A 228,443-nucleotide genomic window follows, 5' to 3' on the forward strand; every position below is an offset into this window, starting at 1 on the left:
TTATGAAGGCATAAATAGATAGGATGAATTAGTTCTAATTTGGATGACGTCCAATATGTGAAGTTCTGTTCTGTCTTGTAAAAGGAGGACTGCGGTAAATGGTAAGTAGGGCTGGGTTTAAAAAAACGTTTTTTCCGATTCAGATTGATTCTCATTTGAATGACCCAATATTGATCCCGAGATCGATCTTTAAAAATATGTGTAAAAACGTGTCTGATCGCTCACGTTTCTGAGCGCCCCTGAACACAGCACGACTCAGAACATCCCCCTGAAACACGGCAGTGAGGGAGACATGCCCGGACTTGCCCCTACGACTGAGACATCAGTGATGGCTGATGGACTCTGTTTATCGTGTGTGCGTCCATGAATATGTAAGTTAGTTTTGCACTGATGTTTATGTTACTCTCTGTTAGCGTCGGCTTTGGCCCTGAGTGTATTTTCGGCGTGTTGTTACACAGTATGCCTTTCCTTGTAACTCTTAATCTCGTGTGGTTTTGTTCTTCCCGCTATGAGATCTCGTTGCCAAATCTCGCTCAGGTTGATGCTTGGTTCATTTTAAAATCAAAACTCTGAGCCAGATGTACAGACTACAAATCTGAAACTGGACCAAAAGTTCATAAGCTGTCTAATTCATAATATTGTTAATATTGTGTTGACTGCTGTGTGTTTGTCATGTTAAATAAAAAGTACATGATGTTACTTCTTTGTGGTCTGACCACGGTGAATCGGAATCAAATCGAGAAATCCTTATTGATACCCAGGCGCAGTAATAAGGCTGCAAGAAAACATCGATACACTTAAGCCTCCTGATATAATGTACTTTTTATACATGCAATGGTGTTATTTTCATTAAACAATAAAAGTTTCCCTAAAATTGGATTCTGTAAACGCTTACAGAATCGTAATATTTTGGATGTGTTGAACTCTAACCCTGTATCAAAAGATTCTTGCCAATGCACAACCCTAATGGACAACAATTACCCACCATGACTGTTGGCATGAGACAGGGGTCGTGGCCTTCAGTGTCCGAGGTGAACCCCATCCCTAAACTCAGTTTTTAATGTGAAATAAAGAGGCCAAATGACTTTCTTTTTGGCACTGCGTGCACACAGTGGTTGTTTTAAGCCGTTTGAATAAACAACAACGCCTTTTTTCCGTGGAGGACAGCCTCAATATTAAATGTGATTTAATTCCCATAAAACATCAGGCAGAGACAAAGTGTTTTTTAAATTCAGCTGGCAAGATAGAGAAACAATGGAGTCGGCTCAGTAATAAGCTCTGAAAGTGGTATCCACTGTTCTCTTTCAATAAAAATGCCTCTTGGAAAAATTAAAGCCTGGCACGTGTGAAAGGGAATTTGTTTTAATCCATATCCTTTAAAATCTACAATGCAGGGGATTAAAAAGTGGATGTAATTCTTCAGCAGTTCCATAAAAACAGTCTGATCAGTCCTTGACTTCTTTTTAGTTACATTTTTATAGCATTAATTTTTAATTCACTCACTCTGGAGATAATAAATTCCCCTCTCAATAACATGACATATGTCAAAAACACAGTAGATTCTTTCTGTGTACACGTTTCATACTTGTTGGCCCTGAACAATATGATTTGAAGTTGCACCTGCAAAAGAAGTGGCCTCTAACTAAAAGCATGAAAAGAACACTACTGACTTTCTTGCCTGCGAGGCAATAACACGTATGTATGAGGGAAGTTGAGAGACGAGAAATACAAAGCACTGCACCACCAGTAGTTTTTAGTTAAAAAACAGCCTTCAACATATCATCCAATTTGAGTCCCAGTTCCATCAAAACATGTCATGGTCCTGAGGGCAACAAAGTAATGAAAAAATCTCACTAGAGGATTAAAAAAGAACGAATAAGAGAATACTCGGGGGGGTACCTGAAGATGAAAATTTGAAAGCCAAGATCTTGGTGTTTGTCAGGAAAATAATCACCACACTCTGGATGAAAGAACTCTCACCAAACTTCTCAAAGGCTGAAACAAGTCCAACCAACGAAACTTCTGAAAGCACCTGCAACTGAAGAAAGACAGGAAGCTGCCAGTTTTAGTGCACTTGATGTGATGAATGCCTGAAATGAATGGCATGAACTACTTGCTAGCTGTGTGTGTGTAATGCCCGGAACCTTTTAGTTGCATCGTAAACCTGCATTGATGATGATGTTTCGGCCACTTAAAGGCAGCGGAAACAAGTGACTTTAGGGAACGAAGCTGATAGAAGTGGTGACAGTCAACCAAAAGTTCTCAGTTCCGTCCTATTAAGCGTCTCCTCTGGTCCCACAGACGGCGCGAGCCCTCGCCCACAGGAAGCGTGTCTGATCCGCAGTGCAGCGGAGCGCTGGCCCAAGCAGCAGCTGGATTCGCAAGATTACAAGATTACGGGAGAACAACATTATCACGCGAGAATTGCGACATCATGCGATAACATCAATGTTAAACAGAGCAACACACAAACAACAGTTCAGTTTGCACCTCGGAAGTTGATTATCTGCTCATTTGGAGATCATACCGGGACTTTTGTGCTTCTACCATGGATGAGTACACTACTTAATTACAAGTGTTCTTTTTTTCAAGATTTCAGTGTGTTGTTGTTGTTATAAAAACAGAAAAAACAGGAGTCTGTACCGGTTTGTACATGGTCTTTTATTTTGAAATGACTGGATGCTCTATGCTGTTTTCGTGTCTGACTTCCTGTTTGGAATGATCTGCTCTGTTCAGCTTGACGCGTGCTTGAAGCGGCCTCCGTCAAAAAACACCGTCGGCACGTAACTTTAGCAGAGCAAAGCGTAGAGACGCAGATTACTGTTTACTTGCAACACTTGCAGGGACCGGAAAAGCAGCCGCTTAGCTCTGCCTACCCTCTCTGGCAGACCAACCACTGCTGGGTGATGGAAAACGCGTCGCTAACTGGGTGCCACTTGTGATTTTTTCCGCGAATGTCACCACCTGTCGCTTTCATCAGTGGGCCTATATCTCAGATTATATCATTAAAGCTCCTGTGAGGAACTTTCAGTTTGTGTTGATTTTGGCGCCCCCTGTGGGAAAAGCCGTACCTCTTATCTCTTTGCTGATTTTGTCCTGTACATGCTTGAATTATGTTTTTAAACCAAAAATCTCATCCTGCTTTCTTTAACAATCATGTGTATCAGTCACTTTAGGTCTTTGCCCTGGAAAATGTAAACAAAGGCAGCGTGCACTTACTCGCTTCGTCTGACACCTACCCCACCCCCCGCCAGCAGTTTCAGACATTAAAAATAACTATATAGAAATAACCAATCTTGTCACTGATGGTCTGGTTTGCTTTTTCAGGTCATATAGAGTAATCAGAATTACACGAGCTTTAAGTTGATGTGAAACTAATAAGTACCATTTTCAAATTTTGACCACAAGAGGCGCTGTAGAGCAATGCTATAATAACCAAGTCTCCATTATTGTCTTCGCGACATTACATGTAATATCATACCATTTACTGAGATGTATTTATTGAGAGAGCTAAATACTGCAGTGTACCTTCTGCTCCAGCCAAAGTCCATTGTTACTGCTGTCTGTAATTTAAAGTCCATGAGGTTATTTTAAAAAGTTCAGTACCTCCATTTACAACACACATTCTTGCTGAAATGCTTACAGAATGCCAGTGGCAGTAATTCCCCTGTAATAGCATTTTGCTCTTTACAGAAGAAAAGAAGAAGACCTTAAGCCTATGTAAACAAGGTGAGTTATAAAGCATTAAAAAAACACAGCAAAGGTTTTATGAGTTGGAAAATACAATCAATACCGCATTTATTGAGCTTTAAGGATAAACAGAAGACATTTTGGTGAAAATTGAATGTAAATAAAAGTGTGTTTGTTTACAATGGGAAGTCCACAGGGTGCCTTTAAAAAAATAAACCTTGAGATCCCTTTAAAGAATGTGACACAGGGGCACTATGATTAAAAACAAATCCATACTGTGTTGTTCGGATCCTCAGTGCGGGATACAGACATCATGTGTTTTCTCATTTGGAAAACTATAAAAAAGACAGACTTGGCTGTTGTGTATTTTGAGGTTTTATTTACTGAAGTTATTAACTATCCTGAGGTTAAAAAAAGAAGATATCTTCTTTTATGAAACACTCAATCAGGATATATCTTCCCTCCAGAATCCAGCACACACACACACACAGCAGGGTTTTGGGATGAAAACCTTTAATTACACCCTTTCAAATTATATTTTGCAACCAATTAGGCACACCTACTACTCTTGAATGCAAATTTAAAACAACTTCTCATTAACTGGTTTAATGATAATTTCTAGGGGGTCATGAGGCCATCCCTCCCGTTCTTACAGTGAATATAAATACCAGTGAGGGGGCTAATCAATGATAAATTAATGCATAAATGACTTGATTGCTCATTTCCAGTCTGCAGGCTGCATTTCATCCCGGCGTACTGAATGTGTGAGACGAAAAAAAAAGCAATCTGTTATGCATGCACATTCTCCAACCCTTACCACACACACGCGCACGCACACACGCACACACGCACACCGCTGCTGTTTCATCTGGGGATGTTTCTTTGCTGATAGACCAAATAAGTTGCGTTCTATTGTATGATGCACTATCCCAGAGGCTGCTAGTCAAGGTTATTGATCAACACTCACCTCCATAATTGCATTGCCGTCTATTTAATTTGCTGTTAAGCTTCTCATTAATTACCCGGTTTTCCATCTGGGCATAGCTATTAATCTCTTAGTCTTTGATCTGTTTAATATGCCTTGTGGACTTGTCTTGACATCTACAGTTGTCTGAACACATCCGGAAGTCCACCGACTTGCTTTGGGAAATGTTGAAGGACTTAGAGGAAGAGAAGCGCACACGAGGAGAAAGCAAAAGAAAAGTGTATAGTTGGAGGAAAAAAAGAAGAGAATACTTCTGATTGAGAGATCTTTGAACTCTGACTGCAGAAAAATGCCTCCATTTTTTGTGAACTAAACAAAACCACAGCAGCGTGGAATTCATCTAAAACTGAGATCTTCTCTGAGATGTTTCACACATGAGGGAAGAGGGGAAAGTACAGAAATTAGTTTGGTCCCCGTCCAACCTTTCTTTGCCAAATCCAAAAAGCATCTACACATCATTTTAAAAACTAATCTTGAGTGCCTTATCCACGCTGAAAACTGACTTTCAAACTCAATCTCCCCTGCAATCAATCTTCCCCTGGCAGGGTAAGTCTGTTGAAGCTGGGAGCCGTGGATATGAAGAAAGTTACATTTCAATTTCTCTCTTCAACTCTTAGTGGCACCCAGCATATGTTAGTCTTGGCACTGCATGGAACCATTATGAATGGGCGACAGGGGTGTTCCTGTAGAAGGAAATGGAGGAGTGAAATAATTCGTCTCAAACAGGTAGATAAGAAAAGGAGATCTGTGGAGGTTGCAGCGGCCGTGAGGTTACAAAAGAAGTTTGTGATTGCACCTGCTGCTTTATGTCCACTGGAACTACTCAGGAAAGCATGCGGAAAGTTCCTGGTTTAATGAATGGCTGCAGATATATTATGCATGTGGGTCTTATTGCATTTCTGCCTTTATAATAGATTAATACCTCACAATATTCAGCATCTCTCAACTCAGATTCATGATGCTTCAGGCCACCGGAAAATCCAAGAAAATCTACAGATTTGATGAAAATGTCAGGCTAACCTGCCAGCAGCTCCTGTGATAACTTACTCAGCTATGCTGTAATGGAAAGGAGGGGAGGCTTTCATCAGAGGCAGCCCTGGAATACTTTACAGAGATATCTCTAAGACCAACTTTCATACCATGTTCCTGTGCTTTTTCCTTACTTTCATTGCCAAGTCCTTAATGGCCTGCTCAGATAGAGAGATATGTGAATCTTTGTAGGTATGTCAGTAATAGCAGAATGCTCCGGATAAAGAACGGGGATTTTCAGACAACCAGGTCATGGTTAAAAAAAAAGTGACAAATTTGAAGTATAAGCTTTTTGCCTTGTATTTACAGTATTTACATTAGTCAATAACACTTTCTCTTTGCATTTAAGCATACACTTTATTTCACTTACATATGAGTTGCTTTTTTAGACGCAATCTGGCACCAGTGTTGGGGGTAGCATGGGGTCACCTTAGGGGGGCGCCAAAGATCACTGGGGGTGCGCGAGGCTTTGTCTGCCCTGAGATTGTCAAGATTACATTTGCACATGTTAAATAAAATCATTTAAAAAAGCACTTACTTGATAATCAAAAGTTCAACTATTAAAAAAAAATATATTTTTTGGTCAAATATAGTAGCTACTTTGTAGGCCACACCTCTGCAAACTACAGGCTGATTGGTGTTCATTTTTGCCAATAAAGATTTGGAATCCCTTTATTGTTTTGGTGTACGTGTGTGCGGGCTAGGAGGGCTCAGCCTTTCTTAGATGCAAGCAGGGGGGCTCCAAGGAAAAAAGATTGGGAACCACTGAGTTAGAGTACTCGGATTACTTTTTACACGTTAGTGCGGCAATTCAAGTAAGCTATTATTTAGTTACCCTTTTCCTTCTGTTGCCACAAAAAAAGAAAATCCCTGAAGCACTATCTCTGTTTCTCTCCTGCTTCTTATCAGGTAGCTGCATACCAGCAGAAGGTAAACCTACAGTTGTGTCAGTAAGCATGCATAGCTAGCTAATTCAACTAGCGAGATGACAGAGAGGACGGCACTTACTTTGTGGAAATACTCCCATTATTTTGGGCGAAAGGGACAAGAACAACATCACGGTGAAATGAAAGTTGTGTATCTGGTGGATAAGTGCTCGTCAGCTGTAAAGAGCTTCAAATGTGAAGAAGCATCTGCAGCTAAACACAGCTTCGCAACACTGGTGGGACTAAGGGCCTGTGTTGTATTGTTTTCATTGAAACAGCTGTGCCTAATACTGTACACCTCTGCCCAGTTCACTGTCGCATTGTTAGCATCATGAGATGTGACGGTTATATTGAGTCTGTTATTCCTGTTATTAGGCTGCAGAGTTTACAGGGCTGTAAACGAGGCAATGACGGTAGAGTCTATACATTCAAACGTAGACATACAGTAGGCTATACACCGTCCTGACAATATAACCGACATGCATAACGAGTAGCAATTTTCGTTACTAGAATCTTATCTTAATGGCCAATTACTAATTCAGTGACAAGTGTGTGTGGACAGGGACAGATCACATATGCTGTTGATAAGATAAGATAATCCTTTATTGATTCCAAGGGGGGAAATTCGGGAGCATTGTATGATGATGTTATTTGTCCTGAACCTCTAAAAATGACAAAATCAATTAATTTATCAGGTAACTTGTTAAGAAATAAAAAGCCAAAACATTTCTGTGGATGGTATTTTTAGGTTTACTGTTTTATATTGTTGCAACCCAAATATCTATTTAATTGCATCCTCAACGGTGTCCTCAATACAAACAACACAACATATTGCAAAACTACAAACAGCTAAATCCAACAACAATGGTTTGAACAATTCTGATAGCTTTGTGAAAGGGTTGCTGTTTAAGTCTGAATTGTCAGCTCTGGTTGGCTACCCATGGTGACTGGCCAAATGTCAAGAGCGAGAACGAGAGAAAACCCTTTCCAGTATATCCATCTCAAATGAGTGACAAAAATCAATGGGTTAGATGCTTATCAGGAGCATGTAAATAATTTATTGCCAGCTCATGGCAGGTGGATAATTGATCAGGGGGCGATAAGTTGTGGTGATAAATATTTCAAAGGTGGCTGAGAGAGAAAGTAGGAGCCCTCGCTTGTCAACAGATCCCACAGCAGAGTGTTCTCAACAGGAGACTGGTCTTATTGAGTCTCCAGTTGTGCAGTCATTTTCTCTGAATGCCTGTGTGTGGTGCTGATAGCTCTACCTGAGATGATGAAGACAGCTCCCATGGTGAAGATCAAAGTGCTGGATCATGCGCAGGCTAGCTAACGGTGTATTTTTTAGGTCTACGGATCAACTCTGACATCCCAAGGGCCACAGCCTTGGAATTGCTTTGGCCATAGGGGGGTTTCGCTTCAAGTGGACACACTAGTAAGAGATCTACAGTAGCAGTCACTATTAAGGGGTGGATTGTGGCTCTACTAGTCACTGAATGTATTGACAGCTCTGTGTAGGGAATTCCAGACCTGGTTACTGATAGATATACAGCCTCAGTGATCCAACAAGGCCATACCGAGAAATAAGCTGCATTATGGGATGTTGGACCAAGACTAGGTGGTTGAAACACTCAAAAGCCCTTTGCCTATTTTAAGTGATCATGCCTAGTGTACCTGCCTTAAATTGTGTAAGGGGTATTGGCGAGTAAATGCACCAATCTGATACCATTACCAATTAGATCCCCAAAAATATCAACTAGTTTCAGGAAATTTGTGTGACAGTAACTACAGCGGGATGCTAGCAGAGAGTATGACATTAGTCAAAGCTAATCAAGTATTGGAGGGGTATTGACCATGACGAGGTATCGGTATTGGAAAGGAATAAAATGGAATTGAAACATCTACGAACATGCCTTCTGTTTCATACGGTGCTATGTTGTCGAGACTATCAGAGGTCCAGTTTACTCTGCATGGGCATTGTCAAGCTAGCTAGAATTAGCGTTAGCCCTGATTTCAATAAAGATAATTCTACCCTCCGATATAGAGATTAAAACAGTAGTTTGCCAAAATTTCAATTTGTTGACACAGCATGTCTGCCACTACCGAGTAACATCTGGTACCAGTGCTCTCACTGAACACCAGGCTGATAAGCAGTGTGTTGCTGCCCTCTCTGGTTGACCGCTTTAAGCTTGTATCACCCATGAAACCCAATAGCACAATGTCAGCGAGTCCTGAAGTCCACCTGTTCATCACTGTAGCAAGATGGGATGGTTACCCACAGATGCCCAGCAACCACATGATTTCATCATTCTCATTCTTTCATTCGTATAAATTTGGAACAGAATCAGGCCCAGGCTTTTTTTGTTGCAGAGAATGTAGCTGATAGCAAATGTGGCAGATGCATGATCCATGTAATCAGGTGCAACAATATAAATCTGGTTGATCAGATCAGTGCTTCCATGCAAAAAATAAACCTGGCTTTAAACAGAAAAATGGGGAAACCTACACAAACCCAACATGTATAAATAGGTTTTCAAAATAAGAGATCCAATCCAAAAAAAAAAAGCCCCAAGGACACTCAGACATGGAGGATAATTAGATATGAACAAAATTGGAATCCCAACTCAGGTCCCAGGTGGGGTTTTGAATTAAATAAGACGACCAAATTAGATGTTTTATATCCAAGTAAAATACATGTTTGAACCGCAAGAAGCCCATTTATTGCAGCGTGGCAGGATTACAATAATTCTGCAGCATCTGGAGGCAGAATCAAATAGTGCACAATTGTAAATGTGTTACACAGTAAAAACATGAATGTTGCTTTCAGCACAGAACTTGCATGATGTCCCTCTTTTGTTTGTTTACACTGCCCACAATTATAGCCAGCAAGATACATGACACCTCTAATAATAGTTGATTAATTGCCTTCAGACAGTGAACTGTGCTGCTAATGCGAGAGACAAATAAAACACGGAAGAATAATCTTGGTGCACCTGTGAAAGCCTGCGTTTTATGTGGGAGTGCATAAATATTTATTCTATTGAATCAAATTTAACAGCTTAATCCATCGCCTGTACTCATCAACTGAGAAAACTATGAATATTCATGGTGAGTGAACAGGATTTAATTCATTAAGTTGTTTTTGAAATTTCCATCTTGATTAGTTCAGACTGAGCTACACAGGGAAAACAGCAACAAGGTAATTCGTTTACATGGAGATGAAATTAAATGAATATCATATCGAGGCATCACATGGATCTAATTTTACATAAAGTGTTACAGACTGTGTCAAAAGATGAGAGGAATCCCGAAGTTGAAAGTTTATCACAAAAATACTTTCTAATCATTTTAAGGGAGGAAACGAGCTTCAAAAAGAAAAAATTAATTATGTATAATGGGATTATATAACCATCCAGGTTAAAGTCCTTGTAAGTAATCATTTTGTAACAGAAGATGTACTTTTCTTGTTCTCAAAATAGTGCATAATTTAGCTAAAATCTTCATCTTTTCCGTGATGAGAGACGTAATATCCCTCATGACCTCTGATGGAGCGAACTCATCCCTCATTGCAACTTCATTTACAAAGACAGCGCTCTCCCCTTCAACTTGAGCATTCATCGAATGAATCATCCTTCATAAATTAAACTAATATAAAACCAACACTTATAATTAGGCGCCTGAATAACCACAGATTGAACCTGAACGTCTACTTATGTTTGTTTTTTAATTAGAATACATTACCGATGTTCGGCTTTCTTTAGCATGGATTCTCTGTGTGGGAGAGGATCGTCAAAATAAAATACCCCGGGGACTTTGTTTCACTGGAGATGAAGAGAAAGAGAAAAATCTGATGTTACACAAGCTGAGTTGTCTTATTTAGTTCATGTGCTCTAAAAAAGGCTATTTTGCCGGTAATTAAGCACAGCGGGGTTTTTTTTCAAAATAAAATGCATCTCCTTGGCACAGGCTTTGTTAATGGATGCTGTGACTCTTGCATAGTCTTTTTAAGTGCAGAAGAATCAAGGTCACCTGCATATAAAAAACACAACACTGCTTTGAAATGGCAGATAAAAGTGTTTATCTTTAACTGACGTGTATATTATATTTATTATAACTTGTGATGTCTGCTTTATCTGCTGTAGTCACACCACCACCTCCCCATCAGCACCATCCTGGTCAAGTTAGAGTGATAATCTCGAAGATTTTCATTTAAATAAATGTCTGTTGAGTCACTATCTATCGCTGAATGAGGTAACACAATGGTGATTGAGCCTATCGCCCACTGATGAAAGCTTTTGCAGTATTACAGACTGGGTGTCTGTGGCGACTTTCCCAGAAGTGGCGCCCAGTTAGGGAGTCGTTTTCCATCAGCCAGCAGTGGTTGGTCTGCCAGAGAGGGTAGGCGGAGCTAAGCGGCTGCTTTTCCGGTCTCTGTAAGCGTTGCCAGTAAACAGTAATCTACTATGGCTGAAGAAACAAAGAAAAGATCGATGACTACAGATACAACTTCAACAATAAGTGAAAATCCAAAGAAAAAGAAACAGATTCGACGCTCAGATGAAGGCAAACGACCTAAAAAGGAAAGCGACCGTCAGCGAGGAAAATCAAGAGTTACAGCCGGAGCCAACCATGGACGTCACACATGCAGCACTGTCTGGATATCTGGGAAGTGTGCTCCCGCAATTACCGTTTATCGCAATAGGTGCTGCCAAAGAGAACGAGATCTTCGAGATTACAACTTTAAATAAAGTATGTTGTATTTATTGCACATTAATGGTGTAAAATGCTTCAGAAAAGCACAGAAAAGACTGCTGACAGGAGGTGATTTACTGACTTATATAATTTCTTTTTGGAAAATAACCTTTATGAAACATTGCTTCAAATTAAACATAATGGCAAACTATTAGAATTAAGATGAAATTCTGCCCACATTCACCTGCTCTGATTAATCACTTCCATATTTTCAAAGCTTTCAAAGCATAAAAATCTTTGAGATATATATGAGCGGGCACTGCTTTCAGATAGCACTGGATTAATTTCATATTCTAATCTGCAGAGTGGAGCATCAAGGCTAAGAATCTTTAGCTGTCTGCGGCTCTCTGCCCACATTTCAATGACCCCCCGCTGTGTGAGAGGGGATTAAACTGTAATGTGAATCCTTTAGTCTCCCTTTAGTCAATTCAACTCAATTATACACACAACCTGGGCAAAATTTTTTATGTTGTAATATAATTGAGCGATCATAACTCAGCTGGAAGACGCAGATGGAGATTATGGAGTACCTGACCTTACCTGATGCCTATTGACAGAGCTCCCTTTTTAGGATTGAATTATAGCTTTGCCATTTGTGCCTAGGATTTCATTTTCTAGAGCCATGGGCCATATGTTAATGGATGCTTTTAATTAAATATTTCCAAGTTTTAACTTTTTAAAAGACTTTAAATGACTTCAGCTCCGCAGCTGTGGGCAGAGTAATATTTTTTACCGCTCTTGGTGGGATATCTGAACCACTGGTTTCCTTCTGGGCAGGAGAATCAATATGTATCTAATGAGGGCACGTAATATGATAATATTGGGCAATTATCAGTGCAGTGGTGGGATTAGTATCATCATTGTTAACCTCCCAGCTTTCAGCAAGAAAAAAAATGGGCATCTCATTGAATATTTCAAGAGTCAGTCACATGAATAAAACCATCTGACTCATCTCAAAAGGACCACATCTCACTTTTTTTGCCTGACACTGTAATTACAATTTGAGAGTGCAGCACATTATGCAGCTCATATATAAGTGGAACACATGACTGTCATACTGGTTAAAAGCACGTTGGCATGAGCTCAACAGATGCAGGAATTCTTGAATGACAGATGGAATATTTGGAATTCAAATCTGAGACATAAAATGGCCCGTATATGTTCTTTAAATACAGAGGATAAACAAACGTTTTATAGCAGTTGAAAGTAACAATAACAAAAAAAAAAAAAATCACTTTTCTAAATAGAAACACTAAATTGCATTGTTATTCAATTATTTTCATTATCCTTATGAATAAAAAAAACACGTTAAAGGCACAGTATGTAATTTCTGCCACCAGGGGTCTTTCAATCAAAACAATAACGAAAGACGTAGTTCGATGATGTCATGAATTGGCGTAGGATCATGGGAGTTGTTGTATTCCTATTTAAAGAACCACTACTGGCAATGAAAATTTGACGGTTCTAATTCACAGATGAGGTCATCTGTATGTTCAAGTTTCATTTAATCACTTTTATTCATTTAATATCATTAAATATAGCCACAAATGGTTAGCTAACATTAACCGTTAGCCACTTCTTTGCTCACTCTCCCTTTTCATGTGTTTCCCCAGAGTACAGGCAATGCAAACACACGCTATCTTTTAAAAAATTATACATTTTTGGGTATTTTAATATTGTTTAAAAGATATGAAATATTGAAAGTGCAAAAAAAATGTATTACAGGTTTAGTTAAGGTCTGTTTTTAGACAATTTAATGGAGAAAAGGTACATAATATGAGTTCAATGAAATTGTTCAGTTCTCAACTTGGCATATATATATATATATATATATATATATATAGTACTCCAAGAGGTTAACATACAAGCTTGTTCCAGAACTTTAAACTCCATAACCTGATATTCATCAGCAAATGAGGTTTGCTCAGCTCTCCTGGAGATAGATTGGTAGAAAAGCAAGCTGGTATCTGTTTTCATTTCACTCATTTAGGACATCTTGTCTAGGGATGGGTATCGTAATTTTTTAAGAAAATTAAGATTTCTTTATTTTCTGAAATGTAAAATAAACAATTATTCACAGCAAAAGGAACAGCAATGTTTAGAACAGATCACTATTAAACTCCAATGTTATGATGATGGGAATATAAAAACAATTTGTCTGGCAGCGGACGGGGCTTATCAATTAAGCCGGTTAATTAAGTTTGCTGGGTAACAGCGTCCAGTGAGAAGTTTGACACATGTCTGTATATGATGCACTTCAGACAGCTGTTTGGACAGATTGCTCATGTCTCCGCCCCTTACAAGCAAAAGTGTTGTTGTGGCAACGAGCATCGTCGGCATCGACTCTGGCGAAGTGTAACCCCACTCTTGAACGTTTAGTTCTCTCCGCCATCGTCAGCGGGCTCTTCTGTGCGCGCAAGCGTGTGTATGGGGAGGCCGTGGCTCAGTGTTAGAGGTTCGATCCCCAGCTCCCTTGGGCAAGACACTGAACCCCAAATTGCTCCCGGTGGCATAGCCAACGGGTATGAATGTGATATCTGATTGACAGTTGGGCACTTTACTTAGCAGCCTCTGCCATCATTGTGTGAATGGGTGAATGTGACATGGAGTGTAAAAGCAGCTTTGAGTGGTCGCAAAGACTAGAAAAGCGCTATACGAGTACAGTCCATTTACCATTTACCATATGTGTGTGCGCTGTAGCGTGTGTGAGAGAGAGATGCACCCGCCCCTCTGGATTGGGAATATGCATCACAGACAAATGTCTTAATCTTATTGCAAATTAGAAATTAGGTTGCTGAGATTAAATGTGCAAGATCACGTTTTTGTAGCATGAATAAACAGGAAATGCATTGTCTTTATTTCGCCAGTACCGAAAGCAGCACCGATAACGTCAGAAGTTTATCAATACTGCGGTATTTAATCATGCAACAACCAGGGCTCGTTTAATACCGAGTTTCGTTACCCAGCCCTTTTCTTGTCCATGTTAGAAATCAGCATTCAAGTAAATTCTTGATGCTTAAAATATCAATTTGACAAAAGATATCTAACTGGTTAACTGATAGTACAGGAAAGGCTAGTCAAAAGAACATTAGTTGCTAAAGGTAGTAAACATTTCCTAATTTCTTCATCTGCTGTTGCTGGTACATCTACAATAACCCAACATTACCTGATACTATCTGTTCATTGATGTATCAGCCAGGCTCTAAAATTGGCTTGGGGAGCTTCTGAAAGCAATCCATGTCAAAAGCAACATGACCTTGTGGATGAGCAGCTCTATAGCACACTGATAAAATAAATGCTTTCCAAGTGAACTGAAAAAGGCGCAGGGGTATCCATAAACCTTGCACTCACCCTCACGCCGTAGATGGCCACCTAAATACATAAATGGCCGCCTATTTTGTGTGCTCTCATAAACCTCTCCCTGACATCCCCCTCGTGGGTGACATCCAAGCAGACAATATCGCTCAGAGCCTCTGTATCCTGTTGGGCTGAGATGACTGATAACTATCTCCAATTTCCACAGGGCTTCTCAGATCTTCTTCCTGGATTGGCCATGATTGGATAAGTGGTGGAGAATATGATCAACAGTCTCTCTTTACCAATAATGTCTCGCAGTGAAATAAAAGAATTGCAGGTAGGACCTCTCCCCTGTGATAAACCTCGGCCATAAAAGGCTCTCTCATCGGGTAATTAATCTTGCAGGGGGTGGTTAAATTTCATGCTAGCGCTTAAGTTCAAAAGGAAGAATCCACTGAGATTACTGACCTCAGCAGATTTTGCACAACAGTGGCTCTTTTGCTGCCTTTTTTTCCAAATACGGTTGCTGAGTCTGGTGCTATAAAAAAAGGAAACCGACAATATTCAGCGAGAAATAGTGAATAAGTTGTTTTGCTGACCCAAAGGCTTCCACTGTCTTTAACAGATGGAGGAAAAAGTTTTCCTCTTATCGACAGTCATTGAACATCATGCTGGGAATGAAGCTGTGCTGTGTTCCAGACATTTTTGCAGTTGCCTTTCATTCATTATTCACTGCGGTTATAAAAGTGTAAAATGACTGCTGCTTGCCAATAACAATCTCTTCAGCATTTTCACACAGCGGCACTTATTCTTTCACCTCTCTCTGACCGGGGTTCAACTGTCTTCTCTGAAATAGCTGCAGCATCACGCTGTGCTCCAAGTGCAAAATCTTCTACGTGGAGGTGTCTGGTGCCACTTAAACGTTCACACCCTCGCTCAATGTCATGGTACGCTTCATCCAGCTCCCAGCGATGGGACGAGCCAACAGGTCACAGCCACACGTCCTTCTGTTTGTCCAGGCATTGTGCGACCACTGTGCAGACTTGAACCATGGGCGTGCTGTTGAGCTGCAGAGCAGAGCAAAGTCACTCATGTGCAGGGTTATTATTGTGTCAACTTTGCTGAAGGCCAGCCAGCGTACTATATAATACAAAAGTTTGCTGTTTGAGGAAAAAAATAGTCTCTACTTTATCTATATGTTTAGATGCGCGGCCGGATTTGAGTACAGGAAGTGTTCTGGTTTCCATCTGTAGTACGTTTGTAGTCCGAGCAGTACTTCAGCAGACAGAAAAAATCATCGTGGGCCATCCTGCCCTCCATCCAGTACCGGTCCGGGGTCAGGGCGGGGGTATACGTAACATCACTGCAGACCCATCACACCCCGGACACAAACTGTAGCACTGCACGCCAAAACAACCAGACACAAAAACAGCTTCTTCCCACAGGCTGTCACTCTGATCAACGCTTAACATTCACAGAGCGTCAGAACAACCAGTGTGGAAAAAACCATGTCACCTGTAAAAAGACATCATAACATCCGTCATCTGACACGAATATCTATGCACACTGGTGTTTTTTTTTTCACTGTAAATACTGGAAACTATCTACCTCATGTAAATTAACCCATCTGTTACATCATTTTTTTTAAATTATATATATTTCAGCATTTTTGCACTCCTCAAATTTGGCCTCAATGCCATCCCGACTTCTATTGGTTTCTTTGTTTTATCTCTATAAACAGACATCTGCATGCAAGTTCAGCTAACAATCTATTCTAGATAATGAAGTTTTAAATTGAGCGACAAATTCTCTCGATGCTGTGTCACAAAAGCCAATCAGCGTTTAGTTTTCCCCACCTTCCTTGAATGCATCAGAAATTATCAATCCGACCTCACTTCAACAAAGCATTTCAAAAGTAGTTTTCTTCTCCTCCTGAGGACAGACCTGATGAAGCTTGCATATATACTTTTTACAAATCTGCATCATGATTAGGCACGATATTTGAAAAAGACATGGACTGACATATCATTTTGGTGTGCGATATTTATTGTGATATTATTAAATACAGGAAACCATACCAGATGAATGCAGTGTGTTTGTTTACATATGATTAACAATCATACTTTTGATTATTTGGGACTTTTACCTTAAAAAATCCTCCCAAGGCATCTCCTCCTCTTCCTCATTAAAAATTCCCAAATCTGCATAGTCCCCGCCCACTATGCACATTTCCAACCGCCCCCTCTGTCGCGAAAACAAAACATGTTTCTGCCATCGTTTAGTGTCAACTTGAAGCTAGCTAGCTTGAAATGTAGTGATTAGTAGTAGTAACGTTAACGTTAACGTTTTCATAGTTTTTTGCTGTTTTAAATGTCTTTAACTCTTCAATGTTTGCACATTAATACTACGACTACTACTACTTAATTTGACTGTGAAAGCTGAAGACGATAAGATAAGATAACACTTTATTGATCGCCAGGGGGGACATTCGGGATAGATAGGAAAAGGCGAGGGGGGATGACATGAAGCAAATTGTAAAAATACGAAAATTAAACCAAGGAGTTCCACAATGTGAGGTTTATACATTTTCAATATGATAAAAAGTCAAACCTGGTGTACCTGAGTTTATGTATTGCTATCCACATCCAGGGACAAAAAGTGTAATTGTAGAAATCTATAAAGATCAATCTCTAGCATCCAGCAAGAGTTGGGCTGCTTCACAGTTTTGAAAGATATTTGTAGGTCTGATTACACAACTGAACAGCCGTCAAGATAATCTTACAAAACTTAATGAACTGTATGGTTTTTCAAAAGAGCAGTTGTGGTCTTTAAAGGGTTACTGTAAAGTTAGAACAAGTGAAAGAGAACAAACAAAAGAGGAAAACAGTCGAAGACGTGGAGCTAAACGTTGCAAAAAGCTTATGGAGGGGTTGCAGATAATGCGCAGCCGACCCCTCATTCCAGGTAATACAAGACACAATTGGACCGGCTTTCCACAGAGGGGAATCCATCCATCTCGCAGCATCAATTATTCATTCCGCTCGCTCTCTCCTCAGCACGGTGACAAGACAAAAGCTTTTTGTTGGAATTGCGGCTGAAATGGGAGAAAAGCTCTTCACCTCAGTCCGACAGCCTCAAACAAAACATGTGTAGAGGTGACTTCGTAACAGACTCAATATAGTGGGGACATGATTGGCTGAGATTTTACCACAACTGTAAATAAAAAAAAAAAGGCAAATACAAGTTTACAAAGGTCAATAAAAAGGTCCATATTCAGTCTGTCTTTACATCAGCCAGAGAAAGCAGAGAGCTTAAAATGTTAAGCCAATGCAAATCTCTCCTAACAGATCAGAAGGTTCAGTGGGCGGGATATAAGGCGGATATTATTCAGGAGTGATAGTAACTGCTCATAGTAATCATGGGAGGTCTGAGAAGTACGGATTTATATTGCTGCATGACATCAATCAACCATTAATAATCCTGCAGTACATGTATAAGCACTGGATGTTTGTTTCTTAACAAATTGTAGAGTTAAACTGGTGTTTGATGTTGGTAAGGTATGACATGGTTATAATCAACGGGTATATTCACTTGTGTTCAAAATGGATCTTAAATTAAAAGAATAAAATTCAAAATCTGAAAACTTTATAAGAGAACAACTGTCACATGTGCATGACACACAAACTCCACCAATATCAATGATCTAATAAAATTGAGGCGAGTATAACACGTGGGATCTCGCTGGTAACGGTATATATGCGCTGATGTCGTCTGAGCATAAGAAAATAGCGGCCACCCTTGGAAAGTGTTGCTTTCACAACCACCAGAGTATGTTGTGTTTATTTTACTACAGCACGTCCCCTCGATGGTAAAACATCATGACTAAGTCTGAATCCTTAAATGTTGAAATGAAATCTGTGGTGACGAGGGTTGTTGTAGTTGAATCAGCGTTGAGGCGGAATTTGTTTACAATATCCTTCTGTATGGGAAAGATGAGGTGCGTCCCTGGTAGGGATGGGACAAAATATCAATATAGAATATATCTCGTCCCGACTGGTGTGGTACAATTATTCGCTGGCGCCAAATATCATCATTATTCTTATTATTTTTTGCCTTTATTTGATAGGTCAGCTGAAGAGAAACAGGAAACTGGGGAGGAGAGAGAGGGGGATGACGGGCACCAAATGATCGGCAGACCGGGAGTCAAACCTGCGATCAGTGTGTCGAGGACTGTAGCCTCTGCACATCCGCCAACTGAGCTAAACCAGCTCCCCAAATATAGTTATTTTAATTTTAAAAAATCATCACTCTAAAGATATGTCCCTGCCAATTTGAGTCACCACGTCATGGTTTATCTCCATTTGTGTCAAAATCTGTGAAACTGACACTCAATTACAGAAAATAATACATTAATTCTGTGCTTCACCTTTTTAGGGGCATTTTGTATTCTTCAGTTAATCAGATATCGTGATGAATTATTATATATCTGTCTTGCAATATATCAATTATCGTAGAATCGTTGTATCGTGATATTATCTTTATAGTGGGCCACGTATCGCATCGTTAGCTACCCTGCGATTCCCACCCCTAGTCCCTGGGACGCATGGATAGTGAGTGCGTCCTTTCATATTTTTTTGTGCCAGAGATGCAGGACGCATACCTAGCAACTTCACTGCAATATGCAATATCTGATATAATTGTCTTCTGAAAGCTGCTGGTCATTATGGAGACACGACTGAACCCCTCATCAGGCTCATCCTGCTGTCGCTGCACACATAATTACCACAGTCTTGCTGGATAATCCTTAATTATTTGCCAGTGAACTAGATGATACTCATTTTTTGTTGTTATGGGAGAGATGTAGAGACCAATCACAGGACGAAGAAATCGCTGATAATCAGTCAAGGCAAGAAATAAAGTTAATTCCTAATTTAATTGGCATTTCAGAAAAGGAATTAATCCATATTAGCTTATTTCTTACTGGGGAACTTTGTGAAGGTTATTGAAGGGCACTTTCTTCCAGGGATGCGTCATGCCTCCGACTGCTTTCATGGGCTTAACTGCCCTTTCAATTAAAATCCCCTCATTAAAGCTGATGAAAGATATTTGACTGGACTGTTCATACTGTATGGGGGAGAGCAGGCATAATGACTTCTGCTTACAGGACAATAAGGGGAAAGGGCAGAGGTTGGAAAACAAAACAATAACAGATGTACCAGCTAAATAACTACTTTATATCTGATATCCAATATTAATTAGTTGCTGTATTATAATGGGGCTGTCCTCCACGTTTCCAATAACACAACCTTATCACTGTAGAAGAGCATCAATACTGGAGATTTGTGCATTTCTGATTATTTTCATTATCTGCAAGTCTGCCAACTACTTTCTTATTAAATTGATTACGTTTTTCGTTGATAAGCTTTTAAAATAATCAGCTAAAGGTGACGTCTTCGAGTATCCAATATTTGTCTGGCCTAAAACATCCAGAGTATTTTAAGTTTACTTTCAGTTCATTTCTAAATAACCATATGTCTTTTTGCATTTCTGCAAAAGGACATATGGTTATTTGATGGGGAATATAGTTGCAGATTTATCATCTGATTACTGATCAGACTTTATTGGTACAGCTTTAGTTTAGTTACAAAGATTTTTGGTAAAACACCAACAATTTTAGAAACTCTCATTTTCGACACCATCTGCAAAAGGCAACTAGAGTATGGTTGTGGATGGGAAAACATTGTGGTGATGCCTGTTGTTTTGTCCAATTGATCGGTTGCCAAATGTCAGGAAGGCAGGAGTCTGTAAGGAAGTAGAAGACAGAAAAAGAAAGAAATATTAACAGGAGATGCTAATACTAGAAAGGAGATACCAAGGCCAGAAAGTCCAGACATCTTCTGCAGGCATAGCTAGGAACTCTTCTGTTGAGACAGTGATGGGCAATATCTCAATATTTTGTTTAGCTTCTAACTGAACTAAAACCAACGCCGAGCTGGTACCCGTCAGTGCATGGTTTGGTGGTACCAGGTCAGGCTCCCATCACACAGCTGGAGTGAGTCGACACTTCAGGAGACAAGCGAAGACGTGTCGATAACACCAGGGTTCAGACAGGCCCGCATTCTTCCTCTGAGATCACCAACCGATGCCACTCAGTATATGTTGTGGCCTGTTAGGAGCTGCGAAGCTAAGCGTTGACTGATTCCCTTTGGAGGCAATGACAAATATTTTGTGCAGTCCTTCCTGTGCCTCAGATTACAAAAGTGCGTTTGAAATGGTGTTGCGCTACAAGACCCTTACCCCAGTCTTTTGCAATAAACTCAGACTTGCTACTGTACATTCTCTTCCTCAACCCTGACCTCCACAAGCTCAGCTTTACAAAAGTATTTCTACTTGACTTCAAAAGTAGTACTTTTTTCTTTACTACATTCATTTAACAGCATCAGGCACTAGTTTCTGTACAGATTAGTTTGAAGACACTAAACATATTGGGTTAAACAAAACACTCCACTGTTAAATTAATTCCCTTATATTATGTCCGTCTCATCATGTTTTTATGAAGCAGTTTTGAACTGTTTTCTTGCTAAAGTAACCTGCATTCTATGCCTCGGTAGCTTTATCTAGGCCCTTCTGGCCTGTGGGAATCAGCGGGCTACAACTTCTCTTGGGTTATGATTGTACTGTATTGTTAGTAATGACATTAAACATAAAATAGTGAGACTTAATGATGGTTACACTTGAGAGTCTAGAGTACCCCTGTGTATTAGCCCTTGAAAACCTCCGCCAGACTACGTAAAATGCGTCACCTGGCGGAGGCCAGGGAGCTTGCTAAACTACACTTCCTCAATCTAGGACGCCCGCCTCGGATGTCATGTCTCGTTCAAAATCATCAGGTTTGAAATGTAGACTGCAGACCTGAAGATTTTTTAGACGTTCCACGGGTATATTCTTGTCGTTTTTCGGATTCTGTAGCGCTCTGAGCCATCGCCTGCAGCAAAACAGTAGTATTTCACTCTCACTGGGCTGTTCCTTTCAGAGTGAGGGGCACAATGCATGCTGGGTGTTGTAGGAATGTAGAATGGGCGAAACCACGAGCTGTTTGTACGACTTTCTCCACAGCTGTGGCGCCAATTTCAAATATTATTGCTTCTATGGATAACAGAGAACACCAGCTTTGACTGACAGTGGCTTTTTCCAGGAGCGAACTGCTCCTTTAATTTGCCAAATGAGCGCTGATATTAGCTGTGACCTACTAGTTAGGTATGAAGAAAATTGCCCTGCCCATCTGCATTATACACGACATACCGTCATATACGCACCACTACACCTGTGGGGCGCTATATTCTACATTAGCACTGAATGTTGCCATTTGATATTAAAAGGGGAGGTATGGTATCTAAACATACTGTACATGGTCTGGATAGCATATTAATATTACTAATGTTCCCTAAAGCCTCTTTTCCCCTCACTCTCACCACTTTCTCTTTCCACTCTCCAGGCAGGCTTACAAAGCCAAGGCTAGAATGAAAGCGGAGACAGGTCAAAATGCTTTTCTGTCTAAATGTTAGAATCCTAGCAACAAGGAGGTTGGCACTGCAGCCATCTTATGCTCCAGAGTCTCTCTGAAGACGGCAGGCTGTTAATTCTGCACTTACATTAGTTGAGGAACATTAATCCCGATGGATTTACATGCACTAGCCATCATGAGTGGTTTATCCTTTATGTGACAATAAATCTACCCACCCTACATATTGCTTATTGCCCTCGATTGGGAAATTAAAGAAAACCTGAGAGATTCTCGTGCTGAATGTTTTAATCAGCTCCGGATTGACAACTTAACTCTCTGCTGCATGAGCTGCTGAATCTAAAGCTTCTACCTGTACTTGCGATATATGATAGAAAAGTATATTCCAGGACTCATCAACACATCTCCTGGTTCACACTTTGCGTCGACCCCCCAACCACTTCAATTAGTGACCTCCGCAGGCTTCTCCGTGCAGAGTGCTGAGACTTTCTTCAAATCCACACGATCAAAACGTATGATTAATGCATGCTGTCCATCTCAGCTAGGGCTAATCATCCAAAGATTCACAAAGCCATTAATACCTCTCCAAATACAGGATTGGCAAAGCTGCTTTAAGGAGCGTTTTAAGATACCTGCTAGAGCCATCTTTGCATTCGACATTAGCATGGAGAGGATGCTATGAAGCGAAATGAATCATTAAGAACACGGCCTGCTACATCTAAGGTAATGGGCCCTAAATCTTTAAGACACTTTTACTGCATCTTTCATGCTATATGAATATATTAAAAGGCAACAAATAACTACAGAAATGAAGTCAGTAAAGCACTGATATATGTAAATCTGATGTTTTAGATGCATCGTTTTCTGAAAGTGGGCCACATTTGCCACAGAAAATTAAGAAGTACAAAGATGCCGTTTGGTAAGTGATGAGTTACAGTTCTGAAGGATCTGTGATTACAGTCCTCATTTTACACCGGGGGCCTCAAGCTCCATTTCAATTGGTGAAGGAACAGCATGGCCTTCAGAACACTTCAACTAATCACCCATCTGTGGCTATTGTCTACCAGAACCATATGTGACTGTGATGTCTGTTTATTATAATGAGGATGAAGATAAGTAGCATTTGATTACTTCCTCACAAACCGCGCAGTGTGAAGTACGGTATGTGCTCGGGCACTTGCAGATCTTTCTTGCGCGCAGATACAGAAATTACAGCCTCTCTTCGCCGACAACATTCAGAAACTGAAATTATAAATTTTGAATGCCAGGAATTCATTATTGCTATCTTTGTTCCTATCGTGTATCCAGCGTACTGACACAGAAAGTACAAGAAATCACTTTCCACTATCTGGTGCGGCTCCAGAAGTGATTAGATCACTTGATACCGTCATTGCGCTGCTTCTATTTTCTCCACCATAGGACCTTCCCCAGGGGAATACACAACCATAATGGTTTTCGAGAAATATTATCGACCTGTCCTGATGCTGAAGGGGGCTACTACTATAATGATGCCCTTGCTTTGTGTGTAGATGAGAGACAATTTCAGAAACTGAAAGAACTGCATTTGAAAGTATTTATAGAGATTTCAGACATGTCTGATTCACAACTAAGCACAAAGAAACACCATTTTCCAAGAAGTTAGAGACACATTCTGAGTCTTATGTGGCTCTCTGATGATGCTTAACACATTTAATGAGACCAATTTTGTGTGCTCCCCTATTGTAGATTGAGGGCATGTTTAGAATTCATACATAGAAAACGGCATTTGAAGCTAAAACTCGGATGAAAAAGAGGTTGCATATTTAACATAATCAAATGAAATACAGAGTTAAAAGGAGGCTTTACTGAAAAGGATTTCTGCAACCCGTTGGTTTGACTGAGTTGGTCGTTCTCAGAAGAGTAGTTTGACATTTTGTTGGAGTACGCTTTGGAGTTTGGGGGCTCAGGGGCTGTAAGAAGTTCCTTTTTGTGCTCCACTACCGTTTATCCCAAGCCTTTTACATTCTCATTCACTGTACCAATGCAAGGTGCTCTGCAGTCACAATAGCATGTGGTAAATTAAGAGTAACGTGTTTAAGAGTCAGGGTCATTTACACTCAATGTATTATACAAGCAATTAATCAAATGACGATATGTAATGTTAAAAGTGTCTATTGCAGTGACTTGTTAACAGAGAATTATCAACCAACCCTGCAGCTCAACACAGCCTGCTGCTGGGATCTTTGAGCTCATAGTTTTACTCTGGAAATCCATGTTTAAGCAATGACTGTATATGGATGGACAACGCGTCTCCATCTGCTCTCATTGTACGAAATTGATGCCAAAATAGCCCCCATGACAGGCGCTGCCATATTGCAATGGTGATGTCATTTGGAGCCAGAGCTGCACAGTAGAGATCGGCGGCTCCATCGCCGTAGCCACTTCCACACGGAAACACACACTTAACCTACCGATAAAAACAGCAAAGATCCTGCACATCGGTGTATTTAACAGCTTCTTGTGTTGGTCTGAAGCAGATGTTCACAGATATGTAAACTTCACTGACTGTAGTGATTGTTTTAGTTACGTCTCCTCTCGCCGTTCCTCCTCCACTCTGCTAATCCAGAACAGATCGGCTGCAGGAGCCGTATTTGTCAACAGAGCTGTCAATCATCCTTTTTACAGCATCTAATAACTAATTAAAAATAAACTTGTCTGAAAAATGAACACTTGGACATAAATCAACATGATAATAATTAACTGTAATGACAGAAACCATGTTTGAGAAACATTTATTTGACTTGTATTTAGTTTTTATAGTTTGACTCATGTCCCATCTGTTAACATGGAGGAGGTGGGCTTTATGAGCTATACTGCAGCCAGGCAGCAGGGGGCGCTCAACATGTTTCGGCTTCACTTTTAGGGGGCTGTCATGTCATCCATCTTTTTATACAGTCTATGGTTTCAAGCAGTGAAACCAAATAGCAGAAGGGACTTTCACAGAAAAAAAACACAAGCGGCGCCCAGTTAGTGATGCGTTTTCCATCACCCAGCAGTGGTTGGTCTGCCAGAGAGGGTAGGCGGAGCTAAGCAGCTGCTTTTCCGGTCTCTGCAGGTGTTGCGAGTAAACAGTAATCTACTATGGCTGAACAAACAAAGAAAAGATGGATGACTACAGATACAACTTCAAAAATAAGTGAAAATCCAAAGAAAAAGAAACAAACTCGACGCTCAGATGAAGGCAAACAGTCTAAAAAGGAAAGCGAACGTCAGCGAGGAAAATCAAGAGTTACAACCGGAGCCAACCGTGGACGTCTCACATGCGACACTGTCTGGATATCTGGGAAGTGTGCTCCCGCAATTACCATTTATCACCATAGGTGCCGCCAAAGAGAACAAAACTGAGATCTTTGAGATTATAACTTTAAGCCTTAATAATATGATACAATGTCAGGATTTGTGTCAGTTGTGTCAAATGTGTTATCGGTAACACTTCATGGAGCTCTTTATCAGATATGTGGCTTAAGTGTCAGTGGTTACTGAATATTAGGGCGCTTGAAGAAATGACTCTCTGATTTGTACTCCACTTGGTGCCCTGTTATGTAAAGAGGTGCATACACTGTAATAGGCTAGGAAGCCAATTACATACAACTGAACCACTAAGGCACCGTACGTACTAGATCTCTCCCGCAATTACGATTCCCATTCATATCCTTAAATGATGTCCAAGTTAATGTAATTTACTTGGCATTTTCTGAAACATGACGTAAATTGGGAGCATTATAAGACGAGCCTGCTACCCACGATTAATGCTAAAAGACTTCCCTTCAACACAGGAAACCCAACTGATGACAGATCTCTGCAGAGACAAACCTCCACTTTCTTCTCCATCTGATTAAAACAGAATGCTGCCATTGTCACTGTCAAGCTTAGCGGATATCTATTGAGGAGATCCATTAAGGCTTGCTTTCTTTGATTTAGAAGATGCTTTTATATCAGGAGACACTCAGCAGTTAGGGCACAAAGAGAAGTCTTATATGTCAGAAATGTTAAGGCACAAGACGCTCCGTGTCAGAGAGACAAGGGGACAAATCATATTTATCCAATTTTTTCAAGATGCTTTACTTATCTCGAATCAGTTTGCGCGCACACCTCCCTGAATACCTATTGTTCTTCATCAGCACAAACGGCCATTGACTTGTTTTTCCAGGAATAATAAAATGCGGGTCTATTCAGCAGCCACAAAGGTGGAATGATGGCAGATCAGTCTTTGTTAAGGACCAGCACAGTGTGAAATTAAGTGTTGTTGTTGTATGCAACAGCATCTATTAGTGTTTATGCCTGCTAACCTCGCTTAGCTTATCAGGGCATCATAAAAGATCTCATTTCCAACAGATGTTTTAATAATATAGCAGCATGAATATTCAAGAATTGGAATTACACACTGCATTTGCTTAGTGTTACAAAATACAATCGAGCACTGGCCAGATTATTCGTTACATTACACAACACAGACTGTCAGCTCGGATATAAGACTGCCTCTCGAAGGAAAAGCAAGTAAACATAACAGTAAAGGGTTCTTTAACTTAAAGGGGAGCCTTTAATGGCTCTTGATTATTACTACTTTAACGTAAGGCTGCTTCTTGTCATATAAGGATTCATCAGGCGTTCACAAACTGCACTAAATGGTGCTAATTAAAACTCAGAGGAGATTATATAAAGAGGCATTTAAAAAAAGGACACTCATACAAACAGTAGTTTAAATGCACTGAAGGAATCTCCCGGGAGTCAGGACAAGCTGCGTCTCCTATCTCGTGGTTGTGATGTATGCAGCAGTAAACAAAAAAGCAACAAGAAAGTGGGTTTCTCACTCTGATTCGCAGACGGTGAACTGTGATCAATGACGAGAAAGACTTAAAGACGCTTTTAAGTTGAGCCAACTGGATCAGAGTGGCTCTGCAAATCATTGGGAAACTTGAGGCTCTCCCTCGTTATGTTGTAAATAATCACAGCGGCAGCTACAGCAGCCGTCTGCGTCCACGCAGGCACGGCACATCGCTTCCTTTTCATCTGGGGACTTCATATGGTCCCCTGCAATGATAAAGAGGGATGAAAAGATGGCATATTGAGGTCTCTTTAGCTCAGCTGGTGATGCTGTCTTCGCTCCCGCCATAAAAATTACACCCGAATAGAGAAGGCTTAACGGGAGTGGGAAATAGAAGGTGCACAGTTTAGTGAATCATTACGGAGGAAGAAAGCTAAAAATCCTGCCCTCTTATTATTGCCACTGTCACATTTTGAAGCATATAAAAGGTAGAAGGTTTTAATTTGATACATTAACTCATCATTACAGAAGGCACCATGGAAATGGTTAAAGTCCAAAGCACATCAAAGTCAAAGTGGTGTCTTGCATCTCTATAGAAAATGTAACAAGCATCTAATTGAATCAATAAATGTCTCTCCTTTAATGACTCGAGCTAGTGTCGGGTTAGAGCTCACCTGGTCTGGATTTTGTTGTTTCAGAGGTGTTGTTTCTCGCTTTAGTGGTCCTTAAATGTAAGTGTGATCAGACTTTCCTCTCACATCCTTAACACTGCACTACTGTCTCATTGTCTCGCTGTCTGGAGTGTTATTTTCTGTTCCAGCTGTTGCAGCTATTTGCACATTTAAGAGAAGCTAAGCATCATGGCAATCCCATTGACGTGCACTTCCTTGCCAGCTGTCCAAACTTAGTCTGATGTTTTTAAGGCCCTGAAAATCTATTTTCTTAATCAGCTTCTGATAGCGAGAGATACATTTCATAACTCTCTTTTCTTGACGGTGCTCTTCTCACGGGTTTAAGCAGTACACAGTTTAAAAAAAGTGACGCACTTCCATGCACCAATCAGGATTTAGCAGGTTGTTCGGACACTGTAAATAAAACGTAATGAAGCCACAACAACACAATGATGAAGCAGGCAGCCTGCGATTTTGAACAGTTGATCATACATTTTACTAGATCCAATATTGTCGGAAAAAATATTGTATTTGAAGCAAAGTCGTCAGAGTTTTTAAGCCTTGGTTTAGTTCACACTCACACATAACCAGCAGTTTTCGAAAACACACAAGGTCTTTAAACAACACATACTTGGCTGAAGGTTTTGCCACTCTCTCTCGTACGATCTGGTTTTCTTTATATACAAAATAAAAAAGGTTTTTTTAAGCAACTATATTTCCTACACATGGAAATAAAATCATTGTTTTTGGTGGTGTTTTTTTCAAAAATGTAAAAACAAATGATATTGTCTGTAAAAAAACAATGTGAAAACACACTTAGTCTGTGAGCAATCTCAGATCCCATTGGCTATAGTCTGATGATGATACAGCCTCTGGGGACAAGCGGTGAACATGCCGGGCGTGTAGCCAGCAGTTGGCATTAACGACTTCCAGTCAAGACTTCCTTTTCCATGTGCTGCATTGTTTATAGACAGAGAACCGATATCCCGATTGACTTTAATTAACGGGTCTTACCTTTGCAGAAGTTTCAACATCATGATGCAGATTAGTAAAAAGTCAAAATGAAGCTTTGTCAGGTCTGTCCTCAAGAGGAGAAGAAAACTACTTTCAAAATGCTCGTTTGTTGAATGGAGGTCGGATTGATCATTTCTGATGCATTCGAGGAAGTCTGGAAATCTGAACGCTGAGCGGCTTTCGTGACACAGGGTCAAGTGAATTAATCGGATTCGGATCGGATTGTTAGCTGTTTATAGAGATTAATAAGAAGCTAAATCATCGTCAGATGACGCTGATGGGAGCCGGGATGTCGTTACGGCGCATTACGTTCGCCTGCTTTTGCTCTACACACCAACTGTTTTTCCTGCATATGCCGCAGCCTGCTGATACGTGATTGGTCAATATTACTTGGACTTCGAGCGTACTACAAACGGAAACCAGAACACTTTATTTCTATGTAGAATTGGTAAATAGAGTCTGTGAGGATTCCCGGTTTTTAAAATAAACATCTTTGATGAAGTAATGTCTTTGACCAAAATTGCAAGGTAAGCTTGGGAGTTGGGACCGGCTCTCCTGAACCTCTCATGCTTTGGTTTTGCTGGTCTATTTGCATACAGCTGCAGAAACCGGAGTCATTTGATTTCCTGTAATATAGAAAACATTTTTCAATTCAGCTCTAAGACGCATGAACGTGAACTGGAGCACTTTAAATGCTCAGTAGGTTACCTCCTGTTGCATAAAAGGAGATTAAATGTTTCATTGAGAGAATCATGAAAATATTGGAAGTGTGCTTCAGTCATTGCATTCCGAAAGCTCATATCTCAGAGGTCACAACAGCACTGAATACACATTAGAATCTGTGCTTTTTCAGTACTCAACAGTGAGATTAGAGAAACATACGGTTTTATATCTTTGTGTGTACGAAGAAAGCATAGGAGGAAGACAAAGAGCTGAGCCGGCTCATTTGGTTAATGAATTTTAACAAACAATGGCAGCTGCAGAAGAGATGGAGGCTGCATTACAGACACGTAAATAACATATTAACATCTGTTATATGTAAATATTGTGTATGTATTTAGTCAAAAAACAACAGGAAGAATCCATCTGTCACACACATGTTTCATATCTAACATGACAACAGCACATGAATACCATAGATGATGGTTTTCCTGAGATGTATAAGCTGTGACATGCTCTGTAATGAGACCATCTTTCACAGGAAGCCCTCCTTAAAAGCAATTTCAACAGTTCGAGGGTCTTACAACGGAAAAAAATTACGAAGGAAACCCTTGAGGAAGCCTTCCTTTTATAATTCCTGAGGGTCAGTGTCCACTGTAAACAATTCCTGCTGGAGTTTAAGATTTGGACACATCTGCAGTGAACCAGGTGCAGGTTTGTTTTCCAATCCTATCATAAAAAGTACGGCCGCATTTGTATTTGATAACACCTTGTACCACTGCAGCTTGACAAGGGCCACAGTCACCTCCCCTCCCTCAGAGGTAAGTGCGACTACAGCAACACACGGGTGACAACAGCAACAGTCAGAAAAGGTACTAGAAAATGAAATGTAACACATTCACGTAGCAGGTAAAAGGAGAAATTGCCGCACAGTGGAACAAGTGAGGGATCAGAGTCGTGGTGAACCGCAGAGATCCCTCATGTACGGAAAGAAAGGAAGATACTGAAATAGAAGCAAATACAGAAACATGTAGCAGAAACTGTGGCGGCCCCATGAGGGCTTGGAGTGCTGAAATCCAGAGAGGAATAAAACACTAAGATGAGAATACTATGTGTACACAGCCAACATCTAGACACACGTACAAATATATACAGGGCAGCTGGAAGGCTGTTAGTTCTACTGATATGGATGTTATATCAGTAGGCAGCTCGGATTATGTTGAGTGTAAGACTTTCTGTGGGACTCTAAATGTTGTGTTTTAAATATCTGGAAGTGCTAGTTTTACATCCATATATCCAGTATGGCAATCAGTGTTGGATTATACTCCACTTGATTGATTAAATACAAAATGAAAAATAAGATTGTGTTAAATATCCACAGTCCAAATGAATTAATCAGTTGTCTCTACCAGTTAGTACCTGATCTTTTATGCTGACTACAGAGAAGTAAAAACAAGTGGATGCATCCAATATGACGTCCCACCCACTGGTTTAAAGTCGAGGTGAAATGAAAAATGTCATTTTAATCCTTTTAGATCACATCCCCGGTAATATTGTGCATCTATTTGACAATATAGGCCAAAAAAAATACAGAAAATCAGTTTCTTCGTATTCTTATATTAAAATATTTTCTTCCGGTAAAACTAAATTTCACGCTTGCTTACGTAAGTTAGCACCAAACAATTTCAACCAATCAATCTGCAAGATTTAGCCGCAGAGCACCAAGAACGCTCGGTCAGTTAGCTAGCTACTGCGCTGTGGAGAACGTCTGTCTACGCCCACTTCTCAGCGATCAAATCCCTCTAATGATATGTCCCACCTGCATGTCCTGTTTCACTCGGAAATACGTCACGATACGGAAGCTAGATACTCTCGAAATGCCGTTTCAGCTCGACTTTAAAGATGTCATTTGGAAGCCCTAAATCAGTATTCAATTCGGCTTTGTCATCCTGGTCTTTTGAGGCAGTAGTGTGACCATATTTGGACAAGAGATTGGAGCTATAGAGGACAAGGAGTTAGCAAACGCAAAGTTATCACAGCTATAAAATTATATAATCTTTTCAAATGGCTAATCATTATAATTAGTTTGTTAACCACACTGTAAAACCTAGTCTATCTTAATAACAGAAGTAAGTTAACTTAACTCAATCCTCGTAAGGATTTGACCTAACTCATCCCAATGAATGGATGAGTAAAATGGGCCTAATTAGCTTCATTCAAGCTAATACTTAGCATAGTTCAGCTGGACTACACTTTGCTTTCAGTCATGTCCCCCACCATCTTTGATTGTCAAGGAGATTATCAAGAAATGAATCTAGTTAGGTTGATGTAAACATGGCCCACAGATACAAACATGTATCAAGCATTACAGACATTAGCAGCATGTGACATGATGGTTTAACTGCTTCATATAAGAAGCTTCACATTGTCTAGTCATGATAAAAACTCTTTTCTACCAGTGTGGTAGCTAGCACCTGGTAGCCTACGTTAAAGTTGATTGTTATAAAGGTGGTGGCTGCAATGGCGATCATGACGGTGCATGTCCGTTGAAAAAAACTTTAAATCCCATAAAATTTTACATACAAATATTAATATAAAATATTAGCAGCAATTAGCTAATATCCAATGTAATGAGGTGTCTTAGTTCTCCAATGTTACAATTTCATTTAGCAGATGTTATTGTCCAAAGCGACGTACATCTGAGAGTTAATACAACACAAGCAACGGTCAAGACAGGAGGGAACAGAGTCAGTGCCAACAAACAGCTTCAAGTGCGACCGGACACTGGTGTCAACAGACAGTGTATAGGGCGTGTTTTTGTTTGTTTTAATAATAATAATCATCATCAGCAACATCAACAAGATCAGTATAGTCACCATCATCATGAAAATCCTAGTCAGCATAAATTACATCCTCGATGTCATCATCATCAATAGCATCAATATCATTAAGGTCAGAGGTGTTCATAAAGAGATGGGTCTTTAGCTTCTTCTTAAAGGTGAAAGGGACTCAGCGACCGAATGGAGTTTGGTAGCTCGTTCCACCACCGGGGGACTACTGAGGAGAAGAGTCTACTAAGAGACTTAGGGCCCTGTTGTGATGGGAGTACCAGGTGCCTTTCATTGGCGGAGTGTAGTGGGCGGGAGGGAGTGTAGACCTGGATGAGGGCGTTCAGGTAGGCAGGAGCCGTTTCTGTTGCTGTTTTGTAAGCGAGAGACGGGGTTTTGGTCCAAGTGAGTATTAACATCTGGCATTGATTTGATTACACTGTAATCCATGTCATGTGTCATGTGACCCACATGATATGGAAGCTATTTATAAAAAAAAAAGAACAAATTTATATCTACAAATATTAATAGAAAATAGAAAAGGCAATATAATCCAATGTAATGAGGTGTGTCTTATACTACTTAATTTATTAAAGTTACCTCAAACATAAATAAAGAGTTTGGGTTCCTCAAATGGTTTGAGTTGAACTAACTGATCTGGTTTTACAGTGTACTTGGACACATTAAGTGCTCATATCTAAAAGTACAGCTTACTCAAATAACACATGTTCATTCTAAACACATCATCATTTCACATGACTTGACACAGTTAAGCTCTGTTACTTTTCCCAAGGTAATCAATTTCCTTTTTCTTTTTTTTTAAGTAAACTTGTTAGCATACACAACCATAACTGCTAATGAATGCTAACATAGGAAAGATAACAGGCTACTACAAGTTTACTAAATGATAAAAATGAAGAACTGACTTCTTGGTCATGACCTCCTGTGGTGGGGGGTGGGTTGGGGGCTCTGCTGCTAATTATCCAGTTTCAGATAATGCTCAACTTAAACACTCTCCAAAGAGGAACACAGTACATGCTTCTCCTCACATTTTTTACCCCTCCAGTGAGGGCCAGATTCTGCTAATTGAAAATGTAGATAAGCTCACTCATATCAAACTGATAATGGCATGAATCTTGTAAATATATCTGTTTTTTGACAGAAGAAAATTAAAAGTAAAGCGGAGGGCCGGCTGAGAAAAGAAGTGTGATGGTAAGTATATGAGGCTACGATTGGCTTGAAGAAAACATGAAAGGAAGGAAGCATTGAAAATATCTGCAAACCAACAACCCTTAGTTGTCTTGTATTGTTTTATTATGACAAATAGATTGTGCCTAGGATGAAGTTGAAAACATCCCAATGGAACTGGCGTCGTAAATGGATCCTCTGTCTTCGCAATTGATCGCGTTCCAACAAAATGGAAAAAAGATTTTGGCTCATTTTTTTCTGTAAGCAGCTGCCCAGCTGACTGGATTGTTTTCTTGCAAGGACAGTTGATCATTAAAATATGATAGAGTCCAAACGGCAGGATTCAAATTCTTCCATCAGTACCTAAAGGCTAGAATCAACCGAAGGAAGGTTAAAAGGGCAACGTGGCCAATTAACTATTAAAAGCACCCTGTTTATTTTCAGTCATATTTTTTTAAATAGCTTTGAGTACAGCTGGGTTTCCTCTGTTTAGCATAAATCAATAATAAAACTACCCCTAAGTCCCAATTTAAGAGTTGCTCTGAAATATATCGGCAAAATTCTTCTCTGTTTGAATTTTTAAACATGATTCTAGGATCCTTAATGAGCGATGATCTTGTCACTCGGGAACATTTGGTCTGTCGGTAGAAAAATAAAATGGATGCAGAAGAAAAGAGCTCAATGTCCACATGTATTCTCCATCTACTATAGTTCTATGCTCTATAAAGCTTTAATACTACCTTACAAAACCAGAGTTGCATGTGTGCATGTCAATGACAATAGAACAGGTTAGTTTCCAACCAAATTTGGTATAAAACGGGGATGTGCTCGCTCCCATGCTGTTTGCCATCTACATAAACAACCTGGTACTAGGAATTAAGCAAGCAGCTATTGGCGCCAGGTTCGGTGACTTTACGGTTGGCAGTCTTCTACACACAGATGATATAGTCCTCCCTACAGAGACGGAAAATGATCAGTGTTTACTGTAATTATCGTAAGTGGAGACTGAAAACAAACACAAAAATCTCGGAGCTTCACAGGAACAAAGAGAAAACTCAGAAAGTAGTGAGAGTTTCAAAGAGTTTAAATTCCATTTATGCTTAACACTTCTGTCATATGGCATTAAACATACTTATGACTACCTCGAGATGAACATCTTAGCTTTAAAGAAGGATGAAAGTCTTATCAGGCTCTGCAGGTAGAGCATTAGGAGCTGTCCTTAAAAAAGTTTGAGCCACGTCGGGATGTTGGTTATTAATCCTTCGCACTGTAAATCTTTTGTCTATTCTCTTTTAGCTTCGAGGTCTTTGAGTTATTGTGTGTTTTCTGGGTGTGCATATTAGGGCCCCAAAACCTCGCAGACTGCGGTGACACGGGACGGGAGCCACGTGAAGCGTGGCATAAGGGTGACTTACTGTGGGATAGATTCATCAGCATGCCTGAAACAAACCTGCCAAACAATCTTCTGGGATTTTTGAGCTAATTATAATTGGGTTATGGAGCTTAAAAAATATAAGGCACAAGCAGGTCTCAAAAATATATATGTTAATAAATAATCACGCAGAGTTTAAACAATACTATTTGGAAATTCTCAGCAGAAACGGTCAGAAAAACTTTTGTGTACTCCAAAGTTGAGTGTGATTAAGTTTATTAACAATCCAGAACATTCTCTCACCCCTGACCTGACCCGAGTTCAGAGGGCTGTGTGTGCCCAGTTCAGATGTGCTATCTCGCCTCTGGCGCTGGAAACCGACGCTTTCGCTCAATCGCAGAGGAGAATAAAAAGTGTGGCCTGCGTGATCTGGCAAGAGGTCGAATAAGAAATGCACTTTTTGTTCTCTTGTCCATTATCTATCATTTTTGGTAAAATATCTGCAGAATGTCCTGATGTGTTTTTTTGTGTGCGATGAATGCAGACTTCAGTACCTGCGTGCAGCTCTGTTTGTGTTAAATATCTACCTGCAGCGTAGGAGGGCGCTCCATGTTTGAAGTGTTAAAAGCACAGAGTGAGCCTCAGATGTGCCTAAGTTATGTTTTATAGCCGTAATGTTCAAGGTGAAGGATTCATATTTGGTTTGACATTGTTTGACATGCAAGGAGGTGTATCATGTTTGTTCTTTGCGCTCTTTATGTTATTGCTCCATTTGTTTTGTTTGTTTTACGGTTGTTGCAAGGCGGTGCGAGCTAGGCGCCTTTTGGTGTAGGCACTTTGAAATATAAATGACTGACTTGCTAGACTTCTTCACATAAAACTTGAAACGTGTGCGAGGTGAATATCATACATACAAACACGCTCAGTCTGCAGTCATGGCAAGTGCCAGTCCCTATAAATCATACATACAACAAACATCAGTGCTTATGTGTAATGTTAGTAGCTGCTATTCCCTATTTGTGATGCAGCCGCATGAAGCAACCTGGTCTGGTCAGAATATATGTGACAGTCTGCTATAACCACATCTCTCAGAGTCACAAAAACAGACATGCAGGCCTCTCCAAATAGATAGAAATACCGGCTGGGCGTGGTTACATCAGACAGTAAAAGTACTATTCATTTTTCCAAGAGTCGCTCGTATACGAACGGCCATTCAAGCATTCATAACATTTTAATGGACTCTCTCACTTGAAGCAGAAGTGCAAAACTTCTGCAGCTGAGCTGAACATCAGAGAACATCCGTCTAAAAGGTAACTTCAGGAGAGAGAAGTCAACTGAGGCTTGCAAGAACCATTGAAGTAAAAGGGAAACATCCAATCACAGAGCTTTAAATTGTGTTTACCCAGCATGGTGGGTTAAACCTGGATATTGGCCTTGTATAATATGTTGGATAAATGTAACCATTTGAATCCATTTACTGTCAGATTTTGATTTGGTTTTTAGGTTTGCATGGGGTGTTTTCTTTAGCTGATTGCAAAGCACTGTAGCATTTATTGCCATTCAGTACAATCAACAAACCGAGGTCATGCCTGGTTGAACAAAGGGATTAAAATCTGGAGGCAGACAGCTTAGCAGTTCACAGCTGAAGACAATAAAGGTGTAGGCTCACTCAGTCCAACAGCAGTTGAGCGTGGATACACCGTGAGCTCTTAATGAACCCAAACTGTGAGTTTAATGTTAAAACCCGCCCACTACCAACCAGCCTAAAAGATGAAGGAAACCAGTGTGAGCCCTGTAATAAAAAAAGTGAGTCCGATACTCAACCTAAGAGCTTTTTTCCATAGAGCTATTTCTTCTGAGTGACAGCGTGTTTTATCAGTGGCTTCTGCTGAGGACACAGCGTATGAGGAAGCATTAATACACAATGTTTTTCCATTTTGTTCCAACTTCTTCTGTTCCCAATTGAAAATCTTGAAACTTTCAGTAAAGCGCTGATGTCATCATTGGCGCCCCTTTTTAACCAATCCGTATTAGATGGGGTGGGAGTTCATTTCACCTTAAAGCCTGGATTCCACAGGATCTGCGATAACTACATTACCGCGCGGGAATTGCGGAATCACGCGATAACATCAATGTTAAAACAACACACGGATGCTCTATGCTGTTTTCGTGTCTGACTTCCTGTTTGGAACGATCAGCTCTCTTAAGCTTGATGCGTGCTTGAAGCGGCCTGAGTCAAAAATAGACTCGGTGCATATTTTTAGCGGAGCAGAGCGGAGAGACGCTTCTGGGACACGTCGGAGACGGACCACGGCGCATGCTATGGAAACACAAGCATTGACTACAGTGGGCGCGATCAACTCCGGAGGCCGCGGTGGACACGGATCCTGTGGAATCCAGGCTTAATGATAATAACATGGAGATTATAGAAATAAAAGAATAGATTTGATTGACAACACAGTAGTGGGGTGGTTAGCACTGTCACCTCAAGCCAAAAAAGTTCCTGGTTGGAAGCCTGGTTCGGCCAGCGGGGGCTTTTCTGTGTGGAGTTTGCATCTTCCCCCCTTGTGTGCGTGGGTTCTCGCCGGGTACTTTGGCTTCCTTCAGCAGTCCAAAGACATGCTCATTGAGTTAATTGATGTCTCTATGCGTCAGCCCTGTGATTGACTGGTGACCTTTCCTGGGTGTACCCCGCCTCTCGCCCAACGACGGCTGGTATCAGCTTCAGTGACCCTTAACAGGATGAGCGGTATAGATAATGACTGGATGGAACCATATAGCAACCACTTAGAAAAAAACAAAGGAAAGCTTGCAAATTCACCCTTCACATCTCTGCCATGTTGGCTCTTAAGTACCTTAAAGTCAATCAAATATAAAGTTTTAGGATTCTGTAGAAGGTCCAGGGAAAAGTACAGGCAGTTTAATCTGTTAATGTAACTCTGTCAAACTGTTAACTTTTCCTTCGTGAATTAATTTACACCCACACCACAACTCTCTTTTTTTTGGATACTCATCTATTTTTTCTCTCAAACTTGTCAACTTTATTCCTACACAGCTGACACTTCAGTGGGCGTTCACATCGGCACCAGCTGTTGCTGGAAGATTAACTTCAAAAGGTTCTATACATCTTTAAAGGATCCCTTTTGTTTGCGAGCAGAAAACGAAAAACAAACTGCTTTATCCCACTGTGTTAGCAGCAAGCGTCCGACCACAGCATGCAACGAATTCTTATCGGTGGCGGTGCAGTCTGGTCTCTACGCAGCTCCGACACTGTGTCTAGATGAAAGATGTGTTTTGATGAGGGCTGTAAGAGAATTTAATGAAGCGAGTGAGCCTGAAGCTATGGGCGCCTGTCGATGTGAGAGGTTTTAAGGGGATTCCTCCTGCTTTGCCTTTATGAGTTGGACACCTTTTAATGGGATTCTGCAGCAATGTATTGAAAATGCTACTTTAAGTTTTCCAAAGAAGTCAAGGAGAGGCCTGTGACCCTGGCTTGAACTGCTTCGTAGCCATAGTTTGACCTAAACGACCACGCCATAGATGACAATAATCTAAAAATACCTTTGTCAGATAACACCACCGCACCTTAGTGAAATCCCCTGATTCATCTTTAGTTGAAAAGCGAGCCGGATTCAAAGGCATGCCTCGGGCATCACACATCTGAAGTAAAGAAAAATTAGCTTCTCCTCTTCCCACCCTTTGATATCAGGACACCCTATTGTAAGTCTCGGCTTCTTACCGTATTTATTAGTTGCTTTATCACTTCCTTGATGGCCTCCTCGGTTCAAAATGGAAAGAGCGAGAATCCTCCTCGGGGTTGGAAATGTGTGTTGAATGAAGTAATGTCTTTCTAATGTGCTTTCCATTTACTTCCTCGCAGTCTTCTCAACATAACCTCTTAATGTTTCTGTCTGTATACAGGCATCCTCTCCAGTGTTCCAGTAACAGGTCTCCAAGAGGTCAATTAACTGTAATGAGGCAATAATGTGGTTTACTCCAAACCTAATTAGATTTCTTTTTAGCCAATGGGCTCTCAGATGTCCCATGTAAGAGGCTAAACTATGCATATCATTTACTGTGTGTTTCGTTTCATTTCACTCCGCTCGGACTAAAAGTGGTTCTCGCGGATGTAACAGTAACACCCCGCCATCAAAGATAGAACTGTTTGCTTTTAAAGGCTCCATCATCTTATTCCTTTCACAAATCCTTTTAGTCGATGCTCTCTTGTGCATCTAACACGCGATTACATGCCTCCTCCTGATTTCGCCTTTGCAAATCAGACATTAACAGTCGGATCTGAAAGAAACGTAAACGAAGAACGCAGAAAGATTTTGACAGCTTTCATAGAAATGCGTGTTAATGCGGTGTTTTTTAAACAAGTCGGGAGCTTGTTTTAGCAGCAGCACGGACCCAAACTGTGTGGGAGGAGGAAGCACAGATATAACAAGAATTAAGACAAAAAGGTGTAAATCAGTGTAATTACTCAAGATTTGGTCCAGCCGGGGCGAGAGAGAGAGAGAGTCCCCGTTCTGGTGGCTTGATTCAAATAAATGAAGAGGTGGGCAGAAACGCGGTGCTTTAATGCAAATCCGATCACATGAAATATTACACACTCAAATCTTAAGTGGCCTTTGAGGTCAATTGACTGGCTGCTGAGTCGAAACGTGGCGATTGTGGTGTCCATATTTCACACGCCATTCCACCGCGCCGAGCTTATAAGTTATCACACGTGGGGAGAATAGTTTAGCGGCGACCCCGTGGACCTCAGCGCCGGCGTAGCACAGGCCGCATCCGTCACATAGCGCCGAGCGGGAATGGGGTCTTAGCGGGCAATTTGTACCACAAAGACTTCTTTTTTTTCGAGTTAGAGGGAATTACAGGGGACTAGCAGTTTCACAGTGAACCTAAATAATGAAAAAGGTGACGAATAAAGATGTTCAATTGGAGCTTATAATCTCACTTAGAGCTAATATCACATGTAGGAAATGTCATGGTAGGCGCAGAATGAAAATGTAGCCCCATAGTCGACGCTGCGGCTGAACCATCTCCTTTATTGTTGATTAGTTGCCTCTTAACTTCCTCGGAGTGATTTCCTCCTAAAAGATGAAAGGACAATTTCCATGTTAAGCAGATTGCTTCCCTCAATTGTGTCTGTGGAAGCAGAATATCTATATGTGCACACGTGTGAGCGAGGAGCTTTTCAACAACTCCAGATTTGATAAGGCTTTTTTCGACGCCTTCCATCTATTGGATTCCTCCCTGCTCTTTATGCGATTCTTCCAATTGTGCTCTTTTTAACACAAGGCCAACAATTACATTATTATACTGCATTAGCAGATAAAAATAGAATGCGGTAATCCATGTGCATTGTTTATTCAAATATGTGTGTTTTAGTTTGCTCAGAATATCCTTGGAAAGCAAACAGATTGCTTGGCGCATCTGTGCATAATTTGATTCTTGTCATAGCAAAACTTTTCAGACGAATGCTGCATCCTCTCAGTGCTTTTCGTGGCAACAGAAAAATGAATTCATTTCACTTTCTTTCCTATTAAGGTTTTTCCATCTGCTCCTGCAAAGTCATAAAAGTATTAACATGCCTGGATGTGACAAGTAAAAAATGGTTTGGTTTTGGCAGATGTACAAAGCAGAGGAGGGGAGAGGGACTTAAAAATGAGACGTCTGTAGCATTAAAAAGATTCACTGTGAAATGCATGATCCATGTTTTGCCTTCTATTGTACCCAAGCAGCAATACTGTTGAGAAGCAGAGAGCTATTCTCTCTCACTTATTACAGAAACATTGCTACAGCAGCCCAGAAGTGGACTGTGAAGAACATGTGAGGCCTTAATTTTTAACTTGGACTTGACGCCGTTTCATCAGGTTACACTGATGCAAGTTAGAATCCCCCTCTCCTCAAGCGCCTCCTAAGGGACCCTGTGCTTTCTTTATCTCCCACTTTCGATCTGGCGAGTATAGCTGTAATCCCAACTGTGTCCCCAATTGTCTATATAACTATTCCCGGGGCTATAACGAACTGTACCAGCCTCCCAAATCCCATAACAGATGTCAGGGGAGACAAATTATTCACTCACACTGACAGGTTTATCTTTCTCCATTGCAGCTTGTCAAAAAAAGCCAATACTTCAGCGTTCCAGCATGACTTGTTGTCTTACTTTTCTCTGTAAGTTGGATTGGTAACGATAATGAATGGACTACAGCTAGATGCAGGAGAAAGTTGAGAAACAATTGAATGAGGAAATGAGTCAGCGTCCCAAATGGAAAGGCTATGTATAGATACCCTGAATCAATTTGGTGTTTAGGCATGGCGAGCCAGGGCGGCGTTATTTATAGAGCCCAGTGCATTACAGATAAACTCAGTGTGCTTTACTTTATTCAAGAGACATGGCATCCAGCAAAATGAAACGCAGTGGTATAGCAATAAAAATATGTGGAAAAAACAACATATTTATGCAAACAGTCATACTTGAAACACTGTTCAGAGGTTGTAATGCCGGTGGTTTTGGCAAGTCCTACAACACCCAGCATGCATTGCGGCCCTCCCTCTGAAAGGAACGGCCCAGCGAGAGACACTGGAGTGAAATACTACGGTTTTCCAGTCAAGGACATTGATCGTTGCAGTCATCGGCTCAGAGCGGTACGGCTTCCGAAATACGACGAGAATATACCGCTGGATCGTCTAAGAAACCTTCAGTCTACATTTCAAACGATTTTTAACGAGACATGACATCGGAGGTGTAGTTTAGCGAGCTCCCTGGCCTCCGCCAGATGACGCGTTTTATACAGTCTGGCGGAGGTTTTCCAGGGCCCATTGGAGAAGTGGATAGCGTCCTACCATAATGGCATTAGCTCCCCATAATAGCATGATCTGACTGAGGTTGAAAATCGGCGAACTGGCCCTTTAAGGTAAATTCTCTGTTAAATGGGAAGTCAATGAAGTGATAAAGTACAGTAGTAATCCTTTGAACTCTTTAAATGGTTCATTCTCCAGCTTTATATTTCTGTATAACATCTGTATTCTTACTACGATATCTTTTGGAACGTGGAGTTATCTTCCAAGTTTGTACAAATAAGTCTGCATCCAAGTATGGGAAGCTTCTAAGCAAACAAAGTCTCACTTTTGACCTTTGACCTTTGGCCCTAGCACGCCCTCGCTGACAGAGCCATTACTCTCCAGGAAGCTACCGACACAAAGAGCATAATTCATACAGCGTGAGCCTGGAGCTAACTAATCAGTGTTCAGAGCGGGTCTAACTCTGCCTCATACACATCAGGCGTTTGCCAGAGGAACATTTCCCAGAGGAGAACGGCAGCACTCCGACTGTCAGTCACCGCCTTGCTGTACTATAACAGGAACATAGTAATGTAGCAGAAAGGGATAAATCTGAGAGGCTGATGTTTCCCGTTCATTTGTTTATCAGTGTAAAAAAATCACCATTGGGAAAACATTAGTAACAACAACATAAACATGTCTGCATACAACTTAAGATTTCTTCTACGTGGATACCACAAACTTGGTAATGTATTCCATAGCTTTCCTGGTGCTCCCGATTTGCATTTTGCATCTAATTAGAAAGGAGTCATCACTCAATAAAGGCCGCTCTACTGATCCAGAATCATAACAAGCAACGTGTTGAGCATAAAACACGATTATTGTAGCTCGTCATGAATGTGCTACTCCAGTTTATTCTATGCACCCAATTAACTTCAGCACTTCAGGCATGAACATTCTGCAAATAGCTCGTTTTTTTTATTGAAGTACTGACACGAACGTTCGGGAGACTGACAGAAGGAGAGGCTCCTTCTTGTTTTGAAGAGGGTGAAATTAAAGCAAACATTGTATAATCATATTGGATGTAGTAAATATGGACATGCAGCCGCATTAGCATGCGTCATCGGTTATGTAGCTGTGATGTAAAGTCGATAACTTGCTGGTTGTTAAGATCAAAGTTTAAGCAGAACGTACAAATCCACGGGTGAATTTCTGATCGCTGCTTATTCAAAGGAGCGTGGAAAACATCAAGTAGTTTTCCCTACTCTGAGACTCTGCCTATCATTAATGTAATTATAAGAAGAACTTCTATTCCTAATTTGACACGACCAAATTCCTCAGAATACTGCAGATAATGTAGATCAGACAAGTTGTAAGAATGTGTTGATCTAGCAACGAAGGCAAAGGACGTAAAAATAGTTCAAAGTCATAATCCAAACATTTAATTCCTTTAAAGCCCTGCGTGTTTATAAAACACTGCCTCTCTGTTGTGGGGTATTTTCTTCTTCTGTGACAAAGAAAGACAGTTTGTTTGCGACAGGCTTGAATAAGAAAATATCCCATTTAACTCTTAATCATTTTTGTCACACGTAACACCTGCTAATTATCTCTGAAGTGTCAGTTTGAAAAACTCAAAGGCACGTCTTTTGTTTGGATATTTCACAGAAATCAGAGGAAAACCACACAGCAGGGTAAATTAGGTTTGATTTTTTTCTAAATTTGGCTTATTTTGTTGTGAATTTTATTATAATTTCCCCCCTAATTACAAAAGAGACGAGTGTCAGTGTTGTAAAAGCACGGGGACAAGTTGTTTTTTTGCTTTGTGCAATAAAAAAAACACGACAGCATTGTTCTGTTTCACATCAGAAATAAACAAACTCAAGTGCAGCAGTCTTGTTTGGAGACGTTCTAAGAAAATAATATGATTGCATTGTGCGCTACAATCATAACTGGGACCGAAACCAGGACAGATATGGAACTGTAACAAACAAAGCAAATGTACCCCAGAGCTCAATAAAACTGGAGGAAAAACTTGCTAACTGTGTTTAGATTTATCAGATAACCATTACGGAGGCAGAGGAGCCTCAATAAACGGATAGCTGCACTGAGTTTTCCCATCATCCTATAAGCAGAGGTACAAAGACATATCCTGCTTAAGAGGAATTACTGATACTGTGCTGGTGGTTTTTCCTCTGCAGTGTAATAAAGGAAGTCATTGCATTCCTCCTAATTCCTTACCTCCGTCGCTCTGCAAAGCTTCTGTGCAGCATCACTGTAACTGCAGGAGTCTGGCAGAACATAATGGAGCCTGAGTGCAGAAAAACAAAGATAAAGTGGCCATCAGAAAATATGGCATGTAACTGGCAGGTTATGTACTGCGCTCTGGAGACTGCATTCACATGAACCATGAATCTTTTCCCTTAAATAACCTGTCAACAACTTCCCTACCTTAATAGTTATTTAGTATAATGCAATGTTGACACATGAACACATGTTTTTATGGACTCTGTTAGGCTTTGCGAAGAGAATATGTGGAAATTTATGTCAGTATTCACTCTATAATTTAGCAATGTTTATCTTCATTATTTGGTAATGCACTTATGCTGCATTTATAAGTCTGTCTGAGTAGCTTGACGACAACTTGAAGATGCTTTTAGGTTAGTCTTATGTATCTGCGGCAGATAAATTGGAGCATTTAATGGTGCGGTTGCTCCACAAGCTTGCACAAGTTTGACACATGCAATTTATTTATGCAAATGGTGAGAAAAAGCTATTGTTTGTAGCCTATAAAACAAAAACTGATATACACAATTTAAACTATGATTAATCACTTCAATATAGGTCCAACACTTCAGTCAGAATAACTTTAAGTGGGAAACACAGTTGTTGCCACATATGCCACAGTTCAAGGGCTTCTACTTTGAGAGATGTTAGTTACAGCTTGTGACAGTCATATCCAATTATCCAAGCGGCCAAAAAAAACACACAAAAAAAACAACCCGGTCTCCTGTCAGCTCTGCTTTTGCTTTATATTTCTTGGGCGGAAACATGTTTGTTGTGTAGATTATGTTTCTGGCAATATTTTTTTTTCTAGTTAAAGTATTGATGCACTTTGAGAAAGTGTTGTAAAAACTCTGTGGATGTTACTTTCTTATCGCTGTTGCTGTCTCTTCGCTCACATACAGGAGCCGTATCTAAAATCTGTTCTCTGGAGGAGGGGGGCATTCTGGGAAATGTAGGGACTCACAAACCTGCACACATACACTGAGGGAATTAGAAGGGAAAGCTAACTTAGATATCTTAATACAGCTAAAATACTTTAATGTCAAAGTTTATTTAGATATATGTACTACTTGTGCATCCAAGGATGAGGTATTTTTCCATTAAGGGCGCATTTGCATGTTAAACTAACCTGTTTGCTGCAGGCGCAGAGGACACTCAAAATTACTTCTGTGGGAAGCAGCAGTGAAAATTGCATTCCCAGCGCCACATAAATCAGATCTTATTTAGCAGTAATTTAGTCATAGTGCACTTCTTATTTACTGTATATATTTGTTAAGAATTGTTCAGCCTCTCACTTGGAGGAAGGAGCCCTTTCACAATAACGCTGCATCGAACCCTTTCTGGGCTTTTCCTCATTACTTCCAATTATGTTAGCTCATACATCGCTGAATTCGTCGCGCCCTTATGCATCCCCATAGGAGTGTGTTAAATCAGACAATCTGCTTGGTTATTCATTTTCATACAAATGACCTCCCTTTCCGTGAAGAGTCTAAATTGGAAAGCGCCTCATTTCGGCTTCAAACTTGCATTCAGCGGAAAAGGAAAAGAGACGGGGAATTAATTTGCAGTGAGTGAATGGGGTTTGACAGGGGGCTATTTCACCAGTCAGTGTCAGTGTTATCCTGCCTGCAATGTAACGCAATAAGGAAAACAATCAAACAGCGAGCCGAAAAACATCTGACCTCCGATTCTGTTTTGATACCGAGTATAATTGCAGCGCACAGAAGACTTACGCCGGCCTCTGTGTTCTGCTGATTTCTTAAAATAAGTTAGAGAGGAGCATGACGCCAGAAGCGCGGTTATTTTCATACCGCCTTTGTTCTGCGAGATCAGTCAGGATGTCTGCAACATGGAGAGCTCGTCGCTTTGAAACGCAACGGATAAACCTTCATCTTCCGATTGTTTGGAGCTCCCGCTTGCGCGGTAACCCAAGAATCCCATAAAAGCTGAGGAAAAGAGTGCATGTCATCTCGTTTCTGCAGTTTTATGTTGTTTTTGCTCTTTTCAGGAACAATTGTTATTCTGCGTGTTGGAGGGGGGGGGAAGAACTGCTAATTGCTGTAATGACGCTGCCTCAGCACATCTTTAGATGCATTGATCACATAAACTGAAACACAGAATCATCCGCAGCATGGTTTGGCTTTTTAAAGTACTTCATTTTGCATCTATTAAATCTCAGATAAAGGATTCAGGTTAGATCTGTGATGTTTGGCAGGAAGCCAGAAATACTTAAGTTTTAAGTGGTGGCTACAAACTTAATCAGCATTACCGTTATGAAGGCCTGTGTGTTTAGTTTTCACAACCTGTGACTACTTCAAGATACCAGGCGCTGACTGCTGATGGATATTGATTGCTCTTACGCACAAATAACAGCTCTAACAAATTACTATAACATCAAATTTTTCACAAACTACTTCAGTGAAATAATTGAGGTCCTGATTCAGATCGACGAGGTTAATGAGCTCAAACTGGGACTTTCCTGTGTTTAACAAGCAACAATCAGCTACAGCATTTTACGAGACAAGAGAGTACAAGACATAGCTCACTACCTGGGCCTAATCTGCACTATGTTTACCACTTAATTAAGCTAACAGGCGGCAATTAACATGAACTAATACATTACGGACGGCCGACACTATTCGACTATTTTACTGTGAGTTAAGATTAAACTGACACCCTTCGTGTCATAGAGGAAAAGAGTTTATTTCTCACTGTCGTGATGCCATAAGACAGGCACTTTTAATGCTAAATACATTTCAGAGAAAAGGATCAGAGACACAGCAGAAACAGTGAGTCTAAAAGTGGATTATATTCAGTATAGAGCAACAGCCTCTCTCTCAGTCCCAAGCATTTCCTCCCTTAATCCAATCATGCCCCAATTACAAAAAGCCAAGATGAAGTCAGAGAGAGAGACAGAAGAAAACACTCTGGATGTAAACTTAGCTTTCTGGCGCTATTTTTGATTAATGAGCTTATGACCTTTATTTTTGTGTGTTTTAAAAGAAGGCAAAAAAAAAGGCAGACAAGGCAAAGCAAAGAGAGGAAAATCCATCAGGGCTGAGTGAAGTTCATGGTTAATAACACATAATTGGGTAGCTCAGTCTGTAGGGACTTGGCTTAGGAACCAGAGGGTGGCTGGTTCGAGTCCCAGGGCGGACCAAGATTGGACTTTGGTAGCTGGAGAGGTGCAAGTTCCTTTCCTGGGCACTGTAGAGGTGCCCGGGATAGGCGCCGCCATCTTGTGATGGTGACGTCATATGGAGCCAGAGCTGCGCAGTAGAGATCGCCGCCATAGCCACTTACGCTAACCAAAACACACACTTAACTTACCCAAAAGTTGTATTTAACAGCTTCTTGTGTTGGTCTGAGGTTAACGTGCACAGATATGGAAACTTCACTGACTGTAGTGATTGTTTTAGTTACGTCTCCTCTCGCTGTTCCTCCTCTACTCTGCTAATCAGGAACAGATCGAATGCAGGAGCCTGATTTGTTAATGGAGCTGTCAATCATCCTTTTCACAGCATCAGATAACTAATTAAAAATAAACTTGTCAGAAAAATTAACACTTGGACGTAAATCAGCATGATAAGAACTAACTACAATGACAGAAATCATGTTTGAGAAACATTTATTTGGCGTGTATTTAGATTTTATAGTTTGACTCTTGTCCCATCTGTTAACATGGAGGAGGCGGGCTTTATGACCTATACTGCAGCCAGTCAGCAGGGGGCGCTCCGAATGGTTTGCCTTCACTTTTAGGGATCTGTCATGTCGTCCATCTTTTCATACAGTCTATGATTTCCCTTCGGAAATTCTTCTAAATGTCGCTCTCGACTAAATGTTTCGGAAAAGGACCACAAGCTGATCGTATAAGTGCAAAATAAACTGAACCCAGTCCAGGAACAACGTTTGAATCGCCACGTGGCTTCGAACTATAAAAGGCTTTTTCATCTGGGATGTACAGATGGCTCATTTACATTAGTGTTGTTTTAAATGAAGCTCTTAACTTTTTTAACTTCATTTTTTAAAGAAGTGCTTTTCAGCAGAAAACAGGTAGATTGAAAGTAGTTTTATTAATGGGACCTGATTTGCACCGTTTGATGTGTTCTTTAGGCCTTGCTCACAGGAAGAGAATTGCTGCTTGACATAATAACAGAGTTGATTTAGATGCGATTTTTAGAGGCTATTTCTGCTCAAGCCTCAATGATTTCCCAATGTAGGTGTTTATTTTTGTACATATTGCACTACTGACGATCAAATAACTGTGTGAGATTGCCTCATGTACCGTCTCACTAATAGTAGTTATACTGGACGTGACAGACGTGTAAATCAGCCCAGTTTACTGAAAGGCCTCTATTTTACTCAGAGTTTATCACACAGAATAAAAACACTTTGAAGTTGCGAGTGAGCTTAACCAGAACCTTTGAGATTTAACTCAAGACAAATGTATCATTTATTACATCAATTTAGAGTGAATGCACACTAATTTCACAATACAGAACGAAAGGTATACACAGATGTATTTGTAAAGCTTTGTTTCATTAAATTATTTATTCCATATACAATACATGTATTGACTGCTGCATGTTAGAGGGTGTTTGTTATGGATGAGGAAGATTTCTGATGGGTTATATTCTGTGGCATACTTTTTTTCCCAGTCAGGAAAATGTGACTTATGCAAGAGTTGCATTAAAGTGGCAAGGGTGGGGGTTGAGAGTTTGACACCTGAGCTCAGGTCCTCTGTCTGGAGCGTGGCTAGTTTTTTGCCACTGAAAGAAATTGTTAAGGATGGCGAAGTTGGGAAAACAAAACTTTCAGTCCCTTTTAATATAAACCGAACTTGTTGCCTACGAGAGGACTTGAAATATTCAACCAAAGTTGTGTAAGTGCGACTATAAAGAAATATTGTCGGTAACATGGTAAATGGACTGCACTTTCACACACACATGCTCACACGCTGATTGCAAAGGGAGACTGATGGACTCCACCGCTGAGCCACAGCCGCCACACAGAATGCCACATGCTATGTGGGATGATTATGTTTGTGTTTGATTGATATGACAGTTACCATACAGGTCTGGTCTTTTTATAGAGCAGCCTTTAAACAGCTGGATGACAGATCTGATAACAGGCATACCTTCGTTCCCACTAACGTACTCACCCACTCTCCTCTTGGAAGCGGCTGCTTTGAGGACCACAGTACGATTTTCTCTGTTACCATCTTTTTGGTAAGACCGCGAGTATTTGTAAGACATGGCGGCCCGGAGCACAGGAGGACGGGGCACGAAGCTCCGTGGCGCTACGGTGGCCTGTGATCTTTTTGGGCTCACCATTTTCGGACATTACACTCTGTGACAACAATAATCCTAAAATTAGCATCGTTACTCCGCCTCAGTTGTTGGTTAAAGTTATAATCTCAAAGATTTTCATTTAAATAAATGTCTGTTAAGTCACTATCTATCGCTGAATGAGGTAACACAATGGTGATTGAGCCTATGGCCCACTCATGAAAGCCTTTGCATTTACAGTATTACAGACTGGGTGTCTGGTGCGACTTTCATGGAATAAACCACAAGCGGCGCCCAGTTAGTGACGCGTTTTCCATCACCCAGCAGTGGTTGGTCTGCCAGAGAGGGTAGGCGGAGCTAAGCGGCTGCTTCTCCGGTCTCTGCAAGTGTTGCGAGTAAACAGTAATCTACTATGGCTGAACAAATAAAGAAAAGATCGATGACTACAGATACAACTTCAAAAATAAGTGAAAATCCAAAGAAAAAGAAACAAATTCGACGCTCAGATGAAGGCAAACAGTCTGAAAAGGAAAGCGACCGTCAGGGAGGAAAATCAAGAGTTACAACCGGAGCCAACCGTGGACGTCACACGTAACACTGTCTGGATATCTGGGAAGTGTGCTCCCGCTATTACCGTTTATCACCATAGGTGCCGCCAAAGAAAACAGAACTGAAATCTCTGAGATTACAATTTTAACTTCACCTACCTTTAAGTCATTTGGACCGTGTCTCTCCATCTTTCATCCCCCTGGCGCTGTAGTTGTGAGTGACGGCTGGCCTCAGTCATGAGGAGTACACTCGCTTTACAGATAAGTTACGCTGTTGGGAACAGATATTCGCCTTTAAAAGTCTAGACCCCGTATATGATTATCCCACTTGATCAGATGTATTTCAAGGGGGGAAAGGAACTCTTATATTCGCACCAATACAGTATTTTCTTTTTCATTTAGTCTATATAAAGTTTTAAAATGAAAAAAATGTCTGTAATGATTTTTCAGAGCCAGGATTATGTCTTTAAACTGCTTGCTTTGTCAGGGCAACAGTCAAACATTGGGAGGCTAACAATGTTCACTGAATTACGTAAAACAGAGGAAAAGCAAATTGTCAAACATTAAATGCTTCATCCTCTTTATTTTGGGAGGTTTTGCATGTAAAATATTACAATTATCTCCTGCCAACCGACCAATCAGCTCGTGACTGACAACTATGATATGAACTGAATATCTGGAATACTATTTAAAGTCTGTGCTATGCTAGGTAAAATATATCTCGCACCTTCTAAATTACAGCTGCTCTGTAAGTAAGCTTCTAGTGTACCTGAATAAAACTTGGCTCCGTGTATTGTTCGACTGCTTAAGCAGTCCATTTATCTGCAGAACAATGCCACCAAGGCAAATTCACATGCAGTTTGTTATACCTGACAAGCAGAGCTGCACTGACGCTAATTATTTAGTGTGGGAGCCCAGTTCTTGTGGTTAATATATTTTACACAAACTTGTGACGCACGATGGCCTCGTTGCACGTCTGAGCCATTATTCCTCACAAATTAAGTTGTGAAAGACGGGGAGACTTTGGTTTATGTGCCCGAGGCCTCTTGTTGACCTGAATCATGAAATTGTTCTGCTGCAGCAACAATAGTGCAGCGTGTGTGCGTGCGTGCGTGATGCATGTGTGTGAGATGCTTAAAAAAGGAGCCTTAGGTTGCACAGAATGCAGGTCAGTAATTATGGTTTTCTCACTTGAGCAACACTGTTAATCTGTATGTCACTGTTAATCTGCTGCTGTCTATATATGGATGTTGCCTCATCGCACCTGAAGGCACAACAATTACTCTTTTCCTTTACCTTTAAACTGGGTCATTAAGCACAACAGAGGAGTGTGAAATATTTCTACATCTTTAGCCTCAAACGACTTTCAATAAATGAGATAAATCCTCGCCTAAATGTCACATCCTGTCGTCATTAATGTTAAAAAACAGGCGCTGTTGGAGATGAATCTCTGCGGCCGGTTATGACATCAGCATCACTAATTAGACTAACTATGACTTCATTAGGGTGTGAGACTGGTAATCAGATTTAGAGCACACATCTCTGACAGTTCACCGTTCACTCACCTGCCCTCATCCCTCCCCCTTTTGTCTTTGACATCACCTCTTTAAAGATTCATAAGCCAGGGCAATTTACATAAAAGTTAAAGCGTCTGATTAGTCGTATTACAACCCACTCTGACCGGCATGGAGCCCTGCAGGGACTGGAGGATCGGCCAAGGTTACAGCGGAAGGCATGTGCTCAACAGCACGCGATGGGATCCTCCATGACGACAGGCAGAGTGGAGATTGTACATTTTTACCTTCACGCTTCCCCTAATCACGACGGCTGTGTGGGGGACCATTTCATAATCACACTTATTATTACACAGAAGCGATTCTATAAATCGATTCACAAAGGGAGTGTTTGTATTTATGACGCTCGGCTATTTTGCATCAATAATAACAGACTGTGCTTCTCTGTAATAACACAATTTTGTTTGTGTGCGCGCTGAAACGAGTGACCATGATGCAACGCTGGAACACTTCCAATGTTTTCATGCACATCAAAAGGCATAAAAACATTGAAATTGAAACTATTCATTGCAATTCAATCGGGGTCATTAAGTCAAAATTTGCATTTAAATAGCAACATTAAAACGTTACATACTATTGCTGAATAATGCGCTCATTCATACCAGCGCGTCCTAATTAATTGGCGTTTCCAAGGGAACCTTGGAAACATAATTGCTCGCAGGGTGGTCTCACTCTATAAGCAACATGGCACTTTGACCAGAGCGCTGAGACTTGAAGCTATTTATTCAAGATGTTGGTTGGGAATGTAATCAAGATCAAAAGTCACATATTCTACGAGTTATCTGAAATTCTTTACATCCCCTTCATGTTTTACGGTATTTCTCCATTCCCTGTGAATGTCTTGTCAAAGCTTCTCACCGTGCAGCCTCATCTATCATTTTAGAATAATTCTGTCTGTACTTTAAACGTGAGGTGAGTGCTGATGAATTTTGCACAGGACCCTCGAGCTGACTGCTGCCCAGGCAACATCCCCACGGCTGGGCAGAAATACATCAGGACTTATAATAACTGCCTCGGCTTGTTTCCCCAGACAGGCCGGCAGCGATCCGCACCACGTTCTACAGGTTTTAAGAGGAAGCCTCTGCAGGCCAATTCACACCTCTTTTATAAAAGACAAAGAAATATTGCCCTCTTTCACAGGTAAGGGCCTGAGGCGTTCTCGCATTCATGCCTTGATAAGGAAAAACAGCCATGTAGGTATCGGGTTTGAGAGGTTTATCAGGGCAACGCAAGGTCTCTTTTCTGTGCGTGATGATATAAAACTCGTACATAAAAAAAATACTAGAGACAGCTCGATAAAACTTTTATTTCTAAAACCTGCTTTAAAAAACAGAAGATAAAATATACAACTGATAATGCATTTTCAAGCCAACGCACTCTAGCAAGGGCAGCAGAGCACCAATTTGTCCGTCATCTCCTCCATTAGCTGCTGGGATGCAGGCTATTATGATCGAGGGGGGCAAATTGGAAGGATATGGTGCCTATAGGAGGGCTAGGTGCAGCAGTGGTGACATTTTGTTGTTTGTTTTGCAGGATGGAGCAAGAGGTGAGGAAGGTAGCCATATGGTGGGTATTTATCAGCCGATGGCTGGCAGAGTGATTGAATGTGAGCTGAAGGTGAAGCTGCAGACAGCTGAGAGGGAGAGCAGGGCCTGAGGCCCGGGGTCTGGTACCAGGCTGTTCATCATCTCCCTTAAAGGAAGGTCAACAGTCCAATGAATCACACTCACCACCAAACTTACAGCTTGTTCTCTGTCAGCTTTACTGCATTTCCCCGCAGCTCTCGGTGTTCAGCTGGAACCTAATCCACTCACCCTGTCCCTTCATCTGATTCTTTACAGGAGAGAGGAAGAAACCGGGATGCCAACGTCTCAAAATTCTTATGATTCAATATTCTTAGACGTCATCGGAAACGGGTGCTGACGTCAGTGAAGCCAGCAACAGGATTGATGTTGTTACAGACGCATAACGGGGAGGGCGATAACCAGGATCGTATCAGATCAGAAGCATCAAATCACGTCCAGGATTTGCCCACATGTCACTTTAAACAAAGAGGATACAGAGCACGTGTGTCATAAAGATAATGGAGGAGTTCAATTAGCACATTAGCATGGTCTGAGGCCTACTTCCTATTCAGCTCCAGAAGGGAACCTGCAAATCCAAAGAGGCATAAACCAATCATTTAAACCAATCACAAAACACATGGGGGGAATTTACACGAGAGGCAGGGAGGGCAGGGATTAGGCCCCGAATACTGTGCACTATGCAAAACATGATCATGGCACTCATGTTGGAAGAAAACTAATCCTCCTCCATGTGAAATCAGAGGATAAGCAGGGAGTAAAACATGTTGGGCACATTTTCTCTCTCCAGGAGATGCTAGTTGTACAACTTGGTTAAAATTATGCAAAATACAGAAGTTAAATCCCGTTTTGACTGACTCATCTCATTGTGGAGAGCACCCTGGGCAGATCTGTGTATCCCAGGGGGTCAGCGCACGAGGTGCATGAAGTTATTTCTGCAGAGCAAGCGCTTCCAGAGCAACAAAAGGTTCGGATATAGACGGCGCAAGAGTGACAGGTTGAATAAATAAAACGGAGCATGTGCAACAATGTCAAAGGCAAACTGAGCTACTCCGCTTTGAAATAATTTAGTTTTTCTAAGATGAATCCACACAATAGTCTACCCCAGCTGGTGCGGGTAATGCACCGGGCTGGTTTGTCACACAGACGCCAATAAACAAAAGGAGACGACTGAGAATTGGAATAAAAAACACACTCACAAAAGCTAATCCGAGCAGACAACTCATTTCCAACCTGGTTTGGTGTCTGATCACATTAGATTTCGACATATACGAAGAGACAAAATATCGGCGAGAAATAGTTCAGATTTTGTTGACACAAAGTGATATTGAAACATGGACATTAGCGGAGTTCCTTGTCCTGCTGGGGGAAACATCCAGGGAGCCAAAAGCTTGTCAAACAGAAATAAACATGACAATTGTCGCCTGTCATCCTCGCTCCGTCTCCTCTCTTTGCTTCCACACTCAACGCTTGTACACAATCTAATAAAGTAGGAATGTCGTGAAAATATTATTCTAAAACAGGCCGCGCCGATATGGAGAAGCATCACTCTCATTTCACTTGGTCTGACACTATCACAGCTGCACAGAAGGCTTGTTTCATAGCAGGTGGTAAATACTGCAGCTCCCCCTCCCAAGCAGCTCAGCCATCAACCCCTGAGGGTGCAACAAGAAGACTCACACTTTATAAGTATACACACGCACACACACACGCCACTTTATCTGGCACACCTTGCTGTTTGCTCCTCCAGATTCCTGTGTGACTAAAGCCTAAGTACAAATAATGCAGAGATAAAAATGTGCGGTTACTGTTCAAATAAACGCTAGAAGTGGCAAGACGTGCGGTTCATGTGACCTTGAGTGTGTTCTAAGTGCCATTCCCAACAATTCAGAAACAACCGAAAAGATGGACAGAGATGGCTGCCCTCTGGACACGCGGTAAAAGCTTTACCAGAATTCCAGTCAGCGCTGCGGGCTAAAGTGCCTCGCTGATTAGAGACGAGGGGCGGAAAGCAAGACTCCCGGCAGGTTGCGTGCACGTAGGGGGGGGACCAGGTATATGTAAATTCCTGCTCTGTATGTGCACAGGAGCAACTCCAAACAAACAAGTCATCACAGCTCCGAGTGGATCAACAAACCGCAGGAGATCAATGTTGGCCCCCTGCTGAGAATTTTAGGAGGTGGTACCGTGGGCACAGGAGCATCCAAATGAAGAGCATTAAAAGGCCGACTGGTCCAAAGATCACATTAAATGCTGTGATACAAATAGAAAGGTCAGTAATGTACAGCTAGTGGGTCATTAAAGCAGAAATAACCCCCGAAAGGGTGATGATGGACCCTGACGCCAAGTGCAGGGGTCTTGTCTTACTTTAAGTGTATAATGACCCCCTTGCCGTACATTATCCTGCATATTACACAGCTACTTACTAAGGAAACCAATTATTTTACTCAATATAACGGTTTGGAATTATTCTATAGATTAAAAATTTATTTTATTCTTCTGATAAAAAGTAGTCTATGGTTGCGAATGCGTCCATAGCAAGGATAAACTCAGTAGCCTTCTTTAAATTAGCCTAATTAGCAGTTAGTTAGCTTTTAATAGACATAACACTGAACGCTTTATTGATGGTGAAGTGAGACAATGTGAACGCAACCACCCGAATCACTGTGGTACCTGAGGTTTTCTGCACTGTAATGGTCAAACCGTTTTTTAAAAGTCCCGTACAATGCCACAATCAGTTCAAATGTCTTCTCTAATTTTATCAATTTCTCTGTTGTTTTTGCGCCTTTTCTGGGCTTGTTTTTCTTCGATTTCTTTTCTATACAGTATCAATGAGATATCAGGGTTAGGGTTAGAGTATCAATAGACATATTTCTATGAACAGTCTGATGTTAATTTTACAGGAAACCTTTCTGCGGATCAATATGATTGGACCTGGTCTTAAGATCAGGTTACCAGAACTGTTTCTGTTGCAAGGGTCTGTTATTCATAGCGGCAGTCTGCTATACAAAAATAACAGACCCTTGAATGCAATAATTCACCAATCAAACATTGAGACGTAGAGAATTGCTAATTGAGAGAATTGAGGTGTAACAAGTTCATAACATAAAATCATATATCCACAAGGTGTAGCCTAAGCTAAGCAAGAGTAACAGAATCTTGAAGTTAAAAAGCCTTTTTAAAGCCCCCCTCCAGTGAACATGAAGTGTTTAACCTTGTAAACATCTCCATGTACGAGCTGTAACCGTCATCGTAGTCGTCATCGACTACTAACATTAACGTTACTACTACTGATTACTACAATTCAAGCTAGCTAAGTTTCAACAAGTTGTCGCTAAACGATGGCAGAGACTTGTTTTGTTTTCGTGACAGAGGGGACAGTTGGAAATGTGCATAGTGGGCGGGGCCTATGCAGATTGGGGAATTTTTAATGAGGGAGAAGGAGGAGATGCCTTGGGAGGATATTTACAAGGTAATTAAACGTATTTTGCAGAAAAAACATATCAGACACAATTCATTATTTCAAGCAGAGCATTTTTTATGTCTTAACAAGACTGGAGCGGGTCTTTAAGGCTTTTAGTGAAAGGAAAAGACAATCATCATTCTGCTCTGTGTCTCCAGAGCTGTGAATTCTTGCGCTGGTGAGAAGTTTTGGACGTCCAAAACTTCAGTGTCAGCATCCTTGCTTCTTTGTCAGAAAATCTGACTCAGAACACAGGCACAAAGTAAACATGACTGCTATCAAAAAGACTAAAATTGCTGGCTTTTCACACTTTAAAAAAAGCTCCTCTTCCCACATCTGGCTGTCAACTTTTTTTTTTTGTCTTTGTTTTAAAGTTAGAGGTCCCCACAGCACACAAACGCAAGGATGTCAGCGACGCACACGCAGAGCAGCCTGCAGCCAACTTTCTCAACCAAATCTGAGAAGGCATGCAAAAACACAGGTACTGCAGAGTGCTGGAACATCATTATAAAAGATGCAAGAGTGAGGGAGGGAGAGGAAGGCAGTGAATTCATCTTTCTGCAACAAAGAGCTTAGCAGCAGCAGGAGGCGGGAGTAGAAAGAAGTGAAAGGAGCAAAGAAAGCTAAGTGCTAAATATGTGGAGTAAGTGCCATTTGCAGCTTTGCTCATACAGTAGGGAAAGACGTGTTGTGTTTCTCTGGAATTGTGTCCCTTTGTATTTGAACAGTAGTTGTTATTAGGAGAAATGTGATGTCCATAGTGAATGCAATTATTCCATGTTGCTGCAATAACACAAGAAGAGAAATAATCCAAAGGAAAAAGAACAAACAGATATCAACAACAACTTTGACAACTGGTTAATCGAGTCCTTTATGAAGAAAGGATCACATTTAAAACAATATATATTAATAATTGATTGACACAAAATATCAGTAGATTTACCAATAATTAGAGACACATTAGTTGCAGCACCACAAGTACCAGAGCAAAATATTATAGGCGACTGTGGACACCTTTTTACACACAACACTGACTTTGGATGGGTCACCATATCTCACCCCCAAAGTGTACCTTTGGGATAACGCAAAATTGGATGTCGACACCAAAAAGCACGGGTCAGAGATGAGGTCAGGATCCCTGTGCAGTATTTTCAGCACTTTGCAGAGTCAATGACTTGTAGAATTCAAACTGTTTTGGTGGTAAAACGATCCCATTTGGTGCTGATAAGGAGTCCTCAATAAAGACGCTATGGAGTGTAAAATGTTTTGTACTTTCTGCCTAAACTCTGAGCTATATTCTAGGGATCAGTGCTTTGTTCCAGAGAAAGGAAATTACTCTCCCCACTCTGTTGGATATATGCAAAGTCCCTGTCTCTCTTTCTCTAGCAACACATCCACTGGCAGGTTATTGATTCCCCACCTCCCATTGTGTTACACAGTGAAACTGACACCTAACTCACAGCACAGATTATGCAGAAGTCGCTGCAAATGGTGGAGGAAAGTGAGGGATAACAGGAAGAGACAACAGCAAGCTCCTCGTCCCTGTGCAGGCCCTCCCTCGCATTAACCACAGTAAATGATTTTAAAGATTCTTTTATTTGGCTCTAAAAGCACGGCACGGACCGGCAGTCAGCCTCCAGAAACCTCGCATCTATTCTCATCGCTCGACTCTTAATTACCTGCAGGTAGAATCCAGGTCTCGCTGAGCATTTTCCACTGCTGAGTCGTCCGCTAAATCATCCTTATCCCCCATATTCCGTGTCAGTTTCTTGCTATATTATGACATTGGCAGCGCTGATATCGGGGCTGATATTAGCCACCGTAACCAGTATGTCAGGGGATAATTGACAAGAAATGTCAGAAGAGAAATGCCAAATCATTGTTTGAGGAAGTGGAAATAGTGTCAGAGTTAGGTAATTTGTTCACCAGAGAACCAGAGCCAGAAAGTTTATTTTTAATTTGCAAAAAATCTTTGTCAGTTCACATCTAGGTCAGAATAACTTTTAAACAAATTTATAGGATCCTTGTTAGTAAAATAACTTTATGTTATGCGGTTATGTAAAGATACACAGATACTGTATTCATCCTTGGGGGGGAATATCACCCCGACAAAAAGGATATTTGTTCTTTCGTTCATTATATAACTCACAGAACTGGATGGGCTATAATGTCATGCAGCGGCAGTTTCAAGTGGAAGAGTAAACAACAGAGACTGGTGTTTCGGTTCAACAATGACCATGTTAACCGGTGACTTTCAGCCGAATGAGTCTGTGGTTGCCGTAGTTACAGCAGCTGTTGACAATGGGAAGAGAATATGTAGCTGTCCACTTAAATGCCTATTTGTTGTTTTTAATTACGATCCGAAAATATACTTGTCTGTTACGTCTTTAAAGATATAATCTTAGATTTTCATGTAAATAAATGTCTGTTAAGTCACTATCTATCGCCGAATTAGGTAACACAATGGTGATTGAGCCTATGGCCCACTGATGAAAGCCTTTGCATTTGCAGCATATAGTATTATTATGGACCGGGTGTCTGTGGCAACATTCGTGGAAAAAATCACAAGTGACGCGTTTTCCATCAGCCAGCAGTGGTTGGTCTGCCAGAGAGGGTAGGCGGAGCTAAGTGGCTGCTTTACCGGTCTGTACGTATAAGTGTTGCGAGTAAACAGTAATCTACTATGGCCGAACAAACGAAGAAAAGATCGATGACTACAGATACAACTTCAAAAATAAGTGAAAATCCAAAGAAAAAGAAACAAATTGAACGCTCAGATGAAGCAAACAGTCTGAAAAGGAAAGCGACCGTCCGCGAGGAAAATCAAGAGTTACAACCGTAACCGGGAGCAACCGTAGACGTCTGTTTATCTGGGACGCATGCCCCCGCAATTGGCTTTTATCGCCATAAGATGCCGAATAGAATAGAACCAAATTGAGAACTTCCGAGATTATCAGTTTAAGCAAGAAAAACGAATGTGCAAAGTCTGCATGAAACCTGTCTGCGCCGCAAAGCAACACAGCTAACTTGTTTAACCACCTGAAAAATCACCACAAAGTGCTGACAATTTGTACATGAGCAGGAATTTAGCACTCCTCATTGTATTCTTCTTTCTTCCATAACTTCTCTGTCAAGGTGCTTTGGTCAACAGAGACAATCCTCAAAGTTTACTGAGCAGCTTATTATGATATCCAACTGCTGCTTTAAGCGGCTGTGCAACCACAAACAGAGCTAGCAATGACTTTAAAGCGGGAGGTATAGGTGCTCTCTGTCTGGTCCTTGTGGGCACTCGAGCTGCAGCATTCTGAACGAGTCGTAGGCGGCCAACAGCATTTTTAGGTCGACCAAACAAGAGAGCACTGCGATAGTCAAGCCTAGAGGTTATAAAAGCATGCATTAGTTTTTCAGTGGCAGAGAGTGAGAGAGAAATGCTCTGACCTCAGCAAAGTTTCTAAGATGATAAAATGACACTGAAATGTATAATGTGGGCTTCACCCTGAGGTTACAATCCAAGGTTTCTGACCTGGTCCTTGGTATGAAGGACTCGTATCTGAAGCAGGAGCGACAGTTGCTTTCTCTGGACTGTAGCCCCAAATGTTATTATGTCTGTCCTGTCTCGATTCAGCTGAAGGAAGCCGTGTGCCACCCATACATATTTGTCAATTTATATAGCACTACAGCTGAGTTATATTTCATATCAAAGTAAAAATAGCAGAATATTCTAACTCTGGGTTCTTGTGCCCGTAAAGTGTCAGGTACAGAGTAGAAGCCTTACCATGCCATACATTCTTTCACTCAGTTGAATAAGCACAGAGACGCTTTAGGGTGACAGCATGCATAGTTAAGTTGCAGTCAAAACGACACGCTTGACAGCACGTATTGTATTTTTGCACAGGGCAAGCGCGCTTCCACACGTCTGTCTGTTTTTTTTATTATGCATGGATCAGCCTGGACTAGCACAGTGATGAGCGTTAGAAGGCATTGCATAGTAGCTCCTACATGTAAGCGCACCATTGTTTGCTAGAATAGCACTCTTGCTTGAATGCATCTAAATAGCTATGCCGTTATGGATAAAAAGGGAAGGGTATATAGATGCCTGGCTGAAAAAAAGGCAGCACAGAAGTAATTCAGCGATTACGTCAGAGTGCTTTCAGAAGCAGAGCCTTTAAATAAGCAAAGCGCCTCTTTGTTCAAGGGCAGGGCAGACGTACAGGGAGCATTGAAGAGCTTTAAAATGTAAAAATATATGTTATAAGTTACTAATAAAGCTGAGTCCTACTAAGGTTATATATCTGATAGAACCATTGGGTTTATATCACAACATCCTTTTCAGATTTGTTGGAGTTTTTAAGTGACAACATTGCATTTCCCTCTGCAGTCAGGCTGTTCCAGGCCTGAAGAAGGACAGCAAGTGCCCAAAAAAATATCATCTCCCTAATTTAATCCTACATGTGTGGGTGGATCTGGTGATTCTCAGTCCAAGCGTTCAAATTCCTTCCTGTCTGAAATGTAGCCTGGCCTCAGGGTGTATGCCTACGATTCTGCAACACACACACACAGGGAGGCTGTGGGAACACTGGACACAAGAGCACAGTGACAGTCAAAAAGAACTGGAGCCCAGCACTGCAACCACTCCACAAATGGATAGGGACTGCAGGTGAGACATTGCCCCCTAGTGGTTTGTGTGGTAAAAACAGGGACTCTTTAAGAGAGCTTGTGCAGAGTGGCAGTGAGGATGAAAAGCAGAGTCATTGGACAGCCTCGGTAATTAAAGCGGTGAACTGTAGGTCTTCGGCATTTGAGGGAATTACTGTATCAATGCAAGCTCAACACACAAGGCAAACAAAACACCTTATTGTGGTATTAGATATCAGATTGTTCCAGCTTTGTAGCTGTATATCGTTTTCTTTCTTCCTATAAATGTTTATTTAAACTGTGTTAAAGAAGTTCCTTCTTAATGTACACATACGTACCACTAAAGCTCATTTATATTCATGATTCCGCCGTTAAATCCTTCAGATCCAGATCTTGATTCCCTCCAGTGAATACAGGAGAGCAGGGCGACACAAGGCAAAAATGGTGGCAACGTGAAACATGCTTGTTCATTGAAAAAGACAATAATTAAATATATAATACGGTAAGTTGGAGGAGGTTGAGGATTCTCTCCTCCTGTGCCTTTGGTGCAGAATGTGCAGCTGTTCAGGTGCGGTGCCAACAACACGGCAGAGTTGACTCACTTCCAGAAGCTTGCTGTGCAGGATCATTCAGAGATGGGGGGGGAGTCACCGGTGCCCGGGCTGAATGACGCACGGTGATGTTTTCTTTATGAAACCCTAATAACGCTTTATAGATGGGAGGGTGAATCTTATCCCTCACTCTAGTCCTGTGAGATTAAAGACAAGGCAGCATTATGAGGGTATGCTTTTCATGTATGAGTATCATCTATCCTTGATTTCATGATTGGATTTTTAAGATTTTTGGTCACTTTCAGTGGAATCAGCTGCGTTTTTTTTGTTATCTAAACAATAACGGAGCTCAATGATATGTGCACATATGTGATATGTGGTGGAATGAAGTCACTGGAGCAAAACAATTCAATCAACTGTAATTATAAAAATCAGACAATCAATAATAACAAGAGTTCATACAAAATAGGGAGAAATTACAATCAAAAACTTAAGAAAATTGAACAATTAGTATCATGAAGACGAACCCCTATAACAATGAATGCAACATGAGGACCTTAAAGCAGCTGTGAACTTTGGTTTTGTGTTGAATTTGTGTGAGTGTGTGTGTGTGTGTGTGTGTGTGCGCGTGTGTGCGCGTGTGTGTGTGTAGTATTCTCTAAATAAAATCTCCTCCTGCTTTCTTTGACTTGGCTAATGTTCTGCCACGCTGCAACTTCCAGTGTTGAAAAGTGAGGCCAATGTGGAAGTGCAAAAAAACTGCAGTTCCTCGAGTGGCCACTTGAGGCTGGCTCCAGAAAACAAAAAATAATATTACGGCAGATGGGAATTGCCTGTTTTTACAGCAGAAATAAACATGTTTACAGCCTGGTACAAACAACAGTTTTGTTATAAATTTTAATTTTATTGTTCAAGATAACTGTACGGGGGGTGAATTTTTTTATAACACACACGTTTTAATTATATTAAGCCGGTGAGTTAAATGCGAGTATTATTGTATTGATATATTTTTAACACTAAGTAGCTGGTATTCTGTGCTCGCTTTAGCTGCTTGTTAGCCTGTTCAGTGTTTATCAAACATTTATTTAATCGTCGGCCATTAAATAGGAGACAGGAGTTGTTGGCTTTTCCCCGACGAGATTACAGCGGACCGCAGTGATGAGAAGACCAGTTATTTAAAGTTTCCCGTTACTTGTAGCTCTCCCGGGCGAGCGAGCGGCAAGTCCGCTACTTGTTTAGTCTGAAAAATAAACACTTGCAGTCAGTCACCGTCACAAACAGAATATCCTCCTGTGAAAGTCGACAACAAGGCATTGCGATTCTCTCCGCACACGCTCTCATGGACTCATCCTGCACCTTAAGAGTGGCAGGGCCCATTCATGTGTTTAGGGAGTGGCTTTGACTTTTCTGCGATTGGATACTTTTAAAATGCTGCTTACATTTTCCGTTAAAACCTGAAATCTGTCAAGTTGTATAATTAAGGTAATAATATCATACTTTGTGCAAGATTTTTCAGAACTATAAAGCAGCACACTACAAGATAATCGGGCCGATTTTGGGCGTAAGCAAAGTCACGAGTTTTTTTGATGGTTCGAAAGATTATCTTGCCAGATGTTCTTGTGGTGTGAGGGGTGTTAAGAGTGATTTTACTTCCCCCGATCTGCTCGGAAGGCCGTCATGGCCACACCGATTTCAAATGATATTAAACATGTTCAATATTTACGATCCGTTATCCTGTTGTGTGGGGGGAGCGCCGATGACAGCCAAGCACGCAGTCTGTGGATTGTCACGTGGAACAAAACGAGAGCCAATGGGGAAGCAAGCTGACTGAAGAAGGAAGCACAACAACCACAGCCATGGCCACAGAAGCAAACAGGGAGCATGTACAGCCCATGTTCACGCCGTCTCCACCACATCATCCGCAGTTTATTTTTTCTTCCTGAATTTTCAGTAAGAATTCAGTAAGCCAATTCTTCTTGCTCGCCGTCCACCATGTTTGTTTACTCTAAAGTCTCTAAAGGCGTGCGATGTGCTGTTTTGGCATAATCATTGCTCTAGGAGTAAAATTATTATATCGTCATGTGTGGGGTCTCTCACATTTTCAACATCTGTTAAGATTTGAAAAATCTTATAGGGTGGGGCAGGCATGAGGAAACTGAGACCTTTTCTGTGATTAGTTTTTGTTTGTTAAGGGACTAAAAGCAGCATCTGTATATTTGTCACTTTTGGTTTCTAATAAAGCAACAGGAGAAAAAAATGCAAACGCTAAACGCTGACATGCTTGTCAGATCTAATTAGTGAGCGACAGCAAAACGGCCCAGTGTCGCACAGTCCTGTAAGGCCGTCCATTTTGTTGCTAAGTTACACTTCTCATCATTTGAGCGACGACAAAATTACAAGTGACAATTGTCGTGATCCCCTGGAAACTCTCAGATCAGCTGATAATTGGATGGTTCTCCACAAGCAAAGAACAAACGCCATAGTAACATCTCACATAATTGCTCTGTGCCTCACGTTGAGGATTCATTAATGCCGGCTGGCTCTGCCGCCACTGTGTTGATGGGTTCACTCTGTCATCACAAGACATTTCCCTTTCTAGACTGAGAGCAGCCACACAGACAGTAATTGGAAACACAAGGCTCTCGCAGCACTCTTTGACGTTTCATTGACAAACACAAAAAGTCGCTCCGAAGACATGAGCAACACTGCGCCGCTTTAATTCCACCACAGCCTCCTCTCCATACGAAAGCATCTAATCTTAAAATGAAAATAGTTCACATAAACCTTTGATGGCAGAATTTTTGAGCCTTCTTCACTAAAGCGGGCACAATTGAATAAAAATGGGTTCTTCAGAGTGCTTTGGCTCAACGGCTGTTTGTGTAATGTAGCATGAATAGTACAAATTGCTACAGAGGCCTGTCTCTTATCCTCTCTATATTCGGCTGGTGCTCTGCTGAGCAGTCAAGGTCCTTTTAACGCATATTCTCTTTGTACATTCTCATAGACGATGAACAACCTCGCTCACATGTCCCCTATTCATTCTCCCGACAATCCCCCCTCGCATTTGTCTTCAAAACGGCTGTTTTTTGTCAAACATCAGCCACGGCAGAGCCAATTAACCTCTTTTTGTGCTCCAAACCATGTAGGCTCAGGACAGGGAAGACACATTTTGAATGATACAAGAAGCACAGATCACAGTTTTTTGAACAACAAGGGTGAGTAATGCGTGAAAAATGTTGATCCGACAGAAGTTCACACAGCACATAGAGAGACAAGATCAAGAGATTGAGTGGGGGCAAAGAATGTAATTTGGCCCTGATGTAGCTGCCAGGTGAGTGGTCACACTGTCATGGCCGTCATGCTGCAACAAGTATAGATAGTGAGAGATGGCGTAAATGCCCGGTTGTTCGCTAAGTGGCTTCTGCACGTTCAGTTCCTACACAAAAAGATAAAAGCAACACTTCAAATCTTCTTTTCTTAGAGGAGCGGGAATGGATTCCTTTAAAGATAAAGGTTGGTTATTTTTCACATTTTCTTTTCTAATTTTTTACAGCTGAAACATGAGAATTACTTTCTAGCAAAGACCAACAATGCTGTCGAAAAAGACGACAGGTATAGCTGGTATAGTGTTTACAATGTTAAGCAGGTTAGTGAGTAAGCATGCTAACATTTGCTACCCAGCACTAAATACCAATACAGCTGGGGCTGATGGGGATGTCATTAGTTTTTTAGTTATTCTAAAAGAAAAACAGAATTGATCAAACAAAAAGGTTTGGACTGATGAAGACACCAGATCATAAGTAAGCAGATCAACATGTTACTACAATTTACAATGTCCTTGTGGACTAAGCGTGTTTATCGATTGACCAATGTACTTTAATAATTACATCACTTAAGCCACATATTTTATAATAAAGCGTATCATTGTAGTTTATTTTGAGAAAATCTTACATATATGACACCGTCCTCCCATGTCACTGTAGTTAAGCTTGCCACAATTCACTGTGTGCTTAAAAGGGCCGTATCTTTTGAATGGATATGCTCATATTTTGCATGGGTTTCACGTTTTTGGGTGTTTATTGTTGAAAAAAAATTGAGTGAAAACCAGAACTACATGTTTAAAAAGGTCGCCTCTGAAATGGGCCGTTCAGAACAGCTGCAGGTTTCTACGTAGAACCTTGCTTTCGCTGAAATCGACCAATCGCCATTCACCGTCATTCACCTCAGGCTGCCCTCTTGCTCTAGCTTGTAGTCAAGTCGTCGTCAAGATTTCAACTTCCTGTTCCGATACCGCCTGGCGATTCTGGCTCGTACATATAAGGCCGAATAACCGATCCTAGAGCAGCCATGTTTTCTACAACTTTGGAGTGACAGCGCAGTGTGGCCCCTCCCCCACGGGTGTGGCTGCTCCACCATTCCATTGGCTGACAGTATTTGCCATGACTGATGGCACAAAGGCTTGTTGGTTTCAGGAGGAAGGAGAGGCTGCGAAAGATTATTGAATTAAAATATGTATACAATTTTTAAAACGAAACAAACTTTACCAACGTGATTCAAAAACACACACAAATTGATTGCATATCTAATATACACTCACCAACCACTTCATTAGGTACACCTGTACAATCTAATGCAGTTGTTGAGAGTCTGAAGTGTGTAAATCCAATGATGTTTATTACTGAGGCCGTAGTTAAAGGTGGTGTTCTACTGAACTCAATTATATTGAGATGTGTCTCTAATTTTTTGTCCTCCATATTAACATACATGAGGGGGCCAGAGTATTCGAAACACCTCTGGATATAATGCAGCTCAGTACAGCCACCACCACCACTTATGACCTTGATGTTGAAATATAATTGAATTAACACCTCTGTGACCGCTTAGAAAGAAGCCTGTACATTACAGGCAACATAGAAGCAAACCTTATGGCTGAGCTGGTGTGTTGGATTACATCAGATTTTTCAGGTGTACCTAATGAAGTGGCCGGTGAGTGTATGTCCCCTTTAAAAGTACCTGATAGCTGAGCTAACTACACAAGTAGTTTGCCCAACACTGGGTAAATATTCACCATGCATATAAATCCACAGCTGAAGATAGTCAACAGCTGAATCTCCAGTGAACTCTGAAAAGCACTGCAGCCTTACAAAAACACATAAATAGATTTGTAACCCAACATTAAAGACGTACGACTTGGCTCCGACAGGAACAGACAGGATGGGCATGTTAGTAAGCACTGATGATGACTAACACGTCGCTGGTTCTGGTGTTTTCATAGGATATGTTGATGTCAGGAGTACAAATAGAATACCAGCAGCCTTATCACTTAATTTATGCAACGTAAAAATGTTATCTATGACAATCTGCTGCTGCTCGGTAAGAATTTAATCACAGATAAAGACACATTTCGAATTCCTCCAGGAAAGATGCTGAAGTTGCCGCTCTCTTTCAGCTATACCTTGAATTACACCCATACAGACACTTTGATAACACGTTTCTCTATCTGCCGGAGCACCCGAGAGTCTGCTTTGAGTGTTGCTCTCTACAGAACAAGCATCAACAGTGATCTAACAGTGCTGCTGCGCATCTGAGAAAAACACAGAGCGTGAACAACATAACAGCCGTCCTATAGGATCAAATGGAATTACAATATGTGCTCACCACTGAGTAAAACAGCATTCATCTACAGTGGATACAAATCTGCTGCTGTGAAAATATGCAGGGAGGAAAAAAACCCAATCCAATATGTGGGGGCTTTTAAGGATAACCTCTAATTCAGAGTTTCTTTCAATAACCAGGATGCAAAATGCGAATGAATAAAGAGGGAATAATAAACGGAGCGATAAGCACGGGAAATTGCTGATAAAGAGAAGTTTGTTACCGAGACTAATGTGCTCGGAAGCTGGCCAGTTATTTGATACGTCGCCATCTCATCTCTTTTGATGACCATTTGCTGTTTTGATTGATGTATGAGAGCATTGGCAGCCGGAGCTCACAATGAATGTCGAAGGAAAAGGGAATGGGATTGGAGAAAACATGGCAGCAGCTGGACAAAAGTATAATTCACAATGCCCAGCTCTTCCTGGAAACCCTGGCCTGATGGACTGCTGATGAGCGCTGGATGTTGTGGCGGATGAGTGGAGGACAGAGAGAACCCGCTGAGAGGTCAATAGTTCTGCGCTGACCTGTGAAGAACTCCATTATACCTCGATCACATCTCTGACTCGCTCCCTTTTTTCCCCGACCGGTGCAGCCAGCCAATACAGAGCAGCAACAATATCATTGTAGCAAACTGCACTAGAGGCCTGATTCAATCACAACACTGTACAGAAATATATCACACAGTCGTCTCTGGCTCTCAGCAAAAGTTTTCAAGCACTTTGGCAGAAATATAGGTTGCAATTTGATGGCATTTCAGTCAATACTTCGCCCTTCTGTTTGAACCCAAAACCTGCCATCACTTCAAAAACACAATGCTTCAAAGAGTGGGAGATCTTTTGAAAACACTTCAGCACTATTGTGAAGCTGATTTATATGATCTGTTACAAACAAGCAAATGGCCGCCCCCTCATTTCAATGGAACAAAAACGAGCGAACACAGCGGATTGAATTCCTTTACATAACACCTTTGTCTGCTGTTGAGAGGAGCAATCTGTTACTGCTGAAGCTATGCTTTGTCACTGCCATTACGGCCAAACAATTACATGACTGATTGTATTCACTTTGCCCTCACACACACCCACTGCTATTCTTTAAGCTCAACTGACTGAAATGCTTTGCATATGATACAGCTGCTAAGTTCAATTATTCCGAATAAGAGCAGGAAGACTAGAAATACTACAGAAAATACATGATGAAAAGTAGCGTTGATTTGCTCTGGGGTTCAGTATTTAGGTCATTAAGAGGAAATAACACAATGTAAAAATACACTATTACAAAGTAAGATCCTGAACTAAATATTTTATTAAGCTGAAAGCAACATTTAAAATAACTGTAATGTGGATCTACTACCAATGCTATATAATGGGCTTAATTATTGATTATCAGTGAATTTGAAACACTTTAGATGTATACTGGTTATTTTATTTTACAGCAGCGACTGATGGTCATATGTTTAATAAAGAAAGTAATGTAACTAGTACATATACAGCTGCAGAACACATGGGGGAAAGACATTCAAGTATTTGTCAAGTAAGCTGTGCTTTGGTACAGTACTGAAGTAGCTCTACATATAGCACCAAGACTCACTTAAATTCCCCCTTCAATGAAAATCAAGTGTTAAACCTTGTAAACATCTCCATGTGGTGTTCTTCATGTGCTACAAGACATATCATGGACAACATAAGCAGTCATCTCCATGGCTGGGCCTGTCTGCTTTTAAACTGCAGTGTACCAAGGACAGGCTGAACAACACGTTTTCAGATTGGCAGGTTTGAGACGTCACAAAACAGAGGAGCCAATCCCGTTAATGGATGGGGTGACGCTATGCGTATTATTATGTGTAACCTATGGCAACCACTTCAGCGATGCGTGAGCCAGCTGTAACCGTCATTGGGATTTTTGCAAACTCACTGCTGACTACTAATGTTAACGTTACTACTTCTAATTACTACATTTCAAGCTAGCTAAGTTTCAACTATTTGCCGCTAAACGACGGCAGAGACGTGTTTTGTTTTCGGCTGTAATTTTTCCAAAGGAGAAACGTAGCACATACTGGGCGAGGACTATGCGGATTCGGGAATGTTTAATGAGGGAGAAGGAGGAGATACCTTGGGACGATTTTTAACAAGGTAATTACGTATTTTGCAGAAAAAAAACATATCAGACACAATTTATTATTTCAAGCAGATCCTTTTATATGTCTTAAAACAAATGTCACCATATTAGGAATATTCTTTCTATAGTGAAACATATGGTATATCATGATATAACAAAAGTATTCCATTAACAAATTTGGTTATGTGCTACTTCTGACAGACCTGATAACAAGATGAGACACAAAATGATACAATTTTCTTGTAATCATTTATTTAGGTACTAGAACCTCTTTAAACTATAAAGTGATATGTTTTTATCTTCAACATCTTCATGAAATTATATTAAAATTAATATCACAAGTGACAATTTTTTTTAATCATTATTTGACGATTGGGAAATATGTTTTTATATTTAATGCGTCAATAAAAGTCTATACATTTTTTGTCAAACTGTCACAATCTTCTTGGAATCATTCATTTGGACACCAGAAATTAATAATTTAATTCTGTGACGTCATAATCCCATTCACTAGAGTGACACATAAGTCCCTGCATCATTATGACTAATGTTGAATTTATTTTAAGGTCATGAGCTATACAACAACAGTCTGTCCTGTGACAGGTCTTGTTTATTTGGCGCTGTAATAACAGAGACTCCTCTTTTGAATAGAGCCACATAAAACACACACATTTTTTAATATCCCACCAGCACACACAAATCACCTGTCACCACAATTATCTCTATGTTAACCTTTATGAATAGGAAATTACAAGCGGTAAACTGATCCAGAGATGTCTGTACGGCTACATTGAATGAAGGAAAAGTGATTCATGGTGTTGTATCTGGTTGTAGGGAGATGAGCCCATGGTAATGAATGCGCCTTAAGGAGGGCTTGGCCACTATCATTAATCTTATAAAAGTGGGCTTCAGAAAAACGCAGAGTCACTCTATTAACAGAGAAGAAGACATCCTTTCTGTAACGCTTTGTTGGGCTCACCTAAGGAATACGCAGATTGCTTCAAAGCAATTATACGATTCCAGTAAGCCATTATACGGTCCTCGAGGAACAAATGAGAAAGCAAAACTTCACTTAAAAAAAAACACGACAGATGGCTAACAGTCGGAGGACGAATCTGATTCAATTAGGATTCAGAGAAGTTTATCTTGTACCAGAAGACTGAAGGGAAAAGTAATGAAACTCTGGACTAGAGTAAATGGTGCCGCTACTGCAAACGTTTGAGTCGGCACTGAGCCGTTACAGCTGCCAAAGTAATGGTGGTTATGGTTTCTGTCACGAGGCGATTGATACCACCACCATTACACACCTAAGCTTCTTTTGATGAAACAGCTATCTTGGAAAATGTGTCTTCTTGCTGACACCCTGTGCTGGCTTTTTTAAGTCTCCCCACACTGAGGATGATGAGAAAACACAGACAAGACTATGGCAGCTCTCTGTGAGTCAGGAGCATCAGTCGGATTTTTCCCCTCATTCGTTTTCATTGAGCGATGCTCGAAAACTTTGAAGACCTTCTGAGGGATTCGCGGCAGAGGAGGTTTCACTTTCCACTAAAGTCTGAATGTTATGAGTAAAACCCAATCCACTCAGCCAGCTGTTATCAGTTTATCAGTTCATTCATTTCAATTTCTTCATCTAGGATGCCGTGCCGTGACAAGTCTTTGTTCTGTACAAGCCTTTTTTTTTTACTCATTTAGTTTTGATTTGACGAAATCAAAGTGTGAGGTGTTACTTTTCAATTGTAAAGTAGGATATCTGAGGCGTCCTAGTGGCAATCACGAGCCTAATACAGTGCTTGCTTTCTTCAGCAGCAGCTCCTATGAAATATGCCTGAAAGTAACTGTGAGAAAAGCCATTATTTGTGCTTTAGTGATAAGTCCTTTGATGGCTGCTAAGTTCCATTCACGATATGCATAGTGCACCATTTGCCAAAGGAACTATTGCACTGAAGCTTTTATTGTCGCCCACAGCGCACACAGTTCATGGTTCAAAAAAATGGCACATTCTACCACTTCTCCATAGCTCATACAGCATATTTAGACCATCACTTTTCTTAGTGCTTTGTGTTTTCTTCTCCAATATCAATTTGTAATTGCCAGTCTTTAGGGGCAGTTTTCACTGTAACAGAGCATGAGGGATTTACAGAATGCATGTGTATACTCAGGTGATTTCGGCAAAAGCCAGCTAGAACACATACACAACACATTATGTTGTTTTCTTAATTAAATCAGTATGACTCCTCCAAGCCCTTCATTTTTTGGCTGCATTGAATGTGGGATGAGTACAATAAACTCATCTGCCTTGAATAACAGGAGCCACAGGTGTCATAATGAAAATCAGGGCTGAAATCACTACAGGCATTATTTTTACTGTCCTCACCAATGACTGTATATGTAGATGGACGACGCGTCTCCATCTGCTCCCATTGTACGAAAGTGATGCCATAATAGCCCCCGTGATAGGCGGTGCCATCTTGCGATGGTGACGTCATTTGGAGCCAGAGCTGCGTAGTAGAGATCGGCAGGGGGTGCTGCCGTAGCCCCTTTCGCTAACCCAAACACACACTTAACTTACCAGAAAAACCCGCTAGCCGGCGTGTTTAACAGCAGAACAGCTTCTTGTGTTGCTCTGAGGTTAACGTTCACAGATATAGAAACTCCAATGACTGTAGTGATTGTTTAAGTTACGTCTCCTCTCACCGTTCCTCCTCTACTCTGCTAATCCAGAACAGATCGGGTGCAGGAGCCTTATTTGTCAACAGAGTTGTCAATCATCCTTTTGACAGCATCAAATAAGTAATTAAAACTAAACTTGTCAGAAAAATGAACACTTGGACATAAATCAGCATGATAAGAACTAACTATAATGACAGAAACCATGTTTGAGAAACATTTATTTGGCGTGTATTTTGATTTTATAGTTTGACTCATGTCCCATCTGTTAACATGGAGGAGGCGGGCTTTATGACCTATACTGCAGCCAAGGGGGCGCTTGAAATGTTTTGGCTTCACTTTGAGGGAGCTGTCATGTCGTCCATCTTATTTTACAGTCTATGGTCCTCACTTCATTTGAGTGCTTGGATCTGAGTGTAAACAGAGAAGTGTACTACTTCATGTCAACATTCACAATACATTTATCAGTGACGGTGCAAAATGATCATTCAAAAGTGTCTCAATTCAGGCTCCGACTTACTTCCTCACTAGAGTAGATGACTGAGTTTCTATAAGGGACAGCTTTTGAATGCAGCCTAACTTTTCCTCCTCTGGCATGTGTGCTACAAAGTTCAGTAACTCAATGGGAAACTCTACAGAGGATTTCTCTCATGTCTGTGAAAAGTTGAAACATGTTTTGGGGGTTTTATGTCCATATTTTGAAATAGATAGGATGGACCTATAATTGAGCTGTCATGTCGTCCATCTATTTATACTGTCTATGATTGTTACCGAATAAAATGTTATGTCTTTAAATAGTCATATTTAATAAATATAGAATCAATTTGTATCTGTACTTATTTTATTTATAGGCAATAGAGCTGTTGAAAATAAGGATTCCACTGGGCTCAGGCCAACATGTCTGACTGACCAAACTAATTTAAGAAGTCAGTGCTGGTGTGAAGGATACTGCAAGGCCTGAGTCTCTAACACATCAGTTGATATTCTGTCAGGCGCCCATTAATGCTAGTAAGCCCAGTGTGTCTGATGCACTAAGACATCAACAACATCAACATTTTGTTTTCTTCCATAAATCCCCTGATCATTTTTCTGTAATTACCGTTTCAGCACGCCGGATAATTGCTCGCCTTTAATTCATTTCTAAACATTCCAGCTTCGGTGCCTTCGCTTTTCATTTATCCTCTCATCAGAGCTACAGTGCATCTGTCACTAGTTTAGTTTTAGTCCACTTGGTGGGCACCGGGGACTGACAGTGAATTAGTGTAGAGAGAGAGAGAGACGAGCTCCGGGTGGAAATTGGTACAATTACGTTCATCTTTTTGGAGGATGCCTCAGTGAAAAGGTGCCCCCTGGGGAATTAATCACCCCAGTGTTTGAGCATCTTACCTGTTTAATAACCACTTTAATCACTTCCTCCCAAGGTTCAACACTCCTAAAAAGATACAAGCGGTTGATTTTTATTAACACACTGTGCTTCCATTAAAGGCCAATTAGGAGCCGTGAATCAGCTGCATGCGTGTGTGCGTGTGTGCGCTGTAATTCATCTGTTGTAAACAAAATGAAATAGGGCTATTGAGAGTAACCCAACATAGCTTTACTCGGATTAGCAGAATTATTTATTGGTACAACTGACACCTAGGAATAACAAGCTGCTGCTCAACTTTCATATCGTCTACATCACTAATATCAATTGAATCTTTCGTCTTGCGTTTCTTTTTGTCTCCAGTTGCTTTATGTGCCTCAAACTATTTATCCCCAAGTGACTTGAGAGGCTTAACATTCAAACCAGGAAGCGTAATTCAAAAAAAGCCCTTCTCAAGGTCAGTGGCACACTTACAACAAGCCTAATTGAGAATTTGATCTAGTCGCTCCAGGGGGTGGACAGCGTGCCGCCGTGAATGTTAAAGAGGAGCTATCTGGATCTGATCAGGAGTAATCAAAATGCTGGCCTATTTTTAAGTCGCTTCCTTCTTTACCATCAATCTGTGCATCGGGCCTGTTTTTGCAGTGCATTTGTATTCCACACAACTGCCAGACTTACTTAAGCACAACAAACACATTGACAGTTGCTGGTGTATCTGCAGAGGCAGATATAAATCACTAAATACATTTTCAGAGATCTGGACAGCAGAGCAAAAGTACAGCAACTACTGTCTGATGAAAACTGGCTGCTATCCTCATCAGAGCCTGGTAGGAATACTAACGACGTGCTATGATCTATACATTTGCAATCTGCAGTTTAAAGTGAGACTCTGAATGCTAATGTCAGAATGCTAACATGCTCAATATGACGATGCGAACATGCCGATGTTAAAGGGGCCATATCTTTAAAATGGATATTCTCATATTTTCATGGGATTCACAGTTTTAGGTGTTTATTGTTCACAGTGAAAAAGTAAAAACTGCATCATTCCGTGTTTTTCCAGAATGACGTTTTTAAAAAGGTCGCCTCTGAAATGGGCCGTTCAGAACAGCTGCAGGTTTCTACGTAGAACCTTGCTTTCGCTGAAATCAACCAATCTTCATTCAACGTCATTCACCTCAGGCTGCCTTCTTGCACAAGCTCGTAGTCAAGTCGTTTTCAAGACACCGATCCGATACCTCCTGGCGATTCTGGCTCGTACATATAAGGCCGAATAACCGATCCGAGAGCAGCCATGTTTTCTACAACTTTGGAGTGACAGTGCGGCCGCTCCCCCACTTGGGATCGCACACATGGGGGAGGGGCTATGCAGTCCCTCCAAATGCTGTAAGCCAATCGTGGCTAAGGTCTGACCTTTGAATGCTAAAACACAGAGGCTCTGAAAAATAATTAAATGAAAATATGTATACAATGTTTAACACGAAACAAACTTTACCGACATGATTAAAAAATACATAGCTAAAATATGTCCCCTTAATGTTTGTCTTTGTTCCTTGTGCCCGGAGTTAAAACGTCTCCAGCTGTTTAATCTTTTTTGGACCTTTGTTTTTATTTTCTCTTTTTCTACTTTACGTAGATGTTCTGCTTGCACCGTGGATTTGTTTGTTTGAATTGGACTGTTTCCATTGTTTCTACCCTTCCCTTTATTATTGGACTGTACTGCATTTTTTATATAATAAAAACATTGAATTACACCGTCGCAGTCTTCTTTTGGGACCTCTCACGTGCAGTACTGTTTCTGCATTTGCTCCGTAGTTGCGAGAGATATTTCAGTCTGAATAAACGTGGCGGACATAAACCAATTTGTGGACCAACAAACTCTGCCATCCCTTGAGCTATGTTGCTAGCAAGGCTTGAATTATGCAGTCCTAAATAATCACCATTCATAAACAGGCATTTATTACTTAATACCTCAAGAGAATTACAAAACAAGCAATCAGTGACTTTTAACAGCTTTCATATTAAGTTTATGATGAAAAGTAAACTAAATACTGTAATTTGTTCTTCATGATGCTTTGTTGCAGCCATGCACAGCAAGATTCCAGTTACAGAAGTGTACTTGAACTATAAGAGCAACGGCAAAGCAATGACAGTGCGGCGTAAAGCTCTGGGTGAAAGGCAGCTTGTTTTCAGGGAAACAAACTTTTTGCAGACAATAATGCTGCTCTGCTCTGATTAAAAGGCACAACCCATTGAATATTTCATCGCGGCTTCAAAATGAACTTGTTGTCGCGAGTGGCTTTGATGTAAACTTGCCGTTTCAGCCCGTGATGGCTTGTTTGACAGGCAGCAGTCACGCAGAGATGGAAAAAACAGCCTAAAGTTGAGGAGGAGAAATGTGCCCCCCATCCGCCCCCCCTCCCCTACAAGCTGCCAGGGTGGTAATGATTAGCTCTCAAGCAGGATTCTCCCAAGGCAAGTGATTACGACACGCTCTGCAAACTATGACACCTCTTACCTGGAGCCCAAACAAAGACAGCATCCTAAAATATTTCTGCAAAGAGGGGTTTGAGCTGAGATGTTGTTTTTGCCGTCTCCCTGTAAGACTTTGTGTTTATTATTCAGGTTGAAGACTTCGGGGGAAATTGGTTTTGCTAATGAAAATTACTTCCTACGAAAACAAATGAACTGTAAATGCCAGTTGCATACCTGTTTTTTTTTTCCTGCTGGGTGCTTGAGTCCGATGAGAGCTGTTGAGTATGAATCATTTTCCTCGGTGTTTCGCTCTGTTTTGCCCCTTACTCGGGGTGTGAGCAGCGGTAAGCCTCCCTGAGAGGAATAACCTGAAATGGAGGAACACTTCAATGTCGCCCTTCTCTCCCCCCCCCCCCTCCTCCACGAGTGATTATACAATTGATTTTTTTTCCACCACTGGTTCCTCCTATAGGAGCAGTAATAACAATTTATCTTGGCTCCTTGTTCCATTACAGAAGGGCTGCAGCAAAACCAGAAGAAAAGTGCTGTGTTTTATGATTTATGGAGGCTATTTGACCTGTGCTTATTAGAAGGATCTACCGAATGTGATGCAGACTTCGGAAATAGACTATGAGCTTTGCTCTGTGATGGGAGCGTGAACGTGGCTTTTACAGAAGATGGAATGGGTGTCCCAGCTGATTGAAAAACAAATATGACCCAGTCTGAGCGGTAATGTTTAAACATACATAAGCTCTGCCACAGTATTTCAACACTTTTTACCACTTTATTTCCATATAATTTAAAGGTTAAAATAAGGAAAATATCAATCTTAATCCCTCCGCCTGTCATTTCAGAAGTGCTTAAGTCACCATTGAATCACATACAGCCACTTCTCTGGTATCATTTAGCATGGCTGAAATAAGTAAGGGTCCGTGTGTCCTTACCTTGGCCCTGGTTTTGTAGAGTAATGCCTGAAGGAAACTACGGTGGCCTTTAAGGGGCCTCCCTGTTTGTTCCTCATTGGCAGGCGTTTATGGAGCCGTTTAAGCATGGCAGCTACCTCCCTGCCTCCCTCCACCAAATCCAGGTCTCTCTCCTGTGGCTAGTGATAATATTTAACAGCCGACCTTATCTCCTCTCCCCCCGCATCTCTTCTCCACCAGCGAGCGGAGAGCATGTTAATGTCTGACACAGCTCTACATGTAGCATGCTAATCCATCTGTGGCCTGGCTGATTAAAGATGAATATCGGTGGGATGGTAAACACAGGCATGGCCCCAGGCAGCTTCACCGATGACTACATCTGCACAGGACCATGTAAACGGTTACACTGCAGCCAGCATATAATATTACAGATCCTGGCACTAGATGAATATATCAAGGGGTTCCCACTTAATATCAAGCAAAAAAGGAAAGCTTTATTTCTACAAATGTAGACCACAGAACTCTTGTTTCTCTATAAATAAGTTGTACAACAAACTTGCTTTTACATTTCAAATGCAACCTAATTATAGATTTAAAATAGATTAATAAAGGGGATCAAAAAAAGTCAGATGAAAAACAAATGTTAGAGCTGCTTATGTTTGATGAACAAGATGTTAAAGTAAAAATCTCGAAGATTTTCATTTAAATAAATGTCTGTTAAGTCACTATCTATCTATCTATCGCTGAATGAGGTAAAACAATGGTGAGTGAGCCTATGGCCCACTCATGAAAGCCTTTGCATTTGCAGTATATAGTTTTATTACAGACTGGGTGTCTGTGGCGACTTCCACGGAAAAAAAAGTGGCGCCCAGTTAGTAACGCGTTTTCCATCACCCAGCAGTGGTTGGTCTGCCAGAGAGGGTGGGCGGAGCTAAGCGGCTGCGTTTCCGGTCTCTGCAAGTGTTACGAGTAAACAGTAATCTACTATGGCTGAACAAACAAAGAAAAGATCGATGACTACAGATACAACTTCAAAAATAAGTGAAAATCCAAAGAAAAAGAAACAAATTCGACGCTCAGATGAAGGCAAACAGTCTAAAAAGGAAAGCGACCGTCAGCGAGGAAAATCAAGAGTTACAACCGTAGATATCTGGTTAAATTGGGACGGGTCCTCCCACAATTTCCGTTTATCGCCATTAGAGGCGCTAAAGAGAACTAACTGAAATCTTTGAGATTGAGTCTTTTAATTCGACGGCACAAAAAAAGAGGCCAGTGCAAAGTTTTTGTTAAATAATACAGTTAGTTCTGACCAAGTATTCTGACTGGACAAGAGGCATTCCATGAGTGCTGATATAGAAATCAGTGGGATTTTTCACTCTGTGTATCACTCCACCTCAGCCAAGTGTTCTTAATACTGTTAATTAACATTACATCAGACTGTGTATGTCTCCATTAATCAAGCTGGTACCTCTGAATCACTCAGCAGACTCTTATTTCACTGGTCGATGATAAATTAAAACAAACAGATTAATGTGCATGATAAAAAAAACAGCTGATCAGTGGTAACCTGTAGACACAGAGTGCAGGAGAATGTTTGGGTTGCTTGGCAACAAAAGTCCAGAAACTAGTTGGGCAAAAAGTAATCTGTGGTTGATTGTTACTTGCTTGTATAACTGCTGTATAAAAGCAATATCACACTCGAGGTCGTGATGCTGTACTGAATAACATCACGGCTGTGATTCAGTCGTAGGCACAAGGCCGCAGGCAGATATTGCTTAATAGATAAACGCTAAAATATATACTGGATATATCTATAAAACAAGCCTTTATAATATTCACTTTAATCCCATAGGGAAATGTAATTTGAATACATCACTTAAATAAGCTAGTAAATACAATGCAGCCCATAACCTTAAACATAAATATTATTTGTAGGTTATATGTAAATAATGTTTTATGAATGATTTGTTAAACATAATTGCGACAGAAGGTTACCGGGACCCAATTAACAGTGTAAAGATTTTTATTACAGTAACAGCAGCCCAAGGCAGAATTAATGTGCTTTTACTACATTACATTATTATTTAATGTTGCCTTGGACTCAAATCTCCTTGTCTCAAGACTCAAATATGCACCTGCACATTCTGCAGAGTGGGCTGCACTGAAAGATGCGTTTTCTTGTTTTGTGGATAAACATGATTTATTGCATATGCCCGGTGATATTAAAGTACCCCTTTTTATGGTAGCTTAAAACAAATCCGATGCAGCATTCACACCACAAAGAGATAAATGTTTATGAGTGTATATAGATGGAAACAAATTAAACTACAATAAGCCTTTCTTTTATGATAATTGGGTGTTATTTGTAAAGCCAGAAATGCTAGTAAAACACTGTTTCTACAGCAGTCTTACGAATGCCTTCTTCAGCAGAGACAGACAGAATATGTGCCGCCTTTAGCTGATCGATAGACGACCACCTGAGAGTTGTGCCCTTTCTCTGAAGGCACAGTTGTCACCATTAGCTGGACAAACACAAAGTTGGGGAAAAAAATAATAATAATGTTGTTTTTGAAGCACAAAAAAACAGCAGAAGAGGGTCGAAACTGTGAACAATTCTGCGATAGAGATGCTTTACTTTATAAATATCTTTAGAAGCAATCATTATCTGTGTAGAGCCAGCAGGGAGAGCTCAGAGCTCTGCCAGCGTCATATCAGGTGTTTTCTCTCCTCCGACAAGCCGTGGGGTGGCTAGACAGGAGAACCACAGTCTTACTCAGCCAGAATGCTAATGAGTCTGGGGAGTTGTTTTCCATCGCCCATATGACTAGTTTTGGCTCATCATCTTCCCAAACCAAACAAAACACTTGGTATCACAGAAATGAATACACTGTACCTCCCAGAGGAGGCACAATGGTCAGTGACTAAACTATTCGAATCATCTTGTTAATAAGTTAAGTACTATACAGGATAGCTTAACTTCTGCATAATACTGGTATGACAATGTTTATGTGTTGTTTAGGCCTACAAGACGCACCATGGGCTAGATTCAGGCTGAATTACCTGCTTAAAGGAGCAGTTCGCCCCCGGACAAAGCCACCGTCAGTCAAAGCTGGTGTTCTCTGTACTCGATAGAAGCAATAATATTTGAAATTGGCGCCATAGCTGTGGAGAAAGTTCTACAAACACATTGTGGTTTCACCCATTCTACATTCCTACAACACCCAGCGTGCATTGCGCCCCTCCCTCTGAAAGGAACGGCCCAGCGAGAGACGCTGGAGTGAAATATGAGCTTTTTCCCTGCAGGCAATGGCTCAGAGCGGTATGGAATCCGAAATACAACGAGAATATACCGGTGGATCGTCTAAAAAATCGTCAGGTCTGGAGTCTACATTTCAAACCAGACGATTCTGAACGACGTGACATCAGAGGCGGGCGTCCTGGATTGAGGAAGTGTAGTTTAGCGAGCTCCCTGGCCTCCGCTAGATGGCGCGTTTTACGCAGTCTGGCGGAGGTTTCCCAGGGCCCATTGGAGAAGCAGATAGCGTCCTCCAAAGGCACAGAGTGAAATTGCATTTTTTTTCTCAACCAAAATGGCATTAGCTCCCTGTAATATCATGATAGGACTGAGGTTGAAAATCAGCGAACTGGCCCTTAAAGAGAGCTAACGGTAAGACCCACAAAATGATCCTTGTGATCAAAGCTCTGCTCCTTAATATATATTTTTTTATTTTCAGACTTTATTTTATTGAAATGAAAGTGCTGTCTGTGTTGTGTTGTTTTGAATATAACAATGTGTGAAAATCCTGTCGTTCAACCTTTTTAAAGCCAATAGAAAATCACATTTCTGAACCTTTGCTTATCACAATAAAACAGCAGCAGGAAACACGATAATGTTGGGTTTGTGGAGATATGAATCCACTTTCAAAGACAGTTCTATCTGAATATTATCCAATGATTATTGGTATAAAAAATTACAACGATTTTTATTATATTTCATCACTGCTCCTTTATTTTTATTGAAATTATGTGAAATGTCAAATGTTGTGGCTTTAACCCTCCATTTGTTCACCAAAGGGTTAGAGTTAGGAGGAGCTAATTTGGGCTCCCATTGCATTTGTTACCCCCAACGACAGGCCAGTGTGAATGAGAACTTCAAGGTAGAAGTTCTCAAGGTAGAACTACAACACTGTAAAGTACATCTATTCCTCATCAAGCACTGCAATGTGTGCCATCAACAGCAGGTGGAAGTTAAAACTAACACTGTCGAGAAGACTGAAAACAAAATCTGCAGCTTAAACCAACTCACTTCAAAACACCTGATGAAACACTGGACCCTCCCCCAACTCTATTAGTGCCCAACATCTATCAAGAACCGAGTAAAGCTGCTCCATTAATCAAGTTGTTAACTTTACATTTTAAGACAAAAGAGGGTTATTTTTCATTTCTATTGATAGGCATGCTTCATGGAGGTGAGAGGTAGAGATGCACTGTATTTCATCTTGGTTATGTGTCATGGACGCTAAACATTAATCAACACTGGATTGTAAATGTGTCAGAGTTATCTAATATTAATTTATTTTCAAGGCCGTATCTTTACAGAATGTTAAAGAGGCCCTACCTCAAAAGAATCAGAGTCTTACATATTAAATACAATAATTCCAACGGAGAGGCATGCAGTTTTTTACTCAAAGGCAATCTAGCAACAGGAGGAAGCTTAACATCATAATTAAACTGATAGTTTAACTTACTACCAACTTGATTGGTAGAGTATCTGTTTGGGCAGGAACTCTTAATATCACCACACAGACATCTGACAGGAGCATGGAGGCTAGACCCCTGCTTGTTGTGTAGGTAAATGGACTGCACTTAGAGTATATAGGGCTTGTCTTGCAACCACTCAAAGCTGCTTTTACACTACATGTCACATTCAGCCATTCACACAGTGATGGCAGAGGCTGCTACGTAAAGGGCCCAACTGTCAATCAGTCTTCACATTCACACACCGATGGCTATGCCACCGGGAGCAATATAGGGTTCAGTGTCTTCCCCAAGGACACTTCCACGTGTGAACTGAAGGAGCTAGGGATCGAACCTCCGACCTTCCGATTGACGACCAACTCTACCACTGAGCCACAACCGCCAGATTTTGAGTGGTTTGGCTGCCTGATCATTTGCCATCAATACCGCTGGACCCACGAAGAAGAGCAACTTGACACCCCTCTCTTTGTACGTGCAACAAACACAGTAAAGTCAGCAAGCTAACAGTGTAGCTCACTGGCTTCCATTTTCAAAGTAAGATAGATATAGATAGATAGATGCACTTTATTGATCCCATACTGTGACATTGTGAAGAATGAATACTTGAAAACATATGAATGAAAATCAAAGTGACAAAAAATTTGACAAGCAACACAGAGCGGGAGTTGCTGCAACACAGAGCGGGAGTTGCTGCAACACAGAGCGGGAGTTGCTGCAACAGGCGTGTTTTTCAGACCCAGGAAGACCCGCTAAATGCTGATTGTCTCCTTTCCCATTGCCAGGGGAGTATACTCCTTTCGGTCTCTTTCCAGCTGCATCACCGTCTGATGCCACAAATGCTCTGGAAACAGGGTTCGTAAACAATAGTCGCCCTGTCGCCTTATTTCGTCTTCCCTTCGGGTCAGAAGTAAGCTCTCTCCCCTCACCATCTTGCCAGTGTTGCTGCATCTTGCATGAAACATAGAACAAATTTGCCGTTGTATGTCGTTCTTCTGTATTTATGCGACAGCCGTCGGAACTTCAATAAGTGTCATGGCATCGCTCCGGAAAGGGGGGCGGAGATTAGCGTGTCGACCCGGGTTTTGTGTTGCCATCATTGACGATCGGAGACGAGGCGATAATTACCCGGCTCTACTGCAGAGTTACTTGACCTGGGTCTGAACGCTGATTGTAGCCTTTCCCACTAAGCAAACGAGCTGGGCGTTAGCGGGTTATTTGACCAGTGGGAAAGCGGCTTAACGTGGCGCCATCTTGAAAGATAATGAAAGATAAAATACTAACTTACAGCATGCTGGGTCCTACCTGATGCTGAGTGTTATGAATGTAATGACAGATGAAAAGGGTGGGGACTTACGACTTACTCTGTCTTGTCAGTAGCACCCCACATGTATTCATCAGTCTCCTAGAAACGCTTGTTCCAAGATGTCAGTCAGATGTTGCTATGGGGGAAACTGAATAGGCGGCAAGCTTGGCCGCCATTTCCACAAATAAGCCCAAAAAGTTTAATCCTCTATTGAAGAAATAAAGCGCAGTCTCACAGAGCTCTTAAAGAGCTGAGATTTCAGTCAAACTACAAAATGAATTATCTATTCAGAAAAATCAAGATGTTTCTTGAAGCAGAATGCTTTGTAGCCGCAATAACTGTGAGCCCCTTAAACTCCACTTTTAGCTTCCCCTCTACTATGTGCTCCACATTAATCTAAAAGCAGCAACCCTCCAGATAGCAGCTGGCATCTGGAACATGCCCTTCTGTTGGTGTTGGCAACGAAAGCAGCAGGCTTTTGCTGTTAATTAGCCTCTCTACCACTAGGCCAATGAGCAGCATCCATGGCACAGCATTTATGCACTCAGAGCAACAGATCACACTGGTCCTTTTTCATTTCATATTTCAGACCTTCACTTGCCCCCCTACCCGCACACAAACACACGCACGCACCCATCAGAACTACTAGATGCCAATATCTTTCGCCTCAGTTTGGGGGAAGAGGAAGGGGAGTCGCACATTAGCATAAATCGGGATTATTATGCATGACTGTCACTTCAAAGATAATCAAACAAATTAGAAAATTCTTCAAGTGTTCACGAATGCTGGAATGAGTCACAGATAATCCACTTTGTTTTTATTTATTTATATATTTGTTGTTTTTAAGCGAGTCAAGAGCATTTCACATGCTTATGTAACTTGGAGCTGGGTGCTGCAACAGGGCAGCAGCTGCAAGATGCACAAGGACAGGAAAAATATAATGAAGAGGGAGTGGCAGGGGACGGAGGGAGAAGGCAAACATCGACGAAAGTCTAGACTACGTAATGGATATGGTCCAAAGTCAATAATCAATACGCTCCCACTGCCAAGTGATCATTATAAGCACCTCCAGATGGAGCTCAGGCGCAGAGATGGTTCCCTCAGACAGGCTTAGGATGAAGAAAGGGGCAGACATGTTGCCCTTAATAAGTTTGCTACTTGATACGTGGGCAGAACTTGTCAAATTAAAGTTCAATTTTATGCTGCAACACAACTTTCCTAATGTTAACAGCACCTATTTCTGAAGTCGTGGCTTCTGCATTACATGAAAATGGAAATGCCAAATGTTTATCGTTAACCCCTCTCAATGTGTGAATGTGGTTCATTTCTTTGTTTTGTATTATTGCAAATTAAAGGGATAGTTCGGATTTTTGGACACCAAGTTTACCTTTTACAACGGATCCAACAGGACATCTGTGTGAACCTAAATATACTGATGCTGCAGGAGATGGGCCCACAGCTGCTGGAAGGAGAGATAAACTTCACAAGACCTGGTGGTGCACTTGTGGGAAGTGCCAGCCAATGCCCACAGAGTTGGAGAGCTACCTGCTGTCGGGAATGGGAGCTGGTCTGGGTTCTGAGCTGAGCTGGTTCTTTAAAGGCACGATCCGTGTCAGGAAAACTATGCAGCGGAATATTTCAGGAAAATCACATCACATACTCGCACCATTTTGATGTATTTTCCTCTGTGACAACAAACGTTGTCTCCCAAGTTACCAATTCCAGCGTGTTCTCTTAGAAACAGCTGATGGATCACGTCACCTGAGAGACTGGCGTGCTGCAGGCGTAGTGAGACTGGATCAGGGCTGAACAATTATTCTAAATCTTCAAATCGCAGGAGGCACAATATTTGTCAAAGGAGAAATGTGTATCAAAATACCATTTTAATTTAAATATTGTGCTGCAGAGGTGTTCTGGCTTACACATCATACGCAGACGTAAGTATCAAATATCTTTGTTTGGTACAGATCCCTGCAGAAAACATACCATAATTATTTGAATATGTTTTTCAATGAAAATGAGAAAAATTACTGTTTAAGAGATAGCGCTCCAAAAAAGGCACAGTATATGAAATCGTAGGATGATGACGATGACGATGACGATGATGAGCAAAGCTCTGGAGCGACCTGCCCGTGGAGGTCAGGTCAGCCAAATCAGTGATCTCTTGAAGTCCCTTCTTAAGACATACTTTTATCGACGAGCCTTTCCGGATTTTACTTGAATTTTGTTTGTTTTACTTCTTTAGAATTAATTTAAAATAATTTTATGTCGTTAGAGTTCTTTTAAATTAATTTAATATATTAGTTAAATGAATCGTTATTTTAATATCTGCCTTTGATTTTATGACCTGTTTGTTTTGCTTTGCTGCCTTTGGAAAGCACTTTGTAACTTCGATTTTGAAAAGTGTTTTATAAATAAAGGTTATTATTATTATATTGGAAATGCCTGCGTGTTGTTTTGTCAGATGAAACTTTTTGGTTTCATGACACTGGCATCTCGCCGGAACTACTTATTCTACGTCCGGAACCCGCCAGAACTCCGACCAGGGGACTCAGTGACTCAGACACACTTGGTGTCCAAAAATCCGAACTATCCTTTTAAATAATTGAGGTTTTCAGGCTGTTTCAGACAAAATCAGAAAGGAAAGACCGACTCTCTTGCCAATGTTGTAATGGGCTTTTTTCCTGACGTTTTATCAACCACACAATGAACCAGTGAATCAGAAAAATGATCAATTATGAAAGAAATCATTAGTTGAACCAAACAGAACTAATCCTTTACAGACAGTGTGAGCCTGAGGACCAGAAAGGTTTGGAGAGGTGAGTTTCTTTGAACATTTCTAGCCAGGAGTGACTGGGCAGGTTATTGCTCATCCCATAATCAATACAGTTAAGTGTTTGCCCTACTGCCCCAATAAAGCTGCTCTCTCTACTGTAAAACAAAGAACTGCTGGGATCTTTGTTGGCGGCTAAACCTTCTCCAACAATTTCTCCCACGCTATAACTGTAGTCCACGTGCACTGTTCAATGTTTACTGCATATGACAATGAAGACTTCCATCCCCCAACGCTGTAAACTGATGACATCATATCTACGAGCCGTGGGCCTCATCAAGCAGCCATAAAGTTTAATAAAGCACAATGAAATGTGATTTTCACATGGTGCCATTCATTTCCATAAGCCCTGCCTTCACTAGCCTCCCGTGTCGCCTCGGTGTCTCAGTGGGGTTGTAGGAAGTGGGGCTCGTGCAGGAGCGGAACACTTTCACAGCTCCATTTTCATTTAGTATCATTAGAAATTCAATTCCCAGCAAATGAGTTTTTAGAATTTCACAGCAGTCCCTTAAGATGTTCTTGCATGACCCACTTTTTTGTCTCGAGCAGCACGGGCTTGGTGTTACAGCAGTCGCCACAGTTCACAGCGTGCATGCATGTTCCTAAACCGCTGCGTCTAGAGTCCCAGCGTTCTTGTTTAAGCGTGTTTTTCAGGTCGCTTGCTGAGACTGCCAGGGTCACTGCAGGGGGAACTGGTCATTCGCTTTTAAAACTCCCACGGTGATTCAGCACCGTCATAGCAGCCGGCTATTTTCAGCTTATACATAATGACGTCTGCAACCTGTGTGTCTAACAGACAGGAAATATTAACAATGACACTGCTACCCTGGGAAACAGAACATTTCTACCCTGGAGGCGAGGTTATACCTGTTCCTCTGTGTTCTGATAAAGCCTTAATCCTGCTTAATATGAGGGTGAGTTTTTTTTTAACCTTTGTGTCAACATGAAGTCCTGTCTGCTTCGACTGATTGTTGACTTGAGGTACAAACATATCTCACATCAACAGCTAAGCATGCTGGGATTATGCTCTGTGATTATCCCCATCTGTTAAAAGGCCGATGACAAAAATAGTGTATCTCTCTCGGCTCCCGAGTTAAGTAGGAAGTGAGCGCAGCTGACACTTGTAACTTTAAGCGTGAAATGAACACGCTCACTTTTCTGTCTGTGCAAACAAGGCTTAATAAAGGTGATGGGCTATAAATCTGCTGCTCAACCTTTTTCAATTTCCTGCTTCACTGAGCATCTTATGGAAGCAGGGGACCACCTATCCCCAGGAAATACCCCCACATAGTGACATCACGCGTGTTGTTATGCCGCACATATAAAATATGGAAAGAAATAGTGATTTGGCACTTGGGGATTTGCGACAGTGACCGAAAGCAAATCAAATCACCTCAAAAGAAGCGGACATGGGCCATCAGCTCGAAAGAAAGTTGACTAGTCGTACCCCGGAGGATAGCTCGGACTCCGGGACATTAAGTGAATGATGATTCCCGCAGAAATCGCTCTATTCAGGTCAATGCCACTGTTACCCTTTCAAAGCCCAGGCTTAATGGAGCTAATGAATGCTCCACCATTGAGTTTATGAAGCGTACATCCTTGAAGTAAAGTCCACTGCCCCCAAGTTGATCTTAAACATCATCAGTTGTGAGGCCTGCTGACTCTGACAGGTGGTCCTGCGCTGAGGAGCAGGTGGCCCCTCCCTCTCTTCCCCTCAATGTTGTCAGTCACAGCGACAAAGGTGACATTAGGAGCAGATCCTGCCATGATGGAAAGGGCATCTGCACAGCATGTACTTCTTTTAATAGCCTCTACCCAGATCCGACAGGCAGATAGAGACACGCAAATTTACCCACTTTGGAGTGAGTACACACACGGTCAGATACAGGGTGCCTCTCTGCTCTGCAAACACACTACACACACACACACACACACACACACACACACACCAGTAATTTATGAGTACAAGGTGCCCTCCTGAGAAAAGAGGACAAACAGTTTGTACCTGATGAGAAGCAGTGATAAAAAGTACCACAGGTGGCACACTGCAATTTCCCGTGCCTTAAGAAATTATTCTAGTTGATTACAACTTGGACCATATTTTTTTGTAGTTTTGGTTTTTATTTTCTTGCTGTAATATAAACATTATACTCAAAGGTAATTGCTAAAGCTAAATGAATTGCTAATCTCGGGACACTGCAGAACTACTTCGGCTACTATAAAGATTTGTTTTCAGGTAATCTGTCAATTATTTCTAAATAAAATGTTGAGTTTTATGAGTTATCTAAATTTTCCTAATAAAATAGTGAAAGATGTTCACTATGAACATCAGGCTCAATCTCGGATCCCATCGGCTATAGTCTGACGACGATACAGCCTCTGGGTTCGACGGTGAACATGCCGGGCGTGTAGCCAGCAGTAAGCATAAACAGCTTCCGTTCAAGGTTTCCGTTTCCGCGTGCTGCATTGTTTACAGAAAAAGAAAACATTTTTCTTGTGATTGACTTTAAATAACGGGTCTTAACTTTGCTGAAATTTCAACATCATGATGCAGATTAGTAAAAAGTCAAAATGAAGCTTGGTCAGGTCTGTCCTCAAGAGGAGAAGAAAACTACTTTTAAAGTGCTTGTTTGTTGAACGGAGGTCGGATCGATCTGATGCATTCGAGGAAGTCGGGAAATCTGAATGCTGAACAGCGTCAAGGGAATTCATCTAAAGTTGAATTTTAGACCTAGAACGGATTGTGAGCTGAACTTGCTGCAGATGTCTGTTTATAGAGATTAATAAGAAGCTAAATCATCACCAGATGATGCTGATGGCCTGCTTCTGCTCTCCACTTTTGTCTTGTTTTTCCGCAGCCTGCTGATAGGTCAATATTACTCAGACTACAAGCCTATTACAAAGGGAAACCAGAACACTTCCCATCCCTAAAATCCACGTCCCTGCCTACAGAGTCTACATTTCTATGTAGAATCTGTGAATAGAGATAACCAAGTGCTTGATTCAATGTCTTTTACGTCTTACAGCCTGTTTATTGCCTTGTCAGACTTCTTTTAAGCTTGTGACCTTGTACTCAAGATCTTAAAGACTACTACAAGACAATATGTGGACAATAATAAAAATAACACCCAACATGCACCTCTCAAATATTAGGAATTTCATCCATTTTTTCGGCTGCTACTTGGACATCTTTTAGTGTGACGTGTCCACAGAAAGACGGAACGGTGGACGTGCCGAATCCTTCACCTCCTCGCTGTGAAAATAACAGCGTGCTTTGAGGAAATGTGAAATGGCTGATGTGCTGGAAAGCTCAAGAAGAGAAACTGTGCGAGCCTGCACCGCAGAACAAAATGGTCTCCCCAGAGTAACACTACAGACACCAGCAATCACTTCCTCCTCTTGTTCTTCCTGTCGTCATACTTCAGACGTGCCGCTGTTGAAAACATGCTGTGGGCTGTTATGGATGTCTTTTCATCCTCCTTTCTGTGCTAATTGAGACGGAATCTGTGGGTAAATAGGTTCATTTGGTCGGGCTAGGCTTTTAACTCCGGTTAATGCACAGAGCTTTTTGTCTGAAACGTAATAGGGGAAAAATAGTCAGCGACTCGAGGGAGAAGTGACAAAACTCCTGTCATGGAAAGTCAAGACTTCCTTGAAAACAATTGCTTCACTTTTCTTTGCTTTGCTGAATTTGTCACATTTGTACCTCCAACACAGCCAGAGGTGATAAAAACCCAGAACATCTAACGCTGGGAATGACTGCTTTTTGAGTAGTTTAACCCTGAAACAACAAACATTTTCTGAGTCAAGTTAATTATGAAATTTGTATCAAACATAATTCATTTAGTATGGTGATTAATACCGCCAGACCTATTCCAGCAGCTCATATTAATGAAATGTGATAATAATGAGCACCGAGTTGAGCCCTAGAGAGCCTTTTTTTTTTCCTATCGCGTAGAAAAACACCACAATTAATAAATAATGGATGGTGTCATGTATAAGTGATTATTTGTGCATTATTCAAGACTAATAATAGTTCATTCCAGAGGTGTGATGTTTGTTGAGGGCAAATAACAAATTCAGCTGCTAAATTTCTATGAATATTTGATAGGAGCTGAGCGGTGTCAATTATTCATGTTTACTGTATGACATCTTGACATGAAAGCCCGGACAGAGCGAGCAGTGTTCCTCCGTACTGCACCAAGTTAAACCAAAGACTTAGAAAATATGTTTTAGTAACAACTAAATTAACATTAATAGATCTGTCATATCTACAAAGAGGAAGCAGAATATTTGAAAGAACAACCTTGAGGACTATTTTTAAGATTTATTTCAGGATAAGACTGATGATATTTTAAAAATATTTCTTATGAAGAAATTTCCTGAAAAGAGCAAAGAAACAATCAGTTTCCTATAGGCCAAAATCCTATATCACGATATAGGATTTTTCATATCTCAATAATGATATATATCACCATATATCATGTTTTCTGGTAATTTAACAATTACTTAGTCCATATGAAATAACCACATGTTAAAGCCCATTTTTGGAGAATCCTGAGTGAATTAAAGACTAAATTAAAAAGTACTGAGTTTGTGAGTCCTTTTCGGTCCACGTTACAGCGTCTCCCTCTTTGGTTCACGCCAGGTTCACTCCCACATGCAAAGATTAGAATGTAAAGCGTTGTCTAAATTGCGTAAAAATAGCCGCAAAGCAGTTCAGCCACTGGTTTTGTGACATCACGATAGAGCCTGCTTTTAAACTGCAGTGTACCAAGGACAGGCTGAACAACACGTTTTCAGATTGGCAGGTTTGAGACGTCACAAACCTAAGGAGCCAATCCCGTTAATGGACGGGGTGACGCTATGCATATCATTATGTGTAACCTATGGCAACCACTTCAGCGATGTGCGAGCCAGCTGAAACCGTCATCGTAATTTTGGCAAACTCACTGCTGACTACTAACGTTAACGTTACTACTACTGATTACAACATATCAAGCTGGCTAAGTTTCAACAGGTTGCCACTAAACGATGGCAGATATGTGTTTTGCTTACATGACAGAGGGGGCGGTTGAAAATTCCATCGTGGGCGGGGACTATGCAGATTCAGGAATTTTAATGAGGGAGAAGGAGGAGATGCCTTGGGATTTTTTTTAAAAAAGTAATTAAACTTATTTTGCAGAGAAAACATATCAGACACAATTTATTATTTCAAGCAGAACATTTTATATGTCTGAAAACATGACTGGAGCTGGTCTTTAAAAGCAAAACATTGAGGACTTGAGGAAGATTTATTTAAGAATAAGACTCTTGATCTCAAGAACTCAAGACTTTTAGGACCTCTGAAGTGAAAAAAATCAGACCTGTAACTGATAAGATTTTGTCCCAGGTTGCTCTATTATTAAGGATTTTTCTTGAAGCTGTTTTATTACAGAAATTAAATAAAACCTTTGACTAAATCAGTCAAATATTCTGTCATTGTCTTATCCATTTTTTGTGAAAATAATTTGCATGAGACCCCCTGAAAGATCCCAAAGCGCCCCCGCTTCAAGAGCTACAAGTTTATTGATAGAACGTATTCCTCTGTGCCATACACCTCCATTGTTACTATCAAACTACTAAAGCTCCTACACACCGTGCTCCACCTAAAGGAGCGTTAAGCTGTCTCATTAGACCTTTCCCCAAGAAGTCAGGGGTGTGCAGAAAGTTTGATTGACATCTCTCTAACTCCCCAATTACTTTTGGGTTTAGAAAAAAATGCTCATGTCGGCGTTTGAGTGGCATTATCTGGAATTTATGACAGGATCTCAACTTGGTGAAAGGAACTCAGTGTCAAAACCATCAATACAGCTGCAAAGCCTCCTCTGCTCATACTTACATGCTGTTTCTATGCATTTGTACGGATTCAACAAAGTGTTCTGAAGACACAACAGCAAAAGCTGCAAATGTAGGCTTTTGGAATCAGATGGTAGAAAGGCTCGTATTTGTGTTACCGTCTTACCAGCATTACTACAACCAACTTCTACCTGAATACAGGTCTTATCAGCCAAAATCAAGGACACCAGTGTGGGTGTGTAGCTATGAGGAATGATTCCCTTTTTTTATTATGAATACTGTTGTTCTGTTAATGTGAATTCAACATACACTGTCCTTGTTAGTGTTAGGTAAAAACTACAGTACCCAGTGGTTTAAAGTAAATACTGAGCCTCTCTTTTCATTTGTGACCTGTGAACTAACCATCACTAGCAACTGTCACCATCAAGTTCAAATGAATTCAACGTGATACGGTATTTGTTCGAATTATATCTAACACTAACCTCCCAGAGCGAGTGTGTGCGTGCACGTGCAGTGTGTATCCGGTTCCGGAGCAGCATGGGAGCAGAGAGTTTAGTTACAGTTTAGGCTGTTTGTGCATACGACTCCTCAAGACTAAAGTTGGCTCCTGTGTCTTGCTTGCTGCATGCTGCTGGAGTATTAAAGTGACGGGAGTTAGCCCCGAAGCTAGCTACAGCTTCAGCCCTGGAGCAGAACAACAATAATACCCCTTTCCCACCTAAATTTAGCGTGTTGACGCAGGTTCTTTAGACCCGGGAAGACACGCTAATAAATGCAGAATGTCTCCCTTTTCCCATTGCCAGCAAAGTATACTCCTTTCTGTCTCTTTTCTGCTTTCTAAACAGTGATGATGTTACGGTGGTTAGGTCTTTATTGTATCTATTACTCATTCAGTCTGTGTATAAAACTTGCCGCAGACAAATTTAGAACGATGTTCAAGCGCTGTTCGGACGGAGACGGGTAGAATTTGTAGCTGAGATGACGAGGAGTCGCAGAAGTTACCGACGGAGCATAGCATCGCGTTGAGAGGGGTAGGAGATGAATGCAGATTGTAACCTTTCCCATTAAGCAGAAACGCCGGGTGTTAGTGAGTGTTTTGACCAGGGGTAAATCAGCTTAAGTTTCCCCTGTGCGTTCTAACTACAGTCGGGACACTGAAGCAGGAAAGGTTAACATTGGCTTGGCTCGTTTGTTTCCTCCATTTGCGTATTATCGCCATCTGTTGGAATACAAGGCACACTACTTTAAACTTTCTTTTAAAGAGCCTTCTGGGTCTCTGGAAAGCAGATCACCAGAACACCATTTTGTTTTCGATTGTGACAGCCCCACTAGCAACTAATGAGCTCCGAGCAAGGTACCACGGATAGCACAGGTAAGTCAGAAAATACTGGGATAGAAACTAAAGCATTGTTGGTTTTGGTATTTCACTGGATTTGTTAACAAATCCCGGATGAGCAGAACATCAGACTCTGGGAATTTGTGGAAATCATAAAGTAAAAACGCAGATGCAGTTGATAAAAAAAGGGTCTGTACAAAAATGACCATCATATTTTCACACTTTAGTCCCAATACACGTAGTCTGGTCCAATTCCTCCCTGTGTTACAAAGCACAATTTAGCCCCCAAAGGACCAGCTGAGAAAACACCAGCAAACCAAGGACATCCGCACACGCCGGCCTATTGGGAGGTTGATGAAATGGTTATACTATAGATTGAAACATCATCCACACATGAGCTAAAACACATTTCCATATTCCATTCCTGGAGAGAGAGAGAAAAAAAACCCCACATTTGAATGAGGCAGGAATACGTGGCGCACAAGAGGAATGGAATAATCTAAGCTCAGTGACCATACAACCTTTGGAAAATAATAAGGTGAGTGGAGCTGTAGGTAGGCAGGGAGGGAGATTTGTAAGATTTTATCACATGATGGCAAAGACATATTAATCATAGTCCGGGAACACATGAGCACAGCGGTAAGGAAAGAACTCGGGAAAGGTTAATATGTGGAAACGGGTGTAATAATGTTCGGCGTTGGAATACTAAAATGGTGCGTTCAATGTGCAGCAAAGCAATCACTGCACTTTGCCACATGTCATTGTACATAAGGCACTGCTATGCAGATACTACAGACAAAGAAATATGATTTAAAAAAAAGAACATAGTCTGCCAAACAGCATGAGTTTAACAATAAAAACAGGATTGTTTGTGTGTGGGAAGCTGAGCCGGTTAAAGCTGTCAGTTTGAATCTGACTCAGCCTCTCTGCGTGTCATACCCTTTGTCCGATATATTTCCTGTGTTCCTGTATAGAGAAATAAACTCAAAAATGTTCTTAATCATCACCAACATCCCACACTTAAGGCTAATAATCCCCTGCAAAACCTCTTTAGACACAGAGGGAAGACAAAGTGTTAACTATTTTCAGCTCCATTTATGACTCATTTTTTCTGACCTTGATAATGACAATAAAGAGCCACTGTGGAAGGAACAAAAGCAAAGCTGGCGCTAAATAAAACCAAACTTGAGTGATTCAGCTCAGCGTCTTTTTGACAGTCCGGCGGGCTACAAGCTTCACATCTCTGTTTCAAATGCAAAATCAAAGAAACTGTGTACTCATCAGCAGGCTACAGAGCCGGCTATCTCCCTCATTGTCTCGCGGCGTGGATGTCTTGGCAGCTGGCCCTGGTACTCATGGTGCCATTGCTCCCCGCTAATGAATGCAGACACAAATTCAAAGGTCATATTGGAAAGTAGCGACATAACTCAAGCGCTCACTTCTGAAGATGCGCAATATTGCTGACAAAGACAGAAAGGAGGCGCTGAGGAGAGCAAGGAGAGAGATCACATGGAAGAAGTATGTTTTCATCAGGGGAACTATATCAGCGCTTGATCTTATAAACTCGCCAATTTTATGCATTTCTCCGCCTTTCATTTGAACAGAGGAGACTGTGGTATCTTTATATGATCAAGGATGTTTAACACAGATGTCTAAAATTTCATTCCGTTTGATCGGTGGGCTTTTCAACTCCGCTGTTTTCATTTCACTGGAAAATAAAAAAAAAGGGAAAATTCATCCACTTTCATGTTGTTTCAAGTGGAATCATAAGAGGACCGGACCTTCACCGTCTCGGCTCGCACAGCGGCAGCTTAAATTCCTTCCAATCATGCAGGTTTGCAGCATTTCGACCGACACACCGGCTCAAATGTAACCACTTAGCAGCTCTGAATCATCTGAATCGGCGGGGGGGGGGGGGGCTTGTACAGTCTGTCAGTCAGGATCCAGAACCGTTCCGCGTGAAGGAACTTATTCTTCAAATTCATTCATGTAACACCCTATTATCTAAACGGCCCTGTTTTCTTAAACATTATTCTTACCTCCGAGCTTCGTATATTTGCAAACAAATTCCTGAAAAGTAATAGTTTTAGACATCTGCTGAGCTCACCATCAATGCAAATCTCAGCCTCACAGCATCGGCATAGCAATTTCCCCCTCTTTTTTTTTCTGCGGTGAAAAGGTGTTGTAATAAGCATGTCGCTGGTTCAGAATAACAATCCTAGCCTTCCAACACGGTATTGTGCAACATCAATCAGGACTGTGGGTACTAATGGAGCTTCAGTGGCCATCAGAGGAGGGCAGCCCACTGATAGATGAGGGAACACGGCACAAACAACCCCGTGCATACACAGAAAAACACAAACACACTCCCATCAGTCTGCACGCAAGTAATGATAATGTCTTATGAGAGGCATAGACGATCCACCCACAACACCGAGATTCAAAGATATGGACAACACAGGAGTAATAAAATGTGAGACAGAATAAACAAATATCTTCCTACTGTTTTATTACACTGAAACATTACTGGCAGCCTTAGGAAGGGAGACTATTTAATTAGAGCCCTATTAATCACAGTAATTGGTCATTCTGCATCCCAGGAGTCCAACTGGCCAATAGCTGTTAACCTTCTGTCTCCATCCCGGCTGTTGTCCCCCTAACTATTAATATACTGGTGGGCATCATTTCCGAATGACTCCTGGGAAGAAATTTCATTGGTTCTCAATGAGGGGTTGATTATCTCCAACTGTTTATTCATGCGAGGTGGATTACTCCTCAAGAGTCTTTTGAATTGGTATCTCGTACAAACACACACGCTTTGTTTAGCCGAGAACGCGAGCATCGCTTGGATTACACCTACAACAAAGCCGCATCTAACATTGAAGAGAGAAATGTCACGGAATAATTAGGTCGCCGTGTGTTTATACCACCTTGTTTTGTTAGATTACTGCAACATTATGTAAACTGTTGGGTTGGAACAACACCGGCGTGGCCTTTATCAAGTACTAGACCTAGTGAAATGGGTTTTCATATTGTAGAGCAAGAGTTCACATTATTCGGGACTTAATATGGTGTGACTGTTGACTGGGTGTTCTGCATGTTGCCAAAGCTGTACATACAGCTGGTGCCCCCTGCAGACCAGGAAATAACTGGTAAACCAGGCCATCTGTCAGGAAGAGAGCAGCAAACTCAGACCAGAAGAGCCACCAAGGCCAAAAGGGTCAGCAGCAGGGAGGAGAACTCGGGCCAGAGACGGGTCCTGATGGCATTCACAGGAACACAGCACTAGGAATGCCCTCTAGCAGTAACCATTCGAAATCACAAGTTGGCAAGACCCTGAGTTTATCTTTCCTTCTTTAGCTGCTTCGTTGTACACAGAGCGACGCAGGAGCAACATCATGACCGGCTTTTCAAATGGATTCTCAAAATCCCACTTCAATATTCATTGACAAGGTTTTTACCGTGAGCCAATTAAGGAGGTCTCCTCTTCTCAAACACTAACAGACCCAGTTATTAAAACTGGCAGTTCAATGCTAAAAATGAGTTTCTCCCACTCTTTGGGGGCGTTGGGGAGCTGTGAGATGAGCTTCCGTAAATGTTAGCTCAGTTTATTTTCCTGATAACTGAAGATCTAGATGTACAATTCTTTAAATCCGTAATCTGGTTACATGATATCAGTAAAAACCAATTTGGAAAAACGAATAAAAGTTAAAATGTCAGCCATCCAGCCGACAGCCGGCACTTTATACAGGTAATTGGGACCAATATGTTTTTGTGCTTTTATTTATAGCTCCAATGAGGCAACAGTCGGATCATTTCTGTTGACATGGCTATGAGGAATTACATTTTAAAGCTGAAGTCACCGGTTCTTCGTAGGCTGTATTGTACCGGCTAACTCGGAAGGCATTTAGTACATATTTTTAAGCAGGGCGCACCTTGATTGATAATGCATTTAGTGCATTAAATTACACATTTAAAGTGATAATCCCGAAGATTTTCATTTTAATAAATGTTCAGTCACTATCTATCGCTGAATGAGGTAACACAATGGTGATTGAGCCTATAGCCCACTGATGAAAGCCTTTTTGCAGTATTACAGCCTGGGTGTCTGTGGTGACTTTCGCGAAACAAAATCACAAGTGGCGCCCAGTTTGTGACACGTTTTCCATCAGCCAGCAGTGGTTGGTCTGCCAGAGAGGGTAGGCGGAGCTAAGCGGCTGCTTTTCCGGTCTCTGCAAGTGTTGCGAGTAAACAGTAATCTACTATGGCTGAACAAACAAAGAAAAGATCGATGACTACAGATACAACTTCAACAAAAAGTGAAAATCCAAAGAAAAAGAAACAAATTGGACGCTCAGATGAAGGCAAACAGTCTTAAAGGAAAAGCGACCGTCAGCGAGGAAAATCAAGAGTGACAACTGGAGCCAACCGTGGACGTCACACATGCAACACTGTCTGGATATCTGGGAAGTGTGCTCCCGCAATTACTGTTTATCGCCATCGGTGCTGCCAAAGAGAACGAAACAGATCTTTAAGATTACTACTTTAAATTAATACATTTTTAAAAAATCTACAACTCCTCAAAATTAAAGAACAAAATGTTGTTTTCTAAAAACCCTCCAGAACAAAAAATATATAATGAACAAAAATATAAAAAACACTTTTGTTTTTTGCTCCTATTAAGTTGACCAATTTATCTTTCAACAGGAAACAACAACAGACAGCAATGTTTTGCTGATAATTACAACCACTCCAATCGTCGCCGTCTGCAGATTTTGCGGCTCCATAATAACGCTACAAAGTTTCCCCTTTTTGTCCCGACAGTCAGACTTCATATGGCTGCGGCGGCTCTTGTGCATAAACATAAGCTGTTTTTGAGCGTTTGCTGACACGACCGATGCTGCGACAGCCTAAATATGTTAAACTGAAAGATTACAAGGCTTGCACTTCAGAAGATTGAATAGAAAAATGCAACTCAAGTGACATAATAATTCTGCCATTTTTCAAGTCACTGCCCTCGTATTAGTCATCCAGCAGTTGAGCTGTTTGTGTCACTGATTCCTGTCCCCGTCCACTTCATCATTCCATTCTTTTAATTACTTGTGTGAATATTCATGCAAGATCATAACAAGAGCAATCTTCTGATATAGCTGATGCATTATGAGTCAGATGTTTAGAACCCAATGAGTAAAGGGTACTAAAACAGCTTAATCAAGTGCTCTTGCTAAGGGCCATAATTGTACTCTGTTTATTTGCCACGGCGCTCTCCTCCTCTCTCCCCCCCCCTCCTTTGAGTTCCTGTTATCTCAAGTATTTACACTGCAGCATTGCTGTGCAAGCGATTAATTAAAATGCTGTCGCTTTTAGTCCAAAACAACACAGCCATCAAGACGGCTCGGTTGGAATTGATTTATAGAGCTCTGCTTCTGGTGCTTTAGTTTTGAGTTTTAGCTATGAGAAGCTGTGTGTATGATTATTACTGTATAGAAACACGTCACTTCTCACTGATGAAAGTACATCTTACACAGTCCCTTTCAAAATTATTTGCACGATAAGCAAAGCTGAACTAGAAAGAATTGATGTAAACAAACAGAATCAGGAAATACTAGAAACTTGTCGAGTGTCTGTGTCTTAAAAAGCGTATCAATTAATCAGGGCAGGAATATTCCCATTGAGCTACAAAATCTCATCTACAAGAGAGTCTTGGCCAAGACAGCAGCATAAAAAAGTTTTTGTTTACAACTGAAAGATAGTAGGGATAGACCGATTATCGGCCGGGCCGATATTCGGCATTTTGACGCATATCGGCATCGGCCTATATATCTAACTTTTTTTTTTTTTATCCGATGGCCAATAAGAGTGCAGAGTGCTGGAGAGGAGAAAAAGTTCATTTCTTTGCAAATTGTATTTAACTTTGTTTTATTTACTTAATAAAACTTCAGGAAGTTATTTCTTTCTTTCTTTGAATTTTCAGTTAACTTCATAAGAGATGCTGCTGACCCCGGGAACTCCCTGCGCTTTTTGTTTGTTTGTTTAATAAACATATGCTTAAAGGCATTTAAAAAAAGTTAAGTGTTGGAGTTTGTATTATTCAAAATTTTGACGCCAATATTTTCACTTTTTGCAAATGAATATCGGCTTCAAATATCGGTTATCGGCCTCCTTGACTACTTATAATCGGTATCAGTATCGGCCCTGAAAAAAACCTATCGGTCTATCTCTAAAAGATAGTATTTTGATAGATTTCAGGCAGCATGGTTGCAGAGCTAGACCTTTCACTCCTCACAAGCATACATGACGCGGAGATGAGGAAGTGACGATAACATACTTCTCTACCATAACATTAATTACATACTGAGCCCACAGCCAGCTTGTACAAATAATGTGTGTGGATCGCATACAGCTATTGCTTTTAGTTTAATTGCACTCCATAGCTGACTCAATAAAAAGCTTGAGGAGAAAATGTTCCTGACTGCCTTTGTTTGACAAAAGCCGTGTTGAGCTTAAAGCCAATATACAATTTAACTCTACTAGAGACCCGGTTTGAAGTGAGCACAAAGGAAACAAGCCAAAAGAATGGCAGCAACCTTTCTAAACCCATCAATCCATCTCACATGCAGCAGCAGGCTGCAGAGTTAGCACTGTGAGGGAAAAAAACACAGCCCTATTATTTATTTCAATGACAGCACAGTTTTCAGTCCGAGCGCCTGACAGCCATCAGCTCTGCGGCAGAACTTTTAACCTGAGCGTATTAAAAATCCCACAAACTCACAATCGTCTTTGAAAGGTTGTGTGGCGTTCAAAAGCAGCATGACCATCAGTACATGCAGTTAATGGGTGGAGTTGAATGAAGTACAAACATAAAGCAAAGGCCGGGAGCACAGCAGTCTACATGCAAGGCAACAATCATGTCCACATCCCTACAGCAACACAATGTTAGCCTCTATTAGAGGCTGTTCAGACCTGGTATCAACATGTGGTTTTCGTGATCCGATCACAAGTGGACAACCCCGAGCCTGCAGTTCACATCTGGCTTTAACAAGCCCCTCGTATGCGTCTTCAGTGACCACTTGTGATCGGATCTCACTTTCCCGCTCTGTATGCAAATAAACACGAAGGCTCAGTCTCCGTCATTAGACTTCTCATATGATAATATAAAACATCATATGAAAGAAAGTGTGACGCAGACTCGCAGCACACAGAGGGGGAGAGCTGCCGCGCACGAGCACAGAGGGAGGGAGCAGGTGGACTAGAGTGACGACGTGATATAAAACTTAGTTTGATCATAAAGCCTGATGCTCCTCCTCAGCTCTGTGTTCATCAAATATATGATACACAGCAGACTGGAGTGTCTGTTAACAGTGACAGACAAACAGACAGAACACACAGATCCACATTATGAAGCATCGGTCTCCTCCTCGCACTGCATTATTAAAAACTTTGATGATCTGCACGCGGGTTATAGCTCCTGCTCGTGTCATTCACGGCATGTGATGTGAAGGTGTAGTTTATAGTTTATGCTAACTGTGCGCGAAAATTCGGGACAGATCGAGACTGCTACTAAGCCAGGAGCAGAGCATGAAACACAAATCTGTCTCCTCTTCACCACGCTGCATGATTAAAAACTCTGATTAACTTCATGTGGATCACTTGATTTTTAAACTGTGATAAACTGCTCCTGGATTAAATCTCCAACCCGCGCCGTCTCTCTCCCTCTTAAGTCCGGGATCGTCCTGTATTAAAAAATTAAATTCTCTCTCTCAATGAATAAATACAGACACAATCTGTCAGTATTTCCGTGCACACTCCGCTCTCATTCATAAACTATGTTTACACAGCTGGAGTGACATGAGAAAAAAATTTTAAAACGATTTTTAAGAGACACAGCGGAGAAATGTTAAATCAGACAGGAATAAAAGGAGAGGTCTCCCCGTCGGATCTGAATTAGGATTACAATGAGGTTACAGGAAACCTCAACAAAAGATGACGACAACTTGTAATACCCCATGCAAGTTATTCCTCACATCCATACACAACAGCATAAAATCTCTTGATACACATGGCAAATAAACACACAAAAAAGGCAGAAATATCCTCAGGCACTAGAAGAAAGTACTTTTCATCATTTCACATTGATAGCAGTTACATAGACTTTGCAGAAAGTCTATGTGCAGTGATAGGCCACTGCAAACAAGCAGATAAGTGGGATGCCAAAAAAAAACAGCTACTGAACAGAGACAAGACTTGGGGACAAAATGTATTAGCTCAGCCTTCAAGCACTTACCTTAGCCTGGCATTTGTTTGGGAAGAGTCAACCACGGAGTCCCATAGCGTCTGAGACAGTTGAAACATCCAGTTGTTTCTTGAAAAAGCTGCCCTGAAGAGATATTAGTCGACAGTTATCAAATTTACTTTCTTATTAATTAGAGATTATTACATGACAAGCAGATTTAGCTAATTTAACAGACGAAAATTGAGCAAACTAGGGAAGCAGGAAGTGTTTTGACAGCACTTAACCTGCTGTTTATTCATGTAGGTTATTTGTTAATTTACTTTAGCCACTTGAACACATATCACAAGCTTTAAAGGTGATGTGACAAACGTATTATGTTGCTTAATGAACTTACACATCCAGCAGGTAGTATAGCATTTCATATGAGCAATGCCCCTGCCTTCCTGGCAAGTCAACTTACCTTTTAGCTCTGTTTTTAGCCTCTATCAACTCTTTGGGACATGTCTGCCTTTTTAGCTGCTAAATGCTCCAATGTGTTCACCAGTTGCTTTCTGCAGTTTAGTGCTGAGCAGCTAGCATCACGTTGTGTTTTAGAGTTTTGTCTGACAGCAGCTGTCTGCTTCCGCCGAAAATTGCGCCACGAGAGTGGTGGGAATTGACAACACAGTTATTTTAGGGACTTGTCAGTTAAACTATGAGCTGAAACTTGCTGTATAACTCCGTGACAGCGAGTGATAGGGGGCGTTTCAGCCGCGTTTTCCAGTTGTCCATCTCACGCGTTCCTGGCGGAGGGATACACTCATTTGTCTCACTGACTGAACTCGCTGCAGCCTCCTTTTATGTTAAATTCTGTTGGCCTACTTTGTATGGAGCCCCAAAAGTGACAAAGAAGTTGGAAAACAGAATGAGCAATTTGAAGTTAGCCTAGATAGAGCAAAAACAAAGAAATAAATGAAATTATTAAATTAAATTAAATTAAATTAGTCAGGGCTGCTGGCTGACAAGTCTTATACTTAAAATCCTTCAGGCTATATTTGTGTTTTCTCTTTTAATACCACCTTTCAAGACTTCGAAATGACCTTTAAATTGTGCCAGTATGTTTTACAATAAATATTAGGCTATTTCTGCCTGGATTATTTAAACACAGGGCTTAGGTCGGCCTATTGCATGGAAGTTGTATAGTAGGTAACAAAAGCACTTTTGTTAAAATTAGGTAAATATTATGCTTGGGGTTTTTTGTGTAAGGAAATACTTAAATTGCTATTGTATCATATGAGTGGATATTGGCAAGGAAATAAATTACATAAAATCTACATAAGATGTCCTACAGTGCAGCTTTTTGTATTGTGTGTGAAAGAATAATTCAAATCTTTTAAAGTGTTTTTTTTTTCTCAAATTTGTTGCAGTTGTAATTATTTTAATTCAAATTCCCAAACACTTACCTTTGAGGGAATTTATCCTCACTGACCACTTTCTCTTACATACAGTATGTTTCATAAGATAGATAACTGTGCAAAGTTTTTGAAGGAAAAAGTTCTAATTAAAAAAGCTAAATCTCATGTAAGCATCCGAGCACTGACTTTACAGTGTCTCATTACTTGAATTTTATATTATGTCTACTGTCATTTCCTGTAGGCTAAAGCTTTGAGTTCATTTTCACCGTATATGGAATTGGATTTGGAAAAAAAACAAAAAAACAGACAGGACCATAACAGATGCCTTCTCATCTAATGTTGCAGAACAACGGTAGGTGTAGCAGTACTCCAGGGAATTCAGTTCTTTTTCATTTCTGTTCCTTAACTCGAATAACAGATTTTATTGCCCTCATAACTACAGAAGGAGACTTAGCTCATTATGGTCCATAATCCAATCTGTGAGCTCCCTGAATCGACAGTGCAATGACATATCAATATTGTCCTTGGAAGAGAGACAAGGAGGAAATGCAGCATTATGGTGCAGAGAAAATGTTAACAAAACCACTGTGAGAGGGAAAATAACAACATTAGTGGCTGTAAGTGAGCACCAGCTGGGAATACTAGGTACAAGGTTGTTGCAATGTTTCCTCTGTACTCAGTAAGTTGGACTGGTCCGCTCCTGCATAAACATTTCCAGAACTGTTATGTAAGTATGATTAATGTTAAACACTCTGAATGTCATTAAGTAAAAAGCTCTGTTGTTAGATAAAGCTTTTAGTACAAAATGTACTTTAAAGAGCTGAAACAGGAGGCAAAAATCCAACCAGCTGCAAAGGAAAAAGTACAAATGAAAGACTGTGTTGTCGTGTACATCCAATCAACATACAGCATAAGTTTATTCGGGGTTATCCTGAGGCTCTGTCTGCAAAAATACACAATGCATTCAAAATATTAAAAGACAAATCATGCTGACCAAGACACCGTACACTCTGGATAAACTCAGAAATATATGGAGATGTTCTGCCAAGCTGCAGGCACTGTCGGAAGCATTAACTTTTTATTGTCCTGTGACATATATGCTTATATATTCATCTCACTGTCAGGGGCTTTAGAGAACATTCATCAGAGTGAGCAGTTACCAACAGCCCCGGTACACCCGTAGCAGAATCTAACATAATCTGTCTTGATGTGGAGAAAGATGTTTTGTAAGCAGATTGCGTTTTTATTAAAAAATTTCAACACTCACATCCTGCCTTCTTGCTTTTTTGGATCAAATGATGCCAGATGCTTTAGCTGTCAAGTGCCCCATCCCACAGCAACATAAACACATTGAGACATTTATAGTCACTCCTCTCACCTGCCAACTGGCTAAATCCCACCAGCTTTTAATTCATGGTGTCGATTATGGGTTTTTTAATACTGCTGAATGGAATTAATTGTAATGAACACCCATTTGATGTTTTTTTGCACGACAGTCATTCAATTAAGCCCCAAGAGCTGGGTCAAAAGCCTGCTATTTGCTTAACTGAAGTTACCCTTTATTTTGAAGGAATTTTCCAATAGTTTCTTTGTTTGTTTTCTGAGTATTTACTTGCTAATAGTTGATTTAATTGCTCCAAACAAACGATAGCTTTCTGAAACACATTTCAGCACTGCCCAGTACCCACATCCTTGAACAATGACAAGCTTTCAGAGAGGACAGAATTAAAATTCAAAGGCAAGGCGGTTCATTTTAGTTCCAGGAACCGCTGTGTGAAAAACACTTGACTGATTTTAATCACATTCTTATTTATTTCAGCTTAGAGCTCGGCTTGACTTTTTAAAAGCCAGTGATTTTCACTGGGTTCTCATAGTGCAACAGCACCATCTAGCAGGTCTCTCTAGGTACTAGCTTTGCTCACTGAACCCATTAGATATTCCCTCTAAAAGCCCTGCCTTAACAGCAGCGATGGAATAGCAAGCATCTGTTTGCAGAAAAGGTTTTTAGTAAGAGTACTTTATCTCCCTGTCTGCTATACACTCCATTGAGTCAGGATTATGGTTGTCTGTATGTGTCTGCACTGTTCAGTAATAAAAGTGGAAAAGCAGGAGGAGTGAGTCATGGCATATGATTGACATTTGGTAAATACAACAAAATCTCTGTCTTGGAGTTATTTCAGGATTCTGCTCAGGAACAGAAACAAGAGCGTAAACAACATTTGCATTAAAGTGGCATGTATCCATGAGAGTGATGACCTCGCATAGGAGTCATGATGCACATATTTCAACTGTGTTCAGTATGTTTGTAATAAAAACATTTGAAATTGAAATACAGAACACATTACAAACACAGTACAAACATCGAACAGAGCAGAGATGGTCTCAAATAGCAGAGTTACCAAGCATAAGCATATTTACTCTAGAACATGATACATTTGTAGAAGAGTACTAATGCACATTTCTGACCATGACCATCAATGACCATTTTTGCTGAACTCCATAAGCTAATTAAATAAAGTGCAACATTTAGACAGACAGTGTACAGCATTACAATTCTATTGTTTTGACCCTTTGATCCGGGGTGTGAACTATATTGATTACAGAAACAGCTGAGTCAGGAACCGTTCTGCTCACCATTACCTTCATTTTTCATATTCAAGTCCATTAGAGTGAAATGTTGGAGTTATGTTGATACTTTTACTTAAAGCAACAACGGTAGATACGTGGTTTGGGAGTTAGAACAGAAGATAATCTGCCCATTGAATATAAAGACAGAAGGCGATTAGCTTGCTTAGTTAGCATTGGAAGTGGAAACAGCTAGCTTAGCTATTAATTGGTCTGAAACAGTGACCTCAAAACAAGATGGTAGATTGATATTACAGCAATGTATCTATCTCATGACTATTAGCTTAAACACACAACATTTGATGTGTTCATTGGTGAGATTTATACCTTTGGACAGAGCTAGGCTAGCTGTTTGACTGTTCCGGTTTCCAGTCTTTTAGCTAGGCTACACTAAGCTAATGTGCCCTAGCTGTAGTTTTAACAGACAGATATGAGAGTGGTATTGATATTTTCATCTGTCTTTCACCAAGAAAGTGAATTAGCATGTGTTCCAAAATGTTAAACTACAACTTAAAGGATAAATTACATGTAGCCTACATTTGACAACTTTCTAGCATATTTCCAACCTTTAGAAATATCTCACAATTTACAGATGATGATGGATGGATGAATGGCTGATATTTTTCTGTCAATCTAGCTACTATGTCCAAGCTCAAGAATGAAGGTTTATACACAATAACTTATGTAGGCTACTTCAAAGATTGTCGTAAAACAGCTATTATAATAGCAACATAGCATTTGATGCTCCATCAAATAAAACGGTGCGTTTCTTCACTAGTTTCCAATCAAAGTTAAGATTGCCTTTGTGTTGTGCTTAACCTGTTTTACACAAAAAGCAAAGTCCACACAGTGCCCCTAACTCCAACATATCAATAGTTCCAGGCTTTTCTCTCCCTCTGTTCGCTGTAATGAAGCCATTTATATTGCTGACAAATGTGATCATCCTTTCTTTCTCCCTGTCTCTTTTATCAGCTCCACTCACAGCTGCTGCTCAGTGTGTGTCTCTTTGACCATCATTAAAAATGTATAGCATCTCTCCAAACAGTGTCCTGACAAGCCACCCATGCTCATTGGATATCCGTCATTAAAATTTAGCGATGGGGGCAGAGCGTGGCCCGGGAAGGTATCAGGTTCCTCATTCAGGCTGTGAATGAATTTTTCAAAGTCCTATTACCGCTACAGGCACCGCTGCTGATGTCTCAAGGCTGTGACACAGCCGTTGTCTGCCTCTGCTGCTATTGTAGCTGAGGTGTGACAAAAGCTGAATCAACAATAACAACATGAGTCTCTGGGCGGCTTTACTGATTCATTTACTACTGCTTGTTGACAAGGCTGATTCTAAAAAAGGTGAGTCGCTATTTGTTATTCTGATGCAGCTAAGCTTAAATTTGATGGAGGTACTTTATCTTGAAGGTACTGTATATACAGAGAGAGCTGGATTTCAATTGCTCAATGTCAGCTGTTAATAGACTTTCAGGTTGCTGGAAAATAAATAAGTAAGTAAGGAAGGGCCATAGCTTTTTCTTTGTATCGTTTTCCTTGGAGCTTAAATGAACTATTTTCTTGCAATTACAAGGTGTCAAATGTGGAGGGATCCTCTCTGCTCCCTCTGGCAATATCTCCAGTCCAAACTTCCCAGGCCTGTATCCCTACAACATTGACTGCTCCTGGCTAATAGTGGTAGCAGAGGGTTCCTCCGTCCTCCTTACCTTTCACCATTTTGAACTGGAGTACCATGCCAACTGTGCGTACGACTACATCAAGATCTACAACGGCGTATCTGAGGATGAGGGCAACCTCCTTGGGATATTTTGTGGCGACATCTCCCCGCCACAGTTCACCTCTTCTTGGAATGTCATGTCGATCATCTTCCACTCAGACCGCCATGTGGCCCACAGGGGATTCAGTGTTGGCTATAGAAAAGGTAACTCATTAGATATGATGCAATGTGACAGGGATATGTTGGCTAACTGCCCAAAACTTGAGTTGATGTTTTCTGGCAATATTGTAACTCATGGCCTTCAGCAAACATTTCTTGATCTTAATCTCACCAGAGAACTCACCAAAACAATATAAACAAGACTGAAACTTGCTGCAGCCATGCTACTGGCTCCTTGTGACTGTTCTTAGGCACAGCAGCGCTTTGAGCTAAATACTCGCAAAATCTTTCTATTATGTTAACATGATCATTATCTGAGTTTCTGACCTAGCTGACCTGATGACGGCGCTAGATCAGAGGGATGGTTCACTGGATTTAAGAAGTTGAAGTTCATCCTCAGGGGAACAAAAAGTGTGTAACAAACTTCACAGCAATACATCCAGTTGTTTTAAAGTAATAATCTCTTAATGTCTGTTAAGTCACTATCTATTGTCGAATGAGGTAACACAATGGTGATTGAGCCTACGGCCCACTGATGAAAGCTTTCGCATCTGCAGTATTATGGACTGGGCGTCTGGTGCGACTTTCACCGAAAAAATCAGAAGCGGCGCCCAGTTAGTGACGTCATCCAGCAGTGGTTGGTCTGCCAGAGAGGGTAGGCGGAGCTAAGCAGCTGCTTTTCCGGTCTCTGCAAGTGTTTCAAGTAAACAGTAATCTACTATGGCTGAACAAACAAAGAAAAGGTTGATGAGTACTGAAACAACTTCAAAAATTAGTGAAAATCCAAAGAAAAAGAAACAAATTCGACGCTCAGATGAAGGTAAACAGTCTGAAAAGGAAAGCGACCGTCAGCGAGGAAAATCAAGAGTTACAACAGGAGCCAACCGTGGACGTCACACATGCGACACTGTCTGGATATCTGGGAAGTGTGCTCCCGCAATTACAATTAATCGCCATAGGTGCCACCAAATAGAACATAACTGAGATCTTTGAGATTACAACTTGAATATTTCTGTAAGTGTCAGTCTCCATGTGGTAGTAGAGAAAGTAACAGGATCACCAAAATAATAAGGATTCATCCTCTTGGGACCTTGAATACCTGTACCAAATTTCATAGCACTCTATTATTCTATGAATAAATCACTGAGTCAGGGAATCACCAAAGTCATTATCCTCTGAGGACCATGAATGTGTTTACCAAACTTCACAGTAATCCATCCAATACTTGTTCGGATATTGATGTAAACAACAAATATGTTAATCTCATGGTGGTCCAAGAGGGAGTAAGGGAACATCAAAATAATAAGGGGTCATCCTCTAGGGACCTTGAATGTAAGGATTCTTCCTTGGTGGGCCATAAATGCTTGTACAAAATGGCAATCCATCAATAGCATTATAAGGCGCATCTAAATAAGCTTTCTATCCTCCCTAGATATGTGTGGTGGAGTGCTGACTGGTCTATCAGGTGTCATCTCCAGTCCAGGCTACCCTCAGGAGTACAGCAACAATGCAGACTGCTCCTGGGCCATCCACGTGTCCAACACCAGTGTGGTCACCTTGGTCTTCTTGGACTTCCAGCTGGAGAACAATGAGGGATGTAATTTTGACTTTGTCGCCCTGTTTGATGGCCCGACAGTCACCCACCGCCACCTGGGCAAATACTGCGGGGCAGATGAACCCCCAAACATAGTCACGACCTCCAACCAGCTTCTGGTAGTCTTCAAGTCTGACTTCAACATCGGCGGACGTGGGTTCAAGGCCTACTATTACTCAGGTAGGTTTGGTGTGATAAGATGCCAATGCAATTTAAAGTCCTCCAAGTGGTTGTCTCCCTTGACATGTTTAGGCGTTACAGCAGGAAATGAAAACAAAAAATGACGATCAATAATGTCACATACAATGACGCTGTCAGGAATTACATAAATCATCCTTTATTTGGAAGAAATCCTATTCATCTGCCCATTCACAACAGAAAATCTACCATGAAATCTGTAGGACACTCTTGAGCTATACATTTGCTGACGGCTATAAATGTGTTTTAAAAAACTGAGTTGGACAAAGTCGGACAGGGGGAAACAATGGGATCAATGATTCGGCTGATGTATGTGGTGAAAAGAAAAAGAAGAGATTATCTAACACTGAAAGTTTGAAACGAGGCACATGAAAGATCTAGAACATGACACAAAAGGTGCTGTCATCTGATGAAATGAAAATTGAACACTTCTCACGGATCACTATCTCTGAGCAGAACAGGGCTCTATTCTTGTCTGACACCTTCCCTACCACATACAAGAGGAAAAAAAGGCCTAAAAGAAAAAGTCCTTGACTGGTCTAGCCGGAGCATGGACTTGAATTCAATTGCAGAATAGCTTTGAGACAGCTGAGCAAAGACTGTCCTCATTAGACCTTGTTCAGCATAAACCAAGAGGATTCAGATCTACTTTATATCCATTTCTAATTCAATTGGCCACATCACAAAGATTGTAAGAATGATAATCAGTAAAATCTGATGCTTTGAAAGAAATGGTTTTTGCTTTTTTCTTTGCATAGAGTTAGATAAAAAAAAAAGATTGCTACGACTAACAGCTAGCTAGCTAAGCATTAAGACTGGAAACATGGGTAAAGAGCTAGCACAGCTCTGTCCGAAGTTGATCAGATCTTCATAAAGCAGCCTAACTACCACATTTTATCTTGTTAAAGTGTTTCAAAAAAGAGACTATTTGCCATGTCATTGACCTGGTGCAGTAACCAGGCTAGCACTTTCCCTCCATTTGCAGTTCCTATGCTAGGCTAAGCTAACCAACTGCTGACTTTACAGCACAAATGAGAGTGGTATCAACCTTCTCATCCAACTTTACTGCAGTAACCTAATATTGTACATAAAGTAGACTACAGTAACTTATCTGAATTGCATTTAAACAGGAGAATGCCAGCAGGTCCTGTCAGCTGTAAGTGGCAACTTTAGCAGCCCCCATTTCCCAAACATCTACCCAAACAACATCAACTGCCACTGGAGCATCACTCTTGCAGCTGGATACCGCATCAAACTCTTCTTCCCCGTCATGGACCTGGAGGACCGCAACAGTCTGTCAGACGAGTGCGACTACGACTCTGTTGCAGTGTATGACGGTGACAGTCAGACAGACACCATGCTGGGGCGCTGGTGTGGCAGAGAAAAACCTCCCTTTCTAGTCTCGAAGGGCAACAAGTTGCTGGTGGTACTCAGCACGGACAGAAATGAAGCTCATAGAGGGTTCACTGCTTCTTATCTTGGAGGTAAATGCTTAAGTAGGCAACATATGGAAGCCCTTTTACACCAGTTAAAGAACAAAATATATGAAAACTTAGCAATAAATTGGTTGGTATTAATTCTAAAATAAAATGTCATTATTATGAGACAAAAGTCATAATCTCATAATAAGTTGGCCTTATGAGAAAAGAGAAAGGAAATAAAATGTCTCATATTTTGATTTTTCATCTCATAAACTTAACTTTTGTCATAATTTTGACTTGATATTTTTTTATCTCATATTTTCAACCTTTAATCTCATAATTAACTTTTTTTTTGCCATGACATCAACTTTTTAGCTTGTAATTAGCGACGCGTTTTACATCACCCAGCAGTGGTTGGTCTGCCAGAGAGGGTAGGCGGAGCTAAGCGGCTGCTTTTTCATTCTCTGCAAGTGTTGCGAGTAAACAGTAATCTACTATGGCTGAGCAAACGAAGAAAAGATCAATGATGACAGATACAACTTCAACAATAAGTGAAAATCCAAAGAAAAAGAAACAAATTCGACGCTCAGATGAAGGCAAACAGTCTCCTGCAATTAATGTTTTTCGCCACAGGTGCCGCCAAAGACAACAATCAAGTCTTGCTCAGCTTCAACCAAATATCATAAATATGACTTTTTATCTCCTAATTTCAAGTGTTTATCTTATAATTATAACTTTGGATCACAGAATTGTGACGATGCTTCTGTTTATTTTGACATTCTATCTCATAACTGACTTTGTATCTTATAGTTTAAACTTTTTATCTCACGGTTACGACTTAACATGAGGCTACTTCAATAATTCAAGCAAACTTTTCATTTTATTTTTATTCCTTTAGTGGTCTAAATGGGCTTCCATAGAATCTCATTTATTTTTAGAATAAAATAAATTGTAATTTTAATTGCACGTCATTTTAATCTATGCTGCTCTTTAAAAAAATTTAAACTGTGCCTTTTTCCATCCCAATCCAAGTGGTGCCTGTGAACGTAAGCTGCACAAGATCCGAATTCACCATATTGATACCGCTGCAGTCATTGCCTCAGCTGGACCGTGAGAGAATCTATCTGGGAAACCCGACATGTGCAGCGCAGTTAACGGCAACCTCTTACAAAATACTCGCTCAGTTTGTCAACTGCGGTACAGCCAGCCAGGTGACGTCACACAGCCTCATATTACTTACTGGTACACCATAATAAGCAATGATTTACTATAATTTAGCTGTTAAAGACATTGATTTGTTACTTACAGCTATTGTTCCCTTACAGAAACATCGGAACATCACCATGCTGGTAAACAAACTCTACATTGATTTCTCTGATGGGAAGCAGCTCAATGTGCAGGAATATAAGGTGCAGTGTGATGCCCTGCGGAAGATAGCATCAGTGTCCATCATTTCAGCTGAGGAGCGTCGTCTGGAGGAGCAGGCCCAGCAAACTGACAACATCAGTAATGGCGATACAGGTGGCCCGGAAGCAGAGCCGCACGACCTGAGCGATATCGTCTTCATCAGCATCTGTGTTCTGGCTGTTATTCTCATGGTGATAGCTATTGTTTGGCTGGTGCTGCTTTAGAATAACATTGATATATGGTGTTATATAATGAAAAAATAACTCCAACACTGAAGTTTTCTTATTTTTCATCATGTTTTGTATCAAAATGTTCACAGAAGGTATAAAATTCATGATTCAAGTATGAAGGAATGGCATTATCATCACCACCAACAATAAATCACGTTATTGACTATGATTTACATGCATGTATAAAAACAGTGTAAGGCTGCGGTTGTGCCACAAAGCGTAAAAGTATTTTATATCTCATTTACAGAAAATAAAAAAAATAATAAAAAAGTTTTACAGAAAAAAGTGTACGCATTAAAAACCCTGACAAATTTCAAGTACAAAAACCCTAACTCTTCATGCAGTCGGAGGCTCAGCTTGTTTCGTTACCAGTTATTTCTTGTATTTGGACACCAGCTGGTTGACTGACATTGTGCTGTCCTTCACCTGAGTTCTGATCTCAGGGTTGTGTTTGAAGGCAAACACCAGCGCTCTAACAGTCCGTCTGTACGAGCTGCTGACTAACCGGGAGCTCTGATGGAAAACTTCCCTCTCGATGTTGTCTATGAGACCAGAATCCTCCTGTAGGGTAGATAAAGAAGTAAAGGAAAAAGGCACATGTAAGCAAATAGGTATAAAAGAAGATGCTCATTTATTTGCAGACAACATACAGCTTTTTAATGATGTAACATGGTGGGTCAGTTTCAGTTACGGGTATATGAAATTAATTAAACATTAAAAAGGGCTGTGTGCTGCGTGGATAATGTATGCTGAATTTTAAGCAGGCATTATTGATTTGTTAAAGGTCTTAAAACATATACAAGATGCAGCATGTTTTCTGATAAGGGAGGAAACATTACACAGCAAGAAGTTACAAGAAGAAGTTACACCTGGTTTGTATTCTACGCATTGCTTTTTATATTTTTATTCTTATTGCCTATTTTTATCTTATTTTATTTCTTATTTATATTCTTGTTCTGTGTTAATTGTCCTGCACCAAAATCACCTAAACAAATTCCTTGTATGTGTAAACCTACTTGACAATAAACCCAGATTCTGATTCTGAATTAATGTGAGTACGATGTAAATGTATCTCTAATGCCATATAATAAAAACATGACTCTATGCATTCATACAAGTGACCAGACAACCGAAGCTTCAACATCAATTTATATTCTGAAAACATCACACCCAGTGTGAAGTAAATGTAAAGTGAGATGTAAATAAGAGCTGGAATAAACAGCAGCAGAAAACAAAGACTTTTGCTTTTGCCTTGGACTTCACTGAGGCGCTCTTTCTCACCTTGACCTCCAGGGCCTCAGACATTAGTCTTCTAGCGTTGCTCCGGAGTCCTTCAGATTGTTTGTCGGAGCGCACTTCAATAGACGGCTTATTGGAATTCTCCTCGATGAATGTCCTCCACTCTGTGTAAACTTTTGCTGCCATTGAACTCACCTCAGGGTCCAGATGCTTTCGCATTTTGTTGACTGTGTGACCTTAGAGGAGAGAGGTTTTCATCATGTGTTGAACTAATTAATACAATGTGAAAAAGGGTCCATCACACAGGTATGAAGTAAATACAAATGTGATAGCTGCTCTTTTTGGTTATGAAGCTGCTGTAACAACACAGTCACAATAAATTATAATATCGATTCTTTGGATTCTTAGGATTTGATGCAATCCAGGGGCCTGTGATCAATATAGGACAATATCCTAGGCCCATTTGAACAATGAAAACAACTTAAATAGGATGTGACAAATTATTATTATTACTGAACTATTCCACACATTTAAATTAAAAATATTTTTTAATACAAAGACAAATACACATTAGGTTATCTTTCAGCTAAAATATAATTTAGTTTATCTTATAGATTACAATATGAATAATTTTGTATAAATATAATATCAATGATATTGATTGATTCATCATTGAGACGATACATTTATGAACACTGATGTATTGTTTCACTCCTAGTTCCAACACAATGAAAGTAAACAAAGTACTTCTAACCTATGAACAATTCATTTTACTGTTTAAAGCTCCTGTGAGGAGTTTTTTGCAAGCCATGAAACAGAATCAAATTAATTCAGAATACTCTATACGACCTACAAAAGCAAACCAGATCATCAGCGCCATGATTGATTATGTCTATATACTTAATGCCTGAAACCGCTGGCGGGGGGTATGTGTCAGACTAAGCGGTTAACTGCATGCTGCCTTTGTTTACATTTTCCAGGACAAAAATGTAAAGTGAGTGATACATATGATTGTTAAAGAAAGCAGGATGAGATTAAAAAAAACACCACTTAAGCATGTACAGGACAAACCCAGCAAAGAGATAATAATAGCTTTGTCCACAGGGGCCGCCAAAATCAACACAAACAGAAAGTTCCTCACAGGAGCTTTAAATAGACTTAGGTGTTCTAGAGTCTGTGCCATCATCTAAATGAAAACATAGTAGTACATGTTTTTGCTTTCCACATCAGGAGTGTATTGGGTCAGTAGTGTACTTTTCCTCAATTTACCTATTTTGGTGGACTTGAGCACCTCTCTGGATGGGATCTTCTTGCTCAGCTCTGTCAGGGCAGTCACCAGGTTGTCTTTACTTTGCTCTGGCAGCTCTAAAATGGACTTGTAGCGCATTATATCCTCAATCACAACCACCCTCTGTAATAAACACAAAGACAGTGAGTAAAATAAATGTGTCGCAGAGCAAAGTTGGCTTTCCCAGATCATGCAGATTTAACGTTAGGACTGATGGCTTACCCGTAGAGATTCAATCGTAGTTTGTTTGTAGACTTTTTCATTGCTTTTTGATTTTTTAGGTGATTGCCCCTTTGGAAGCCGAACTACAAACTTGTCCATCTTTAAACAGCAAGTAGCAAGCTAACTGTTATTAGCCGCCTGCCACCTCGTTAACGTTGCCTTTTTAGCTCTAATCTTCCTTTGAAATTTAAGAGCCTACATTAAAAGCATTTGTGGCTTGGCCCATGACATTTGTCTATTGACACTTTATACAACAGTTGCCTTCATAGCCGCAACAGCGATAAACCTGTTAGGTAATGCTAGCTACAACTGGCTGGGGCTATGGTAAATAATGGTAGCCACTGCTGTTGCCTTTAGGTGCTGTCAGAAATAACAGCGTCCACAACCAACAAGGTGGTGATTGGGGAAAATGTTGCAATAGAAGCACGTTACAGAATTAAATAATAAAACAATCATATAAGTAGATACAACAAAACAAATAATTGATGAATAAAAAAAATACTAAGCAATCCTTTATTGTGATGACATTTTATTGTTCTTCTCACAGTGCAATTTATCATTTTTTAAAGTTTAAAGTTCTAAAGTAATAAAGTAATATTTCATTATTTCAAATTGCAACTGTAATGAGTAACACTATTTCTTAGTCATTTTTTCATTGTCAATAATTCAGAATCAGCATTTATCTGCAAAACACTTGCTTTAGCTTGTTTACAGGCTGAAAATCTGATTTTGAATAACTTTTGAGTTTACTTGCCTAATTATACACAAAACTATCTTCAACGGAATAAACTCTAAATACCATTTGACAAAGAACATGGTATGCATAACATTAAAGTGTGGCACATGATACTTACAACATAATATATTTTCAAAGGGGCCCAGCCCAATGATTACAAGAAGCTTAGTTAAGCTGTAACAATAAGAATTAAGCATTTCCTCTTTAAGTTTTTGTTAGATTTTCTGAAGAATTTGATACAGTCTATGATAATTTTACCTGTCAGAAAAATATTGAGTTTTACGAGGAGACATTAAACATAGCAAAGCATTAGTCTCGCGTGAGGCCCCAGTTCCCGCGAGAATCGCTGACCGATTAAGTAGGAGGAAGAGGAGCGTGTTGTTGTTTGTATAGATTTTCACAGGCAAAATGGGGACTGTTTCCTGCTTTGTCTCTATTTTAGGACTGTTTGTCCTGATGTCGTGCACATCAGCATCTTCAGATGTGTTTGATAGCGTTCTGGGAAACACAGCATCCTGTCACAAGTCGTGTGAAATGACATACAGTTTGCACACGTATCCACGGGTGAGTGCTTATCTCTATGAGGAAAGTAATGACTGCTAGCGTTAGCTAACGTTTACATAGTCAGCGTAGCAAAGTGGGCCTGTCTGCTTAAAAAGTCATCTGTTTCTTAAATGTTGGTTACAAATTAGAGCGTCTGACTTGTAAAGTTGAATGTGCGTCATTTCTACGGGTGCAGTTGTTTTTCGAGACATTCAACTGGTCCTCTGGTTTGTTTGGCAGGAGGAGGAACTCTACGCCTGTCAGAGAGGCTGCCGTCTGTTCTCCATTTGTCAATTTGTTCGTGACAGCGAAGATCTGAATCAGACCAAATCTGAGTGTGAATCAAGTAAGTTTAGTTCAAATCATAATTCACCTCTGCAACGTGTCCTGGCCACTTTTTTTATATCCGTTTAGTCAATTACCGTAAAGCTGTAAAAAGTAAAAAGTGTTCATGCATATAATCAGCCCTATGTTTACACACCCAAATCCACAATAGGTAGGGCTTGCCATAACAACTTTTTGTCCTTTGCCTGTCATCCTGTCTTACTATCTTTTAAACATCTGCAGCCTGTCACGAGGCCTACTCCCAGACTGATGAGCAGTATGCATGCAACCTGGGCTGCCAGAATCAGCTTCCATTTGCTGAGAAACGAAATGAGCAGGTACAAGTATGGAACAATCTCTCAGTTGTCTAAATGTATTGCTAATATTGACGAATAGCTTACTCAGTGTTGCTTGCTTTTTTTCAGTTGGAGGCCATGATGCCGAGGATTCACATGCTGTACCCCCTGACTCTGGTCAGAGGCCTTTGGGGGGATATAATGAGTCAGGCCCACAGCTTCATCACTTCCACGTGGACATTCTACCTCCAAGCTGATGATGGCAAAGTTGTAATTTTCCAGGTGATGTTACTGAGAGGAAAACAAAGAGCCTGATAATTACGTTTGACATTCTGTATGCAAACAACTCTGTATAGTTACAATGAGGAACATTGTTAACAACCCTGTTCTGTCTTCTCTTTTACAGTCTGAACCACAAATCAAGTTTTTCTCCTTGTTTGACGTGGAAAAAGACGATAAAGAGGAGCAACAGAAGAGCTGTAAGTCAAACACTTAATTCCTTAAAACCCACTTAAGCTATAAAGTTCGGTGATTTTCTCTATTTCCCCAATTTCAAGACACCTCACGAAAAATCAGTACCCACATCCTTGCTATTGCCTGTATATACATATCCCATTTAGCGTAGTCTTCTGTGTCATAGACCTCTATAGTTTTAAAAAAAACAAAACATAAATGAGTCACAGAGTTGCACTCAGTGACGTGTCCCTATGCCATGATAAATATAGATATTAAAGTAAGTCCTGCAGATGCCATGGTGCTGCCATCAATACTGTCTAGCACATCAAACGTGTTTTAACCCACAGCTGAAAATAGTCTCCAACAAATGCCCTTTTTCTCCTGTGTGAGTAAGTTAAGCTACAGTGCCTATTGATTTCTGCAGCTTACTGAGCCCTTTAAAATTGAAAGTATTTATATTTGTGACCAAATTTACGAGATTACATCTTTAAAGGAGCACATGGCCCTGGGCACCATGGGCCGTGTTTAACTAGAGAAGAAGTGTTTAATCTGAAGTTTGATGTGTTTATAGTTGTTAGGAAGGAGAAGTGAAGTCAGCCCTCCTAGAGAAAGGGGATTCAATAGCCCCTTTTACACTGCCAGTTCAAGGCAGGATCTTCTATGTAAAATGAACGGAGGCGTAATGGTAGGGTGAAGTTGTTCCGCCTCTGAGCCGGCATCAGAGGTATTAATGGAGGCGAAGCGGCGTCACTGTAAACAGCGGCGCCAGCAGGGTGGAACAGCACCGTGTGTGTGTGTGTGTGTGTGTAGGTGAAGCACACACTGTTTGCGCACGTTTTGCCAGAATGCTACGTAAAAACACACGCTGGGGTTGCTTCACATCGGCGTTGCTTTGTCCAGTGTACAATGGCAAAGACGGCTTAACGGTGGAGCTTCGTTATGGCGCTGTGGTGGAACCTCTGTGTTAAAAAGGGCCAATGTTGTTCAAATATGGGAATAACGCTGAATTAATCCTGAATTTCTCTTGGGATCAATTAAGTATCCATCCATTTATCTATAATAGCGTACATGTTCAGTCAAGCTCTCCTGGAAGACATTCATAGTGTTGTTCGTGGTTGTTTACTGGAAAAGAGACTGATTGAAAAAGCTTGAGAGAGAAGTTCAAACCCAGACTCCTTTCACACTTACACATGGCTGATCACACTGGGAGTGGCTGTAAATGTCAGAGCTTAGATTACAGAATGTTATGGCTTTTTGACCATCTGACAAGACGTTCTGACTGAGTACACTGGTCCCACAGACAGGGTAGTGCAATGGAAAGTACTAAGAGACAAACAAGCACATTGTTGGTTTTGGTCTTCTTGAGGACTTTGTGGAAATCAGGAAAAAAATGTTTATCCTTATCCTTCAAAATCAGCATTTTTAAAAAGGCATATATGAAAATAAGATGTGTTCATGTGGAGTAACTTGCACTTCTTGTTTTCAAGTCCCCGGGTTTGGCAGCCCAGTGTACAAAGATTACTCCCGCACTTTCATCCAGGAGAGGGACAGAGATCTGACCGGGGCCCGCAGCTACGATGATGACTACAACCTGTTCAGCTGTCTTTCGAGGTTAGCAAACATTTCACTGCATTATCAATTAAATTAAATTGTTAAACTTGCTTAGGAAAGCACGACATTAACAGCAGCAAGGATCTGATCCCACTGGAGCCACCCAAGGTTAATATTTATGCTGCTCTCTTCAGGAACCCTTGGCTACCGGGGTGGATCCTAACCACAACTCTGATCCTGTCTGTGCTGGTCCTGATCTGGATCTGCTGTGCAACCGTCGCGACTGCTGTAGACCAGTATGTACCTGCTGAGGTATGATCATTGCTCCCCTTTTTCTAAAGACATTCCAGACACCTTGGATAATGAACAAGCTCAATGTAGGCATTTAAATGTTAATTGGGTGCAATCACAGGGTGCTGTAGTTTGGTTTTTGTACTCATCAGTTGAGTTGCTTTTATGGGTAGGTCTATTTAATTACAATGTCTGTGACCTGAACAAGTTATAAGAACTGTTCCATATTTGGGAAATATGTAATTGGTTAGCTAAGCTTAGCATAAACACTGGAAAAAATAGCATAAAGTTAGCATTGTTCTCTCCAAAGGTTACTAAAAATCCACCTACCAACACATCTTAAATTCACCCATAAACACATTAATTTTATTGGATACCTAGAGCTAGGCTAGCTGTTTCCTGCCTTTGTGCTAACCTAGCTTCCTTCTGGATGTAGCCTCATATTTACTGTACACATGTGAAAGTAGTGCTGATCCTCTAATCGAACTCTTATACCCCTTTCCCACCAAAATGACCGCGTTGACACAGGTTTTTCAGCCCCGGGAAGACACGCTAATAAATGCAGATTGTCTCTTTTCCCATTGTCAGTGGAGTATACTCCTGTCGGTCTGTTTTCCGCTGCGTCACCGCCTGAGATCACAAACACACCAGAAACAGGGTTAGGAAACAGTGAAGATGCTACGGTGGTTAGGTCTTTATTGAATCTATTTTTCATTCAGTCTATTTATCAAACTTGGCGCCGATGGATTTGGAACGAGTGCAGCTTGGACGGAGACGGGTGGAATTGGTAGCTGAGATGATGAGGAGTCGCAGCAGGTACCGACGGATAATAGCATCGCGCTGGAAAGGGGGCGGAGATTAGCGTCCCGACACAGGTTTTGTGTCAATGCCAATTGGAGCCGAGGCGATAATTACCCGGCTCTACTGTGGAGAGTCGTTTGACCCGGGTCTGAACGCTGATTGTGACCTTTCCCATTAAGCAATAAAGCCGGGTATTAGCGGGGTTTTTGACCAGTGAGAAAGCGGCTTCGGCAAGAAAGTACAATGCTTATAGTACAGTAAGCATTTGCTACTGTTCAGTATTCGAGCAACTGACAGTAGCTAAACACTAACTGTTAAAACCGACTGTTGTAAATGCAAAATATACTGTTTTTCATAAAACGTGCAATAAGCAAAACGATACTTCATAAGTTTCCTCCTTTCTTACAGAAATTAAGCATCTATGGTGACAAGGAGTGCGTGAAGGAACAGAAGCTGATCCCATACCCAGCATCCTCCCTGCTGGTCATCACCTCCAAAGGGCCGGAGGAAGAGGCCGGGCCACTCCCCCCCAAGGTGAACCTGGGGCAGTCCGACATCTAGAAGCCAAAGCTGCAGAAAAAAAGGGATTTTTTTTTTGGTCTCCTTTATGAATAGTCTTGAGATGATTTTTTTTTCCCCCTCTGGCACACGACCTGTGCTTCTCGTGGTCTAAACAGGAGTAACTACTTGCAGAACATTTTGTATCATTGATCTGATGTCTCGTCTCCTTTTTTGAAGCTTTTAAATTTGGAGTTTGGTTTATTTTTTTCTGTATATTGGTATGATTTTTGCATTAAAGGGATGGCAGTGTATAGGATATGGGGCTTCCTAATTTTAATGTGTGCATTAGATGTCTGGTGGTGTGCTTATTTTATTAAATAATGTTTAAACGACCTATTTGTGAATTTGAAGTGATGCAGGTTTCCTCAACTTTTGGTAAATATTGCAGATTCTCCCTGTATGTTCTTACATTTCTACTGCAGTGATTTCCAGGTGATAATGAATTTTACAATAAAATTCTATGCTCTTAATCTTAATAAATAGTGACGGTACATGCAGTAGGTCTTTCTGCTTCACTGATGTCTGTTTGCCTAATGATGGATCAGAATAAATACAATGAAGTAAACTTATTGTTGGGTTGTGAATTTACTTTTTTTCATCATTATATGCTCTAATAAACTTGGGGCTAACACTAGAATATAGCAGTAGAAAACTACTGTTAACTGTTTCACTGCTGTGAAGGTCTTAGCTTCATCTCATTCTGCTGCAGTGTGTAGAGTGCTTCCTTTCACCGGACGTGTAAAGCTCTGAACGTTTCCGGCTGAAAGGATTTGAACGTGGTCATTTTGTGTTATTCTTTTTCTCCACTCAGCTGTCGTTTGTTTATACAAGACTGCAGAAAATAGCACTGGTTTCCTGTGTGAGGACAGAATGACTGTTATAATCATCTAATGGGGTAGTGAGCTGCCTGAGCGCCTGCAAATGCCATAATGCACCATCACAAAACGTGTTTACCACTAGAATTGGCACTGAAGGGTCTAATCTTACATCTTAAAGTCCACAACTACCTTAGAGTGTGTTATTTTAGCATAATGTGTTCCTTTTTCCACTTTCAGGCCGGCCTTCAAGGCCCCATTTCCTTGTTTTGGGTTGTTTTGGTGTAAATATCCTCAGAACTGGTTCTTTGTCGGTAAAATATGTGATCATTAGAATGACTGTGTGACAGACCAGAGAAGCAGCGCTTACAAAGCAAGGGCAAAAATGAGCTTTTAGGCCCCCCGTTCTCTTTATGTACATTTTTCTGTGTTCGAAAATACCTAGCCTCAAGGTTGGCTGTGTGGTGATTTGATTTTAAGGGGAACTGCTTGGATTTTACACATCAATGTCTATTTACAGGTCGCGGAGAGTGCAATTGTATAATATGCAAAAAGCGATTTATAAAGCCTGCTGTGGCTTTAGAAGGATCCGTGCAAAGCCTGTTATTTGGCAGGTGATGTCAGTTGCATGATTTTGGGCTAAAGACCATAACTTTGAAAATGAAAAAAAATGTGGAAGAGTGCTGTCAGAAAGAGAGAAGAGAGCTTACCAGACCTCTGCAGCCCACTCCTGGAATCTGCTTGAGGCTGATGGGCTGAAGCTACAAAAGCTACTAAAACCATAACACATCCAAATCCAAAGATTTTATCCTGCATTCATGCACTGACGAAATACTTGGAAAACTGAGTTTCAGACTGAGAAAACTCATGTGAACACCTTCTCCAGTCTGAACTACAACTCGTAAAGTCTGAGAACACTTTGGTAAAGCTTATGAACACATTAGAGTTAGAAGGACTTCTCAAATCAGGAATAGGGACCATCTTAAAGTAATAATCTGGAAGATTTTCATGTAAATAAATGTCTGTTAAGTCACCATCTATCGCCGAATGAGGTAACACAATGGTGATCGAGTCTGCGGCCCACTGATGAAAGCCTTTGCAGAATTACGACTGTCTGGTGCCATGGAAACAGTCACAAGTGGTGCCCAGTTAGTGACGAGTTTTCCATCACCCAGCAGTGGTTGGTCTACCAGAGAGGGTAGGCGGAGCTAAGCGGCTGCTTTTCCGGTCTCTGCAAGCATTGCGAGTAAACAGTAATCTACTGTGGCTGAACAAACAAAGAAAAGATGGATGACTACAGATACAACTTCAACAATAAGTGAAAATCCAAAGAAAAAGAAAGAAATTCGACGCTCAGATGAAGGCAAACAGTCTAAAAAGGAAAGCGACCGTCAGCGAGGAAAAAAGTTACAACCGGAGCCAACCGTGGACGTCACACATGCAACACTGTCTGGATATCTGGGAAGTGTGCTCCCACAATTTCTGTTTTTTTGCCATAGGTGTGAATCTGAAATCTTTGAGATTAGCACTTCATGAAAATGTAAGGTTAATTTAGGTGGTCAAACTGCATTGTGGGTAATGTGGGTGGCAAAAGACTGTTTTGAACAAAACGGAAGTTATCTGTTTCTCCTGCATTAGTTTTGATTCCTCTTTTAAATGTCAGCTGTGTGCAAAAATGTTACAGAAGTGCAATGACTGACTAAAAAGTAAGAAATTAAAAGAGAAATGAAAAGGAGGAACATGGACACTCATAAATATTCCACTTTATTTATAAAAAAATATATAAACAACACCTGTATCAAAGAAAAAAGTCTTTATATTTCACCAGTGTCAGCTGTCTTCTCCATTTGAGCCTTAAAGTTACCTGATAGCTGACACACTCTTTGTGGAATGCTACAAGGAAGGCAACCTCAATAGCTGTTCAACAAGTCGATGTCCTCTGCAGTGAGAGCTGAAGAGGACAAACGTTTTGTTGGAGGGCTTTGAGGTGAACTGTCACACCTTTCTGACTGACGCTGCCTTTTTTTGATATTGTGCCAGGAAGGCTTCGCTTGAGGATTTGCTGAGGAAGGAGTCAGTTTCTCTGGTATGTGACTGTTTGCTGCAGGTTTGTAGAAATGCAGCCTGTCACTTTTGGCATCTTCCTTGCTCTCACATACCACGGGTGCTGCATTCAGTACCTCCCTGACAAACTTCTGCCTGCCAACTAGAGAAGAAAAACAGGTTTAAGACTATCACAGATAATGTGCTATTAAATTAAACCTGGCTGTAATTAGCCTGTTACAGCGTGATGTAAATTTAACTTACAGAAGCGAAGTGCTGATGATCTGGATTCGTCAATTTTCTTTTGTTTTGGCATGTGTGAGCTATTTGTTTCCCACTGGTTTACAACCTGGAAATGAGATGCCAAACATCACTACATCTGCAACATGTAGCCTATAATTAAAGAACAGTGCTTATGTGATGGAAAGTTATGTTTACTTTCATCCTCATCTGAAAAATGTTACCTGCTCTGCCCAACCTTCTGTTTTACATCGTGAATGACCGAAGGTGTCCAGTGGTTTCTCGGAATAAATGAGCCCCAGCAGGTCCCATATGGTGGTCTTCAATCTTGTGCAAAGCTGCAGATACGGACTACATTTAGTTGTGAGGATCACAGAAAAATACAGCCAAGTGTTAAACAAGGACACAATTATAGTTTACCTTCAAACTGGTCCCTGATAGATCAAGTTTTTCCAGTTTGGGGAGGCATGCCAGGTATCTGAAAGATCTCTCTGAGATGGGATTATCTGTATGAGAAACAACATACTTCATCAAGTATCAATATTTATGAAAAGGCTGGATGTCAACTTCTACATCCTTTAAAATTGGATGTGGTGGTATTTGGGCTTTAACTACAAAATAAAAGCACATATAATTTTGGTTACTTACAGGAAAGATCAAGGCACTGAAGACAGTCCAGTCCCCTTTTCATCATCCGCATAGGTGCTGTCAATCTTTGTAGGCCGGCATCTGATAGACTGTTTCCACCGATGAAAAGTTGAATCAGGCTGCTGTAGAGGAAAGTAAATGTAAGTAACAGCTTTTTCTTAAATTCTCAACATCATGTCTTTGGGGCTCAGAAATCAGCTATTACCTGGCCAAAGAGCTAGATGTAAGGTGCAGGAATATCTCATGGTCATCACCCAGTCTGCAGCCAAACAGATCCAGAGACTTCAAACTGTGAAATGTTTTTATTTCATTCATTCTCTCATGCAAAAGTGGAAATCTGCAGAAATTAGAGGGTCAGAAGGAGACAGGTTACAGTCTTGAGCAGTGTAAACTTGAAGGCTGAAGATATGTTGGCACTAATACTTACCTATTTCTCAAACAGAGGGATCCAAGCACCATATCCCCATATGCATCACTGAATAGCTGCAGTGCTTTTGTAGAAACGTCTGCGTTTAAAAACACACGATTCTCCTCAGCGGCTGCAAACAGTCTGTCTCCTATTTGCTCAGGAAAGCCCACCAGAGAGTCCACATGGTGAATGTTATCAGCAACGAATAACAGAGTGATGTCAAAGAGAGATTTGGTGGTGTATCGAAGGCTTCCCTCTGCATTGTAGGTGAAAATGAATTGCTCTTTTCTCAGCACAAATGGATTTGTCCTTCTGCATGATGACACTGGCTTTGGCTGTGCCAGGACTATGTCACTGACACGACGAAGGCTGCCTCTTTCTCGAACATAAATGGTACTATTGTCCATACTAAGGCCACACTTTTCACGAAGCTGTGAGGACACAACTCTCAACTCCTGCACGTTTAGTGAGCTAGCCGGCTAAACACCTGATGCATTATAAAAACTCAAGATAGCGTGCTAGTTAGCCAATCTATGATCCCAAAATGAGATTAAAAACAGGACCAACATTTCATTAACGTCTTACGGACACTTATTTTATCTGTTTATACTCTTATTTAACACTATCGCGTAAGTATTTACCTTGCTGAAGATTACAGTGCTAGTTATCATAGCTGAGGTATTTAGCTTGCTTCTTTCAGAATAAAAGTCAAAGATGAGTTAAAAGTAATTTTAAGATACAAAAAAACAAAATGAGTAGCAAAAATGTTGCTTAAATTTACTGTATAAAACATGATGTATGATCCACCATGACACACTCAATTAGTTATTGAACTGAAAAAAGATTCCTACTCTTACTTTGAAAATGTATAGTAACAGGAAGAAGTCTTGTTTATATGGCCAGTATGTCCTGTTCCACGCATCACAACGCTAACCTAGCTCAGAAAAGTGAAATGATTTTATAAGTTTAAGAAGACATTTGGTAAGCCTTAATTGTTTATAGGAAAGTATCGGCTTGACGTTTTAATAAAACTAAGGCTCAAATCTTGATGTTACGTTAGGCATTAAATGTAGTAACTTGTTTATGAACTGTAAAGGCAGAACTTGATAAGATAGCTAACTTAAGCTAACTTTAACTGGTTTCTTATTCTGTGTTGCTTCGAGTTAACAACGTTTTAAACTAAATTGGAGAATACATAGTTTAGGTTTGAAGCTAAAAATGCTTCGCTTCATTTCTTAACAGCTTTTTAGGAGACGTCGTTGCCTTAGTGCAACATTAACTTGGAGATAACTACAATTCCTGAGAGAAAAACCTGAGTGAATTCGTGTAAATGGCGTCTACAAACGATCCGTTTCAATTTCAAGGTAAGTGTTCTCCACAATTACTTGTAATTAGTAAACTCAGTGACTTAAATGAGGCAACAATTTGCTTATAAGTATTTCGGTCTCTATGGCACCTGTTAACACAGTCTATAAACGAATGTCTCTTTGCACACTTTAATGCGTTGGTATCAACAAACAGTTCATTGAACAACCTGTCAACCCTATATTTTCCATTTATCCATGTCATGAAATTAGAATTTGAAGAGGCTGGCAATTTGTTGGAAGCCAACAGAGATGCAATCACCATAAGCATTGAAGATGAAGATGTCAAACCCGATAAGCAGCAGAAAAGAGCTGCAGGATTCTCTCCTGGTGGTAATGACGAGGACCCACTTGCAAGTGATGACAAGTCAGAGGTCTGGACAACACTGACACACACATTTTTTCACTGAATGTTAAATGAAATCTTTGTTTAATCAATTACGTGTTTCTCAATTTTTTCCTTCCTTTCTATTGAAGCTTCTCTCTGGGCAAAAGAAAAGTGTCCCTTTCTGGACGTTTGAGTACTACCAACAATTTTTTGACATCGAGACCCATCATGTAATATGTTTACAGCCTATTCATTCAACATTTAATCCATGTGGCAAGTTGTCATGTTATATGAAGTGCTCAGAACAAATACTGTTTTATTACCTTAAATATTTATTGTTTTTTAACATTTCTTTCAGGTAAAGGAAAGAATCATTGGATCAGTGCGGCCATGGCCTGGAAAGAACTTTATTCATGTCTACCTTCGTAGGAACCCTGATCTTTATGGTGAGCACTTAAAGGAGAAGTCCGGGATTTTTATTTTTACAAATTTGGGAGTCGAAATGACTCTTAGGAACAAAAACCTTTTAGAATCGGTCTAGTAGATAGCCTCCGCCGTAGCCGCAATACGGCTTCAATGGCTGCAACATAATCCCCTGGAGCAATTGCGCCCTATCAAAGTACGTCCAACATCCACCATCCTCCTTGAGTAAGACTTCTGTTTCTTGTTACACAAAAAGAATCTTACTCTTTAAAAAAAGGACGATCTTTGTGGGGATCATTTCCGTAACGTTGTCGGACACCTGGAGTAACAATCTGAGCCTGCCAGTGGCAAAAACAAGCACTTTTAGTGGATGTACATTGCGGCCGTATTGCGGCTGACGGGGGAGGCCATCTGCTGGACCGATTCCAAAACTTTTTGTTCCAGGAGTCATTTTGAGTTCTTTTTGAGTTTGGGAAATAGGAGAACAGTTTGTTCCTGTTGTGTGCTATGGCCTAAATTTTGTAGTATTTGTAGGGAATGCTGTTTAAATAAATCAAACTGAAGTCAACACAAAGTGAAGTGTTTGATATTTGTGCTCTCAGGACCATTCTGGATTTGTACCACTCTTGTGTTTGCCATTGCCATCAGTGGAAACATATCCAAATTTCTGGTGAACTTAGGCAAACCAAACTTCAGGTATACCCCGGAGTTTCGACATGGTAAGTGCTGTTATTTTTTGGTATTCATGGCTCACTCAACAAAAAAAGTTTTTATTTATTTATTATTATTTGTTGTTCTTTTCAGTGACCATTGCAGCAACAGCCATCTTCTGCTACGCATGGTTGGTGCCTCTAACCCTTTGGGGTTTCCTGCTTTGGAGAAGCAATAAGACCTTGAACTTGGTGTCATATTCCTTTATGGAGATCGTCTGTGTGTACGGATATTCTCTCGCGATTTACATTCCAGCAGTGGTAAGACCTGAAATACTTACTTAGTATGTGTAACAGTTTATAACACTGAAACTTCTTTTAACACAGCTTGTAGAGAATTTTCAATATACGATTCAAATATATTTCATATACTTATTTCCCCCTGTGTTATGAATACATTCAGAGCATTGCATCATCATTATAATGCACTATTGTTTCCTATGCAAGGTTCTGTGGATTATCCCATATGAATGGCTGCGGTGGTGCTCCATCCTGGTCGCTCTCTGCCTCTCCGGCTCCGTCCTGGTGCTGACTTTCTGGCCTGCAGTCAGAGATGACCATCCAAAAATTATCATAACGATCCTGTCAGCCATCGTTCTGCTCAATGTCCTGTTTGCAGTTGGTTGCAAGGTATGCATAGCTATGATGTTGCTTTTACATAACTTACCGGTTAGGATTAATTACAAACTGGAGAGAAATGGAAAATAAGTCAGTTTGAGGAAATAGGATAGCCTACTTCATTCTTTGTCTTGCTTTGGCAAACTACATCTTCACTAATCTAGTTGATTCAAGCTGCCTGTCCGACTCAGTGTAGATAACAACAATGATTGACTCCCTCCAATTTGTTCGCAATGATCTCAGTAGCATGGCCGAGCACTGACCCACCTTGTCCATGTCAGTCACAGACTCTACACCACTGGGACAATTTTGCGTGTCTCTTTCTGTGTGTTTCTGGGACCTGATAGTGTCAAGTTCAGTCCCCTCTAGGGAGTCTCTCTCTTTACTGGAAACTTTGACCGCATTTGCTAACTGGTGTGGGAACGTGCACTTCTTAATGTGAGCACAGTGAGGTCTACAGAGGTGTCGTATGTCTGGTCACATTCAGGTAATTAGTCTACAGTGTAAGCCCGCGTCTGAAGGGAGACTAAGATGAATGGATGGCAGGAATGCTCTATTCTCTGATGTTACACCGAACATTTGCTGCACACTTACTCTCAGACACACCGGCCTTAGTTCTTGATTGATGAGTAGTTTCTCTTGATGCTGTAACTTCTTTTATGCCATGTTGTTTTTCACTTTTTTTTTGCGTCATTTGTTTGTTTTTTTCAGGTCCGTTTCTTTCACAAACCGAACCCAGCACTAATGGTCGGCAATTCTGCAACATCTCCGCCATGAAAGCCTTTCATTGTTTGAAGGTAAGCAATAGTGACACAGAAGCTTTTTAAGCCACTGTGCAAATACACTTATAACCTTATACATGTAAGGCATATTCCTCCACCTTCTACTTTCTCATGCCTGCTTTTATTTACTTTCAGTCCTATAATATCACTACGTTGACCTTTGCTTCAGTAGCTCTGCAAAGTTGGCCTATTTAAGTGGCTTTGACTTGAGTGTGGGTTTTTTTTTTTTGACCTGCTAGAGAACAACATCTGACACCGGACTTCCTCTACATGATTTCTCCTTCCCAAAGCATGTGTTATTCTATTTAAAATTGCAGGCTCTCCTGTTGCCTTATTAGAGAGAATCGGGTTGCTGCGGTCATGAAGTCATGGGTCGTCTGGATTTCACCTGCACTTGGACGTTCTGGCTTCAGACCTTAGTGTGAATGCTTGGCTCCACTGTGTGACCTCTGAAAATGAACACTGGTACCAAGTATGTTATTTCTAATGGGATGGCTTCTAAACTTCCTTAAAGATAAATGGGGTATGCTGTTACACAGCACACAAGGTTTCTTTTAGTATGTTAGTTTTCTGCAGTTGTTTTGTTGAAGTAATCAGATAACAAGTATGTACATACATTTTTATACTGTGGTAATGGGAACTGGCTAGTTTACTTTGTGTAAATAATTGTCTATCTGAACAGCAATTTTAGGAGTTGGCTTCATATTAAGGGTGGGGCCTGTTATGTACAAATATAATTTTTGTATTTTTCTCTGGCTGATAAAACTCTAAGTGCCCTCAACTAATGCCAAAGACCTGGTGGAACAATTTTTAAAAAATTAGTTTGTTCTTCTTGTGAAAAACTGTTTTTGTGATATGTGGAATTTGATATGTCCTTTCTTTATAAGTGGTAAATTGTAAAGAAATCAAAGCCTTGATATTTTGGACCCACCGCTATTAATAAAGTCATCTGTGTGACAATAATACATTTACAGTCATTCTGTAGCATGAAGCACAAATAAAACCCTATAAACAGATGATTTGTATACTGTCTTACTGCATATTACCCACATTTAGAGGAAGTTAGACATTGGCTTGATGCCATGAGTTATATCACAAGACGAGTAACACACCACAGTGGCGTGCTCAGGCTGTTTGAGGGGGCAGGGCCAATGAAATTGCAAGGGCTCCAGCTGTGTGCCATGGGGCACCAGGGTGCAGAAAGTCGTGATGTGAAACAGTGCATGGTGAAACCAAACCCTGGTTTAGATTATAATGTTTTATTATGTGAGTATATCGACTGCACCTCTGTAATAAAACACGCGTCAATTCTCGTGTGAACAGGAGCCTGCCCTGTTCATACCTAAAGCACATTTCTCCATACTGGCCAACAAGCAAATCTGCTCCTCAGCTCTTCTCTAACTATAGAGGCATCTCATGAGGGCATGTTGTCTTAAGGCCAGTTCAGATCAGTGATTCGCAACGAGACTGGATGCAACTGCCAAAAGAATCCCCTGACATCTGATCGTAAACGTTCTAAAACTGCAACGCAACGTGCACAGACGCAGCTGACCGTCTCTATAGCAACGACGCACTGACATACCCCACTACTTCTGCATTAATACTATAACGGTAGTATTAGGCCTAGGTTACATGAATCAACTAGCTGGATTTCTGTTATCGTTATAAAAAGAAATGGATGACAGTGACATGCTCGCAACGTTAGCTGCTGTTAATTAACATTGATTAATTAGCGATGAAGACGGAGAGTTAGGAAAGAGAGGATCTGGAGCCGTCTTTGGCTACTGCAGCGCTAAAGACGGGGTGCTTACGCCAATTTCTGCTGTTTCCTGACAACGATCTCTTTAGTATAAATATGAAACAACAACCAGCTCGTTAGCCTAGCTTTAGCCGCTAGCGTGACTCTGTTTAAAAGGTTATAAATTCCACCTCCTTTTAAAGCTCATTAAATAACACCTAAACCTAAAAACATGTAAGACCTTAACTAATAATTAGATTTTTAGGTAAAACTAAACATTTGCAACCTTAATCTAATGACTTTATTTTTTTGTTCTTTTAATATTATAAGGCATCTGGATTCACTGCTTGTCATCTGTAAAAACAATGTGTAAATCCTTGTAAAATGACTGGATAGTTGCTTCATTTAAATGCTTAGATGTCAGATGTGTTTTTGCGCTTTTTAATTTCAGTAAACTGTAAGTTATTAGATAAGACAACATTGAATCACCCCCACACGTGTAGGACAACGTGACTCTTCTTCCTGCTCCTGACAGTATTAATGGCTGCCAGAACATTTCAACAGTTGGACATTTTAAATATTTAAGGGAGAGATCGTAACTAATAGGTATAACTTTAACATTTCAAAGAGAGCATCTAACTTTTAAAGTGGACATTTGGCCACTGCTACTCTTTTTCCAACTCATCCATCTAAACTGTCGTGTGGTCCAGCAAACTGATAGAATCTACTGTGTCACTGTTTGGATGCACAGATCACCTGCAGTGGAAAATGTTACTTATGTATGTAAAGCCTGGTTCTACAGGTATCAAGCTTGTGGTCAGCACCTTACACGCATAAGCCCTCTGGTAACGCTGTGTTTAATATTTCCGTTGATGGAGAGGGGAAAAGTTTTTAGATTAATTAACAAAATAGAGGGAAAAAAATTGTGTCACTTGAAACGGTGTCAAAGGGTTGGTGGCGCCCTAATTAATGGTCATTCTAGCCCCAGCTTTAAATTACACAGGAGCTGCCTGTCAAACAGATAACCCTGTTAGAGAGATGTCACCTGCCTCAGTCTCGGGCATTCAGGTGGCCGCTCGTGCTTGTGAAGAGGATTTACCAACACAATGCTCAAGGATTATTTGAACACCTTGTGTGTAACAGCATTTTAAAGAAGAAAATGCCCTTTTAATACTACTTTTTTATACACTACCATACGATGGCCAGCTCAAGTGGGAAAGTTGAAAAGGTATCCAAATTTGAGACATTGAAACTTTTGGAGAAGTGCAGAAAGGAAAGAGATGATGCCATGCACAGAGAAAGTGTTCTCAGAGAGAAACTCCGGCAGTATGAGTCGAGGATGCGTTCAACTGAGGCTCTTAAACAAAAACTGAAGACTTTAACTATGGACAACAAGGAGCTGAGGAAACAAGTGAAGGCTCTTCGAACTGAGATTGGACTCGAGTGCAGCCCTAAGTTCAATGGAAAGACCACAAAGGACATAATCAGTGACTTGCATGAAAAGGACCGTGAGTGTGGCTTGCTGGTGGAGAAGGCTGGGAAACTGAGTCTGACTGTTGATGATTTGACATCAGAGTTGGCAAATACAGTCACCTCTAAAACACTATTAGAGGATCAAGTGCAGTCACTGCAGCAAAATCTCAAGGATATGACGAATAATCAACGCCGTCTGCTGAAGTTGTGGGAAGACAAGAAGGTCCAGAGGGAGCAGCTTGCCCTCCCCGCAATTAACCAGAAACCCGGACAGAAGCCATTCGTCCATAAAGCAGTTCAAACTGAGATGTCCATCGGTTCATCACAGAAGCTCCCGGTCAATGCATTTGAGACCAAGTCTTTTGCTCGGGACAATGATAGAAAGACTGTTTTGGAGAAACACAGTTTTCCAGCTTATGGAAATGGCTATCATCATGACAAGAAAGCTTTCATACATGATGAAACTAAAGGAATTCAGAATTGACTTGACAGCTGATTATACTCTTAATTAGGAAAGTAAAGCACAGATATGGTGTATGAATTATTATAGGATTTACATTTAATATGACTGTAAATGACAAAGAAATTAGTAATTAGTATATTTATATTTATATTTAGTATATTTATATTTAAATCATTAAAGCAGATTTGTGGCTTCCTTGTGTAATTTAATTTTGTGACAATGTATTTTTTTATTACTTTTTGTATCATTCAACTACAAGCTTACTTTATAGTTCTGTTTAAATCAATATTTATCTGAATGAACTTTAAAAAGCTATTGTGTCATGTTATTCTGTTCAACTCAACGTTTCAATTATATACATAAGCTAGTGAGAACAATAAAGTTAATGCGTGGGGCTTGGATATTGGCAACAGGCAGTTATACGGACACCTTTAATCGGTCCTTCAGAGGTCCTTTGAATGCATGTGGCGCGATATGGGAAACTGAGTGGAAAATAGTTTGACAGCAGGAGAGCTGATGAGATTATTTTCGCCGTGTGTCTCTCCATCTTTCCAAACGACATGTTTTCGACACAGCAAAGTTGTTGGTTTGTCCGCAAGGTGAGTCTTAAAACTTAATTCTTCATTCAAGAAAGAGAAAAAATACCGCGCTTGCTAACGTGCTAACATGTAGCCCGTGTGATTATGCTAGCTTATTTGAAAATAGTGTACATTAGTTTCAGCGTTTATTTGGCGGCACAAGAATACAATTAGCTACAGTTAACAGAGCAAGAAATAAGAATATAATTTGGGCAAAGAAACTTATAAACATATATTATACAGAAAAAAAAACAAGTCAGAAATTAGTAGCCTTATCAAGCAAAATGGCTATGTTTGAAAAATACAATATACAAAAGACAATAAAAATATATAGCTCAATGTCAGGCTATAGTTTTCCTTTTACTCTGATAGAAATGTAAGTCTTGTTTTGAAAGAAATATCTTAAGTAAACCAGAAATTGATTGACGGGACGTCTGTGAGTCATCTTACATATGTAAACAACTTACCCAGCATAATGTTCCAATTAAGGATATAAACCAGCTAAAAGAACATATGTTCTATTGTTTGTGCTGCAAAACATATCTTCTTATGACAAATTGACAGCATAGGAGAATTCTGAGTCAATTTTAAAATATTCAAATATTGACAGCAACTGCTCTGCTCTTTGTTATGTATATGGTAGTGATTGGCTTCTCTGTTCAGGTGATTTGTTGGAGAGCTGCGGCCAGTATTGCTTGGGCTGTCCTGTTGTTGCCACCCACCACTGCAGTTTTTGTTATCCTGAGTCGCTTCAGTCTCCTCCACCCCATCCAAACAACATCAGGTCAGTCACAAATTTCTTGTGAGATTGGTCTTACAGCTATCTGAAGAAAGTTGTGTGAAGCTAACTGTAGACTACTTTATACATGCAGAATGCCTCTCTCTCTTAACGAGTGCAAGTGCCATCTTCTCGTTGATCCTGCTGTTTGGAGTGATCCTCATGGTGGGATTCCTGAACCTGGAGTATTATTCAGGTGAGTGGCGGGATGCTGCAAAAAGTAGATTGAATATTTCGGTGTGGTTGCCGTTGTTTACTCAGATATAATCTAGCAGAACAAAGCTGCAATGCGTCAACTAATCAGTTCAGGGTTTATGCAAACAAATCAAATGAATCTTGCACATTACAGGTGCATTATCTAGAAGCCACACGATGCACCACAATATTGTTGTATGTTGAAAATGTTCAAACATTTATTTTGGAAGTAGTTATTTCTAAATACCCCTCTAAGTCCATCCAACAATTAAAGTAGAGTCCTACCTGCTAATGTACCTGCACATTCAGTGTGGGAATAGTATCTAGTTAGCACATGTTGGTCTCATATGACGGTCCAAACACTGTTGTTTTTTCTCTTTCTCCTCAGTCATCCCAACTATTGCATGCTCGAAGATTGCCCTGCTGGGCCAGCTGCTCCACCCTCGCCAGTTTTTAAGCTCCCTGGCACACTGCATTATGGGAATAATCGTGGGCTGGTGTTGTGCCATCACCATCGGGGGCAGATATGAGGCACTTGGCTACACTTGCACACAGAGTGATGGGTAAGCAGCTACCAAAATACAGCTATCATGTTGAGCTTCGCACTCTTCCTCCACAGACTAATTGCCTTAATGTGTTTTTAACTCTGACAGTTCCACTCAGATGTGTCTTAATGAGTATCAAGTCATCCTCCTGCTGGCTGGAGCCTTTGTTGGGTTCTCTCACAGTCTACTGGGTGTGATCCACAACATGAACTATGTCTCATTTCACACCGTTCAGGTATGTGATGTGAGTTTGCTCATTTGCCTGACTGATGAGAATGCAAAGATTGGGTTTTCAAAATCTATTTTTGCCTGAATGGCTTTGTCTGAAATGATACAACGGATCCTTTTGTAGGAACATTATCTTTAATGTTTAAATCTGTTTTAAACCTCTGCCATCAGGTTTCTGAAACCTTCTCCAACAACTCAGGCCAAAACCTTAGAAAACAAAATATCTGACACTGTCCTTTTACGTGACACTCAGTATAGCTAGTGTTGATTTTAACCACTTGTTATTGTTCTCCAGCAATACAAATACCTTCGCTTTAAGGGATCCCTACCTTTGGTGGTGAAGTACAGCGCCACTCAAGCACTTTACTCAGTCAGGAACTACATTGTCGTGTACTTCTTTTTGGGTAAGTGATCTCTGTGTACAAATCATAGACTGTATAAAAAGATGGATGACATGACAGCTCCCTAAAAGTGAAGCCAAACCCTCTCTATCTCCCCCTGCTGACAGGCTGCAGTATAGCTCATAAAGCCCGCCTCCTCCATGTTAACCAATGGGACATGAGTCAAACTATAAAATCCAAATACACGTCAAGTACATGTTTCTAAAACATGGCTTCTGTCATTATAGTTAGTTCTTATCATGCTGACTTATGTCCATGTGTTCAATTTTAATTAGTTATTTGATGCTGTAAAAAAGATGATTGACAGCTCTGTTGACAAATCTGGCTCCAGCAGCCGATCTGTTCTGGATTAGCAGAGTAGAGGAGGAACGGCGAGAGGAAACGTAACTAAAACAATCACTACAGTCATTGAAGTTTCCATTTCTGTGAACGTCTGCTTCAGACCAACACAAGACGCTGTTAAATACACCAGCGAGTGAGATCCTTGCTGGTCTTTTTTTGGTAAGTTAAGTGTGTGTTTTGGTTAGCGGAATTGGCTACAGCGGCTATACCTGCTGATCTTTACTGCGCAGTCTCTTGCTCCAAATGACGTCACCATCGCAAGATGGCAGAGCCCATCAAGGGGGCTATTTTGTCATAAATTTCGTACAATGAGAGCAGGTGGAGACGCGTCATCCATCTTTATGTACAGTCATTGGTACTAATGAATACCTTAAAGTGACATTGCTGAAGGAGTGCACTTCTCCCAAATAGCAACCTGTCAATCAATTCTTTATAGACATACTTTTATTTATCGATACAGCTATTGTACCCGAGCTCTGTTTTAGTTTTAGTTTTGCCCTTTTCTGCACAAAATTCTGAGATGTGATGTTCAAAACATTTGAACCTTATATTAACAGGATACATTCCAAGAGCCTGGATGTGTAAAACACTGAATCTTCAGTTGGACAGGTCAGTATGAACTCTGTGCTTAATATGATGGGGGAAAAAAACATAATGGTCTTGTTTTGTTGCCCTCTGCTGCTTGCAGGACTGATAGAAAGCAATGCATCTGTCTTAATGTGTCTGCCTACAGCTCTGTCCACCCGCTTGACAGCATAGCGAGTCTACTGGACCCCTTCCTGCTGTACCACTTGTGGATCAGTGCCACCTTCCTTCTCTTCACATGGCACATCACACTGCTTCTCTTTAGGATCTTTGTCACTGAGGTATGTGTATCAGTTAAAATGTATACAATCTATAATATTGTTAAAGTCTGTGCTACAGACTTAATATAACTACACTTAGGGCCGGTTTCACAGACAAGGCTTTAATTAAGCCAGGAGTAGGCCTTAATGTGTACTAGTTAAACCAGGAAATTTAAGTGGCTTTCATGGACGTGGCCTAAGTTTAGCTTAGTTAGTCGGTGACTATGGAGTCCTGGAGTAAGCTAAGTAAGCCTAAAAGAGAACACCAGGGTTAAGCCTCATTAGGCTAAGTATGAGCACATGCTGTTGGTCTAATGGTGCTCATAAAAACCCGGAATGGAATTGAAAAACACAGTGACTGGTGTGAACCTGGAGATAAAACAACGGCAGAGGCAAAGATAATTTGTTCAAAATACTTTAGTGAGTCTGAAAAAAGTCTGAAAAAACTAAAACAAAAGTGTGTCAAACAATCCAGTAACTGAAAGTAAAAGCCAGACTGCTTTCACTGAGCAAGAGAAGAAGAGTGGTTGGGCTGTATTTGCAGTAAATTCAACACAAATTAAAATATAACAAGAAAAGTTTAACTTCTTGTGAGATATCTTTATTGTTTTCAGTGTTTTACTTTTCTCATATTTCTATTTTTGTGACATACACTTTAGAATGATATCTGCCTTTATAGACTCTGTGGAAGAACCTTAAACTGGTGTAAACAAATAGAGAATGCAGAGATTGGAAGAGAGCGAATTAATACTGGTGAATTGTACACCACATGATGACCGAAAGTAAATTGGTCCGTGTTTTTGGTGAATATATTCCACTGTCTGCGTCAATCTTTATTCTTCTTTCATACTAAGGACCAAATGAGTTTATTGCTTCTAATGGAGTATTTTAATCACCGCAAACAATATCTTAAGACGGCTTCGATTTTCTCATTTAATTTTCCATGCACACTATTTAAATAAAAAAGTAAAATAAAAAAGCCATAATAAATACACTACATATTTAAATGCGTCTCATCTGGTTGTGCTTCAATGTAAAAGCATCTCTGTATGCAAGTCCTTGTTTGTCATTTCTGGCCTGAGCCATGGGCACAACTGCTTGATCCTGATTTTCCATTGGAGGATCAGGACAGCAGCACTGCTTCAGGTAGTTGTGCAGCACTCCGATTACACTCATCCACAAGTACTCGTCTGGCTGGCCTCTGTAGTGCATGTTGGTCTTCATTTAGATGTTCCAAATAGTCCATTCTTCTTCACAAACAGGACTAAGCAGAAGTTAAACCTGCCTCTTTGAAGGATTAATTTAAGCTTCAATTTAGGCCTAGAGTAGCTCTAACCTTCCCTCTTGCAATCAGCTTAGTTTAATCCAGAACAGGCTAAGTCTATGACTATTTTAAAATAGGTCTGTGCAAGTCGCTTTTAGTTAAGACAGCTCAAACAGGCATTTTAGTCTGGGACTAGGCTTAAGCCTTGTCTGTGAAACCGGCCCTTAGGTTTTTTTTTTTCTCAAGTGCCTCCAACATCTTTTTTTTCTCTAATCACTTGTCTGGTAATACAGTCTAATTTTCCTCCTCATGAACCCTGACTTGAGCACATCTAAATGCTGATCCAAAGAGTACCGGCTGAAGACCATAAAACTGCATGGACTCTGCCCTGTTCTGATAATATAAAGTGATCGCCAATTTGTAGCTAAAGAGTAGACAGCGTTGGGTTGCAAAGTGAGCTTCTATTTGCTTTTTAATAATTTAGAGACACTATGGAGCAATGCTGTCATTGCTTTAAATGTTCAAGTAAACGAAGAGCACCAGACTTCTTAACTCCATTGTAATGGTGAAAATCCCAGAAATAATCTAAAATGATGAATAAAAATAATGTGTGAGGAGCTTGATTTTAAGTTTCTGTGTTATCTAATGCGTTTCCTGTCATCTGCAGGTGTTCAGTTTTCCTGTACAGTCGTCTTTCACTGAGGATTCCCACCAGTGCCTTCCTAAAGTTCTTACTGACAAGCAGCCAATGATAGTGAAGGTAGATAAAACATTTGACATTATTTAAAGTTTCCCCTTTTTTTCTGCCCTTAAAATGTCATTATTGTAATTTTTCTTTCCCCAAATTGTAGTTTTTAGCTCTGCAGGACTTGGCTCTGCTGTCTCAACACTCCCCATCACGACGCTGTGAGGTCTTCAGTCTGAGTCAGCCAGGTAAGTTATATAAATCTTCGTTATATAAATGTAGACACACTTGAAATATTCACATTGTATTAATAAGTAGCTTAGAAAAGGAATCAAAATGTTTATCTTTTGTTTCTCAGGTGGCCATCCTCATAACTGGAACGCCATCAGTAAGGAGTGTCTGTCTTTGCTGGCTGACCTGACCCAGAGACTCATAGCCTATCACGACACCGTGGCAACCAACGGCAGGGCCAAATCCCTGTCTACTGGCAGTGAAAGGAAGACTTCATCTGAGACATCAAGTATGTTCCTATAAAACATAAGTAAACTGAATTTACTTTGATCATTCCTCTCTCATTCCCCATGTTTTATTCCTCAAAAGTGATCTCGGCTCCAGAAGACCTGATGAGTCCGAGGCCCACTTTACTGATGAAAACTCCAGTTTCGGTCTTTGCTCGCTCCGTCGTCGGCAACCAACAGAGCCCTCTGACAGCACCTTTTACTCCAGACCTGGACAGCCCTTTTGCTTCTCCCACCCTGCGACGCCTTACTGCTCCTGTAGAACAATGCTCACCGTGGTTCGGCACAGTGCAAAGTCCACACATCATGAGGAGAGGTCCAAAACTCTGGTCTACCTCCACAGGTGAGAGGAGGCTCATGGACTCATATCATACAGACGCTTTAAGCTTTAATATGGTTGATGATAACAACCCCTATTAGTACAGTAAGGATACAAGGGCTGTGTATCCTCAAGAATCAGGCAATATGATTCATATTATGTTGCTATTTTGGAATCAAATTACTTAAGTTAGATTACAACACTGCCATCTAGTGGCAGGGGGTTTAAACACCATAAAATGTAACCACTGCCATGAATCTCAGCATGTAAAGTAATTTAAAAGTGGTTTTGAGAACTGAGAGTATCACAAAATACAATATTATAGAAGCTTCACATCCCCTTTAGATAATCGCAAGGGGTTTTATTGGCAGACATTTAAACATTTCACCCATTTGGAACTCCTATTTATAGCTCTGAAACTAGTGTTGAATACTTTTCCTTATTTAGAGCTGTAATTTACAGAAGCCCTAAGCGGACATTTATTTTATTTACCCCATGATAACAAGTTATTTCCTGTTGTTTTCTCAAGATCTCAACTTATTTATCACATTATTACGAGATAACGACGCGGCACCACAATAACGTCAGATGATCTTAAGTCGTAAGTTGTAAAAACACCAAACAAACATAGAAACAGGATTAACTTTACTTCCCTCATTAGTGTGGGCAATGGCAACATGACATGTCCTGGTCTGTCACTGTAACAGTGACCAGCCTGTTGTTTTTTATTTAAGATCGGCGGAAAATTATCCCGTTACCACGAGAAAATAAGCTTTGTTATCTCGAGATAATGGGCCAAATTAATCTGTTGTAATTGGTAAAACCAGCTTTGTTTCTGAGATCTCGAGAAAGAAATAACTTGTGATCACAGGAAAACAGGGCAAATAAAATGTATGGATGCATGTCTGCTAAGGGCTTCAGTAGTAATTTGTACCTTCTTTATTAATAACATTTGTTGGAAGAAGTTTAATGACTGGACCAATCGGCTAATTTCACTGTTTTGTTTTTTTTAAACTTCAGGCTTGTCTTTCAGTTGTCATGTCAGTTGGTCAGGGTCTCATTACATGAGTTTAGTAGATTGAAGGATTGATCTCGGCAAATGCAGCTTTCTTGCTGGTTCCTATGTGTGATTGTGCATGTATCCTCATGCAGACTCGCAGGTCAAAGGAAGTCCCCTGCCATCCCCGGCCTCATTAACTAGCCCCAAGAAGGAGCAGTCCAAACCAAGTCTCCTGGCTCAGTTTCTCCAGAACAGAAAAGAACAGGTACTTCAGTCGCATTATTTCAATACAGAATCACAATATATCTGTTTATTTTAATACTGTATTGACAAACAGCTTTCATACTTAACCTTTATTAACCTTGGGCTAACAATAGTAGTCATACAGAGGGGTCGCCTCTGCTTGGTCAGAAGGTGAGCAGATATGAAAAAGGGCAGAAGTCCGTTCGCTCCCTGGATTATTTTCTCCACTTTCTTCATTTGCAGCTCAATCTAACCAATTACTTCTGTGCTGGCACCAGAGATGTGTGCTGCAGAGATAAGACAGTGAGAGTGCCAATGAAATTGGGTTGGAAAATTGAGTCTTATCTAAAACCTAGTTACTGATCTCATTTACTTGTGTAATAAAGGTCACATCATCCAGCGTTATATTAAAGGAGTGTACGTCCATTCTAAAAGATGTGATATCCCTGCTTTAAAGCTGTTGTTGCTATCTTAGCCTGGGGTTAAATGTGTTTCACTTTTTGATGTATTTTTTGAAAACGAAACAACTTTAAACTCAATTGTCCCATTCAGGTTAAAAATTTCTTGGCAAAGCGGGTGCTGATAATGTATTTGTTCAACAAGGTAAGGATGTGTAGCATGTGCATGCTGTCGTCTTTAGTCTCCCGAACACTGTGAGGGGCTCCCCGCATGCTGACACAGTAGACTATCATTTTCGTTAACCCAATCTAACATCCCAACCCTGCAGACGTCTCCTTTTTAACTCCTGGTTTCGGGCTTAACTTTGCAGACATTACTAATGCAGCTCCTTTCTCTTAGCCATCTATCTGTTACAGTGAGCCTTACTAATTAATGACTTTGGGGCTTGAATTAACACGTTGTGTAACACGTGTTTTGCTGGTTATAGAAGCATCATCTGTACGAATCAATGTTGAGAAATTGTGTGCTTGCACTTAAACTGAAGTTTTTCCACAATCAATATCATACTTATGTTGCACTTCCTGATTGTAGAATGTAGTTTGGTTAGTCTGCTTTGCTTTCTTAGGTGTATGTATCTTCCACTTATCACGTACGCATGTTGTAGTGTAGTCTCTCTAAACGTCTCCACCTAATTCAACCCTCCATCATAAATAAACATCTGTCTGTTCAGTAAAATGCTCCTACTAATTAACATTGTCTCTTAAAGCTCCCAGAAGCCTCCAGTCAGGCTCTGTTCGCAGACAGCCAGGCTCACATCTGGGCTCTTGAAGGTAGGAAAAGATGAGGACCTCATATTCGTTTGATATCGATGCAGCCTGTTACTGCAACATCTACATTATCATCTAATATCCTCCTCCAGGGCTGTCTTACCTGGTTCAAGCCTCCTTCTCGGAAGACCAGTTTGGGGTGGTACAGACTACATTACCCAGCATTCTCAGTTGCATGCTGGTCTTACAAGAGGTAAGCTGTCATGGTTTATTGCGGCTACACTGAGGGCACAAATTGGCAGAGCAACTGTGGTTAACTGCTTTGTGCTTCCTAAGACTTGGGATAGTTAAAGGGCCAGTTCATCTAATAATCCATCCATTATCTATACTGCTTATCCTGTTCAGAGTCGCAGGGGGGCTGGAGCCTATCCCAGCTGTCATTGGGTGGGAGGCGGGGTTAAATGGTAAATGGACTGTGCTTATATAGTGCTTTTCTAGTCTTCCGACCACTCAAAGCTGCTTTTACACATTCACCCTTTCACACACACATTCACACACTGATGGTAAAAGCCTAAGTGCCAATCTCCAATAAGATCTATGCCCGATGTCTAACCCGATGGTTATGCCACTGGGAGCAATTTGGGGTTCAGTGTCTTGCCCAAGGACACTTCGACATGTGAGTCGGGGATTGAACTGCCAACCTTGTGATGACCGATTCTACCACAGCCACCCCACCAGGTTACACCTGGACTGATCACTTGTCAATCACAGGGCTGACGCATAGAGACAGAAAACCTTTCACGCTCACACCCACACCTACCAGCAATTTAGAGTCACCAGTTAACCTAACGAGCTGTCTTTGGACTGTGGGAGGAAGAGTACCTGCATGCACGGGGAGAACATGCAAACTCCACACAGAATGACCCACTTCATCTGAACCGGGGTTCGAGCTAGGAACCTTCAAGCTGTGAGGCAACAGCGCTAACCACTGCACCACCGTGTAGCCTCATCTAATAATAAAAAGAAAGGGAGTCGTCCATTGTGGTACAAAAATTAAATTCCAGTTTTTGCCAAGAAATGTATTTGAAAACAAAAGTTTCTTTATCTGTGAAGCAGTTAGTCATTATTGAAATGTAACTTTAAGACTGTAGACTTTAAGGACAGATGCAAGTAAGCAAGTAGAATTGTTTTTGCACTAGGACAACTGTTTGCATTTACCAAGAAGCAGAAACATTAGCGAACCAGATAAAATTGTGCAGATATTGTACAGACTGACAACCACAACATGCACACACTACCAGGGAATCATGGTTTGTGCACCTACTGACAGCAGTCATATTCTGTCCTTCTTTTGCACAGGCGGTAGATCGACACTTCAAGCTGCCTCATGCGTCCAGTAAGCCCGTCAGGTCCTCAAGCAGCATGGGAGACTCCACTTACAAAACCCTGCGCTTTGCTCTCAGGGCCACTCTCAAGACCGCCATCTACAGGATAACGACCACTTTTGGATCACACTTAAAGTAAGGCCTGTCGTTAGAGTTGACTTTCTAGAAATGATACAAAAAGAGTACACAAATGATTGACATGTATTTCTTTAAATCCTCAGTGCTGTTCTGATGTCTGCAGAGCACCGGAAAAGATTGCAGCAGTTTCTGGAATATAAGGAATAACAAACCTGACACCACGCATTCTTATCAGTGTGATTTTTGTGTGTGCATCAGTGAGGCAACAAGTTAAAGCCCATGATAGTGCCTCTTTTAATATTTATGTCTGCACCGTGTCATGGCAGATTGTATTTGACAGGCTAGATGACATCTCCCACACGCACGAGGCGGGGCAGGAAGCCCAAGAGAGACTGAGACAGGTCGGAAGACTGTTGCCTCCTGCTTTTGGGTGATTCAGACTAGCTTACTGTAAAGATAAACGGCTCATTCCAATAGATGTGTTCTTCATTTCTATTCCGAGGAAAATCATAAAGGTTGTTTGCTTATTGGGATGAGCTGTTAAAGGGCTATTTGTGCTGCAGTTGTACTAAAAGCTGTTTTCATATTTAATCTGTCTCCTTGAATTACATCCTTATGATTTCAGACCGTTTGGTGTGCTGAATGAGTGAGAGAGAGCGAGAGCACGGTTTGCCAGAGTGGTGAGCAAGAAGCTGTTTTTTGTTTATTTTGAGATTGCCTCAGTTTCACAGGTGTTGAGAGAGAGAGAGAGCGAGAGAGAGTGTTCTGATATGTATTATCATAGATCTGGTTTTGTTCTAGACACCAGCCTGGAGAACTAGCTTACAGCTGTGGTCAGCAAAGGTTCTCCTACTATAAAATACATCTCATCAGATTTACAGACACCTCTGTTTGTACATGTTTATTGTTGACGTCTGTCAGATAAAGGATGGATATGTGGTGTGACTGGCTACCTGTGTGAGTAAATATATTATGTCACTCCCAACATGTGTTGAGTTTAAATCCCCACTCAAAGACCTGTTGATGAATAAAAACATTGTGTAGAACATTTGTCAGGTTATTGTGGTTTCAGCTTGACAGTTTCCTTCAACATAAACTAACTGCTCTCATAAAAATCCACTCTGTATATGTATAATGTTTTATTACACTTAAAGGAGCCATATCTTTTAATGGATATTCTCATATTGTGCATGGGTTTCACATTTTTGGTCGCCTCTGAAATGGGCTGTTCAGAACAGCTACAGGTTTCTTCGTAGAACCTTGCTTTCGCTGAAATCGACCAATCGTCATTCACCTCAGGCTGCCTTCTTGAACTAGCTTGTAGTCAAGTCGTTGATTCAAGATTTCAGCTTACCATTCTGATGCCTCCTGGCGATTCTGGCTCGTACATATAAGGCCGAATAACCGATCCGAGAGCAGCCATGTTTTCTACAACTTTGGAGCGACTGTGCAGTGTGGCCGCTCCCCCACATGGGATTGCACACGTGGGTAGGGGCTACACAGTCACTCCAAGTACCGTCAGCCAATCGTGGCTAAGGTCTGACCTTTGAATGGCAAAACGGCTTGTGCGTTTCAGGTGGAAGGAGAGGCTCCGGAAAATCATTATATTATAATATGTATACGATTTTTTAAATGAAACAAAAATGATTCAAAAACACAGAATAATAGAAAATTGATTGCATAGCTAAAATCTGTCACCTTTGAAGTTTTGTATAAAATGGAAAAATGCAAAAGTCACAGGGAAGACTAATCTTTATTTGATTAAAAGGCTGGCTTAAACTGGAAGAGTGAATAGTTAAATTACATGACAACATATTAATGCAGGGACGCTCTCATGAAAGACTATTGAGTTGCATTATGGGAAATGTTGGCTCACATTTTTTATCTATTTTTACGGTTATGTGTTTCTGACAGAAAAGTGAGGACAAAATCTGAAGTTGCCACACACAAAGAACAGGCCCCCTTATGGCCACTTGTGTTGATGAATGATTATTAGAGTGTGTTACAGCACTACAACAAAGAACGAGACCATAATCAAGTACACTGTCTTTTTTGTTTATTGCACGAATTGTACATATTTCCAACTGAACTGGTATAACGCAATATTAGGCAGTGGTGGAAAAAAACCTGTTCATCAAAAGCCTTATTATGTATACAAGATGCCAAAAATAGCCAGTGGGAAAATCTGGATACAACTGTCTCAAATGACGGATTTCGATCTAGAAAGGAAATACTGTTTTTTTTTTTTGTCTTGAACAAGAAACAGAATCAAAACGTTAACACTTGAAATGACAGCAGGTCTGTTCCTAACAGAGGGATGTCATTCAGAGAAGGAGAAACTGAACAAAAACGGTGCCTCGAGTCGACTTTTTTTTATCTCTGGATTTTAAAAGTACTTTGTCCTCATATCGAATATAAACCTCTGCATCAATACCAATCAAATGTTTTGACATCTTTTTTTTTTTCTTTTTTTTTTGGAAGTCAAACAGCATTTGCTAAAGTTGTTTTTTGTTTTTTTTTACAGTTTTAATATATATTTATATATGTACATATAAATTCAACTAACTAGAGTTCTCATAGAAAATGAGAAAAGCTGGACTTTATCGCTCTCACACAACAAATGACTGGCAAGCATATTGACCCTGCAGCCCCCTCTGTCCTCCTCTTTGAGCCAATGTTAATACAGCACAGACAGAATTTCCTCACAAGTGTAGCGCCGAGTGCGAACACGCGACCTATTTCAAATGTTCATTTAAAAACTGATTTGAGCCCGTTAGCATCACCGAAAGATTCTCAGGAACCTCGTGAACAAGTGTAGTTCATTATTAATCCGTTCTCTATCGGCACATAGGCAAGTCTTTCAATTGTGATTTAATCCAGGTCGGTTCTGGCTCTTTAAAATTACACAATTCCCCGTTACCTGTCCTTACATCCTATGCACATGCTGAACAACAACTACATCTGTATTTTTAAGTTCACTCAACTGAAGGTTTCCTGTAAAAGGCGGGTGTCAGGATGAAGAGTGAGGGAGGAAGAAGAGGAACGAGAAGGGCTGGTGGAAGCAAAAGAAACCTTCTCTTCCCTTGTCAAAAAAACACATAAGTGCAAATTATGCCCCCACTCAAAAAGTAAATTAAACTTAAATGTGACATTTCCGATGCAAGATACAAGACAATACCTCTTACCCCCAAAAATCACACACTCCGTGCACGTTTTGTCTGTGTCTCAAACTAAAGCATCCCTGATTCAAAGTGCACTAAGAAGTGAGAAAGGGGGGTGCTGGGGAGAGGAGGGAGGGGGCAGCATGTAAGGTGATGCAGCATGTAGGGATTAAGTAGTCTTCAGAGAGAAAACGTGTGAGGAAATACAATTAGCTGCACAAGCGGAGGGCCAGATATCAGTATGAGATGGGGGTTGGGGCGATGCATTCAGGGGCACTGTTTCACAGTTTCCCCCTCTACAATTTCAAATCTTGAAAAGAAGTCACATTTAGGGGATGGCTCCAGAGTACCAATCTACGCCCTTCCTTCCAGAAAGAAGAAGGGTGTTACTAAGAAAGGGGGGATTGTGTGCTGGTGATGTATAGCTTCCTACAGGGTGCCTGAAAAAGGAGGTGCTTGTTGCCATAAACGCACAGTACATCGTTCTGGGGTGACGCAGAGCTTCTAGATTATGTATGGACAAGCAGGGGGCCTCAAAGTGGTTTGTAGGGATGAACTCACTCACTAAACCTCTTTGTACAATTCTCAAAAATCAGGATTTTGGATGTGTGTATGCACTCTGTAGTCGCCATACGCACACACAGAACTGCTGGGAAACCAAGCATTAAGCTTATCTGTCCCTCTCCTTCAAGAGTATGTTTAAGAAAATGTGTGTGTGTGTGTGTCTGTTTGAGTTTGTATGTGTGTAAAAGGAAAAAGAAAAATCCAAGTCTGTGGCTCGTCAGTGTTTGAGTGTGCCAGTGTGTCAATAGTGCTTGCCTATGTTCAAGGGCAATAAAGTGTGTATATATGTATGTTTGTGTATGTATGTGTGTGTATGTTTGTGTGTGGCTCAGGAGGACATGCACTGGACGTGGTCTGGACCTCCGTCCTCTTCATCAGAGGATTCTGGAGAGCTCCAAGAATCGTCTGTGTCAGCTTCGGCACCCTCGCGGCGGGCCTGCGTCGAGACAGAGAAGAGAGACAGAGAAAAGTAAGACAGAGACTTTTTTGGGCTAAAATAGTTTGCAAACATCTTGCCAGCCTGTAATAAATCTACAACAAAATTATTTTTTGTTACACTTACTATACACCAGAATGCAAGTTTATGTCTAGTAGATTAAAATTGAATGGGACTCCAGCAATTCAATATCTGTCTTCCACAAAATAAAAACAAAGAACCATTTGGAAGAAATCAAAGTCCCTAGTATACGTCATGCTCGAAACACAATAAGTCCTACATTTCCCATAACACACACTTTTTTAGGCCCTGCCTGCCTGCTAAATGTCCGTGTCTTTTCAACTACACGCCCAAAAACAGAGAGCTCACCCTAGGGGGCCGTCTGTTTCTCATGTGTCTCATCAGGAACCACAGCAGCTGGGTGTCGTACTGGTCACCGTGGCGCACGCTGTCTTCATCGCGCTCCCGCTTGTTTTTCTTCATGACCTTGAGGAACACAACAAAGATGTAAAACAGGTGTGAATGTGCAGAATAGCATGCAAACACTGTTTTGTTTTTTACTAGACACTAAAGTTAAATGTGAATATTAAAATGGCCCAAAACAGCCATTGCAAAACAGACAGTTCAGACACATTCACCTTCAGTTTTTCATTTTAAATTATGTTGTTTAGACACAATAGTTCAAATAGGTTTGTTAAATTTCTGTCAACCGACGTGGTATCTCACAGAATGTATTGTAAAGCACTATTTAGTGGTGTCCCTGCATCATTTCTTCTAAGTGGGTTAAACACAACTGATGAACATGAACTGTAAAGAATGGTTTACCTCTTTCAGACCCTTGAGTCCTGTGGGGCTTTCAGCTGTGGGGGCCCACAGTTTGACGTCGTGGTCCAGCCCACTGGTGGCCATACCTGGCAGGTGGGGATGTGGCTCCAAACAGTTCACCTGTAGTTATCAAGGGTAGACAAAAAGATTACAGAAGAAACACTGCAAACCGACTGTACAGCCTTTCCAAAGTCATCTTCTTATCCGATAAATATTCTTTCCATTCTGCCTCCGTTTGACTCACCACTCCTCCTCTGTCTCCTTCCATAAACTGCACGATGCGAGCAGAGTACTTGTCCCACAGGTAGATGTGTCCGCAGTCGCTGCCACTGACCACAAACTCACTGCACGGCCCGTAGAAGTTCACCCCCTTCACTGTGAGAAAGAGGGGAGGATGACAGAAGATGATACTCTTCCGTCTGTGTGCTAACCACAAACTCCTGACAGTCCTGACAGTACGCCTCCAGGAACAATTGGCCCATGAAAACACAAAAGCTTTCTTCTCTACTTCGCTGTTATTAGAGACTGAATGTAACACCTGTAGCATTATTGCGGTGTCCCTTGTATCTCCTGCGATAGTCTGCCCCATCGCTGTGGTTGGAGTCGAACAGGTAGATGTCTTCATCATTGTAACTGGCCAGGAGCTCTGCACAGATAAATAGGGTCATTTGTTTTATATCATTGCATGCCATAAAATCAGACAATGATCTACGGATTATTTATCAAACAGAGAAGATTCAGAGAAAAAATTTATATTAATTGGATTAAAGTTAAATTTCTGTAACTAGCGCTAAATCCGACCTTAGTGGTGTTCTGCAAAGATAAGGGCAAACTAATGATGGTTATTCAGCGAGACGAGCCTAATTCTGTTTCAGTGTCACTGATGTTGCATTGTGGTTGCATCAGGAAAAGTAAGAAAAGCAGAAGTGTTTGCATTTTAAGACCACGAATAAAGCAAGGATCAAGTGTAGGGCTCATTATTTTCAATATTTCTAAAATGTGTTCATAACAGAATAAGGAATGATGTAAGGGTAATCACATTAAAACCAATAAATTGAAAGTGAGTTAAATCAGGCCGTAAGGAATATTGATAATAAAATAAATCCACAAATGCTGCGTGCGAGCTCTTACACGTCTTTTGCTTTGCTTATGATGGCAAATTTAAGATAAATTGTTTAAGAGCTTTAAAAGCAAAATTATTATTCTTTTTCATAACGCATGTTTTTACCTGTGCCATCGTGACTGTACACAAGACAGGTTATGTTGGTTTTGGATTCACTGGATACCAGATGTGAAGGACAAAACTTTTTCAGCACCCCATTGTTATCATTCTCATTGATCTTCCTCTGGTCATAGATCCTACACAGAGTGAGGAGAACAGTAAGTGAGACAAGAAGTAAGATCAAATATAATCATACTATTTCTACCGCCTCCAATTTTAATTATGAGTGACCCTTATACCTTATATACTGATCTCTTCCGCCCACAGCAAAGTGGTGTGTCTTCGCTGGGTTGACGAAGATGGTGTACAGCCCTACTTTTTTATCCCCCTCCTTCACAACTACCAGTTTGCTGCCAGACAAATGTAAAGGGAGAAAAGGGGATTAGCTTTAGCAAGTGGAAAGTGGAAATCATGATGACATTTGGCAAACAGGCAAAGAGTTTAAAAGTGGATGTTCCCCAACACTGACTAAAAAAGGATATTTATTTTACGGTCCTACAAACCATGCAGTGCCTTAAAAGGACATATTTTTATCACTACCACTGGATGTATGAACACTAATCAAACAAGTGTATTGTGTTGTCATTTGTTTATATTATATCTTTCCTAAGTATGGCACGAGCACTTTAGACATAAAAAAAAAAAAACAATTCCTGAGGTGATAAAATGTAATAATGGAAGCACTCACTTGGCGGGGCGGTCTAGACGCAGGTCAATACCAAACACCACAGCATCCTCTCCAGCGGACAGAAAGTAGCAAGGGGAATCTGGCTCAAGAGCCAGCTGAACCCAAAAACAAGTGAAAAGAAACACAGATCAGTGACTACTTAATCATCTCCTAACTTTATTTATCCTAGCTGCAGTTTAGAGCAAAAACACTTAAACGCCTAGGCCAGGCTCTGACTATACAACTTTGAAATCCTAACAGACACAGGAGGTTAATGATTGGCTCTCTAACCCCATGACATTACAAAAATCATTACAACAATTTAACTGACCGAGGTCCCAGAGCAGACTTCTTTTGATTTTTTTGGAGGGGTGAATTTGGTATTTAAATATGCTCAAACTCCTGCAGGCTGAGCCCAACCTTATGTTCACATATACACAGCACACACACTCACCTTGTGTGCTGCCCCTTTATGCTGTGCTACCCGCTTGGTGTTCTTGCAGCGCTGTGTGGCAGAGAGCTCAGCCACTCTGATTTGACCGTCTCGAGCACACATGGCCAAGGTGGAGTCTCCACTGTGAGGCAGGAACTTTGCCTACAAACATTAAGAAAGGACTCATCTTAAGTTTCCAACCACGATTAGTTCCTCATTCATTCATTTAAATCTGTGTTTACTCTCATGTCAGGTAAAGTTTTTAGTTTTCCCTTACCTGAAAGACATTGCTCTTGTGGCCGCTGTCAAACTCGAGCTCGGCACGGCGGATAGCCCAGTCCCAGATCACCACTCGCAGGTCATCGCTGCCTGAAGCCAGGCGTGTGCCCGAGGGGTTGAAGTGCAATGTGTTGACGCAGCCCGTGTGCTTCTCAAGTCGGCCCTGCAGCTCCAGCCTCTGCACGAGACCACGGGCTCCACACACGCGCCTCACAAACTGGTGCGACTCCCTGCCGATCTCCCTGGAGCACAGTGAGGGGACTGCCCGCCATATAGGGCCACGTAGATCTTGGAGCTCCGCTCCCAACCACGCCTCCATAGCCTCATCATCGTCTTCATCATCTTTCGGATCTTCCTCTTCATCATCATCCTCATCCTCATCTGAGCTTGTGGAGTGATTGGTGCCGCCGCCAGGTCTATTCCTCTTTCTAGCTGCCCTTTTCCCGCCATCTTTGTCCTTTGCCCTCTCCCTTCTGCCTCCCTCACTCTCTCTCTCACCATCCTCAGTCAGGGAGAAAAGGCCACTGCCATCCATGCTGTCTGTGTCTTCCTCCTCATCTCCCTCTCTGTTTTCCCCTGTCTCACCTTCCACATCTGGCATAGGCTTGTCTCCAGACGCCTCTTCTGTTTCTTTGGGAGCTACAGAAATAGGGAAAGCCAAACCCATGAAGGCGAGGTTAAGATATAAATGTCTCATTACGAGATTCATCAAAAGGAGAACTACATCTGCTCACTATTAAGTTAAAAAGATTAAACTACAATAATGTTAGGAACAAAAGAGTATCCTAATAATGCCGAATAAATCTGGATGTAATTAAAAAATATATTTAAGCAAAGACTCAAGCATTATGAGCGGTTTACAAAAAATGTGGTTACCATCTTGAGAAGAAGACTGTGTTTCTCCCTCTTTGCTTCCAGAGGCATCTCCCTCATTGTGTTGATCTTCTCCGGGTTCTTTCTCTTCAGAGCCACCTAGTAAAACCAAACATGTCTTCTGATTAACTGTCAGCACTAAGGATCACGACAGCTCGCACATTTATGGACAGTTATTTTCTAGCACTGATCCTTTACCGTTAAGCACAGTGGATTTGCCGTCAGCCTCAGCCATGTCTGTCTCCTTTTTCCTGCGTCGACCCGAGGGAGAACCTTTAAGTGTCACAGACAAAAAAACACCATTTAGGTTGTTGATGAACCAAATTGACAGGGTCATACATTAAGAGCAGACACCTTGCATCGTGCACAAGAAAGCAGACATCAAAGCTTGCACTTGCTTAACTGTTGACAACCACCGAGTGCCATGGGACACAAGTTACCTGTTAGCTTCTTAGCTTGCAAACTAACAACCAGGCTAATTTTAACACACATTAACTTCTGCCTGCAATGACATAAACAAACTTTCTGGCTCAAAGGCCTAACTAATGCCCGATTTTACTCTATTTTAATAGTGTATTGTCCTCTGCAGTGCTCCGACTACCTAACATTGTTATTGACGTGAGCTAATGCTAACTAGTCTGAGAGACGCTAACGAATATCGAAACTACAACTACTGACAGTCATGCTCAACAACCGAACAGCTGGTTGTCAAAAAAAAAGAAGCGAGCAAGCAGCTAGCATTGCTTGTAGTAGCTAACGAGCAAAGCTAGCGGTACCTCTACTCGAAGGCCCGACGAGGCGTACTTCTTAGTTTAGTCCTAATCTTTATTGCAGATTTATGTTCTCCACTCCACTTCTTAGCAACTGAGCTAAGTGCCTCGACTGGGAATTCTCTGACGGTTAACACACGACATTAGGAATGCGTGCATAAGCTTTCTGTAAAAGACAGACTTAAAGCAAGCTAGCTGCGTTCACACAAGGTTGACTGCTCTGTTTATGTTTTGACGGTTCAGCTTCTTTTTTTTGTGAGTCCATTTCCGGTGTCGTGCTCGCTCGTTTTTTTTTTTCACCGGAAGTTTACAAAGGGTAGACGCGGGGCCAAAAAATAAAACTAACAGTTGTGTATCTTTAATAGTGTATCATAATAAATATGAATTAAATAAAATAATTATATTTCTTTTGTAATTTATCACTTATCTGTAAAAAGTATTATTTAGATATTTTAGAAGCTTGACTTAATTTAAATAACATCTAATATTTAAAATAAGAATCTTTCATTGCCAGTTTAAATACGAATCTTGTAAGCCATTTTTATTGATTAATTTATTTTCGCTATGGCTAGGCAGCCCCTGGGGTAAAAAATAGCTGCTGGGTTAAAATAAGACACACTGGATTTTTATATTGTCTGGACACTGCACTATTTTTTAATTTGATACTGTAAGCTTTTTGTACTCACCAATATCCTGCACACCTGTACAGTTTTTAATCACACCTGTTGTACATATTTTGTATTATACGTATTGTTTTTTATTCTTATTGCCTATTTTGTATCTTGTTTGTCTTTTACTTATATTATTCTAGTTCTATTATAATTGTTCTGCATCAAAACACCAAAACAAATTCCTTGTATGTGTAAACCTACTCTGCAATTAACCCCAATTCTAATTCTGATTCTCCTCTAAATCTCTGAACAGAATCGTTACTATAAAATATAAATTATATATTTATATAATTCAGTATACTTCTAATTTCAGCAAATACTAAGTTGCAAATAAGTCTGGGTGTTTTGTATTATTATGGTGTCCGAACAGGAAGTCCTGTTTTATCCCTATAAGACTCACTTATTGTGAACATGGGTTGTAATTACTTTCAATTTCCTGGAACTGATCTGATACTTTAGAAAGTTTGAGATATGTTTAATGAGTGGGTATTAAAGTGATTTTTTGGTATTGATGTAAACAAAAGAGCAAGTTTTCCCGCTTAATGCAGTTTCTCTTCTATAAACTGAAAGTTATGAGCTCATAATATAAGGAAACATCTGGCTCCCTCACCCAGGGTGAAACAAGATGGGATCCCTCTGCTTCCTTCCTGTGTTTATGTCATGGGTTTAATGACAGAGATGTACAGTACATCCCATGGCAGGAGGAGGATGTCTCTGCTCTCTGCCTCTGGTAGAAACCTGCAGAGATCACAGCTTCCCAGCATATACACCAGGCAGAACTGAGATTAAAGTCACCTGTCAGCTTAATCCACATGGAATGTCAGCTGAGAGAGGGAGACTGTGAGGGACAAGGATTACACTCCAGCACATAGATTTCCACAAGTTAAATGTTAAAGATGTAATAACTGCAGAAATGACAAATACATAATGAATTGGCTAAATGTAGCCATCAAAATGTCTTATATTTGCTGGTTGCAGAGTCCCAAATGTGTGGATCTTTTTTAGATTGTCATGTTGTTTTTATGGATTGTTTGTCTAACAATTTTCTTTTTTCTTTTGTTTAAAATTAGTTGAAATTATTATCTAAAGATCATCTAATAATGCAAATAATACTTTCTTCCTGATACATATCCAGCCATAGCCTTATCTTCAAAGTTTAAAATCTATGCAAAAACACTCGCCAGTTAAACATTAAGCTGCACATAAATGGTGACAAAATTGAGAAACCCAAGTTACCTCAAACGCACCAGCATTGATTCGACACCGTTGAGGTTGTGGAGAATTTGCAGGAGTTAGTCGATTCTGCAGTGGAAACTAATTTCAGAAGTAAGGGGAAATATTAAGATGCAAAGAAAACGATTTCATGAGAGTAACGACCACCTCTGTGGAAATATGACAGAGAAAGGAAGGGGAAGTTCGCACATGCAGAGGGGGTTTCAGACAGCCTGCCCCAGCTGTGCAGCTCAGTCATAACCTGCAGCAGCCCTGTGTGTCCTCCAGAGGCGATGCTGGAGTTTAGAGAGGCGAGAAGTCCGCGCTGAGTGCAGCTGCCATGCCGTGCACAAGGTTAAAATAGGCTACAAGTTCTTATCATTTGGAAGTACTTTCCTTTTCGCATCGCTGTCTGACAACATGGAGTACTGGAGGCAGTGTGCGATGTGGCTGATCAGCTGCAACGTGCTGCCCGCCAACCACCGGGTGACTGCGGACACGGCGCAGGTGTTCGACCTGGCGCAAACCCTGCGGGACGGGGTGCTGCTGTGTCAGCTGCTCAACAACCTGAGACCTCGGACCATCAACCTGAAGGAGATCAACCTCCGACCACAGATGTCACAGGTAACTTTCTTAGCTACTTGTGGCTGTAACATGTGCAGAGGAAGTGCTGAACTGCTGCTAAAGAGTTCAGAGGCTCTTCAAAATCATTGTAGTAGATATGGTTATGACAGAAAAGCATGACATTAAAACCTTGTTGGATTTCCATAACAGGAAAGGCCAGTCAGTGTTAGTTACTTAACTTAATAATCAGGAGCTGCAGAGTCTAAGTAGCTATGTTCATGGAATGAGCCAATTCATAGTCACTTATGCTTCTCAAAACACTGACTATAAGTTTTGTGTTATGCCTGAGGTGGGTAGACTTAAAGACTAGGCAGCACCTTTTATCTGTCACGCACAATATTATATTCAAGTCCAGAATTTTGGAACGCAGAGCCTTCCTGTCTCCTCCCTTTTATCACTTTCCTGTGACAAAGCGTCACTGTAGACATTTTAGGAAGTAAGGCCACAAAGTGACCCCTGACAGACTCAATTCGGGATTATCATCGTATGTTGGCCCGTCTTCTTCTAAATATCAAAATTAACCCAAAGGGATCTTTTATATATCTGTCCATATGTCTGCATTTTTAAGAAAAATCTCTGTAAGCACTTCTTGCGATTAGCAGAGTGTGTGCTAAATGTCCCTCTGCCTGTGAAACCCAAAGGAATGGTCCAGAGCTTGACCTCTCCTTACCCATAATTCTTCCCGCTGCCACTGGAGAGGCCTGATAAAAATCCTGTCTTTGATCCACCCATTAGTCAGAGAACTTTTATTACGTGTGCAGACGCTTGTTGAAACTGAGTATGAAGCCTTATGTAGCCTGCATAGATAGCCGTTTAGAAAATTTGTCATTCTGATACAGATTTAGTAAAATCTTAAAGCTATGCATTAAAGAAAGAAAAGCTACTTCCTGCCAGGACGTTCCTGAAGATGACATCCTCATTAAATGTTATATCTTCATATGTTAACCAGCATATTTCACTTGATCAAACTGAGATTTACTTTCAATGAATCATTGGTGCAACATTGCCATTGCCATTGACAACAACACTTCCTGTGCACCGACTTCATTTAGGCAACGTCTGATCCTAATCGGGCCTTCTATAAAGTATGATGCGTATGATAAATGATCTAGTCACACTGTGCATTTGATTCCAAGTAATTGCCTGCCTGCCTTTTGGTATTTGAAGCTATAAATGTCAAAGGAACCATTATTATAAAAGAGCTAAATACCAAGCATGCATGCTAAAACTTTTTTTTAACATAAATGGATGTTATAAACTGTCAATGGACTCTACATAGTTTGTGAGATTATAGATCAAGTGTTTTTAAGTTATAAGTGTGCACTTGAAATGCCCGACATCACAGACTCCCAAAGAAACATTTAACGATCCACAAACTGCTGTAAATAAATGGAAACATCTTGTCAAAAGGATCAGTTTGGCCTTCAAAAATCTCTCCCTCCATATTAAATAAAAACCCAGCCGTGCATCTGTTTTACAAACAGCAGCATCCCGCATGTTCTCCGTCAGTGCACATCCACTCGTCTTTATGTTCTTGATAGACAGTGAAAGCAAACCGAGGGCACGGTGTGCCGAACAATGGATTGCACTAGCCCGCAGCTGTAGGCCATCAGAGTATGGTGGAGAAAGGCATGTGTGTCAGTGGGCTCCAGATTTTAAATGGACCTTTCATTGTGCCCTGCTGACCCACGATCTGTGGAAAGGGAGGCAAGTGCATGAAGGTAATGGACTGGAGGATAAGAGTGCCATGTACTGTGAGGAAAATTCGCCCAGAAGTACCGTTTTTTAAGGCCTTGGTGCGGATTCAACACAAGGAGTCTGTGAGGAAAATTCTTGTAAGGATCATGAATAAATAGGAACTCAATTTCATCTCTTTACACATATTTTTTTGCAGAGAAAGTGAGAGAATATTAAAAGAAAATATTTCAAGAGAAACTTCAACATCGGTCAAATCAGTGCTGCAAAAAAATCTATATTTTTTGAGCACATATAAAGTCTAAAGTTACAAAATAAAAGCTCAATATTTAGTCCAATATCAAACCAACAGGAGCAGATCACGATTAAACACGGTGCGCAACTCCATATGTCAATTACCCTTAAGAATAATTTCAAACACACAGTAAAAAGAGAGAGTTAAACTTTAACTCTACAGTTTTTCATCTGTGAATTCAAAGACGCATTGTTTTATTCTGAAAGCATGTGTGAAAAAAGTAAATGTGCGCCAGGGCTGTGAATGTAGTCAGGAGTAGGAGGCTGGTGGGGGTGTTCAGCCATCATGTTCATGCACTTCCTCCACAGACAAACAGGGCCCCAGGGGGCGGTGGAGTGATTACAGGCGTCTCCACGATGAGCTGACGTGATAAAAAGGAGCCTATCTGTTCTCAAGAATCTCTCCACAGCTCTGTTTTTTCTGCAAATGGTCACACTTGCAGTACGTAGTTGAGTCATCACGTACACTGGTGTGTCTCTGTTAGAATGCTCAGGGTATATTTATACAGTGCAAATTGTGTAGATGGATTTTTAGAATGAGTGGCCCAAGCTTGACTCAGACCCTAACTGCATTACCATTAGGACTTGTCTGTATAAAAGTTGGTTGACTGAAGTTTAACCACCGAGATAAACATCCCAATAGGTGACACCAAAGAGCAAATGAAATTTTCAGTTTTCATTTTCAGTTTGCTGCATTGCGTGGTTCACCTTCACTTTTCAAAGCAAACTTCAAGTCCAGTGACACAAAACAAAAAACACACTCATGGTGTCCTCCTGCATGCAGATGGTTTTGCAGCAGCAGACATTGCAGATAGATGCAAAGAACTCTGTAGTTACAGAAACAATAGCTGTTACTCTTTATAATCTGCAGCCCCACACAGTTCTGCACATCATCAGGACTATTACTTTTGACTTCCAACAGAGCTAACCACTGCACCACCATGCAGCCCTCAAATTCTGTCAGTATTAGGAAATCTGGGACCGACATGTCAAAGCCTAGGTTGCTGTTATTTGGGTGAACTGGCCCTTTAATTTTGCATCTGGTCATTGATAACAAACTAATTTTAAGTAATTTGGCACAATGTACATACAATATAAACATGCAACATTTCCTCCTAAATAAGATACTCAAAAATATAATGCTTAAAATGTTCTTTAAGGAATACAGAATTGACGAGCATCTTTTCTTTTTGGCCCTTTGCAGTTCCTGTGCTTGAAGAACATCCGCACATTCCTGATGTCTTGCTGTGACGTGTTTGGGATGAAGAAAAGTGACTTATTTGAATCCTTTGATCTCTTCGATGTCCGAGACTTTGGAAAGGTAAAACCCACATCCTTCATTTTGTTTTCCTTTCACAATACGATGCAACAATCCTGTGTTTTCAAGTATGTGATATTTTCCAAGGATGGTCAAATTTACTCTGTTTTCTGTTATCCTTACTTCTTTTAGCTGCCTTCTTCTATAGCTCCAATGATCTAATTTTTTTTAATTTGGCACCTTCTCAGTTTGCAAAACAGCATATGCTTTATCAAACATTAAAGAGGGGGTATTATGCTGTTTCACATTTTAAGACATATAATGTCACAATGTCGGATGTTCACACTAAACGTGGATAAAGTTTCAAATCTGTCGGTAAAAGTATGTTGGAGTAATCTTCAGGCTTCATAGCACAGCCTGCAGGCTGCTGGGAATGCCAGGTTTCACAGAGTTTTTTTCGACGTGCTGCACTTTGTGACATCATGGAGAGCTGGCCAATCAGAAGAAAGTGGGCTTGTAGGGGCGAGGTTTCTTAAAGGGACAGAGCTGACTGAGTGGTTTTTTAACTTTAGATTATTCTAAGCTACTCCACAGGTATCACAGAGTGAAATAGGAAGCTTGAAATTAGCATAACACCCCCTTTAATAAAAATAACTCAACATTAACACATACACAAAATCCTTGGTTGTGAAGCTACAAATATTCAGAGGTGATAAAAACAATGAATAGAATAGAAAGTATTGTGTGAAGTCTGCATTTACATTGCAAAATATTCTTTCTACTCTCTGTACAATGTAAAAATGTAGGGTATACAGTATATTGACATTCTTGCATCACTTAACATAGTAGAAAAACAATTTTTCATCCAACTGCATTAGATCTACACATCGACACCCTCAGATTACTATTTAGAATGCCTGCATTGTAACACAATAAGACATGAGTTGTAGAGCCAGTCACAGTTGCACAGTTTTTCCCTCTCATGGAGGCACAGCCTGTGTGTGTGTGCGTGTGTATGCTAGTTTAAAAGTATTCAGTATTTGTCCACCCATTGCCTGTCCGTGCATTTTTCTGCAGCACTTGTGCAGGGATTGGTCGTTTTCTTTTTATTGCTGTGTTATTGTGGGAGCTGGTTTAGCGTGTGTACATAGTGTTACCAGGTCAGTGGGTTTGTAGTGCGCTCCAACAAAACAACACTGTTATTCACTCGCGTTGGAGGAGCCTGATTTAACTCTGCTGAAAAAAGCTCACTCACTCAGACCGTCCTTACTCCCTTATTTCTTCCTTCAGTTCATTCGGTGCATAACTTTGCATCAGAGCAGGTATAAGTTGTCTGATCTACGGAGAATTGCATTATTATGTATTTCTAAACTATTTTAGTATTGCAGTGTATTTTCTTTGTATTAATCTGTACTAAATGTATTTAATTTGCTATTAAGTACATCTAAAATACAGAAGATTAAGCCTTTAAAAGTTTCCATTTGGGTGCAATATTGTCCAGTATAAATTAAGTTATTTTTCAAAGCAGATATTTGATCTATTTTTGCATATATTTTGAGAAGTGCAGATGAAAAGAGAGTTCATTAAAATAAATGTTCTTCAGGAAAAAAGTATCAAAAGTCTTTTAAGCATGCAAATCAGAAGTCCTTTAACCGGGCAAATAATCCATAATGAAATAAATAAATGACTTCCCTGCAGAGACAGGGCTCATTGGTTCCCTCTTAATGTGAGTGCACATCGAGCTTTGCGTGCAGTTCCCCACAAGGGCTCTCTTTTCTTTCACTTCACCGTGTTGTGTTCTAAAGAAGCTTCCAGTTAATCTGGCTGCTGATAATCCCATAGGGGAGGTGCTGCCTGCAAATATGTACACTACATCCAAGCTGGGCTGCGTAATCTCAGTCGTGTTCAAGGGTTGTCCATCAAACAAACAAGCTTCCGGAGGAGGGGGGGGGGGAGATTGCGCTGCATCTGTAGTGAAAAAAAAAAAAAAAGGGTGTCTGCAGGTTCAGATTGGATTGGCTCCATGTCGGGTCAGAAAGTTGAACAAGAAATACTCAATCTCTTCCTTATTTTCCAGAAAACATCCAAAAGAGAACATCTCACATCTTAGCCAGTCTAATCCATTTGGGTTCACTTGTGCCAACTCTGCCCGTAGACTGAGTATTAGTCCGCTGAATATCTAATGAGAGCTCTCTAACCTACATTCCTCTGCTGAGTTACTACAGGCTTCACTCCGGGCAGCCGCGCTGCATGTATGAAACAGCCTGCAGGCCGGAGAGATGAAGGGAGGCGGCAACAGATGCGTATATATTACCTTAAATTCAAGTTCACAGAGAAGGGCATGTTATGTTAAAGGAATGGCTACTTTTTTCTTTTTAAAGAAATTGTTCCTTTTGCAAATAAATACTAATTTGCGCCAGTGAAACAAGCATATTGCGTCCATCACTCCCACCCACGTTAACTTTGGTCCAATAGAAACTGATATGATTGTGACACATCATGTCAATCTGTCATGAATCACTCAGCTCACTCAGGTCACAGCGGACCGTTCCTGCAGCTGCCTTGCTCCTGTAAATTTTCTGAAATCTTTTAAGATCAATTACTTGAAAGTATAAATGCTGTCAAGTTGAGTCCACAAGCAATTTTAAAAAATGACCCACTGATTTAAAGTACATAAGTTGTATTAACATGATTCAAATTGACATGCTGTTTATCACTATGAAACAGGTCTGAAGTATTAGGTTGATACGTTTTACAATACAGATTTTCCAAAGGCATGTAAGAGTGCAAGTAGTAGTAAGCATATGCTTAATTGGTGTTATGATTATGAGGGGGTCCCTGGCCCCAAAACGTTTGAGAGCCCCTGCTGTAGGGTAAATATGAAGCTGCAGCTAGAGGGCAACTAGCTTAGCCTAGCATAAAGCTGTTTAGCTAGCAAATTAGAAGTGTTATATTTCATTTGTTTGACCTCCTGTTTCTGCTTGTTGCCTGCTGGGAAATAACGGAGAAACAGCCAAACCACTTATTGTTTATTTTATTTTTTCAACCTTTATTTAACCAGGAAGTCCCTTGAGATAAAATCTCTTTTCCGAGGGAGACCTGGCCAGGACAGCATAGCAGTTACAGTTCCAATAAAGACAAAACAATAACAATAACAGACAAGAAGTACAATCATTAAATACACAAGGAAAGGACTAAGACCAGCACAACATTTTTTTAAACCGAAAACATGCCGTTTCCTAGAAATGAGGAGGTATGGGATTTAACCTTTGTTCATATAGTTTGTTAACATGTGTAGACACTGTATAGCTGCCTAACTAAGGAGAATCAGACATGCACATCTGATCTACAACACTATGTTACAACTTTCCTTCTGTTTGCCATCTTTGTATGTTGCTCTGGGGATTTTTGGAGAAAGGCCACACTCACCACAGTTGACTTCAGCTCAGCTTGTGGCTTTGCTTCTCAAGTTGGATGTGGCTGAAACTAGGTGTCAGATCTACAGACAAGTCAGGTGTGAGAAAAACATGAACTTAAAACAGCCAGTGAGATTTTTAATTCATTACACAAAGTTAAAAAATGTTTCATTTTCCAGCATTTTTACAGTTTTTCCATCTTTCCTCTTTCTTTTGAAGTTGGTCTTCCACCGTTGCACTACATGTCTTCTGCACATCTGCTATGACTGGTGTTTAATCAGTTGCTTCATGGGTGTGATATGTGCGTCAGAATGTTTTGTAAAAATGCCACAGAAATCAAATCATTTATGTAATTTCAAAAAACATAATCTTTCCAAAGCAAAAAAGAGTTAAAGCTGATCAATTCTCAAGCTTTCAGTTTCTTATATCAACTAACCTAAAGGACCACAGTGTTTTTCTGTTTTCTTGTATTGCAATATTAGGGCTGCAATTACACAACCCGACTTTTAATTAGATTAAATCATCTCACTCGACAACATGTCGGTTTTGTCAGAGGAAAGACATAAGTATTACTGCTGTAAATAGCTTCTTAAGATGAAAGGGCCTTTTGCATTTCTAAAGCTGATCGCTCACACTAAAAATACAACTCTTTCAAGTCACATGAACACCTGGGTTCATCAGCCGAAGCCACAGCACTCACTCACACAGGAAGAGGAGATGCACTGAAGATACACAGGCTTTTCTTTATCTACCATCGAATAACTTTTTAAACCATTCTTGCAAACACAAATCATGATAACAGAATAACGTGTGGTATTACTAGAAGCTTTTTCAGACCCACGAGAGAAAGTTTATAAGATGAGAACTATGAGTGCTGTTCGTACCAAAACCAGCCTGCACAAGTTGATAAAAAACATCCCTTGGTTCATCTGTCTGGGCAGTAATGAGGTTGTATCAGACTGGATAAAATTGATGTCCAGTTTAAGGATTACTTTAGCACAGTTTCCCGTTGCTGGAATTTAAATCAGTTCAGCTCTTCAGTGCCATTCGTGGCTGCAGATACATAAATGCGCCACTAATGTAGGATTATCGCACACATGGGGGAAATCCATGCTTTAATCTAATGGTAAACATCTACACATATGCTTAAAGTAGTGCATTTTTAACATCAGAATTATAATGTATATTTACATTATTGCAGAATTTGATGATATTCTATAAGCCGCAGATTCATTGCAAAGCAGATGTGCTCATCAGACACTTTCCATTTCTCTTTCTCTATATGTCACGCAAACATCTCCACCACACACACACGCAAAGAGTGTGATGCAAAGGTGTGAGAGTCTGAGGCAACCTGACCATTTCCTGTGACCCATGCATCTCTGTCTCTGTCACTCTCTAAGTGTGTCTGCATTCTGTTTGTCTGCATCTTGCTGTCAGTTTGAGTTGTATTCATTTTAAGGACCAAAATTAATTAAAGTTTTCCGAAACAGATTGCACAACATTTACAATTTAAATATAATCATCTGGGATGGGAGAAAACATGGCTTGCAAATTACACCCATCCACACACAACATCGCAATGGAACAAAGAAGAGTCACATTTTAAAGGAGCTCAGTCAAGTCTGAAGTGTTTTTCTGCTGGTTACACGCTAATGTTTTCTTTAACATTTAATCATACACTTAATGATATTGATGCCATTGACATTGAGGATGTTGTTTATGTTGTTTAGGATATTCATGATGATGATGATGATGACTAAATTGACCTTGTTGATGTTGCTGATGATGATTGATGATGAAAAAAACGCGCTGTGCTCAGCCTCTCTGCATCGGTGTCCGGTCACACTTGAAGCTGTTTGTTGGCACTAACTGACTTCGTTCCCTTCTGTCTTGATCGTTGCTTGTGTTGTATTAACTCTCAGATGTACGTCGCTTTGGACAAAAGCGTCTGCTAAATGAAATTGTAACATTTGTTGCTTACAATACAGTATTTATTTATGGCCTAAAAGTTTGTCAAATTCTTTGTACCTGAGTCTGTAAAGGAAGCTTTTGTTGTAGCTAGCTTGTTGCGTAAGCGTTAGCTACCACCACACTTACAGCCTCTTACACTTCTTTATTTCTGGACATTTTTAGCTGTTAAATGAGAGGGAAAGGGAAGAAGGAAATTCAGCAAAGGTTCAGGGTCGGCTATCTTAATTCCTAAGCCACAGTAGCATCCCAAATTTGTAATTTCATAGTGTTAGCTAATGTATTGCTACCTGTTGAGACAGCATGTATTGAAAAGAACCAAGAATCAGGTGGATGCTAAATAGTTGCTAATGTGTTACAAATATTTTTCCTATGTAGTTGCAAGGTTGTTGCTATGTCATTGCTAGTGTGATGTTAGTGATTACAAGAGCCTCAAATGGTGGTAGCTAAATAAAAGTTAAGTTGTCGACCTATGGCGATAAACGGTAATAGTGGGAGCACTCATCCCAGATATCCAGACAGTGTTGCATGTGTGACGTCCGCGGTTGGCTCCGGTTGTAACTCTTGATTTTCCTCGCTGACGGTCGCTTTCCTTTTGGACTGTTTGTCTCCATCTGAGCGTTGAATTTGTTTCTTTTTCTTTGGATTTTCACTTATTTTTAAAGTTGTATCTGTAGTCATCGATCTTTTCTCTGTTTGTTCAGCCATAGTAGATTACTGTTTACTTGCGACACTTGCAGAGACCGGAAAAGCAGCCGCTTAGCTCCGCCTACCCTCTCTGGGAGACCAACCACTGCTAGGTGATGGAAAACGCGTCACTAACTGGGCGCTGCTTGTGATTTTTTCCGCACCAGACACCCAGTCTCTGATACTGCAAATGCAAAGGCTTTCATCAGAGGGCCATAGGCTCGATCACCATTGTGTTACCTCATTGAGCGATAGATAGTGACTTAACAGACATTTATCTAAAGTAAAATCTTCGAGATTATTACTTTAATGTATAGGATGATTGCAGCTGTTGCTTACAATGTGCCAATTTTCACTTCACCAAACAACATGATTAAATACACTGTGCATTGAATATATAACACTTCATATGACGCTGTCTGTGTCTCAATTGAAAAACATGAATACTACTCTTTTTTTAACAGGTTATGGACACCCTATCCAAACTCTCGTACACATTGATTGCACAGCAAGGAGGATTCAAGTAAGTCACCCAATATTTAAAACAAAAAAAACACAGACGTGGATGTTAGAAGGCATCTCATGAAGTTGCTTTCCTTTTTTAAACAACGCTTACATATTTTAGTAAATGTGCCCTCCAGTTCCTGCAACTCCTACTTGCACTCCCACTTCACCTCCACCTCCTCAACTGCTTACTGACAATGCAGCAACACTTAACCACATCTCACTCACTTACTGATTCACAGTTTTACTAGGTGTTTTATCTTATTACCAGAAAAAAGAGCCACAAAGCAAAACCACAAACAACGGCAAAATATCAAATAGGTCATGACCAAAATATTTAACATTATTTTACAATATATAAACACATTATGGGAAAAAAGAGTTAGAGGGAACACACACTAAGAGATAAATAAGAATGTTGTTCATCATCTTTTATTAGGGTTAAACTATTACATGTGTGCATCATATGTAATTTTCTTTAGATGTGTTGCTTATTTCTTTTTCATGTTTGATAGTTTTTTTGCATCCTCTATTTTGATCAATTTGTGTCCTTTCAATTAGGCTATGCTGGATATTTGATTATATTCTATTACATCAAAAGTTGCTTCCTTGCCCTAAGTCATTCATTAATAGTAGTTAATTCATGGTGTTTTCTCTCTTCAACACTGAACCTCACGCTGCTTCTCTGTCATTTCCAGGCCCTTCCCAACTGAGGAAAGCCTCAAAGACGAGGACATTTACAATAATCTGGAAGACTTGATTGAGTATGTATGAGGCTCCTCTCCGCGGGCCCATTACTGGTGTTGATAGAACATGATTATTTCTGTTCATCATCCATGCTCTCCAGGGGTCTGACACCCACATGTTTTGGTAAAAGGCTTGGCTCCGTTTCTCTGTTACTGTCAGAGTAAACGAATGAGTAATTCAGCATGTTTTCGCTGAGCGCCTGCATCCCACCCACATCAAGAATCTGGAGGGGTTGACAGTTTGATTGGTAGATAAAATGAAATGAGGGTAATCCAATATGTATAGATCAGATGGAATATTTGCATTATTTTCATGTCATATTACAGTTTCAGAGCATGTTATTTTTTAGGGTGCATTATGCCTTTTGAAAGTATTTCATGTTCCAACACATGCAGGGATTAAAAATTAATGATATGTTAATGAATAGGAGAAAACAAGCAACCCAAGCCCTGATTCTTCATGTATTATGCATCACTGTATTATTTTTATAATGATGGAAGATAATTATGTGTAAAAGAAAAGGTGTTTCCATTTGTATATATTTCTTACCATTTAAAACATTTTTCACAATCTGTTGCCCCACAATGCAAGAAGTAACTAATCAACACATTTTAAAGATATAAATGTGTGCGCTCATGTGCGTGTGTGTGTGTATGACAGTGAGAATGCCCTGGAGGACGAGGACGACTTATATGCAGCAGTTTACGGGCTGGAGGAAGACTACGCAGGTGGAGAGATCTATGAAGACCTCATGAGGACGGAGCAGCATCCCCCATTGGTACAGAATTGAGTAACATAGACACACACGTACACATACATACCCTCACTGTTGGACAGAATACTTGGTAAAAAAAAAAAGTTAGCTATACTTCACGTATTTTGATTTTAAATCTCAAAATCCTGATTGCTTAAATTACAAACTTCAACAACAAGTGTATGAATTCCTCCTCTGTAATTAAACATCTGGATGTCTTTGATTTTTTTGGACTCTAATTAAAACGTAACAATACAGGACCAAGATAAGGTTCTATGTTACTTTCAATGCTGATATGCACTGGGAGTACCACAGGGATCTATTTTGGGCCCATTGTCATTAAATATTTTGCCCTTGCTGTTACCTGTGTGTAAGTATATGCAGATGATGCAGTCATATAAGTAAGAAAAATGTACAAATAACCCTATTTTTTTATTGTAAGCACCAGTCTTTAGGGCTGTGGATCCTCTGGGCTTGTATTATTCTTGATCAATAGAGAAACAAAGTAAAGTAATTGGATGCTTATAATTAATATATTACAGTAAATCACCTGTTTGTATTTTTGCCCAATAATTAAAAGTAATAGACTGGACAACTATGACAGACAAAGTCATTTAAAATCTAACTTTGTTTCACAATGATGTTATTATTATTATTATCATTATTATTTTTATATTATGGTATACTATGATTAATTATGCCAATATCAGATACACAAACAATTATTCAGCCAATTCACTTCTACACCTACTAGTGTTTACACAAATAAGCAACTATATGTTTTTTTTACACTAAAACTATGCAAACTACAAGTAAAATTAAAATCACATTTTCTCCATATCAATGCAACATTTTCTAAGTTGTGTGTCTTTCTAGAAGCAGGCAGAAGTGGATGTCCGCAGCTGCTGCCTTACAGAGATCAAGCAGACGGAGGAGAAATACACAGAGACCCTGGAGTCCATAGAGAAGGTAATGGACCTCCTTTAACAGTCCCCTCTGCACTGAGATCATAAATTGTTACATGACAAAATATAAATGATTGATTTCTTTGTGAAAAGACTAAATTGACCGAAATAGGTGATTCACACTGAGCCCAACATTGATGCCTGTTATTGATGTTAGATCACTAGCAAGAGTGACATATTTATTTTTTAAAGAACCTTTATCAAACTTAAAAAAAAAAAGAATATTACCCTAAAGAGAAATGTGATTCACATGACACAATTTTAGGTGAAATTTAGGGAAATTCCCAGTGATCAAATCCAAATGTGTGGTTAGGCCATTATCCTCTAATCCTCCACCTCCTCCTCCTCTAATGTCTGTTATTAGTTTAGGTATAAGTGCGACCTAGCTGTTGTTGGTTGTAATCACCATTAAGATTGTAAGAGAAAATCTGGTAACAAGAGCTGTTTTTCACTTCTTCATTTCTTCCTCCAGTATTTCCTGAATCCTCTCAAGAAATTTTTCTCTGCCGCTGAAATCGACAAAGTTTTTGTCAACATCACGGTACGTCTAACACCCTTCTACTATGCACATGCACAAACATAAAATGTTTACGTCCGGATACTGATGTCTTCTTTCTTACGCAGGACCTGGTTAAAGTTCATAAGAGCCTGATGGTCGAAGTGCAGGACTCCATCTTAAACAAAAATGCCTTAAATCTCTACCAAATTTTCATCGGTTACAAAGACAGGTATTCATCGACATCATTCATTTACATGTATTATTTTAGGTTGCAAGGAAAGCACAAGTACTTATTGATGTTGTTTCCTTTCATGTGCTCTTGTGTGAGTTTAATAGGGGTTTTTTTATAATTTAAAGACATTAGCTTTATTTAATATTAAAACATGTACTTCCCTTTTGAGTCTCATTAAACAGCTTAATATGTAGAGAAAGTTTCATATTAGATTCACTCAGCTAGTGTACTTTCCATAGCAGTTTCAGTTACTTGCATAGGCAGAAACACATTGTCTTGTTATAATTAGGTAGACATGTATGTATATATATATGTTCAATTTATGAGCTGTGGAACTTTTCTACACACATGCTGTTTGCCATTTCCATCCACATGTTACTTTATATGTGTTAAAAAGGTTCAGACTTTATGCAGCTTGATCTATTTAAGTTCTTTAGAACTTTGAGGGTCAAACCGAAAGTATTGGTATGTAAAGTGTAAAGAGAAAGTATTTTCTCGTCAGTCACATATGATGTAGTGTAGACAACGTTAATGCAACAGATTATGTGTCAAGATAATCATTTGACACAATCTTTAACATGAGCCACATGATTACAACTTATGAGTAACACTATGATACTTTTCTGTCAGCACTGTATCACCATCTGGCCCTCTACACACACACACACACACGCACACACACACACACACACACACACACACACACACGCACACTGCTCTTCTCTACAAACTGACTTTCCTCTGAATTGCAGACTGCTCATTTATGGGATATACTGCAGCCGGGTGGAGATCGCCATCGCTGTTTTAGACCTCATTTGCAAACAGAAAGAGGATGTTCGTCTCAAGCTGGAGGTGAGACACCTGAAGAAGAGATCAATTTATAGCAGCCTCTAGTGTTTATTTTGTGCATTACACATGCATGATAACGTCTACTGTATGTGTCTTGTTCTTTCCAACTTTAACAAGTTAAAAACGAAATAAAAAAACTATATTACACCTGCACAAATGTATTAAATATCAGATTTAAATGAACACATTTTACATAAAAGTTGATGTAAGATAATAAATGATATAGGTTTAAAATTAATGCTGTATATAATCTCTATGGGGCTGTGGGATAACTGCATATTTGACAAGAGGTTTTGGTCCTCGACAGTCCTGCGCTCTTAAACTTACAGAAACAAACACATACACATGTGTAATGATGCCATGCAGGACATGTAGTTATAAATACATGTATTGCTTTTGTTCCAGGAGTGCTCAAAGAGAGCCAACAATGGGAAGTTTACACTGAGAGACCTGCTGGTTGTCCCGATGCAGAGAGTCCTGAAGTACCATCTTCTTCTTCAGGTAGGCAAGGTTTGACGCCACTTAATGTGAAGGAAATGTATCAAACTGAGAGTCTGCTTGGTATTTTGAAAAGCTTATGTCAGAGATCAGGCAGCAAGGTGGAGTGGCAGTTAGCACTGTCGCGTCACAGCTAGAAGGTTACTAGTTCTAACCCCGGTTTAGACGTAGGGGGCCTTTCTGTGTGGAGTTTGCACGTTCTCTCCGTGCATGCGTGCCCTCCGGGTACTCCGGCTTCCCTCCACAGTCCAAAGAAAAGCTTGTTAGGTCCATTGGTGACTCTAAATTGCCCGTACTCAGCCCTGTGATTGATTGGCGATCAGTCCAGGGTGTACCCCGCCTCTCGCCCAATGACAGCAGGGATAGGCTCCAGCCCCCCCACGACCCTGAACAGGATAAGCGGTATAGATAATGGATTGATGGATGTCAGAGATTAATCCCCATGACTACATAAAGGTGTGTTAATACACTGAAAACACCTGACTCTTGGACTTGACACTTGATTTGACTGATTTGATTTATTTTCATTTTTGAATGGGTTTGTTGAATCTGAGAGCCTGTTTTAAGCAATCCATCTATTTAACTTTGTTACTACTTTATACATTTAAGGGTGAAATAAGCAACTCAGCTTAAAGCTTAAACATTTGGGGTCATAATACAGGACTACTGAAAGATTTGCTACAAAATTGCCCAGATATTTTATTTTTATCATTTTATTTTTATTATTTTATTATTTTTTCTATTTAAAAGAGAACGTACAGCTATTTAGAGATATTTAATCAACTGTATTAGTGTATTGAACTTGTATAATGCTTTTCTGTCAGAGTAGAAGTGGCCACTTGAGGGCGACAGTCTCCACATTTTAGCTTTGTGCATGCCTCCCATCAGGTGTCACAACCAATTCGCACTGTAGAAAAAACATCTATTTCAACAAGTCATTTAGGTCTCACATTTAGTCATCATGTCTCTCATCCCCCAACGGAAATACACTGAACAAATGAAGTCACATAATTTCAATCCATCTGATGATATTTCACCTCACAGAATTTCAAGATTTTTTCTCAAACAGAGTAAGGGAAAGATATTTTACTCCTGCATTGTCTGTCACCTGATTTTCAAGTTCTCATTACTCACTGACTTTGCAATGATGTAGAAATGTCTTGCAGTGTTGTTGCACTCTTGCCAGACATGCAGCCTATCACAATGATCCCAGTGTCACTGGGCACTGTAAGCTGTGTGACACCTTCTCCCTCGGTTCGTATGAATGAGAGGTCAGACTATAGCTGGCAGGCCAGGCGAGCGCAATGACGAGACAGCTGTTTTCAATTGCCGTGGAGGGTAAAGGCCTCCGCGGTAAGTGGTGGTGATCCCGGGTGTTCCCATCCTCCCCAGAGGAGACACTTTGGGACTGGGTTAAAAAGAGAAGAAAGGCGAAGAGAGGGTGATGAAACAGATGAAGTGAGAGGGGATACAGGTAAATAGCTACTCTTACTTGTGTAACTGTATTGGAGAGGTAATGAAGGGTTAACTTTATTCTACCTACATTCACACAGGATTAATTTTCATAATTTTGTTTGATGATGTAATTTTCTACTACGCACATCTGCAGCATGTCGTTATCAAGCAGCGTCTGGCTAGAATCAAGGAACAATCTAATATGACCAAGATAAAGATAAGCATGACGCGGGTGTACACTAACCTGATAAAACAGCTAAAGTGTTGCCATACTTAGGAAAAAGAAGTATCTATTAACTGCCGCGGAATAATATTATTACATGTAATTATATTTGCTGTGGAAGTGACTCAGTCTGGGCGAGTGTAAGGTTATTTGTCTCACATAGTCCTTGATGTTTAGCTGGTCTTCCGACATAAATGAATTAAGTCTTCCAGGTGAGTGAACAGGTGTCATGGGGCCTTGATTTTAGTTGTCAGCAGCAAAAATTAAAATGACAGTATTTGTATATAAAGAGAGAGAAATCCCATTTTCTGTCTTTTTAACTTTAAGTTTCCTGATTCCTTAAACTAATGAAGCAAATGTGCCATGGTTTTTTCCAAAGGCCATTTTCTGCCCTTCGAATGATTAATTAATGGGCTGCCGTCTGATTATTGGAGTATAAAAATGATAAAAACTACATGGAGGCACTCCATGGTGGTGGCAGAAGTACATTCAGATCCCTTACCTAAATTTTAAAGTGGCAATACCACACTGTGAAAAACATCACATACATAAATTACAGTTATTAAACATGAATTAAGTTTAAGTTTGTTAGCTTAATGTACTTTAATAAGTTGTTATAATTTAGGAAAAAGTATTTCATATATCATAGGTTTTCCAGGCACGTCCAACTGGGAGGAGACCCAGGGGTAGACCCAGAGCTCGCTGGAGGGATTATACTGATATCCCACCTGGCCTGGGAACGCCTCCGGATCCCCCAGGAGGAGCTGGAAAATGTTGCTAGGGAATGGGATGTCTTGGCTAACTTGTTTAGCCTGCTGCCACCGAGACCTAATGCTGGATAAGCGGAAGAATATGGATGGATGGATTATCAATCAAATTCAATCAAATTTTATTTGTATAGCACCAAATCATAACCAAAGTTATCTCGAGGCACTTTACAATAAGAGCAGGTCTAGACCGACTCTTTGTGATGTTATTTAAGGAGAGGCCCAACATGAATCACCATGAGTAGCACTTAGTAATATTCGGCACACTGGCAGAAAAACTTCCTTTTAACAGGCAGAAACCTCGAGCAGAACCAGACTCAAGTTGAACAGCCATCTGCCTCGACTGGACGGGCCGAAAAATGGATTGAAGCAGATGGATTACTGAAATTTTATCCTGCATAGTAACTAGATTAGTACAGCGAGGTAAGGTAAAAAGTACATGGCTTTCCTTCCTTCCAGCTTCCCACGTTGTGGAGAAAGGAGCATAGATTTGAATCACTCAAGCAAAGTACAATTACTTTAAATTTGTGCTCAAGAACAGTACATAAATAAATGAGCTTCATTACAGGCAATCATAGAAAGGTGTTTGATCCATCCATCCATTATCTAAACCGCTTATTCTGTTCAGGGCTGCGGGGGGCTAGGGCCTATCCCTGCTGTCATTGGGCGAGAGGCAGTGTACACCCTGGACAGCCAATCAGTCAAACAGTCAATCACAGTCATGTCATAGAGACAGAGAACCTGCAAAGTCCACACAGAAAGGCCCACTTCGTCCGAGCCCGGACTCTAACTAGGAACCTGCTAGCTGTGATTCGAGTGCAGCCCATTCACAAAATATTTCACCCAAAGAAGTACATATGTCAACCTCATGGTTGCACTAGAAGCACTAAAATAAATGTCACAGTCTTCGCCTCAAAACCCTCACGATGGCACTAAATAAGTAACCCTCATGCTAAATGTGTTTGCCTGACAAAGTGCATCGTTCCTTTTCTGTCATCCTCTAACAGGAGCTGGTCAAACACACTCACGATGCTGCAGAAAAGACCAACTTGAAGATTGCTCTTGATGCCATGAAGGTAAGTGCAGTGCTTACGGTAAACGGTCTATAATCATTGTGATTTTAGCTTGTTGCCGATTGCTAGCGGAATTAGCGGATGTTCCAAACAGTCTCTTCCTCTCAACTATCAACATGTGCGATTTTTAGGAAAGAGGTCATAAATCATTCATGTTTTTTCTCTATGAATGGATGCAATGGATAAAATTTCACATTACTGAGTGCCGTGTTCACTTCTGAAGGAAGCCCAGCAGGTCGTTTGAGGACTTAGCAACAGAAATGCAGGAAGTGCACGATGTCAGACAACTTGAAAGCGTGACTCATACTTCTAATATTCCTGCCAAGACTGACATGAATACTTATGGTAACTATGAGGCGACAGCCAGTGGCCTGTTAGCTTAGCTTAGCACAATGACTGTAAAAGGGGGAAACAGCTAGGACACAAAATACCCCCTTTCAGCACCTCTGAGGTTCTTTATTTTTTAACACCATGTTAAACCACAACATGGCTAGCTGTTTCACTCTATTCCCAGTCTTTATGCTAAGCTAATGTAGCCTAACCACATCTGGCCGCAGCTTCATATCAAGATCATGAGTGGTATCGATCCTGTTATTGAACTCTTTGCAAGTATGCAAATCAGTTCTCAAATCTTCCTGAGTCCTGAATTTTCTGACTGATTTTTTTTTACCTCTAGACTGAACCAACCCAACAAAATATGTGTGTGTATTTGTGTGTCTGTGTGTGTCTGTGTGCTACCCAGGACCTGGCTCAGTACGTCAACGAGGTGAAGAGAGATAATGAGACTCTGAGGGAGATCGACCAGTACCAGAGGTCTATTGAAAACCTGGTAAACCAAAGATCTTTCTCTCAAGCTGTCAGCGGGGCTCAGTATAAACTTTATAAGAGTGGAAAATATCAGGACAACATGTAGTTTCCTTTTTGTAAGCTGTCAGATTTGCAATTTAAGTGTCATGCAACGAGGTCAGTCTTCCTCCAGCTTTGGCACAGTCTGAGGGAATCAGCCTGTAACACAGGATACAATGTTAAAGAGGGAGTATTATGCTGTTTCAAATTTTAAGACATATATAATGTTACAATACTGGATGTCCAGACTAAACGTGGGTGAAGTTTCAAATCTGTAGGTAAAAGTATGTTGGAGTAATCCCCAGGCTTCTCAGCTCAGTCTGCAGGTTTCACATTGACTTCTGCAGATGCTTCACTTTGTCATGTCACAAAGTGGAGGAACTCTATATTTGGGCATCTGCTCAAGACACAGCTGAACTTCCTGCCCCTGGCACAGTTCCTGACACGCCCACCCAGCAGCTCAATCTGAAATTGTTTTCACTCCATCTCTCTGCTCTGCTCAACGGCTCTGCTCAAGTTGGTTAAGAACGTATTGGAGTGTAAAGACATCAGTGTTTACTTTTTCAGAGCTCCCCTCGGCAAGCTTTGGAGAGTTGGCCAATCAGAAGAAAGTGGGCTTGTAGGGACAGAGCTGACTGAGTCGTTTCAGGCAGACGCTGTATGAGGGCCAGCACAGAGAATCAGTGTGAGAAAAATCAGGAGTTTTTATAATTGTAAATTATGCTAAGCTACTCCTCAGGTATCACAGAGTGAAATATGAAGCTTGAAATTAGCATCATACGCTATGTTGTGAATGTCTGGTCCCCATACACTTAGGACATTTTCTATAATTTTACAGATGTATATTTTCACTTGATTAATTTCCTTTTCCAGAATTTTCATTTAAGGCATTATGAAGATACTATTTAATTAAAAAGATAATTAGAATATCCAATTTAATAGCTTTTATACTCTGTTAAATAAACTGTAAAGATGTTACATGAAATACACCTCTGTAAAACCTGGATCAGAAGAATGTAGTGAACATTATAAACACGTCCTATGTAAGGTGTACATAGTATAAATAGTGTATACATAGTGTAAATATATGGAACACACCTCATGCATAAGGCAAAGGCACCACCAGATAAGGTGGAGAGGGGAGAAATAAATCAACAGAACCAGGAGCAGGTTGTGTAAAAAGTGAAACCAGCAGCAGAGACACTATGAGTGAGAGAGCTTGTCAGGTTATGAAGACCTTGTTGTCTTGATTGGACGAGATTGGTGACTTAAGTGAACGTCATTGTTGAAAACAGCACTCAGCTGATACTGTTCAAAATAAGACAGATGGTTAATGCTGGGAATGTGTCCCCAATAATACCTTTGAGCACCTTTATAGAAAGAAACAGATTCATACTAGAATGGGTTACCCTTTGATACATGTACCTCATATATTTCCTACATAATGTATCCATACAGCTCAGGTAAAACATAAGAGACAACTGCAAAAATATGTCTTTCTCTGGCTCTACTAGTTTACGTCTTTTATTTGCATAAAATAACAACTGGTTAAGATAACCCAAAGATGTAAAGAAAGATGTTTTTCAGACCTCGAATAATGCAAAGAAAAGAAGTTCATGTTGATGTTTAAACAACAGAATACTAAAGTTTTAACTCAGGAAGAGTTCAGAGACCTGGTTTTTAATTACAGCGTTCATGCATCTTGGCTGCTCTCCACCAGTGTTTCACACTGCTGTTGGGTGACGTTAGGCCACTCTTTGTTCGATGGCTTGTTACTATCTATCCTTCTCTTGATCACATTCAGGAGGTTTTCAATGGAGTTCAGATCTGGATTGGGCTGGCCATGACATGTAGAGAGAGAAGCTGATTCAACGAAAACTTGGAGTAGTCTCTTATGTTTTTCCCAGAGCTGTATGTAATATTCATTTTAACTATCTTTTATGTTACTTTCAGAATCAGCCTCTAATCACCTTTGGTCGACCAAAAGGAGATGGAGAAGTGCGCATGGTCTCCAGCGTTGACAAGAGGAAACAAGACAGGTTGTTCTTTTCAACTTTAATGTATGTAAGCGAGGGCAGTGGTTAGCGCTGTTGCCTCACAGCTAGAAGGTCACTGGTTCAAAACCCCGGTTTGGGCAAGGTGGGCCTTTCTGTGCGGAGTTTGCATGTTCTCCTCGTGCATGCGTGGGTTCCCTCCGGGGTCTCCGGCTTCCTCCCACAGTCCAAAGACATGCGTGTAAGGCTAATTGGTGACTCTAAATTGCCCACATCGGTATCCAAAAACCTCAGGCAAAAGGCAAGGTCAAAAACACAGAAAGGTCAGGCCGGTAGGCTTTCTATACAGGAGGGCTGGAAAGCTGAAACGTAGTCACAAAGGAACAAGACGAACTGGCACAGGAGGGGAACACAGAGGCTAAATACTCTGGGCGAGAGGAGACAATTATGCTGTGTTTGGAGTCTGATACTGCATACTGCGTTCGGCGGTAGTATGTAGTACGGAGCTGTTCAAATTTATTTTGCAGTATGCAATGCCTGGCGTCAGTTTCCAGTTTTGGAAAGCAGAAATAAACAACAGCCTGCCAATAGCAAAAAGCTGCTTCTTCAGCTATAGCGCCCCCTTCTGCTCTTCTGCTGCTGTCCGCCATTTCAACTGCCGTTGTGACGTTCCAGCGCTTTGCATTGTGGGATACAGTAGGCAAGACAGACTAGTCTGATGCACACTGGAATTTTTTTTCGAATCAGTACGACATCCGGGTATTTTTGGCGTTCTATAAATTTTGCTTTTGTTTGCATACTACATTTTGGCCAAATCAGTACGTACTGCTAGTATAGTATGGCATTTTGAACACAGCCTTAGGTGAAACACATTGGGAAGGGGCAGGCAATCACACAGGCGGGAGAAACAGGAGGGCAGGAAGTGGAGGATCTGAAACGAGACACAATGTTAGTGTCAAAATTAAACAGTAAACACAAAACATGAAACATAAGGGTAACAAAAGGGAACTTAACTATCCAAAAGACGTGACGAAACATACCAACATTACTTGAAAAAACTCAACAACCTCACCTTCAATATAATAATATTGTAATATAACATTCTGCCTTCTTATAGACACATCTTTTTATTTGACCTGGCCGTCATTGTTTGCAAGAGGAGAGGAGACAACTATGAGATGAAGGACATACTCGACCTCAACTACTTCAAGGTGACAAACAACCCCACCTCAGACAGAGAGGCCAAAAAGGTCAGTTTCCTGAATATACTTCTGTTCACTTCTTTATTAGTATTTGTGCACTTTGCATTGCAGGAAATATTGCCTCTGTAATCTGTATCTTCCTCACATTGTGATTAGTTTTTTTGATATTTACGGCTCACACCAATAAACCACACAATTGTATATTGCAATTCAACATCTGTTTGGCTGCAGTTTTATTGCTTAGATAAATGTCAGCTGCCGAGTAAGAGTCATTCTCTCTTTCTCATGTAGGCTCAGTGGTGATTTCTCCTATCTGAAGGATCCTTATATAGAATCGTGCAAGGCTTCCCCTTCTTGTCACCCCAGCACAGTTTATACATGTTATTTTTCGCCTTGTGGGAACGTTCGCAGGCTGTACTGTAGTGGAGGGGACTTGTTGATGTCTTGTTGATGTATGCCCACAGCTGGTGTCTTCTCACTCCGGTGCTGATTGCTAATGTAAAACTGACAGCTTGCCAGGATGGAAGATTTTTTTTTCATCAAAGGGACTCCATTATAAACTCATTTACTCTTTTGTGCGATCATGATCTGTGCGTGTATGATTGGTATTGATGCAGGTTCTAGATGTGTATTTTGGGATCATATATGTGTGTGTATTCTAACGTTACTTCTGAGTTAACATTGGATTTGTAGCTCGACTTGCACGCACAAACAGAAAATATTCACAGAAACACACTTACTGTTTACCTACCACACAAACGCACACATGCGGTCGGAGAGAGATGCTAATATCAGGTGATGAATGTGTTCAGTTCTCCAAGGCTGCTTATGGCCATATATCATTTTCTGCTAAATGAAACTTCAGAGTGTGAATGTGGTGCCACCGTGCACCCACACAGGCATCAATGATTTAACACTCAGCAGAGCTCTAAAACACTCAGGACTCCGCCGGGCCGGCCAATCACTGACGGGTAAACCCTACTAGTTTCTCTGTTATTACATGTGACACAACAAGCTGGGACAGATTAGGGTGGCAAAAGAAGAGAGGTTTGGGAATTGATTGAACTGGTTCCAAAATGTGCACATGGGTGAGGTGTTTAACCTGTAAGGGCTGCAGTGTTAGGCAGTGAAATTGTAAAACAAGCCTGCAAAAGTTAAAATTATAGTTGAGGTTTTTCACATCTGTGGCTGAGATGTTTTAATTGTGTTTGTAAATTAAGGATAATTTTGGAAAGGAAAGATTGAACACTGTCTTCGGTTCCTCTGAGGCAGATTAGCAGACTCTTCCTCACTGTCATCATTCAGTCCTCCTTGGGCAGAACTCCGGTTAAACTCCCACTGCTTCTGCTCTCTTTGGGTAGAAAACAAAATTCAGAATTACTCAGCATTTAGTTTTTCTTTTTTCAATCTTTTTTTTACGCGCCGGGTTAGCTCGGTGGTTAAATTGGCGGTCCATGTACGGAGGCTATAGTCCTCGATGCGGTGACCCACCCTTGGCCCTTTACCCGTGTCATCCTCCATTCTCTCTTCTCCTGTTTACAACACTATCCACTGTCCTCTCTATAAATAAAGGCATAAAAGGCCCAAAATATAATCTTAAAAAAACATTTTTATTCTCTGGACCTATTCTTTTTTTTGACCGATTAAAGGTTTAGTTGAAATGTTTGACACAGGTCAATTTAATTTTTGGACAACAACATTTCTACAATATAGTTATTATGTGCTGTGATAATTAGCTAGCTAGCTAAGGTGCTAACATCTGTACCTGGAAAGGAATAGTTTGTAATATTCCGGAAATACTCTTTCTTGCTTTCAAGCTGAGAGTTAGATGGTAAAACTGATACCGCTGTCTTGTCTAGAGTGAATATATAAAGCTAACGTTAGCTTAGTACAGAGACTGGAAACAGCAAGCTCTGCTTTGTTCTTAGCAAATAAAAATTGCCTTTCAGCACTGCTAAATCTCTCTAATTAAGTTCTATCTTTAAGATTATTATTTTTGCCTTTTATGCCTTTATTTAGAGAGAGAGGACAGTGGATGGGGATAACAATGGGGGGAAATGCGGCAGGCAGCTTGGGAGTCGAACCAGGGGCTGCCGCATCGAGGACTATGGCCTCTGTACATGGGCTGCCGATTTAACCGCTGAGCCAAACCGGTGCCCAACAAGTATCTTTGTCTGTTTAATCCATACAAAGTGTTTAAAAACACTTTGGCCAGGTCGTAGGCGCGGCCTGAGTCTCGTTGTGGTTGTCAGGAAACTAAAAGCAGAAGAAAAATGCTAGTCTTCATGCTAGGCTATGCTCCTGTCTGCAGCTTCATATTTAGTGTACAAATATCAGACCTGTATCCATCTTTTTTTCTTTTTATTATTGATTTTTATTGATAGAGAGAGGACAGTGTCAGTAACAGGGGAAAGAAGAGTTGGAATGACAAGCAGCGTTGAGCATTGAGGGTGGGAGTCGAACCCGGGGGCCGCCACATCGAGGACTGCAGCCCCTTTATGTGGGACACACGATTTAACCGCTGAGCTAAACCTGCACCCCTAGTATCCATGTTTTCATGTAACTATTGGCATGAATGTGACTAAGATGTTGAACTCTTCCTCTAACATTGGGTAAAATACATTCTGGGAACAAAACACCATTTTCCATCAGACAAATTCAACCTTGTAAGGGTCCAAATGTCTTCTCTCCAAAGCTGTAATTACTGACTTACTGCACATTTCAAGTATAAAACTGGAAAATTACCATTATAATGACTTAATAGTAATATTAATATACGTATATTTTCTCTTCAGTTTTTCCATATGAAGCCATTCCATATTTGTTCCTCCTTTGTTCATGTAACCTTGAATAGTATATTGCATAAATACTGCTAACCCTGATACACTGTGGCATCTACCTTCCGCTACACAATGTACACTTGTGTGAAATAATCTATACATTTTGCCATGGTACATATTCATTCATGGTCAAATGCATTCAGTCTAATTGCCTCTCCCTCTTGACCTCCACAGTGGTGCTACGGGTTCTACGTGACTCACCAGCAGGGGCACACGGGCTTTGAGCTGTTTTTTAAGACCAGGGAGCTGAAGAAGAAGTGGCTGGATCAGTTTGAAATGGCCATGTAAGTACACAGACACACGAGCACCACAGTCTTGATAATCAATGCAGAGGACCAGTGTGTGTATCATTGAAAAAACTGTGTACTTGTGTGTGTCTGTGTGCGGTGTTTATTTGTCTTTGTTTGCATGCATGTTATTCCAAGGCCGAGAGAGGTGTTGACTCTTTCATGTGCACTGTTTGATCAGGCCTTTGCTGTAATCAAGCACATGCTGCTGACAACAGTACGATAACACACACACACACACACACACGCGCACAGATACACACCCACACAAACATAAACTGTGCCAAAGAGCTGCAGAACTACAAAGAAGCCTCTCTGCCTCGGTGTTTCTTCAAATCAGTGCTTTATGGAGGTATATCTTTTGTATTATTTTGTAACAGTGGGAGGTTTTTCTCAGGAAGATATCCCGTCTGCATCCTTTGTTATGCTGATTTGGGGGAATAGAGTGTTGTTTTGACATTACACTCTGATTGAGTGAGCAAATGCTTTTTTGTTTTTGTTCAGGTGGATATGTTTGAAACATCCCTGATATGCATGCTGACTACCTGATATGTCCTTTCTGAATACATCTTCTCCTCTCATACTGGGCTGGGTTATACTATAGTGAAACAATGCTCTGTCTTGACATGCATTGTAAACAATTTCCTATTTAAGTGCTTCTCTTTCTCTAACTTGAACCAAACATATGAGTCAATAAACAGTTATGACAGCCGGGCCCCTGACACCAGCTCCAGACCTCACATGTAATTTCCCAAATTTAAAGGAGAAATAGCCGTTTTTCACACCCTTCCCGAAAGTGTTTCTTTCACAGGTAAAAGGTTTGTGTCTGAAAACAGCAATGTGTGCCTCTGTGCATTGGGTAATGACACCAGAAGGGGCCTATTCAGAAAGTGAAAATTGTACCTGTAAAGAGGATGTGGGCTCCTGATGAAGGACTCACTTATGGGAGCACTCAGTTTAAGTGGCTCCTGGATGGTGTGTTCAATACAAAAAAAGATGTTTTGGTGTCAGACTTTGTTTGTTCACGTTCCAGAAAAGCCTCTTCATTTACATGCACACATGCACCGGGGGGAAAAAAAGCTTTTATTTCAGGCAGTTTAACAAATGAATTGCAGTTTGTTTTTTGTCACAACAAAGTTGTTTTCTTCTTTTGATAAAGGAATTATTAAAAAAGACTTTGTATGGTGACTAAATTTAAATAAACTGTTCCCACTGCTGAGACACACACACACTCAATACTTCTACTGAATTATCTCGACAAATATTAGATATGTTGCCGTGAAATTGTGTTCAGACATTCATTGTTTTAAGAGGATGAATCTTAATGACTATGGCGACTTCCTGAATTTTAATGTAGCGCCACCAGCAGGCCAAAAGTGTCTCTTATTCTCTGATATCTAAAAATCTACATAATGGACCAGCACAAAATTTTGCAGAGACATTCATAGATGTCATCAGATGATGAATTCTACTAACCTTGATAATCACCTGACATTTTTCAAGTGCCACAGTGAGGTGGACACATGTAGTTTGGGATGAAATATCTGAAGACTTTTCAAAAGATTGCGATAAAAAATGTGTACACACCTTCAGGTCCCCCCTCAGGATCAACTCTTCTAAATTTGGTGAAACTGTGACTTTTTTCAAGCCTTTATTTAAACGTCAAAAATCATTGCGTTTTTTCTTATTTGCAATTATGTTGTGATACAAAAAAATGCAGCTGAGGTTAGGTTGTTTCAGATCATCTAGCAGCAATATCAGTTGTGTTTAGAGCTAAATAGCCTTATTAAACATGCAACATCCATCTATTTTCTGTGTCACTTATCCTGTTCAAGATCACTGTGGGCTGGAGCCTATCCCAGCTGTCATTGAGGTGGGGTTACACCTGGACTGATCGCCAGTCAATCACAGGGTTGACACATAAGCCCCTTTTACACTGTGGTTCAGTGCCGTAACGAAGCTCCGTCCTCATGCCACCTTTGTCATTTTACATAGGTCAAAGCAATGCGGGCGTAAAGCCGTCCCAGTGTGTGTTTTTAAATAGCCTTCTGCGGAAGCAAAAAGTGCGTGAGGTTTAAACATGCGTGCTTCAATTACACACACACGGCGCTGTTCCGCCCTGCTGGCAGCAACATTTACACAGACGCCGTTTCGCCTCTGTTGCTACCTCTGATGTCGGCTCAGAACTACTTCGCCCCATCATTCTGCATCCATCCGTTCTATACAGAAGACAGACCGTAACAGAGGCGCAATAATCCCGCCTTGAACTGGCAGTGTAAAAAGGGCTATAGAGACAGACAACCTTTCACGCTCACACCCACACCTACAGGCAATTTAGATTCCCCAATGAACCTAACGAGCATGTCTTTGGACTGTGGGAGGAAGCTAGAGTACCCGCTTACGTCCTACGCGCTAACCACTGCCAACATACTAACATGCTACACCGAATGTGACATACTAAATATGCTTTTTTCAGGTCAAATATCCGACCAGAGAAAGCCAACCACAACTCCCACCAGTTCAAGATGCACACCTTTGAGAGGATCACTTCCTGTAATTTCTGTCACCTCTTACTCAGGTAATATGCAGACAGTAATGAACACACTCTGTCATTTTGGATAATTACGTAGAGCTAATAAAGGCCCAGTGGAGTAAAAATGTCTCTACGCGGTACTCCTTCTCTCTCCTGAGACAGGGTGAACATGAACTGTAACTACACACATTGTTCTTGGAGGGAAAGTCATGATGTGTTAATGAACTGGTTGGGTTCCTCTGTTCTTATTAACTTCCAAATCTTTTCAACGAATGAAAGGACACCATGACATTTTAACATTTTACAGAACAGTTTTAGTCTATTTTTCTTAGACACAGAAGTATGCTTTTTGATTCAAGTGTAAATGTCTTATTAGCAATGTGTCTTATTGAAATGCCTCATTTTTCAGCAGCATTATTTATATGCTTTTGAAAAACTGAAGGACATGTCATTTTTCTTATCTTGAGACAACGACAGACGCCTGCACATTTCAAAATGTCATGGTGTCTCTCTTAAGAAGGCTGTTATACATAGATGCTGTGGTTTATTGTGTCCAGGGGCATCTTTAACCAGGGTTATCTCTGTCCAAAATGCGGGCTGGGGGCTCATAAGGAGTGTCTGGGCCGACTGGGACTCTGTGGGAGAACAGGTGAGAAGGAGGCTTTTTTTTATCCTGCACTGTAACAAGTTATCTCAAGAATGTAAGGCGACATTTCCGTGATATTTGCAGTGTATATGTACGCCCCTCGGAGAATATATCCAAATCTTTTGCTGACCTTTCCTGCAGCGCCACCGTCAGGGCACAATTACACATAAAATATCAAAATCTAAAAGGCAGATTGCCGTGAAATTTACTGAGCACATTCATTGCTCCCGAGAGGAGGACCTCTACATTTTGAGCACTTGAAGGGCTATATTTCTAGCTGCACATATTCTTGCTGGATTTCAAACTGTGTACACAAGATATTTAACAGCTACTATACCAGAAATGTGTTGTAAATATTTATGGTCTCTGAAGAATTAAACTCTCTGGATGTTGCGACCCTCGACCCACCCTCGAGCTAAAATTCTCACTTGTACGTTACAGTGTTATTCACTTAAAGAAGACTTAATTTTTGCTTTCAAAAAACAGAAAAATGTGACATTTTAGACTATATCATATTCAGCAGCTGTTGCGTCTTATTCCATGTCCAGCTTTCGCTCTTTGTCACCAGTGTGGAGCTGCAGTTCGGGTACATTACCCCCCCTGAATACACAGGCAGCTCAGGACTTTGACAAGCCTTCTTAGCAGACGCGCGGCGGTCTTTATGCATTCTGAGGCGTGATGAGGGCCAGCAGAGGTTGACAGTTGAGGTTGTATGTCAGGAAGCCACCACACACTCATATTGTATTCCTCTCACCGTGTCTGTCTCTCACCTGACTGCAGATCCTGCCAAGCCCAAGCCCAAGGTAAGACCTCAACTGTTGCTTTTTCTTTGACTCAAAAGCTCACACAGCACCCTACACCTCTATATTTAAGTATACGTAGATAGAAGGATCTTGTCATCAACAATTAGGCAAACAATCGGTTATGTGGAAGGAGCTGCTACTTTTATTTTTAACACAGTATATTCATGTTTTAAGATTTCTTTTTATCAATTTTCCTCATCGACACAGCGCTCATCTGGACAATGTCCACTGTTTTACCTCCAACTCCCACGTGTGCCATCATAAAATAACAGACTGTGTAATTATAATCAATTGTTATGTATCTATTGGAAATTGATTAATAACTATTGGATTTAAATTATACCTTTAAAATTTAAGTCGGTTTAGCTCAGTCAGTAGAGCAAGCGCCACATGTTGCATCCGTCGTGGGTTCGACTCCGACTCGCGGCCCTTCGGTGCATGTCTGTCCCTACTCTCTCTTCCTCATGTTTCCTGTTCGTCTTCAGCTACCCTATCAATAAAAGCAAAAAGGACAAAAAATAATCTTCTAAAATAAATTAAAAGTTTTATTTGGAATATGCTAAAAGGGTCGAGGTAAGGTGGGATGAGAGGGGGTCGAGTCAGCTGGAGCCGTCAGGAACCCGGGGGTCGGGACTCAGAGTAGGGGCATGTCTTAATTAAGAAACAAATACATGGTAATCAAAACAAGACCACGCCATTGTTACGGTATAAAAGTTGTTTATTTGGAAAATGCTAAAGAGTCAAGCTTGAGGGGAATGAGAGGGGTCGCAGTAAGGTGGTATTAAAGGGGGATGAGGTAAGGTGGGATGAGAGGGGGTTGAAGTAGTGCATGATGAAAAACGGGTCGTATGGGGTCGAGTCAGCTGGAGCCGTCGGGAACCCCGGGGGTCGAGACTCAGGCTGAGGGCATGTATCGACGTGCTTTCTGATTCAGCATCCCCCGGTGGTTCCTGTGTTGAGGTAGGAGAGAGGGGAGGAATGGGGTTTGAGGGGAGGTGTTTGGGAACTGAGACAAACAGGAGAGACGGGGTTAGGCTGGCTTATATGTGTACACACAGGTAATCGCATTAGGGAGGCACGAGTGATGGAGTTAGTGAGGGAGGCGTAAATACTTAATTTAATTTGTCCCCTGCTGAAATATTTACACTTTACATTTTGTGATTGCGTTAATACGAAGAAACCCTTTCTTATATTTAAAGGTCTGTAAGGTGTGTCCAGCAGGAGGAGCTCTGATTGGTCAGATTCCTATTGACACTTAATAGGCCAATCAGAACTCCTGCTCCTGCTCTGAGGGCTGGATATTGTTTTATTTTGTGGTGGCACACTGCCTACTTTTCTTTTAGATTAATTAATAACTAAAAATATGAACTGTGATTATACACTATATCTATATTGTGCTTTCCCTGGTGCACTTAAGGCTCCATATAAGTCACCTTTCACATGTGCAGAGAGTTACAAGTGGTTATACCTGCATTAAAAAGTCCTTTCTCATTGCAACGATTGCAAGAAATGTAACATTTGATACCCAGGTGGGTTGTGGACAAATTTGATATAAAAAGGATCTTACTTTTCAGAAAGCGGCTCATGAACAAGACTCCAAGTTTTCCTCTTGTTCACTTTTAAACAGGTTGGACAACAAATCTAAAGAGAGTAAAGCTCACAGATAACTGAATTAAGAGTATGACTCATTCATAAGGTCAGGCTGAGCCTGCGCAGGAGAAAGAACGATAGCCTATAATTCTTTCCTCCTTACTTGTTTCCTTTCTTCTTCTGTGTCTAACTTATTTTCTCTCTCCCTCCATAGGAAAGCACAACACCACCAGACCCAGGTCAGTATAGCTTGACCACTTGGCCACTTCTCTGAACCTGCTAAGGGCTTTACGTGGTCCCTCTTAAGCTGCTTTCATCTTAGTTCTGTAACAAAACAGAAACACAGACAGGATGAAAAGGAGACTGTTAGTCAGAGGCCAGAGTGAACCTGCAGGAGATAGATGCTGGTTTAAAGCAAACCTTCAGATGTTATCGTACCCGCCTCACATTTTTTTCATCAAATATTACTCAGCTCTGTCTTTTTTTTCTCTTTAAATACCCTGAAGATATTTTCTTAGAAATGCACTGACAGGAATCTCTCCTGCTCACACGCAGGCTTCAAAGGAGGAAATGAGCAACAAAAGTTTCGTCTTTACAAATAAATTTGAGTAAGAATAACCAATGAATAATAGGATGCAGAAGGAATCCTTAACCAGAGCACAAAAAAAGTCCTTTTCTCACCGCATGCTGTGAAGTCTAGACCCAAGAGATGAATTGGAGTGGGTGGAATCATTATGAGGACCGCGGCGGGAGAAATGCTGGCAGAAAAGCACTTCCAGCAGTCTATATGCCGCGGCTTCAACCGCTGAGCTTTTGCCTTTGTGATAAATCAATTTCCATAAAGGCTTTATGAGAAAGACATCCATGCTTATTGTTCTTATTAAAAACATGAACGTGCCATATTCCATTCATCCGAGGTCACCGTCAGCTAATAGTTTCCCCCGGGCTGCTCGTGGCTGGAGGGGGGAGACGTGTCTGAGGGGGGCTAGATGTGTGAGTCTTGGGAGAGTAAGTGGCTGTGTCTTTTAAGTTGGCAGCGGTGTTTAGTCTTAGCCTTAGCCACACGCTCGTGGCTGTATTTGTCTGGCACGCTGAGGAAAGATTGGAGCTGCTACGTACAGGAGTCGGAGAGATGAATTTCCTGCGGGAGTCAATTGCTGCTTTTTAGGATGGAGCCATTCTGCTGGGTTAGGCCGCAATAATAAAGAGTGTCAGCGTGTCCTTGTTTATGGGAGCGTAAGGGATCAACTGTGCTACAACCTAGAGACAATAACAGTGAGGGAGTTTGCTCTATGTGGACGATTGTTGCAAACAATTAACATAATTATTGATAATTACCTCTCTATTGAAATCTAGTCATGCAGATGTTTGTTTCTACTGTGAGCCCAATGTGATGTCAGAGCATTGAAAAAATGTGAGCGATGCTTGCAAGTTCAGGCAGGCAACTCGAGCTGCACTGATTTCATCTTGACATGCGTCAAAGCCGCAAGATTTCCAGTCCTCCCTCTGCTCTGTCATTGCCACCGCTAACCTTGCACTAGTACTGCGCTCATACTCTCAGCCCCCCCACCACTACGTCAGCATCCACCTGCAGGCTCCGGCTAGAGGGTTTATGATATTGTCTCATCTGCATGTATAATAAATCTGCAAGGAGTGATGAGGTCGGACCCTACACGCCGAACACAAGCTATGTTCTGCTGTTGCAATAAACGTTTCAAAGCATGACAACGTGAGTTGTCTGACTGAAATGCATTTACAGAGGCAGACAAAAATCTCATCATTGGTTTAACCTTTGACCTCTCTGCAGTGATGTATAGCTACAGGTTGTCAGTGCATTGTGACCTTGCTGTTGGCTGTGGTTACAGGTGACAGGGCAAACTCCTGACTACACCCATCAGTCATTCTGGATGTGGTGCAAAGTTCAGCAGAGAGGGCATTAAAACACTGCTTATAACTCAAAGATAATCAGATGGAAATAGTAGAAAATGTGTCCAATTGTAACTTTATGTATTGTTGGCTAACAATTTGCTGCTTCAAGAATAAAAGGCCCAATAGACATAAAATCAGTAGGAAACCATTTTTGGTTCTGCTTATACTATAAAGGGGAATCTACTCAGGCAACGTATATGAAGCATATTTTTGACACGTGTGTCGGGACAGAACTGCTCCAATGTTATTCAATGCAGCGATCTCCACCAGCCGTGTATGCTGCTCAAGAGGCGGACGTAATACGCGAGTAATTTTCTGCTGCTCCGTTGGTTTTACGCGTCAAGTCTATTTTTCCTGCTGCTGTGCGTCAGTGAAGCGCAGAAAGCCGTGTAAATAAATGCCCACAACCAAGGAATCCATGTTAAACGATGTGATCGCTTCATTTTGGCCAACTTCGATTTCAGTTTCCGATTGAAGTTATTGATAGGCTAGATGAGCAGGCAAGATTCATTTGAAAGAGCAATGAATAATTCATTCTCATTTGACTTCTACATCCTACATAAATGAAGAAATAAGTCTACAAGTCAGTTGCAAAGTTGTCTTCTTGTACCGTTTCCGGCAGACTGCGCACTTTTTGGCCTCACTGCCCCCCCTATTTATGGCCAGGAATCATAATTACTACTGGCTAACTTTGAGACTCATCTTTGCTGTGGTCGCAAGGTGTAGATTTAAAAATAGATGCTGCTGTGACACTTATGTGTCGCGCGCGTTCATCTAATGCTACAGTGTCGGTGTAGATTCCCAGTAAGGCTGAGTATAGTTTAAACAATTACAATACCAGTGCCCTGTTACCAATACCAATAGAACACTTAATTTGAAAGCTTTTATTTGCCATACTTTCCAATGTTTTGGTGGCATCTTGCCAGATCTAACTACCTCACCACAGGCTGTACGAGCTGTAGTTGTCGTAGTAGTTGGCCATTCACCTTACATTAAATCGAGATTGGCTGTGAGGAAAAACGAACAAATTGTACTTTTTTAAAATTGTTATTGGTACAAAAAGGATGCATGTCGGTGCTGTTTGACTTTCGAAGTGTTATTTCAGTCTATACCTTAGTTGCATTAAAAACCAATACCCAGCCTTTGCTTTTAACTCCACCTACACTGCACTCGGGTAAAAATATGTATTTTTTCATTAAATGTTTAACATGAACGTTTAGAATACTTCAAATATCTGAGCTTTCCATTTTAGCCATAATCTGAGCAACATAACACGTTGTGATTTAAATGTCCTCTTACTTTACTTTTAAAAGGCCTCTCTGTCAAACATTTTTTATCTGTTACCCAGAAGAACCAAGAAATTAGCGGGATACACTGTTGTATATTCATCTGTACATGACTCCCAGATAAATGCCTCAAAAATGTGAGTAAATCCATTTATGTTCCCTGTCTGCCAGGTTTACCCAGGATGGTTGTGATCAGAGACTACGATGGCGTCCCCTGTCCCCACTGCGGGCCCCCACTAAGCATTCATGCGGGGGATGTCATTGAACTGATGTTTGCCGACCTGCACAGCTCCTGGTGGCAGGTGCGTGTCACTCAGCTCATCCTCGTTTCATCTCGACATCTGTGACTCTATGAAAAAAATAACATGTTACGGCTCACCGGGTTGGCTCGGCGCACGCAATGCCTTTGCAGTGTCATCGGTTTGAATCCCCGCTGCATGTCATCTCCGCTCTCTGTCCCACTATATGACAAAGAAAAAAGCTTTTAGAAATATGTGAATGGGGTGACATCAATAGTTAATTTATTGCCCATTATTTTTTCTAAATCACAAAAGGATATTACGGTTCTTTATCACATTCTGTGTCCTGTCAGGTGAGCCCATAAATATGACATAATGATGAGGTCAGTGTTAATTTGAAATATCCGACAAAGATCTGTATGAACTCCACAGAACCCCAGATACATTAAAAACGAGGTATCTGTCTGTTCTTTCACTCCTGAGATTGAATCACGGCCCACATCAGATGATCTAACCAACTAGCGGCTTCAGGTGATTAATAGAGTGCCACAGTGAGACAATAAAACAGCAGATACTTCAGCCCCTGGAGGATGTTTTAATGGTTTGTGCACAACCTCATGTACAGGCACATTTAGCAACCATCTCATGAGGTCGGCAAACGGTTGACAGAGTTTGACCTTATCTATTTTTGAAAGGATAGCGATTTATCTGGGGGTCTTCCGGCAGCCTCCCCTCGCTGTTTCTCACTCTGCTTTACGGCGGCATTAAAGCCTCATCCTGCTTCTGGTGCCGCTCCAATCAGACTGCAGTCTTTGCCAGCGGCACGGCTGGGAGTTGGCCGTGAGCCTGATTTCCTATGCTCTGTGTTTCTCTCTGTTGTGACAGAGCACAAGGTGGAGGGTGAGAGCATGAATGCCTGGAGATTTCTTGTAAGCCGAAAGAACGGCAAGCAGAATGTCATGCCACAGACCTGATGGCACTGCATTGTTTGCTACCATAGTAACCATGCATGCTGGGAGGGGATAATTAAATTAATTAAATGATAATACACATTAGTGTGTATTCCTGTCCTGTGCATAATGATACTGTAACAAGGCTGCCTAAACCTTTCCTGCTCAGGATCCAATTCTGTTTCAATACTGTTTGTGTGATGTGTTGTATCACTGCAAATAAGCACAGGTTTAAAAAAGGGAATTTCTGGGGTGCCTTATGACGGCAGAGAGCAGAAACTACAGAGGCAGTGAAGTCAAGAAAAAGGGAATGTGAGGGAAAATACCTGATCTACGAATAGAACGGCTCGGATTTTTCTGAAACAAATCTGTTTAAAAAAAAGTTAAAAAAAATAGCGTAACTCTATCTTTGAAGTGCATATTACATGGGTAAAATATATAATCACAGTCAGTAATATAAGATGCATATTCCTTGAATTGATCCAAGGGCACACTGTAAGGATTTTGCTACATAAAAATGCCTTTAAATGTCTTTAAAATAGTCAATGAGCAAAGACCTTTGTAGGTTGTAACAGAGATTCTGCAGAAGAATGAAGGCATATTGATGTTTCAAATACAGTCTGAATGGTAAAAATACATTCAGCCACTGTGGAGATATCAATGTTTAAAGTGAAGAAAACTGCGAATCTAATGGATTAGATATCAAGAAATATTGCTCAGGCTATGAGCTGTAGGTGGGCGATTTCATTATACTGATTCAGGTGAACATACATTGAACATATGACCTGGGAGAAAAAAAAACATTACTGAGAACATATAACCTTTGTAAAGTGTCTTTAATGTATCGTATTAAGAGGTCCTCAAGCTGGGGAAAAGAGCCTTGGAATTGTTAAGCTAGGTAGGTTATCTTTTAGCTCGACTACGCTAGCTTTGTTTTCTCTGCCTGATTATTGGATTTAACTTCAGCCTTTTCAGGTTATGTTAATAGAAAACTGAACAGAAGATGTTTGATCATCAAAACTGATAGTTTAAATAACCAGAAAGCAGCAAGGAAAACAGTAAGTACAAAAATATACATTTAGCTTTAGTGGCTAACCATGGCTAATGCACCTGCAAACTTTCCCTTTGCTGGAGCTGTTTAATGGGCTTTTAGTCTTTGAATTAGTCTAGTTAATCGCGTTTTGCGTGATATTTGGAATTTTTCTACCTCAAATCTTACCTGCAGCTTTAGATAAAACTATTAATTTCTTTCAATATATTTTAATATGGGATAAGAGACACTGAAGCAGTTGGTTCCGATTTAAACTGTTGAGTACTTGCCTTGTAGGGAAGTAAAGGGATTATATTTCATATCACAGGTGCAAGGCTTTTAGACAATGTTATGATCTTGACTCCAAACCACAAGACATGTTATCAATCATAATCAGGATGTTTTCTCTTTGAAGAAATATTATTTTTAGTTTAACCTTTTCAAAAGTTAACATTAATGTGTAAATTCAGACATGTAATGCATATTAACAGTCGGGCAGTTAGGACCTGTGTCCACTAGCAGCGCTCAGCAGCTAAGCACAAAAACGCCCTCAGTTTCAGCTGTTCAGCACTATCAATTGAAAAATTGTTTAACTTTTGGAACAACGCCGAGCTCGTCACTGTCAATTCTCCCTCACCGATCAATCAAAATCACGAAGGGGCGGGACTTCCAATATCAACTTTGTCAACAACAATAGTGGAGGAAAAGCTCATCCTTTTGTTTTTTTCTAGGGTACGATTTCCAGGTCTAAAGCTGCTGCTAATGGGACATGATTCCTTCCAATTGTTTTTATGTTTATATATTATATAATTTTCTTGCATAAAAGCAAAGATTAAGCATACAGACTTAACGGTCACTACCAATGGAAGCGGGAGTGCAGCCAGAAAACATCCGTAACCTAGCAACAGTAAGCACCGGTGAGAAGCGCCCTGAAATTTAGGGTGCGGAAGAAAAGAAAAATGCTGTTAGTGGACACAGGCCCTAATGACTTCTTACGTGTAGGATGCAGTAGTGCATCTGTATAGTTTTGACTACTTTAACTATCTTAAAGTATGTCTTAAACTATTATATAATGCATTCAACATTAGACAAAAGGACTGCAGATGAAAATCAGCCTCTCAGCTAACTTGGGATGCACTGACATTTTTTTGATGTTGATTAATTTAAAATTCACCTTAAAAAAAGAAATTACAACTGAATATTTATGTAATTAACAGTGAAAGTTTCAAAAATGAAAAATAAGGCTTTGCAGATGTTTTCAACAAGTTTCTCGGGTCTTACAGTTACACACAATGGGTTTGGTGAGAAACACTGAATCTAAACAAAACCCTGTTTGTTTACAATGAAATCTCCACAGGGTACCTTTAATCTTCAGTGTCCCCAGTGGCGCCAGAGGATGGAATTACAGAACATTGAGAATTCATATCCCCCGTTACCCGGGAGGCAATTATCCCCCATCCCAGTGGCAGAACAATACAATCAATCACTGTAATTTCATTTGATCCTTTGGCTGCTGCCTGTTTATGCCAACAGAGTAATAAGTTTAATCTTTATCATACGCTTATCGGAGGCATAACAAATAGAGAGGGGCTCTCAAAAAACCTTTGATGAAATGTTATTACACAGAATGAATCATAGAGATGGGTAAAGATTCGCTTTCCAATCTAGTTACTGCCGGGGCTTGCACGGTCCCAAAAAGCATTTGATACTCTAATAAAGAGGAGTGAGGAGGAAAGCATAAACAGGGCAGGAAGCTGAATGAGGAACACCACATGCGCTCAGCACTCACTGTCTGATCACATCGACTCAATGGACTTCAAATTGACCTTAAACTCAGCACTGGAAACTCAAATTATCTTGAGCTTAATGCTGATATAGGTGCTTTTTACTGTCCAAGAGAAAGTGTACATGTTAGAGAATTAAGGTAATAAAATAAACTGAAGGAGTCTTTATGAAAATGGAGTAGGTAATTTGTTTAAATAAATAGGTTCATTTAGCTCATGAAAAAAGTGTGTCTACATTGTGTTTGTTGAAAGAATTGAGGCTTGTGTTTCCTTGAGGCGGGATAGCTTAAATGCAATTGTTAGTCTGTAGTACAAGCCAGAGAGCTCACGCTGTTTGGATATTCAAAGACCAGAGTAAGATCCATTATTTAGTGTTAAACGAGGCTCTTGTTTTGATGCAGTACAAATCTAACTGCCGGCAGAGTTTGAACCGTAATTAACTTGGGCTGCAAATTAGATGCACTGCTTGTTGTGTGCTAATTGCTGAGGATTTATTGAAGTGAGTGTGGGAGGGGAAGAGAAGAAGAGAGAGAGAGAGAGAAAAAGAGAGAGAGGGGGGGGGGGGGGGTGTTGTTGCTCCCAGACAAATATAATGCGATTAACACCCAGTTGCCATTGCAGGGTAAAATTCTGGCAACAAGCAAGACTGGCTTCTTTCCAAGTGATGCTGTGAGGCCTTGCCCATGTGTAAGTGTGCATATTTTTCAGAATCAATAAGACACATTTAGTGTGATAACAATGCATTCATTGGATAATGGCTGCTATTGATGTCTTAGCAAAGGAATGTAGTGCTTTTCAATTGAACTTTTTCGCTGCAGAAGACTGATTTTAGCCATTAGATGTGGCTTAAATATCACATTACGGCAAATGACCTCCACCTCTCTGTATCGACTCCATTAAAGCTCAAAATAACCACATTTCTTTTCCACTCCAGGTTCCAAAACCTGTCGATTACTCGGCCCAGCTCTGGTAAGCAATGAAAACAAATGACTGCAGATTGCTAACAATAACCACAAGTCATTCTTACTCTATTTTATTGATTGTATTGACCATTCTCATCCTCATGTTCAGAATGATTGATTGCAGTGTAAGTGCAGTAGTTGTTCACGGGTGGTTCAGGTTTGCAGGGCCGCTGGAGAGATACCAGGCTGAGGTGGAGCTGCTGGACCGAGGAAACAGCACATATCTGGTTCGACACAGGAGTAAAGAGTGCACTGAGTACGCCATCAGTATAAAGTAAGTGATACTACGGCTGCTTTTCCATACTAAAACTCTTTTGATCTTCAATCACAGAAGTTAAGCTAAAGTGCTGGAATAAAATGCAGTCAGCAGCTGTCTTGTGGGAAAATCTACTTACTGTGAGAGGCACACATCCATGTCATAGCTCCTTACTGTCCAATAATGGTGCACTATCAATAAACTACAGAGGCCCTGGAGGTCAAAACAGAAGGACATTTCAGAAAACTCAATTACTTTTTACACAACACAACAACATTTTACAAAAGAAAATAACATTTCCCAATAAATTACAACATTTTTAGTTTTTTTAAGATGATTATTTTGGCCTTTTTGCCTTTTTTTGATAGGATAGTGAAGAGTGTCAGAACATATAGGTCATACAGAGTGGGGACCACATGCATCGAAGGGGTGCAAATTGAAGTCAAACCCACAATGAATGCAATGAGGACTTTGCCTCTGTATCTCTCTCAGTGTACAAAATTAAAGCCAAAATATCCCCCCTGACGGGCGCTGCCATCTTGGGATGATGACGTCATTTGGAGCCAGAGCTGCACAGTAGGGATTGGCAGGTGGAGCCGCTGTAGCTACTTCCGCTAACCAAAACACTCACTTAAATTACCGTAAAAAACCCAGCAAAGATCCTGTAGGTCGGCGTATTTAACAGCAGAACAGCTTCTTGTGTTGGTCTGAAGAGGACGTTCGCGGATATGGAAACTTGAATGACTGTAGTGATTGTTTTAGTTACGTCTCCTCTCACCGTTCCTCCTCCACTCTGCTAATCTGGAACAGATCGGCTGCAGGAGCCGTATTTGTCAACAGAGCTGTCAATCATCCTTTTTAGAGCATCAAATAAGTAATTAGAACTAAACTTGTCAGAAAAATGAACTCTTGGAAGTAAATCAGCATGATAAGAACTAACTATAATAACAGAAACCATGTTTGAGAAACATGTATTTGGCGTGTATTTAGATTTTATAGTTTGACTCATGTCCCATCTGTTAACATGGAGGAGGCAGGCTTTATGACCTATACTGCAGCCAGTCAGCAGGGGGCGATAGAGATCTTTTGGCTTCACTTTTAGGGAGCTGTCATGTCGTCCATCTTTTTATATTGTCTATGGGCTAAAGCAGCGCTCCATCACAATGACATTTAAGAAAAAACATTTCACCAAGACGTATGAAACTTTGTCATCGTAGGTGAACAACAAAATTATGTTTGGTGGCTCTCTCAGACCAACAGCATCACACAGACTGAATAAGAACATTAAGTGAAAGCTACATAAAAACATAAGGGGTAAAAGCAATTACAAGATGAAGAAGTGACAGACAACAATAAGCATAAATGATGAACAACATTTCAGTTTACTGCAAATATAGGAATGGCTTTAGTTTTAGAACCAAAAGGATTGATCCACTTCTTATATACATGCATTGAACCCATTGTTCAAAACAACCCACATTTGTTCTGTCTGTAGCCTCGCTGCTTCTCCTCTCACTATACTGTATATGACAAGTGGTCATTTCATAACCAGCATAACCTCGCTGCATACAGTTAATATTCGAAACTACTTAGTACAGAAGAAATAGTCCCTTTTGAAAACTGTTTACAGTGAAGTCCATTTTTTGAAGAGATGTTTCTGCTATTTCTCAAGTGTTATTTTTCAACGGCCTGAGCACTGAACGTGAAATAATTCTGCCTCGATTACATTAAGGTGCATGAAGAAAATAGAAGTATTGTTTAATCTGGGCACAGGAGAGAAAAGCTTCTGCATGCTAGAGGTAGTCTTTTTAATAATGACCCGCCCTCAAGCCTAAAGCTGCAGGTAGTTTGTTTCCTCTGATTATGAGATAGGATGATCTATTTTACCATCTATCTATTGTCTGTCTTCTCCATGCAGACACTTGTTCAAGGAGAGGCCCGATGGCTTTGCATCATACTATTTGCAGCTCTGTCAGTCTCAGAAATGTATTTCAGAAGAGAGCTAGCACCGCACTTGAATCGCAGATAAAACATTCATTCCTTTAGGCCTCGATATATGGCTGCTTTATCTGCGAGCTGAGTGCCGCTTTTGAAATACAACACTGTCCATTTCACTTGTGAATATCTCTCCGGCTACATCAAAGCTTGTTCAGTCTTTAAAAAAAAAAACAAAGGAATATCGAGTCCTCCCGACCTGGGATGGCGGCTCTGAGAGATAACACCGATTGAGGGTGCACTCTGAAATAGTGTTTGGATGTTAGGACTGTTTAGTAAGTGACACACCATTCCAGCCCATTTGGTTTTTGTGGACTCATACCGTCCTGTATTCAAAGCTTTGATGTAAGGGGCCGGTTTGTGAACACTCCAATCCTAATTGCCTGTCTCGCTGCTTAAGATCATTATCAGGATGGCCGTTTGAGATAATGGAGCTTTATACAGAGAGCTGCTACTAATCAGCTGGAACTGTCTAATGTCAAACACTGCGAGTCGTCCGTTTGCGTGTGTGCCGAATGTTTTGTGTGCATTCTTGGGAAGATAAAAAAACGCTCATCCTTCGCCAAACAGGGCTCATCTATCTCCATGTGTTATGCACCATATACCTCAACACGCATCAATAATGTATAACTCACCATATATTCATAATGTATCAGTGAATTTGCAACAGGACCATAGCCTCCTCATCCGTTACACACTGAGATTTACAATGCGGGTCCATCTCCAGTGTAACTAGCACATCATGCTATTTACTGAGCTGTGCCTGCAGTCGGCTTGACAGGACATCCCCACATGTACTGAATTATGTTTATATTTCAAGGTTGGCCCCCATTATTTATCAACAAAGCAAAGTGCTTAAGCTGAACTATGATTCTCACATGATATGTTTATTTAATCACTTGGTTATTAAATCAAGCCTGCTGTGTATATTCTCATGCACCGTACAATGTGCATTAATGTCAGTTGTCATACCATTTATTATTGTATAATATGTGAGCATACCAGGTGGTGTCCTCTAGGAAACGTATTAAAAAAATGAACGTAAAAACGATGCTGGAGAGAGGGATGTCTGGGCTAACTTGCTTAATTCAAGAAGCATCAAGACGTTAATAGTTTTACAAATACAGCTGTGTGAAATTCTTATGCTGTGACACTCCAATTAAAAGGGTTAGAATTAGATATAACGGACATATAAATATGATGAAATAAAATATATGAACAATAAAAGGATGCAGTAATAAAACAAAATAAAAATAAGGATATTTGAGAAATATGTACATTTTTGTAAATAAATACAACGTAGGCAAAATATACGGCAGAGGTGGAAATATACATTCACTGGTTGATATTGCACATTCACAAATGAGTATTGCACAAAAGGGGATTAATTGCACTTGCGTGTGTTGAGGTTTTATTTATGTAAAAGTGAGTGGCTGATTAGAACAAAGTGTGGAAAAAAACTTAAGATTGCTATTTTCCGCTATTGTGCAGATTTAGGGTCAAAACTGCGTTTTTTGTATTTACCTTTCTTGTGTCCAAATTCCAGATGACATACTAGTTGTAACATGGAAGTGAATATACAATGCATTCAGGGTGCATACACAGACCACAAGGAGCTGCTTACATTCAAGAAAATAGCCCATTTTTTCCAAATCAGACATTTTGAAATGTCATAGGTGTAATTAATAATATTTATAAGGGCTGCACTGCGTGAACTACTTTCAGAGCCCTGATATTGTGCTCTTCTCTGGCAGGCTTGCTGACACCTGTGATTTTCCTGCTATTAGTCATAATGTTTGCTGTGAAAATGGCCTGTTATACGCTGTAGTAAGGCCTGTTATGCGCTGTAGTAAGGCCTGTTATACGCCTTATTAAGGCCTGTTTTGCGCTGTCGTAAGGCCTGTTATGTGCCGTAGTAAAGCCTGTTATGCGCCGTAGTAAGGTCCTGTTATGCGCCGTAGTAAAGCCTGTTATGCGCCGTAGTAAGGCCTGTTATACTCTGTAGTAAAGCCTGTTATGCGCTGTAGTAAGGCCTGTTATGCGCTGTAGTAAGGCCTGTTATACTCTGTAGTAAAGCCTGTTATGCGCTGTAGTAAGGCCTGTTATACTCTGTAGTAAAGCCTGTTATACTCTGTAGTAAAGCCTGTTATGCGCTGTAGTAAGGCCTGTTATACTCTGTAGTAAAGCCTGTTATACTCTGTAGTAAGGCCTGTTATACTCTGTAGTAAAGCCTGTTATACTCTGTAGTAAAGCCTGTTATGCGCTGTAGTAAGGCCTGTTATACTCTGTAGTAAAGCCTGTTATACTCTGTAGTAAGGCCTGTTATGCGCTGTAGTAAGGCCTGTTTTACGCTGTAGGGGTTGCTTCAGAGATATAACAAAAACAACTTTGTTTTGTTTCCTTCAGTTGGGGAACATTTTGTATCATTTCCTGTTACTATAAAATGGTACTACTTCAGTAGATTAGTAGATATCACACACTATAGAACAAGTACAGTACAGTATTTTATTAAAATGCTTTTTATGTTGCTGTTTATGTGGGGCTTTTTTTGGAGAGGATTCTTCAAAATCCTTTTAAAGTTTTGACTTAAACTGTGTCATTTAAAATTGAATATCTTTTGAAATACAAGACAACATATCATCCAGGTTTAATTGGTTCAGGTAGTGTTTCAAAGTAAGTATAGCATACTCTTCGATTTGTTTACCTGAATAAGACTTAATTAACAACAGAGGGGTTGGTTAGCCAAAGATAGTGGATGTGTCATTATATGATTAAACATGAAAAGTGGAAGTAAAAACACCTCTGTTACACACAATATTTATTTTTCTGACCATTTGTCTGGCTTTTCTGGAAGTGTTTAGCTCTTAATACCAATACAAATATCTCAAATAGAACAATCTAAGAAGGAAAACCCCTGTTTGGGATGACTGCTTACAACCCATGTCCACTTTTATTACATTACCTGTGATGATAGCTTATTTAAATGGTTGAAAATATGGGAAACCAGTTGTAAACAGCTGTACCTGGTCTTACAGGGTAAAAGTGGCCTATTTTCTCTCATCATCTGCTGTGACTGCATTGAATTGGATTTCCCCTGCATGGTAACCCACAGTCAGCTCAGACAGACCTGCGTGATGGTTCACCATAGAGACTGGATTTAATATGGAAGCATGTGTAGTTGATTTGCAACCCCTGTCTCATTCATCCTGCACAGGTTCAACGAAAAAGTCAAGCATATTAAGATTCTGACCAAGGACGGCTGCTTTTACATCGCTGAGAGCCGGCTGTTCAAGACTGTGCTGGTAAGGGCTTTAACTCTGCGCCCCGTGACCTACTGTCGCATTAATGAGTATATTCATTTTGACATCACATTACTTTTGCAGAACTCTCCTGAGACGAACCCCTGCATGCAAGTTGACTTTTTTGTACAGTTCAGTCATTAAAATGTGTTTTATTTCTCCATTTGAGCTCAACCTCACAAAGCCACAACAGTTGTAAGCAGCTTCCTGTATGGCAGTAGCTAATATTAGCTTGTTTCAAGTGCATACACAGGAAATAGGCAGATTTTATGGTTCCTCAGTTGCAGCAGTTGTTTCATTGTCAAAATCAGACAAGCTGCGCCATCTAAACCAACCTTCCCACATGCCCTTGCTTTTATTTCCACATATTTTTGTTGACAATATCATCTAGATTCACCTTGGTTTGTCATTGTAACGTGCATTTTCTGTTTTCTTTGTGCTTGTTTTCCACAGGACTTGGTTGAGTACTACCAGCAGCACTCTCTGAAGGAGGGTTTCAGCAGTCTTGACACCACTCTGCAGATCCCCTATAGGGAACTTTCCAATGGAAACGTGCCCAGGGCCATTACCAGGGCTGGCAGCGGTGAGTCTGCTTCACAAACATCCAGGTTCTCCCAGCTGAGACCTGAGATCTCACTGACAGGTGGAAGAGCTACCAGGTCAGATCAGATTCTGGTCCAGTTAGAGTTTAAAGTATTTCTGAGCATATGTTTTTGACCTGTTTGGAGCACCTGAGGGGTTGGGCTTTTGCTACAACAGTCCAGTTCAGATAAAGAAAGGTGAGCAGGTTTCCCCTTTGAAGGCGCTGGCCTGCTTGTAAAGCCTTTTTATGTTCCTGTGTCCTCAAATAGAAAAGGTAGAGCAAACTAAGGGCAGAAACAGTCTGCTGAAATCAGAATCTCACATGCTATATTTTGATATTACAGCATCTAAGCTCTGTAGAAAGTAGTCCCAGCTTACATTACAAAATCATGCTGATTGGCTTTTATACACCCGAGTTAAAACTGTGTCTAGACACTCGAGGCTCTCCTATCTTTGACGTGTGAGACACACTAGAAATATTTAGCACAGCATAATAAGCTAGCAAGACTCCCTGCTTAGCAGCACAGGGGGGAAGACAGCAGCGGTTTTCCTTGAAGCCAGGCCTCTTAAGTTTTTGTGTGCTTGATGCTCTTATGTCATTTTTGAAATGACAACATTTTTTGCACATGTTTAATGTCATTTAGATTGTCCACAAGACCCTACTACAACCTTGGGATATAAAGTGTATGTTTTCACTAACTAGCAAATTGTGCTTACTGCAGTTTAGTTTTCAATGTCAAACATTTAAAAGAACTGAACGTTTTCCTTTTTTTCCTCAAATGAATCAAAAGATGTTGAAGATGTAAAATAAGTTTTATTTCAACATTCAACTTCAAAACAACCAAACAGCATATTTCTGGAGCTGCACTGGAGATTAAAATCAAATCACACATTCAACATTAGCTGATGGAGTTTGTCCAGTTGTGATGGAATTTTAGATATTACAAAATACGGATAAATACATTGAGCATGTACAATATAAATAATTTCGTATAAAGGGGCTTTTGTTTAATGTGTGCCTGAATAGAAAACTCTAAAAATACTTTAAAGCTCCTGTGAGTTTTTCGCTGGTTATGAAACAGACTGAAGTAAATTACTCTATATGACCTACAAAAGCAAACCAGACCATCAGCAACAAGATTGATTATTTCTATTTAGTTATTTTTAATGCCTGAAACTGCTGGTGGGGGTTAGGTGTCAGACGAAGCAATTAAGTGCATGCTGCCTTTGTTTACATTTTCCAGGGCAAACATTTAAAGTGAGATACATATGACTGTTAAAGAAAGCAGGAGGAGATTTGTTGTTAAAAACACCACTTAAGCTATCTCTGACAAAATCAGCAGAGATAAGAGGTACGGCTTTGTCCACAGGGGGCGCCAAAATCAACACAAACCGAAAGTTCCTCACAGGAGCTTTAAAGGCAAGACATTTTATAAAGACAAACATTTTATAAAAGTCACTTCAGTTAGGAACTTATTTGTCGTAAATCTCACTATTTATTGCAAAAATAGAAATACAGTAATGTTTGGCTCTGATTGCTTTGCCCTGAAGATGCTCCCTGGATAACTCATGTAGCATGCTAAGCTAATATCAGGGAGTGCAATACAGAAGCCCCCATGGGTATAGGAGAGTGGGACCAGAGCAAGACATTGAATGCTTTCACTCGCTCTTGAATCATGTTAAGGCTGTGTACTAGAAAGGTCGAGGCTGAGGTGGTTGAGCAGCAGCGGTCAATGTGGCGACATTATTGCAGCAGGGTCAGTGAGGACAGAATCATTTAAATGGGCCGCCTTTTAGTGAGAATGGGCTTTGATTGGCGTATGAGTCATTAGAAACTATGATTCAATCAGCAGGCTGTCGGCTGATTACAGCTGGGGTTCATAACATCCATGTCATACATGAACTAAGGCATGCTAAATTTAATTAAACAAGAAAAGAGACAAGTGATTTAACCAGTGCTCACCCTCAGTTTCAGTTATCTGGTAGATGATTTACATGTAGTGTAGCAGACCCATCCATCTGGGTCAAGCTGACATTAGATTTTATACGTAAATACTGCTCACTGAGTCAGAATGAAATATGCACCTTGTATTTTACTGCTAAATGCCCTCACTGTGTGGTGAAGAAGTAGGCTAATCTTTAGCTGTAAGAGGTAAAACAGCATCTTTGATTTCATCCTGCTGCATTAACCAGGCATGATGCATTGTTGTGCGTTAAGTCCTTCCCCTGCGTCATTACTGGCCCTCATAAACAGAAGCAGATGCTCGTTCATGCCCGTGCAGGAGAAATGGAAAGGAAGAAAACCTACAGAAGAAGGGGGAAAGAGAGAGAGATTTAAAGTAAATACAGCCGCAGGAAGAGGAGAGGCAGGTGTAGGAAGAGAAGAGAGGAAGACAATCATGGGGGACACAGTGAGAAATACATTGACATAACAAAGGGAGAGTAAAAGAGGAAAGGAAGAAGAAGTAGTAGAACATTGATACCACTTTTCTTGTCTACAAAGTAAATGTATAGAGATGTTTATGCTAACTTAGCTTAGCATTAAGACTGAAAAAGGGGGAAACAGCCAGCCTGGTTCTGCAGCTGAAGCTCTTAAAATATAAATCTGTGGTTTACAGGTTGGGATGTTTCAAACGATTACTCAGCAAGGTCTGGAGTCTCAGGATATTTAGTGCTTCCAGCCAAAAAAAAATAGTCCTGCATATAATTAAAGTCTTCTAGTCTTTATGCTAAGCTAAAGCTAGAAATCAATCTCCTGGCTCTAACCTCATATTTAGTGTTCACACTCAACCGGTCTTGGCAAGAAAACAAAATGATCCCAAAACTCTTTCGAAATGCAGTGCAGATTATCTTTACACCCTGCTGATAGCTTTCAGACATTCTGACTGCAATGTTTTCCATGTGCATTTGCACGCTGAATTAATAAGACATCCAAATACAGATGGCATGTTAATACTAGATGTAAATGGTTCAAAAGAGAGACGCAGGGTACAAAGGGAAGGTAGGAGGTAAGAGAGAGCGAGCTAAAGACAAAAGAGGAAGCAAGAGAGACAGTGAGTGAAAGAAATGAAAAGGAGCCTCGGCAGCTCACCAGGCTTGGCAGAGAGGTCCCAGTTAGGGCCCAATGCCCCAGGCAAGCACCAGGAGCCTGCTACTCCAAACGTCACACTCTGCACGCTGCTCAGCTCCGAGATGGCTTCACAATTTTCCTGACAGGACATGACATTTCACTTGGACTGGCAGCGGAGAAAACTGTGTGACAGCCGCCCGCTGACACACTCCTCGGGGAAACCCCTGGTCCAACTGAGGGACTGCGCTTGTTTTCCACAAAACTGGGGAAAAGTTTGCAAATATGATCTGATGTAAAAGAGCAGAAAGCAGCTGGAGGTAAACTGTCTTAACTTAAAGAGAGGTGTACGTGTAAACAACCGCAGCGACGTCGACAGCAGCCGAGGCAGGCAGAGGAACGCTTGAACAAAGTCAAAGTTAGCCCTTTGTGTCTGTTCGGATGTAATATTCTGCTACATCCTTGTCCCCCTGCCTCCTTTGACAGCCTCGGTCTCCCAGCGCATCAGGCTTCAAAGCAGCTCTGCAAGAGGTGTGTTTGTGCATCAGTGCCATTCACAGCGCTCCGTTCTATGAGAAAGCCTTGACAGACCCGCCGTTGCCTCAGTGCATTCTGGGATAGATTATTATTGCCTTAAGTCGTCCACCCCCATAGACAGACTTAGTGTGGGCACCGCGTTCTCTGTCTGGTAAACAGCCTCCATGGAAAGACAGATGTCATGCCAGAACAAAAAACACAAATGCAAAATGGTTTGAATCTCAAAACAGACATCTCATAGCAAAAGAAAACAGAGTGCAAGGCTGAGCAAACATTCACAAGATGCAGAACTGCTGAAAATCCATCAAAACTCTGGAGTAATTTGTTTGGAAAACCCAGACAGCATCTTTAAATAAGTCTGTCTGAGTGTTCTTTGTTTGTGCTTGTGTGTGAATGGTGCGGTATTAAAGCTGTCAGACAGATTACTTTGTCGTTAAATATCAGAATTATCAGGGTGTAATTCTGTTATAAAACAAGAAACCCAAATTCTTTCTAGCCTTCCAATGTAATGTAGAGTCGTATGTACATAATAGTAAGCATGTATCAAATATTACAAACTAGTATCAGTCATTAAGTTTCTGTAAACTTCGGTTTGGGGTTTGAATTGGGCGCTGTTATGCTCATTTATTAAAGCTCCCCTCTGTGGACAAAGTGGTACCTCTTTTCTTTTTGCTGATCTTGTCCTGTACATGTGTTAGATCACCCTGCTTTCTTTTAACATTCAAACGTATCCCTCGCTGTAAATCTTTACTGTGGAAAATATAGAAAAAAGACAGATTTGGCAGCGCAAAGTTATGCCTCTTCTGATACCTACTCCCCGGCAGTGGTTACAGGCATTCAAATAATTATAAAGATTTAATAGATTTTGTGTCAGAACCAGCTAAAAAGTCCTCACATGAGCTTTAAGAAAGGTCGGCTATTGATCTGTTAATACCAAGCATGAGTGTCGTCCATGGACCAAGTTTACGCGGTTGAGGTTGCTTACCGACGGCTGCCAGTGCTGAGTGTCGACTTACGTCAACTAACCGTCGTTGGATTGATTTTTGCTGGTGGGTGTCGGGCATCAGCAGGTGGAATAAAGCTCCATAATTATACAGCACTTGCTCACACTAAAGAGCAATCATTTAGCATTGCATAAACAGCTTTCCAAAGAAAAAGGTGCATCCCAGCTAATGTTGCATGTGCATGCTACCTGCTAACTATGACATGGAAAGCAAAGCATTTTGCAACTCAACATTCAGGGAACAGATTGCAGGGCTTCTTCCTCTGCTTCTGACTCAGACGACATACAGTTTTGGGCTGCGATACATTGATTGTCAGATGTGCCATTGTTGGGCAGATGAGCCAGGCAGGTGTCAATCAAAATGTGATCGACCACGCCAACACAGTCTGCAGAAATGGTCTGAACAGCAAAGTGAGCTGTTTTTTATGTAAGTTTTCTAACAGTTCTGAAAAATTATTGTAAACAGATTTAGTGGATGCTTATTAAGACTCATATATGCAATTTTATTACTTCAAGACAAATTTCTAGAGCCTTTATTCCTTCAGGATATTTAGTTTAAGCATGCTTAAATGTAGCAGTTTATAGTGTCAAATGGCAATGCTAGTTTCTCGTTCCACGTACAGTACATCTATGTTTTTATGTACAGTTTGTGCTTGTTATGCTGTGTATACCTCCTGCAGGTATTTGTGTACTTGTTTGTGTGCACTCTGGTCAGACAGTTGACACATATTGGCCTGCATTTACTTATCCCTGTGGGGGAGAGGAAGAAGCCATAAAACCATATTGTTGTGATGACAGGAGTAGGTTTTCACACTGTAAGGGTCTGCTGGCTCAGATGGGATTTCATATGGGAGCATCGGCTCTGTGGCATGGATTCCCAGCCGTTGCCTTGTCAGGGCGCCGTGCTGTGACCAGACGTATACTTACCCCCATGCTGCTGCTCTGGCTCACCTGGTCTCATACTCAAAAGGTTGTTTTTGCTCTCTTTTATGCAGTCGAACCCAGAAAAGTTTGTAGAAGCTACACAGCATGGCTAAAAGTATCAAGATATCTGGTTTTTACAAGAGTATATTATATCTCACTCAGAAACCATCTATTTACGGCTTCCACAGCCTTCAGGGAAACGCTTTCAACAAGAATATGAAATCTGTCTGCAGGAATTGTTTTCCATTCCACCACAAGAGCATCAGCTTTGTCGGCTAATGCTAATAGGTAATAGGCGAGTGCTCAGATCAAAGGCAGCCATGTGTTAACACAACACAATGGGGCTGCGATGGTGCCAGTGGGATGATTTAAAAAATACAATGCAGGTAGTCTGGATCAATTGATTTGAAGGCTCATCAGAAAAAATAACACTGCACAGAGGTTTATAATACTCAGACACAGGATTTTACAGCTCTGGAAAGTTATGATGCAGTTATTTTATCTTTGCAAAGATCAAAAGGTGAATAGTAGAAACCAAGGAGTGTGTTTGCTCGTATTCGAGAGGCCGCTGCAGTGTCTTAAGGGGATTGCATGTTAAGGTGTTGAGGTCAGGGCTCTGTGCAGGCCAGCATTAGTACTAACAAATCAAACTCATGGAAAACAGGTTTTAATGGGCCTCTGTGGTCCAGTGATGCAGTATTAAGATTTAGCATAAATGGGACTATGGTAGCTACCGAGCCCAGAAATGTAGCTCGAACAGACCAGAGTATGAATGACTGCAAACTTTTTGACACCTAAAAATCAGCCTACATAAGCCGACTGTATGTCAAAAGCATTTACAACTGACTACTTACTTAGGTGAATAATTTTTGCTAGTTAGTAAGTTAACCTTAGAAACAGCTTTGCTCGCAGCTAAGCTAGCCCCTCCAAAGAGCATTAGAGGGACACAGTTTTTTTAGCTTGAAACTGCTTTATTTTGTGTTTTAACTGGTTTTAATTACCTGGTGTATGAACGATTAATACTGAATAAACCATAACCTAAAAACAAGTTGAGCACCGTCAAACAAGCTAGCAGCAGCTCTGCTCAGAGCCCCTCCTGAGGTCCCTTGTCTAGCAAAGAGAAAAACAGATTTTTAACGTGAAGCTCCTTTATTCTGTTTTTTTACTGGTTTTAATCGGCAGGTTTGTTTTGGGGAGGAGGAGACCTCTGCAGAGAGCTCAGCTCTCCCAGTATAAACCTTGTGAACGATGAAAATTGAAGGGTCACTTAGAGGCTAGTTTACAGCCTCAAATGCTGTTGCTCCTGCTTTGCTCTCAGTGACACAGCTACAAAGTGCAGATATTTGACTGATAAAAAGCAGCCCCAAAACACCAACGTATATGAACATGGATGACTGCAAACTTTTTGACACCAAACAAGTGTATCAGCCTACATAAACCAACTGTATCTGGATTAAATATTTTTGCAAGCTAGTAAGTTAAAGTTAGCAACAGCTTAGCTCGCAGCTAAGCTAGCCCCTCTAAAGAGCATTGGAGGGACACAGTTTTTTTAGCTTGAAACTGCTTTATTTTGTGTTTTAATTACCTGGTCTGTGAATGATGCTGAATAGTTAATAAAACTATAACCTAAAAACAAGCTGAGCGCTGTTGAACAAGCTAGCAGCAGCTCTGCGTACAGCCCCTCCTGAGGTCCTTTGTCTAGCGAAGAAGAGAGTTTTTTAACGTGAAGCTCCTTTATTCTGTGTTTTTACTGGTTTTAATCGGCAGGTTTGTTTTGGAGAGGAGGAGACCTCTGCAGAGAGCTCAGCTCTCCCAGTATAAACCTTGTGAACGATGAAAATTGAAGGGTCACTTAGAGGCTAGTTTACAGCCTCAAATGCTGTTGCTCCTGCTTTGCTCTCAGTGACGCAGCTACAAAACAAAAATGCAGATATTTGACTGATAAAAAGCAGCCCCAACACACCAACGTATATGAACATGGATGACTGCAAATTTTTTGACACCAAACAAGTGTATCAGCCTACATAAACCAACTGTATCTTGATTAAATATTTTTGCAAGCTAGTAAGTTAAAGTTAGCAACAGCTTAGCTCGCAGCTAAGCTAGCCCCTCTAAAGAGCATTGGAGGGACACAGTTTTTTTTAGCTTGAAACTGCTTTATTTTGTGTTTTAATTACCTGGTCTGTGATTGATGCTGAATAGTTAATAAAACTATAACCTAAAAACAAGCTGAGCGCTGTTGAACAAGCTAGCAGCAGCTCTGCGTACAGCCCCTCCTGAGGTCCTTTGTGTAGCGAAGAAGAGAGTTTTTTAACGTGAAGCTCCTTTATTCTGTGTTTTTACTGGTTTTAATCTGCAGGTCTGTTTGTTTTGGAGAGGAGGAGACCTCTGCAGAGAGCTCAGCTCCCAGTATAAACCTTGTGAACGATGAAAATTGAAGGGTCACTTAGAGGCTAGTTTAAAGCCTCAAGTGCTGTTGCTCCTGCTTTGCTCTCAGTGACGCAGCTTCAAAACAAAAGTGCAGATATTTGACTGACAAAATGCGAGCCAACTCTTTGTCTTTTCAACTGACGATTCAAATCATAAGCTTTTAGGGGGCAGGCCTTGTTTGTAGATCAACTACTGAAGTCAGCCCTCTTTTGTTCAGTGTAACATTAAAACTGTGCTCCAGCTAAATGACACATTGTCTTTTCACGTTTTTGCCCTCCTCTCTCACTCCTCTCTCCCACCCTCCTTTCTTTTTGCTTGTTTTTTGACTTTGCCAACTTTTCCTCTTACCCACTCTCACACTCTCTTTCTGTCAAACTTGTGTTTTCTTTGCTTATGTTCTGTCTTTTTCTCCCACCACGGCCTAAACCCCCCCTCCATCACTTGCTTCGTTTCTCTGTAGTTCCTCCTGGCGGCTGCAGCTTTGTTCCTCCCACCTCCTCGCCTTTCTGGTCAGGTACAGGTACAGCTTTTCTATACTCTCTTTGTCTCTCCCTTGCTGTTTGCCCACATTTCCGGGTTTACAAAGACTGTTATCTGTCTTGTTTTTCCCGTCTCTGTTAAATAATAAAGTCTAATGGTGCCGCTTTTACGTCATATTATACAGACTGTATGGGTTGCCATGTGGGAAGAAACATTCACTTCAGCTTTCTTTCATGCCAAATCGGAAATATAGCGAATTTCTGACAGCTATGATATCTCCCACTTGGTATAATAACTGCAGAATCTTCAACCAACTAGAGGCAAAGAGCAGCAGCTCCTCCATTTTGCTTTATTAGATATAAAACAACAATAACACAAATGATCAGCAAATTAAAAGGAGACACATACTGTTAATTGTGTGGTTTTTAATTGTAAATTAACCTCAACAAATGTGTAATACAATAAAATACTTTAATTTCAAATATACTTTATTTTTGTCCTTCTCTGTGTACACTTATGTGCATGAGCATATACGTATATATGCATGCATGTATGTATGAGTTGCCTGAGCGTCTGTGTTGGCATGACCTGCCTGTGTGTACATGAGAGAGTCGATGTATTCCTTTCATCAAGCGTATCTCCTTAGTCATGTCACCTGTATTTCCACAGATAAGGTAAACAAACCTACGCACACCTGTGTTCACATGAGATATGAGCCCTGACCTGCATGTGTAGGAATAACCTTGTATAACCTGAAGTGCTGATGCAATGCGTGAGCTGTGCTGAACATCAACTTTTAATAAGATCAACACATGACGATGATAACCCTTGACCTGTCATCTTTACTGTGTTTGGCATGGCCATGCTGGGCAGCTGAATGTACAGTATTTCTCCCACTGTCACTCGTGAACATGATTTATTCTCTCATCTGTGTCTGCAGTTTTTCTTTTTTTTAACTTAGAATGACTCAGACACAGGAGTCAAGGCTCTGATCATCCTTACGAGATAGCTGTAGTCGTTGGACTGTGGATAATACCTGCGGAAAATGTGTTTCATATCACTGTAAACCTTGTAGTAACTCCAGAAGATCACATAAGTATAATACTAATGTATATTAAAGCAAGATAAAATGAGTTTAGTGAAGCTGAGCTTGTTAGGGTTTGGTGTGAAGTTACAAGTTAGTCACTAAAAACCTCTTACAAGAATAAAACTCTGGCTTCAAAAGGCTGACACAGGTGAGAAGTGCTTCAAAAACTGAATGGCAGGTTACTTCAGAGTGTGTGAATGAGAATGTTTTTTTTTTCTTTACCTCAAAGTAAGTGAGTGATAAATAAGGGCCTTTTTTGCGCTAGCAGCACCCACAATCTCAATTTCAGAGCGCTTGTCACCGGCCCTTGCTGTTTCTAGGTTACGAAAGTTGTCACGCGGCACTTGCGCTTCCCTTGGCAGGGACCATTAGGTCTGTTTTAAATTGCTTTGTGTGCTTAATATTTGCTTTTATTCATGGAAATTTTACCAAAAAAACAGAAAAACAATGAAAAGGACTCATGTCGTGGCTTTAGTAGCAGCTCTACATCTGGAAACTGTATCGTCAAAAATACAAAACAATCCGCTTCTCCTCCACCATTGTTGTTGACAAAGTTGGAAGTCCAAACCCTTCTTGATTTCGATCGGTAGCTAAGTGAGAAGTGACATTGACGAGCGTGGCGGTGTTCCAAAAGTTGATCTTCTTTCAACTGAGGGTGCTGTGAGTGCAGCGACCAAAGACGGCTGACGCTGAGGGCGCAAAAAATCCTGTAGGTGGACACAGGTCCTTAACCACTCGTTTGGATCAGATTGTGATTAAGTTGTTGTACTGAGAGTGACTGATTTTGTGAGTGTGGTAGTTCTTGGTGGACCAGTAACAGCAGAGTGCCTCAAAGCCGCAGTGCCCTGGATAAAAGTCTGTGTCCATTTGTACTCCTAGAGTACTTCACTAAAACCCTCTGAACCTCTGTGAGTAATCTCAGAATATTTATAATAATCAAAAATCCCTTGTCTCAGTGTTTTCCCCCAGGGTGGTGGGGATGGCAGTGGCACGCTATGACTTCTGCTCCAGAGACACTGGGGAGCTGTCCCTGCTGCAGGGGGACATCATCAAGATCTACACCAAGATGACCAACGGGTGGTGGAAGGGCGAGATCGACGGCAGGGTAGGTCTGCTGCTGGATCCTGTCACTATGATAAATGTCTGTACACGCTTAATTTCATCTTTACCTTGGTGTTTGTGTCATCATTGCTTCTCTCATACAAAGTGTTAGCTGTTCAAAATTGTGAGAAAGAGGGGAAAAATGACATTAAAAATATATATCCTCTCTGTTGGCTGATTTGTATCCTGTTTTGCTGCTTCTCAGGTGGGCTGGTTTCCCTCGACCTATGTGGAAGAGGAGGACTGACCTTGCTGGATTTAGCATCCATTCAGAGCTAAACACCTCTAGTAAGCGCCATTCAGCTGAGCCACTCTCTGTGCCCTGCAAGTCAGATCTCTTTGATAAAACCAGGAGACTCGGACTGAAGAGGAAGCGACCGTGCCCTCAGAAACCTTCTCCTGCCCTCTGACAGACTCTCACAGCGAGCAGATGTCAAATCACAGATTCCAGGAGCGTCGCACCATATCTTGCCTTTCAGCGGCCCCGTCTGCCCCCACGGCCAACTGGGAAGTGCATGTGCTGTGCCCAGATAACCCCCACCAACCCTCCACCCCCACCCCCCCGTCTTTCCCTCCCTTCCTTCTCACCTTGTCTCATTATTGATGACTCCATTGGATGGTGTGAGACTTGGCTTCACTGTCATCATGTTTCCATACCAGGAAGGCTCAGTCACCCGACTGGAACACAGATCCTGCTGACAGAGCGCAGCCCAGGTACTCTATTAAATTGAAATGCAGGAGCAGAGGAGCTTTGACTGTTGTTGGAATTCTAAAGCTGTTCAGACTATTTTCACAGTTTTCAATTGGACTGTTGGACTCGACTGTTATAAACTATGTGATATTTAAATGCCAATGCTGGAACGTGATTTGACGTCGTTTGAAAAGACGATGGAAAAACTTCAGAACCCCAGCGTGAAGGACTGATCAGTCATCCACGTGTGATATTTAAGCGGTCTTAATTACTATAAGTCTTCAGGAGTCAAAGGTGATTAACATCTCGACAGGAAAACAGCTCTGAAGAACAAGTAATGAAATGCTCTGCTAAAAAAGTTCTCTCAAAACTTTGATCCCTGTTTTTTGTTTTTAAATCTTAATTTAAAGATTTCATTTAAATAAATGTCTGTTAAGTCACTATCTATCGCCAAATGACACACACACAATGGTGGCCCACTGATGAAAGCCTTTGCAGTAGTACAGACTCACCCAGCAGTGGTTGGTCTGCCAGAGAGGGTAGGCGGAGCTAAGCGGCTGCTTTTCCGGTCTCTGCAAGTGTTGCGAGTAAACAGTAATCTACTATGGCTGAACAAACAAAGAAAAGATCGATGACTACAGATACAACTTCAACAATAAGTGAAAATCCAAAGAAAAAGAAACAAACTCGACGCTCAGATGAAGGCAAACAGTCTACAAAGGAAAGCGACCGTCAGCGAGGAAAATCAAGAGTTACAACCGGAGCCAACTGTGGACGTCACACATGCAACACTGTCTGGATATCTGGGAAGTGTGCTCCCGCAATTACCGTTTATCGCCAAAGGTGCCGCCAAAGAGAACGAAACTGAGATCTTCGAGACTACCACTTTAATTTGAATCACCACCTCTACTTCAATACCATATTTAATAGGGATTGTATTAGTGCCTAAAAACTAGTTTACCGTTTCAGTGTTCCCACCCAAATGTGAAGCAGTAGTTGGACATTTCGGGAAATAAACGTATTTGCCCCATGCTGAAAGTTAGATGAGAAGATCATTACCACTCACAAGTCTGTTCAATATGAAGGTACAGCCAGCAGCTGGTTAGCTTAGCTTAGCTTATTGTAACAAATGGAAACAGGGGGAACGAGCTAGCCGAGCAAAAATATCTTGAACTCACAAATAAGCATGTTTTATCTTAATTGTTTAATCTGTAAAAAAAAACAAATTGTTTAAATGTTCACGTGTGGATTTTTTGTGGTTGTGTGAGGAACTATTTCTTGGCCGGAAGCAGTGACCTCCTAGAGTCTCCAGTTTTTGTCCGGCAACCTACCAACAGTAACAAGACTCCAGGAAGTAAAGAGATTCAGAGGTGCTGGTAGCGGGATTTTATTATGTTGAGACAGGGCCTGGATAGATTTTCCACCTGTTTTACAGTCTATGTATGTATGCTAAGCTAAGCTAACCATTTACTGGCTGTAGCTTGATAGTTAGGGAACGAACATAAGAGTGATATTCTTCTCTGTCTTTAAACAGCTGGCTCCACGAGTAAAGTAAATATGGTAGATAATCGAAGAAAGACATAACATGCTCTTGGATTATGTTTCACCACTAAAAATAATGACCCCTAGTTCTCACGTTTGACTTCAAACGTGAAGTAATCAAAGAGAAACAGATGCTTAAAGGAATCATGAAGCCAAATAACGTTATTATAGTGCGGGTGGTGTTTTGGCGGATGGTCTAACTGGAGGTATTGGTCTATACCTCACTGTGCTCATGAACCTTTTGATCATTCTCTGTGGAAACAGGAGAGCTCTTTTACATTCCGCAGATTTTGTGTTTACCTCGACTCTTTTTGGTTTCAGAATGAATGATTCAAGTGTGATGTAAGAGCTGTTAACTGCAGAGCAAGGTAGCACAAGGGCATTAAGCGATGCTGTTTTCCTTCAAACGTTAACATCCCGCCAAGCATGTGTGTGACATCAATATTTAATAAAGCCCACTCTTTGAATTGTACTTTTGAAATTTGATAGGATATTCTTCCCTCTTCAGAAAAATGTTTCATTGCGATAACAAAGGCTTTTCAGTTGCATCACAAATCACATCTGTGTCTGACAGGGTGGTGGAGGTGCAGTGGAGAACTGCCAGTGCTCAAATAATGGCTAAACAAACAGAACAGAGGAGAGGGAGACGCATGAAAAGGCTTCTGGTACGGGAACATGTAAGCTCTATGACATGCAATGTTTTCTTTTTTCTCTCTTTATAAAATCTGAATGAAAACAGAAAACATATTGGGTCCCCCTCATCAAATTTTCAAAATGCAAGCTACTATTTGTAAGAGGAGATCATTGTTTCTGTTAATTTGGACACGTTTCACTTCCACTCAGGACTTCCAAATTAATCTCACATTCGTAAGTGTAATTCATCTGCAGTGTGCTGCTCGTTATTCGCTTTGCTGAAACAGGTCCCTCATCTTTAGCTACGATTCTCTGCACAAAACCAGCGTATTATTTATAGCTTCAGATGAACAGATTATCTAAAGTTTAAGAATTACAAAAAGTTAAGATCTCTCCACATACCAGATAAGCTAAGAGAGAAAAACTAAAAATAATAATAATGACTGGACATATTGTTGAGGGGAGATTTGATCTTCTACAAATAGTGATTTGTCCTGTACTGTCTGCTGGCCTAAAGCGTTATTAGAAGTCAAGAATTTGTCAGGGTTCAAGATAAAACAAAAAGGGAGAGGACCCAGGTGCAGACTACAAATAAGTTTAATTTAAAAAAAGACAAAAAGGCAACAAACTAAGGCTTACTTTGAACAGTCCAGGTAATCAGTCGTCCAACATATAGTCCAACAAAAAGGTATAACCAAAAATCTAACGGAAATGGGAAACAGGAAGCCACAAGAAAATCCAGGTAACAGGTTCAGTAACAAAGATACAAGATGACTTCAAACCTATGACAAACGATGAACTGACAGTGAGACAGGGGAGCACAGGAGGTGGGGCTAATCAGACACAGGTGAGACAATCAAGGGCCAGGTGAAAACAATAAGGGGAAAGCACATAATCAAACAAGCGGGAAAAACACAAAGGCAGGAAGTGGATCAACATGAGAGACTGGTGCTGTGTTGGAAATGCTTTACTATACTAGCAGTACATACTGGTTTGGCAAAAGTGTAGTATGTAGTATGCAAACAAAAGCAAAATGTGCAGTATGCCAAAAATACCCGGATGTCGTACTGATTTGGAAAAAATCTCCAGTATGCATCGGACCAGTCTGTCTCTCCTACTGTATCGCACAATGCAAAGCACTGGAACGTCACAAAGGCAGTTGAAATGACGGACAGCAGCAGCATTCCAGGTATAATGGAAAATGAATTTGAAAAGCAAATTGACAAAGTAAAACAGGAAATAATATCTGAACCCTGGAATACAAATCAAAAACATAACTAGAATAACTCATGACAGAATTGGAGTAAAGTAATTTACATCGTCATCATTTCAAGTCATACACGTCTATGATGACGATTCTTTATATTTTCTGGCCTGTTTTTAATCTAATTAGACTACCACAGCTAATTCGTTAACAATCTATCTAGCCTACACAACAATCTTAGCAAGTGCACTGTTTTTTATACCAGCGTGAGACAAGGCACATCCCAGCGCGCATTTTACCGTTGAAAAGAGGACCATGGCCACCGCTGTAAAGACGTTCAAAACTATGTTTAGACCAGATCTCCCTCAGGAATCTGCTTCTGTCACCAGATTCATCGCACATGCACACTTAGCAGAAATTTTCAAGTCGCATCACTTGCTATTTAGCCGCTAAAATGATTGTATAAGTGAGCAGTGCATCACAGTCACCAACGAGAAAATTACTGCAAACAGGAGGGGAGGTCCAGTCTAGAGTCTCTGAACCTTCTTGTTAACATCGCACAGTACCGTATCTTGATTTTTGTATGAAGGCCTTGAAATTAAGACTTAAAGCGTAAACCGAATTTAACCAACCGCTTTATACTGCTTTAACCAATTCTAAAAAAAAAAAAGTGTTTCTGACACGTTGATGTCGTAACCGCATTTTATCCGGTTGAAAAATGGCTGAAATGAGGTCTTAGACGTTCGGACCTGATTTCAAACAACTTTCATTGTTGAAATTCCGTTTGGACAGAAAGAATTGCCCGTGGTCATAGAAAAAAAGGAGATATTTCAGAAAGAAACCTCCTTTCTGTAATATCCATAAAAGACAAAAGATGGGTAAAACTTTACAAAAACTACATAAAAGTTTTTATTGGCTGTATCCAAAAGTTCTTTATCAACGTCCATAAAAACCAAATGGTGCACTGGTAAATATACTAACAGGGACATCCTTAGAGAGAGAATGACAAGGTTCAAATCCTTGCACCCAGTAATGATGTTTTATTAGCTTTTAATTGCAAACAAATTCTGTGCTGCGTGACTGTAATCATTCAAGTTGTGTCTTTCGAAAATAAGTCCAATCTTAATGTCTGAATCCAAATGTGCTGCAAGTAGCTCCAATAACGTCCTTTCAACAACAGGTTTAACTAATGCTACAATTACCTCAATGTGATGAATCGCTATGACATGTCTGAAAGCAGCTCGGCATTGTCGGTTGATGTCTTTAACAATAATATTCACACTGGATTTTGACATATTTCCTGCAGCGATCTGATGCTCTGATTGTGTTTGCTTTATAACTCTGCTGCTCTTTGTGCTGTTTTATATTTTCTCTCAGTACCGTTTGAATATTAAAATATAACGCTCAACAGAAACACACTGCCAGGTAAGAGAATGCTTTTACACACCAGCATCTCACAATATCAGTATTCTTCTAATGTAAACACTCCCTCCGGCTTACTCTCCCCCCGCCGCTCTGCAGCCTCTCTAATGACCAAGCTGAGCGGAGGGAGGGCTCTGCTGCGCTAACAGTAACCCTCCCGCCACAAAGACGCAGAAAGAATGGCTCCTCTAATACTCCTCCTCTTCTTAATCTGCCTCTTCCTGTCTTAGCCAAAGAGATGAAAGGCAACGACGGAGAAGTTGGACAGCAGCCAGAGAGAGAGAGAGAGAGAGAGAGAGAGAGAGAGGAATGGGTGTACAAGGTTGCGAGGAGTAGATAAAGTACAAGGAGGAAGAGGATGGTGCTTGTTGGTCTGTGTGCGCATCTGAGCGAGAGACAAAAGGCAGCAGAGAGAGAGAGACGGGAGCCATGCATCATCTTCATCTGTCGGAATGATCTCCTTAACCCCTGGTCTTTGCCAGTCAGCCCCTCTGGATCTCTATACGGGGTTAAAAAGGGATTTAGAAAAAGCTGAAGCTGCCCTCAAATACGGTGAGCTCTCTGTTCCCCTCTGAAGGGCTCCACTCTCCAAAAGACTTTATCTGTGAGATTTATATTCAACTGCTGACTTGTGACCAGCATTACCCCCCCCCCCATCCCCCCGTTAGAAAATCATAGAACTACAACTGAATTGTTCCTCTGTATTCAGAGATCCAGTCCTGTTACAAAACACACAGAAGCTGACGTTTACTATTTGATGACATGATGCCATAAAACCTGGATTTGACTTAATGACGGCCGACTTACCCGAACACTTAGCTTAGAAATAAATCTTATGAATCTGCAGATCTTCTCTGATCCTTCCTGACCTCATCTCGCCTTTTTAGAGCCTCCACTGGGATTCTGTTGCACATGTAAGGAAGCAAGACAGCCCTGATGAGAAAATCAACAGCATTGATTGTTAAACAGCTTAGAACTGCCCATGTTTACAGCTCCTTTAACACCACAATCATTCGTTTAAACAATGTTTTTTACACTCAGAAACGTAGCAAGAGGGGCGGGACGGAGTTACAAAGCTGCAAAAAGTCTAATACCCTTTTTTAACACACAATAAACGAACAAACTGTAGCGCAAAATTTGTCCAGATATACTGCACCTTGCATAAGTATTCACCTCCCTTGGACTTGCCCGCATTTCACAGTGTTGCAGCCTGGAAGTCAATTAGACTACACCCCACAATCACCCACCCACCTACTTCAAAACCAGGATTTGAGGGAGTTTAAGCAAGTGTTCTGGTTTCCGTTTGTACTATGCTTGTAGTCTGAGTAATATTGACCAATCACATATCAGCAGGCGGCGTATGTAGGAGAAACAGTCCGTGTGGAGACCGAAAGCAGGCACAACGTAATCCACCGTGATGACAACCCGGCTCCCATCAGCGGTCATCTGACAAAGCTTCTTATTAATCTCTATAAACAGACGTCTGATGTAAGTTCAGCTAACAATCAGTTCTAAATCTAAAATTCAACTTGAGACAAACTCCCTTGACGCTGTCACGAAAGTCGTTCAGCGTTCAGATTTCCTGACTTCCTCGAATGCATCAGAAATGATCGATCCGACCTCCGCTCAACAAACAGACCTGACAAAGCTTCATTTTGACTTTTTACAAATCTGCATCATGATGTTGAAATTTCAGCAAAGAACCGTTAATTAAAGTCTGACATGACGTGTTCACCGTTGTCCCCAGAGGCTATATCGTCGTCAGACTATAGTCGATGGGATCTGAGATTGTATCACTGATGATATGACATAGGACTATTTTGTTTTGGTCCATTACATAGATGCACAATAAAAGTTAATTTACAGCTGTAACTAGAAAACATATGGAAAAGTTTAAATTGGGTAAATACTTATGCGAGATACTCTACTACAAGCCATGATGCAGTGCTGCAGTGGGTGCAGTACAAGTGCACAGGACGTCGCAAGACTAGACCCAGAGCGAGCAGTTTTTCAAACGCCACACAGCCTGTCTGCTGACACACAGAGCAGGTCAGGACATTGTCATGGAGAAAAACTGGAACTATCTGATGTTCTTTCGCTCGCTTGTTGTTGTTGTAGTCTCTGATTGTTCCTGAGAATGCAATCTGTTTCTGTCCCTGATGTAAATCAAGCTATTTTTCAACGAGGAGAGATCTTAAGATGTTTTTGAAAAGATGTTCTGTTGAAAGGTATAATAAGAAGGATTTTCCTAGAAAAATAAAATATAGACTTATAATAATAATATCCCATTATAATAGAATAGAATATAAATCATAACTTATGGGCCTCTACATGTGTGTTGGTGAGTGTGTGTGCAGACCCTTGTGAGACCCTTCCCTCTGCATCTATTCTGTTGTTTTGCTTTGCACGGGACGTTTTCAGGAGGGGCGCTGTTGTGGTTCCCTGGGCCAATCACAGCGTAAAGGTGAGTGTGGGAGTGGTTCAGATTAGCAACTGGGCCCCATTCAGACCAGTGAACATGGCGAAAGAGTGATGCAGCAACCATCATCATATTTTGACTTTGACTGTTGCACCAATATTGCAAGTAGTAGCAAACTGAAAATAAGATGATGATCGTGCCTAATATGGTAGCATTATAGCATGCTAGAAAAGCAGATATGAGCATGCTGACACAATATGAATGTGGTAACCTGCTAAATATCAGCATGGTGGTATGCTGATTAAAGTGTTTCACTTAAAGCACCGCTGTGCCAAACTACACCCTCCAAAGGCTTCCAGCTTGGCTGTAGACACTCATTCTCCCTAATAATTGACAGAAATACAATTAAAGGAGAACGCCCAGAAGAGAAGAGCTGATCCAGAGAAGGAGGGAATGAGGAAGAGGAGGCAAAGACACGACCACCCTCCTCCCTCCTCGGCTGGATGGTGTTGCAAAGTCTTCCTGTGAGGACTCTATCAGTGCTACCCGGCAATTAAGATCTCACAGATCAAAGCAGCCTAAATGAGCTAATCCTCAGAGAGCCGCTGCTCTCCCCTCCTCCGTCTATCTCTCTCTTCCCCTCTCTATCTCTCCCTCACCCCGGTTACTTCCCTTTGACTCGTGGCTCTATGTGCTGACTGCGCTTTGATGCTCGGCAGCGTTGGGTCTCCTAAATGTAAAATGGTGAATAAATGTGCATTAATGGGTAACACTTTCATATCCTTAATGCCAATTTGCACGAGCTAGGGAGCGTGTTTTCAAAGGTCTTAAGACGTAATTGGTGATCATGAATCTCTGGCTACTCTGTCTGAGACCCACATGCAGCGCTGAGGCTTACCACAAGCTTATGAAGACCACACCAGCAGAGAAAATTCTTTTACGACGTTTGATAACGAGCTATATTAAAACATCTAGGCCCAAATTAAAACTTATGATGCAACAAGCCCCTTCTGAGTGTGGCGACTTGGAACCAGCACTGGTGTGGAACCGAGTGACAGCTTTGAGGTCAATAGTTGTTCAAAGGAGCGTGACGCCGCTAGCTGCTTAGCAGGTCGGCCATTATCATAGAAAAAGCGGAGCATCTGCCTGTGACTCCCGCGGACAGGTTTAACGAGGTGGCTCCGCTCGTCATGGGGGCTCGCTTTGGCAGGGTCTGTCTGTGTCCCCCCCCCCTCCTTCTCCCCCCTCTGTCTCCCTCCTTTTTTTCCAATCCCTTCCTCCAGGTCTGCCAAACAGGGGGTGTTCGTGTTTACTGCTGCCTGCTTCCATCAGGGAACCATTGTTTCATGGCAGGCTTTTGTAACTAAGGCTTCTGTCTTCCCTGCTTTATTTCTCCACACTGTAACTTGAATCTCTTTGTTTTTTCGTGCCTCTAAACTGCCTCTTCTTCTGTCTCAGTCTGGCTATCTCTCTCACGATCTTGTGTGTATTTCTTCTCTAACTGCTTCTTTGTATCTGCTCTTTGTTTAGGGATTTTCTGCCACCATGGCCACCTGTGTCATTCTTTCCTCCAGTACATGAGACAACAGTCCTTAGTTTAACCAGTGCCATTGTCAACACTGGTTTGTAGCAGTTGTGAAACAAACACTGTTAAAATAACAGACTTGTTTAAATTGAGTCAGAATTTGCTTAAGGCTTCAGATCTGCAACAATAACATGCAGTTACTGTAAAATCTGGAATATAAATCACACTGGAATATAAGACACAGTCTGTTTTGGGGAGTCTCCACGAGTTATTTCAACACCATTTCCATTTATTTCCATTTCGGAAGGTTGGTGGTTCGATCCCTGACTGCTACAGTCACATGTCGAAGAGTCCTTGGGCGAGACACTGAACCCCAAATTGCTCCTGGGTATGAATGGAAATAGATCTGATTGGAGATTGGCACGTAGGCCTTTGCCATCAGTGTGTGAATGTGTGTGTGAATGGGTGAATGTGACATGAAATCTAAAAGCAGCTTTGAATGGTCGCAAGACGAGAGAAGGGAAACATAAGTACAGTCCATTTACCATTCAAACCACGCACAAATTATACTCTCTTGGCTTTCCGACATGGTTGGGTGCCTCATCACTTCAAAAATAAACAGCATTTTTGCCAACTCAAAGTTGGTCCAAACAACTGGAATTAGTTTCGCCCAACTCTTTTGCTGCCTCAATCGCTGTAATGTGAATCACGTTTTCTGATACAGGGATAAGATTCTGTTTCTGTCTTCCTGCATGACGATTTCCACTGCGTTCAGCAAAGTCCACAATGTGCAGCTGTGTAGCTCGCCATGTCCAGTTTGCAATCCTGCTATCTACGGTATGGTAGTTGAGCTCAGCTTACGGTAACGTTGATAGCTGAAAGGGTGGCGGTTGTACTGGCGGTCATGACAGCACATGTCCATGATGAAGCTTTAGCTAGATTATAGCGCCACTGTCTGGGTAAAACACCATAACACAATAAAATTTCTCTCTGCATTTTAAACTGGTATATTGGTCGCAAGTATGGCTTATCAGTGTTGCCAACTGTTTTCCAATGAAAGTAGCTAGCACTAGCTCCAAAAGTTGTAAGAAGTCGCCAAACGACGTCATATGCTAATTTGTAGTAGCTAAATCTAGCAAGAAAGTCGCTGAGTTGGCAACACTGCGTCTTATACACCAAACATGAAGGTACATTTCAGATAATTTTACTTAAGTTAACTTTGTCAGTAAGCTAGGAAAGTGCAGTAAGCTAAGCTACCAGTTTCTTATATTAAATGAAGCCTAACTACACTGAAGTTACTACACAGATGAGTGTAGCAAGCTAGGCTACAACAGCATGACAAAACACAACAAATCAAAGCTATATGAATGATTTTATTCCAAGTCAATGCTATTAGTAGGCTATGATTATTTCATTAGGAACCCTTTGTACTAATGTGAGGAGCTGTATCTACAGATAATTCTAGACCATACTTTGGATTCGCAGGGACTTGTGTTTTTGTTGTACCCCTCTTTTGGTCAATGTTATGAACTGCAAAAGTATTGTGCCAGGGTAGTTTCAGCTTTTCAGCCTCTACTCTTACCTAATTTCCCCAACCTCTTCCCTTCTATACTGTATTTATCTATTTGTTTCTTGCAACAGCATACATCACGATCCTTTTTCCAACTGAAGAAAAAGTCCAGCAGCACTTCCTCCCTTCTTAAAATTGTAAGTTGGCAACTTCCATGGTCATATATACAGTACTTCACCTTTTAAAGATAATTTTTTGGGTGATTTTTGTCTTTATCGAAAGGACAGCTGAAGAGAGACAGGAAATATTGGCAGAAGAGAGTGGGGGAGTAAGTGCAGCAAAGGGTTGAGGGTGGGAGTCGGGCCTGTGGCTGCTGCATAGAGGACTGTAGCCTCTGTATATGGGGCACCTGCTCTACCCACTGAGCTAAACCAGCGCCCCATATATACTTCACCTCCCATTTGCCTGAAATGTGCATGCTTACGACAGCTTAATAACTTTCTCCTTCTATTAACATTTTACTGAATCAAAATGCACATTAGTTTACTAATTCGACCAGAAACTCAATATAGACATAGACGGTATCCTTGCTGGTACTAAAAGTAAAAATAGTAAATGTTAAAATCAGCTTAGGTAAGCTTTTTAGGGCTCACTCTGCAGAGGAATTGACGTCAGTCTTGTGCAGTGCTCCTTGGAACAGGTGATAATCTTTTACACATCATTCTACACCTAAGTTATTTTTGTTCTGCCAGTCAGAGGTGTTTATATAAAACCCTGGGACAAACACAAACCCCACATCCCTCGCAGCACGTGAAGAAATGAGGATAAACCGTTTTCTTGCAGGAACTCTGAAGCAGACTGCGAATTGTATCTTTTATTTATGGTCGGCGTCGGTGTGATACATAAATAATTTCTTTCAACAGGGTGTCGGGGGCTTGCTGTGCCAATCCCCGCCGGGGCTGATTTGCAATTTAGGTGTGGCACTGAAGGCCGAAAGTGCTGGATTTGGCATTGAGAAAAAATAGACAAGAGCTGTGATGGTGTGTGACACTGAATAGGATTACCATCTGTAGCCCAAGAGCCGATTGCTGCCTTAGATTGTATTAAAATGAGAGGACATCAGATTGGATTGTGGCCGTGACAAGAAAGCAGATTTTTCTTTTTTATTGCTGTTGCAGAGACCCTGAATCAAACTACTACTTAAAGATTCATTGGAAGTTTGATTCCATATTTCTTGCAATAATTGTAGTTTGAATTATTTGACACAAACATCGAATCCAATCCTCACAGTTTACCTTGTGATTTCAGTAGTAGTATTTTTCAAATCTTTCTTGGGCTAATGGTCGCAGGCAGAGTGGAAATATTGCTTCCTGTTTAGTCACTTCCAAGAACTCTGATGAGCAGTAGGGAGAAAGGTATTTCCATTATGTTCCAGCGGAGGCAGCTTAACTTCCTCTTTGTTCGGTCTATTGATTCCAGTGTACTCTGTCTCTGCGTACCAAGCCGGCGAACCACCCACCAGCTGTCCTTGCAATGTCAGGGATGTGAATAGGAGTTTGATAAAGCCACAGATGGCATGCTGCTCCCTTCCCTCCATAAGTGCCATTCCTGATGTGTCGCCACATAAACGGAGTCGATACAATTTCTACGCTGGAGTTGAAAAATTGATTGGGCTGGAGAGGGCGGAAGGTCCTATGGATGTTGTTGAGTCAGTGTGCCTGGCTGCATTTACAGTAAGCATTGTACACATGAAAGCACATGGGATTTTCAGGCTGTTTCATATGATGTTCAACCTCCTTTAACTGGTCCAAACAAACACTCATCACAAACACATGTAACAAAAGTTGTATCACTATACTCTGCACAAAAGTGTCATTGTTGCCATTATATCTATTTCTATCTGTAATTTTTAAATGAATTTATTTTCTAACTTAGAAAATAATTAACATAGCATGTGATAGATGTGATGATACGTAGAAGTGGATAAACTTTAACATTGAGGGAAATTCTATCCTGTCTCGTTCCTCCAAATAGAGCTTTATTTTAATGGGAATATATGCTTGCTGTGTGTTAGATGAGAAAACTGCATCCCTCATATGAAGGTCGCTGAGTGAGGCTGAAATTCACTACATTTCAAGTCCCTATAACATTAGCCTTTGAAAAGAAAAGTAACAATCCAGCATAGAGTAAAAAAAGAAGAGAAGCCTGGTGGGTTTAAATCTTTTATTTAAATGATCTTCATTTAAATAAATGTCTGTTAAGTCATTATCTATCACCAAATGAGGTAACGCAATGGTGATTGAGCCTATGGCCCACTGATGAATGCCTTTGGATTTGCAGAATTATGGACTGGGTGTCTGTGGTGACTTTCGTGGAAAAAATCACAAGCAGTGGTTGGTCTGCCAGAGAGGGTAGGTGGAGCTAAGCGGCTGCGTTTCCCGTCTCTGCAAGTGTTGCAAGTAAACAGTAATCTACTATGGCTGAACAAACAAAGAAAAGATCGCTGACTAAAGATACAACTTCAAAAATAAGTGAAAATCCAAAGAAAAAGAAACAAATTCGTCGCTCAGATGAAGGCAAACAGTCTACAAAGGAAAAGCGACCGTCAGTGAGGAAAATCAAGAGTTACAACCGGAGCCAACCGTGGACGTCACACTTGTGTTCCCGCAATTACCGTTTATCGCCATAGGTGCCGCCAAAGAGAACGAAACTGAGATCTTCGAGATTACCACTTTAAGTAACTGTGCTCTGGCATGCTCCAAGCTAGCTAGCATGCTAGAGGTTAGCTTGGTTGCTACAGCTCTGTGAAATTAATTTTCAACATGTTAATTTAGCTTTGCCAATTTATGTTTTGAACAGGTCTATCTTCAAAGTAAAAAAACATTGCTCAGACAAAAAAAAAAGCTATTGTTAACGTTCATTTTGCGTCTTTGCTGAATGCTCTAAATGAAAATCTCCTGCTTCCTTTTCACTGGCAAACATACTCACTGCCAAAAGTGGAACAAAAGCTATTTTTGTCTTAATGCTTTGAATCACTTCGGCAGACTCCGACCCATTGATAGGCATTGAAAACCATTATACAGATTTATCCAATCTTCAGGCTGATCGTCTGTTTGCTTTTTTAGGTCATAGGCATCGGTGTAAAATTTAGACTACAAGTTAAAAACTCCTCGGTTAAAGTCAAGGAGGTTTAAGTAAAGGAAAAGAAAAAGAAAAAAATGAATCCAACACTTCAAAATCAGTTCTGAAGTGCAGTCATTTCCCATCTGTCTAACTTACACGCTGTGCAGTAATTAGTTTAAATTTGGAGCTCACAATTATATTTCAAGACTATAGCTGTAACTTTTCTTCAAATGGTGGATATGTCTCGCAGTGAAACTTTCTCAACAACCAAACAAGCTGACAAGCAAATAAATAAATAAATACCTTCCATTGTCAGGCAGCAGGCGGCTTTCGCTCTATGAGAATAGTGCCGCTCGCTCAAAGGAAGAGAAGGTCTTTGTGGAAACTGAAACTCTCCATATGGAGCCACGCTCTGAGTTTCATTTCTTTTGTTAGAGTGACGGTTGAGCCAGCAGCCGGAGCTTGCTCAGTATCAGGTCAAGGACGTCCTGTTGTTACAAACGCATAGCTAGACTTGAGAGAAGTACAAGAAACCTGCACCTCCACCTTGCATTCTGTGTGTAGATCGCTGTGTACATTCTCAACACGCCTGACATTCAGGAAATAGAAAAGAAGCTGTAGATTCTTTATAGCTGATGATTGGAAAACAGCCAGAAGAAGACATATTAACTTATGCGTCCACATTGCATCAGTAAAATTCACATACATGCAAAAAACGTTTTTTCATAGTGCTGGTTGTCATATATGCATTAAATAATGTTATGTGAATACTCAATCATGATTGGCTGCAGGAATTCATTCAATTCCTAACTATGGACACCTGAAGTAGTTCTGGTGAACTGTTTGCGCACTCTTCTAAATGAATGAGCAAAATAGTATCAGCGTGTATCCTAAATGACTGTAGCCACAGGGATGCAGTGAAAGCCTCCGTTTACAATTTATTGCAACTCTGCAACAAGCTAACATCTAATTACAAGAATGAGTGAATGACTGTTTGGAAATTAAGACAACTTTTCTTCCTTTGTAAAGTACATTAACTGTTCAATTAAGTTTTGTTTATGAAACTGCCCCCTCCTGCTTATTTATTAGCATTAGCTTAGAGTGAATTTCCCTCAGAGCTAATTAAGTGTGGTAGAGGACGCTTGATGTTAAAAGCAGAACACAAATCAGTTTTATTTGTATAATAAACATTTGAAATAAGTCAACTGGTAGCTGGCAGCGCTGTAAGCTAGCAGTATGACTCAGCATTTTCAGTTAGGTAGATATGTGGCCTTTCATTGTGCCTTATCGTTTGTATTTGTAATTTTAAGTTAACAATTTGTGCTTTGTTGCAGTTTTACAAGAGTGAAATTCTTCAATAAATATCAAGAAAAGTTACGCCTTGTGCTTGTTGGCGGACTTGGGCCCCGTGTCCACATAGCGCCTTATTCTGGCTGAAAAGTGTGGTGAGAGAAAAAGCGCTGCACAGGGTAAGAGAAAAAACACTGCACGCATGACAACAATAAGTTTAACTTCTTAACAACAAGCTAACAACAAGCGACAAAAGCACAATTACCAGCAACATTTAGGGTCCTATCGTCACCCGGCACAAAGCCCACGGGTGTTCTGGTTTTGATATGAGTTGTGGTCAGGCATACTGGTGGCGCGTTGCTATCTAGAGGATGCAGCAAGCAACCGCGCTTTAGACCAACAAAAACCTGGTCTAAAGTCTATGGCGCAATCTGTGTTTGCTGTTTGGAGGGCGCATTATGGACATACATCGGCAAGTTTACAACACGAGTCTGCTTGTCACTCACACAGGGATGCACAGCAGCGCTTCTACTCATAAGAAAAAAGCAGTGTGTTTGCAGATACAGTGAAAAAACGTTGTTTAAGGGACTGCAAGCTTTGGTTTCTCTCGTCTCCTTAAATCATGATACTGCTTTCGGTTTGTTACCGATCTGCTGAGAAGTGCAGGAAGACGTGGAAAAGCTCTCCTCCACACACACACCTGCTTCACCTCAGAGAGATTCCAGCTCCAGCCGCGCACGGGCCAAAAACTCCTGAGCCCGACACAAAGCTCTCCATACTGCACGCTCACTCAGACGCATGCTCACTGTAAAACAGCAGAAACCGAGACACACACACACACGCAGAAGGTAAATTAATTACCACACTCAAACATAACTACCTGTGGCACCGACAATTGTGCCCACAGATATTAATTCACTGTCCAGTCTCCTTTACGCACGGACAGAATACAGCCATGTGATCCAGCAGAAACAATAAGTAAATAAACATTTAAAGCCTACCTTTCTTTAATGGTCAGCACACAGAACTTTAATATACATCAGATCCTGTCCATTTGGAGACTTAAATCATTAATGCTGTGCTTCGTGCGTAAATGTACACAGCATGACTCTTTTCATTTTGGTTTCTGTTGGGCAGTGGGATCGCTGCAGTGGCTTTAACACCAATCTGTGCTTTGACACGTATCGTAGAGTCACCTGTGTTTTTTTTCTGCGCTTTCAATGACAGTGGAAAGAAATAAGTTGAATATGCCAGTCGGGGTCCGGTTTATATAAGCAGAGTGACTGAAATCTGCTGTGTAAATAGCAACATGCCTGCCTGCAGGCGCACTGGGCTCTTTCTTAAAGGGAATGAGAGCTGACACTCTGATTGGTTTGATTCATGTTATGCCGAAAACATGCCTATGAATAATCCAGAGACTTAAACCAACTTCTTTGCGCCTTGCACCTAGGTTTGCGCCCAGATTGCGCACCATCTAACTAGCAAAAGTGCGTCGGACCCGCCTAAATCACTTAGCGCCATGCGCTTTAGACTGTGCGCCTTCCGCCGTCTAAATAGGGCCCTTAGTGTCCGGCCGATCTGCTCCCACAATCTGGCTTTTCAGCCTTTTATTGTGATACTGTTTGTTTGTCATATGTACAGCTCCGGGTAGACAGAATTGGCTAACATAAGTTGCTACTCCATGTAAGCTGGTAACCAGGGTGACAAGTGGCGCCCCATCTGATTGGTTATCCTGACAAAAAAAGTGGCGGTGACGTCACCAGCGTCACCACCTTTCTGAAAAATTGGAAGAGATTTTCAACCCAAAGCGCTCAGAGTGTCCGCAAAAAAGGCGGAGCGCTCTGAAAAAAGAGGCTGGGTGCAGCGTTATTTCTCTCGCATGCGCTGTCCTCACTGGGAACAACTGAATAAAGATGCTGGCGCTTAGAAAAAAGGTTATGTGAACACGTGATTTTACAACTGTTAGCTAACTGTCTCGCTTTAAATATCAGCAACTCATTGCAAGGACAGTATGACAACTTTAATGACAGGACAGCAGCACATAAAGTACAATGTCGCTCTGAACCAACTGATACTATCAATCACATAAGCGATGATCTCACATCCCATTTGCTATTCAACACTCTACGCCACTGCAGTCTGTGGCGGACATAAAACATGAGTGCATTTGTTCATGAAAATCTTGAAAAAAGTTTAGGGACAATGGCCAGTTAGCGAGCTAGTCTTTTTGTTAAACATACTGTCAAATTATTTTTACTGTTTGTCAACCGTGCACAAAGTTATTGACATTGAATCTTGCTAGCATAGCATTAGCTTTCTTGCTAATAGCTCAACTGAAGCTTTCTTTGAGCTTAGTGTGCTTGAAATATCTCCCATTGCCAGGTCACATCTAAGATACGTTTGATTTACTGGAATAATGAAAAACATATCCTTTAGATTTTGATTGAAAAATGCACAAAAACAGTAAATAATGGTCAAATGTTTTTTCTTAAGCTACTGACCAGGTTGTAAGCAGGACATTGCCCTTCCATGTGTCCTTAGTCAGGTATTAAAATTCCTGATAATGGACACCACATTGGGAATTATCCCTTTCTTATTCAACATGTTGACTATAGCAGAAATATTTAGCCATCTGTCCCTGAAAAGCACCAATTTATGTAAAGAGGCATTTCGAAAGGTGTCATTGATAAGCTGAATATTGATATTGGATTGCCAATAGGCTGAGTGCTTCAGGCATGCTGCTGAGCTGCTTCTTTCCTAGATACTGAATACCCTTTGTCTTATGTTATGTAACTCTGTGCCGGTGCCACCAGTGCTGACAGTGGCAGAACACAAGGACTGCTCGTGTCTAAAAATGTCCTCCAAATACCCCCTCCTGAGTCTTAGAAGTGAAAGCAGGAAGGACAAGGCGTTGCTGTGACACGGACTAGTGGGAAACATAACTAGTGAACAAAAACCTTAGGTCTTTTCTTTGTGTGCTGAATTCTGAACCCTTAAAAAAGCCACATGCTGCTGCACTCCAAAGATACCAAAAAGTTATTATCACAAAATGTTTCACTGCTACCATATGTCAAATGTCAATGCTCTTAAAAATAAATATTAGCCTACAAAATATGAAATATATATTCATGTATGTTCAAT

At 40.7% G+C, this 228,443-nt stretch overlaps 9 protein-coding genes across 12 annotated transcripts; 6 read left to right on the top strand and 3 right to left on the bottom strand.

Moving 5' to 3' along the window:
• Positions 1–84,812: 84,812 nt before the first annotated feature.
• Positions 84,813–111,699, top strand: cdcp2 (CUB domain containing protein 2). Its single transcript, XM_069684747.1, has 6 exons — positions 84,813–84,855; positions 106,553–106,900; positions 108,288–108,629; positions 109,778–110,131; positions 111,101–111,279; positions 111,394–111,699. The coding sequence occupies exons 1-6, from the start codon at positions 84,813–84,815 to the stop codon at positions 111,697–111,699; spliced, it is 1,572 nt and encodes a 523-aa protein (XP_069540848.1).
• A 77-nt stretch (positions 111,700–111,776) lies between these two features.
• On the bottom strand, positions 111,777–114,763 carry tceanc2 (transcription elongation factor A (SII) N-terminal and central domain containing 2). The gene is made up of 4 exons (XM_069685368.1): positions 114,455–114,763; positions 114,214–114,355; positions 112,987–113,180; positions 111,777–112,266 (listed from the first exon to the last, which is right to left on the bottom strand). Exons 1-4 carry the CDS (start codon positions 114,551–114,553, stop codon positions 112,078–112,080), a joined length of 624 nt encoding a protein of 207 aa, XP_069541469.1. The 5' UTR covers positions 114,554–114,763; the 3' UTR covers positions 111,777–112,077.
• A 789-nt stretch (positions 114,764–115,552) lies between these two features.
• tmem59 (transmembrane protein 59) lies at positions 115,553–120,582 on the top strand. The gene is made up of 8 exons (XM_069684707.1): positions 115,553–115,754; positions 115,974–116,079; positions 116,301–116,395; positions 116,483–116,635; positions 116,760–116,832; positions 118,297–118,420; positions 118,555–118,672; positions 119,861–120,582. The coding sequence occupies exons 1-8, from the start codon at positions 115,599–115,601 to the stop codon at positions 120,011–120,013; spliced, it is 978 nt and encodes a 325-aa protein (XP_069540808.1). The 5' UTR covers positions 115,553–115,598; the 3' UTR covers positions 120,014–120,582.
• Positions 120,583–122,579: 1,997 nt separating this feature from the next.
• lrrc42 (leucine rich repeat containing 42) lies at positions 122,580–124,829 on the bottom strand. The gene is made up of 7 exons (XM_069685318.1): positions 124,187–124,829; positions 123,965–124,096; positions 123,760–123,881; positions 123,532–123,617; positions 123,336–123,449; positions 123,136–123,220; positions 122,580–123,034 (listed from the first exon to the last, which is right to left on the bottom strand). Exons 1-7 carry the CDS (start codon positions 124,573–124,575, stop codon positions 122,739–122,741), a joined length of 1,224 nt encoding a protein of 407 aa, XP_069541419.1. The 5' UTR covers positions 124,576–124,829; the 3' UTR covers positions 122,580–122,738.
• Positions 124,830–125,065: 236 nt separating this feature from the next.
• yipf1 (Yip1 domain family, member 1) lies at positions 125,066–129,403 on the top strand. Of its 2 annotated transcripts, none has more exons than XM_069685084.1 (10): positions 125,066–125,149; positions 125,411–125,532; positions 125,746–125,906; positions 126,010–126,090; positions 126,219–126,306; positions 126,886–127,002; positions 127,088–127,254; positions 127,441–127,623; positions 128,323–128,408; positions 128,633–129,403. In XM_069685084.1, the coding sequence occupies exons 2-9, from the start codon at positions 125,499–125,501 to the stop codon at positions 128,386–128,388; spliced, it is 897 nt and encodes a 298-aa protein (XP_069541185.1). In that variant the 5' UTR covers positions 125,066–125,149; positions 125,411–125,498; the 3' UTR covers positions 128,389–128,408; positions 128,633–129,403. The 2 variants fall into 2 exon arrangements, with proteins under 2 accessions (XP_069541185.1, XP_069541184.1); XM_069685083.1 differs by having other exon boundaries at positions 128,711–129,403.
• A 1,926-nt stretch (positions 129,404–131,329) lies between these two features.
• Positions 131,330–132,088, top strand: LOC138611570 (GRIP1-associated protein 1). The gene has a single exon (XM_069684748.1). The coding sequence runs from the start codon at positions 131,330–131,332 to the stop codon at positions 132,086–132,088; it is 759 nt and encodes a 252-aa protein (XP_069540849.1).
• A 544-nt stretch (positions 132,089–132,632) lies between these two features.
• ndc1 (NDC1 transmembrane nucleoporin) lies at positions 132,633–143,675 on the top strand (the record flags this gene model as incomplete). Its single annotated transcript, XM_069684749.1, has 18 exons — positions 132,633–132,666; positions 133,289–133,429; positions 133,518–133,619; positions 134,007–134,181; positions 134,272–134,398; positions 134,687–134,795; positions 135,692–135,743; positions 135,868–136,000; positions 137,911–138,003; positions 138,095–138,176; positions 138,287–138,448; positions 138,529–138,789; positions 139,918–140,030; positions 140,561–140,611; positions 141,174–141,237; positions 141,327–141,427; positions 142,534–142,694; positions 142,781–143,675. Coding segments are annotated over 18 exons (2,025 nt in total), but the record flags the coding sequence as incomplete, so codon positions are not given.
• A 711-nt stretch (positions 143,676–144,386) lies between these two features.
• Positions 144,387–152,105, bottom strand: dcaf8 (DDB1 and CUL4 associated factor 8). Its single transcript, XM_069684277.1, has 13 exons — positions 151,874–152,105; positions 151,296–151,370; positions 151,101–151,196; positions 150,223–150,863; positions 149,967–150,107; positions 149,534–149,628; positions 149,085–149,195; positions 148,852–148,982; positions 148,162–148,269; positions 147,868–147,998; positions 147,624–147,743; positions 147,168–147,284; positions 144,387–146,798 (listed from the first exon to the last, which is right to left on the bottom strand). Exons 2-13 carry the CDS (start codon positions 151,330–151,332, stop codon positions 146,691–146,693), a joined length of 1,836 nt encoding a protein of 611 aa, XP_069540378.1. The 5' UTR covers positions 151,333–151,370; positions 151,874–152,105; the 3' UTR covers positions 144,387–146,690.
• Positions 152,106–154,051: 1,946 nt separating this feature from the next.
• On the top strand, positions 154,052–211,020 carry LOC138611301 (guanine nucleotide exchange factor VAV3-like). 3 transcript variants are annotated; one of them, XM_069684323.1, is made up of 27 exons: positions 154,052–154,374; positions 157,568–157,684; positions 164,160–164,218; positions 164,898–164,963; positions 165,607–165,724; positions 166,577–166,669; positions 167,138–167,206; positions 167,290–167,393; positions 168,149–168,248; positions 168,651–168,746; positions 172,196–172,264; positions 173,004–173,090; positions 175,061–175,146; positions 176,219–176,351; positions 179,318–179,427; positions 181,907–182,008; positions 182,521–182,612; positions 183,390–183,412; positions 185,217–185,241; positions 188,389–188,519; positions 192,842–192,907; positions 193,155–193,189; positions 193,340–193,456; positions 198,648–198,735; positions 199,186–199,315; positions 209,799–209,947; positions 210,149–211,020. In XM_069684323.1, exons 1-27 carry the CDS (start codon positions 154,171–154,173, stop codon positions 210,188–210,190), a joined length of 2,511 nt encoding a protein of 836 aa, XP_069540424.1. In that variant the 5' UTR covers positions 154,052–154,170; the 3' UTR covers positions 210,191–211,020. The 3 variants fall into 3 exon arrangements, with proteins under 3 accessions (XP_069540424.1, XP_069540425.1, XP_069540426.1); XM_069684324.1 differs by having other exon boundaries at positions 166,580–166,669; XM_069684325.1 differs by having other exon boundaries at positions 166,583–166,669.
• The last annotated feature ends 17,423 nt before the right edge of the window (positions 211,021–228,443 follow it).

Source organism: Semicossyphus pulcher, unplaced genomic scaffold (genome assembly GCF_022749685.1).
Source record: "Semicossyphus pulcher isolate SPU_LCO1_2020_fin unplaced genomic scaffold, fSemPul1.0.p SCAF_7, whole genome shotgun sequence".
Classification (NCBI taxonomy): domain Eukaryota; kingdom Metazoa; phylum Chordata; class Actinopteri; order Labriformes; family Labridae; genus Semicossyphus; species Semicossyphus pulcher.

Bases quoted from the DNA above. Each gene is read 5' to 3' on its own strand.
- cdcp2 (XM_069684747.1), top strand. From the start codon at position 84,813: ATGACGATGATGAGCAAAGCTCTGGAGCGACCTGCCCGTGGAG. The intron at 106,901-108,287 runs GTAACTCATTAG...TATCCTCCCTAG, and splicing joins CAGTGTTGGCTATAGAAAAG to ATATGTGTGGTGGAGTGCTG. The intron at 108,630-109,777 runs GTAGGTTTGGTG...GCATTTAAACAG, and splicing joins CAAGGCCTACTATTACTCAG to GAGAATGCCAGCAGGTCCTG.
- tceanc2 (XM_069685368.1), bottom strand. From the start codon at position 114,553: ATGGACAAGTTTGTAGTTCGGCTTCCAAAGGGGCAATCACCTAAAAAA. The intron at 114,356-114,454 runs GTAAGCCATCAG...TGTTTATTACAG, and splicing joins CTACGATTGAATCTCTACGG to AGGGTGGTTGTGATTGAGGA. The intron at 113,181-114,213 runs GTAAATTGAGGA...CTCTCCTCTAAG, and splicing joins GCTCAAGTCCACCAAAATAG to GTCACACAGTCAACAAAATG.
- tmem59 (XM_069684707.1), top strand. From the start codon at position 115,599: ATGGGGACTGTTTCCTGCTTTGTCTCTATTTTAGGACTGTTTGTCCTG. The intron at 116,080-116,300 runs GTAAGTTTAGTT...AAACATCTGCAG, and splicing joins CAAATCTGAGTGTGAATCAA to CCTGTCACGAGGCCTACTCC. The intron at 116,636-116,759 runs GTGATGTTACTG...TCTCTTTTACAG, and splicing joins GCAAAGTTGTAATTTTCCAG to TCTGAACCACAAATCAAGTT.
- lrrc42 (XM_069685318.1), bottom strand. From the start codon at position 124,575: ATGGACAATAGTACCATTTATGTTCGAGAAAGAGGCAGCCTTCGTCGT. The intron at 124,097-124,186 runs GTAAGTATTAGT...TAATTTCTGCAG, and splicing joins TCCCTCTGTTTGAGAAATAG to ATTTCCACTTTTGCATGAGA. The intron at 123,450-123,531 runs GTAAACTATAAT...CCGTATCTGCAG, and splicing joins TATCAGGGACCAGTTTGAAG to CTTTGCACAAGATTGAAGAC.
- yipf1 (XM_069685084.1), top strand. From the start codon at position 125,499: ATGGCGTCTACAAACGATCCGTTTCAATTTCAAG. The intron at 126,307-126,885 runs GTGAGCACTTAA...TTGTGCTCTCAG, and splicing joins TAGGAACCCTGATCTTTATG to GACCATTCTGGATTTGTACC. The intron at 127,255-127,440 runs GTAAGACCTGAA...TTCCTATGCAAG, and splicing joins CGATTTACATTCCAGCAGTG to GTTCTGTGGATTATCCCATA.
- LOC138611570 (XM_069684748.1), top strand. From the start codon at position 131,330: ATGGCCAGCTCAAGTGGGAAAGTTGAAAAGGTATCCAAATTTGAGACA.
- dcaf8 (XM_069684277.1), bottom strand. From the start codon at position 151,332: ATGGCTGAGGCTGACGGCAAATCCACTGTGCTTAACG. The intron at 150,864-151,100 runs GTAACCACATTT...CTATTTCTGTAG, and splicing joins ACAGTCTTCTTCTCAAGATG to CTCCCAAAGAAACAGAAGAG. The intron at 148,983-149,084 runs GTATAAGGGTCA...CACTCTGTGTAG, and splicing joins GGAAGAGATCAGTATATAAG to GATCTATGACCAGAGGAAGA.
- LOC138611301 (XM_069684323.1), top strand. From the start codon at position 154,171: ATGGAGTACTGGAGGCAGTGTGCGATGTGGCTGATCAGCTGCAACGTG. The intron at 172,265-173,003 runs GTAAGTGCAGTG...TGTGCTACCCAG, and splicing joins TTGCTCTTGATGCCATGAAG to GACCTGGCTCAGTACGTCAA. The intron at 182,613-183,389 runs GTGAGAAGGAGG...ACCTGACTGCAG, and splicing joins GGGACTCTGTGGGAGAACAG to ATCCTGCCAAGCCCAAGCCC.